The sequence below is a fragment of the Serinus canaria genome, chromosome 1 (assembly GCF_022539315.1).
Source record: "Serinus canaria isolate serCan28SL12 chromosome 1, serCan2020, whole genome shotgun sequence".
In the NCBI taxonomy this organism is placed as follows: Eukaryota; Metazoa; Chordata; class Aves; order Passeriformes; family Fringillidae; genus Serinus; species Serinus canaria.
This window is the reverse complement of record NC_066313.1, coordinates 2,453,671-2,742,028: the sequence shown is the minus strand read 5'-3', so window position 1 is coordinate 2,742,028 and position 288,358 is coordinate 2,453,671. Positions and strand designations below refer to the sequence as shown.

General features: G+C 40.7%; 1 protein-coding gene across 2 annotated transcripts; it reads right to left on the bottom strand.

Annotated features, from left to right (window-relative positions):
• Window positions 1-102,131: 102,131 nt before the first annotated feature.
• On the bottom strand, window positions 102,132-279,309 carry EPHA3 (EPH receptor A3). Of its 2 annotated transcripts, none has more exons than XM_050978116.1 (17): window positions 279,227-279,309; window positions 263,415-263,479; window positions 226,179-226,839; window positions 165,819-165,974; window positions 164,998-165,333; window positions 152,381-152,505; window positions 145,292-145,454; window positions 143,721-143,823; window positions 143,204-143,271; window positions 139,499-139,624; window positions 134,817-135,002; window positions 130,926-130,987; window positions 128,492-128,701; window positions 121,845-122,033; window positions 119,657-119,850; window positions 105,872-106,027; window positions 102,132-104,549 (listed from the first exon to the last, which is right to left on the bottom strand). In XM_050978116.1, exons 3-17 carry the CDS (start codon window positions 226,771-226,773, stop codon window positions 104,444-104,446), a joined length of 2,775 nt encoding a protein of 924 aa, XP_050834073.1. In that variant the 5' UTR covers window positions 226,774-226,839; window positions 263,415-263,479; window positions 279,227-279,309; the 3' UTR covers window positions 102,132-104,443. The 2 variants fall into 2 exon arrangements, with proteins under 2 accessions (XP_050834073.1, XP_050834079.1); XM_050978122.1 differs by having other exon boundaries at window positions 121,845-121,994.
• Window positions 279,310-288,358: the final 9,049 nt, after the last annotated feature.

Here is a 288,358-nt window from a genome sequence, read left to right as displayed (position 1 = left end):
GCAAGATTTAGAAGCCCAGGGGTCAGTGTAAATCTCCATATCAGAGGCAGCAGAATGGAAAGGGGGGAAACAGAGGTGGGAGGAATCTATTGCAGTCAGCTTAATCCCTTACATCCAGATTTCTGGGAAAACAGACATTAATGACCCCCTCTCACTTTTCAATCATGCTGTGTTCACCCAATTACTTTTGCTAATAAAGACTTCACTCTTTTTTTTTTTTTTTTTTTGTTCCTAATTCAGTATTTTGTTTTTATCTCACAGAGATACAGAGTCCAGCCTGAGGAGGAGCTGAACCAGCACAATAATAGCTGCCTCAGCTCCTGCCATCTCTCACTAAAAGATGATTCACAAAACCCTCCTAGGGAGAGAGGTTTGTCATCTCAAGAGCTCACCAGCTATCCACTCTTCAGCTTCAGATTGCTCCAGATCAAAGCCTTTCTGAGCCAGGCTGGAAAAGGGTGGTTGAGGGCAGGGCCATGAGAGGCCAGGATTTCGGAGCCTGCTCTTGCTGGGTTGTGCTTTTGGAGCTCTGAGGAGAGGGTCAGAGGAGCTGCAGTACAAATCACCTATGATAACCAGAGGCATGTACATTTCTGACCTCCTTCACCCCTTTTTTCCACATGCAAGCGTGCAGAAAAACATCATTTTGTGTTCACTTGAAACTTTATCTTTTCAACCAAGAGTTTTTTCACACTGTCTAGAATTCCCTCATATTTCAAGTGCTCATAATTCTGAGGAAGAACCAGCTAAGTGTGGGTCTGGTCTTAAAATTTTCTCCAGTGGAACTAACAGCTAATGTCAGAAGGAGAATAAGCATTCCCCTGCTAAATCTCCTCTCAGTTACAGACTGTGTTTAATACTATTTAAAGGAGCAGAAAAACAATTCCTCCTTCTGCAGAGCATAGAAGGACCCCCTTTCAAGTCAAACTTTTGGATACTAGTTTGTGTTTTGGGTAACTAAGGCTGCTTGCCTCAATGAAATTTCCTTTTCCAAAGAAAGATTAATTTTCTTATTCTCCATTAAACTGAAATCAACAGATCCCTTGTGCTGAAATTTGCATGACAGAGTGGCAAAAGGATTGGGCTTTCAATCTGAGCATCTAAAATTACACACTGTCTGCTCAGATTGCCACGGGGAAGATGATGCGAAATCTTCTGCCAAAAAGAAAAAATGAGAAAAGAAAAAATGAGAAAAGAAAAAATGAGAAAAGAAAAAATGAGAAAAGAAAATTTTAAAAAAATTTTAAAAAGCAGGTGTTAGCTAAGATGATGAAATTGTTAAATCTATGTGCAAATAACCCTCTTAACAGGAGGCACTGACTCTGTTCTGAGGTGGTTGTTGCCCCAGTTTTCTGTTTGGTCAGTGAGGGCAGAAGGGCCACCTCAAACACTTCCAGTTCCTCTCCCAGAGGCTGCCTGAGCATCCTCAGAGCCTTGCTGTGGGTGCCTGTTCTGCACGTGTTGCTAACAAATGCAGGCAGCCAAGCTCGCTCATCCCCCTGCATATGGAGCTTTGTTAAATGCAGATGGTGCAGTTTAAGTTGTCCATAATTAGGACTCATGTCACTGTAACTTGCATGCCTTTCATAATGGGATATAAAGCCCCCCATCTGCTCTGAAGCACACTGATGTAAATAGCTCACTGGAGCAGCTTTTTTGTTTGTTCTGCTTATAGTAAAAAATAAGGAATTTACAGGGCTGCCTTGACAGGCTCTCTTCATCCATTCCCTGCCCTGCTTTCCCCTGACCCACAGCTTTGCACTTATCCCTCTCCCAGTCCTGGCTCCAGCTTCCATTTCCCTTCAGTTGCTCAGGGAGGACAGAGCTGATCCTCAGAAGGGAGAGCTCATTTATAACTGTGATTGCAGCCCACTGGGAGCAGCACAGACCCAGGGCAGGCTCTTGGCATCTCCTGAACTGCAACAAGCACTAAGGGGAAGTGTTTCCCTCTGTAAATTAGAGAAGCATCTGATATCCTCTTTGGAGATGACATCATTCCCTCCCTTAGGAATTGACCAGACTGTGCTCCTGCATTGTGCTTATTCTCACATCATTCCATTAGCTCCAGAGAAGGCAGTTATTACACTAATTTAATTGCACACAGAGTCCTCTCGTAGAAGCAGCCACTTGTGAAATGACTGAAAGAAACAGATTTCTTTTACACTCTTGAAGAGTTTCACTTGGTTCATCTGTGACTTCCCAAACTTCTGCCAAGCTAGCTGGGAAAACTGAGAGATCAGGCACTTTCCTGTGCTGAGTCCTGTGATCACTACCCTGGGGGTGGTGGGTGGGGGAGAGGAGTGGAACCCATTTCCAATCAATAGACTCTGTGTCTTTATATTTCCAGGATCACCTTTCTAATCTTCAGAGTTTCAACCAGTCAGGAAAACCCTGCACAGCTCAAGCCTGGCCTCATTTTTTTTTTTTTTTTTTTTTTTTTTTTAAACAAATATGACCTTTCCAATATTAAAAGGTCCTAGGAAGTTAGGAAGTAACAATATTCTTTTTTTTTTTTTTTTTTTGGTTATAAAAGTATCCAAAGGATCACCCCACACATTTTGCAGGACCCTGAAATCAGCTTGTACCAGAAGAACAGTCAGCTTGCCAGTGTGCTTTTTAAACACATTTTTAACCACTGCATTTCAAAAGCACCCATTATTTCTGCTGACACAGGGCAAAGCTTTCTGGATGCTTTCCCCATCTCCCAGTATCCTTAGCTGGAGGATCAATCCTTCACCAGAGACCCTTACCTTGACAGAGCAGCCACATCTGGGAGCAAGGCTATGGAACAACATCTGGAGTTAGGGTGGGCTCTATGGATGTCTCAGCATCATCTCTCACAAAGCTGAAGAATGTCTTGATTTTGGACATCTGTGACTATAAAAACCCTTCTCCAACTCTCACATCCCCACAGAGGTGTTTAGATGTGATGCTGTATCAGTAAATTTTGCTTTTCTGGGTGTTCTTCAGGTAATTTTCCTCACGTTCACCATAATTTCTTCCCTCCACTTGGAAACCTCAGTGTGAGAACACAGCTCTGCATCTGAAAGAGAAGTGGAGAGCACAGAGCCCTGTGCAGGTGAGCAATGAGTTAGAGAGGGCAGGCACATCCCTGTGGGAACACCTGAGAGAAAGTCTCCCAAACCTGGTTATTGTTATATCAACTCCATACTGTAAGAATACACAAAGGCACAGCAGATATCCTTAAAGAAGACACAAAGTTACTGGAAAATCTGCTGTTGTTTCATGGATGCAGATAAAACCAGAAAATAGACTATTGCAAAATGTTTTCAAAACTGAGGATTTGAAAATTTCATGAAATGACAAACCTAATGTCCCTTGTTTTGTTAGACGTTTCAAGAGATAACAAAAATCTAGTTCACAGGTGATGATTTGGCCTTAAAGGTAAAATTCTCTTTTCATATGAAAACATTATGCAATTTTTCCTCACAATTTCCTCTTTTCCCATTGATCCAGAGCAAGAACATTATGTAAATTAATATTCAGGAAATTAAGATCTGCTTCTTACAGGGATTTAATGCTTCTCTTTGCAGATAAACATTGCTTTGTCAGTTAAAAAAAAAAATCATGTTTCCTGGGCCAATTGAACTTCAGGAGAATATAATTATTCATTTGTCAAAGTAACTAAAAATTTAAATTATCACCTTTTAAAATGTCCAAAATTATTTGAAGTCAATACTAGAAGGCACATGCTTATGGAACATTAGGTCATCTCAAGCACTGCTCCATTTCCATTTTCAGGCTCCTTTCATTAGTTTTGATTGGTGCAGTGTTTCCATGTCCTTCTGGGCTGTAGCTGGTTTAAAAATTGAATTTCATTCATCTGCTAGAGGAATTTTTAATTTTCAATGTCCAGTCATGTTAACAAGGGGTTGGATTGTTCTGGCACCCAGATAATTGTGTGTTGATCTACTTGTGGGAGACTGAGTAGGAAGTAAGGACACCATTAAAGCAACTGAGGATTTAAAAATAAAAACCCAAACTGTGCAAACCTAAAAAAAAAGAACTGAGAAACAAAAAAGAGAATATGCTCATGCATTTAGAAAATCTGTGTTTGTAGCAAGTCCCTTCTAAGCAGAGCTTCTACAGAATGGAAAGCATGGGTTCCATCCATTAGAAAGATGCTTAGATACTTTTTTCCATGCTGAAAACAAATGAACAAATAGGAGCTGAGAGCAAAAGGCAGTCCTGATGTCATTTGTTTTCAAGGGTTTCCTTTTCACACAAATCTAGGGGAGATAAGCAAGGTCCTATCCTTTACTGGCAGCACTGGGATCAGGGCAGAAGCTCTCCCAGGCACAAATTATAGCTCAGCTGTAAAAGTTTAAAATCAGCAACAGGGAACTGGAAAAATCAAAAGTCTCTTCTGGAGTAACAGGGTGTGGGGTTTCCATCCTAATGCAGCACCACAGGAAACTAAAATTCTGAGTTTCATCTGGAGTGACCCTTCAAGGGGGAGGATTTTCAGCTTGTTTATCATCACAGGTTCCATCAGAAAAAATTCTGCCCTCGTTTGCCAGAAATTGGAACCTTTGCCCTCTCTTTTCCACCCAAGCACAGGCTGCAAATGGCAGCCTCATAATTCTTTTATTTCTAAATTTTTTTTTCAACACGACCGTGCCTTTGTGAGTAAAGGAGACAGGAGATGACAAACAAGCCAGAACACACCACAGATTCCAAAGAAACCCCAAGGAAAACAAGGCAAGGTTTCACCTTGGGGTTCAGCCTTCCTGGGGAAGGGGCACTGGGGCAGCCCCAGCCCTGGGCACCTCCCTGGGGCCAGCTGGGGTCAGGCTGGGCTCTGTGGGGCAGGGGCTGACAGTCCCAGGGGGGTTCTGGACTCTGGGCAGGCTGGAGGAGCCCTGGGGAAGGGGGTCAAGACTTTTTAGTGGCCTCAGGGCCCTGGTGGTTTTGTTGGAATAATGATTTAAGACAGGCAATAACTCAGCTGGCAGGAGGCAATTTTAAACAATCGGTTGTTCTGACAAGATGCTGCAAACTCATATAATATTTTTAGAGAGGGGAAAAAAAACCCCTCAGACTGCACAGAAGCACTCACAGCTCTGCTACAGGCCAGCAAGTCTCCTTTTGGCTTGTGCTGAGGCAGGAGCAGGAGATAAAATAATATAAAACCCTTTATCACCTCCTCTCAGACCTTGCTGCTGCAAACTCCTGCCCTGTCACACCTCTTTTGGGCCCCAAAGCTTTAAGAGGGCACAGCGTGGGGTCTGTAGTAGTGTCTGTGTCACCTGAGAGCTGCTTTGGAATTTATGTTCTCTGTATTATCAGATAAGAGCAAATATATCACCATGATGTTTGCATTTGTGGGATTTTTTTCAGTGTATCAAACTGCTTTTAGATAAGGTTAAAAATCATGGCCTGCCTCTATATTTTTAAAGCATTACATGCCTTTGAAAAAATAGAGGGTGGATGTAGAATACTTATCCTGAGCTTCAGGGAAATGTTGTACAACTTATTTTCCTGTTGAGTAATGCTGCTCTGGGCACTGATTTCTGAAGGGGCTGTGGCTCTGAGAGACCTGGCTGATGGCACTGAGCAATCACCAGCTTCCCTGGGCTTCTCAAGTGACAGGAAAGCTCCAAAAGAGCTCTGGTTTTTAGGCTTGACCAATAACAAGCCCCAGGGAAGATGGCTCTTTAGAAATCAGTAAATTAATCTGGGTGTGAAAACACCTCCCTGTTGTGCCTCTGGTTTTTTTTCCAATTTTCCTTTTTATACGGAGTAGTGTCACCTCTGCTTTACCAATCTGCTAGCCTCACCTAGGGAGGCACTTGTTTCTAAATATGAATTATCTCTACGAGGTGAATTGCCTGAATTATCTACATAGTGAAAGGAGCTGTGGTCTAATAATGTGTGCTAAAAGTGCATCCTGACATTTTCTTATTTCTTACTGCACCTCTCCTCTTCAACACCATTGAGACACAGCTCAACTACTACCATGTGAAATAAAATACTCTTCCATTGCCTGAAAACTGGGTTTCAATAGGGAAAATCTCTATTTTGAATTGAATCCCTTCTCTTTTATAAGGCTGTATACAATTTTTAACACAGAAACTTCTCTCAGCCTAAATGAAAATATATAACTAGAATAGAGTGGATTAAATTATGAAGGCGTGATTTAATCTCATTCTAGATAGGGTAAATAACAAACTGCCATCTGAGATAGATACTAAATTAATACTCTGGTATTTAAAACAGTAAAACTTGTTTTCTAAAAATATGAATTTCAAAAGCTGAAAAACTTGTTTTACTTTTGTAACATTAAAATGTACAGTCAGAAAAGAAACCATGGCTGAGTAGTGCTCCTGGCTGTAAGTCTCAGATGTGGATTCTGGTACTAAAAATTGCATTTTCACATCACTTCTCTTTCATTCCAATAGACCCTCAGATTGGCATGTTCACTGTAAAAAGCCCCCAGCAGAAAGATTTCTTTCTGTAAGGTTTTGCCTTTGCTACTGGTCATCTGACATATTTAATCCCTTTTTCTTTTGCTCTGTGGCTTTTCTTGACCTGCATTGTTACCTCACATGAAAGCTGCCTGTTCTGTCAGTTTTTCTACATCTCTCCTGGCCTTGTGCCTGCCATGGCTGCTTTAGCTGGAAGTTTGGGTATATGAAGTCTGATTCAAAACTTGTTTATCCCTTTCGGAAGAAAGAGATTTTTTTTTAAGTAGTTTGGAAGCACAATTGGTTCTGACAACATTATTTTGGCAGGACTGGGGCAGAAAACCAAGCAGCACAGTAGACATTCCTCAGACACTTCTTAAAAACCAAGAGTCCAAGTCAATCATGCATTCAGATGAAAGATTCAGCCTAAAAAAATGCACAACTTTCTGCATAGCCAAAGGCTGAGTGCATGCTTGGCACATTCCTTAACACACTGGTTTTTAGAATGCTGAAGCAGAAAGGCTTGACTTCCTTCATGACTCAGCTTTTCAACCTTCTAGAGATGGTAAAAAGAGGAAGAGCTGGAAACTTCTCAAACATCCAAATTTTAACCTATGGAAGGAATTGAAACTTCAAAGTGTCAACTTGCTCTGTTGTTTCATACTCCACTGCTCTTGATTCCACCTGGGTTTTCATTCTCTTTAGCACATACAAGGGATGTTTTGCTAAAAGTACTGGGCTAATGAACTGCTCAGGAGGAAAGATTCTAACAGAGCAGGCACCAGTCATTATGACAGAAGGAAAATTTAAGTCCTAATGCTCTGGAGAGGACCTACAGAGAGATGGAAAAAAAAAGCACACAGCAGTGCTGTGCTGTGAGCCGTTCCTGTGCACATGGGAGACAACACCAGCTTCGGGAAAATATTCCCCAGGATGGACACAAGCCTGGCTGCAGAGAAGGATGTGCACCTGCAGGAACAGGATATTGTGGTTAAACGTAGGGCAGGAAAAATGCCTGAGGCATGGAAAGCTTAAACTAATCCCATGTGATACCAGGAGAGCCTTGCAACCACGCAGCCAAACTAACCATGGAACTGAGGGTTCAGGGTACATTCTGCCTTGCCTGAGAAGGTGAATAAAGAGAGAAGTAGGAAGAGTAAGATGGCAAAAGGCAAAGTGTGACTCTCTTTCTTCTGACAATTTAACCCCAATTTCAGTTTAGACCAGCTTAGAGCGTGCAGAGAGTTGATCCTGGAACACCAAAGAGGAGAAGGATGCCCAGAATCCTAATTGCTGGTAATAAAGAAAGATGATTTTTAATGTCCCCAGAGAAGAAAAAGGGTTTGGGAGATGGTGTTGCTCAGTTGGTCTGGGCCCACCAGTGCAGGGCAGAAATGGCAAAGCTGAGGACTACTTTTGTCCAGTGTACTCTTACTGAAGTACTAGCTGGTCTGCTGGTCTTTTAATAGTCCAGGACAAAATCCTGTCCCAGGCTTTACTCCAGGCACAAAATGGATCTCTAATGACCTTTCCCTGTATCTCTGTTTGCAGAAGACATCTGCTTGGACCTGACAAGAGAAGAGATCCTGCTCTTGCACTTAGAAAGGCAGAGCAGCCTTTGGTAATGTGGGACAAGCAGCTGCAAGAGGAGCAGAGAGAGCCAGCAGAGTTCCAGCTTTGTGTCCTGGATGAGTAATTCAAGCTGAAGGACTTTCCATGGAAATTCAAGCACTGCCTGCACTGTATCACCATTTTCACCCTGGCTGCTGCAGGGGAACACGTGTCAATACTCGAGGAAACAGCAAGGCCCTGCAGGAAAAGAGGAGCTCCCACAGTAGAAAGCACAGTTCCTTCTTGGATAACATGTCAAAGGCTGCTCCCCACAGCACAGAAAACTTTCTTGGGTCATTTCCCTGAAAAAGTCTCTTTTCCTTCCCTTTCACAGGCACCTCAGGTGACATCCCTTATCTGCAACACATTCTTCTCTAATGTCAAGCAATATTAAGCCTGACTAGGTTGTGCAGAGGATACTGGTCCTGGATGTTATTTTAATAGCAATTCCATATTCATTAACGTTATCTTATATGTCAGAGATCAAGTTATTCCACAGGGCAAGCAAACCTGGCAGGGTTTAATCAAAATGCATCTAAGGCCCGTGAAGGACAGAGCATTGGAAATGATTTGCTGGGACAGAGGATCTGTTCTTGAAGAAAGTTCAGCTTTCACAGTTCACAAAGCATGAAAGCTCTCTGGCTGTCCAGCAGGGAGAGCTTCCAGCCTCCAGTGGAAGGTTTCCAAGGAGGGTTTGCCAAGGAGCCCATAGAGGCAGCTGTCATCAGAGAGTAGTCAGTCAGCTCTCACCTCTGCTGAGCTTTCAGAGTCTGCAGACCCAGAGTTTGCTGTCCTCCCACCGAGCTTCTTCAACAGCAAGGAAAGAAATGTCATTACACACTCAGCTATCAAACATATTCCCCTCTTCTCCCCTTATTTCAACCCCACTCCTTTTCCTCCAGTCATTTACCCTTCCAGTAAAGAAGCTCCTCCTTCACATGATTTTGTTCTGCCGCTTCAGATCTGGAAAATCTTTGTGAGTGCTGTTTCTAAGTCTGAAATGGAGTCCCTGTTCTTGCAGCTGCCACAGATGTTTTCAGCAGCATTTTATTACAAGCAAAATCAATAAGGCAGCTTTGCAACCTTTCTAGCAGTGAAACAAACAGAATTAGCTTAAATGACAAGCTCGTTAACTGCTGTAGAAGCTTCAATAAATGGGAGCCCTTCCTACTAAAATAAAAACCAGACCAAATCAGACATAACAAAAAATCAAATAGCCCAATTAAGAACTCTGCATCCACAGCACAAGTGGAAGATCAATACCCCTTCAGAGGTGCAGAGAGAGTCAATTGCCCCCATTTGCACATAAAGAATTCCTTCATCAAAGCCCCATCTCATAGCAGGATTTTCAGCTATGATTAACCTTTCATGGTGCTTTCATGTTTAAAACTACAGTCCTCAGTGCTGGGACTGATTATGGAGAGCACTCCATGGGCCTAAATGGAATAACATTTTTCTTTATGCAGTAATATGGCCAAGCTTATTCTCACTCTACCAGAAGAAAGCTTCATAAGTAATAATTTAAACTCCACAGTAATGGTACTTTTGTGCTAAGTCACCATTTGAAATATAACATGATGCTCTAAAATAACACAATATTAATCATGGTCATTATGAAAACAGCTATTCAGTTTTCCTCCCACTTCTCCATGGCTTTCTATTATGTTGAGAACATTTATTATATTAAATATTCATGTGACTTTTTTTTTTTTTTTGGTTATGATTAACACTTCTGAGGTCCAAATCCAAGAATTAAAAAGTGAGGAGATGTGGATTTCCTGAAGGCAGCTACTAAACCTCTGGAGGTGTCTGGGATTGTACTTAGCTTTCCAATTCCCTCTGGAAAATCTGACTTTAAAGACCTTTAAACCCTACAGAGCTCTAGTGCAGGGAAAAAGACTTCAAGAGTCTACACCCTATCTACAGCCAAGATACACCAGGAAAAAAAATCACAATATTCACAACAATAGGAGCCTTTCCACTCTATATATCACAGAATGCATTCCCTGTGAAAAACCCTGTCAAGATTTCCAGATAATTTCAGAAATCACAGGGACATAAAATTTAAAATTAAGCCTCAGCTTAAAATCTCCCTTCCCTCCTGAGCATCCTAATTCCTCAAGAATTCAATTTAAACCCTTGCAGTCTCTTATTTCTGGTATTAGCTGTTCCCAGACAGACACACCTATTTCTTATGAGGGGACACATGATCAAAGTCAGGTATTCTTTGGAAAAGATTGGAGAATTCAGTGGAAAACTGAATTGTGCCAAAACCAAAACCATTGAAAAACTGAAAGCAGATTCAACATATAGTGTTGGTTGAAAGAAATGGGTGGGAAATATTTTGGAAATGCTAAAATGTTTCCTTTTCAGTTTGGGAGAGAGGGATGGTATTTAAATAACTTTGAAGGGTCATTTCTCATTTAAAAACTGATGTTCATAGGAAAAGCAGAATATAAATGCAAATTTATTTGAAGCTGACATGAAAGTTTTAGGCTAAACCAAGGTAAAATTATGGATTTTATTGAATAAAATAGTTTATGCTTAGGTTCGAAGGACAAAATACTTTTTTCCTTATTTCTTCATTTTTGCCAACAACAAAAAGTCCCCAGACCTCTCCAGCTAATCTTGTTTTCCCACTAAAAGTGCTCATTTATGTTTTTTTTTGCATGATTAAGGGGACTACACCCACCCATCTCTGGATCAGTCAGATACTCCTGTGCCCCAGTAGCACCAATAAAGGAAGTGCAGCTGGCAAGCCTGCACCCCTTCAGCTTTCCAGACCTGTACTCTCCATGAATTTAATGACTTTATATTACTCTTAAATTGATTAATAGATTTTTACTGGCAATACATCTCATTCATTTTCTGCCGTTATTAAAATATTTTTAAAGACTCTGTGTCCAAGAGCCTTGGACATGCCCAGGGAGTGAGGCTTGGAGGGAGGGAATGTGGAGAGCCCACCCTTGCACAAGGCTGTAATTCACAGGTGCCTGTTGAGCTCTTTCTCCCTTGGGAAGGAAAGCATCCAGCACGGCTGGGCAAAATCCAGGACTTTCCCTCCCTCCTTGCCTGGAGTGGTCACTGGGAGAGCTCAGCAGTCTCCACGTGGCACCAGCAAACTCCAGCCTAAATGTGAATATAATCTCCTTTTTCCACCATGTCTGGTAAAACGTCAAGTGTTGTGTTTCTCCTGCTGCTGTGGTCAGAATTTTCAGTGGAAACATGAACTCCACTAAAGGATTTTAGGGCTTCCATTTTAGAAGCCCTAAAATCCTTTTGGTTCACCAGCTAGTGAAACAAACATGCAAATAGATTTAAAAGTTCCTAAAAAGTGAGACAGATGAAATATCAGCTCTGCAGTCTTACTGTGGAGGAAATAAATTTGGCATTTTTCACCAAGAAAAAGATGTGGGATAAAGGAGGAAGTTGTCATTTGTTCACCAAGAATTCCCAAACAGATTTTTTACCTGAGGGAAGATGAAAGGAGGTATAAGCTTTGCTTTTATTTTTCAAGAAGGATCTTCTGATAGTTTCCTGGTGCTCTCTATCTTCATCATTAGCTGTAGAAACTGAAACAGTCATTTTCTCATTTCAACTATGCAATGTATGGAAAAAAGAACACAAGGACTAGAAAGAGGGAAAAATGTCAAGAATTGTCAGAAAAATTTTTTCCCTCTTGAACATCTGACCTGGCATAAAAATAGATTAAGTTTTGACTAACCTTTCTTGATGTTGACATGTTTGTTTTTGCTGCTGTTGCACATGGTGAAGCTGAGTTGTACTGAATATTCATTGGTTGTTATCAGGGATGACACAGAAATTCAACACCCAGCTCCCCCTTGGAAATTGGAAGATATTCCCATTCTCTCTGTCCTAAACTCCAAGATCAACTCTGCATGCAATTTTGTTACAAAAGAAATGACTCTTCCTAATATTACTTAAATATGGGTTCACTGACCAGTGGTTTTCAACTCCACACGATCTTAGATGTATTTAGAGTTCACACACACAGATATGATGGAATAGAAATAAATTTTGGGTTTATATTTGCCTTGTTCCTTGCATGCAAGCCTAGCATGAACCCAAGGCTACATTTCCTCATGCAGACATTTCTGTTGTGTCCAACACAGCCATAAGTAGCCATATCATTTCTCACTCCTTATAAAATGTGAGGTTTTGTGTTGCTTTTTGCCTCCAACATTCACTTCAGTTAAGCTGCAATTCTTTCACGCATATGTTAAGATTTTACTGTGTATCTTGTCCTGACTTCTTTGCACACATAAACATCCAAAGAATGTGAAAAAGAACCCCCAAAACATTATGCACAGATTATCTGCATTAAATCTGATTTTAACTGTTGGCCCTTTTTCACATGTTGATCTCAGTTTTGCCCTGCCCTGAATGTCTGGCACTTGGCTTTTCCTTCTCCTCCAGGCATTTGCATTTTATTTCAGAAAGTTGATATTCCACAAAGTTCATCTCACTTTATACAGAGGTCTGTGGAATTTTGTTCTTAGGAATAAGTTGAAGGAAATAGATGCATGTTGAAATATTTTTTTAAATATATGTATAATGCATAAAGAAACTCATTGCGAGGGTATGTTAAACTTTCTTCAGAACACAACAAGAAAGCACACAGCCCACACCAAATCATTCATTAACAGCTAATGAAAAGCAATGCTATTCTGTTAATATGGATTAGAGATGGAGTCTGAACTGGGAATTCTTGCCAATTTAAACCGTTCCTGTAACAGCGTGAATAAAAGAATCCACGAACATCTTCCTGACATGGGGGCACTAAATCATCCTTAAATCAATACCAGGGCTTTGGTTTAGTCACCTCCAGCAAGAGCTGAAGAGGGCTGGCATTTGTCTGCCAAGTCTGTGGCAGGAGAAGAGGCACAGCTTAAATAAAGTGGAACGGAAACTACTCCAGCTGCCCCCACGTGCATTTTTTAAATGCTGACAAGAGTCAGTCTGGGAATGTGAGGATTATGCCAGGCTGGCTGAATGAAAAAGAGCACTGCTTCTGGAGCATATGGTTCCTCTCAGTCTAGAGGTGCTCTCCTGGTGGGCCTGAATTTCTTTGCACTTTCTGTTTGGCACGAGCGTGAAGGATCCAAAGGTATTTTTAACACAAAACAAGAAAGTGCTCGGGCAAAACACCTCGCACACAAGATGACACTCACTCTGGGTCTCTCCTAGTGAATTTCCAGGCTTGCTTTGTGTTTATATAATACAGATGATTTAGCAGTGTTTTTCATTTTAAGTTTCTACAAGTTGCAAAATAATTTCAGACTCTTCATAAGGAACAAAGGGAAAAGGTAATGCAGTTATATTGGTATTGGGAGTAACTGGGTTTTCATCAAGTCCTACTTCTTTAAGAAAATGGAGCTTCATTTCTCTATCTTATACGTTGAAGGAAAAATTCTGGACAGAAACATTCCCACTTAATAAAGCTTAAATACCAAATGACTAAAAACAAACAAACAAAAAAAAAACATAGAGAGATAATTGATAAGTTTTATGACTAGAAATAGAAAAGGAAAACATTATCAGTTCATTATCAAATATGTCTATTCAGCTGAAATGTAAAAATTTCCATTTTCATAAATTAAAGATAGCTTCAAAGAAAAAAAAATCTATATGTCCTTCACAATAACAGTTCCCAGTTTTTAATATTTCACACTACCTTTTTACCCTACATTAACCTATGTATTTGGTATCAGTTAGCAAAATGTTATATTTCTACATATTTGCTTTAAACTGAGCCACCACCAAAAATAAATAGAGAAATTATGGCTTAAGATATCACAGAAATCAGCCCAATTTTGTTATTATAAGTGGAATCACACCAGAGAGAGATGAGAATGTCAGTCTGTGCTAAATTTAGTAGACAAACAAAAAGAAAATCATATCTGAACATTCCCAGTTACATCTGATTAGAAGTTCTAAAGTTTTATTTCTCTCCTGCCCTCCAAAGCTACAAGGCTTTGCTCATATGATCTTGCTCTACCTCTTTGCTGAAAGATTTCAAAAAATGCCAAGGTTTTCAAGTGTAGGGATGTGGTGTAAGGAATTCAGAGATGTTTTCTTAGTTCCTGTAAAGACAGAGAGTAATGCTGCAGTCAACAGATTCACTGATATAAAAATACATATCATACTTGGTGAAGTGGGGTATGCCCAAGGGTTTTTTTCCTGATTTTTGTAAATTTAAGACTTATTTTCAGCAGGTGACCCTTAAAAGGAGAATTGTTTGGGAAATGTTTCGGAAATGTTTCTGGAGTTACCTCAGAGAACTGGCTGAATATATGAAGAATACTCTGTTTTCTAAGGGTTGCTGATACAAGAAAAACAAAAATCTAGAACCAGTAAAAGCTGTGGATAGAGAAGGTCCAGCTGCCATGAAGGTGTGAGCCTACTGCTCTCATGAAGAATCTTGAGAAAATGGTGGTGGGCTGTCTGCTGGGACAATCCTCACCCTGGCCCAGAACTTCTGAAGGAAATCCTAATACTTGACAGGTTTTCCTGGTGCTGACCAAACCCCGTGGTAACCATCCTTCACACTGGCTTTGATTTTACATATCCTTCAAAACCACCCAAACCGGATTAAAGATTTGGAGAGGGAGAATTTGCCACAGACTTTGGAAAAAAAAAAAGTACCTCTCATTGTCATTTCTTTTCCTCTCTAATTTTTGAATTTAAATTTACTACTCACATACTGTTTTGCCTTTCTATGCAAGTATTGGTCTGCTCCACACAGTGAAGAGCACAAACAATTCAGAACTTTGGTCAAATACAACAGCACGCTGGGTTTTGGAACAATCCCTCAGTTTTGAAAGCCCAGTAAAATCCATCTCTGACAGCAGGGTGGCTGCAGAACCTGTTTTTGTGATAGTGATCAGGCTGGTTGTGCATTCCAGGCCCCAGAGCACTGGGGAGCACAGCGCAGGAAGGCAGCAATAACAAACACTCCGTCCTCACTGGGGCTCAGGGTTCAGCTGTGCTGCTTTTTAATGTTGCTCATGCTCAGGTTAATGGGCAAAGCAAAAGCCTTGTTTGCCCTTATGAGCAACTATATTTCAGGCAGTAATTTGAGTAGAGGGTTTTCCATCATTTGCACTCAAAGTCACGGATCTCTGAGCGCTTTCCATGTTTTCATAATTCCTTTTGCTGGCTGGCTATTGATTCCTAAAGATAACACGCCTTGAGAGATCAGTAAAGGTTAGCTGGTAAAAGAAACATGCATCATTCCAAATGCCTCTGTGCATCTGGGAGTTCAGCAATACCTCCTAGTATTGCTTTGGAGTTACAGGAAGCAACTGCTTTTAGGATGATTTTTAATCCAGGTTTCTGCCTGTAAAGCCAAGCATCAGCTATCTTTTCACGTGAAGGTGACTTGGACACGTAGTAAAAGGAAATTTGTCTGCTCAGAGTTAAGTAAAATACCAAGACTGGGTCTTCAATATGAACTCTTTCCAATGGAATCCTAAATCCCTGCTCCCTGAGCTTATGGTGGGGGCTCTCTGCATTTTCCAGCTGTAGGACATCCCTGGCTTTTACTTCCACAACCCACCAATGAGGTGAACTAAGCTTCTTCTCCCTGTAAGGAGTTTTGATTTTATTCACTCACTCCATGGGTGAGAGCATAAATGGAATTATTCCATTTACTGATTTGTTCATTGCAAAATACAATGGTTGTGTCTAAATCAAAGTCCCTCATGGGTCAAGTGTCTTACATGGAAGAGCAGCGCTTCTCTTTCTTGCAGTCCTTGACTGAGCTTTTAGGGAAATTACAGGTAAAGCATGAACAAAATAATTCTGTTTTCTAGAAAATATTTATATTTAAGAACAAAAATTGACTGCATTCATAAATCCATCTTAATACTCTGGCCTTCTATGATATTTTTTGTATTTTCCTTCTTACTAGGAAGATGGATGTATTAACATAATTAAAGAGATCACAGAAGAGGTTGAAAAGATGCTTCATTTTTCACAACCTTTGATTGAAACTTAATTCTACAACTAACAAAGAGTATTCTGTGTGTTTGGAAAAGCAAATCATGGATATACATGGAAGATTTTGAATAATCTTTTTGTTGTGTCTGAACTCACACTCATTTATTTATGGCACGTTTTTTTCTCTTTCCTTCTCTTCACCACTTTTCTACAAGCCCTTGCTATGCTCCAGTGTGAAAATCAAAGTTTACATCTGTCTATAATAGGCTTGCCCAGCCATGATGTAGCCATTTTCCACCAAAAATAGTCCTTTTATAAACCTTTTATAAATATGGTAATTTAGAAAACTGTACAAGGCATGAAATAGCCAGAATAAAGATAAAAAAATGCTCTCTTTACAAACATTAAAAAACTCATTGCTTTACTACTAATGGGCTTACTCCTATTATCTCTCAACCTATAGCCACCTTTGCAGGGCTGTAATGCCAGAGATAATTAGTGCAGGCTTGTCAATTTGATTTTAGTTAACTTTTATGGCCTCTTTATATTATGATTCCTGTGGGAGCTTGCAGTTTGCTCACTAGGCAAGCAAAAAAATGCATTTATTTTTGGGCTAAACAATAGCACTGTTTAATTAAGAGGTGTCACACTATTTATTGCCCATCACGTGCTGGAGCTTTGATGAGGGGGCTATAAACACAGAAAGTTCTTCAGATTGAATTTCTCTGCTGTAATTTCCTACTAGAGAAAATGTGACACAAGGCAGAGAACCAATTTCCCATTTCTATTTAGCATTTATATTGACAGAATTAATGATTTTATCATCATCTTTGGCCTGCTCCTAAATGGAAGGCATATATTGCCTGCTGAGACAGTAATTTTTCTACTAAATTATGTATATAGGTGTGTGCATGCACTTATATACACTTACACACACACATATATAAATATATATATATATATATCTATAGATATATGTATTTCTGCACTTATTTTTCCATGGGGAAATTATACCTTGTTATTAAACTCCTATTGAGAAAAGAAGGGTAAAGTGCTGGGAAAGGTAATTAGGAAGAGTAATAAGAATGATCTTAGACAATGCTTCTAAAAAGGGATAAATCCTTTGCGCATTCACCATGACAAAGGGCTCAGGAAGGCCCAAGCCAATGAACTTTTGGCATGTTGATGGAACTAATTTTATTTCAGAAGTTCCCCCACGAGAATGCTATACAATATATATGCTGCACATTTGTCAAAGTTGCCATGTAAGAAATTTCAATTTCCTTCTCTGAAAATAATTGATCAAAGGATCATGAAGTTCAAAAGACTAGGGAAATGAATAAATATTATATAGAGATATAATGCATTGTAATCATAGTGTATATACTATTTTAATAGAAATCTGGAGACCCTTGTTACAATTCTTGAACCTCTTAATGGAGCCAGCAAGATCCATTTTGCAGTTTCACATGTTGGAATTGGGCTGAACTCCTTCCCTGGTAATCTAACCATCTTTATAACTTTGTTAGAGGTCACTAGCTCTAATTTAGTGCTAAAATAATGTCAGGTGGATGACATCTTATATCCCTTTTCATGAATATTCCATACTCTGAACAACTTCTGTCGGAATCTTTTGTAAGTAAGAATCAAGAGCAGCCTCGCTTTGTTTTAGGGAATATCTAAACTCATCTGGCAGAGAGCAAGATTTAGTCAAAGGAAGAATGGAGAAGTTTCAGAGGGAGTGTTACACTCAATTCTGCCCTGGATGGCTTGACACAGGCAGGCTGTGCTTATACAGGCTTGCAGTTTGGGGTTGTCAGGCTACAATAAAAACCAAAAAGTCAAGTTTCAGCTCGTGTCTTTGCTTCTCTTTCACTATGGGCTTGAGGTGCCATTTTCCCTTAGTTAAGGCACCTAGGCACCCTTTTTTCTCTGCATGAGTGACAGAGCTGCCTCCCAGAGCTGCCCTGGGGCTTTAGGACCCTTGGCTCCTTATCCCAAGCCAGGGCAGACATCTGACCATGCCCAGGCGGTGCAGAAAGGAAAGAGCAAGGGATCATTTCATGGCCATCCACCTCCAGAGCCCTGGGACAGCACAGATGGGATCATTTCCCACTGCATTTTAGCCCACAGAGGGGTGGCACTGCAGGAACGTGGAGCTGGAGTTAATGGCAGTCTGAACAGAAATGAAAATATCTTATTTGAAATGTTTACCTCCAGTTGGTTCACAGGCCAAATGTGTCAGGGTCTACCAATCCTGGAGGTTACCTTGCAATTTGCTGGATGCCTGGGAATTTCTGTGTGAGCATCTGAGGAGTGAAGTGTTTTACTCAGCCCTAGAACACTATTCTGATTTTCCTACACCTTCCAATTAGCCCATTGCAGGACAGTCTTCCTCAATTTCCTGCATATGAATTCACTGGAAATAAACATTGAAGTAAAGCCTCTCTGGCCTTTTGGTTTCTTTCTTTCTTTCTTTTTTTTTTTTTTTTCTTTAATTACAATTTCAAACTCCAAGTCTGCTTGGGAAAGCTCCCAAAAGTAAATCCCTTTTCATATGGGCCAGCATCCTTGTCTGCAGAGTTGTAGGATGCAGATGTGTTCTGAGTAAAAGTGCTTATTTGATGGTTACCATTTCAATTTAAGATATTTGGCAGGAACAAATTAACCTGGGTTGAGAATATTCTTATGGGAAGGAGTTGCAGAAAATTGCTTTCTTATACAATGCTATTTTTTCTATAGGCTTATAAAAATTATTATATTGCAGATCATTCATCTGGCAACCATTTGGCTTCAACAATATGTTAAAAGGCATTAAAGAGGTATCCTAAATTTGCAGATTATTCCAACTTCCAGGGCAGATACCCTTACAGGGTATGCAAACAGCCTGTACTGGTACTAGGGACACTGTTCTGACTATCAAATTATTGTGTATATTTTCTACCCATGTGCCACAGCTGAAATAAGAGCAGTCAGGATGTTTTCTTTTCATAAAGAACAAAGTTTCAGTAAGTCCTCTAATGGTGGGCCTGGGTCAGGCTGCTCCCAGATTTCATTTTCTGGCAGGTTTTGAAAAATTACTGCAAATTAAAAAGCCATCAAATTAGTGTTTACACTTTTTTTTATCCCTACTTTTTAGTCATGTTTATCAGTGAAACAACCAACATACTTAAAATACCATTGAGGGGAATTAATAGTATTAAAGTTGGTGTTATAATGGGAATTTTATACAGAAAGAATACATTTTAGATGATGAATGAAATAAAAATACACAAAACAGACACTTGCAATTGTATTCTTTTTATGATGCAAACTATTGAATTCTCACAATGTAAAAATTATAGAGAAATCCTACCTCTTCCTAAAGTGTGGTTAAATTTATTATCTGTAAGGACAATGTAAACAACCTTGGGGGACATGTAGAATTTGAGTTCTGCTGTCTGCAAAGCCATCTGAAAAAGACAAACCTGCACTGTTTTCTGCCTACTCAAAAATGACAGTAACAATAAAGTGATTATTTTGCTAATTTATATAGGAAATAAACTTTTAGAAGTGTTGTAATTATGTATGTCCTGGGAACCTGAATATATTCCTCATCCGGAGGGGCTCTCTGTTGCATTGTAATCAAGAAGAAGTAAATCCATTCATGACTTCAACTTCCCTGCCTTTGAGTCTAAAACCTCCTGAGGAAATAAAACCCAAAATGAAATCAATGGAAGCTGTGTCTGGCTTATGGGCTGAGGACAGAAAATGCCTCCCTCTGTAGAGATGTTCTGGGTAATTTATGGAGTTTCCAGTGCTCCAACTGGAAATGCAGAGCCCAGGATAGCTCAACTCTTCTGGCCATGGAAGAGTCTCCCAGGCCTGAACTGGGGCTCTCCAGCTCTGTTGCTGTTTGAGAAAAACTCCAAAAAATGAATGTAAATTATTCCAGTACAGCAAAGAAATTGAATGAAACCCACATTTAAAAACCATGGACTGCTAAAGCTGATCCAGGAGCTTTGAAGGCTTTTTATCAGCAGTGTTTGCGTAGTGCAACCTGTGGATAATTCCCCAGTCACTTCTCCTTCCACAGCTTCCACCTAAAAAGGATCAGAAAGTTCCTAACTAGGAGTCAGGGAAGTCACAGAGAACCCTTCAGGAATTCCCATGCCTGTGGAGGACAGCAGTTCATGATGGCCTCTCCAGAGAAGAAATTTTAGTGCCATGATTAAATCACATCACTAGGAGAGTCTCCCAGAGGAAGATGTGTCTGCAAGGTCTTGCTAGGCAAAAAAAGTGTGATGTGAATTATTCCTGTGAACTTTAAAAAAAAGGATCATGTCAATTTGTCTTTAACAAAGTTCAGTGTGAGCAAACACCAGAAAACTCAGCAGTGATGCTTTGCATGGGCTTGGCCCTGCTTGCAGAGGTTAAAAGAGGTTAAAAAGTGAAGGCAGGAGGAGAGGAAGGAAGGCAGGAAGGACAGAGACACTATTCCTTAAAAAAATAAAAAATCTCCAGAAATCTGGAGCTATCAGGGTTAATTTGGAAAAGGGTACATTTGGAGTGTTAAAATAAAAGCATGTGACAAATAATTACGGAATTTTAACTACTGGAACTGATTCATGCCCTCTCTAAATATGTCCCAAGAAATAAGGACATCATAAAGGTGTTTAGTGTGATGGTCGATGACAATTCTGTATTGTAACCTACCCCTATCTGACCCCTAGAAAAATAATTTACTACAACAGAGAAACTAATTCATGAAGGAAAAGGTGACCACTGCATTTTGCTTCTTCATCTGCTCTGTAATCAAGCTGCAATTTCCCACAATACTTCAATACCAAAAACTGTTCAATTAATTCCTTCCACACTGCAAACAAAGCATGAATTACTTCCTTCAAATATTCACTCCTGAAGGACTATTGATTAGTGCACATTAGCTGGATAAGTAAATATCCAGAGTTTCTGGTCTCCATCAGGCTGATACTTAAGGACCCTTGGCTCAAACACTTGTTTATGAATCCAAAACTGTGGATCATGAATACTCCAGCATACAAGTTTGGCATTTGCTTTGCACAGCCTTACATCATGCTCCCAGCCACTTTGATTTTCAAAATGGCACCATTTTTTTGGACCTCTGGCAAGAATCAAAAGCCAGTGCAACGAGCTTACAACATTTGACACTTTACCTCCTGGCATCAAAATGACAAAATTTTGCTTTGCAAATTTTTCCTCCCCATTTTGAGATGGAACTTCAGAGCCACTGAAAATCTGAGTTTTAGAGCCTGAGTTTTAGAGCCTCAGAAAAAAGTAGAAAGTAGCCCCATTCTTCATTTTAATTTTCACCTTTTAGTCATTTTTATAGCCCCAGCATTGCAGCCATCCCAGAGGTGGGATGTCTGGGATGTCTGCAAGCAGCCCCAGTGCTTGGGGAGCCTGGAGCACTGAGCAGCCAGTGGGCCCTCCCAATGTCACTTGGTGAAAAGAGCCTGAAAAATTAAATTCATTTCATAACCCCATATTTTTCTTTTATTGCCCACAACCATCATCTTTTACTTCACTGAAATGGTATGCAGGAAAAAAGAGCAGTGGGAAGATACAGATATTAATGAGGTAATGGGAGAAATGACTTAAAAATAATTCTAGGAAAATTGATTTTCGAAAGTTATAGTTCTGGCTCCTCACTTTGCTCAGGTTTAAGGTTTTAGTAGCCACATTTTCAAGCTCAATTCACCTATGGACTAGCACTTAAACCACCTCCACTCTAGCAAAAAGAAAATGCAACACCTTAAATTACATTATCAAGTAATAAAACAACTGCAAAGTCCAAAGGACTGCCAGTCTTCAAATCTGATATATGCAAACCAGATCTATTTAAGTCCTGAAAGGGATCTTAGCAATAGATTAGGTGACAGTAATGTTTACCAAGAAGCAGAATAGAAAATGCAAGATGACAGAGCAAATTACATTTTCTTCATTATTTAGTTTCAAGCACAAAACGTGCTAGAAGAACCCAGCAGTTAAAAGCACTGCTGTTAAGGAAACTGCACCTACAAAATTGACTCAAAAATCTACTGCCTTCTTGGTTCATTATCTTGACAATGGTTATTTATTCCTTGCTATTTTGAGATCTGGGGAACCCCAAAATAACTTTAGGGACATCAATATAAAAAACAGTTTTTATCAAAGGAACTCTGGACCAAGGCAGACTTTTTTTGCCCCCAGACACGAGTTATTCTCTGAGTACAAGGAAGTGGCATGCCAAAAGGGAACCAAAAAGCCAACACAGTAATTTCTTATGCCAACACTTCAGATGCTGTCTGACAAACAACGTGCTGAGAACACAACTTTAAACAGCAGACAGGTGAATGCCAGTTGTTTTCCAACAGCAACAGGTGCAAGAAATCTTGAGGAAAGTGTTCATTATGGGCAAGGCTCAAATGAGGTACTTAAAAATTGTGGCTTAATTTAGGTCATTTATCATCCTCCTCCAAGGCCCTTTTGTACAATTGAATTTTGAAGTGCTTTGTTTGCTCTTAGATCATCACGGCATCTGTGGTATCACTCCAAGCAGATGTTTCATAGACAGAATGCCCAGCTCATTTCCAGAGGAAATTCCAATTCTGCCCCTGGATGTGGATTTGGCTGTGCAGGTGCCACTGGGCCAGGGGTCTGCACAAAAAAAAGAGCCAGTGGTGACAGACCCCAAACTGATTCCACTCTAGAGGGCTCCTGAATTTTTAACTCTCATTTTCCATTTGAAACAAGTGGATAATAAATCATCTCAGATGACTGTTATCAATCTCAGCGCTCTGCTGTGAAAATAAGAGGGAAATGGGATTCCCTGACTTTGCACTTGTGTAAAGAGCAGGCTCATCTCAGCAGCTAACAAATAATTCCTGGGAGACAGAAGCAGTGCTCCCCTGGATGTGGCTTTCCTGCCTACCTTGCTGAGAATGCACAGCCTGGGAGCAGGGATGTGGTGCTGAGGGAATGCAGACAACCCACTGGAGAAGTTGCTTCTCTCTTCCAAAGCAAACTTCTAAGAATGTGCCTCCTCTGCACAATGCACTGAAAATTCCTTGGCTGAAGAACCTGTCTGCAAAGGACGTGTCTGTCATTTGGTGTTGGTTTGGATAGAAGAAGTGGAAAGGTGATGGGAGAAATAGATCCTTAAAATGAGCAAATGCTGTGCAGGTCAAACAGCTCTTGTAAAACGACCCATTCAAGGCAATCCTAGACTAGGAGGCACCTGAAAATTAGTAAAGTGCAGAATTAGCTCAAAACTGGCAGCTCAGCTCCATCTCACACGACATCTCCTCAGTTCCAACAAGCAGGAGGGCAGAGACATTTAACAGATATTACAGTTCTCTATTTAGACATGGTTAGGATGACATAATCACATCCTTTGAAGGCAATGAGGCACTTTCCAGTCCATTAGCAAGGGAGAAGGGTGTCATTAGACAATATCCATTAGAGATTTAGTCATTAAAAAAAGTTTAACTCCAGGAGAGATGATAATTTTTGCTCATGGCTCAAGAAGTTTTGAAGAGATCTCTGGCTTGCTATTCCCTCTAAAAAATTGCAAAACCAGGTATATTTTTGTTAAAGATCACAAGAAAATATATATAATGACAAGGGAGGCAAATTAATGTAAAAAAAAGGAAAGAAAAAATTAGTAGGGATTCAAAAGCCAAGTTTTAAGGAATATAATCCTATGAAAGACAGGTGGTGCCCAATAATCACAATGTCATCTTTAGAAAGGTAACAAGTTTAGACAATAAAAGTAACTGATATGTTAAAATTCGACTTTTGTGAGATTTTTATCCCTGTTCTACAAAGCATATGTTATATGGATTCAGACTTTTCTGCTTCTCAAATGTGAAAAAGAAGGTCAGCAGACAGTCAATTGTGAAAACTTGTTTAATTAGGAAACTTTGAGATCATTTCTAGGCAACTATCTATTCAACTTCAATTTAAATGTGACCGTGGCTGATAATATTGTCGTGGTTGATCTGGATCATTGATAAAGTCCTTTGAAGAGTTACAAAGGGTTTAAAAATATGTTGAAATCTTAGGATAAAAATTGAGATCTACAAAATTACTTAGAGCAGTTGGCCAAGCCATACAGAAAGATACTTAGAGATGTCAGCTTGCTTATCTCTCTCAAAATTTAAAAGTACTTGGGTAAAAAAACTTAACATTAAGGATTATTTAAATCAATTAACAAAGGCTCAAGAGAGAAAAGAGAAAAGAGCTGGCAATTAAACCAATTTCAGTTGAAACAAAGAACAGCTTGATTAACTCATTCAAAAGCTCATCACATAAACAACTGGAACACCTCTGAGGGACGTGGTGCAACAGCTTCAAGTTTTTACCCCTCTAGAAATTGAGTGTTATGCCAGCACAAGTTTCTAGACTCAACATGCTGTTAGCTGTGTGAAGTGGAACAGCCTGTGGAAAACAGGAGTTCCATCAAATTGATGTAACAGTCCCTCCTGGATTAAAACCCTGGGAATTCAAATCTGGGCCTGAAAAATGTTAGGAAGAAAAGAACCCCCTCCCCAACTACTTAAAACAAACCCACCTAACAGCCTCACCACCGCTGCATGCCGTAATCTGCCACTTGAAATTATTAACATCTCTGGAGTCCAGTTTGTTAAATAAGGGGGAAGAAATGCTGGCTCTGTGCCTAGAAAACCTCAGCTCTTCCCAACAGCATCTCAGGCAACAATGCTTTTAGTTTCCATAGACTGTAACCACAGCTCGTCCTTTAACCCCACTTTCCAGAGTCAAGTAGGGATGACGTTGACATCCAGCAGAAAATTTGAATTTCCTGTCGGCATGGGCTCTTGCACTAGCTGTCAGTTATGGGTGAGGCAGAGAATTTATCTCCATCCTTATGAAGTCCTAAAACAATCATGAAAATCATTTCCTCTGCTTTGCAAACCCTCAAGGAACAGTTTCTTGAAAAGCACTTCCATATGGTGGTAGGTACAGAGGAGGACTCATTTGGCCAGAGATTCCCCCTCTCTCAGACAGCAGAAAGGTCCAAGATGGTTTTTGTTGGGTCTTGATGATTAAGGTGTTCCAAGGTACTGCTTTTCTTCTCTCTGCCTAGAAACTCCCACTTCAGGAAGTTCCTAGATATAGAAAAATACATATGATTCATTAAGATTGAAACTTTCAATTCTCTTTGGCTGATCACTCATTAAAAAGTAAAAAAACAGATATTAAATAGAGGAAATGTTCATTTTTCAGAAACATGTTCTCATTCCCCTTTGTCTGTAGCAGGAGAGGAAGAAAGTAACAGCACCTCAGTTACCTCAGTGCTGTGAAGATTCAGAGGTTTATCCTGCCCAGTGCAGGCAGGAGTTACTGGTCACCCCCAAAAAATTGTATTTTCATTGCTCTGCCTGGAGAATAAGTTCATTAATATAAGAATACCCAAAGACATGCTGTTCATCCCATTTTTAAGCTAATTACAATCTAGGAATGAAATTTGTCTAAATCATACCACAGTAAAATTAGAGTTGTATAAAATCAAAATCACGGTAAAATTTGGATTTTTTTTTCCCCCTAGATAAAGAGACGTGGCCTAGATTGCAAAAAGCTGCTTATCTCACATTGAAAAATAAAATCCTTTGAGCACTTGCATCAGTGTGATAATTTCCAGCTGAAAATTGATGAAGAGCCATTTTGTTCAAAGCCTTGATGTGGTGTGAATCCACTCACGAGTCCTGGAGAAAATGATGAGATTTCCCTTCCTCATTTACCTGATGTCCCAATTCTATTCATTTCCCAGCAGGGGTAAAACCCCAGCCCTGCATCAGGTTTTTGGCATCCTGGTATCAATCTTGCTGGGGTCAGCATGCTTCATGGGGTGTTTTGAAGCACCAGAACTGAATATTTCCAGGCAGAGGGGGGAAAAAAAGGAGATTTTCTGACAGGTAAAGGGGTGAATTTATTGAGCTGAGCTTCAGCACAGCATCAGCACCAAGCCCAGAGGCAGCTCTGGAAGGCTCAGCAAGGCCTGCTGGGGTTCATCTCATTTTAGGGGTCTCCAAATAGAGCAAGGAGCCTCAAGAAGGGCATTGGGACTTTCTTCAAATAAGCACAGCACTCTTTATTACCCTAAAACTCTCTGCTCTTGGTCGGCTGGGAAAGCAGAGAAGGAAAAAAAGAGGGAAAAAATTTATAAACAACAAAATTCTAGGATCAGCTTCTGCATTCTACAGTGGCAAGGAAAGGAGACAAGGGTGTGGATCTGGAAGAATTACTGGAGGAGAGCCCCAGGAAGCAAATATTCTACCCTAAAGAAATGAATTTGTACTCACTTTTTAACATTTGGTGGGTCATGGAGCTAATTGGGAAAGGGACTGAAAGTATCCATCTTTCCTCTGTGACTGGAATTATGGATAATGTTAAAGAATACAATGCAGAGTGATCATGCCATTAGGCTAAAAAAGTATTGTATAAACAGCACAAACCAAAGATTTGAGATTGAAATGAACTGTTTGAACAGTTCTGCATTTTTAAATACAGCGTTGTAGCTGCTTTAAACTTTACCTTCAGTGAGTGCAAAATAATTTATTTCTTCTGTCCCTGGCAGCTGGGAATGCAATTCCACAGAACCCTCAGGGCTGGAAGGGATCTCTGGAGGCCACCCAAGGCAGGGTCACCTGGAGCAGGTGACACAGGAACACACCCAGGTGAGGCTTGGATGTCTCCAGAGAGGGAGACTCCAGCACCTCCCTGGGCAGCTCTTCCACTGCTCTGCCACCCTCAGAGTGAAGAAGTTCTTCCTCACTTTGTTGTGTTTTAATTTCTGGGCCTTGCTCCTCATCCTGCCACTGACCACCATCCTCTTGGCATTTGAGACATTTAAATGAAAGAATGAGATCCCCTCTCAGACTGCCCTTCCTGGCCTGAATAAGCCCAGCTCCCTCAGTCTCTCCTCAAAGGAGAGGAGGTGCTCCCTCATCATTCCTGTGGTTGGATTTTGATCTGCTGGAGCCTCTCCTGTAGCTCCTTGACTTTGTTTTGATATTTTGGTTGAGAATTTCTGAGGCAGAGCTGTTACAGGCTGTGACAAGATATCCTGAGTGTGTGGATTCTGAATGTAGTGTGGGAAAAACTCAAAATAAATGGGTACAGGGTACATTTAAAGCCTTTACTTTTTGCAAGACAGGAAAATGAATTCTTCCCTCAGTACATCTAAGCTGATTGCAGATTCCTGCAGAATTTTGGACTGGAATTAATGAGAGTTAGCAACTTTGATTTCCTTTGTGAAGCAGGATGCATTTAAATGGAGTCACTGGGGACAGGTGGGAAGAAGATCACAACAGGCTGACAAGTTTTGCCTGAAAGGTTCTCCCAGCAAGCTGCACGAACCCCATCAGCAGGGGGTGGCTCACACAAAAATTTGGCTGCTGGAGTCAGAAATGAAATCACAACCACATCTGGCTGATCTTTAAATGTCAGCAGTGCCTGCAGTGAAACTGTGGCCCCAGAGAGCTGAAAACAAACGAGCTCAGGTACCTGGTGCAGCACCGAGGGTTGGATGTTCCTGTGCTGGTTGGAAGGAGGGAGGGGAAGAATTAAACCTGCAGCCTCAGAGCATTGCTGTGCTGCATTCTGCCCCAGCTCTGCTGTTTTATCAACAATTACCCACTGCAAACTGGGTCTGCCTGGGACAGAAACAATACAATACAGCATTTACACTCCAGGGAGCTGCCACCACAGCTGTCCAACCCCTTTTATTCCCCCCATTAATGCCCATGTTCCTTCCTAATCCATGAATTGGAGTGGAACATCCATCTAATCCTTGGAACAGGCTGTAAACTTGTATGTTTAATGGGAGAAAAGTACATTATGAGCTTGCTTTTCTCAGTCCTGACAAGTCTGGGGAGTTTCTTTGTGATGGTTAACACCTATCTTGCAGAAGTTCAATTAATAATCAATTATTTGTGTAACATTTAAGGCCTATCAATTTATTTTTGGACAAAGCTAATCCTGATCTTGTGTTCATATAACTGAAGTTAAAAAAAATATCTATTTACTGATACCAGCTGCTGTCTTTCCTCCTTTTGCTCTTTAGCTCTGGAAGAATAAACTCTTGAGAACAGGGAGGTGAAACCATTTACAGAATTATCCTCCACCTTTCCATTAAATTTGGTCAGTGACACTAAGGTGGAGTCACTTGAAGTTTTTTGGGTGGATAAAAACATCTCTTTTAAAATAATAACAGTAACTTTCCCCAGCACCTATACAAAGGTAAAACAGATATACTAATAAAGAGATAGTATAACATATTATGAAGTTAAAAAACAAAAAACCCTTTTAAAATTGTGTGTTTCTAATCTATGTGTTTCAAATATCGTTCTTAGTACTCTGGACATTTGAAATTATAAATTGGGTCAGACAGTTCAAAAACCCTAAAACTTACTAAATGTTCATTCCAAATACTAAATTTAATAATCACTGTTTTACATCTCTTTGTGGTGGTTTTTTTTCTCCCCTCAGAGTGCTAACAAGTATCTCTGCCATGGCAGCAGTTTTATCTCAGGTTCAGTTGCACATTTAGTTTGGGATTAAAAATAGGACATTTAAAAATTGATTTGTTTAGCAGAGTAAATAAGAAACATAAAGCCTGAAAAGTCTAACAGTGCCACACAAATCTCTGTGAAGAAACTTATAAAAATGAAACAAAAACCACAAAGACTCACAAGCTTATTTGGAGCACCAAATAAGGAGGCAATGAGACAGAACTATTCTCATCTTCAGTGTTTTTGTGCTCTCAGAACTACCCCCTGGGCACATTTTTATTTTCATGTTTTCACACTAAACTTGAAGCTCACACATGTGAAAAAGGGAATATCACACAGTTTTCCTGTTCTGTTATCCTCACCCATCTCCAGTCAGCATTTCCTGTGGAATCATGCAAGATATCTTGGGATTGGTCCCTGGGGTTGCTCTAATTTTGGCCAAAAGGATCCTTTCCTGATAATAGCTTGTCCATACTGAAAACTCCCATTAGAAGCAAGAGCTCCAAAATGATCCTGTCAAAACACTCTCAAGCAGCCTTACTCCTGAATCATGTTTATTTTCCCCTTGGTGCAGCCTTGCATCACGAGTTCTGGTGTTTTCCCACCTCTCCATCCTGCAGCAGTCAAAGTTCCCATATTTTTTGCCAGCCCCCCTGCTGCTTACATGACTGTAGGTGATGGAATCTCACTGCTCACAGGTTTTTCTGCTGTCTCCTGGTGATGATGACTCTCAGCACAGCTTCTCCACCACTTTTCTCCTCTCTCCAACATCTTTGAAAAGGGCCAAGCTTTCCCACTCTGCTGCTGCTGTCACAGAAAAACACAGTACTGGAGTATTTTCCTCTCTTTCCTCTCGGATTCATCCAATTCCCAGTTATTTTCACTCCACCCTTAACAGAGCCAAATATCCCCTTCCAGTGCAGACAACGAAATCTTTCATTCTTGTTTTAATTTTCTCACCTTAACAAATTACCTTCCTTTCTGCAATGGTGCCCAATGCACACTCCAAAACCAGGGCATAAAACACTCTTCAAATCTGGAGTTTACCTTGATTTTTTTTAATTACTCACCCTGCAACTCTTGCTTGAAAAGAAGAGACACACTGATTTTTCCCTGTACTCCGCTGCCTACGTTTTAGGAATTGGGATGCATTATTGGCAGGGCCATCAAGTCCTGTAGAATTTGAAAAGCATTTCCTTTGCAAAACAAAAGAAAGAAAGTTGTTGAAATATCACAAAGAAAGATTGATTCATCTCTCAAGAAAAAGTCACTGCTGTCTCATGGGTAGTTTTGGCAAAATCATCTACTTGGATTAATATCAAGTGCTTACTTCCTCCTTCCCTTCCTCCTTCCCCAACTGACTACTTAGTCCTAGAGAGTGAGGCATATGAAAATCCATGTTTTCTTGAGGGCTTCTCTGTTTCTGAAATTATATCCTGCCATTGGAGACCAATAAAACTGCAAAACTTTGTGTAAATTGCTCTTGGGTTGGAAAGTTACTGATTTTGCAAGCAAAGGATGTGACTTTATATGCTAAACAAGCATCATTCATTCTGGCCTAATCTAAAATAATACAAGGCTTCAGAGACAAAATGGAAAAAAAACAAAAGAAAAAGAGAAGAAACAGGAAAAGAAATCCAGGTGTCCAAGACCAGTTACTGAAAAACCTAAAAGTCAACTAAATGTTATATTGAATAATTTGGTGTCAATTACCTTTGCTGAGGCCACATAGGACACACAGGCAGTGATCTGGGGACAGAGTCAAAGCCATGAGTAGCTACACACACATATATTTTTGGCAGTGATTTTATATTTAATCTTCTTATTTCTGACTTAATTTTGAGGAAGAAGAATAATTTGTTCTGCATTCACATGCATTCAAGTGTTCTTCTGCCTATTGTGCTGCTGATTATTTCTTTATAAAATAATAAACTTTTCTGAGTAATTTTTTTCTCATGTGCCAGCAGCAGTGCTGTAGTTTATATGATTTAGGATCAGCCATGTTTTGGGCTATGAATTATACAGAGATCAGAGGAATAAGAAAAGTCATTCTTTATCTTTCTCAGTGAGAATAAAATTTCTTGTCTTCTTTCCAAAGCGTTAATTTTTGAAAATGAACAGAGTCAGCAATCAAAGCATCCTTTGCTTGCCAAAGAAATAAATTTTCATGTATCACATGGGGGTTTGCAGTTTTTAACTGAGTTGTAAAGAAGGAATCACACTTGACAAACCATCCAAATTACTGCAGATTTACAATTCAACCAGTAAATAAAGACTTTTGTTGCTAGAAAATCTTACAGCCCTAATATATCTTTTATCTTTCTGTGAGTGATTTTTAAGGGACGCTTCAATTTTCTGTTGGAAGAGACTTTGCTCAGACATGAATGCCCAGGGATGAGCTAAGTGTTGTGAGAAAAGAGAGCATTTCCCTTCATGGCTATCAGCTGTGTTGTCAAATTCACCCCTGGACAAAACATCCAGATAGTCCTGCTGAGTGGAATAATCAATTTCTCCTCCAGAAATTCTTTGGTTCACAGTCTCAGCAGCTGCTCAGGTTTCTGTGTTTGCCTGCTTGGCAGAAAATCTGTCACCATTTTAGAGTTCAAAATGTGTATTTTTTTTTCTCTGCATTTTCACCAGGGTCCTCTTGTGTCTCTGTCCCTGTTGTTTCCCTCCACTTTCATCCACCCCTTTGGAATTCAGTAGTCTAAAATCTTCTGTCACCCAATTAAAAGTCAACAATGTGTTTATCCACCACACACCAAGAGGTCTGTCCTGAGCAAGTTATTGCTGTAAAACAAATATATAAACATCATAAAGATTTTATCAGGTGAATAACTGATCAGATGGGATGCAGAAATAAACACAAAGGAGCAGATTCACCACTGAAAAGATCTTAAAGCTACACAAAACTTAGAAATGTCTTCTCTTCACAAACCTGACATTTTCTTCACTTCCCTGACACAGTATCCATATTGGTGAGCACAGGGATTTCCCACATAGAGGTAAAAGTAAAAAAAAAAAAATAGAATTCTTCTTCTGAGGGAGAAAAGAGATGGGAGAAAAAAGCCTCAGGGCACATGGCAACCTGGCAGCACATGGAATAAACAGTGCTGCAAGCCAGGCTGGTGGCCCACGCTGCTCCCAGCCCAGAGTCTGCATTAGGAAGGCAAGGTTGGCCCTTCCTGCCAGGATGGCCACAGGGAGAAATGGAACAAAGCCCTCCTGATAAGGAGCACCCATGCTGGATGGATTTCACTCTGCACTTGCTGCTTGCAGAAGAATTTCAAAGTTTTCTCATTGCTGTTTGAGGTTGTTTGTCTTTCTTACATCCTTGATTTTTTTTTTTTTTTTTTTTTTGGGAGAGGTTGTCCATTTGTGTTTTTCCTTTTTTTTCCTTTTTTTAAGGAGTCTGTTTTGCTGCCTGCTTGTTCTTGATACTCAAAATTCCCTGCTTTGAAATCCTGCTGCCTTCACCCATTCCTGACTCTCCACTGGATACATCTCCTGACCTTTACTGATTTCCCCCTCAGGGTGACCAGAATTATTCTCCTGTAATCAGGAAAAAGCCCAGTTCTCAAATTTTTAATATGTGTATCTATTTTTCTTACCTTGAGTTATTCAGCAAAACTTGTAAACCAAAATTGCAAAGTTTTCTTTTTAAATAAGAAATTTGGATTGGTGATCCTGAAGAATTTTTGTTTTTTGAAACTACTGACCTTTTATAGCTCCCTTTGATTTCTCCCAATGAGGCACTCAAAATACTAAAAAAAAAAAAAAATTAAAACCACCCTTTGCTCTCTGTAACTTCCAAGAGCAAAGTTGGATCAAATACCAACTAACTTTTAATCTTAAATTTAATATAATTATTTCCTAAACCTCTGTTTCGGAAATTTTCCCTGTGGACAGATAAATCTTTTGTATTTGGTCAACACAAAAATATTCTAACCATGTCCTCAAGTCTTTTACATGGAGCCATAAGTTTTGGTTACAAAATAAACAGAAAATAATCAGAAAATAATCCTCATTTTACAGACCAGCAGACAATAACAACAGTCACAACATCCTGAATAGAGCCTCCAGTTTTGACTTCTGTGTCCTGTCAGCTGGGCTAGCAAAAAGTACAAATTCTGAGATCTCCCAAAAAATACAGGGAGCTTCTCATATCTGTTAGTTATCAAAATATAACATTAAAAACAATTAAAGAGGTAAGGTAATAATGAAAGATTGAGTGAGAAGACTGGTAAGGGTGATAAGAAGGCCAACCAGGAAGCCCAGCTCCAATTTTTGGGACTTTAAGAGATGTTCTGCCACCCTTTGCCATCACCATGATTTTTAGAACCTCCTCTGAGCTGCAATGAATCACTTCATGCTTTCCTTCATTTGCTTGCTCAGGAAGATTATCCTAAATTATCAAAGGAAAATGATAATAAATTAAATGATCATAAATTATCAGAGGAAACTTCCTTTGTTCAGCTGTCTCTGCTGATCTGACAAAGTGAGCATCAGGAGAAGCCACCCCTGCTCAGAACCCATCTGAAAGGGAAATCGTGCCACATGTAAAAATAAATTTAAAAAATAAATTAAAAACCACTTTAGCACGCAAGACAATGTTGTCATAGAAGTCAGTCAAGGAAATGGTAAATCATTAAAATGATCAAATAAAATGAGATGGGAGTATTTGGCTGAGATTCCTACTGCTTAATGTTCTTCCCCATTCCTGGTCAAAAGGGTTCCTGACAGAACATTTTCCGGAATTTTATCCACCTTACTCTGAAATGCCATCATCAGCAGGAGTGACAGAGAGCAGCCCAGTGTTCCCAGCAGCAATGCTGGCAAATAACCCCCTGTGGGCATCACCATTCCTGCCTTTTCCTGCAAACCTGAGCTAATTCCATGGCAGCTTCCCCCACTTTGACCCCAAGCCACCGTGCCAGGACCATCATGCTCTGGCTCCTGTGCTGCTCAGGACATTTTCATCATTTCATAGCACATGAAATAGTCTATATTTCATTTTATCATCTCATTTTCTTTATTTCACAGCCTCTATTTCAGCCTTTGCACAAAGCCACGAGGTGAGCAACCACCACAAGCCTTTGTGATCTGCCAGGTGGAGGAAAAACATTTTGAGAGTTCCTTTCTCAATCAGTTGATTTCTTCCCGTCTTCCACAAATCCATCTCTACCATTCTGGGGAAATATCCCCTGGAACATTACATCCTAGACTTAGTAGATATTGGAGAACTTTGATAGGTGCTTGAGACAGAAGCCCCAAAGATTTGCTTTTGCAGAAGTGTCTTCTGCAGCACTGTTCAGTTGAGGAAATATATTTGTGGAGTGTTGAGATTCCACTTTCCCCTGGGGTCAAAGCCCTGCCTGACCACACACTTTGGTGTTGTGTGTGACAAGCAGCTCACATGACCCACACAGTAACACTGACTAAGAAAAAAATACTCTCTAACACCTCCAAAGTGCTGACATATCAGACCAAAACAGTCACTGAGATCTGGCTGTGGTTTAGTTTGCAAATAAAGATCCCTGATTGAGTTGCCTTTTTAATTTTTCTCTTGCTTTTATTTTCTATTGTAAATGTAATAATTTAAAAATTTCTAGCTCTATATTTTTGCCTCTAGGCAGAACTCCCTTCCCTACATCCCAGCACTTTGGTGACTCTGGGGAAATTGAAGATCACGTGGGCTGCTTCACTACTCTCTTCTGGAGAAAAAACTCACCAAGCTTTTTCTTGGTATTGCACGTGTCAGATGTGAAATCCTCCTCAAAACAAACAGGTCTGTGCTGGCCAGAACTGGGTCAGACACCAGAAGCCCTCAGTGCTGGCAGGGTTCATAGCCCAGGAGGAAATTCAGTCAGGCACAGCCATGGGAGGCACACCCTGAGGTGATTCTCTCTCTGCTGCTCCTCTCCATCATTCCCTTCCCCATTTTCCCCATGAAAAGGTGGGAGAGGAGTCTCAAAAGACAAAGAGGAGTCCAGACTGCCTAATGGCTCCAGCAGGGAGGGAAAAAAGAGCCCAGTGCCAGACTGCAGACTGAGCAGAGGTAACTGCTGCTTCAATTTCCAGAGAACTTCTCCCCCAGACATCAAAATCTCCCATATTACATCAGGGCCCTGCAGAGCTGATGGTGGAGAGTGAGAGAAGACAGGTTGATTGTCTGAAAGGACTTGGGGATAGCTGGGCCTCAGCCCAGACTTCAGCAAGCACTAAATGAGTTACTCTGGGTTTGTTATCTATTAGAGGAAACTGGTTAAAATCTAAAGAAATTTCATTTTAAACCTCTCTAGTAGTCAAATCTGATGTTTTTTAAGCAAAGATGGGACTTGTTCCTGCTTTATGTCTTTGAAGGAATGTATTTCAGATAATAGTTTTTGATATATATTCCTAACATAGTCCTGAAAAATCATTAATTGTTCAAATAAAGCAGGCTCTAAGTGCTCACTTAAAAATAAAACCACATTTGGAATAAGTCTTGGACATGAAATATACTATATAAATATAGTCATACACTGAATCTAAGGGAGAGCTTGCACATCTCTGCTGAAGGGAGTTAAAACTGCCACAGGAAAAAAAAAACACCTTGAAGGTAAAATACACTTGAAATAATAAGCTGCAATGCAACAACATTCAGGCAGATAAACCATTTCAAATAAAACAATGTAACCCAGCCACAGAATGAAACACACAGAGAACCTGAACTGGATCTTTCTGCTGTTATAATTTTGACTTAAAATTCAATTGCTTAAGACAGCTTGCTAATTCTTGGAAATACTCAATTAATTGCAAATACTGAAACAAATTAATTTATATAACCTATGTTTTCACTTCTTACAGTAAAGAATTTCGGGTGAGACAGCATTTCCAGAGGCTGTCACTGAAGAGAACCATTGAATATTTTGTGTTTGCTCTATTGCTACTGATGGCATGGGTGGATCTCCAGATCCACGAGGCCCACAAAGGACACTGAGCCTTAAACTGAGGCAGAAATCCCTGATAAAAGGCAGCCTGCACCTTCCTCTAAACCAAAAATTCTTCAGAAACTCCTCCATTCACACCAAGACTGGGAATGTATTTCTACTTTGCATGGAAGATGTCCATGAATGCCATAACCAGGAATGCAGTCAGGCAGTGCCAGTGCAGCTGTAATTGGAGCCTGAATTCTGGAATTCTGCTGTTTAGCAGTAGGAAGCAAACCTTTCAGGATGGGCTGTGAGCAGACAGCTCCTCATTCTGTGCAGGATTCAGGCTGTGGCTGTGATCAGCTCTTGCAGCATTTGCTGTGTTGGTAATTTTGGCTGTGGCACACACACCACCAGGAGGTTGTCAGGATCTGCTGGGATTTCTATTTGATCAAAATATGTATTTGATAGCTTGCCTTGATAAATGGGTGAAGCTTTGCCATTCTAGGCACAGCCCTACACATCTGCATCCTGCTCTGTCAAATACAGATCCACATCTGGAGCTGGGGAGTTGCTGGATGTTCCTTTTGCCATTTAAATTCCCAAAGAAAACCAAGAGGTGTCCTCAGACACTGGGAGACTGCAGAAAAGGGGATTCAAGGGCAATCTGCTCTCCTGTGGCCCCAGGAACTCATCACTGTGGTGTCAGGTATCTTAGAGCCTCAGGGAATGAAAAGATGTCCTTTCTGAAGGACATTATCAACTGTTATTTTAATTTAACACATGCTGGCTGAAGGACAGAGATGGCACCATAATGTTTGGCTGCAGTTTCCCTGACTGTAGGTCCATGCCTGGTTTCAATTCTCTGCCTCCTGCCTTCCCCTTACATGGCACCAACATCTGGGGAATTATAAAACCAATCTCCTTAAACTCTCTTTTTTACTATTATTTAATATCTATAAAGATTAATATTTAATGTATATAACATTTGCTAATATGTAATAAACAGTATATTTAATAACTAGATACTGAATAAATGTGTTTAAGATATTGATATTTTCTATAAAATAAATATGTATTTACTAGTATTTAATATAAACATGTTTATATTAAATATATATAATAACTATATATATATATTTATTATGTGGGTGGGTGGGGGGTGTTGGGTTTTTGGGGGGGTGAGATGAGCATCAAATTACACAATTGTACACTTAACTGCACAAACCAGAATTTTAACAGGTTGAAAATCCAGTGTACTGAGAAATGTTTGAAACCATAGGCATGGACCAGGTTGGACAGAACTGTGTGAACCCCACAGAAATCAGTGAATAAAGTGTGTTTCTTTCACTCAGATTTCATTTCGTAGAAGGAGAGTGAAGAAACATTAAGTTTCTAAAAGCATTATTGCCAATAAGTGCCTTCAGAATAATAGCTATTAATAGTAAATATAAATAGTAAGGTTGTGTAGGTATACATCTGAACAGGCTTCATCCTCATTTCTCAGATTTGAAGCATGATTATATCACAACCAGGTGAAGTAAGAATAAAAAAAATCAGACAATTTAACCATTCAAATCTGAAATTTATAACTATCTTTCTTGAATTTGCTATTTTTCTGTAACTATCCACACAACTATTTCCTCTAAAAGTTGGAAAAATAAGTCTACCCTGTCTCTTTGCAAGAAGCTGAGGATGTAAAAGGAAGAAAAGAGGCTGCCAATAAAACCTGGGCCACGGAGCAGAGTATTCTCAGTGAATTACCTGGCAGCCACACTGCTCACCTCAGTGTCCTCTGCTTTAATTTGGATAAGCTGCCAGCTGCACAGAAAGGTTTCCTCCACACTTAGAAGAAAAGCCCAAGTTGCTCTCAGAGTAGTAACAGATACTTTTTCTTATTCGTTTCCTAAGGCTGTAGAAGAGAGGTAAAGATATTTTGCAAACAGCACCATGACAACAGAAGGAGAACAGGAGAACAAGGAGGAGACCTGAAGCTCACCAAAATATTTTTCTTTCACTGGAGCTCTTCCCATGGCTTGGCCCAAGCTGAAGGGCTCTGGGGCATCAGAGCTTTGTCTTTTCCTTTGGAAGGAAGGAAAACTCTTTCCCCAGACCAAGGGCTTTGCTGAAAGCTCTGCAGTGGGAATTCCATCTTTTTTCCCTACCCCCTTGTTTGATCCCTTGGGAGGGTGATTAGCCCCCAGGAAGCTCTGTGATGGAGAGCAAAACCCAAGGCATGCAGCAGGTCTCACTGTGTGCATCTATTTATACCTGGCTTTTAATGGAAACCAGCTACCTTGAAACTATGAATTAAGACCAACTTAATGAACTTGAGTGGCTTTATTGTCAATTAAAATTCTCATCCTGCTGATATGAGCCTGAATGCTGCCAAGTTGCCAGGAGTGTCCCTGTTACCTGAAGAGGGGTTTTACACAGGAATAGATAGGGAGGGAGCCTGGTTAGGCTTAGAGTTTAAGGTACCTGGTTCTGGTGACTTATTCTTATTCTTTACAGTCATTAGGCATTCAGCTCTTTAAGCATTTATCTCCCAGACATTTCAAGAGAAATAAAAACTGGCATTTTTATCACATTTATAGGTTCTCAACTCAGCCACATTCATTCATAGCAAATTTCCCCAAGTCAACTCCTGGCATCTGTGTGCACACCCTCAGCAAATATCAGCTCATGTTGGTTAAAACAATCCCCCTTCTTGTGGGTTTGAAAGAGAATCCATTGCTTTTCACAAGCATGCACATGGACAGATGGTGGGACCACTGGAGCTTGGGCACCAGAGTTTTGAAAGAGAATGAACCCAAAAGTTTGGCTGTTCAGTGCAGCCTGAACACAGACTGCAATTATTTGGGTTTTGTAAATCCAGGCCCCTCTCAAGGTCCCATAAGCCTTAAAAATATTTTGTAGCCTTTTAGCTTGTTCAAACAGGCTGTTTCTTCAGGAAAAAAAAAAGGAAAAAAAAGAATTGAATAAGACTGAAGTCAGAATAAATTCACAAAACCTTTAAAGGCACAAGGGAGGTGTAGACTCAGCTCCTAGTATCCAGGTCAGATGAACTTTAGGGTCCCTCCCAACCCAAACCATGCTATAAATTCCACATTACTGCTTCTGTGCCCAAAGCCTTCCCAATTTTAGCAGCCTCAGAGTGCCACCCAGCCATCCCCCATCCCCAGGAAGGGCCCTGGGGGCTGCTGGCCACCCCCAGCCCCTCTTTGGGCACCACCACAGCCAGACCTGGCTTCCCCCAGCTGCAGCAGATGTCTTGGGGTTTGGGCCAAAGGAAACTTTGTAAGGCTTTTCCTCCCTTTCAGGGAGGAATGCCAAAACAGTCAAGAAATGGGAAATATATAACTTTGTTCAGCCTTCCAAACCAGGAGGGAAATGCTGCTGTTGGATTGTTTGGGAGGGTGTAAGGGGCCAAACTCTGCCCTTGGAAAAAAAAAAAAAAAAAAAGGGAGTTGCACCTGTGTAACTCAAACATCCCTGTCTGCATAAAGGAGGGAGGGGAAATCTTCTCTCTCTTTCAACATATAATATATAATTTTTCTAAAACTTCTCCAGACAAGCATAAAATAGCAAGGTCTTTTTTAAAAAGCAACTCCAGAATGGAACAAGGAACATTTTAATACACAAATCTGCTACTTTACCTTATCACACTGAGATTATGATGTTTTAGCTGCCTTCAAAACACAGGCAGCCTAAGAGTCCTAACCAGCCAATTCTTTGTTTAACTTAGATTTTAAAATTAACTGTGCCAAGCTTGTCACCAACCCAAAAATTCACTTAGTTTTTAAAATTCTAGTTACTTTAAATAAATTAGACAGTCCGAGAGAAGGGATATATACTTTATCTGCTTGTATTTGAATTTTCTGTTTGTAATTTTTCCTGCCTTGATGATGCACTAAGATGTCTGTTTGTGGAAATAATGCCAGTTTTTGAATATCACTCATAAGGATTATGAACAGCTTGAACATTTACACTTCTGCAGACACACTGCTTGTAGACCTCTCTATAGCAAAATTAGAGTATTTCATCTGAGTAATTAATCATTTCATGGAGAAACTGAGCTGTTCAATTTGAGATAAAGCCACTACAAGAATTCTGAGAGCAATCCTTGAAGGCAAAAGACTGAGCACATCTGCTACACCCTTGATCTACAGGATAGATGGGGGTTTTTTTTGGCCCTATAGATGGATGGATGAATTAAGAAGCCACTAGGCTCCTGTTCAAACTAAAATATGAACAAGGTGGTTTTCAGTTATTCCACTTTCTTTTGGTGTGGGATGGTTAAAAAAGCTGAAATTGCACTCACTCAATTTTTAAGCAAATCAATAAAACACACTCAGCTCACACTTTTTCTGGAGATTCACAGCAAATTTCAGTCATGAGAACAGCGTTTTTCCTGTGAGCATGAGCCTTTTAAAACTCCCAGACCTGTAAATCTCTGAGAGCTGGAACTCACCCAGGACTCTGTGAAGTCCTGATGATTTGAGCTCAGAGCCCTCCACATTGCCCTGGCAGCAGGGCAGGTATTAGAATATGCAGTTATTTATGGAGGTGGTCAAAACCTCGTGGAAATAAGGTTCTGATGACAGATAGGCAAAGCTTTTGTTAAAGTCAGAATTAAAGGCTTAAAACATTATAGGTGGGATTGAAAATGTAACCAAAACCCCAATTTGGTGAACTTACACAAGCGTTCAGAAAAACAAAAGCACACAAATCACACATGGATTCTTTAACCTGTGTGGAAGAACACAGTGGAGCTGAGAGTGTCAAGCCACAATTTCAGTCAATCACCTATTACAAGAACCTGTTTTTTCCTCACATTGCTTTTAAATGTGTACAGCTACTACAATTCAGGAAAGGTTCCTCAACAAATCAGTGGAATCAGAAAGTAGTCCCAAGGAAGACAATTTATTTTATTTTACAAATTAGTCTCTTCACCTTTAATTATTTATTCATTATTTATGAATTAACTGAAGCCTTGTTTGTGTCAAGTTTGCTCTTCAAGCACATTTGGGTACCCTAGATGCAAACATAGCCTGCCTGTTCTTGAATTATTTGGTATATTCTTCACTTTGTATTATGGGGGCCTGACAGTTCAGCATAAAAGACTTTACAAATTACTCAGCTTTCTTTTTCAGGCTGAATTATCATTTATTACAACAGCGATATTGAATTTTATGACTCCTAAAGAATTTTTTTTTCCCCAGGTGCTTCTTTACATATTTTCATAGTCTGAGACTCCCATTCTCACTAAACACCACAGCCAAACCTCATATTATCTGAGTTAAAACCACTAATGTCCAAGGGTTATGGATTCCCCAGCTTATTTACAGGTTTTATTTAATTAGAAAGAAACCATAACTTACACAAACATTTGCTGAGAATGTGTGAACATGCATGTTGAGGTCAGGAGTTCTGTAAGAATTGCAGTTCAGATCACTTGGGAACAGCCCTACGGTGGCTGAATCCTTTCAGAGGAACACTGCAGCAAGGCTTGCTGCTCCTCAGGAAAGTATTTTCTAGAAATTATTGCTACAGGCAGGTGAAAAAGCCATTTCTTTTCCATTATATCCATGATGCAAAGGCAAGTAGAGTGCAGATGTAGAAATATCTGTCTGAAAGGGAAGAACAAAAGCCTGGGATAATGAAAGCTCTGTATTTCAGCGCTCAAGAACAGTCTTTATGTTTGTGGCAACAAAACAGAATTCTTTTGTAATGGATCATCCCAACCTCACCAAAACATCTGGTCATCTTTTCCCATCTGGACTCTTTTTTTCTCTATTTTTTTTTTTTTTTTAATTTGGCTTTGCATATCTTGGGACTGGGTGAAGGTGAAGCAAGTGCTGGCAAAGCAAACCAGTGAGAAGGGTTTGATGGTTTGGGGCTCAGCCAAGAGGACATTGTCCAAGCTGTTCCACATTGACCCCCAAGTGCCTGAATTCTCCAGCAACAGAGAAAAGCCTCCCATGGGACAAGTAATTCAATCTTTCTCTGGCTGGCTCAGGTCTTCTTACCAAAGGCTACGAGTTCATCACGACCTGAAATGAATTAAATGGAACTCTCTGATTCAGAGCTATTGAAACATCACCTGCAGCTTTAACTCTCGCTTGGGAGACCTGAAATATGATAACTATTTCCAGTTGCTTCCATTTGCAGAAATCCTCTGTACATAAAAATGTAATGCCAGGGTATTACATGGCCCTAAATACATGGCTGTTATCAGTTTGGAAGGATTAGCACCTCATCCCTTCATAAACAAACCTCACCCACTTGGTGCTCACACTGCAAAGATCCCCTGAAAACTTAAAGCAAAATGAATCAAAATAGCTCAGATGACTGATGGAGACCCATCTATTTTTATGGGTTCACAGCTGCCTAATTTTTAGTCTAACAGTGGTATGATGGCTGTGGCCTGTTCCTCTGCCCAAAAATAAACTTTCAGCTTGTAGAAACACCAAAGCTGGTAGCAGTTACTCTCTGATAGGAATTCTCTCTGGCAATCTTTTTCAGAGCAGAACTAATACATGTACTTCAAAAATAAAATAAGGCTCTATCTAAACTCTTCTTATTTTGACAGAGTAAATCCTTTTTACCAGTACTTTTCCAAATCTTATGCCCAGAATTTTAATGAGCTTTGATTTTTCAGTGTTCTTTTTTTTCCTTCTTTCTTCAGTTGTATCTGCCTCCTATCTGGAGATGTGCTGCAAATGCTCTGTGGTGCTCCAGACACTCTATGATTTTGGGACTACCTGGTGAAAATTAACAACTCCTCCCAGGCAGTTTTTATTCTGTTGTGAGCGGAAATGAACCTTGAAGAGGTGAAAAATCTCTCAAAGAATGAAGGCAAGGGACTCTCTTCTAGTCAAGGTGCATTGAAATTTGAAAGGAAAAGGTATGAAGCAGGAAAGGGCCAAGAGCAGCAGGAACAAAGTGGAGGAAGGTGGTGAAGGAATCCCTCACACCAACACTTGTGAGGCTGAGTCTGGAGCACTGCATCCCATCCCCACCTGCTGAGTCCCCAAGACAACACCAGACTTTGATAAAGTCATGCTGAAGGAAGCAGGATGAGCAGGGGGCTGAAGGATGAGTTCTAGGAGGAAAGGCTGAGGGGCTGGGGCTCCTTCAGGCTGGACAAGGGTGGCTATGAGGTCACCCAGCAGCTGCCCCTCCTGCCCAGGGGGAGGTCAGAGGCAGGCCCTTCCCAGGATGATGGCAGAAGCTGAAACCAGCAATTCCTGCTGGAAATACAGAACATCTTTTCCTCCCTAAGATCGGTGGGGCAGAGGAGCAGTTCCTGCCCAGTGCAGTCTCCAGCCTCCCTGTATTTCAAACCCTGGCTGGGGCAAGCCCTGAGCAGCCTGGGCTGAACCCGTGGCTGAACCCTGCTCTGAGCAGGAATTTGGATTAGAGGCTTCTCAAGCTCCTTTGCAAACCCAGATGCCCTCTGATCCCATGAAAATTCATGTTTGCCCCACAGGTGTTTCTCTCATGACTTTTTCCAGCTCCACAGAGCTTTTAAGAGATTACTATAAATATTCCAGTGGACTCTTGCCTGTTCCCCTGTGATCCTGAAGTCCTGCTGTCACCACTTAGCAATGCAAAAGAGATCATCAGCTATCTTGTGAGATTTTCACACACACCTCGCAGCGAGGAAGTGTCAAGGTACAAATTCTGTGTTAATACACCTGCAGGGACAACCAGAGACAGGAAAAAGGGAGCACTTAAAAAGGGCTAAGGAAAGGTATTATTTGTATAATAATAATATTCAGTCAAGCCTAATACATACAGAGAAAGTACAGCAGCCACAGCAAAGGTATGATAAAAAAAGACTAAATATTGCAGAAAGGGGTGTACAAGGCAGGATTTCTGTGTGATTTAGCATTTTGGGCCTCTGGGACACCTGCAAGTCTTAATTTACTGCACCAGGAGCTGTTGGTGGACCCCATGCCATCACCACACTCTGTCCTCCCAGCTCTCATCCAGGCTGGGGAGAGCACAAACTGTGCTGGGGCAGCTCCTGGCTTGTGCTGCCTCATGGATGCAGATTTCCTAAACAGCTGTGTAACCTCCTGTGGAGAACTGTTCTCCTGTGGAGAACCATAAAGAGAATAACCCAGCACCTCTAGAAGAACTACCACACATGCACTCCTCAGAACCCACCCCTAGAGCTGTGTACCAGAACCTGAAACATCTGCCACACTTAGGGCCGCTTGAAAAAAAAGCAGAATTTAAAAAAATAGATGTGCACTGTTATGCAGACATGGTGCTAATATCACCAACCCGAAAATGTGTCCTCTGCAAAGTTCAGAAAGGTTCAGAAAGATAAGGCAGGCATTATAGAGAAGCTCATTTTCTGAAGTGCTTTATTCCCTTGGAAGACACTGCTCAATCCTTCAGCAGCTCCAGCAGTTGGTAGGAAGGCAGTGAATTTGCAGAGTCTTTTGGAGCATTTTAACTGATGTCTCTGCAGGAGAATGGCAGGACTGCCAGAGCAGCCAGCTCAGCCTTTACTGACACCACTGAGAAGATAAATATTCCCCAGATCTCAGCTGGATGAGCCAAGCAGTAAAGCTCAGCTCCCAGCAAGCTCCCAGCCCAGCACTGGTTCTGTGTTTTAAAGTTTCTGGGGTTTTGGTTTTAGCTGAGTGCAAGCACTCTGTTATTGATCTGTAATCTGGGCCATTTCACAGAGCCCTGCAGAGCAGCAGGGAAAATAAGGGTCTCTGACAAGTAATAACTCCTTTTCACCTCTATTTTTGATTCTATCTCCAGCCATCAGCCTTCCAAAGGCACCTGTAATGAAAGCTCCTAGGCAAATGAAACCCAGGTCCCCTCCATAAGTCACAGCTAATACAGCATTAAAAATACTTCTGAGGATTTATAACCCCCCCCAAAAAGAATACACACTGACTGCACAGAGAGCATCTTCTGGGAATACCTCTGGGCCACAGAAGTGGGAAATTTCATCCTTGTCAAACTTTATTTAAGTTTCTGCTAACCTCAGCAGCATAATTATATTGGTTAAGGACTGCGTGAAAGAAGAATTAGCTAAAATAAATTGTGTCCCCCTTTTGATCTGAGTATCTCTGCAGATATTTAGGAATGGGGATTGGTAGTAGTGCCCCTCCACTCCACCTCTTGCATTTCCCTGCAATCAGTTAGGAAACCACTGAAAGCAGGGATATTCTGAGCTGCAGAGCACAGTAAATTTAATAGGTTTACAGGTTCACTGCTCCTGAATGCTGCACAGCCCTCAATGCAGGCAGTTATTCACTGGAGGAGTAAAGCTTTGTTTGCCCAAGAGCCCTGGAAAGGTCTCAAATAAAGTTTACTCAAGTACATTTGCAGAGGTGTCACTGGGAATCCCCATAAAATGGTCCTTAAACTGCATTTAACAGGCTTTACTTGATTAATTGAGAAATATATTGGCTGCTATTGGTGATTAGTAGACACCTAAATGTTTTCATTTACAAGAATCTTACTAAGGAAGCATTTAAGGAGAATAAAACTTTAATTTCATTTTGAAAAACAAATCAAACCACATAGATTTCTTTAACACATCACCTGAGCACACCACGTTGAACCCAACAGTAGGAAATCAAGACCACATTGACAACTTCTGACTGTCAAAATCCTTACCAGCAAACTTGTGTTTATTAGAATTGCATTAAAACCTAAAAACTTCTCCAAATCAACTTATATACATATATATACATACATACATATATATATATAAATATATAAAAATATATATATTTTAAAAAATCACTTTAACAAAAGGTAATTCATCCTTTCTGGATACAAATCTATTAACTAATTGGAGACATATTAATTCCTACATTAATCCTAAAAGTTATTTTTATTGTTTATTTTCCTTCAATGTTTTCCAAAAATAATTTATGTGAGCTTTACTAGATCATCATCCAAGTTGTACCTCATCCTGTTTTCTCTACAACCAGAAAAAATTCTGCAGGAATTAGGAGGTTCTGTGAACTCCAAATTGAAGTATTCAGTCTTTGCTGAAACAGGTACAAATGAGGCATCTTTTAAAGTAATGATTAAAATTTTTTAATTTACCAAACTCAAGGCAGTAATTTTAATCAAGATAACCAATGGGTATATGACAAAGGCAGAACCAAAAGTAATTCTTTTATGTTTGTGCAGCAATAGGAGAATTTATTCCAGGCCTCTTGATTTCAAGTGGTACAAAAGACAAAATTCTTGCCCAAACCAAAAGTCTCAGCAGCTTCTGTTCTAAGCTGAGTCCAATCTCTGATTTCCAGCAGATATTTAGAGCTTTAGTCTGAACTGGTTTTGGACTCTAAGCAAAGTTAGAGACACTGCCCCAAACCTCTGTGTTTAGAGTTAAAAGTCACTGTTTGAAGAAGATAATCTCAAATGTGAAGCACTGGGGATAAAGCCCAGGAAAATGCTGAGTGTGTTGCACAAATATTCAATTCTATCTTCCCAAAAAGAGGAAATCCTCACATAGCATCTTGCTTCTCATTCCCACTGATAAAACATCATCAGTGCTATGAGAATCACACACTCTACACTAAGGAGGAAAATTACATCCAGGAACCTGGGTTTCTTTTCTAAAATGTTTGACATCTGCCAACAGCAGAGTAATTCCAAGAAAATTCTGTTTTCTCCCAAGGAAAACAAATCTCTACTTTCAAAATGGGGTGCAAGAAAAGATTCAGGAAGGAAAACTTCCAGAACACAGAATAAAACTGGTTTGTTGTACTTCAGAGAGGACATTGTAGAGGCCCAGTGGAGCCAAGAGCACGAAGAGCAAACAACCCCAGAGCAGCTGATGTGGCATTATCCCAGAAGGAGATTTGGTTGGGGAACTTTCAGCAGAATAAACCCAAACCCTTCTTTACAGAAATCAGGGCAAAATTTTCCCCATCCAGTTTGCAGCCTGGCTGACAAAGTTTGTGTCTTCCATAAGGAGCCTCAGAACTAAGACCCCATCATATGCTCAAAACAAAAAGAACATATTAAAATATACCTCTGCTTTTAAGAAGATATTCTTGAGCCTTTTGTCACTTTGCATCACACTTTGGCTTGGGGAGTCTCAATTGCCTTGTAAAATAAGATTTAAGATATTAAATCTGCTCTGATTCAGATGAAAACATACCCATACAATTCCTAAAGGAATACAGCTGATTTCTGTAATAATTTTTGACACACTCTATTATATTGGTTAATTACCTGGGAGAAAACTCTTCAAAACTTAAATAAAACAGAAGAAAACCCAAAAGCAACCATGCTGACTGGTGTGGGGCTGCAAGGACTTTTAAAAGCAGGGCAGTCTAGAGAAATCAGATTTGTAACCCATGTTACAAATCCAGTTTTGCTTGTGCAAAAATCCAGCGTTACCCCATTTTAAAGCACTGCTCCACTTCATTGTGTGTGATTTAAAAACCTGCAGAGCTGACTATGTTTTATTAGTGGAGAGCAGCTGGGGAGAGGAGAATTCCTACACAGCACCTTGTCGTGCAGTAACACGAGGCATTATTTTTATTAATTGTTAAGCAATTTGTCTGCTCTACCACCAAACAACTTTCCCTCATGTGCAATCCACAGCCCTGCCAAGAGAAGGCTGCCAAATCACCACTCCCTCCACCTGAAAGCCATTTTCATAAGCTCTTGTTTAAAGTAGAGACCAAATGGTTATTGTATTTTTGTTAATGTAACGCAGCTCGACTATAACAACCTGTGGCAGATACACAGGACTTGGACATTCATGCTAACAGATGTTTGAGAAGGGAACAATTCTGTTTGGGTTGTTTTCATGCCAGCAGATCTTGTGCTGAATCCATATAGAAACCATCTTCCTCCCCCCTGAACACATATATTAGAGAAAGGACTACATTAGTCCCCAGTGTAAATCCACTGAAGTCAGCAGTGTTACATCAGCAATGAATTTGACCCTTTGTGGTTAGCTGACATTTATTCTAAAGCACAGTTGTGAATCCCTCTTTCCCCTGTCTGCCCACCTTCCTTCAGAGAGGATGTGCTGCACCCAATAGTGAAGGGAATGACGTGGTGGTGGCTGAGTGTGAGCTGAACTTCTGCAGTTATCTAAGGATATGGTTTCACATGTTTAACTTTTGTATTTGGATAAAGGGATTACACCATGAGTAATGTCTAACAACCACTGCACATGGTTTATTTGCTTTCCAACATCTGCTGAATCTCAAATCCAATTAAAAAAAAAAAAATCAGAAAACCAACTAAAGTCTCAGCAATGTGCCAAATTAGCGACACCGCTCTTCTGCTTGGAGAGAAATGTTCCCATGTCCATGAGAATACAGAATGGCCCTGCCTCAAACCCCCCCACTGATCTACATCACCAGTGCCAGTAGGAAATACAACAGTGAAAAGAAAAATAAACAGCTGAAGAACAACAAGGGGAAGAAAAATAAGTGCAGGACTAAGCAGAAATGGAATTTCCACGAGGATGTAAGGCTGGGAGAGGGGAGAATCAAAATCACAGAGGAAAGGTTTTGCTGGTGAAGTAATAACACAATAGAGAGAAATTGTGTTGGACCTTTTCAAGGTTTCCTTGAAGAAATTTTCTGTTTGCAAAGGGCTTGGGTGGCCTGGCAAATCTCCTTATTTTCCCTGTGAACACTGACATGGGGTCTTTGAAGGTCCATTAGGAAAGTGACTCCATAACAGATGGATTTCCCTGTTTATTAGCAGGTACAAGCTAATGACAAACAGCACTGTGGCTATTACCTTGTACTTAAATTATTTCCTTAGCAAAAGACCAGTACATTTAATGATTCCAAGAAAATGGAAAACAGGAGCACATTTCCAACTTTACTTCTCCTAAAGAGAAAGGTGCCTACTGACTGTTTCTTTCTTTAATGTTTGCCACTCATATTTTAATTTCTCTCCTTTTTTAAAAGTGTTCATTAACATCCCTGAGTAAAATCTCTGAGTACCAAAATGGAAATGCTTGACCAACAAGCATTACAGTAGAGAACAAAAATCTTGGTCGAGTCTTCTCTCACTTGGTCCTAACACAAAGCAGGAATTGAAATTTATTCTTCTTGAAAAGGGATGCTTTCAGTACCAGCAGTATTTTTATGCTCATTCTTTTACATAATTAAGAAAGCAAGGCAAAGAAACAAACAGAAAATAAAGATGTTTTACTGATGCCCAGTGGTTGGTGTGGCCTTCTTCAAGTGGTTAGAACATGGAACAACAAGTTGGATGGTGAGACTGAGTAGTCATTTAAAAAACAGGAGGGACAAGGTCAAACAAGCTGAAAAATCTGAGGCTGCTTGAAGCCCCTCTCTCATCATTTAGGGGAAAAATATCTCAGCAGCAAAGCTTGCTGGTTGTCTTCCATTTTTCTATCTAGGGAAAGATCCTAAGTTATGTAAATCCCAAAGAAGTTGCTTAGACCCTAGGCAATATCTAGATTTTTTTTATCCAAGCATGACAGATTTATCTGTGTCATCATTTGGAAAGCTGTCAGTCCTGTCAGTCTGAAGTGTGAAACAAAGACCCCACTTCTCTGATCAACAATCCTTATTTATAGCCCCTACTTTTCAACCAAACTTGGGAATTGTAAGTAGAATTTACCTTCATCTTCTAAAATATTGGACACAATAATATTATTAAAAAAAAAAAAAAAAACAAAGAAAAACAAATCCAAAGCAACAGTTTTCTTGATTCTGCTGAAGATTCCAAGTTAACAGAAAAAGTATGGTCTGTTTGAACAGATTTACTCAAAGTGACACTTACTGTAATAGCCACTGCACAGTTTGCTGTTCCATCCCAGAGCAACCATCAACTCAATTAAGTAAATGAGAGAATCAAGTTATTTGGGGAATGCACACCTCTAATTAGCTGGAATTATTTGTGCAGTTAACTCATTTATGGATAGATTTCTCAGCAAGCCCACGGCTTCCACTGCTTTCTCACTGCAGTACTGAGCTTAATTGCCATTCTGTTTCTCTTAAAAACCTTAATGGGTTATTGAGTGCAGTGGGGGAATGCAGGTGGGGAGAGGGAGATCTGTAAAAGCTGTCCTCAGTCCCAGAGCTGGAAAAGAACATTTTTTCTTCCTTCTGACAACTCCTATTGCCTGATCTGCACTTTCTGCTGATAGGCACCAGAGTGGTGATTGCACCTTGCCAGAAGGGCAATGCCCAGTTTGAACCTCACCTGGCAAACACCATCCTGCTCCTGGCCGAGCCTCCTTGCAACCCTTAAAGCAACCTGACAAAGCAGTAAAGCAAGGAGTCTCATCAAATGGTGGAGCCATGCCTGAGCAGAGCTTTCATTATTTCATTTCCACTGCAAATCCACATCAGAGTCACAGAAAACCTGCCCAGCACGTCTGTTTTCTTGTTAACTTCAAGGGATGGCCATCAGTCCAGGGGAGAACACAACTACAGCTGAAATTAAGAAAATGTATACAAATAAAGAAAAAAAAAACTTATCAAATACTGGGGTATTTTGAGGATTTTGCTGTCTGACTCCATGAGGGAATGGAAGGCTCTTAAATGTTTCAATTTTTAACTTTTACTGCAAAGCACTCAACACAGATTCTTTTTTTTTCCTTTTTCCTTTTACTGCACTTTGGATGTTGAAAGGACATATTTAAATTAGCAGTTAGGCATCTGACCAAGTCAGTCATGATTAGAGCTACCCAAAAATACATGTCTGATGAGAGGACTATTTTTGACTGATTAGAACATGGAGAATTTTTATCAAACTGGATTAGTTACTGTTCAAAAATTACAAGGAAAGGATTGTAACCAACAAGCCGACATACATTTCCAGGGTAGAGAAGCTATTGTCTTGTGACAGTAGAAAGAAAATAAAGCAGCTGCTAGAAATGGTGAGATGGAAAAAAATTAGGGAGTTTCACTTTTACAGACAACATTTGGTGCCTGTTGTTTTGCTGAACCATCGCTGCGTTTCTTCCAAGGAAAAAATTTCACCTTAGCACGTACAATACACGTGGACCATTGAAAGAAAGCAAAACACCCCAATATCCTGTGACAGACTGGAACATGACACCCATCATGAGCAGAACAAACAGCCTCTTACCAGCAGCATGCCCTGGGTTTGTTCTGCCTCCCCCCAGCCCCCTGAGAGCTGCAGGCTCACCCCCGGGAGCTGAGGGATATTTTCCTAACACCAAAGCAGAAATCATCGTCCAGTGGCTGAAATTCAAGAACTTCCTGCTGAAGTTGCTTGCTTCCCTGAGGTCTGGTTTTGGATAGGTCACTTCAACACTCTTCCATCCTCTCCTGGCTCCTGGCTGCAGCTGTTTGGGTTCAAGGCTCACAAACAGGGATGGTCACTGCTGGCTGGGGCAGCACCGCGGCCCCGACCCCAGCCCAGGTTGCTAAGTGCTGCTGCAACACAAATAAGGATCTGGTGCTTGGCAGCTGCCTGAAATTAATGGGCTGGAGGGGAGCTGAGGGGCTTTCCAAGGGTTTTGGAGAAACCTTAGGCCAGCCACTTCCCAGCCTGGATCCCAGCTTTTCCATCTGGGAAAGCTGAGGGTGAGATGCTGACTTCATGTGAAAGCGCTTGCGAACCTCCCCGAAAGCCAAATGCTAAAAACATGCCCCTCTGTGAGAGTTAGAGCCCATTTGTTTTAGCAATATTGGACAATGGGAATTCCATTTAGAGGGAAAAAAACCCTAAAATTACCTCCTGAAATATATAAATTCTGCTTGCTGCTACCTTTGCTGATGATACAACCCCACAATATTTGGATATGGGGAGTGGGCATTGATAATTCAAAACGTAGTTCATAGAGAAGATACATAATGCCCTACTCTAAATATCATCAGAGGAAAGATTATTTATGCTCTAGAGATTAAATCTGGATCTGTTGGAAGGAAATACATGCAGGTATGAGCTGTTTGATAGATTTTTAATTAGACATTTTAAGATGTATTTATTTTAACTGGCTTCTGGGATGGATCATTATTTATTGCCACATCAGGTTTTACTGGAAAATGGAGGCACAGAGTTCATTTGCCAAACTCATTGCAGACAGGAGAGATAGACAAGTCTTTTTAGAGGAAATTTTAATGGCAATGCAATCCCAAAGAGCAAACTTAGGGGAATTGTAATTTCTACTGCTGGAAAAGGAGTAGAGCCCACATGGATGGCAAGAGATGATGTGGGAGCCTCCAAGAAGCCAGGGACAGAGCAGCAAAACCAATATTTTCTGGAAACCACTCTTTCCCTAGGGCCCTGTGGCAGCAGCAGTAAAGGGGTTCCAAGTCACTGTCCCCACTGCAGAGGTGGGATTACACTCCCTGGCTCTTCTCCTGACAAAATCAGCCAAGGGATAAGGCCAGGAGTAGGAGGGCTTTGAACAGCACAAGTCTCTTCCTCCCACAATACTACACTGATTTGCTTTGCTCAGAGGGGGGCAGAGCAGAAATAAAGAGCAATGTCTCCAGGCAGCTCTCACAGGAAAAAAAATATTACCTCTTTTTTCTGGCAAACTTTCCAAAGTCTGAGCACAAGATATGAGAGCAACAAATCCCCCTTGGGCCTGGCTTCGTGCTCAAAAGGGGCAAGCTTGGGAAAACAACCCTGCTCCCTCCACTGCTCCCCAGGCACTGGGATGAAATACTTATTCCTGGATAAGTAACTCTCCAAGCTGAGCCCCTGGACCAGAGTCCACCCTTTCAGCAATAAATCTCAGCTTCAGGTGGTGCAGAGGCACCTTGGGAACAAGGGACAAACACTGCCCAGGCTGCATTGGTGCCTCTGCCAGCTGGGACCTGCAGGACACACCTGGCAGGGAAGGTGATGCTGCTGCACTGCTGCTCATGCTGCTTCTCCCTCTCCTTTCCACAAAGAAAAAAAAAAAAGATATCTTTGAAAATTAAAATTTTCATGAAAAAGAAACATACCTAAAGCCAGACAGGGAATTAAGGAGGTTCAGAAAATTTATCAGGGACCACAATGAATATATGTGGGAAAAATCACAGTCCAGTAATTTATATTTCCCTCCAGAAGCCAACAGCTAAGCACTAAAGGTGAAATACCCTGTAGCATAAAAGAAACTAGATGATTATCTAATCAAGCCAATGCTTCCCAGCAGTGATGGATTCATTCAACCACTCTGCCTGTCACTGTTTACAAGGCACTCTGAAGATGGATATCCAATGAAAGCCCTTTAAGTGTGGTGCACCGACAAGTTACTGGCATGTTTTGTTACCTGTGGACTTGTATTTCATTCCTGTCTGCCACAGGAAGGAAAAGGCTGAAATTTATAATTACCAGGGGTGCTTTTAAGTGGTTCAATTGTTCAGTAATACACAAAAAAGAAGGGGAAAAAAAAAACCCCAACAACTAAACAAATCTCACACACACACACACAAAACAGCCAATGAAAAAAACACCCTCTCCTCAAAAAAAAAAACCAAACCAAACAGGCAAAAATCCCCCCCAAAAATAAGCAAGTTAAGAATTTTCTCTTTTTAGTTAAAAAGGTTATCTCATGCCTCCATAAAAAGACAAAACTGGGTTTAATGGCAGCAAATAGATGAAGAACTCACAACTAAATAGCAAATTAAAAAGAGCAATTAGGCCAGAGTTTACAGAAAAGCAGTCAGTCAGCCAAGTGTTCCCCCTCTTCATGTGACCAAGTGCCCTGAAATCTCAGCTCTCCACCAGGAACTCAGCGTGGAAATGTAGGGGAGTTTCTGAAGATTCCCCTTCCTCCCATTAAAAATCAACCCCAAAAACTTTTTCTGTTGACTGTGGAGAACTACACAAGCCTTAAAAATATTTCAACTTGATTTCAGACTAACTCAGTGTTTTCAAAGGAGACACTAAACAAAATATTTATATGAATGAATAAATAGAGAACAAATATTCTAGCTCAGCAAGTCAGAAGCTTCCCCCAGTTCCTGCCAGCACACTAAGCTCATATTCTCTAACTTTTCTGTTTACAATCACACATGTGCATCACAGCTCCAGCAGTTTTCAAAACAAAGCATCATCAATAACTTCTTTAAGAAACAATTGTCTAGGCAGGAACTTTTATCTGGAAGCCTCTGAAGGCATCCAGAGCGGGGAAAAAAAGGAGAGCCAATCTCCAACTCAAAGTGCAGTTTGGAGACTTCTTCATTTTCATTTCCATGTTTAAATTCTGAAAGACCTAATTACCTACTGAGGATCTGACTCTGATCTAAGCCACTTGATATTTTTAACAGTGACAGGAATTCTTCTCTCATGCAGCACCACACCAGATACAGGTACTGACAAAATTATTAGAAACAACTCCTAAAAGTTCCCACATATAAAATCATACAATGATTATTTTGTGGGGTTGGTTTCCAGAGGTCTCCTTGCCTGTCCAGTCTTGCTCAATCTCCCTCTATCCCTTGCAGCACCACCCATGCTAATGTGCCTCTCCTTTCTGCAGTGCATTTTCTGATTTTTCTTCCAAGCCAGTTATTAAGTTATTAAAGAATTTTTGTTGTTGTTTGGTGGTTTGGTTTTGGTTTTTTTTTCTTTTTCATTTATTACAAGAGAAGAAAAATATTTACTAAAGCAATTCACAATATATCCTCCAAGTTCTGACTTTGCCTTGAGGATTTCTAAATATAACACTTCTACCTCTCAAACACAGCAGTAGTTACAGTCTGGCAAGATCATTGTCCAAAGTGATGGAGCACGTGGGACCAAGCTGGAGCAATGCTGTTCCTCCTGCAGATGAAAATAAAGTAATGCATTTGTGGGTCCATCTAATCCTTTCTTTGCTTTTTGCAGGCCAAAGGTCCCCTGGGGATCATTGCAAAGTGTTCCCAAGGGCTGCACTCTGCATTTAGGGGCTGGCTCTGCTGACAGATGTGAAAACACCTAGCCAGACTTCTCCAACAAATGCACCAGAGGATGCTGAGAGCATAAGTAATCACAGATAAATTTAAGAACAAAGTCCATTTAGGATTTAGGCTATTTTATTCTAAGCTGAGTTTTTTGTTTATAATGAATTTATTGTTTACTGATCTGCTTAGAATACAGACTTTCTGTTTTCTTGCTGCAGAATGTTACCAGATCAGATGAAATTCAAATTGAAGCAAGTGTCTGCCATGTGTATAAAATATAAATAGAGTGAGGAAACAGGATAGTCTGGATCTCACTGGTACCATCTGAGGTCCTAAATGTTTTCATTTAACATCAATTTATAATTGCATCTAACCATTTTATGCCTCTCCTCCGAGTTCCTTCCTAACCTCATTTCTTGCATGTAGACACTGAAGCTCACAGTTATGTCCTAAAGTTAATCATTGATTTTATCTTTCTGCCTCTCATTCCTTTTCTAGCACACTCATGTCCTATAACCACTTGACACAGGGCTGGATTTTAACATCAGTCCCTCCAAGACTGAAGCTTAGCACAGAATGTCATTGTGCATAAACCCGAATCCAAATCCCCCATGGCTGTTCCTGAAGAATTTAGAAAACTAGTCACTAACTCAAGACATTTATTCTGGTGGTAAGAAGAGTTTAGTGCAACTCACAAAAGCTTTCCTACAGCACTGCTTCTCTTCTCTGGGTGCAAATCCCTTGCTAATGTTGAAGATAATTTTTAGGATTAAACTCATAACACATATATGAACCCTAAATCTGACTTCTGGTTGCTTTATTCTCTCAGCCTTCCCAGATGGATGCTTTATTCTCAGCATCCTCAGCTGGTCTGAAAATAAATAACCCAAGGATCTTTATAAAATATTTTCAGATACCTGCTCCATTCCATCATGTTTCACTTTGATCTCATTTGGCAAAGGTGATTTATATTTTGAGCCCTTAGAAACAACAAGCTGGAGCACTGCTCACTGCCTGCTTTGCTGCCAGGTGTTATGGGAGCTGTGCTGAGCCAAAAGCTGGCAGTGAAAGGTGGAAGGGACTCCCCTCTGGCCAACAAGTCCAGAGGTCAGGGCATCGTTCCTTGGGGACCCCTGAAGGGCTGCTCAGCAAGGACCACTCTTCCTCCATTCCCAAAGTCCAGTTAGGAGGAAAATCAGCTTTTGAACCACCAGCTCAGCCAGCCATGGCCATCCAACAGCTCTCCAGTGCCATTAATCTGTGTCAGAGCAGCAGCACCAAGTCAATATAAGTGTCCAGCTCCACTCCTGTCTCCCCAATAATTCCTGTAGCTTCCCCCTGTTTGCAGCTCAGACTTTTCGAGCTTGACTTAATCAATGGCTTTTTATATCAGTGTTCCTGGATGCCTTTTAACAAATGAACACTTCCCCATCCTCTGGAAGTGAGTCCTGTGCTGTTGTGAAGCCTGGGTGTCACAGACACTGCAGAGGCAAAGAGGAAGAGAGGTGACATTTCTGTCATCTTCAGAGCTGCCCCAATGACAGCACACATCAGTATTAGGAGGGAAATAAGGTCAACTCCTTTTGAAAGACATGCACAGTCCTTCAATAAAAGATCCTTCTGATCTTTAGCTAGGCTTTTATTTGTCTGGTTTCTTTTTTTTGGTTTGTTTGTTTTTGTTGGGTTTTTTTTGTTATTGTTGGTTTTTTTTTTTTTTTTTTTTTTTTTTTGTGATTTTTTTTTTGTTTTAATCACGTCTATTGAGCTTTGAGGCCACAAACCAAAGAACAGGATCACTGCTGCTGTGGTCCTCCCTCACTTCTTTACTGCTGCTCATTTCCCAGGCCCTATAGTCTTCCATGTACCCATTGTTAGCTTTTAAATTATCCTCAGTCACTCTGTCAAAAATCTTTTTGCCAAAGACAGATTCAGCAAAATTTTACTTTCCTGATATGGAGAGGCAAAGAACTTTTTATTTTCTTTTGTCATCACTAGTGGGTTAAAGTATGAAAAAATTAGCTGTGCTCGCTGCTACTTATTCAAGAGATTAAGATGAGAAAGGTGTTAAAACAAACAAGAAACACTGATCTAGTGAAAATGATTTGTCTTAAAGCTCTCAGGAATCCATTCTTGGCATATACCACTTCTCTTTTTAATGTGGTACTACTGAACAGGGTTAGAACTGAGAAGATTTTGGTAACTCATCACTCAGAGACAGATAATCTTTTGTACAGAGGAAACTCACACTGGGATTTCTCAATATGAAACTACTAAAAACACACACAAAACACAAGTGGGCCACAACCACAAACAAGTTTCCAGCCCACAATATTTGAGTGCACAATCCCTCCTCTGAATAAAAACTCCCACTGATGTCAGAAGGGCCAGAAGAAGACCTGAACCCAACATCTGCCTCTCAATTTTTGCTCACATCACCAGAGGAAAGTGTGAGGACAGAAAAAAGTGTGGTTTCTACTTGGAATAAATTAGAGTAGCAGAACTGCACAAAACACATGAGGAACTCAGTGCATTTATTCACCACTCAACTCCCAAAGTGCTGAACCCCTCTCCTAAACCAGAGTCTGTGAACTGATCATTTTTGCCCCTTGGCCATAAAAATTTCCATGTCATAAAGGATAAAATATGTTTCTAAAAGCATTGCAACACAAATATTTTAAAGTCTTTACAGCTGCCAGGTGAAGATGCATATTTTAAACACAGCACTCACCATTTCTGAGCAGGATCAGGTGGCTCATTATGTGCCTTGAGATTCCATCAAAAAAAATCCCTAAAAATCTCCTAAATCCCTAAAAGTCTCCTAAAAATCCCTCTGCTTCAGCACCTTGCTGCTGTGTCCTCATCTTCCCTGCCCCCGAGTGTGACTGTCCTGGCCCTCCTGTGGAGGAAGGGAAAGCATTCATCAATTATTAATTTGTCCTGGCCATCCCACTTCTCTCCCCAAGCCCAGGATGATTTAAACACCATGATTTGGTTCTTTGCCATTCAGTGCCTCTTGCAGAAGAGTTTCAAGTAAATCCTATGTACATTTTTTTTCCTAATAGTACAAATCTGATATCCAGTGGAATTTTTTTTTTTTTTTGTTAATATTTTTTGAGCCTTTTTCTTTCTTTGTGATGAGATCTATTGAGACTGCACAAGGTGGAGGTGGACACTTGGCTCACCTCATGCTCTGGAAGATGTAAAGGGAATTGCTCATCCCAGGCAATGCCAAACACACGAGAGCCACCTGAAGATAGCACAGCAAGCAAAGAGAAGGAGTAATAGTTGGAATAAGGTTAAAACCTAGAGTAAAAGTAGTTAAAAACCACCCAAAAACCAGACTAAAGCTAGAAAAGCCTTCACTGATAATTTATGTGTGCTAAGGAGAGAACATTGAAACCTGAGCAGTGCAGTCAAAACCCAAGGGTACAGAAAGAAGCAGTACTCAGTGAGAAAACCAAGAGTAAAGCACTACATAAGGTACTGCTGGGAGGTGATCCAGGTGGGAGACTGGAAAGGACTGTAAATTACCATACAGGAAGTGCTCACAGAAGGAATAAACAAACAAACAAACAAAAAAAAAACCCAAAAAACAAGCAACAACCAAAAAATCTCTTTTATTCCTCAAGACTTGCCAAACTTATTATGTGCTTCAGTTGCAGCTTTAACACAAATTAAATAGAAAAAAAAATATTAACAGCATAGGCAAAACCACTCCAAACCAAACCTCAAGCAAAAAAGCAAGAACCATCCAGCTTCTGAACCACCATTAGTTCAAAATCTACAAGTCAAGCTACATTAAAAATACCATCTGAGGCACAATAGCAAGAGAAATATTTCTAATTAATGAATTATAATATTTTGGACACTTTTCACCTTTTTTTTTCCCCTAAGGATAATTTGTTTTGTGAAATGAGTGACATGTTTAAGGTATCTAAGGTATCCATGCAGAAAGACGTGGTGGTAAAATTCAAAGTATGCCAGTGCAATCAAAGAGTTGGGGTTTTTTCTTCCCCTGGATTTCAGTTTTGTACCTTCCAGGTTTTGGTTATGGCAACAACAAAACAGTACACAGAGGCAAAATCCCAAATCTACATTACAGTAAAAATGACAAGCCTGGAAGAAAAGATGAACTCTAAAATTCAGTTACAAGCCCATCTATGATGGGCAAACCTCCCATACGAGTTTTTTCATCTACATCATACAACAGAATCAGGCACCTGTCTGAATATACACATTGTATGGTACAGGATTTTATTTCTGCATCTTCCTTTTCCAGAGTTTCTGAAAGTTTTCTAACTCACCACCCTGACACATTTGAAGATGGATCTATTAATTTCCTGACACTCTGGCAGCAACTGCTATGATAAAAAGGTAATAGCAAGAAGAAAAATAGGTGTCCCTTCCCTGCATTAATTCCCAATATCGTTTCACATCCTTTAAATCCCTTCTTCTCCCATGAAGTTTCCAGTGTAGGGCATTGGAGCAATAATGAAATTCTACTCTAGTGAAGGAGGCAAAAAAGAGGCCTTTCAATCTGCACAATGAAATGTGACAATTGCCATGGACACCTAAAGCTGCTCCCTGAAAAGCAATCCTCCTGCTCAAGGATTGCACAGTGCCTGTCTAAAGAAATGCAACTGCTGCATTGCCAAATTATCCCCTGGAGAGAGGGCATGAAGTTGTCCCCAGGAAACTCACACCCCTCTGAAATCTACATTTCAGGGCTGGATTTCCTTGCTCTGATCAAGACTGGAGGTCCATGGTTATGCACTTCTATAGTCTAGCAACAATTCATTAATCTTGAATTTATTTCTTGCAACAGAACATTAAAGTGCCTTAAAGCATCCAGGGCACAGGTTCCTTTATGGAACTAATACAAAGTGAAAAGCTGAACAAGGAAGGTACCAGCACAAGACAGATACACACTAAACAAATGTTATTACGGAAAAATGGCAATTAAGATTCTCTTAATTAGCCTGTCATTTTGTATTTATCATCATAATGTTTGTTTTACAATGCTTTATTAAATCTGGCTTTATGACAAACAGTCTGCTGGCAATGCATCCTGCTGTGCAACATATGGTGTTACACCTAATGAATATTAATGCTGTGAAGTACAAATGGTCTCCTGGGACAAGGGCTGATGGCTGGGAAACTCCTGCAGATGGCATCATTATTCAAAGAGCTTCACCTCACGTGTTTCTCATCAGGTCTCCTCCACAGCTACCTAGGATGCTGCCTGTGGGCTTTCAGGGGAAGTCTAATACATTAAAATTCTTCACAGTCCCATTTCAAATTTTCAGGGGGTTTGGTGGGGGGGTATGTGGTTTTTGTTTTCTTTTTGTTTTCTTTTTTTTTTTTAAGCCATAGCTTAGCTTCATATTACAAGTTCTTCTACTCTTTCATTTAAAAAACAAAACAAAACAAAAAAAAATGACAAAAAGTCCCCAAGCTGAAGACAATCCTCATTCAGGATTTCTTACTGGACAGTGCTGGACAGTGTCTGGTGTTTTTCTGCTCCTGTTTCTGTTACATAGGGCTTGGAATAAAAAGGCATTCCCTCCTCAGACAGAACCATAGGGAGAAGAATCTTTTCCCCTTTTCTCTGGTCACTTATTTGTAGTTTTAGCTACAGCAGAGGTCTCAGCTGGACACAAAGGGACTGTGGTAAGGAATTGCAAAGTGTTAAGCCTTTTCTTTTCCTCTTCACTTTTGGAAGCCTTTCATTTCCCCTGGGGAGTTCAGAACAGGAGAGCACCTGAGCACATCCAGCTAACAGCTCAAGCTACACCTACCCCAGAATTAAACCTGGCTAATTGGGAGACTCTTGAAGAAGCCAGATGTGTTAGTGGTACAGGACTTTATTGAAGACAGAAGGCCCCTTCATACCACTAAAAGTCAGCTCTCCACCCATTCCTTGATGAAACGTTCATCTGTCAAGAAATTCTCTCCCTTTTTCTCTGATGGAAGATCACAGCACCAGCAGAAGCAGTCCATTCTCATTTCTACAGCATATCTGTTTAGGGAGCTCCTGCAACTGGGCAGATTCCTACCCTGAACCAGTTTCTTATTATTTCACAGCCTCAGCAAAGCAGCTCATGCCTAGCAATGAAGTTATTTCTGACCAAGTAGTTATTTCTGGTCCTTTCAGCACATTAAGCTTTCAAAATGTGATTACTGAATATGAATTATTTTTTTTAAAAAAAACCTACTTGCTTATTTTAAAAATTACTTCTATAGCCATTTGAAACAAATAAACCAATGAAACAAACAAACACAAAACCCCACAAAAATCTCCAGCCCACATTCAAAAGCCCTGATTAACTTTGCTTTGATTACTTCCTTTTGCACCCACAAAGAAACAGGGCTGTATCTCAATGAGGAAAGTGATTACAGCTTTTCCTGCACAAAAGACAAGCACATTATGTTTGTTTGAGAAGTCTTCTAGATTCTTCTGGAAGCCTACAAATTAAGAATGACAAAACAGACCCACCAGATTTTCATAACATGTGACTCCCAGACTCTCCATCAAGTCTGACTATGGAAATGACAGCTGTGCTCACCAATAATCACTTTGTTTATGGTACACCAATTATGCAGCACATTCTCCTAAACAGCTGGGCAAAGCACACTTATCTGAATGCCATCAATGCTTCAGCTATTCACAGAACCACCCCAATATATGCTTTTGGCTTCCTTCAGCTGAGAGAAGTCACAGTTTGACTCAGAGCAAAGAAAAACAAATACAACACTGGCTGCCAGAATGCTGAAGATAGGCTGTTGGTTTTCCCTAGATTTATTTTGAGAATTTTACATTTATTTTAGTCTTTCAATTGCCTGTTGCTGCAACAAATAGAGGAAACAACTCTTTTATGTTTCAATATTCTGGGTAAGCACCATGGAGACAGCTCTAGCTGAGACAGAAGAGACAAATCAGCAGCTCACTGTAGGTCATAAATAACTGTGTGCCTTTTGCAACATTTCCCACCCCAAAAGGTTCAAGTATTACACAGAGATGGCCCAGAAGGGTAAGAGCACATAGTGCTAAGCCAGCCCCACACCTCTACACTGGAAACCTCCTAGAGGAGCAAAGAAATGGATCTGCAGACCAACCTTCACAGGGTCAGGCATCAGCTTCTCAGGTGAAATCAGAATAACCTACATTCTCATCAAGTTTTCCAGGAATAGCAATCCCTGCACCTGCTGCTCTCCAAGCCAGAGCAGTTTGGTTGTTTGACATGAACCAAGTCCCATAGATATACATCCTGGGGTGATTTAGGACATTCCCTGAGCAGACAAAGTTTGGTTTCTGCTGTCTGAACAAGCTCTGTGTCCAACTCCCACTTCACCTCCCAGCTCCATTCCTCGCTCCCAAACACAACCTCCATATCAAGCACTAATTAGATTGATAGATTAACACAATATACTGTGGCTGAAGAGCCAGCAAAGGTTCATTTAAGTCCTGAGGATCAGAAGGAATCGGGGGGAATGAATCAGGGCAGAGATTTCCCTGTCAGCAGAGAGTTCCCCTCCAGTGCTTGAGAGAAATCACCTGGAAGCTGCCACAACTCTGGTCTGAGGCAACAGCAAGGGGAATAAATGGCAATAGCAGCCTATTTAGAAGCTATTTCATTTATCAACAACAAAAAAACCCGTGGAGTTTTGGCAGTCTTTGGACACAAGGTCAGAAGCTGTCCTGCCAATGTCCTCCTCCATCCATCCCTCTGCTTGGCGGATGCTTTTTCTCACTGCACATTGAGATCAAAGTGCAGTCAGACTCCCACCCTCTTTACTTGTTTTCCTGTTTGTTAAAGGCATCATCAATAATGAGGGCAGATCTCTGGGAATTAGGTTTGTTATTCAGCTTGTGACATTTGTTGTAACTGGATCCAAGAAGTGTAAAACATTGTGGAGGTTTCTGTGCGAGTGGATAAACAGTAGCTGCTGCTTTATGGATATTTTGGCTTAGGATTGAAGCAGTTTCTAAAAAGGCAAATTCTTCATTTTTCATATGGCATCTAGGGAATACATCACACCAGATTAGACTGAATTTTAAGGCAGAGACATAGCAGGCCAAACTTACAGTGTTGATATAATCGATCTTGCACTTTTACATTGCTCAGCACAGACAGCTCTAACTCTCTTACAAGTCATTTCTTCCCTTGCCTTCCTTTTAAAATAAAAGCAAAAAGTGTCTTCAGACACCAAAAGATGACAGCAAACTTACATTTTAGCCTGATAAAGTTAATTTATGTGTCAATTTCAAGGAGCAGCCTGCTGTCAGGGACCAGGATCTCCAGAGCTGTTTGTAGTTTAGGGACATCAGGATCGCCTCTTGCCCAGAGTGCTTCTCCTCAAGGCACCTCCCTTCACCCCCCTGTCCTTTTGGCACTGCTGAACCCAAACCTCCAGCACCTGCTGAGACACCCAGAAGGTCTCTCTCTCTCTGGCTTAAGGCTGTAATTTTTTAGCCAGAGGCTACTGTTTTCTTTTACCTATTTACCCAAGAGGAACAATTAGCAGCTTCCCCCAGCAGAGCCATTTGAATGCCACTTTATGATTGTCATTCCTGCTTGGTGGCTCTGCATGCCCTTTCTTTAACCTTTATTTGGTTTTCAAACTAACAGTGTTTGCATCCTGATCAGTTTAATCCTCTTGTTATCCAAATCTGAACCACTTTACAGACCCTGAAAAATCCAAATGGTTGATAAGGGAACTTCACTCTTTAAAATGGGTCTCATCCTTGATAAAGATACCACAAAGAAAACACAATTAAATATAGGTCTGAAAACTTTGCTGCTGCTGCTCCTCCTCCAGTTCCAGACAGCTTTCCAGGTACTGAGGCCAGTTAGTGAAATTCTGCACCAGATCCCCTCCAATACCTCCAAACATTTGTAGGAAGTTCAAACAAGCAGCTATATGGAAGGTAAAGCCCATAATGGTTTCCAAGGATGAAGCCTGCAGCTGCAGGGCTCACTCTGAGAGCAGAATCAACTTTTCTTGGGCTGTTGAAACAGCCTCAAAGATTAACACAGGCACTAAAATAACCAATCTCTCTTATCTATTGTGTGTCAAAGCTGTTTTCTCTCTTGCACAGTGCACAGAGGTAAAACTTCTTGGCTCTTTGGTCTCTTTTGCAGCTGCTTTTCCTCTCTGAGGGGACATAATTCAGTACTGAGAACTTTTCATATCCAGACACGAGTGGGAACAATAACAGATTCCTGCAGAGTTTGGACCAAAACTGGAAGAAAAGTGATTTTTTTAAAAAAACGGCTGGGCTATGCCAGCTCAGCTGAGAGTTTTAATTACATTTCTAAGTATGCTCTCTAAGCAACAGGGCAATTCTTTGAGTTGACACTGACCTCCAGCTGCTGGGGCTAGGAGTAAATTTTACCCTGACCCCATTCCTGCTACAAGGTTCCTGCTTTTTCCAAACAAGTCTGAATTCCAAAATATCCAGGTTATAACCTGTACCCAAAGCACATTTCCCCCATCACTTTACCCATAAGAAGGCCAGTTTAGCTGGCTGAAATGAGCACTTTTCTTTTTCTAGAAGATGTAAGAATCTCATCAAGTGTTCCATCCCTAAACTGCCCAGCAAAGGTTAAAACAGCATTAACATTGATGTCCTGCTCATGAATTGCTCCTCACACACAGGAGGCAAGTGGTTCACAATACTGTGCTAATTCAATAATGAGAATAGCCAGGAAGTTTGTGTTTTTATTAATTGGTGCTGTATCCATCTTAAATGTCAAGTACTGAGTTCCTCAGAGCTATGAACCATCCATGAAAATCACAGCAATGGCAGGTATAATGCATCATATCTTATATACTAATAAAAATACTGCCTGCTAGGCTTTATAAGGTCATGGCTTACTGCTGTCTCTCAACAATAAAAAGCTTAATGCAACACTGGGCACTGCATGATCTTCATAGCCAGAATTAATGAGGAGGAATCACAATTAATGGTTTTCTACAAACCAATGGATCACAAGTGACAGGAGCTTATTCACAATTTATGAAGACCTGATTTTTTTTTCTTTCTTTCTTGGTGGGCAGAGAGTTGGAAAATTGCAAAGAGATAATGAAAAGCAACTACTACACAGAATATGGAAATGCAGGTTTATAATCAGAAGCCACAGATGTGCCCATGGCAGGGAACTGGTGAGCTGCAAGCCTGCAGCTCCTACATGAGCAGGAGATTTAAGACACACTGACAGAAAAGTACCTGGGGCAGCATCTGCAAGTAAATCACTGCTCTATCAAGTGACCTACAGAGGACATCTTTCTGTGTGATTTGTGGTCTGAAACATCAATCAGAAAAGACAGAGGAGAAAGGTACATGATGAGGGGGAGTTGAGCAAACAGGCAGACTTTCCTCTGCTCACTTACAGTCACAATCTCACCAGCTCCTGCAACCCCCAAGAGACAGGTTTCAAAAGAAGTCATTTTCTAAATGCCCTCAAATCTAATTTAACTTGGGTGCCTAAAATTTCATAGTTAGCTGTGGCTCAAACAACAGAGTTTCAGTTCCCCAGCCTTTTCTGGTTTTATCTTTAGAGTGAAAAATCCCACAAAGGCTCATGTTTATACCTTCAGACACATACTGAGATGTCCCAGTCTTTACAGAAGTTGGTTCCTTGCTACTTCTTTATTGAAAAAAAAAAAAAAAAAAAAAAAAAAACCCAAACCAAAACAAAAATGACCAAAAAGCCCAGCAAAAACTACCAAACAAAAAACCATTGTATATATTGGATTTTTTTTTTCATTGAAAAGTGAAATTTGAATTAACTGGTGTGGACTAAAACCACTGGGTCCTAGACCAGACCTTCACCTGTTCTCTCCAAGCTTTCAACAGGCTTGATCCTCTTTAGACCACAGGGGCATTTTAGACCTCTCTGCAAGTCCCCAGGAGACATCACAGCCACCCCAGAGCTTCAGTCAGGACTCTCAGTGCCCAAGCTTCCCTGTGGCTCAAACCTTCAGCTTCTTTGGCTCCTTAAGATCTTCCTTGAGCCACAAAAGGAAAGCAAGGTGGCCTCCTTTATCTTTTGAGGGGAAAACACCAGCAGAAGTGTTCTGCCTGGGATCCACAGCCAGAGAGGCATTTGGGCCAGCCCTGCAGAGGTTTGAACTGAGGTGCTCAATGAAACTTGCTTTGCTTTCTTGCAAAGAGAAAAGAAAGGGCTGAAGAACAAGCCCTGCTATAGAGCACAGGGCAGTGGCAGAAAAAGAAACTGATTATTTGTAGGAGCAGGAAGACAAAAATATTAAATGAGTTTGGGAGAGCTCTGCTTGCATAAAAACAGTGTTGTCAAAGTGAGCATCACTGGTTCAAAGCTTCCACACCCTTCCTCCTCCCCATCTCAGCCCAGAAACCCTTTTAGCACCTAAAGCTTAATGTGTTTCCCATTGTAACATTTTGGTTAAGGAAACCAATGGATTGTTTCCCCTGTCACAGCCAGTTACCAGGGAGATACAAAGGAAGGCAGAGTGATGAAACCTGGCACAATAATTCCAGCTATGACATAGACTGTGCACTCTTGGATTAATTATTGAATTTGGGGTGATTGCTTACAAGGTGAGCTCCTGTTTTCCTTCTGCAGCAATGGATGCAAATCAGAGCAGGCAGCTGGTGACATCAAAAGGCCTGGGCAGCACATCTGATTTTCCCCTTGCATCTGCATAACTCCACTGACTCAGATTTATATTGGGGTGGAACAGAGAATAATCAAAGCCAGCATTCTCTATCTGAGCTGGGGCACAAAAATGTCAGCAACTTTAATCTCTATGAGGAATCCATCCAGCAGGGCTTTAATGCAGCCTGGGTGCTGCACCCAAAGCTGCTGTTGCACTGTGATGGATGCAGGGCAGGTAGCAGAGCTGGGAAGCAGGCAGGAGATAATTGAAATACACGTGTAAACTATTAGGCTATCACTCCCTGCGGGGCAGGCAGGGGGAGCAGCAGCAGGATGGCTTCCAGGTGGAGCTGCTGGAGCCTGAGCTGTCTCCAGCCCAGGAGGGGGCACAGCAAGGGATCAGGAGGGAACAACACCCCCCAGTTATTGATTAAAACAAAAAATAGCTACAGATGCACAGAGCACAATCACAGATAAGAGCTATGACAATCAGAAGGGCAGGTTCTGATTAGGATCCTGCAGCTAACAGAATTCTTTCCCTTAGGTGGACTGATAGTGGCAGGAGGCAGGGGAAGGAGGAAGGGACTCTGCAGGAGCAGCATCAGCTGTGCCGTGTCCTGGGCTAACAACACATTGCAACCTTGCAGCAAAAAAACAAAAAAGCTACTCCAAGGTGAATATAGTCCAAAAAAACCCAGTAGTGCACAAGTTCCCCACATCCACACCCTCATCCCCCTCTGCAGAACGAGGCACAGCTGAGCCAGCCAGGTTGTGTGCTAGTAACCCTGCTCTGCTGGACAGAGCCCTTCACAAACACAACCACCAGCAACATTTGTGCAGGGGTCTAATGGCTTCTCAATACCTGCAAGAGTGGAAAGGCACCTTTAAAATCCTATGTGCATCTTCTATTCCAATGTACCTGAGGATTCAGCCCTTATACTTGATTTTTAGCCACACAGTTATTTTTGTCTTTGCTATGTGAGGATAAGAACTTCAGAAGTCACCCCATGCAAAGCTAAGGACAAACAGAAAGGTGATCCATTTGCAGGGAACTATTTGACACAGATTAGCTACTGGTCTAACCAGCAGAAGTGAAAGAAAATGGGAGTGCATCCTTTTACACACACACAAGAGTCAGAGCTGTCTTAGAAGTGAAAGAATAATTATTGCAAGAAATAGAGCTGAAACATTTCATGGAAACACACAGATGCACAAATGGTGAACTTGTGAAGCTGTGTGCTCATTGCAATGCCACAGAGAGTGACAGAACAGATGCAATTCATCTTGTTTGGAAATGCACAAAAAGCCTGCACATTTACCCCCAGCCACAGCACATGGTCTGCTTGCAGTGCTGATTTCCCCTCCTGTGCTCCTGGTCACAAAGGATTTTGTTCCATCCTTCCTCCATCCCTCAAACACAGATAGGTGGCTCAACTCCTCCAAACAGAAGGAGTTTCCAGTCAATTCCAGTTTGAAGGCAAGTTTTTTTTCTGGCTTGCACTCTGAATGGAAAATAGCGACACCACAAGTGATGACATCAGCCTTCATAGTGCCTCAGATTATGCATGAAACATTTCTGCAACAATTCCCCAAACCCCTGGTATTTTTCCTGGCCTCCAATAGCAAGAAAAGATACACTTCACATGAGATTTTTGCTCTGGTGATAGCTTGGAGCAGTATTCAGCACCAAACCCCTGCACAGTGACCTGAGCTGTGACTTGCTCCTGTCTCCCCACACACAACTTCAGTGCTGATCCCCAAAACCCCATTTCCATTCTGCACCTCCACATTCTCCCACCACCCTGGCTCTCCTGGAGCATTTAACCTGGAGATGTTCTGTCTTTGGAGCATCAAAGTATTTTTCTCCAGGACCTGTGCTATTTGATGTGCACGTGGTTCTCGTTAGCAAGGGATGGTTGGGGCTTTATGAAGAGATTAACTCTGCTGAACTTGTTCATGGGGTGAAAAACAACTTTCAGATGCAGAACTTCTGTGATCCTTCCTTAGCCAGGATGATTTTAGGATATGAAATAAACCAGTTGCAAAATCAGTGTTGCTCCTTGCAGACTCTGGGAGTGAGCAGCAATAAAGGGCATATTCATCAAAGGTTAGTGCTCAGAGTGAAGGAGTCCATATGGCTTTGGACTGGAGCTGGAGGTGGGGAAGAGGCAAAGGAGGGGCAGGAAGGGGGAAAACTTCAGTGAGGCCAAAAACTATGAGAAAAAATGTATATTTGAACAAGACTGTTGCATAAGGAGGCCTGAATGATGTTTCTAGAGATAAATCCAACAGACAGCAACTTGGTCAAGGGCTAAAAGAGAGGACTAGTACTGCATTTATTGTGCTCACAAGAGTGGCTGGAGAAGCCAGGTGATCAAGCAAATTAAACAATAAAAAGATCCTTAAAGGCCAAATTGGGAAGATTGTATTTCAAGGTCTTTTAGTCTCTTTATTTGTATATTTCACACAGCTATTTTTCAAGAGCTAACAGACTGCATTATTGCAAGACTCAGGACAATACACCACCGGTGAATTTATTCCAAGCAGAAAGAGATTTATTGCTCTGGAAAATTTCCCCAGATATTCCAAAATCATGTAACCCACACCTTGAATAAATATTGAGAGCCTCCCACTACCAAAAAAGGAATTAAAAAATTTTAGATTTTAAAGCTGGATACTTGAAGTCAACATGAAAAAAAAAAATAACTGCATAAAAATGAAGAGTACTGGCAATGTGAGAAAAAATTGTGTTGATTTAACTTAAATATAAAAATAACTGTCCCAAGTATTGTGCTGCATTCTCACAGCTTGGCTGGCATTCACACCAGATCTGCCTCTGCCCCATCTATCAAAGGGAGAGGAAAAATTGCTTAAAGCCTCAGTACCATCAAGAAATTTATAAATGGTGAGGTTTAGTTACAGCAGATTGAATTCGTGTCTGCATCTTCTCAAACTGGAGCCAAATTGTGCCACAGATCTGAGGCTCAAGGCGAGGCACAGGGAACAGACAAGGCATTCAGGGCACAAAAGGGAAGGGCCAGATGTGGGCGGGAAGGTGAAGTATCATTTAACCAGAGATGTTAAATCCAGGTCTTACAGCGTGCCAAGGGAAAAAAAACCCACAAAAAAGCAACCAACAAGTGACCAAACCCATCTGCTGTTGCTGCTGAACTCTGAAGGAATGACAGTGTGCTGCATCCCTGCCCTTCCCCCCGGGGGAGGGGGATGCTTCCTGCCACCAAAGCTCTGAGAGGGATGAACACCTTCTGTCCCTTGCCAGCACAGGCTGTTCCACTGAGGCAGAGCTCCACTTGGCAGGAGCTGTGCTCAGAAAAGCTGGAAACACACCACCAGGCTTCCCACAGCTCCTTCACACCCCCTCATGCTGGAGCAGCATGGAAGTTACTCTGAAGGCTGAGAAAAATGTCAGTTTAAAATATTCCTGTGTGAATTTGGCACCAGCTATCTTGCTTAGTGTCTTCACTGTAAATTAATTAGCTGTTCTGCAGACACATTTTCTATTTATAACACTTTCCTCAGTGACATTGGTGCTGACTTCTTCCTGCCTAAATATTAGATGCCATCTGTGGGCTCCCTGTTGTTTCACCCACAAGTCAAACAAACAAACCACAACTGAAAGCACTGCTACCACTGCATTCAGAAACAGGGCTGAGGGCAAATTTTATATTTGGCACTATAGAATGGACAACTTCCATACACAGAAAAAAAAAAAATCAAACAAAACATTTATACAAATAGCTGCCCCATCCTTCTGTGAGAAGAGGATGCTGACCCACATTGCTCCCAACACTGAAGGTCTTTTTCAGCTTTGCCACTCCCTCTCTTCTCTTATAACAGGCAGGTGTTCTATACTACTTTTAGAGAGAAACCTTAAAAGACTGTGAAATGATGATTCCAACATGCACAAGGAAAAAAAACAAATTGTGAGAAGCCACACAACAGGTTATAGCCAAGAAAACCTCACATACCCAAGACCTAACTCTGATTTCCTCACTCTCTCATTAAAAGATCTTCAACTGATTAAAATAATGCAGAACAAATATAATTTATGCAAAAAAAAAAAAAAGCATAGAAAATAGTTTAAATCTTTGTTGTAATACCTAGAGGTGGAGCTGCCCTCTCATAGTAAATTTCTTCTAATTCCCTACAGAAAAATAACGTTTAAATTTACACACATGCACCAAAAAAAAAAAAAAAAAAAAAAAGAAAGGAAAAAAAAAAGAAAAGAAGGCACTTCAGTTGGGAATAAGTAGCTGGAAATTCCTGCTCCTCCTCCCTCTATGATCTAATTTAGAAAGATGTTGAATTAGAATTTCATTCCTACTTAAAAAAAATTAATCAGTCAACTATTGGAAGGTACACACAGCTCATGAGGGGATACAGAGGAGCAGGTGAGGAGGAAAAAGGCCAAGAAGCCTTTGGGGACAGGAAGAAGGGGTGTGAAAGGAGTGCACCTGAAGAACAAATGTTGCTGTGCAGGGACTTGCAGGCTCCAGAGAGGGAGAACCCTGCCTGATGCAGCCAAGAGATTGTTGCTCAAGCAACTGCTGAGATAAATAAAAATTGTGCACTGAAAAGAGCATGAGGAACCTATGGAGGAAACACTGTTGTCAATGTGACAATATTTTTTCATTCTCTAGATAGAATAAGATTGAAAAGGAAAATTTATTGCCTTCATGAATTCTTATCAAAGTTTATGGTGTCCTTTATATATCAGGCATTAATATTTCACACATCCAAGGTGACAGAGTGTCCCTCCTCCCCTCAGAGGTTTTCTCTCTGGTGCAGAGCAGAGATTTTTGGAATTGTTTCATTCTCATACACCAATTACTTAGCAAATATTTCCCTATGAAAGCTTTTCCTAAAGCTGCCTACAGGACCCCCAAGTCTGTTCCAACTGGTGCTGCATTTACCCAAAACTGAAACCCAGTGCCCAGAGTCCCAATGGCCTGAACTCTGTTCCATGAATATTGGTCAATCTTCTTCTTCACATTCTCATCAACATTTCTGACTCAGCTTCAGACAGAAAAAAAAAGATAGAGGGGAACATCTATGGAAAAACAGATACACACACACACCTTGCCCAAAGATGCTTGTGCACCTTGGAAAGCATGTGATGTGTTTTAGGTCTCCCAGAGGCTCCCAACACCAATTTGCAGCCATAATCAGTTTTTCATCTTGGCTATCACACCACAGAGACCACTAGCTAAGTAATGGTTGTATCTCTTTCTCTCCTTGTAGAACTGGGGAGGATTTTAAGCTTAGCTACAGTGTGCAATAACTCCTCAGCCCTGCTCTCAGAGAGTACTGCCCCCACCCCAGCTAGCAGCAAAGAAATCAAATGTCTTCATCTGCAGCTTTCAGGTTCTTCACTAACATTTTAAATAGAGATTTGGGCAAAAAATTAAGGCAATTGGTACTCCTGAAAAAAAAAAAAAACCTTCAGCCACTTAAGGCTTAGAAATTACTTATTAAATGATTATTGAGGCTCCAATCAATCCCATTCCAGAGATAATGTTTTAAACAAGCAGCAATTTCTGAAAAGTTTTAAGGCTTTAGCACTCTGTGGCTCTAACAAGTGCTTGCCTGGATTTAAACACTTCCTAATACATTTAAGTTCATCAAACTTCTGCCAGGTCAGCAGAAGGAGTTCTGGGGTAAATGCATTCTAACCCTTGCATATCCAGGCTCCAATAGCAAAAGAAAAGGAAAGTGAGACACAGGATTTGTTTGCCACTAATGCCACAGATCATCTCTGCTGATGCAAGCCTTAGCAGAGATGCAATGATTAAACAAGACCCTGGTTAAAAGCAGTGAAGGCTTCAGAGGGCAGGAAAGGAGGGAGAAGGAAATGTGACACAAATCAAAAAACTGGTGCTTGACAGAAGGAAAAAGCAGAGGCATGAGAAAGCAAAAGAGACACATACTAGAGGAAACTGAAAAAAATTGAAGGAAACACACTCAAATGAAAAATCAATTCACTTGAAACAAAAAATCTTACTGGGCTTTTTTTTGTACCTTCTATTTTCACAAGTAAGAGATGCAGCAGGAACCAGGGGAAAATTAAATGCTGAATTCTTCCCCAGTCACACAGAGCAAATGAAGTTTGCATCATGACTCTCAGAATAAAACGGACATACCAGAGCTGCTCACTGATGTTGAGGCTGTCTTATTGTTTTAAGGTCCCTTTCTAGGGACAAATTTCATCATGAGGCCCAGTAATTACAGGCAGGTCTCCTTCTCAGTGATGAAGTTCCAGCCATGCCCAGACAACATCAAAAAGGAAGGAGCATCCATCAGGTCTCCTCCAAGCCTTTGGTTACAAAATTAGGAAAGAGTCAAGCATGAATAAGAGGGACATGATGGATCTGAGCAAGTATTCTTTTGACATTTCTGCTAAAGGTTCTTCCAGAAACAGTTTATATCCAGGCAACTCATCCTAGCAGTGCCCATAGTTTCCTAATCAAATTAGAAAGATTGAGTCATTAGGGTCAAGTGACCAGCCACAAAATGATTAAAGACAGTAATCAAGAAATCGAAACTAATTAGTACCTAAGCCTATTAAAATGGCTTCAAAATAAATCACTTCTGTGTGAATTTATGTGCAGAGGTTCAGTTTGGAAAAGTAACAGAAGCTTCAGGTGGAAGTTGCAGCATTCCTGAGAAGAGCAAAGCATTTCACTGGGACAGCAAAACACAGAAAAAAGGGCTTGGGTCCAAGGCAGCATTTTCAGGTGGATCAGCAGACTTTGAAGGGTCAGGTGTCACAGTCTGAGCTCATCTGAGCAGTATTGCCCAGAATTTATGCTTAACTCTTCTACAACTTCATTTTTGAAAGCCTAACTTAAGGAAATTTTACTCCTAAATGTGCAAGCAATGAAAGGAATTGTTTACAGAAGTTCTGAGAAGCTAAAGGGGACAAAACTAGAAAACAAGTCCTCTCTATCAATTTGTAGTGGTTGGAAAACCTCAGTCTGGGATTTTTGTATGTGTGGAGACCCAGAAGCTGAGGTACCCTCTTGATTACACAGAGCTGGATAGGCCACCAGATTTCTAGTTTTTTTTCTAATGGAAATACTGCAAATGCAACCCTTAATTTAAGGCACCTCAGCATTTTTGTATTATTCTCCATTAAAACCAAGAAATGTAAATGAGCATAAAAATTAGGAGTTACAGAGAACAGAAAAACCTCATGCAACTTCTTTATACATCAAGTTCAATTCTGATTTCACTTAAGAAAATAATTTTGACCCATTTTTATTAGGAACATGAATCCAGATAGATTTATGCACTCCCCATCTAGGCTATCCTTGTGCACAAAGTTCTGTCAGAGACAGCACTTCCAGGAACTGTGAAATGAAGCACATTATTCTTTCCATAGCTGAGGTTTTCTTGCTAGCCCAGTCTCTTCTGCAAGCTGTCAGTACATTTTAGGGAACACATTTTCTTGCATCTCAGTTCATACTTCAAAGCACACTCCCAGATTTTTCTCATGGCAACAAGTAACATAACCAGCTAAGAGTAATAACACAGCAAGAATTTTCTAAATGCGGAATTAATGGTGCGATGATTAGAGTCAAAATAAAAGTAGAATAAATTTCCTTTTTAAAATTAATCTATTGAGCATAACTTTTTACTCCTGCCCTACACATTTTCAGATGTTTCTTTGGCTGGTGTATCATCCAGCTTGATAGAAATAGAAGTTTCCCATCCTTTAGGAAGGTAAGTCACATATTTTACCTTTTCAGTGAATGAGAAATTATAGTTATTTTCAAACTTTTTTCTTTTTTTACATCAGTTCTTACTACTTTTCATATGTTCCCTCAAATCTTGCCTCAGCTCCTTCACTAGATCTCTGTGCCATCTTTATCCCATACAAAATCCCATGGATTCTTTCAGAGCTGTGGCTGCAGCAGATCTCTCTTTATCTCTCTCTCATGGCCCTCCTCCAGTCATTGCCTTGTTCTAGGGCTCAGTACCAAAAATCCCTCATCTGGTACATGTTAAATGAGCTCAGAGTGAAAATTACTCTTTTTTTTCTGTGGCTGGAATGGGCCACTCTGGCTAAAAGTGGGAACATCAGCTGCAGATTGGATTCAGGACCTGCAGAGGATTGTATCTACACCTTGCCTGAGGTGAGCACAGCACTGAGGTCCAGGCTCTCCTCCTGAGAAGAGAGGAGCACCCCAGCTTTGCTTGGGGTAAGGACAGGAGCACATTGAGCTGAGGGGCAGGGAGGCCCTAAACTCAGCTCTGTAGCTGGGATTAAACACTGAGATATCCTCATGATTTCTGCAGGCACACCAGCAGCCACACAGGCAACTCTGCCTGCTGACACAGAAAGGAGCTAACACTAAAAAATGACCTGCACAGCACATTTCTCATTGTTACACCAGATAAGCAGCGTGTCTGGCAGTAACTCAGTTTGAGCCTGTTCTGTTTCGAAGGGTGTGTGCTTCCTGAGGTTTGGCTACCAAATGTTATCCTCTAATTATCATTGCTTCCTGGAGCTCTCCAGCCCCTGAGAGAGATCCTCACTGGATGCATTGTGCTCTTTGCAGTAGTAGCAGCTGCTGGTGTTCACCTGGATGCATTCATCAGGGTAGAGCTCCTTAACACTATTTCAATCATTTTTGCAGGGAAATCAGTTCCCAGCAACCCCAAATCTCTCCTCTGCTTCTTGCTGACATTAGGCTTTCAGCCATTCTGAAGGTTACTGAAAAGATGAGAGTCTATTGCTTGTTAGCAATAAAAAAGTTAATTTGGCTCTGCTATAAAATAAACCCAATCCTAAATAAAAAAAAAAAAAAAAATATAAAATAAAAATCACATTAAAGTAGTTACAGCAAATTTCCTAGGTAATGAAGAAGGTATGGTCCTTCATTTCCACCTCTATCATTAGTTACAGATGTTGAATTTTAAAATATTTTTCCGTGATCATGGACTGTACACCCTGGGAAAACAAATATCTGGGGGAGGGAGAGGCATTTGCTGAGGAACATTTTTCTAACAGTAGTTTTTTTCATCCCTTGATTTACAAGCCACTGATTTACAAGCTGTGAATGAATAGTAGCCTTCAACAACAGGAAGCCATGGCATTGAGAAACCCTAGAGCGTCAGGTGGAGCCTGGAGACAAGGCTGTCTGCTAGCAGGGAAATTCACTCCAGGAGCCCCTGTAATCAGAGCTGTTAGCCAGAAGGAAATGTCTTCAGCACTCTTACATGGCTCTTAATCAGATACTGACAGAGTGCCTTTGATCAGTGCATTTCCACAACCAGGGGAGCTGCAGCTTGCAGGGCGGCTACACGGATTTCACAGCCAGCTCCCAAAGTGTGCAGGCACAGGAATTTCCCTGACTTCACCCTCCTCTCCCCTTGGCTTTGGCTGCCTCAGAAGACAGTCAGGGACTTAGGAATGAGCAACGTGGAGCACCACAGATGCTTCACAGCTTTGCTGGTGCCCTGCATGCAGCAGGGAGTCAGCCTTCCCTCTGTGCCTCGTGGCATTTCGCAGCCTGGGGATGGAGCAGCAGGAGAGAGAACACGCTTGCTCAGCTGCTCCTGACTGCTCCAGGCTCATGGGGAGCCAAGGCTGGAGAATCAGAATAAAACAGCCTCCCACAGAATAATTGTGGTCTGAAGAAAAGTGTTAAGGAGGCCTCACTGAAGATTAAGGCCCTGCATCCTCAGAAAGAATTGCATTCACCAACAACTAACATTAGGTGTGTAATAACTAACAGAAGGTATTGCATGGAAACCTTCAGCTTCACCCAGAGTGTAAAATGCACTTGGTAAGATGAGAAGTGAGGCAGCTCCGGGCATTCCCTGTCCGTGCCACTGAAGGAACATTCTGCAATATGAAAGCTGGACTCACTTCTTGACTGGTAAGAGTCATTTGGGAAACCCAAAAAGGCTCCTGAGCATTTATCACTCAAGGAAAGGGCCTCTGCTTCTAACAAGCTGAAGACCACAACAAGAGGCTCCATACATTAAACAGGTTAAGCAGTGAAGGAAAGAACAGGAGGCTGCAGAGGGGGCAGGGGAAAGATGGTTCTGGGTCCCACTCCACGGAAAGAATGTGCTGTGAGCAGAGAGATCATCAAGCAAAGCAGGGATATATTAATCAGGCAGTCATTCCTCATCCTCTTACATCACCTGGCTGTAGGCTGGTGCAGCAGGGGTCCAGAGCAGTGGGTGACCATACACAGCATATGCAGTGACCTGTGCAGCACATCTGGAATATCCATTGCAGGAACAGGAGATAAAAGCTCACCTGCTGTTCTGTGGCTTTCTTAATAGAGTGCCTCTGCACCACTGGGTGAATTAAGAGCAGAGTAGCAGCTTTAACTCTGGATTTCCTCACCTCTGCATTAGAACACCTCTCTTGTTTAATTTAAGTACTTATTAAGTCATTGAGGAAATGAAGGAAATGAGGAATGTGATGTCAAGACAGAGAGCAATTTGAACGGAGCAAAGGAGCCTTCTCAATTCTATTCAGTCTTATTACATAGTAAAAGATACTACACAAGATAAAACAGATATAGGAGAGCTATTCTATAGCAGATGCACTCTGTAATAATATCATCAAGAATTATATGCACTTAAACTCAAACAAATGGCTCACTAAGGTGAAGGAATACTGGCACTATTGCCCACAAATACATCAAAGAATCAAATGAGGTCAAACCAAACATTCAAATGCTCTAAAAGGCTTTACACCTTCAGGGGTAAAGAGAAAAAAGAAAAGATTGGAACATTCAACACATAAGTGGAGACCCATTTAGAGCTTGAGAGGGCACCTGCATGCAATGTATATATATTTCATTAGGCATACAACTGCTTTGGATATTGGCAGGATAAACCACAAAATCCTGACAGCATTTTATGACAGAAATTTCACCTTGGGCTTGCTGCTTGCTTCTTTCTCCACTGTGTGTAGGAGATAAGATAAAGTATTTCAACCTAGATTCATCATTTCTGGTGCAAAGAAAAGAGTTTATCAAAAAATCAAAAGTAGTTCCATATCATGGCCTGCATCATAGGTGAAATTTGAAATTCTTTTGGTTCTTATTTTTGGTGTTTTCCTGGGCTTTCCCACCACCACCTGCTATACAATGTATATCACATAATCCTGGTTTCCTATTAAATTTTGTATTTGTTCTCACGCACAAAGTGAATTTATCATGGACTCACATGCTGCTGCTTGTGGCAAGAATGACCTTCTAAGTAATTGTTTCCTTTTCAAGCTTATTCTGCCATTCACCTACTAAAATTTAATCTAGAAATTCTCAGAACCAGCTTTCTACTGTTTCATACACAACCATCCCAAGGAAAATATTGAGATGAATGCAAAACAGAGCAGAATGGCTCTCGTTCCTCCCTGTGGCCTTTAGAAGATATCTTTAATTGCAGCAAAACCTCCTCCATCATGGAGGGAAACAACCCAAAGGGTGGAGATGGACATTTTTATAAAAGTCTTTAGGAAGCTTGTTAACCAAAGGCAAAGGAACAAAAAGAGGATAATAATGACCCTCGATATGGACTCAGTGAGCTTGGTTGGTCTAGAGCATTGTGGCTGCCCTGAAAAGACAGCAAAGCACCCAAGAAGAAATCCTCCCCTGCTGTTGCATGATGGATGTCAAATATTAGGATGTTGCTGTCCTTGTGGATGTTTGTGGATATACATTTCTAAAGCAAAACATAAACAAGTGGAACCACCGTGCAAGCCTCAAAACAAGAGCAACTTTGTGTGCTAGCCCACAGATTGAAAGCAGATGTAGGGCTTGGTAATTAGGCCTGATTTGAGCTGCATGAAGTGCATAAAAGCAGTTGTTTTGGAAATGAAGGGAAGGACCAAGGTAATGTAAACACAATTTGTCTTTTTGCTGCACATGGCAACAGATTAAAGAAAATGAAAGAGAATTAATCATGGTGCAAAAAAAAGGGGAAAAAAATCTTCAGGGAGGGTACTTACATACTCTCATCCTTCAAAACTGAAATGTTTAAATGCTGCTCTTTCAGGGCTTGTATTTGCATTATGCTGATGTGTAACCTGATCAAAAAGCTCATTTATTTTCTAGAGTTCTATATTTATCGAACACATGTGTCTAAAAATGCACAATTAAGGTGGTTGTGAGCTCATCAGGAAGAGATTGCTGATAGCTGACTGATTTGGTCACAGACTCCTGCTTCAGTCAATGGAACTCTTGATTTCCAGCATGGGGATCAGGACCTTGTCCTTGGGAAAGACTGAATGCTGGCATAACCTTTTCCAGGTGAGAGGCACTAAAATGATGTCTGGAGGAAGTCACTGTAGATGAATCATAGGATTTCAGGATCTTTTCTGTTAGTTTTGGCTTTGCAGAGAATTGAAACAATTCCCACTCTGTTCCCAAAGAACCAAAGTGTGATTGCAGGACACAAAATCCACAGGTTGCTCCAATATCCTTCAAGGTGCATTGGGGCCTCTGGATGTTGGATTTAATTATCCAGGCTCCTCCAGCATCCCCACCTGAATGTGATGTGGGCATGTGACAGTGAGAGAGTTCTTTACCTCACTAAATGCTGTCAGTCACACACAGGACACAAACACATTTTATTAAACTCAATGGAATTGTTGCATTAAACACTGAAGTCCTGCAGGCTAAAATCCATTGCTTACAGTATTACCACACAGGTGAAAACAATCCTTTTGTTTTTACTTTGAGAAAGAAGGTCTGCTATTTAATAACTGCCTGGAGCTATTCTGAGGGCCTCAGTGTTGGAAATATTCACTATTCCTAATCTCTGCTTTGTTATTTTCATCACATAACTCAAAATGTTGCCCTTTGGATTCTAGCTCAGTTTTTCCAAAAGCCAAAGCACCACAAAAGACTTGCCCTCCTCTAAGATTAAACATGCATTCCCACCCAACCTTCTTTTGTAACAGCAGGATTATCTCTGTCTTTTTTGCCACTCCCCAGTATAGAAAAAGGCAGTTCTAAGTTGCAGTGTGCCTGTTTGAAAGGCATTGCCCTAACAGGTCTTGCAAGAAGTTTTTAAAAATGGAGTACCAGTCTTTGAAGTAATTACAAGGACACAAGCTTTTAGTATGAAATTAAATTAAAGTTCCCTGCCCACGTTCTCAGAGTGTGTGTATATATATATATATATATATATATATGGAAGTTCACTAATAATTTTTTTTACTGATGATGTTTAGGTCTGGGTTTTCTAGGTTTTTGGGGGGGTTATTGGGCTTTGGGGTTTTCTTTTTTCCTGAATATTGTAGGGTTTAACAGTATCAGGCTGAAATGAAGTAAAAGTACTTGCATCACTGAAGAGCAGCCAAAAGAATTTTTTTCCCCCCTTTGGTTTCTCCAGCAAGGATGTGTTAACATCAGATTTGTGCCCTGCAAAGGGTGCCAGGATGTTATATTTCTCATGTCTCAGAAATTCACTTTTTTCTCTGAATATGGAATGTATCACAGCAGCAGCAGTGCCATTCCATTAGAATTTTGAAACAGAATAATGAGCTAAATATCTTCCTTTTTTTTCCCCCAGCTAATTGGAGGTTTGAATATGCTTTGACACATTAGTGAGTGGTGGAGCTTTAGCCTGAATGATGCAGTAGAACTAAGGTCAGCAAAAATAAATCTCACAGAAGGAGGAAGCACTGAGAAAGACTTTTCAGGTGGTTTCCTTAGGGGAAGGTGATGGGAGAAAGCAGAACCTGGCTTACAGAGGCTCCTTCCACAATCATCATCAACCCCCAACTAATTTTGGCTTCTGCACTACTTATATTCATTTAAACAAAGCTGATGATTACCACTACTCACAAAAGAAGAGCATTCTGTATTAGGATTTTTTTTTTGTGGGTTTAGAGTTGTTTTTAATGGCTTTTCCTGTTTTATCACAAAGTCTGAGGCAGCAGAGGCAGCTCTAACCCACCACAGTACTCAGGGCTTTGTGTTCCCCACAGTGAGAGAGATTTCTGCAGCCTCAGTGAAGCCAAAAGCACAACAGCTCAAACTGATACAGAAAACATTCAGGAACTCCAACTCTGAGGTTGGGGAAAACAAAAGGAAAAAAAAAATGGAGCTGTTTGTTTTGAACATAGTGACATTAAATTCCAATTTAAAGGCAATTCAGGAATCTCTGCAACCATTTCAGATTTGTCAGCCCAGTGGTTTATGAAAACAACATGAATTTTGTCTCAAAGCAGGGGTCTTCACTGCCCCCCCCTTCCCAAACACACACTTTGGACCATGGAATGCCTATTTTAAAGGAAATCCTGTGCCTTGTGTCACCTTGGAGAGACTCTGCTCTCAGGTTAGGACTCCTGATGCTGTGGTGGAGAGATCCCTTTCTTGGCAAGGAGGGCCAAGAGGCCCTTTTAGTTCCCTAACTTGCTTCCACATCACTGACATTTCAGTTTGAAAAAAACCCAAAACAAACAAAAAATTAACCACAAATTAAAATAAAAATAAAAACCCCACAAATAACCAACCAACTAAAAAAAATCAAAACCAAATAAAACCAAAGTAGCCTTCGACTGATTTTCATTTTCACTATTTTACAATGCAGAAGCTCTTCTTAACTGAGAGCAGTGCAGCTATAAATTGTCTAAGGTTATGCTGAACCAGTCTCCCAATGATATTAAGCTTTATTCCACATTCAAATACAAATTGGCACTTGCACAATTCCTATTTCTAGCTTGCTGTCTGAAGGAGTAGCTCCAGGCTGGGCAGGCACCAGCACCAGCAAGGCAATATTAACTCCAGAAGGTGCCACAACCCTGCAGAAACCTCTCAGCAGGCTGGGAGCTCTGGACACCAACACAGCACAAATGAATCAAAGGAGTTTGGAAATGTGTCTCCCAGCAGCTCAGCTGCCAGGTGCCTGCTGCCAGTGATCACAGCTCCAGCATCTAGATGGGCCTTTTCTCCAATGCATGGTTGATTCATAATTTAATACATAACATTAATTTTTGTCTCTGGTGGCATTTGCTGAGTTAACCCTCAAGCTCCCCTTTCCCTGTCAGGATGGATGCTGTTCTCCTAATGTTTCAATAAGGATAAAATCAGTGGTACAGGATGGCAACACCCTCCTTCAGAGACATATTCCTGGCAGGGGGAATGTAAATATTAATGCTGAGACTTCTGTCTAAATTCCCAAAGATCTTGACTGTCCCCAGGTATTTCTCCTACCCTAGGATCAGTTCTCCTTGCAACCAGCCAATGGTCAGATTCAAAGATCAGCTGGATCATCTTTCAAACTGAGCAAAGCACACAGGAAACAGCCAAGAATTTTTCTTTACAGAGCAGACCTGCAAGGTCTTGAAGTTGAATGCAGTAGCAGCTCTCAGGCACTCCTTTACTGGTTAGGTAAACAAAGCAATTCACATCCATCCCCAGAGGATTGCTTTATATGAGTTTTGGGAGGAGGGAGTTAGTTCATCTTTCTTGTTCTCATAGAATACACCTCAGGAAAAAAGAAAAATTAAAGCCTTACATCAGGACTTTGGGCTGCACAACTGTTTCTATCAAATTGTGTCTTTCTACTTTCCCCAATTCTGCCAACAAGTGCTGCCAGTACCTCTGCTTTGAAGGCTTATTTGCTCTTAATACAAAAGTGATGCATCACTGCACAATCACCTGAAGGCCAGATGGATTGTTCTTCCCTCAGCTGAGTTTTGTGTCTGTCAGTATTACAACACAGTGAGACTTGATAGTTTATGAGAATTGTTTACCTTGTGAGGTCTCCCAGTCACTGGAAGTGTAAAACTGAGGGAGATGTCCTTGTCCAGGAGTATCAGCTCTTTTAAGTCATGGATCTGCAAACTGCTTTCTGTCCTCAAATGTATAAATATCAAATATTTATTTTATCCTCTCAGCTGCCAGTGTAATGGGCTCTTCATAAGTTTCAATGTGGCACATTAGAATAGGCCATGCCACAGGACATTTCAAATGCAATTGTTTCTGCTCAATAAAAAATTATTCTGTTGGTTTGTGGTTATTCACTGGGAGCCAGGAGAGACTAAAGAGATATGGAAGAATGGGGAAAGGTAACCCAGCCGGATTTTCATCTTTTTTCCTCTCTCTAGCCCTCTTTGAATACAGGGAAAAAAGGTTTTGGGCAGACAACCTCCCACCCACAGGACCCATCAGCTGTTACTGTTTAGAATTAACTAAAAATTATTTCATAAACTGAAAAATAGAAAAGGTAAGATAAAGAGTGATATCAACCTTTTATATATCACCCTTTAATGAAGCGTTTTATGTCCCTACCAGCACACTAATTTTATTAGTTCAGGTAATCAAAGGTATCACTACATTTACAGAGGCAAAGAAATCAAAGTGGTTTCATGATGACACAAGCAGCTGTAGCAGACACTTCAGGCACCTTCCAGCACCACATTTCCACCAGGGAACAATTTCCTGGGTACTCAAGGCACTACTACATCCCCACTTCTACTCCAGAAAAAATAAAGAAAAAACTTAAATACTCCACCTACCCCAAAAAACCAGACCTAAACCTGACACACTGGCTATTCCCTTTTCCTGGGAGCACTTCAAGGCACACAGCAAAAATGGTTTCACATTTCTCTTTCATTCTGAGGCAAAAAAAAAAAAAAAAAACCCTGGAGAGTCATGGATGAAGATGTGTTACTGAGACTCACAGAAATGTAAAACATTTTAACATTGAAACTGCTGCCCTTTAAGTGGCTGTAGGTAATAGCTGAGCTGCAGCCACGCTGCTTTTAATTTAACAGCACTGAGTGACAAATGATAGCATGGAGTGGGGAGAAAAGGCCTCCCTGCAGAGCCCTGCTCTTTGCTGTATTTTTAGTGTGCTTACTAATCAAATATGAAAATAAGCATACTGTAAGCAGCACCTTTTAGTTTATGGAGGGACTTGAACTAAAACCTCACAGACCTCTCGGGCGGCTGAGCTAGGAAGGTTTTCCATCTGGAAATTATCTCTTGCTGTAAACTTCTCTCTTTCACCTTTATGTTTATCAGAAAACCAAACATGAAAGCCTAAACAGGGGATTTTTGGAAATCTTTAGCAAGCCTTAGCATAGTGAAAGTCAAAAATGCTGTGCAAACTATGGGTGTAAACCTTCTATCAAGGTATTCCTCTCTAACCCCAGTGCTTATTTCAGGACTTGTCATCAGCCTCCTCTTTCTGCCATTTTATTTACTCACAGTTTATCATCCCAGTCTGGGGACAATAACTGTGCCCTCCTACTTCTGACCCAGCTCCAGGCTTCCATCTCAAGTCTCCCATTATTTACCCCCCCACCATCTGAGGATTTTTTTAATTTGAATTAACCATTCAGACCACCCCATTGCCCTACAATTCAAACCTTGTATGAATTCAATTTCTAAACACAAGTAGTGTCTGCTAACCACAACTATGAAACAAAGCATTCAACAAAATTTATGCAACCAAGAAAAGGGTGGTTTGCAAGGGACAGCAACTTTTGCCTCACTCCTTTTTAGAAGGCAGCTTTGAAATAGGATTAAATAGGATTTAAATCAGCTGTGAAACCTCCTGCAAGGAAGCAAGTGGTGTTCCTTGGCTTGGTTTAGTGACATGGGACAGTGCTGCTGCTGCCGTGCCAGAAAAAAGGTGCAGCAAACCCTTCTCGTGTGATGCTCCCAAAACATCTCTGGAGGAGATGCCACACTGTGGGAGTCCCACTTGTGGGTTTGTCTGGGTCTGGAGTGAAGGCACTGAGACAGTAGTTCATGTTCACACTCAGGTGTTTATTATTTCTTATCAGTAAAACAGTCTCACTGCTGGGAGTTCAGCAGCTTTTCATTAGAAGGCACAAAATGGCCAAGAATCTCTTGGTACAAGGTCTTTTAAGACTGAACTATCCAATTAAGGGCTGACACCTGGATGATTTTCCTTTTTAACCCAATAACTGCCCCCAAAGCCCTGCAATGTAAATTTTCTGCCCAATTACAAAATGCCACCCAAACCCATGGAGAAGGAGGAAGAAGCATGAAGAAGAAGCCCAGGACCACACCCAGTGCCCTCCATCCTGCTTCCATCCACAACACACTAAAAATCCCAAACCCTCAATTTCTCACCCAGTAATACACCTACACTGCTCTCTAGATTCTATTTCACACTTTAGTGGATTCCAGTCTGCCTTGAAGTCTAGGAAGCTTTCTCCATGGATGAGGGTCAGAGTCAGTGCTGCCCTGGGGGTCAGGGCACCCCAGAGCAGACAGGGAAATATTCTCAGTGCCCTGGGTTTCCACACCACACCTGCCCCATCCCACCCAGAAGGAGAAGGTAAAAACCCACAGAGCAATCCCAACCATGGGCACAGAGGTGCCCCAGGAGGGCAGCAGGAGGGGTTTTTATCACCCAGCTCTGTTGAGCATTGCCTTTGGCCACACACAGGATCCCAAGGTGTGACAAATTGCTCTGTCTCCCAGGACAACGTGCAGCCCTTTGCCTCTGGGTATTTTTCTGTTGTGCAAAGCCAAAGCCCTGATTTATGTGAGGCTACAGCCACTGCTGCACTCTGTGAGAGGGGTTTTGTTCTCTGTTTTAGACTTGGTGTTGGTGTCCTGTACACGAGCACAAAGGTGGTGAGGCTCAAAGGAGCACAAAGGACTCCCACTCATCTGTCACTCAGTGACAGCAGGGCTTGGGTTCTGTAGAATTTGGAGTCTCTGTAACTCAATAACTAGGTGGGCAGGCTGCTTGAAGCCAGTTTAAATGTGCCACACTAACAGAGAAAAGCAAGGGACAGAGTTGGAAAAAACACGTCAGCTCAACTGACAAATTCAAGGAGCTACTGCTATTTTCCACTTTGATTTATTTAGGGAAAATAAAAAGAGCATTTAGATTTGAATAACTGAATTTGCCCAATTCACACCAAAGGAAATGCTGGCTCTTCAACAGCAAAGGCTCAGCAGTGTTTCCCAGAGTCACAGATACACAAAGGTGACACAGACATAGAGCAGACCTGGCATGTTCTAGGACGTATCTCTGGCAATATTTTAATTGCTGGAGCCAAGGCCCATCATGCTACCAATGCTATTGAATAAGAGCTTTCATCTGAAGCAATGTTTTTACATCCCAAAATTGGTCCTGATCGACTTCACCTTCAGGTAATCAGCAGACACTCCTAAGGGATTTTGTTTCCACAGCCCAGTTTCCTTGCCCCCACTGAAATTCTGGTAATGGAAATTTGACATGCAGAACCCAAGTCATTCAAAGCCGCTGATCTTGTTAATTAAGGGCCTCCTGCCTTCAGATTTCTTCCAAAAGTCAGATTTTCCTTTGGCTCCTCCAGACCTCCCTTGTGTTACTCTTTCAGTTGCTTCAACCTCGGCTCTGCTCAGCTCTTTACCAGAACTGCAGGCTATGTCTGTACAGCAAGGCTTAAAAACTCCTTCATCTTCCACACTAAAGCTCACAAGGTTCAAAGAGATGAGAAACAGTCAAAACTCTGATCAGTGCAGATGTGGCCCTCTATCCTTCCCTGGTGTAATTGGCAGTAAAAACATGCAAAAACAAGAGGAAGAAAGGACAGGCTGGAGACAGAGGTGATCATCTCAAACAACTGACTGATCACTCAATCTGGATTCATGTATTTAGTAAATACATCCTCTTCCTTTTCACGGGCATGTGTTGACACCTACAGTAATTACTCCCAGAAAGTTCACTCTCTGAGGCATTATTTCTACCCTGCTTAATTGCACAAGTACCCCCTCTTAGTCCATCAGCACTGATGAGCACTGACATCCTCCTGTCAGCCTTGTAATTCCTTGGCAGAAAATGCCACAGACACTTTCTCCTCCACCTTTTGAAGCTCCTCATGCAAACGAGGCAGAGTAATTAGCACTGACCTTTGGGCTAATGCTGGTTGCCAATCAGCAGGGCTTCCCCACTCAGCAGCTGCATTTAGAATCCCAATTTAACAACCAGGAGTACAAAATATGCACAGCAGGTGGGCAGCAGGGCTCACAGCCTGCTCACCAGCCAGGTTTAGGATGTTTCCCCCAGCAGTGCTAGAGGCTGCAAGTGCCCAGAAGGAGCAAAATTCCTATGACACTCCACACCTCATAGAATTAAGGGCAAATTTTAGACCAAGGACCAAATAAACAACAAACAGAAAGCAAAACAGAAATCTTTTTTTCACTCATTAATCTTTCAGTGATAAAAAAATCAAGGCAACAAGGGAGTTGCAGGACTGTGTGCAAACTGAAGTCTGGTTTAGGGGAATTCTGCTTTGTGGAAAAGGTGATTTGAAGCTTCAAAACACTCAGGTTCAAGAGTTCAAGCAACCACATAATGCTGCAGGTTTCCATAAGTGACTTTCCCAAGACAAGGAAGGCACAGGGGGCTGTCCAGTCCACCCCCTAAACCTTCAGGGTTTGCTCTGAGCTCCCCTGCTCCAGCCAAATTGGTCACAGTCCCATTCACTGTCAAGCAAACCCAGCAGAAGATAAATCACCCTGCATTAATCTTTTGCAGTCTGCATCTGATATACAAAAGAGCAGTAACCTGACACTTTAACCATGGCACTGGTGCAAGCTGCTGTTCCCCACCAAGCTAAAAGCTCCTCCTGCACTTGGGCCCATCATCATGAGCCTCATCACAGCTGCCACAGAGTGGGAAAGGCCATCTCTGCCTGTTTTCAGGAATAAAGATTAATATAGAAGCCAAGGGGAGTCACTGGTGCCTAGCAGAACAGAGGAGGAAGCAAAATGATCCTGGAGCACAGGGATCCAAGCTACCCCTCCCAGCATGAGGGTTTCAGCTTGCTCTGAAGATGCAGAACTGCTGGCATGGGGCTCTCCATGGTACAAAGTGGTACAAAGTTCTCTCTCTAGTTCACTCTGAATCCTCAGAAAAGTGAAATGCTTCCCTAGGAAGCTGTTTGTCAAGAGGATACCTTCCTGCCACATCCATAGAGCTCGCCACTGCAAAATCTCTGGTTTTTTCCAGCATCACCAGTTTGTCAAAGGTAACAGAAGCATTTGTGCAGTGAGGTGCAGTGTCTTTCCTGGATGGACATAAAGAACTACTTCAGAAATCCATAACTAATCTGCTAAATCACAGGAAAATATACAAGTAATTGTCTGCCCATGGTTTATACTTTAAAGAAGTGACATTTGCAGTAGCAGAAATGAGCTTTGTCTGGGAAGAAGGGGAAGGATGATTTCTATTAAGCTTATTAATTAAACATAAGGTCACATTCCTGAAGAAGAGTCCTGCCCAAAGAATTTCCATTAGAAAACAAGGCAAGACACACAGGCTATATCTAGAAGAGAAATTGAGATAAATTCCTCTAAGTCACACACCTTTCTCTTTCTGAGTTGCTCCATGGAACAAGTCTTTCCCTTTGGACCAGAAGACATGTTTTTGGACAACTTTCCTTTAGGAGATGCTAAGCCAGAAGCTTCCTCTGAAGCCAGGAAAAAGGGCAATTTCTCCACACCTTCAAGCAGATATGACTTGCAGATAAACACAGATGCATATATCACACATACATAGCACACACAGAGCTGCAGGAAGACATTTGAAACAGAGTTCCCTTTTGTATTTACTTTACAATCACCATGGGGCACAACAGATTAACTGAACTAATCAACTAATAGAGAACATTAACTCTCTCAAAATCTAGATGTTGTGGTTGCTGGATACGGGAATTGATACCAGACAGCCTTTAGTCACTGGCTGTGTTACTGATTATGTCCAATTATGGCAAAGAAAAAGGATTCTGAAACATTTGAGCTGGGGCAGAGAGAGAGAGAGAAGCATAATTTGTGCCTTATGTCAGGCAGATCTTCCTCCCCTATTACAGCATTATTCAATTATTCACCATCTCTGTACCACCAAGGAGACAGCTCTGTGGCCATGTGCTCTGCAGCATTCCCCCTCTAGCCGAGCCCTCTGATGCTCACACGTCCCTTTAACAGGGGTGACACCCAGCCAGGCTGCCCTGCAGAGCCTCACATCGTGCTCAGCTCACAGCCAATTTGTCAAGGTGGGAGGTTGAGTTTCAGGCCTGGAATGGAATTCCCATTGCAGTGTCCTGCCAAGAGGCAGAGTCGGTGCCCTGGGCGCGGGGAAAGCGATCCTCGGCGCGGGTATCCCGCACAGCCTCCCCTGGGAATGAGGGAATGCCTCCTGTGGCTGAGCACCACGGAGCTGCTCCTTCTCCCTGCCAGCACCACTCACTGGGTGAGCTCTTCCCTGATCCCTGGGTCTGGCAGCCACAGCTCTGGCACACACAGGGCGTGCAGCACTAAACAGATGATGCTCCCTGCTGGCGCCGGTGGTTTGGGTAAGGAGCTGCTTCAGCAGAGCAATGGGCATCACTTCTTTCCCACCTCAGTCCACCTCCTTTCCCCAGCCCCAAGTGGAAAAAATCAAAATCAAATAGAAGTAAATCAATCTATATCAAAAACTTCTAATTCAGTGAAAGACTTGCAGCTCAAAGGGTACAAAATAGGCTGAGACTGTCCCTCTCCAAGCTCAGTTTAGCCTCTTAGATGCCTCTAAAACCTAACCTGTCCCTAAGCATAAAGTTATTTCCCTCCTTCCCATTACATAAATCTTTAATTTAGGAAGCATCTTCATGGTAAATTAGCCCAGTATCCATCTGCCCAGGAGAGGGTGGGAAGAGGAAGCCTGGAATTGAAGGAAAGAAGGCAGCTCTATTTCCACCAGGCAGACACTAAATGTTACAGGGAGTTTTATCACTCTTTTAAAAGCACTCATGCCGTCACACCTGAAAATCTTACAGTTTATAATGCAGTTCATAAAAGCAGGAGCCCTTGGGTCTAGCTAATACTAGAGAAGAGCCAAGCACCTATTTTAGGGCACATCTACCCAGGACAGGACACACAAGAGCAGAAGCACAGACCAAGGCTACCACCATTCCTGGTTTCAGTCCACCAACTTTCCCCTCTCAAGCCAGAAAAAAAAAAAGGAATCTCTCATCACCCCAAGGCAAGGCCAAGGCACAGCAGAGCTCTCAGCCCATGCAGCATCCCAAGGTCACAAGCCCAGGCACCCACACCAAGGGGCTCTCCATTAAAATAAATTCCTTCCCTCTCTCAGGGCCTTGCAGGTCACCTGTAACAGAGCAGCCACGCCAGGAACCCCCTCTCAGCTGCCACAGAAAACTCTTCCAAGCCAGATTTTAACCTGTGATAATTTACAAACAAACCCATGACAGCTTTAGCTTTATGTCAAATTTGAGAGCACAAAGAACAACAACATCAGGGGTTATTTTACCTTTTGCCAGCCAGCAGACTGCAGCCCTCAGGAAGTCCTGGTGTGCTTGGCCATCAGCAAGAGCCAGGCACGCTTGCCCTGAGTTGCTTTAAGCACTGCTTTAAGTATGCACAGCTGTGACAGGGGAACCTCCATTTACACCCCAGCAATGCAGCTCTCTTCAGATTACACAGCATTTTAAACAGGTGCTGAGGACTATACATGATAAAAGGCTGTAAAAAAATAGGTGCACTAACCCCAGGGGTGGTCTGTTTTTTCCTTTATAAATGGTTTTAATTGATTCTGCAGGACAGAACACCAGAATAGCCTATTAATCCCAATATAAGTTTTGCCCCGAGTAAAAGGTTGGACTGGATTTACTTTTATCCAAATCTGTCCCTTGTGTAACTCTGTGGAAGACAATCAAGTTACAGAATGGGAAAACACACACTTTTGTATCTAAATGCAAGCTGTCTTTATTAACTCACTGCAGATGGATGCAGGTGCAGGTAGTTGCTACTGATCCCATTCAGGAACTCAGGCACACAGTTTCCCCCAAAGACCTGTGCACGCTCAAAGGAAAAAGCTGAAGCTGCACAGGCCAAATGTTAAGCTCCTACAACAAAAAGAGAGGTTCCTGTGACAGTAGGACAAGTTTCTGGGTCTCCAGTGTTGCTCCCTGATGACCACAGGGTCCAGGACAAGAGCACATCCCACACCAGGGAATTCCCATCTGGATGGCTGGGAGATGCATTTTGAGCCCCTGAGGCCATGACATATTTCTCTCTTGCATGTCATTACACTAAACCCCTTCTTCTGTATCAGCTGGTCATTTCCTCAGCAGTTTCTGGCAGGAGGTAAATCCCTTAACTGCCTTGGGATCAATCCCCAAGTCATCGGGTGTCTCCAGGGGACATGGGGCTCCAGCTGTGCCAGGCTGCAAGGCACTGCTCCTTCCAGGCTTGGAATAGCAAGAAAGAGGACAAGCATCTCCCTTTTCAAGCCTCAAAAAAGCAAGATAAAAGCACAATACAATTTGATAATCTTTTTTTTTTATTTGTGTGTGTGTGTGTGTGGTTTTTTGTTTGTTTTGCTTTTTGGTTCTTGTTTGGATGCAGCCCAGTCAGTTTTGATCTGATTTGTTGGGGTTTTTTTTCACTCTCATCAGTTAACAAGAATTAAACCAAAGGAAAAGCCCTGCTTTTTTTGATCAACCCACCCAGGCAGTTCTGTAAACATCCAGTGACTCCACATGTGGTATCACTCAGTCAATAAAGAGGAGCTCATGCTCTCCCCAGCCCCTCACAGGTAACAAACAGGATGCTGATTCTCCCTGAGAAACTGCAGCTGAGGTAGAACTGGGGTACAACCCAGACCACAGAGATGCAAAACTGGGATTTCACAAGACCTTCAGAGAAACACCTGCAGTGTGAGCACACCACTGATGTTGTTTCTGGTTCAGCTTCTGAGGCCACCCTACACCCAAGGGCTACTGTGCTGTGAAGGTTTCGTGGCCTCCTTGTCAGAAAACCCATGAGGAGGAAAGGAGTTCAAGGCTACATGAGAAATGTTTTCCCTCTGGATAGGTTTTATAATTTTTGTAGCTCATGAAATTCCTTGTTTGGACAAAAAGAAAAGGGTCAGGGCACCACATCAAAGCTTGCACAGGTTCTTCATGCCCTTCTGTCCAGCAGGAGGCTTTAACAAGACCAATCTTTTTCTGCACACTGCACCCAGGAGAGAAAAAAATCCCCCCTAAGATGCCCACCTAAGAAAATGGATTGGTTTTGTTGGGTTTGTTACCTGACTCATTAAAAAGTTCTTTAAAAATATCCCTTCTCCACTGGCTGCACCTGCACTGCTCAGGAGTGCTGGCATTGAGAGAACACTTTCTGGGTAGAGAAATGCTCATTTGTGGAAATTCCACTTATTCTATGAAAAATCTAAAAATATTTTTCCCCATTATTACCTGATAAGCAGCTAATAAGTCCACAGATGTGCTGAGCTCAGTTTTTCTGCTGTGAGGACTGTCTCAGAGCAGAAAGCCACGGATCTGAGAGAGCACAGGAAGTCATAGAAACTCCAGCTACACATCTGGCTTGAGCCTAGAAATTTCCCATTTCTTGGCAGGTGGGCATGGATATCCAGACTCTCCTCTTTTGGGCTTCAGGGAGTCATGTGCAGGGGCAGCCATCCCAGAAGGTCTTGTCAAATCTTCAGCAGTATTGTAAATCCTGATTTTTTTTTTTTTTTTCTGGCCTCCTCAGGATTTTATGCTCCATGGACCAGAAAACCCCCAAAGCCCTGAGAATCAGGATTGTCCAAAAAAATCCTCCAGGGGTGGTGCTGTGGAATCCACAGCTAGATGTAACCATTCACTGAAGAATGGGAAAAAGGTAAGAGGCTGGGATTTCACCTCCCTTTGGCTTCTGCAGCAGCCTGGGTGAGGTGGTTGTGCCTTCCAGCTGGGCAAGGCTCCTCCTTGGCATCTTTTTTCCACCCCCAGCAACAGGACACATGTCCTTCTTCCAGTTTAATTTATCTGGATGGCAACTTTCAGGTTTTGGAGGAGCCACCCCCTCTAATTTTCACGTGCTTTGGGTAGCTACTTCACCAGGTTCTCTAAAATGGAGCTTAATCACATCCTAAGAGAAATATGACTACTGCCAGCAAGAGGATAAAATATTTTATAAGATTGTATCTACTAAAGAGGTCCTGTTTCCAACTGTGGCAAGAAAAAAAACACACCAAAAAAAAACCCCCATGGTTTATTTTTAACTTTCGTGTCACTGTTTTGATCTCTGAATTATAATAAAACCTACTCTGAGTGCCCAAATGCACACACAGACTTTTTTTTTTTCAGAACAGGATAATTAAAATTAAACACTTTCTTTATTTGTTTGTTTCTTTCTTTCTTAATTTTTTAATGAGTTTTTTTTTTAATGTAAATTTGAGAAGTTCTATGAGGACATAGGTGCTAAGCCAGGCTTGGGGACTAAGATAAATTCTGTGGGAGCACAACGAGGTGCAGAGCTCAACACACAGCACTAAAATGAGATTATAATGGGGGTTGTAACTACCTGGTTTTGAAGGATGGAGTCTTTCAGCCCAGGGAAGGCCTGAGAGTAGATGCAAACTGAATATTCTTCCAATTACAGGTCACTGGTTACCTCCCATTGGTCAAAGGAGTAAACACCATGTAGCTTTATATAATTTCTGTAATTTTATTCACCATGCTCCCACTGAAATCAAATTAAAATCCCTTCCTTGCATCTTTTTGTTCAAAATCTTACCCCTTTTCCTCCCCTCTCTGTGAATCATTATCTTACAATAAAAATAAGCTCTACTGTGACCACATGGAGTCAGTGATCTGAAGCTTTAATTGCCTTCATCATGTCCCTTAGTTAGTTAATTCAAGAAAAATAAAGGTTACAGAGAGTGGGGAAGTGAAAAGTCTTTTCTCAAGCCACAGGACTCCCTCATGGTTTTGGTCACCAATGACAGACACTGTAGTGACAAAGGTTACATGAAATGGTTTTTAACAGAGTGCTCTTAAAAAAAAAAAATCAGGAAAAAAAAATCCACTCAGCAAACAATATAAACCCAGTGTTTTGGCACTGCCTGAAAAAATGAGAGTGTAATTATCAGGGTTGCAAAAACATTTATTTCCACTCACAGAGCAAAAACTCGCCAACAAAATCAAGTTGTTTGATTGATTTTAGTTTTTATTAAGTCATCTGGGCCTGCTACAGCCATAGCCTCTACATTAAAATCTACTGCAATTTCATGTATTAAACATTACAAAAAAAAAAAAAAATCATACAAGCTGGTGCCATACTCTTAAATTTCTGGAAGCTACAATTGACTTGTAACAAACCCCCCCATGTGCATTACAAAACGGGGCTGTCAAGCCATAACAGCTCTATTCCAGCTCTAGTCCAGCTCTATTCCAGCTCTATTCCAGCTCCTGCTGCAGCCTCTGTCAGCCTTTGTACAGGCTGCCAAAATCCCCACCTACCCAGGGGAGGCCATATCCAACAGCAGAGGGGAGGAAATTGTCCTTGTGGGAGCTGTTCTCCCACGGAGCAGATTGCACAGGTTGTTCTCTTGTTCCTCAAGGGCTGAGGTGGAGGAGAGGGGCAGGGTTAGGGAAAAGCCAGGGGTGATGAGCAGCAGGGGAGCAGTTTGGGGTTTTCCCCCCATTTTGTGGCTCTCAGAGTGTGCCAGGGCTCTGTGACAAAGCCCTGGTGGGGACCAGCCCTGATGCAGGCAGCAGCAATATTAACAGTGCTGTCATCTCTCTGTGCCCAGCACACCACGGAGAGGGAAAATGGGATTTGGCTTTTGGGACAAAGATTTTTCAGGTCTAGGTGATGCCTTGTGAAGGCTGCCCTAGAACACAGGATGGAGAGGGTTAAAGAATAAAGCAGGGATTTGTTAAAAGGCCTCCATGGATGCACCTTGGGCAGCACAAGAGCCCAGCCAGGGCTGCACCCAAGATGACCCAAAATGGCCCCAAAATGCACAGCCAGGCACGGGGTCTCTCCCTGGGATCAGCTCTGCTCCATTCCCACCTTGCAGTTCATTGTCCCAGCCCAGCTTTAGCCCAGCCAGTCCCACCCTTGTTTTTCTCTCTCCAGCCCACAGGGTTTGTGCTCCTGGGCTGGGATTTGGCTCATTTGTCCTTGGTGCCCAGCTGGAGCAGGAATTGTTTTGTCTCCCTGCTCTGTGCACAGAGCTCACCATCCCCTGATGGGAAGCCCAGACCCACACACTAAAGCAGCACAGAATCTGAAATATAGAAAAGCTCAAACCTGAGGCATCACAAGGATGCCTGAGGCATCACAGGGAAGAGTTGTGTGAGTCCACTTGAGTCAGGAACTCTGAAGCTGAAAAGGCTGAGAGGTTTCTCTGCCTCAGGCCATTCCAAATTATTTCTGTGAGACACCAGACCAGGATATTTTCTTGGAAGCCTTTGCTGACAAAGCTTTCAAACCTGCTTTTGCTGCTGATTTTGGAGCATAGCTAGTGTCCAGGTGAAAACTTCTGAATTGTTTCACAGCTACACCCCTCATTGTATTTGTTTTCCTCTTTGCTGTGATTTAATAATCCCCACTGTTTCGTATAAGGCACATTAAGAAGTTTCAGCAGAAAGGAGAAAATTCCCAGTTTTAAGGTTACAAAGCAGACCTGAGAGTTTCTAAAATGCAATGACAAACCCAACAAGAACCAGAGCCAACGAGGCACTTAACAAAGTCAGGCTCCTACCTTGGCTCTCCCCTGTTGCTGAGGCACAACAGATACACCCAGAGAATGAAATGCCATGAGTTTCCAAGGATGAGCATTTTCCTTAATGAAGTGTTCCAAATCTGGCAGTGCCCCAGGCTGGGCAGTGGCTGTGCCAGGTGCTGATATCCACAGGGAAGCCTGGAGCTGAGTTTTGGTGTCCCCAGCCTGAATGAAATCCCCTCCCTTCCTGCCTCACCCAGAGCTCTGCAGCTGGAAATCACAGCACCACAGGGAAATTGTGGCCTTCAAGAGATCTCCAGGGACTGTGGCACCACGGGGTGTGATGCCAGGGATGTGGTGGCAAGATCAAAGCAGAGGGAAAAAACCCCATACTTAACAGAACATTTTTTCATTTTTCTTTTTTTTTTTTTTTTTTTTTTCTCTTTTTTTTTTCTTTTACCTCTGAGGGTTGGATAAAGTGTGCATGGCCTAAAAAGAAAAATATGTGCACATTACTCTAAGCTTCTAATGGTAGCAATAAGTCTCAGGGGTGCTTCTCTGAGTTGCAGTTGGACTTTTACAATATGCAGAACCCCCTTTTAAGGCATCTCATTCTGCTTTCTCACAAATGCAAAGAGCTAGGCAATTACTGAGAGGTTGGAAGTGCCACAACCCTCAAATGACACAAGAGCCGAGGTATTTTTCTTCCAAGAACCTTACACTCTTCTGCTCTGCAAAGAGATTTATAATGCACTGCTCCCATTCCACATCCCAGCCCCTGCACAGCATCTCTGGAGAGAGGGGTAACTTTAGCCCTGTGTCCAAACCCTGCTAAGGCTAAATGAAGGAAACAGGAATGCTTCCCCTGAGTCCTCTGCTCCTGCCTCTGATATTACTGAGCTTGGTATTTCAGGGACTAAACCAGATTTTTTTTTTTTTTTTTATTCCCTCTCACTCTCCCACTGGAAAATTAATCAGCTTTTCACAAACTGTAGGTGAAATTTCTGACAAGCCTTCTGAGCTTTTTCAGATTCCTTTGTAATGGAAGATTTAGATTTTGTCTGCATAGTAATGGCAAGCACTCCCTCAAGATACAGGACTAACATTTAGCCTAAAACATCAAGCAGATTTCATATACCTGGCCATCCAAGCCCATAAAACTTCTAATCGTTAAATATTTTAAAAATATTTCAAGAATATTTCAAAAGTTTTATAGCTTTAGTGCCACAGTAACTACACACAGCAGACCTGTCACAGCAAACTCAGTGTTTTACAGCGTGACAAGAACAGTGACTTGGAGAAAGAAGTCCTGTTGATAAAATGATAGAACAGGAGCAGACAAGTTTGAAAGTTTCCCTTTTGGGAAGCCACTGAGACATTTTTGACCATTGGTTCCCTTGGCTCTGTGCCTTTGCAGTCAGATACTGCAGACACTGAGGACACAGATGAAAAAAGGGCGTGATCTAAATTTCCGATTGTAAATTCCAAAGGATTAGGAGCAAAATATCCAAGCTGGTTGTTCCACTGGTTTCCCACAGGATGGAAAACTTTTGCTCTGTCTTCTCAAGGAGCCCTATCTACTGTGATCCACAGGATCTTCCTGCTGAGAGCAGTAAATTCTTTAATCTGCAATTTTAGCACCCTTCTAGCAGGCACTCAGCAACAAAAGGCCAAAATCATTGCAAGGACTCCTTGGGAGGCCACTGAACAGCCAGGGATCACCTGAAATAAAGGGAAAGACTTGGGCTTGGGAAGAAATCCTGTGAAAGGGGCTCCTCTGGAAAGGCACCCAACAGATCCCAGTGAAAACAGGAAAGCAGGCAGAGTAAGGGGAAAGGGTTTTTTTGGTGCTGTGCCTGTCATGGCTAAAACCAGACTAGATAAACAAAAATACAGCTCAGACAGAGTGCTTGAAACCCAACCCAGCAGGAGGTGTTGTGGCAGCCAGAGAGAACAGTCCAAAGAGGTGCTTGTGGCTATAATGTTTATATTTATAATGTTTATAAATATAAATTTACATAGATTATGCCACAAAACACATGTTGAGATGATGGAGCCTGGTCTATACACTGTAGAGAGCTGGATCACAATCACCCAACATTACCTTAATCATGAGATTAAGGAGGAGCTGCTTAGTGTGTGGGTGCTATTAAATATCTTTTTTTACAGTCTAAATGCATACTTTAGCTGGTACTTGTTCAGCAGAGGATAAATTGCATAGAAATTACAACAGAAGGGAGAAAGAATGCACTCAGTTTTGGGTGTTAAGAGCAGCAGAGGTTTCTGATTTCTTCAGCTCTGTGATCCAGTGTCTGCATTCTGACAGGATCTCTTACCTTGCAGCAGGAAATTGATAAAGCTGTTACAGCTCTATCAAGGCTGTAAGGTGCCAGGGTGAGGTTTATTTCAATTTAATCTTTATTTTACATTTGTTTAAAGGAATAGAATGGCTCAATTACAGTTATGTATGTAGTCCATGTTGGGGAGGTGTTCCCTTACAGATTTTTGGTGGTATCTGATAGAATTGTTTTTTTCACAAAAACCCTCTAGAACCTTATATGAAGAGGACAGCTGATATATAAGGAAGAGGTAAAGAGGCAGAAAATAAATTTCTCTGTGGGCCAACTCCTCTGTCTCCAAAATCCTACATGCACAATGAGAGAAGTTGGAAACAGAAAGTAAAAAATGGAACTAAGTAATAACTGAATATTAAATTTAAAATAAAAAAAACCAACCAAAACCAAGCAAATAACTCAAGAAAATATCTATATCCAAATCTCAGAAATAGATTTTATTTGTTCATATAGTTTCCTATTTTCATTTGACTTCTTTGGCAGGTAGCCCATTGCTCCATCAGTGAGAGGAAAGGAAGTTACAGCATCACGTTGTTGTAGGGATTGGATTTTATGGCTTTGCTAGTACAATTAGGCAACTATTAACTCAGTTAAATGAGGCACAATTTTTTATAAAGTATATCCAAGTGGGAATTGTGACTTAGTCCTCGACTAAAGACCCCCAAAAAAGCTTTATGAGAGTGAAAGAGATTAAAACCAGCAAAATAATAAAAGGTGATGCAACTTTAAAGGGGCACACTGAAAATGGGAATAATTATTGGTAATTAGCTGACAACCAGCCTGAGGGGAAGCTGCAGGTCAAAAACCTGGCAGCAAATATCAAGCTTGGATCTGCAAAAAGCCACCCAGATAATGCAGAAGAGATGGGGACAAAATGTCTACACTGAAGGTGATTTATGGGGGAAAGAATCCCAGGCAAGTCAAAATGGGATTCACAGAGTTAAACCTGGATGGCACAGAAAGGGAAAGTGCAGCAAGGCAAGAAATTCATAGTGCAACGACTGAAACACTGCTCTGACTCTGAAACATCTCCTCCAGTCATCTCCCATCCTTTATTTTGGGATTTCTGGGAGGTTGGGCTGTAAGGGAGAGCAGATGGGGAGGGGGCAGCAGAGGGAGGAGGACGATGCTTGGTGGGGACAGCAGGGGACAGCAGGTACCAGGGAAAGCCTGCAGGAGGAGGGGGCTCTGCCACACAAAACTTCACTGGTCTGAGCCCAATTTTAGCTTTTTGGCCTGCAAGAGCTCGGAGGGTAATGAAAGTGAAAAGAGCAAATCACCCCGTGAAAATAAAGTCCTTCAAATAAAATGAAAATAAATTTCAAATAAAATGTAAACTATACCTAAGGACAATTTCCTGCTGGGTGGGGAGGGGGAAGGGCAGGAAAATTGACATCAGAGATGTTTATTTGAATCCCTGGTCAGACTATGGTGCAAAACTACTAGATGTCCTTTTTTTTTTTTTTTTTTTCCATTTAAACAAATAGGGTTTAACATTTCTGTGTTTTTTACTGGCTTCATTTCAGCTCAGTGCCTTAAAATAAAATGTTTTACTCAATGCTCCCATGAACACATTGAGACTAAACACTCATTTTTTTGTCCTTCCAGGCCTTGAGGTAGGAGAAGAAGCCAAAAGGCTGCTTCCCTAAATCCCCAAAAATTAAGAATAAAAAGCTCTGGTTATTTTACACTCTCTTGCAAACATACACTCCTTTAAAGGGCTGGAAGCTAAACTCTGTATTAATTACAAATCCATGGTGAGTAGACACTCATTTTACTGAAGAAATTTAAACACTGAGCTTTCTAAGGCTACTGGATAAAAGAGGAGTGGAGGTAAAGGATATTTCTCCCCTTACTAGGAGAGCAACAGTGAATTGAAAGATTTCTAATATATTCAACTACCTTCAAAATGATATATCAGTGATGAACATTAGTTGCTAAATCTAATTAAAAATAAATAATTAAATTTGCTAATCAAATCTTTCCTTAATGGGGACTCTAAGTCGTTGCTTGATGGCAAAAACTCAAAGCAGAACCTGGTCATGCACTAAAATATTTGTCTGGGTGCCTTTTATTTCTGTTTCATAATTTGGAATCTTAACAGTCAAAAGTGATTGATGCATTCAGGATTTCAAAGTCTGTGGGATTTATAGCATTTATTATATATTTATATTGATAATATTTATTATTTATTTATAGCATAGATTATAGCAACAAGGGACTGGCCCAAGTACTGGCTATTCTCTTGGAGAAGTCCTGGAGCCCAGGCAACTGGAGAGGAGCAAAGATCATCCTGAGCTTTAAAGAGAGGAGAAAAGCAGAGCCAGCCAATTCCAGAGCAGGTATGCTAACCTCAAATACTCAAAGATTTTACATATATATAGATATATATATATATGTGTGTATATATACATATATATATATATATATATTTATTTATATATATATATATATGTGTATGTATAGCAGCTGGAGGATTACAAGGTCTTAAGAAATCAACTTAGATTTGTCAAGAATAAACAAATCCTGTCAAACTCATCTAATTTATTTCTGTGGCAGGATAATCTAAGAAGTGGTGGATGTGATTTATCTTGTCTTTGCTAAGGCTTCTGGTGCTGTCCCCCTTGACACTCTCATGAGCTAACTGGGGCAATATGGGCTATTATGAAATCATTTTAATGGGAGAGCAGAGTGAGCTGAAAAATCCCATGTACTGAGTACTCTTCATTTACCAGAGGTTCTCTGGCCATCTAAAAAGGATCATGAGGAAGCCAAGGGAAAGCTGCTCTTTGTGCTTTGTGCTCTTTGTACCTTTGCATGAGTAACCTTCATGAGGACCATCTGCCTGTTTTTATATGGGAATAAATCAAAGCTGAGGGAAATATCTTTAAAATTAGTATTTTTTTAAAAATTGGGGAAGTAAAATTCATTGAGGAATCCCAAAGGATTGGACCATGGACTGAAAAAGGAACTGAGTGCACACCCATTAAACAGGGAATTACTGACCAGGCAGTGATGGCTTGGAAAGGAACTGAGGCATTAGAGCAGCTCAGAAAATGAAAGGAAGTCAATAACATGGATATCCATATGAATTAACAGGGGTGGCACGTGTGAGACAGCAGAAATAATGCTCTGATTTCACTTGGCACTGCTTGGGCTTTTAATGGTGCAGATATCTGGGTGTGGGCATCATCCCTGGGAAGAAATGCAGAGTGGAAAAACACCACTTGGGCAGCACTAATAAACCCTGGCAGGCATATTGCATTTATGGAAGTGATTATCAGCAATTTACCTCTCCAGACTCGATGATCCTGATGGATCCCTTCCAAATCAGCACATTCTGGGATTCTGTGGTGGTGAGGGCTGCCAGGCAGTTGTGCTGTTGGGAAGTGAGTGCATCCTGCTGCCCTTCCAGAGCTGGCCACATTAATTAATCCAATGAATACCATTTACAGTAAAAGCAATAAAACCACCAATAGCCACTGGGCCCTCCAGGATCTGGAGCAAATATAATGTACCAGCAATGCCACAGGGACAGACAGAAGCTGAGGTGAAACCTATTCACAGAGAAAATGGTTTGCACCATTATCCGCATGGATTAGATCCCATCAGAGCCCTGGTGCTCAAGCACAGCATCCATCCCCCTGTTTGGAAGCTAAAATGACACCATTTATCCAGCACAGCATGAGGCACTCTGGTGGCAGGAAGGACAAGGGGCTTCCAGTCCAGCTGTGGTCAGTGAAGGACAAGTCCAGCTCTGGGTGACTTTTTCTGTGATTCCCCTTTCTTGTTGAACACCCCAAGACAAAATGTCACCCCCACCCCAAAAAAGAAGTATGCTACATCCACATTCATAAAGTTTATCAACTTACAGACTCCAGGACAGGTATATCATTCATTGTTTTGCACCAGTAAGCAGAGTAGTATACAAAAGCATGCAAAATCAGTTATGGTACAGAAAGAACCTGTAAAATTCAAGAAACTGGCAAGCATCAAAACCATTCCTATTTTCCTAGGAAGAGGATTCCTGAGTTGTGTATGTTGGCATTTTCAAAGACCCTGTACTTGGGTGAAGCACACAGAAACAACATGGCAGGGACACAACAGAACAGGGGCAAAATATTATCTAATACAGATACTCAGAGGCAAGAAATGATCATGGGGTGAAATTACAGTATGTGGTGGGCTATTTTATTTTGTTGAAAAGTACATCTTTGACTGGATTCAACATATTAATAAGATGAAAATAGGTCCAGTGGCGAGGGAGGAAAGAAAGCAAAAGTTTGGAAATACTTGATGCAACTAAAATAAATGGCAGCTTTTTTCAACATCCCATAGGCAGGCTGTAGAAGATGATGTTTTCCAGTATCCATGGAGAAAGTAAAGTCTTTGACTGATGTAAGTCAGTTTTGCACAAATGCTGGTCTGTTTAGTTAAAACCTGCACTGCTTGTTTCTTTCAATAGATAATATAGGTAACATCTAGCTTTCACTCCAGACCCATGCTTTAACACTCAGAATTTATCCATATTTAATTACAATTTTATCACACTAATCAAATAAATTTACTTTGTCCTCCAAGCAATCACCTCAGTATTTCAGTATGTAAAAAATACTTTCATTATGTTTATTATAAAAATATAAATGTTTCCACTACAAATCATTTTACATTAGTAAGAGGCCATCTACAATTGCACAATATATAATCTAAATGAGTAAGTAATGCTTCTGAAATACAAGTTAAAGTAAATACATATTGCCAATCAAATCACATCTATACATTGCTTATTGGATGCTAAGTTACAGCACAAAAACTAGATTATGTTAACAGAAATAAATAAAATGGAAACTATATTGAAAGGTACAAACCCGATAATATGGTGTGTCATTTTATGAGCAGTTTGCATTTTGCTTGATGTCCAGAACCTGTACAGGCAGATGGCCACACGACCTCTATTTCTCTACTCCACACTGAAGAATTGTACACTGCTATGTTTACATATGTACAGGGGGACAGGGAGTACAGGATGCTTGCAACAGAGGCCACTTACAGTACAAATCAACTTCTGACAGGGAGAGAAAACCAAATGGGTCTTAAAAACTCTCAACTCCTAACAGCAAAGAAAAGCAAAACCCAGCTGCTTCATTTTGTTTCCCCTTGGTGAGATTGGATCTTTTATGCTGAGCATGCCTGAACAGTGGGCAAGGAACAAGACAGGAGGAAATTGAGGGTGGTTGGTGCAAAGTTTTCAGGTGTCTGAAACTCTAAGAACTGGGTCTGTGTCTGCAGAAGCATCTCCCAGAGGTCAGCCCCCACCCCAGCCCCTTGTCCCCACACTCCAGCAGCAGGGTGAAGCTGAGGAGAAATGTCACAAAAAGCTGTCCCCACACAGACAGTGTTTGCCACTGGGCTTTGGTGGCTTGAATTCACTAACAGTGTCTGATTTAGAGCAATCTCAACCCAAAGTACAGATTGATTCTGAATGAACTAAGCAACACAAAACAGCTTTTCTGTATTTCATGATAGATTGGGGCAGATAAGGGGAAGTGTTCTTTACAGCTTAAGTGCTTTATTTTACCTTTCTTCCATTTTCATTTTTAAATTTCAATTTTAAAACCCATTCACTTCTCTTTCAGAGAGAATGACTAATTAATTTGCTGTGAGTGTTTCAGGCCCAGTCCTTTACAGCATGCTCACTACCAGCCCACATGAAAAAGCCTCTAACACTTCATCTGTTTAGCAGTGTGTGATAAATGTGGTGCCTGGACATTTTTTAAGGCCTGGATTCATGCAGAACAGTTTCACCCCCACAGATCCCAGAACCTGATTCTTTCCTCACTTTCATACCAAGGAGCTTCAAACCCAAGCCAGCAGAAGGAAGCACAAGTGGTCCTTGTGCTTTTGCATGCCCAGAGAAAACACAATGTGCCATTTTTTCATCTGCCGCTCACACAGCCTGGAATTTTTAGGGATTCATCATCAGAATCAAGCCTAGATTCCAGAATGTCAAGTTGGAAAGCAGAATGGCTTCCCCTGGTGACCAAGGCCTGCTCTCTGTGTGCCTGGAATCACATCTGGGGCATTAAGAAGAACAAGAAATGGCTCACACTGTGTTTTAAACCATTCATTTTCAGAGCAAAGAGCGGTGTCTGCTCAGAACTGGGACTGATGTGCTCCAGAGCACAACTCAGGAGTTGGGAAGTCCTTTGGAAGATGCTGGAAATGGTGGAGGGCCCTCAAAATGCACCTTCCAGTCTCCTTTTTCCAGTGGGAGATGTGAATGTTCTCCTAGACTTGGGCTCCCTTTTGCTTTCTTTCAAGGCACAGGTACCCTCTGAAGCTGTGCCAAAAATTCAGGTCCCCTACAGGATGGCAGTGCCTCCACAGGGGGATTTCCAGCTCAGTAAACTTCCACACCAAAGCCTCCCTTCGCAGCTTAAGTCATCCTTTTAAACAAGGGTCACTTCCCAGGGAACTCAAAAAGCATCTCCAGTTAAATGCATCAAACCCTGGCCCTCTTTTATATTTTCTTGGCAGATCCCTCACCTGAACACCCCCCAAAACCAGGAAAATTGTTGTGACAGGAAAGAAGCCCTGGGGAAGGAAATGGGATGTGCTGTTTGGGGCAGATCCTGATCTAAAGACCAATGCACACACCACTGCCAAAACCCCAGCCTGGTTGAAAATACCACTCACAACAAATGGAAGAAATCTCATGGCCAAAAAAAAGTCCAGATGCTTTTCATAGTGTCAGTGCTGGAAAAAAGACCACCTTTCTTTCCTTCTGTATTCCATGCATGATGCTATGAGTATAAAATCATCTAGTAACTAACCCTCAATTTCTCAGGTTGAACCAATGAAGTTTGGATAACATTTGGCACTTGGCAATAATACAGCCAGGTTAAGGTATTTAAGCATAAATATAAACAATAATGGAAAAAAAAGAAACAAACCAAGAAAATAAATAAGCTTTTTAAAAATTAAGACTTGTTTCTATTTAAATGAACACAGTTAGGGAAGCTAACATAATGGTGAAAATCTTTTGTCAACTAACTCAAAGTCACTACAAACTTTATTTCTGTGTTCCTTCCTGAAGCTGAAATAGCATGTTACAATGACATTATAGTAAATATGGCCAGACAGGTTGTGAGGTATAGTCCTCTATTTTCCTTGCTTTTAAAGAAATAAAATACCTGTTACAGATCTCTTCTGTATAAAAATACTGCAAGTCTTTCTTTCTTCTTGTTTGCTGTATAGATCAAATACACAGCTTTTATGTCCATGGTTTTTTTCTGTTATTCAGTCACTTAATATTCAAATGGCTCTAAGTTTTAGTAACACTGGTTTTTACTTGGAAGGATTTTTTCACTTTTTTTTTTTTTTTTCTTTTGATATTTACTATCTGCATTAACAGTCAGTCAAGAGCACCCACCCTTTAGGATTAACAGATAGAAAACAAGTTTGCTCCTATTTTTAAGGCATTTATACTCAGTATTTGAGTGTCTTGTGGGTTTGAAATCTCAACCATTGTGTTTCCAAAGCTGTTGCAAAGATCTCCTTTAAATTCTGCCATTTGTCAGCCGTCACTTTTCACCTGCAATGCAACTTTGCTCCTTTTTCATTTTCCTCTCCTGAGCAACATCCTTTTGGTACCTTACACAGGAACAGGGCTGTTCTTTGTATGAGTTTCTAGAGCTTTGATACTGCTGACAATCTTCTTTTGAGGGCCCACCACTGTAACGCCAACTTTCTTCATGTCACTGGAAAAAAGAGGAGGGGTGTGAGTGAGGACCCTGAATTTCACAGCACTGATCCCAGCAAACAGCAATGAACCTGCCCATCTCAGGTCCTGTACCTGCAGGAGCCTCCAGGTACAGGGATATTGCTGAAAACACAAGGGGCTGCAAAAAAATAGGGTGAGAGCTCATTTAGCCTTGTTGTGGAAGAAAATGTGGGAGAAAAGGCAATGAAAGCATTCTCCAGTGATGCAAGCACTGGGGGTTTGGGGCAAGGGGGTCACTGCTGGATCAGCTCCATCCCCCTCCCAATCCAATGTCTTTTTCTGGGCAGTGCTGACACATCACTGGCCTCTGAATGGTCCTCTGAGCTCTGCTCTTAGCACTCATGTGAAGGAGTCCATGGCCAAGCTTCCAGTGTCTCCCCTGGTTCTCCCCTCCTGTTTGTCCAGGATCTCCAGCCTCATTGTTCCTTGTGCCTCACCGAGGTGCTTTAACACCTGTGAAGGGCTAATTAACCAGGGCTCACAGGAAATTGGGCATTCCTAGAGGATTTCTACACCATCCCCAAAGGGTAATTGTTACAAAAAGCCATTAGCACCCTTTTAATAGATGCAGTAATACACTAATTAATGGCATTGATGTGTTTGATTGTTGGTAGCACAGCTGCTGCATACTTCCCCATAACTTGTCCTGTATCCAGCCAGCCCAACTGGGAATTAAGATTTCCTTTGGAATTAAGTTTTTAACTGTACTCGATGCCTTTTCAGGTGCAGAAAGAACATTACCCTACTCTTGCTTGTCACTGGAACAAAGATGGATTGCATTTAGAATGTAATAAACTTGCCATTTGCTCACTTCCAGGCATAGCAGGAGGGAGTTCAGCTCCTGAGTAATGAGCATGGAGGAGGAAAACAGCTACAAAGAATCTGCCCCCTCACCTGGTTTGGTGGAATATGGGATGGGCAATAAAGAGAAAGATTGGCAATGTGCCAGCTGTAGAGAAACTCCCATGTAAAATACAGAATTTAAAGAATCAACAGAGAAACTTCAGTGAAAGGAAGTGATGCTAGTGTACCAGAGGATGCATGGTGCTACTCTATTGGAAGAAATTGGGAATTTCCTTGTATTTAGTGAGAAAAAGCTGTGGGAGCATGGCCTTCACACAGTCACCAGACACAGATTTCCTCCATGGCTACTTCAACTACAACAACTAATTCCCATCTGCCTCTTTCAATGTAAGAAAATTTTAGCTAAGATTTGGGAACGCCGTATAAAAGTGCTACCTTTGTGCTTATGTTTGAACTTGCAGCTGTGATGAAAACCCACATCAGGCTGCCACTTACTCTGTGGAAATCTTGGCTATGGTGTCACAGGAGCTGTACTCCACCCCTGTGAAGATGTCCTTGCACTGCCCTGTCCGAAACCCGTTGAGCCAATCGCTCGCGGTGCGGAAGGCTGAAATGTCAACGTTGCTTTGGTCCAGGAGGAGATTTGATGGCCTGAAAGGAAAGAACAACACAATGGAATTTAGGGAACAGGGAGAAACACGGCTTTAGTTTGTGTCTAAACTCAGCAGTGGCAGGAGCATCCAGGCTGGATGTGGCTTTGCTGTTTGTCTGAGTGGGAGTTCCCAGCTGCTGAGGCCACCAGGGGAGTGGAGCTGGCAGCTCTGACAAAGGCTGTGTCATCACCCTGCTGAAGAGCACCAGCTTCCCATGCCCGTGTTCAAATCACTGCAGCATTCACAAAGTGCACTGGTACCTCCCAGTTTAATGTTAACAAAGACTAAATTAGGTTGTATTTATGTGATTCGCCTAGTCCCAAACATCCCACAGACAATGCACACTCCAGGCTCCAAGCTGAGTGTGTTGGTAGAATTTGGTCATATCAAATGTTCAGAATATCTGAATGTACTGACAAATCTTAAGTGTTGCTACAAAGTTGGAAACTTCAAAAATAAGCAAAGTACCTTATTTTTACTGTTTTATTGCAGGTTTAAAGCCAAGCATGTGCTTAGCTGTGCTGTGCCTGAGACAGAACTAGAGAATGTTCAAAGCAATTATCTCTGCAACTTCACAGATTATTTTCTGCCCCAGAATTCTTTTTCCCTCTAGCAACCTGTACAGGAGTCTGACTACTGCTGCTGAACCCATTTGAAGTGACTTTTGTCCCTGAAAGCAGTGAAAATGAGAGGTGGCTGGACTGACAGCATAATTTAAAGGCAGTGATTACACAGTGTAACAGGTAGGTGACAGCTACTGGAACTGGAGAACTGATCTGGGCTATAAAACACTCTCTTCACTCCAAACCCAAGTCATCTCTGTTCATCACTGGAACAAGCAAAAATAGGAGGAGATTTTAAAGGCACCAAGAGAACCACATATTTAAATGTAGTGATTTTAACTTCATAAGAAGCCTAGAAATTCCAAGTTTTTTTCAATTCCAGTATGTCTTAAATTTCAGCAAAATCAGCAGCACTACATCACATCCTTGCAGTGCACCTGAATTGCCCTGGAGTCAGGGGACATCACATCAGTTACATAAGTAACATTAGTTACATCAAGACTTTTACCTTTCACTTTTAAAGAAAAGAACAATGATTTTTAGTATTGGCCACATCTTAAACAGCTCCTTTTACTCTGATGTTTTGCTGATTGTTGTCAATCAGCTGATTTCTCTCAGGCTCAGAAAGTTAATATAGCATTTTTTTCCCTTCTGGGAATACAGGGCATAATTAAAGAGCTACTTGGATGCTTGAAAACCTTAACTCCAAACACACACAATCAGTTTTCACCAGGTCCCAGAGGTGAGATGTCCCTGATGGGGACAGCTTTTGCCTGGCTACCTTCCCTCCAGAGCCCAGCCAGCACTGTGACCACTGACACCAACTCTGGACTTCACATGCTGGGAGCAGCCACCCATGGAAAGAAAAGAAACAGAAGACACAGAAACCTGCTCTGTCCCCAGCACAGCAGCTCACTTCATGTGCTGGTGCCATGGTCAAACCAAATCTTAGACACCTACATGACACCCAGCTTTAAAGGCTCAGTTTGATAATCAGGCCCAAGATAGTTTCAATCAGTAGCTGTAAGGCCTGAATTTCACTGACTACTGTTTGTCCTGTGAAGAGCCAATGGTTTTTGATTTACAGTTTTCTGGGAACAGTGTCTGGAATCCCAAGATATTAATTAAGAGTATTTATGAAGTGTTCTTAGTGATAAAGCACAGATTTTTTTTTTTTTTCCCCAGCCTAGTACACCTTTTTAACTTAAGTCTAATAAAACAAGGTCTGACTCAAGAATCACTAATGAAAAAAAAAAAAGTATAAACAAGTTGAAATAGAACAGGTCTCTAGGATTAGGAATTAGAGTGGCCCAAAAGAGCCTTTATGTTTATTACTTGGATCAAAGTATCATCATGACAAAAAATATGACCTAATTTTAATGCGAGTGACCTCAGAGTAACCAGCACTGTAAAGTATCATTTTTCTTCTTGCAGGATTCCAAACAGAAATTAGTTACTTTCCTCCTCAGAGAGGACATCTGGACTGTTTATCAACGAGCAGGAATTCGCCTCGCTGCGAAGAGTCTGCGCCGTCTCCTCGTGTGCACCAGGGGAAAGCTGGGCTTGCAGAGCATCTGCACACCCTGGCAGGTTGTCCCCCCCTGCCCCAGCCCCTAGACAGAAGGGCTGACCAGGGAATTTATGGTCTGGGTGATGTGTGCCATGAGCTCACACTTGAGCAGACAAATTAGACGGGCTGCAGTCCGTGCAGCTGTAAACGACGTCCTGCAGGGCTCCACCTGATCCTTTACAGCTTTTCATAAATCAGTACCTACCAGCTTCAGGAGAGAGTCATTAAAAAGAAATCATGGAAATTACATGTTTGCTCAGGGGAAGTGAAATAGAACATTTCTCTCCATCTTTTCTTCTCTCCCCTCCTTTTTATTTTCTTTTTCCTTTCTTTAACTCTTTTTACCTTGCTGCCTTGGCTAAGTGTGATACACCCTCTCATATCATCTCTTGACAGTCATGGCAAGATTTTCTATCCTGTTCACCCTGACTGTTGTTGTATTTAGTACACCTACAAAGTTGTATTTACTGACATGTGGTGCCCTTAAAAAAAACCCCAACAAACAGCAAGACTCAGTTTGGAGAGACAAATTGAACAGTGAGATGCCAGTTACAAAACATCCTGTGGCTGGAAGCTTTCTCTGGATGTGTCCATTATTTTAACAGTTGGAATTAACCTTTGAGCCATCTGCAATGAGGAGAACTATGGTGTATTTTCATTAGCACAGCTTTTTGTCCCAACACAGGGAAAATGTTGCTGCACTAGCAAGAAAAGCCACAGAAAACATCATTAGAACCCTTCCCAATACAGCATGAAAATCTCACCTCTGGTTGGCTGCTGTCTGGGGAGAAAAAGAGACAAACTAACTTGTAAAATCCAGGAATTGAGACAAAGAAATTGAAAATGTCCTGCCACTTCTTCTGCAAATACACAGAGGAGCTGTGCACACACAATGCCAGACTTTGTACTGTAGCAGCCTCTCTCTTTCCATCCTTTCCTCCAAACAACACAACCAACCTTCAGTTTTTTAAATCTGGACCTTCCTTTCCACAGTCAATTTCTTTTAAAGAGGAAAGCATAAAAAAAAATTCCCCAAAACATAAAGTAATTTCCTGTGGCAAATTTTAGGTAATTAAAAGCTGATTTTGTAAAGTGACATTGCTCCCTATAAGCCTGGCTGGAACTGAAATCCTATGGGCTTTATGATTATGGTGAGCTGAAGCACAGAGCTGGGGTCTAACAAGAATTTTATTTCAAAAGAAAAATAACCCCCAAACCAACAGGTAGCACAGAAAGCAAATTTCAGTTTTATCTTCTGCAGCAATCAGAGTCATATGCATACATGTGTATCAACAGGAAACTAGTAAATAAATGACATGCCAAGGAGATGTAGAGCTATTCTGTTTACTTGATTATCCCTGGACCTTAAAGATAAAAATCTTTGGAGTTCCATCTCTTCATGCCCATTTTTATCATGCTCTGAGCAGAATTGGTAATTTAGTCCCTAAAGTACAATTCACCTCTTGAAGGGGGCACATGGGGGCTTTTCCCAAGGGCCTTCCTGGCTTGTTTTCATACTCTAAATAATCATGTTGTGGGCTGCTCCTTGGGGTGAAAGGAGAGCTGGAGAAATCAAGAGGGGCAACACGAATAACCAAAGGGGAAAAACAATGCAGTTGAGGCTGCAAAAATGGTACACCTCTCTAATGTCAATAATTTTTGTTTTCTAGCTCCATTGTTGGTGAAAAAACCCAAACCAAACCAAAAAAATAACCAGACACAAAGAAACCTCAAAACCAACCTAACTTATCACTACTTCCACTAGGATAATAAGCAAATAAAATTTCAACCTCCCCAAAGGTCAATCCTTCAGTCTTCTCTACTCCTTTAGCTGCTCCTCAGAACATGATTTTCAATGTACTTTTATTTTTCAGCATCTTGGTGGGATAATGAATCACATGACTGGGTGTATCAATGCTCCTTCATTTAATTTTTCCCAACACCAAACCACTAAAAGCAAAAAAAAAAAAGAAACCCAGCATGCTGCTGAATTTTGTTTTTTTCCCCCATGATAACCCAGCCTAAGGTGTGCTTTTAAGGAAATACAGGCACATGGCCATTTCCTGGGGTGTGTGGCTGGCTGACAGACACTCAATGCCCACCACTCATTATTGTTAGGACAGTCTATAAGCAGATCTTTATCTGGAAGCTTCCAGGTGTCCCAGTGGTGATGGGCACACCAAGAATGAAATTTCTGTGATTTTATCAGGTTAATTAATTTAAGGTTAAATATTGAACACCTACATCCAATAGGAGATTCAGCTGCCCCAGTAACCCACACCTGGGTCAGTCCCTCAGGGGTCCAAGGGGTTCTCTGCCCCACTTCTGACTGTAGGTCCCCTGTCTGGAATAAAGATTATTTCTTAATCTAAACAATATTTCAGGGATGTGTTCCAAAATCTAGGGGGAAAGGGCAGGAAAAGTACTACAGCCATGCATTAGCAATCTACCAAGCTACAAATAGATGAGAAATACATAAAAAGCTTAGGCACCACTGTGAATTTCCCCTTCTGTCACCTCTTTCCAGCATTCCCAGTGTGGAATTGCCACGAGGGCTCCAAAAACTTCTCGGAAATCTCAATGAGCAGCAAAATCTCCCCTCTCCATCAGGCCACCCGCTGGTCCAGCTGCATTTCTGTTTAAATTACAGAGCACCCAACCCCAACCCGCAGTAAATTCCTGCCCGAATCAGAGGTGTGAAAGTGCAAATCGATGTTTTACTGTCCCTGTTAACAGCCAGCCCTGCTCACTTCCAACCACTCACTTTGAAGGGACAATGGCTGAGTGAGTAATAATGACCACCAGGAAAATCAGGTGGAAACAGGGCTTTTCTGTCTGAAAAGCTGAATGAAGTCCCTAAAAATCTCCTCAGCCTAACCCTTCAATCTAAACTGTGCTTAGACACCGAGGAGTAGGACTTACTGCATTCCATTTTGTGATTCGTGGATCAGTTTCTTTTTTCCCCCTCCTTCCATAAATTCACAATTTTATGTTTAGCAGGCTTCAGAGAGAGAGCTGAAGTTTTAAGTTTACTTTACTTGGATTATTTGGAGTGAACAGTCTGGGTTTAGGAACACAGATTAGGTTGTTGCTGGATTTTAAATGAAGCTTAAAGTCCACACAGGATCTTGCCCTCCACAGCTTTTGGCCAAACTCAAACCCTGTTGTTTAGACCCTGACAACATCCAAGGAAAACTGAAATCTCCTCTCTTCCATCCTGTGAGTTCCTAACAGGGAGAAGCAAACAAACAATATTACAGCAGGTCAGCACTATATGTCAAGCATCTGAAGCCTTCTGACCTGAAAGGCAAAAAAAAGGGACTTCTCAACAAAGTGTTCAGCCAATCCAAACAATCATTTCATTGCAAATATTTTTATAAAAACAGGGCTTGAATTGCGCTGCAAAAAGGAGCAAGTCTGAATTTTTTATTTGCCCTGTTCTCTGCTCTTTTTGAGTTTGAATTTCATAAAAATCCTACCAAGCTAGAAAGCAGAGTGCTTCCAACGAATTTGAAACGGAAATAAACTTTGTCAGGAGCAAAGTTTTAAATTCAAATTTTAAGTTGTAAGTGCTTCCTCTGGATGTCTGAGAATGACAGCAGTGAGAGCAGCACGATGAGAGACAGCAAAGCTGAAGGTGTTTAGCAGTGAACCCTTGCAAACAATTCCTCACAAATAACAGCCCTCCCAAAGACTGCTCAGGGAAATTACACAAGCCAGTGCTTCAAACAACACATCAAATTTAAGCAAATCAAGGCAGGGTTGCAAACAACTTGCTAACACCTAAAGGAATGTATGAGGAATTAATTATTCATACATGTTTTTCCATCAGGAACAACAACTGACCCTGACCCCCTAAATTTTCTGAGCTATATGAAAAGAATTTCAGTTATGATTTTTCTGAAATATCCTGAATTTTCAGGTGTTCTTCTCCCCTTCCTTGCAATACAATTATTTCCTCTTCTCCTAAATATGTGCTTGCAGTAAAGAAAAACAACAGCAGCAATACCTGACACTGATTTTCATGCTACTAAAAGCAAACACAGAAGCAGGTTGGGATGTTTTTGATGCAGATTCCATGTCAGTTTTGCAATCAATCACAGGCCTGACAGAAATCCAGAATTTCTAAAGGAATTGAAATCAAATTTCAATTTTCTTTCAAATGAGGGCTGTGCATTAACTCAGCTATTCCTGTTCCATAGGTTCATGAAGACTATATGGCTTCAGTCCCCCCCACATCACAGATATGGGAAAGCTGCCACAACTTTTGAACTGCATGAATCCTGTGTCACAAGCCTTATCCCTCAAGATCACACTGTACTGTGACAGCTTTGGGACACATAAAAGCATTAAATATATTAAATTACACACTATGTTTGAAATATATTTTTATCAAATGGCCAATCATATGCATAAAATGGTAATATACATTGTGTATATATATATATATATATATATATATATATAAGTGCAGAATCATAAATTTAAGTAAGAATAAAAAAACTCCACAAATCTAAAAAAAAATACAAACATAAATCAGTGAAAAAAGTTAAAAGTATTAAAAAAAATTCATGAGTCCGTTTCAGATTTGCAGTGTACACAAAGTACTTCCAGTTGCATGGCTCAAGTTAAAATTTTTTCCCCACACAAAAGAAACAACAGCTAAAGAGCCATTTCAGCCTCACCAACTTGCTTGCAGGTGGGTGAAGTGATTCTGACTCCCCAACCCAAGCTGAGAGTAGTTTCCATCTGCTTTGTATCTGTATGAAATGCTCACAAATGTGAAGTAACACACAGTGGGCTGAAAAAACAAGAAGCTCAAGAGGAAAAATAATGAAATTGATCAAAACTGGAAGAAGGATGAACTCACTCCCACCCTAAAGATATCCAAACAACCAAAGGACTCTGTTAGAAAAATGAACATCGTGTTCAGAAAACAGGAAAGAACAGCAAGACATAAATCAAATAAAAATATCATGAGATTGTGCTTTAGAAAACCACATGGCTTGCACTGAGTTCTGCTCCTACAGCCCCTTACAGAGCTGGTTAACTCCAGGCAGCCTAAGGGACACAAAAACCCAAGTGTCCAGAACCAGTGCAGGTTTATTAGCAGGAGCTTGGGGTGGCCACCTGATTAAAAAGTGAATTTAGACAGGTAAGAAAGAAATCAGCCATACTCTGTACTTTACAAGGAATAGAAATGGAATTTGTACATGAATCTGAGATGAAACACAACACCAGGAAAGGTATTATGAAACGTTTGCTGTGCTGTGGCCACAAAAACCTTTTGTCAGCGAAAGATTCAAAGGCACACAGAACAGTCTGCAAAGCCATGATCAATAAGGATAAAAACATCCCCTTGGGGATCAAGGAATTATTAGATACCATGGAGTGGCCTGAAGGGATAGAAAACTTTAAAGGAAAGAGGGAATTGAAGGCTTTGACTCCTCTTCTGTGAGGTATTAGTGTAGAACGTGCCTGGGCTGTGGCCTGGAATCAGATGTTCAGCCAAGCACATCCTCCAGTGGAGGTCAGCTAACAGCAACCAGCACCCAGAGGACAGGGATATCCTGTGCACCTCCAGAAATGTTTTTTAAATAGGATACAACGGTGCTGTGACTGTTTTAACAAACATCAGCCCCAAAATCTGTAAGAAGAGACAGCTTTTGCATCTGCACCAGACGTCATCAGGTCAAGCATTTTTTCCCCTGACCGAGTACATTCCGAACACCTACAGGCATATGGTGGGCATGAAGCTTTACATTCCTCCAGTAGCACCACAGCAGAGAGCCAGCAGAGAGCTGGGACCTCCATAACTTAGATTAATTGCTGATTGTGGGTAGGAGGAGAGGCAGTGTGGGAGTGCTGCAGCCTCAAATAACAACTGAGAGCAGCCACTGGAGCCAATGCACTCCCCAGAGCCCTGGGGCTGAGTCCCTGAGTGCTTCCCCCTGCTCTGATGCCTGTCCCTCTCTGGGATCCCACTGGGTCCCCTTCTCCAGGAGCTGCCCTGACCCACAGCCCTTCAGCATCACTTACACATCCCTGCACAGAAGGCTCTGGCAAGGCCCCACCCCATTTTCAGCCTCACTTCTCATTTTTCTGTCTCATTTTTCCCTGTCAGCCTGTCAAAAATCACTGCTGAACCTCCAGGCTCAGTCCCTGGCCACCAGCACCAGGGGCTGTCACCTGCCACCCATTACCGCTCTTGGAGGGAGGGAAGGAGAGGGAAGGATGGAAGGAGGGAAGGAGGGAAGGAGGGAAGCGAAGAGCAGGAAGGAAAGGAAGGACGGAAGGAAGGAAGGGAAGGAAAGGAAGGAAGGAAGGAAGGAAGGAAAGGGGTTCTTTTCTTCTGAAGGAATACACTTAGGAATGGAAGGATATGGAGCGTTAAGGAAGGACACGGAGGAAGGAACGCGACAGGGGAAAAGGAAGGAAGGCAAGGACAAAAAGTGAGGGGGCAAGGAAAAAACGGAAGGAAGGCAAAGGAGAAGGAAGGGAAGGGGGAAGGAAAAAGGAAAGGAAGGAAAAAGGAAGGAAGGACGGAAGGAAGAAGGAAGGAAGGAGGAGGAAAGGAAGGGAAAGGAGGAAGGAAGGATAGGAAGGAAGGAAGGAAGGAAGGAAGAAGGAAAAGCGGAAGGAAGGAAGGACGGAAGGGTACACTGGAAAGGACCTAAGGAAGGAAGGAAGTGTGGAACAGCGAGAAATCAGGAACAGGAAGGCATAGGATAGGAAGGGAAGGAAGGAAGGAAGGAAAGGAAGGAAGGAAAGGACCAGGACAGGCAGGAAGGAAGGAAGGAAGGAAGTTGAACAGGGAAGCGATAAGGATGGACCTGGATCACAACCACATTTCCCCTCTCTCCAAATTCCATCCTACTCCCATATACAGAGGGAGGCGAAGGAAGGATAGGAAAGGAAGTACTTGTAAGCGATAGAAGGATAGGAAGTAGGAAGGAAGGAGGAGCCTATCAAGGGGAGAGAGACTGCCTTTATTCGGAGGAACACTCGCGACCCCGACCCCAGACAATGGGAAGGACCCGCCAGCGGCAGCGAAACTTAGGAGCCGTAACCGGAAGCGACTAGGATAGTCGACTTCTAATAGTGGTAGAGGGACACCTCCCACGCTTGGATAGGAAGCGAAGGACCAGGGCCGAGGGCCCGATAAGAGATAGGAAGGGATATTTTACACCCCGGACCCCTATGGTTAGGGCTGGGACGGGACTCTATCCAGGAACAACCGGAAGGAAGAGACAGTGGACGTGTTCTTTCCTACCCAGTCCCTCTGAACGGGCAGACCGGAACAGGATTGCGATAGGAAGGAACCCTCACGTACTCACGCCCTGGCAACGTTGGCCACTCGCAGTCTTCCTATTTACCAACACACAATCCCTAGGAATTAAAAACCAATGAAGAAGGGGGAATGGAAAGGTAACCCCCTGGAAGAGACCCCCCTCCCCTGGGGGCGGAATGGACAGGTTCTACAAAAGGAACCTCACTTTCCGCCCAAAGGCATCCCCCTCTCCCTATCCTCCCACAACAGGGGCGGGCGGGAAGGGAACTACAGGTGCCGGCCGTACGGTGGATGAGACGGACAGGGACCTTGCACTAGTCTCAGAGTTCCATACCCCTTACCCTCATAGGACAGCGGGTTTCGATAGGCCAGGGGAGGGGAACTACTGGGAAGGATCCTATGGATGGATAGGACATTTATTCTAGGGCCTTAGAATGCATGCCCCTCCTTCTCCTCATCTACTACAACTCATATAGTTAGTCAGCTCCGTACCTTGGTATCGTGTAGCGCAACAATCCGGTAGGGAAAGGCCACCACATTCCGTGCTAATTCTAGTATTCGGTTTCCACACCATATTTACCTCGCGGGACTCCCGAACTTAATTCTCCTACGCACCCCTTATACTGCATTCTACCTCAAGGGGGCGTGGACCGAAACAGGACCTCCGAGGGGAGGTGAAACCGGGACACTGCTTCGCAAGCGTCTCTCCCACCTCTCCTCAGACTTAACGGGTACCGGGAGGATCACGGATATGGATAGCAAGTGTCCCCTCAGCCCCAGGAGGACCCCGATCACTCTTATTCAGGGCTGGGAAGGACCCATTCCTCCCAACTCACAAGGACCCAACGTAGGAAACCACCTTTATGCGGCGGTCTGTGAAGGATAGTGGCTGGAAGGAAATGGAATACTAGTGGAGGGACACCATATCACCTATTACCATGGGATTTCGATTCTGTCCATTACCCTTTAGGAGGGAAGGGAGCTGCGGAATCCCCTCTTCTCTAGATCCACGTTCGGGGGACCAGCTCTTCATGGATTCCTATAGCTGGCGAGCCAGACCCTAACACTCTCTCACCGCGAACTCTCTCCTCATAAGTGGAGTGCGGGAATTTTTCTCCTCCTTCATTCTACTACCATTTTTCCATTTCTAGGGCCCACTCCCACTCCATCTTTTTTTACTCTCTTTACACCATCATTTTCTCACATTTCCCCGGCCCCCCCTTAACTTACAAGCGACAGGGGAGGAATTCCAGCGGCGGGAACATGGTGGATTCCTCTGGATCACTCAAGGTAGGCAAGGGGAGGAGACCCTTGGAACTCCTGGGACCTCTTCTTCGGAAGGGGGGGTAAAGGAAGTGGCGGAGGAGCTCAACGTGGGCGTCGGAGTTTCCCGGGTGGACTTACGGGGAGGTAAGGAGGGAGGATGAGCGGAGAGGAAGGTGGAGGACTGGATAACAGGGACGGGCAGGATTCCCCGTGGCGGAAGGAAGGAAGTGGATGGAAGGAAGGAAGGGGCGGAAGAAGGACGGAAGGAGGAAGCGAGGAAGGCATAGGAAGGATAGGAAGGAAGGAAGGAAGGCAGGCTAGGAAGGAAGGAAGGAAGGAAAGGAAGGACGGCAATAAATGTGGAACAGGGAAGGAAAGGACTGAGGTACAGGTAAGGAAGGGCAGGAATTAATAGGACGTACAGCGACTAGGAGGAAAGCGAAGGAAGGGGAAGGACAGGTAAGGGCATAGGAAGGAAGGATAGGAATGGAAGGGGCTTATGGACAGGATAGTCGGAGTGACGCGGGATGGTGGGATCATGTCCATAGGTGGTCCTAAAGGTATTCAGTTCGACAATTTACATCTCAAGTCGGCGGATACGCGGAGGGAAGGACAGGGGGAAGGGAAGGAAGGATGAGTGAGGACAAGTGAAGGAAGGAATGCGAAGATACGGGACCAGCGCAAAAGGCCAGGAAAGCGAATAGTGCAAGGAAGGAAAGGATTCCTAATAGGTCGCCCGGAACAGGGTGCGGAATGGAACAAGGCAGGAAGGGAAAAAGTGCAAATTAAATGAAGGACATCGTTAATATTAAGTGGCCGGAAGGAAGGAAGAAGACGGAAGGAAGTGAGCGGAAGAAGGAAGGAAGTGGGGAAGGAGGAAGGAAGGAAGTGCGGAGGAAGGAGGAAGGAAGTGGCGGAGAGGAAGGAAGGAAGTGGCGGAAGGAAGGAAGGAAGTGGCGGAAGGAAGGAAGGCAAGGAAGTGCGGGACGGAAGTGGCGGAAGGAAAGTGGCGGAAGGAAGTGCGGAAGGAAGTGGCGGAAGGAAGTGGCGGAAGGAAGTGGCGGAAGTGGAGGAAGTGGCGGAAGTGGCGGGGAAGTGGCGGAAGTGGCGGAAGTGGCGGAAGTGGCGGAAGGAAGGAAGGAAGGAAGGAAGAAGGAAGGAAGGAAGGAAGGAAGGAGGAAGGAAGGGAAGGAAGGAAGGAAGGAAGGAAGGAGGAAGGAAGGAAGGAGGAAGAAGGAAGGAAGGGAAGGAAGGAGGAAGGAAGGAAGGAAGGAAGGAAGGAAGGAAGGAAGGAGAAGGAGGAAGGAAGGAAGGAAGGAAGGAAGGAAGGAAGGAAGGAAGGAAGGACCTGCAATCAGGTCTCCAAACCCAAACAAGATAGTTATGATTTCCATCTCCCCCAATCATCAGATTGCTGCAGCACATCCCTAGAAAATCATTCTTTGCACCAATGGTTTGCCACATAGCGCTGCAAAATGTTTGGAAGAAATGTATTTGACTGAGAAAATGCTGTTTAAACAGTTTGGAGTTTTTCCCAAAAATGTCTTGTGGTTTTTTTTTTGTTTGTTTGTTTGTTTGTTGTTTTTTTTCCTGTCACCTCCTAGAAATAATTGCTTCTCTAAACATGTTGGTTTCCTATGTGTTAAACACTCACCAAGCAAAATTATCCAAACATAATTTTGTGCAAGCCATCTTCTCTCAATATATAAATTTAAAAGCAGAACCCATTTATATGACTGCCTTTCTCCTCCCATTTTTTCTTCTTTTTCCTGCCCTCTGGCATGGCAGCAGGAGGCAATTAGAGTGGCCAGTGTCTGGCTGAGGATGCAGCAGAAAATCAGGGCCAGGAAGGAGGAGGCAAGGTCCATGGCAGTGGCACAGCAGGCTGCAGGATCAATGCAGCTCTTCCCACTGCCTTTGCTCCATTCCCCTCAGCCTTCCCATCCAATTGCCATGGTGGGAAGTGTGCAGCATCACAAGGAGAGGTCTGACAGGAAGGTTTTCTGTGCTCTCTTTTGAAATCTGCCTCATGTCAGGCTCTGGTCCCTTGCCCAGTGCCACACAAAACACCCTCCAGGGCCTGGGTTTGAAGCAGCAGAGCAGCAGAGTGCTGTTCTCTCTGACTCTGCCTGCTTTGCTGACAGAGGATTTGGCACTACCACTCATGCTAAAAATACTTTTACACTCCTTCAGTAAGAGTATGACATTTTGTGCATTGAACAAACCGAGTCTCTTTAACACTGCTTAACTAAAGCTCTTCTTTCACCACGTCTTCATTATGCCCTCAGGTGTCAACACACACTTCAGCTGCTCTCTGTCAATGAGATAATTCTTATCTCATCGTAGTGATGATGTTCCAGAGTGTGTTGAAAACCCAGGATTAAAAATGAATGTTTTAAATTCAATTAGGAACATTGCACAGGTTGAAAATTATTTCCTAGTTCACACATGGATCTAAGAAGGAGTGTAAGTGCATTTTTAGGTCTGTGAGCATTACTGAAAGAAAAAAAAGAGATTACTCAGATGATTAAAGTTAACATGACTTGTCAGAGAAGAGGCTAAGTGTATTTGGACCCAATTCAGAAAAATACTTAGGAACGTGGCTGGCTGTAACCTGTGAAACACTAAGCACTTAAAACACCACCAAAAGGCAGAAGGAAAAGGAAAATCCCACAATGGCCAAATCTGCCAGCTGTGTTTTTCTCAAAAAAACTCTGCTCAGTCTTACAGCAGGTTTCAGACCCTTAGCATAAAAATCTGTCCCAAATTGGATAAATAATAGCAAATAACTAATAAAATAACCCCAGCAATGATAAAAATAATAACATTAAATCCTTCTCTCAAGAGAGAAGGTGGTAAAGAGTGCAAACAAATTCTAATTACAGGAGATGAAGGAATCAAAGAGGTTCAGGAGCAATGTAAGATCTGCTATGTCACCTTGCCGCCGCGTTGGTGATTATTTTCAGACTGCTGGGATTACGGATCAGCTTATCCAGGATGCTGACAATCTGCTCAAACTTGGGTCTGTTGTTTCTGTCCTTCTGCCAGCAGTCCAGCATCAGCTGATACAAGGCAGCTGGGCAGTCCATGGGAGGTGGCAGGCGGTACCCTTCATCCACAGCCTTAATCACCTGCACAAGGAGAAAAGTTTGTGCAAACTTTAAGGCACTTTACAGCAACTTGGGCTTTTATCGGCTGTGAGAACGTTAACGTGGACATTGTGTGTTTAAACAAACGTGTTTATTCACTCATTGTCTCTCCTTTATCTGCAAAGTAAACCAGGCAGTAGATTAGGCATGCAGAAAGGGGAGTTAAGATACAGTGTGTGACTTTGAAGAAGGTGAGTGTGCGGAAAGGATCTCAGAAACTCACACTCAGTTGAAATAAATCCATAAACAAAAGCCACAGTCTGCAAGAGCTTGCTGAAGTATGCCAGACTTCAAAAGGTCTTGGATATCTCTAGTCTGATTACACTTAGAAACACAAGCTTTCAACATCCTCCAGTGGACACTGAACTCCAAAACAGCAGAGAAAAAACAACCTGTCCACACCCTCCAGTGATGCAAAACTCAAAACACCCACAGGAAAAACAGCCTACCCTGCTGAGAAATCAACCTGCCCCTCACTGCCATCCTGAACCAACAGACAAAAGGTCTTGTGGATGATGTCACAGGGCCACAAAATGTTTTTAAAACTTACCTCATGGGTAACTATACATTTTCTACTAGGCAGTACAAGTCCAATTCCTTATAATTTTCCTAGGCTGATAAAATTTGTCTAGATTTTCTATAATTTTTCCAGATGGACACATACTTTAGAATTTATGCTGTCCAAAGGCTTTTTAATCCAGCCTTTTCACTAGCCTCCAACACCTCTTGATCAGGCCTACAGTATCTAATGCCCTATAAATAAAAAAATCTAATGTAGAAAATTCAATGCAGAAAATGATAAAGCCATATTCTGTAAATCTTTCCTTTTCATCTGGATCAATTAATTGAAAAGTAGAAGAAACTATTCTAAATCAGAACAAGGACAAGATAACAGTTAATGCTTTAAGCAGCCATGAAGGAGAGGTACATAAATAGGTTAATCCTTCCATTTTAGATTTTAATGGGATATTATGAAAGACATTCCACAAATATATCAGTCTGCACAAGAGAATACATTAATCTCCACAAAAACATTCATTACCAATTAAAAGAAATGCATCATTTTCTGCAGAGATTTGAGTTGCAGAGGTACCCATTAAAAAGGAAGTTTTCTTCTCTTTTTCCTTGTTTAACATAAAGTAGTACAGAAAAATGTTTGACTACAACTATGTAACTTACTTATTTATTTTAATTTAGAACTAGTAACAATATATATAATCTCCTTGGAAAATCTGTTTGTGTGAGTGACTGCACTCCATAAAATTTGCTCCATAAGAAACTCCTGTGGAATAAATCTAAAATTAATAAAACAACAGAAAAAGAACTTAAAATAGACATAATAAAAAAATCTTCTTTGGGGAAATGTTATGCTTCTTTAAAAAATACTGGGAGAGCTCCATTAATCATTTGGATTGCAGGCTTAGACAGTTTACTAATGTTACAAAGAAACCTGTATTGGAAGTCTAATCAGATCACTCTCCTTCTCTATTTTATCCATTGATTACTTCCAGAAGCATTTTGGTTTCATTAAACTTTTAGCAGAAATGCTTCGCTTCTCTTTTTCACAAGTGCCAAGAGCAATTTATTCTGTGCATTTGACATTTACAGAAAACTTCTATGGGATATTATACAAGTGGAACCAAAAGGGGATCAACAGAAATTTAGGAGGGTTTTCTAACAACGAGCTAAGGAATGTGAAAGGCAATGACCTCATTGCAGTGGAATTATTTGCATCATCCTACAGAAAACCACCAATGGGATAAAATACTCTACTCTGCTCCTTCAGAGGTCCAAAACACTCAGCTATGAAGATGGTTTTTAAAGTTCTAATGAACTTTTACTTGACCGGGGAGATCCGGTGGTTTTCCTCTCTGCACCTTACTCAATGCCACCATCAAAACCTCAGAGCCCCCTGCCCTTGGCCTCCTTTCACAGCTTGATCCCTTATCTGAGAACACAAAACTCAATTTACTCACATCCTGGTTGGACATCTCCCAGTAGGGTCTCTCCCCATAAGACATCACCTCCCAGAGCACAATCCCATAGCTCCAGGCGTCGCTGGCTGACGTGAACTTCCGATAGGCAATAGCTTCTGGAGATGTCCATCGGATGGGAATCTTGCCCCCCTGGGAGCAAAACAAAACCAGAGAGTCCTTTTGACTGTCCTGCAACAAATATGATTTCATGTGGTTATTTTGTCTCTGAGAGTCTCAGTTATCATGATATTGGTGTAAGGAAAACCAGTGTAAGCTGGAAAACGCTGCTGCCGTTTGTCATAAGAGCAAAAGAGAGAGTAAAATACATTTCAGTGTAAAGTCTACTGATATCTAGTAGATTTACCATAGATTGATCTATCTACAATATAGATTTATAGTATATTACAGCATACATGCTTTATAGACACACACACACACACACATATATATATATATATATGTGGGGTTTTTTTTATTTATATATATATATATATATATACACGTGTGTGTGAGAGTGTGTAGCATAATTCACACAGGTAAGAGGAAATGGTAAACCAGCTCTGGTTGATTTTCAGTTATGAAATGTTTGGAAACTGCCATGACAGTCATACATCATTAAAGGTGAAAAACCCACTCCAAGGTCCTTGCTTATAGCCACAGCACAGAAGAGCTGGATTTGGCTGATTTTAAGGCATTGAAGTGAATTCCCTGCATGGCTTCACCAGGTTTTCCAGGACATTCAAGGAAAATAAGGGGCCATGATGTTGTTTCACTTCACTAAAGCCAAGCCCCCAGCTGACACAGAAATTCAGATTCAGATGGGATTCACTCTTCCCTGTGCAGAGGGAAGGGTGAAAAAATGTCAGCTGGGAGAGTGCCTTTGGACATTTTTTACAGTCATAAGTGAAGCAAGCCACCACTAAATGCCAAACCTGAAGAGAACTGAAGCTACCAGTAATTTTACCATAGTAGGTAGGGGAACATCTCTCTCTGGTCATGGCCACCACTTGGTGCTGTAGGTCAAGTGAATAAAATGCACACAAGGAACCTCAGGCTGAGTTTCTAAAAGGTGAGAATTAGAGGAAAGAGACAATTCCTGGTGATGCCAGCTTTGACAGAGTCTTTCGAGAGTCACACATGAGAAAATGAAGTTCCAAATGATAGCAGTGCAAAACTTGTTACTGAGCAATTCTGGAGTGAATGTGTTTTAGTACAGAAAACTGTGAGAGTTTAAAGTTATTTCCAGTTATGCACAACGTGTACAGAATATATTCTGAAGACTTCACACCAGACCAGCTCTTTGCAGTGCTTCTGACACATCCATTATACTCCAGTCACACACCTCTCCTCACAACCACCTCTGTGGGAAGAGAGTGTTCTGACTTCCACTGAGTAACCAGAAAAAAATAAAAAATTAAATATTCTACTGCTTTGCCTACACTCCCAGAAACTGTGTCTGCACTGAGGGTAGCTGTACAACCACCAGCTTTAGACTCACTAGCTTGATTAACAATAGAAATGCAGGCATTAGTGTTAATTAGAAACCTAAATATAGTCTAACTATGTTGAAGCATCTTCATTTTCGTGGCTAATATTGCATAAATTAAATTAAGAATAAACAACACAGGCAGTCCTGACTCAGACTACAATTTAAGCCTCAAACTGTCACTGGATCAGGGTTTAGAGGCTTGGCAAAGGTCAGGGAGGGGATTGCCTTGGCATATGGTTTTCATGGATCCCATTCTGTCTAGCAGAGCTCCCTAGCAAAAGACAAACCTTTACCCCTAAAATCAGGTGAACACCACATTTCCACAGGAAAAAGAGGACACAGAGGATAAACTGGACTGTTTGAAACCATTGTTTTATCACTGAAGAGCCTGATCTCTCTCTCTCTTGGAAATTTAATCTGTTGGATGATGGTCTTTAGTCACAAAAAGTACACTGTATTTTCCATGCTTTATAACTTTATTCACAATTCCCAGTGCTGCTCCAGAACAGTACCAAGAACATAAAAATGCCTTTGTTTTTCTCATACTCAATTAATAAGCTCCCTTTACAAGTGTCCAGGGGCCCTCAGCGAGTCCAGGGCCCAGCCAAGAAACAGGGAGAGCTCTCCTGTAGCCTCGTGTTTTCACAAGAAATCCACTTACAGTTTTAGATGTGAGGCTGATAAAGAAATCAATCTCTCTGTTTTCTATGCTAGAAGTGAGCCCTGGATTTCAATAAAGAACATGAATCCTGGGGGAAAGCCACATCCTAAATTTACATCAACAAAGACCCCACCACCACGAAGAGAATCAGACATCCCCCACTAGACAAGGGCAGGAATTTCATATTGGATTGAAGGTCCTTATAATCTTATGTAAAAAGTTATCTATGAAATTGGAGAAATAATTTTACAAAAAAAAAACCCCAAGACATTATTAGTCTCCTCACATTTTGGGACTGCTTTATTGCAGAAAGATTAGAAACTCAATGAAACAATTTCTGGCTTTGCTTTACTGAAAAAGGAAGGTGCATCAACCCCAGATCCCTACTGCAATGAGTGTGAGTCACTGGCTTTCAAATTCTCTTTGCTAAATCTCAGCTGTAATCCTATACAAACCTGCAGATCCACATAGCATTACCATAAATAACTTTAAAATATTAATTAAAATGCAGTTAAAAAAAGAAATCAACTGCCAGTGAACAGAGTCTAAAAGTGTAATTTTGCTCTTCTGCTCCCCAATTTGTCATAAAAATGTCATAATTATTTTTAAAAAGGGATTTTGCTGACTCTTTTCTTGTAATAGTTTAAGAACAAGAACAGCAATGTATTTACTGACTATTTTCTGAAGATAAGTACAGTTTTCATATATTTTTGTCATGGCCTCCCTTTAAGAGCATGCTCGCCATAAAGCCCAGCTCCCCAAACTTGAGTAGAAAGACAACTTTGGTGTTGGAAATTGTAGGATTTTGTTATTGCAGGCACTCTGGGTCAGAGAACCTCTCTCAGGGCTGGAAATCAGTGAGCCAGCAGTAACCAAAAGTTTTACCTTCTGTAGATGGAGCTGCTATTCCTGCAGTGTCTGTCTCTCCAACATAATTCATCTAAAGTCAATGAAGTCCTCAATTTATTTCGAGCACGTCTGGCACTCCAGCACAAGGCAGCTGTTTGCAGAGCTTCAGAACCCATTCCAATATTCTGATTTATAATCTGCTACAGGGTGACAGCCACAGGCACCTAAGCCACAGGCCTGGGGAGGAGTGATCAAGAAAAATGGATTCTAACTGAATTACTAGAAGGAGTTTGCAGAAAAAGCTGAAGGTAAAAGCCTGATATTCATTCATTATACCAGGACTTAGGAGAGGCCAGGAGATGTCTTAATGGTGCAGAACAAGAGAGATTCATGTGAGTGAGATGAGCCAGTTTTACCTTTTTACACACCTGACATTATCTGATGCTGCTTGTCAGTCCCTTACTAATGCATGTTTTATATTGAAACCACCTCCTCCTTGAGTAGTCAGAGCACTGCTCCTCTCCTCTGTGCTTTGGGCAAAGAGAATTTATGGGCTTTTGTTTCCTTTTTTTACCACACCCTTCAATACATTCAGACTGCATGGCTGTGATTTTGCACATATAGGGAAATACAACTGATTTCTGTCCAGCATGGGCTGCATTAACATTAAAATGCCATGAATACTGGGGATGTATCTGTGTGCTTAAATAGTGAAAGTTCATCTACAGATTACCCAAATATTGTCTTTGAGAGACATAATTACAGTCCCTCCACAACTGTGATTGCTTAAATTCACTTCCACTTCATAGTGTGTCATTAGTCCACCCACTTGTCATACAGACATCTGAAAAATAATAAGGATAAACCGGATCCATTTGAAAATGACAATTTTAATACAATCTCGGTGTTTTGATTAAAAGTGAACAGATATGGAGAATGTGGATAATTACAGCACATCCCCTCAGGCACAAAGACTCTGTGAAAAAATTAAAAAATCCAAACAGTCAGTCAGCCTGAGTCACATGCTGGCTTCTGCTTCTGTAAGCAGGCAGACCTCAGGCTGCCAAAGGCCTTTTGTGGTATCAAGGCAGTGACAATAATTCAGGAGGTAAAAAAATGACCCTGTCAGGTAGGAAAGTTCCTTACAACTCCTGATTCCCTGTAATTCACATGTGCACTTGTGATCTTTGCATTGTCCTTCAGGCTTCTGGTACAATAGCATGAATATCACAGATTATGCATTGATATATAAAGGAATACATAAATTATTGATGGATAAAAGGATACATGTTCATAGCCTTTATGCAAAGCTTCATACATGGCTTCTGAGAACAGCACAACATAAAATTTCACCCAGGCAGTGGTGAGTACTGAAAGCCTGGCTGGGGGTAGATCAATCCTGACTTGCAATTATGAATTAAAGCACTGGAATCATTCTCAGGCTTTGACATTTACAGGTGGAAAATAGGGGTAGATAAGGAGATAAAGCATCCATCTGTGCAGCTAACTCTATACATTTCCTAGCACCACTGCTACTAAATGGACAACTGGGAGTAGGAAGAGCTGGAGGACAGGAGGACATCAATGTAATACACACTCTGTAATGTTTGAAATTTGAGTAATAATTTAGATTTTTTTTGTTGCTTTTTAAAATATCTTGTCATCCTATAGTCTTAAAGACATTAAATAGTTTGGGACAATGCCATTGTTAGGCATGAAATAGTTTGAGATGATGCCATTATTTTTAAAAAGTGGCACTATTTTTGTCCTAAAATTAGTGGTTGTAAAATGTACTAAGCCTAGGAAATGGTCCTGTGTTTTGTGAAATATCTAAACAGCAGGAACACGAACTGTTCATCTCTCTGCCAGTGGAGTGAAGTTCTGTTTCACATCTGTGATCCCCCTTTTTTCAGCTGTGGATCAAACATCCCACCTGGAAACACTCCCCTGACATCAACAAAAGACTCACTTCAAAGGGAAATGTGAGCAAAAAAGATGAATATCAAATAGCCTTGTTCTTCTCTCAGAGCCAACATGTGGCACAGGTATATTCACAGCAACAACTCTTGAAAAAAAAAAATTAGATTTGTCCTAAGTTGTATTTGAAGGTTTTAATTATCGGAGCATCTTCCTGCAGCAGTTTGCACACACACCATAAACGCCAGATGGAGTTTACTGAACACAGATGATTACACTTCACAAGACAGCTTCTCTCTATCTGATTTCACTATCTAATTGCAAACAGGCAGGTAGACTCAGAAAATAGGTGGCATGGGGAGAGGAAGAGGAAATTCACACTGAACACTGGCTGAAAACACTGGCAACTTGTGCAGCCTGATTTGTCCAAGCCACTCACAGACACATCACTGATCTGACAGCTTCATCCAATGCTTCATTTTCAGCCTGGTTTTAAGAAGAGAGCAAACAAGTATCTGACACAGCAATACACCTATTTATTATTATTATTATATTTATTTATTAGGGCTGTAACACTACTGAGAATGAACACTGCTTTCTCCTGCTAATGTCTCTTCATATTAACCATGCCAGACCTCTGCAGACAGTTTTCTAAAGTGGTATATATTGCATATTTCTAACTCCATGGTGAAGTTTATCAGAGGGCAAAGAAAACACTGAAAGGTCAAGTAAAGAATAGAGTCTTTATGCCTGGTAAGTTATGAAAGTATGATAAGTGTATCTATTAATGTATGTCTATATAATGTGTAAGAAATCTGTCATTTCTTTACTCATTTCTCATATGTTATTTTACTTCAATCTTGAAGAAGGCAGCATGTAAACTACTAAAATTATTGATTGCTCCTGTCAGTGTTCAGGAATGAAAGAAACCTTAGAAAACCCACATGAAGCTTATGCTGATGCATTGTAATCTGGTTTGTACAGTGAAAATGAGGTGATTACTGCGAGCAATGAAAATTACACATGACTAAGATACTGGATGTTAATGTCACTTTTTGTAAAGCTAACAAAATCTACTTTAAATAGCATTTAAATGAGCAACCAGATATCCAAGTGTAACACACATATCTACATAAAGCTGAAGGCTTCCACAAAAAAAGGGAAGTGTTATTCAGGGTCACAATCAGATGTGCATTTTTTTGTTTTACTCAGTTAGAGGTACAAGAGCAGGTATAAATGACACACCCTTGAAGAACAGTGATTGCAGTACGCCCCAGTCAGACATATGTCCTATCATGCTAGAAAACACACAAAAATTCAATGGGTAGGATTTTTTTTTTTAACTGTGGGGGAGCTAAATCAGCAGTAACTAAAACTTCTCAAAGCACGCATGAAGGCTTAAATTATTGTGTGCCAAAAGAACTCAGGCTTTAATTGTAATATTCACTCCCTTACACAGCCAGGAGAAAGAAACGGAGCCAAGAATTTTGCATAGTCTGAGGAAAGTAATCTAGCAACACAAACCATACTTTTTGTATGGAAATTTCCTATTTTCTCCAGGACATGAATTTAAAAATAACTGTGATGAGCTCCTGGTTTACTGAACATCTCTGGGCAGACAGGACTGACTGCCCTCTGCAACACAGCCTCAGATTTCAGATGTCCATCAGATTTCAGTCTTTGCCACACCCAACAAGAATTTAAAAAAGGTAAAGGAACACAGGAACTCACCCTTGTGGTGTAAGCAGCTTCTGGGTCATCCTCCAGTACACGAGAGAGACCAAAATCTGAGACTTTGCAGACCAGGTTGCTGTTGATGAGGATGTTACGAGCGGCTAAATCCCGATGGACGTAACCCATATCCGACAGGTACTTCATGCCAGATGCAATCCCTCGAAGCATGCCCACCAGCTGGATGACTGTGAACTGGGCATCATGCTTCTGCAAAACATTGGAAATGTCATCTCAGGGATTGCTCATGTTCCTCCTTGCACAGATTTTTTCATAAACAGCCTGGAAGCTCCTCAGATGAAGAGCTCGTCAGTCAGGCGTTGTGATTTAAATGCCACATGTTGGTCTCCCAATCAGCTGAGGGAAGGGGACAGATTTGCAATTCAGATGAAAATTCATTTTTCCCCTTCTTGCTGTCATCAGAGTTTTAATTTCCTAGATGGGGCACGTGTGAAAGCAGCACATAAATCTAAGTCGTGTGTGCTCCTGAGACTGGAGTGTCAGAACATTACAGAAACAGATGTCCAACTTCCCTGCAAGGCCACAGGATTTTCTAGTGAAAATCCAAGCCTTCCCCAATGGCCTAATGAAAGTTTTCTATTACACAAGAAATTCATTTAACAAAAGCAAATGCTGATCCGAGTCAGCGGCTTTCAAACTCTGTTAGTTTTAAACTCATTTCAAAAATTCAAAAATTCCTGAAACACATCATGACTTAGCCTAGAAACCATTAGTTGGATATGTTTCTAACCATCTACTTCTGAGCATAATTCAAATCTCCCAACTCTTACTAATCCTCTTTGCTAACATCTACTTGTGATATTGATATATGGATATATAGACAATAGGACAGCATTTGCTGTAGTGCAGCTCTCAGATGAATTCCCCAGTGCTGTAAATGTAACCTCATGGGCAGCTCTCCAGCTCCTCGTGCTGCTGCTTCTGGAATTTTATTAAATACAAGGGAGCTGGCTCTGTCACATGAGGTGATCTGACATGAATCAGTCTGCCAGACTGATTGCATCCATTTTTCATTTTTGGTTAGTGTACTTGGGGGTGTCATTAGCACTGGAAACATTAGACAAATATATGACACAGTGGATACTTAAAGAGTGTCTCAGAATTCCCCTTCATGAAGAAATGAATATTTTAAAAGATTCTTAGCAGTTGTTCGCCCCTTTTTTATCAGAGACAACACAAGAGAATTTTATGTAGACTCTGGAAAAGATTTAGCTAAAAACCAGAAGGTTTCTAACAGAATCAGATGCTCAGAGAGCCTTTCAATGGCAATGGGGAAAGCAAACTAAGTAGTTCCAAAAGGCATTTATAAAAAGGTTATAGGCCCTGAGTTGCCTGTGATATTAATGAGTCACAAGGTTCTTATCTATGTCTCCACATTACAGTAGTAAAAAAAAAAAACAACAAAAAAACCCCAAAAAATCACAGTAAAATGAAAGAACAAGCTGAACAACTGTTCTGTGCAGTCAGAAATTATTCTCCCTTCCTCAGGGCTCTCTTCAAGGATTTCAAGTCTAAACAAAATATATATAGTTCAGTACAGAGATATTTCATTCAGCTATCCTGACACATTATTTATATGCATTTTACACGCTCCAGTGGACACCATAACATATATAGTACATAGAGAAACTAAGGTTGACAATCTATCCCCTTTTGGGGTTAAATGTCTAGTTCAATGTTATGAATTTGGGGGATAATGTCATTCAACCGTGGCAGAACCAAAGCAGTCTCCCAGCCAAAGCTGAGTTTGCCCTAACAAATTCAAATTAAACCAGTGTTTCCCCTCAGATGGGATTTCACTTCTCCTACCCTCCTTGTTTTGCCACAAGTAAATCTTGGTGATGCAGGGAGCGTTTGAATTTTTTTAGGCTTACTACCAACTTTGACAGAAAACAAAGATAAATCAGCCACAGCATTAGTGTGTCTAAGGCTGGAAAAAGAAAACAGGCCAGCAAATGTTGCTAGCTAAACATTCCTAACATCCTCAGGTATGGGGCTATTCTCTCAACTTTTCATTACTGATAAAATTTCCACAAATCCATTCATTTTGCAAATCTCCTGCTTAGAAATAGGGGATGCCAACCAATAAGCATAACTGCATTACAGTAATAATTCAGCCTCCAGAAAAACAGTTCTTTTTGTGTGCAAGAATGTTGCTTTATTTTGTTCATTTTTAATAGATATGACACACTAATGCAACCAAAATTGCCTTAATTTTGGAATAATGCTTACTGCAAATGGACCAGCAGATCCCTAAGTGACTTTCTGAGCACATCATGATACTCACAAACCCAAATGAAAATAAGGAAATATCAAGCAACAAGAGCTGCTGATGAATCAGAGAGGCAGAAGACCCCTAACAAGTCCAGAACAAGAGTCACTTCTGCCCCATTTAGTTTCCTGTTGCACTTACTCGTAGGAAGCTGTCCAAGGAACCATTTTCCATATATTCAGTAACAATCATAACTGGTTTACCTGAAAATAGAGCACAGGGGTCAGGCTTTTCAAAGGAACACATAAAAACACAATCAGCAAACCCAAGCATTTCAGGAATGTGTCCAAATCCTCCTAACCCCAAGGATAATTTTTACATTATTCCTTTACATTGACATAGGAAACAAAAGGTGTATGGACAAACTGAGGCTGGGTGCAGATACAGGTGGAAAGGAAAGTGCCCAGTAAAACACAGGAAAGAGAAGCAGAGCTGTAAGATGGGCATTCCCTCCTTCCAGGCACTCCTTTTCTCTGTGCTGGGATCCCCGACAGAACAAACTTGGACACAGCTGAGACCTGAACATGCTGCACCCACGAGGCACTGGCAAACTCTAAGAAAACAGCCCTGGAAAAGCCTTTTTTTTTCCCCCAAAACTCATCCAGATATATTCAAACCAGTTTTTGAAACCATTCCTTCCACCCTAGGGCATTTTGTGACACAACCAAGATTCTCCATGCAACTCTGCCAAGCTGGAGAGAAAGTAATGCAAAAATTCCTGTGATGACAGGGAAGTTTTCAGACCAAGGTCATTGCCCTGCTAATTTTACCATCATATGGATTTTATTATTTCATAATATTTACTGATGCTTTGCTTATTTTCTCTTTGTGGTAGAGAGAAAACTGGGTAAGACCATGGAGTTATTTAAGGAGATGAATTATTATTGCACATAAAATACAGGAAGGCATCTGACCATAAAAGTAGGACTAAGGCCTGCATAGTGTATAGTGGGCATGGTGAAATTTCAGCTATTAAAATTGAACAGCATGAGGCTTGAAAAAGGTACCCAGCTTAATTAAGAACAAGAAAGCCATTTAAAAAGGCAAGTCAATGTAACAACTTTTTTTTTCTGTTTGCTTTTCAAAAATTACACCTTCTACCAAACAGAAATCTTAGAAGAGAAATAGCAATTTCAAAGAATGAGTTTAATACAAGAAGAACATTATGAATTAATGGGTTCAAATATCTTCTTTTTGTGGTACAAATGATGTGTTATACTGTGGGAGTCACACTAATGACTAATTAATTGACTGTCATCCATTCACCAGGAGGAAATACTGTATGCAAAATATTAATCTTGAATGATATGAGATGATACAGAAAAGAGATCTAGCAATGTAAAAGCTCAAACAAAAAATCTATTTATACTTAGTCTTGCTAGCCAGAAATACATAATTAAAGAAAAAGTACTTAACTTGCACTCTGTGTGTACCATGAATTCAAAGGGATTTCTGGTAACACCCAGAATATGCTGCTGGACCTTTCAAGTACAGGGCTATCCAAAACTTTCTATGATAAATTGATTTACTTTGCCCTGCACTTTGAAGCCAGGAGACAGGTGCCTGGTTTCTGTACAAACTCAGGCAATTTTACGAGGCTTTATCAGAAGAACTTAAATTAGAGTAAGAAATATATCTTCCAAATTATTACAGGAGCATCTTCCTGCCTTGCTCACCCACACTCCAAAGGCCTTAAGTGCAGGATTTCACCCTCATGCAGCTGGAAATGTGCCCATAATAAGAATCACATGCTCTGAAGTTTTAAGAAAGACCTCTGCATCCATTTATCAAAGCTCAGCCGTTCATAAATGATAACAAGTTGTGTCAACAGCATTGCCCAGGTTTATTAGAATAGCAGGCTGCAAATTGCTGTAAATTATTGGTAAACTAAGCAGAACATGTGTGCTGGTTATTAAGACTGCTGCCTACAGTGTGCCCAGGAGTGCAGGGCAGCAGCTGGGAAATGCAGAAATCCATGTGGAGCAAAGAAAAAATTCTGCACTGGAGGTGAGGCTGGAAGCCTGATGTGGTAATTGATTTGTTTAAAAAAAACCAAACAAAAACCCTCCAAACTCCCAAGCTTCTTGTCTTTCTATCACAAGAATGTCCAATAAAACAAATAATTATATTTATTATTATATTTCGTTTGTGGCACATACTTTTGCCCAGTATAATGGAGACAAATATCTCCAGAGCAGATTTCTCAGCTCCTGTTCTGGAGCTATCTGCAGAGGGTGTTGTACCCCTGAGGCTTTTTTTGGCTTCAGCTGGGCATATTCTGAGTTTGCTCTCTCACACATGGATGTGATGGGCAGCTGGCACTCCTGACCTCCTCCCCCAGTCCCCAAAACAGACAGCAGTGCTGGGAATGCACCTGAGTGGCAAACTCACTAAAAGTCACTCACACAGAGTACAGAGAGAATTAGTAATGCACATTCAAGAGCAACGCACAAATTCCTGCCTGTACAGCAATTAAATTACTGTCTCAAGTGCTCCAGGAACACAAAATGTAACAAGAGAGGTTTTAGCTCAGCTGTGTGCAGCCTGATGCTGGTGTTTCAAGCGATTTTGTGACTGCAAATCTTATTCTGACTGTACAAAACGTGTGTCACTATAAAACAGGAGATAAACCTCAATTTATGCAGGCAGACCTTTCCTAATAGGGCTGTGAGACCCAAGATAAACAATAATTTCTTTGTTATTGAAATCAGCAAAATGGAATTTCATGAATCGCACGTAGAGAAGGCATTATTATTATTATAATTGTGACTCTTCATAACATGTAGTGTTTTACAAACATTTCACTCGTGACTTTTAGACATATTCTGGTGGGGTTTTCATTTCTTATACTTTTCAGCAGCATGCTGTGGAATTTTTTCATGCCTATCCTCGTGATAGGCATGAAAAAATTCGTGAAACTTTGAATCACACACTTAAAAACCAAAATTTTCTTCAAACTAAGAAAACCATCTACTTAAACCCAAAGTGTTTGGCATGTTTCCATCCAGTCAGACTAGAAACATCCTCAGCAGATTCCAAGCTGATCACTGAAATGGCAAAGAGCTGCTTTGCCAGCAGGGTCCTCTGGGATGAACAAGAAAATATCAAACCAATGTTTTCTGCTCCCCTGAAAAACCTTGGAGCATGGAGCATTCTTCTTTTTTTTTTTTTTTTAAGATTGCCTCATATAAAAGCTTATTGATCTCCCACTTAATAACTAATGGAGGTAGATAAATTTGATTGCTAAATGTATCTCTTCATTCTGCAGTGGAAATATAGAAAATGTGGCTGAAGAGGGTTGTTGAAATATATTACTTTTCCAAGAAGGTACCACATGTACATGGAGGTTTCAGTTAAATTGTTTTGGCCTCAAAAAGAGAGGGTGATTTCTTATCATAAACAAAGACAAAGAATATGTTTTAACAAAAAAAAAAAAAAATCCCAAGCAAACACACAAGATAAGCACCAAAAAGCAGATTTAGAAACGGCATTTTAGTAAATATATATATAAGTATAGAGATAAAATTAATTTTACTACTGACAGATTAAATCCTTAAGACTTCTTTGAGATTTTTACCAAGATGTTGGAATTCTGGAATTCTGGAGCTTTAACATGGCCTGTGCTGATACATATTGAATATCCCATTCAGTACTTTCCCTGCATGAAAACCATCTAGGAAAAACGTTTGGCCTTATTTAATGATTCTCTAGAACCAGTTGTTGTACCAGGTAGGCTGTTCATTAATTAGTGCTAATGACAAACCTAATGACTTAGCTGAAAGCAGAACAGAGTGAAGTTCAGTGCAATTAAGAAGCCTCAGCTCATCAGTCTCCACGAGTCCTTACCAGATCATCACCCAGTGCCTCCTGGCCCTTTTGGAGCAATTCCTAACTCTGGAGTTTATTAAACCTGCCAAGTTATTATTGAGCTCTTTGCAGAGCATAAACCTGGATGACTTCATTCATAATTCACTCCTGCTCTCCTTTGACTGATCAGCAAATCAGAGAATTATTCAGGCTGGAATTTCTCACTTTTAGTGACGACTCCCTCCAGCCGGATGATGTTGGGGTGGTCAAACTGGCCCATGATGCTGGCTTCTCCCAGGAAGTCCCTCCTCTGCTTCTCTGTGTAGCCAACTTTCAGGGTCTTGATGGCCACTGAAATTTCCTTTTTAGAAGGCAGCTTCAGGCGTCCACTGCACACTTCTCCAAATTCTCCTAAAAAAGAGAGTGGAAAAGTGACGAAAGCTGAAATGTGGTTATTCCATCAAGGAAGAAGAATCAGCACTCAAAAAGGCCCCTGGAATGTGGTGTACACTGGTTTATCTTTGAGCAACATGCAAGAGCAGAGCACAAGGAAAACCATCTTAGCATTCAAAAGAGGAAGTATTAAATATATAGAAATCTGTTGAAGAAGACACCTCAGCTGAAATTTTTTTTCAGTTGAATGATTTTTACAGAAATCACATAAGGAAGTTTCAATATATTATTATTATTTGAGCAGTAACTGATTTCAATGCCCCTTCTCAGCTTTTCTTTTCTGAATATTTTTATTTTTTAGACAGCCAAGTGAATCAAAAAAGGCCTGAATAAATGTGTGCTAGGGCAATGACCTTTCTCTGTTGCTAACCCAGGCTAGATTTGAGTCTACAACATAGAAATTAATGTCACCATATCTTACCACCAGCTGCTTCATCCCCTAGGCATAGAACTCTACTATCAAGGTAATAACCACTCAAAAGAAGATATATTTTTATGTACATACATATTGCTAAAAGCACTGACATTACATCCTTTGATTCTAACACTGTTTGTGTTTCAGGCTGCCAAGACAGGCACCAGCTCAGAAAACAAATTTTAAAAGCTGTTACTAGTAACTAAAGGGAGTAGAGTTCTTTCCAGACCTAATTAAAGGCATTCAACTTCTGCAAGCCCAAATGACCATTATACTTTACCAGGAGTTCAAACACTAAGCCCAGCTCAATACTGTCAAGAGCACCACAGAACAGGAAGACCAAAGCACATCTTGAAAACAGAGGGAAGGGGGGAAAAATGCTTGAAATAAATCTTGCAGCGCCCAGCTTCCAACTCCATTTTCTTGATGTTTTAATGGTCCAAAAAGCTATAACAAGCTAAACTCTTAGAACTATTTTACAGTTACTGTCAATGGAGACTTCAGCTATGATTTCAGCCAGCAGCCCAGCAATCAATCCTTCATTTTAAAGCTGGAATTGTGTATCTGATATTTGTTTAACTTCTGGGAAGGAAAAGGTTATGGGTAATGTCCATCAACACAGTCCCATTCAGCCATGGCTGAACAACCCACAGCTTGAGTGATTAATCAGCTTCCAAAAGTACCTCAAGGCCAGCAGATGCTGCAAAAGAATAAAAGATGGGCTCTTGCTAGCAATGAAGGTTGCTGTTGTCTATGGATATAAAGCAGGTTCACTTTCTTGGAAAATTATTTCATTGGAAAGAGCTCCCCAGGCAGCCCAACTACATTAACCTACGATTTTTTTATCTCTAGGGCAGCATGGATGCTAAAATACATTTATCTGGTCAACACCCATAGTGATCCATGCAGTTACACCACAATTTTTCCTGCAAATTATTATTATTTGATCCCAGTAAGAAATGCACTGGGTCTCACCAAACACTGTTTAGGAGGAACAAGGGCTTGTGTTTGAGTAGAAAACCTGGCACTGTAGGATATGAAGATGATGGCTTTTCATACAAAGCCTTCCTGAGACATTTATTTTTAATTATACCACACACATAAAGAGTGAAAAACCTGCCCTGCTGACTGGTGTGTCTATTTCCATGTGGGAAGCTGATAGGGATTATTTAGGAGGGCTGTTCATAGCACAAAGATCTCTCTTCAGGATATCTTCATTTCTTCTGAAAGAGGTTATTTAGTACATCAGGGGATGGTGTTTGCTGTGCATTTAGACTCAGGGGAACAGTAAATGAAGATTCTGTGAAATCAGCTACTCCCTTCACTTTGCTGCATTTTAAATCTGTGCAGAGAACTCCCTCAAATTTGGAGAGGCATCCGAGTTCAACATTTCATAAACCTTGGGAACATCAGCCACGGTCACTGGGACACTGCAAACCTTCACAGTAAATTCATAGACAGGTAGCCCTGAATTTTGTGAATAATTTCATTACCAAGATGTTGTGCTACAAGTATATTTCTTCTTTGGAAGAAAAGCAAATGCTTGCTTTCTTGTTCAGCAAAGCACATAGTTAAATCAATAAAGTACTTTCTTCAGTGTTCTCCTACTGCCCAGTTGGATTTAAACTTCTGAAGTGGTTTGTTGAACTGAATCCATAAAAATAAGTGAGTTATTTTAAAAGAAAAAATTACTGTAAAGAAAAGTCTGAAAAAGTGGCTTCTGACCTCAATTTTCTTATGCTTAGCCTCCCACTAAAATCCCTTGTGTTTTTCTTGAGGTTCTTTTGGATAAGAATATTTCCTTATTGCATTTGTGTATGTTTTCAAAGCTATGTAAGCTCTGAAAGCCCTCTCTGAGAAGAGACTTCTGGCTAAAGCTGTGAAAAACTGCTTGGAGCACTTCAGAATGTCGAGACTGCTTGCCTGACTTGAAGGTCTCATTACTTACGTCACACTCCAGGGCAGCTAAATGAATCCCTTCTTCTCAAATCCCTGTCTTTTTTTTTATAATTTCATCCACACTTGCCTTGCAAAGGACAAGGGCAGGAAGAGACCAAGCTATTCACTCAAACAAGTCATTGACTCAGTAAGAGGCAGGAAATGCCTTCCTGTTTTTGGGGAGAAGTGTTCCTGAAGAAGTTGCCCCAGAGCACTCTGAATGTGAAAGCCACCACGTGCTGAGGGTGGTAGCAGGGTAAAGTGATGCCACAAACTCATTTTGGGAGCTCACAACCCTCTGATTTTCATCTGTTCTTCACTTCCTGGCTCTTCCTGATGGCACCTCAAGCAACTGCTGAGAGGATGTTGTAATGCTAACTATACTGCCTTATGTGCTCCAGATTACATGAATTGAGTTATGGTGCCCAAACAAAGGTGTAATTACAGCCTGAGTGAAAGTTTTAATGTAAAAAGCTTGCAGGAACCCTCTGCCACTTGGCTCAGTTGGTTTGAGCAGGGTGCTGGTAATGCCAAGGTCCAGGTTCAATCCCTGTGGGAGCCATTCATTTGAGAGTTGGACTCCACAATCCTTGGGGGTCCCTTCCAACCCAAAATAAACTGTGATTCTCACTACAGTGGAGCAGGGAGACTTTTAAAATATCTGACTCCTTTAGGACAAAGTCCTTTTTTGGAGCCTCTCAAAAAATTTCCCTCCATTTCCAGAGGCCATATTTGACAAATTTTGGTTTACTTCTTATTCTGCTGTGCATCTTAACTAAAAACAGGTCAGAAGAACCAAGCTGTAAAACATGGCACGATCCTAGGAACTCCTTTTCTAGATTCATATATTGCATACAGCCCAAATTTAGAAAGTTTGCATTTGTGAGGCTCCTGAAAGTCTTGCAAGGGGACACACTGCTCCTGGACTTAAATTTAGAGTATTTCTTCATCTCCACACATTCCCTGCTATGTGCAGTAAGCAGAGCATTGCTGCCTTGACTGAAGATGATAGAGAACAGTGCACTCTTGTGGGGCAAAATTAAAACCAGCAAGGAACATGGATTCCACCTTTCCATAAAATAACTTCAAACTAACAACAGTTGAGCAGCTTCAGCAGGAGAGGATGAAAACTGCTCCTTTTGTTTTGCTGGGTGGTTCAGGAGATGAACTGAGTACAGTACACCTTTTCCAGCTGAAAATCTTTTGCTGTGCACTCAGAGTCTGTCTCTCACATCTCATGGTTTTTAATTCAAACCATAGACTTAGAGATAAGCCAAAAAAAATCAATATGAAAGGAACAAGTATTTTTCAATGGATTAAAAATCAATAGTACTCCTCATAAATGCTTTAATATAGGAGGAAAGGCAACACTCCATGATCTTCTGGCTCAATGAGACAATGTGCCACTTCAAGGAGCAAGCACACATTCCATCAGGAGCTACATGCTCCATTGCAACACTCAGTGTAATGAGAATTTCTGTAATCTAGCTCCTCTGATACAAAATCTGATCATTTCACCGGCTTGTTTCCTGTAAATCCAACAACCTGTGGCATCTTTATGGCTCAGACAACCAGTTATTGGCCAGACAACCCTCTCCTCCTAAATCAATAATTCAAATCCAAAGCAGTGACCAAAATCAATCCAACGGCCAAAGGTCACTGCAGCCTGATGGATGCCTGGTGACTGGTATGAAATGAGTCTGTGGTTTCACTCAGGGCATAATAGTCAAGAGTCCTTTTATGGGGAAAGAGAGGAAAAAAAAGAAAACATCTTCACAGTTGATAACATTTTCTGTGCTGACAGATGTTAAAGAGAAACACAGAAGTGAGGCAGAAGGATCTTTTCCCTTCCAACACTGGAGCACTCAAGGATGGCTTGGTGTCCTTTGAGAAGCTGTCTTGCTGTCTCTTTTCTTTGAGACAAAAAAAGAAGTAGAAAATTGTGTGCCCTTAACTTTGCACTGAAATCAGCTGTAAATATGACCCACTAATTTGAAGGCTTTCTAGAACATTTCCAGTCACAACTATGAACCTAAAGACATGAAACAGTATAAACCCAGCAAAAATCTATTTTTAGTTCAGTATATCTGGTGGTCATTACCTGCTCCAACTACTTTATCAATGGATATATTGGAAGCATCCAGTTCCTTGGCAAATTCATGCACAGCTTGGTTGGGATCCTCATATGTGTGTGGATCTACATAAGTTCTCAGACCAGGGAGCTTTACTGTGTAAAAACAAATTCAGAGAGAAAATGTTACTTAGACTTGAAATAAAGCTCATGAGACAACAGAAACCAAATCAACAGAAGGAAGAGGAAGGAAAAAACCAAACTGGTTTTTGTATCCTCAGAATCTTTGTACAGTGTGAAACCAGACACTAATGTCCTGCAGAGAAGTGTGACAACCCATTTCAAGTATCTGCATTTTAAGGCAACATTTAGATGCTGCCTTAAATTGACCCTTCCAAAGTAACAAAAAAAGGGCAAGGAACAAAATGTGTTGCTACAGTCAACCTGACAAGTTATTAGGAATATATTTAGAAATCAGATTAACTCAATTTTTTTTTCCCCTAAATCCATCAACAAGATGCATAATAAGAAACTTATACATTAAAAAAATGCATCCCTGCCTCAATCTCTCTGCCAGAACATTCAAGGATGGCAGATAATTGTTCTGAATAAAGGTTGGGTCTGGAGCTTTGCTCCCCATACATCCATGTTATTATTTTGGGCACCTCTAGAATTTTCTGGCTAGGGATTGCTGGAAGAGATCATTCCTAACCTTTGCCTCCAACAAAATGCTGAAAGCAAAGCACAGCCTCATTCTTCCTGCCCAGCTCAAAGCCTTGCTTGTTTTTGCACCCAGTCCCTCCTATGCCTGCCTCTTTTGTACTCATTTTACAACAGGAATATGTTTTAGTAACAAAAAGTGAAATACCCAGCTTGAAGTTTTCTGCTTCTGACACAAATCCTACATTCCCAGACATGTATTCCAGCTTTCCCTAACTGTACCAGTAGGTCTTGTAAAAGATATTAACTCCTTCAACAAACACTGCTCTGACCCACTCAGTAATATCCTTTCCAGCTTAGCATTATTATATTGAAGCATTTTTTTCACTGCAAAAATAGTTAAACCTTTTTTTGCTGGGGTTGCAAAGATGGGGGGAATAAACCTTTGGACCATGAGAGCATAAAATTGTTTTATGAAACAATGCAAAGTGTACGTATAAAAAGAAAAAAAACCTCAATTTTATGGGGATTTATTGGCCTCAGAATATAATCATACCAGTTATGATAACAGGGTAACACAGCAACAAACAAAAAAATGATAAAAACTGAGTTCCCAAGCTAATTGCCTTGAAAACAAAGCAAAGTAAGAGCCATGCTCCCAACACAAGGGCTGCGTGGGCACAGCATTACAAGGCAACTGTGTTTCCTTCAAGAGCCTGATGATTACAGAATTACCTGCAAGTAAAACAAAAAGTAATTGGCTGTATATTGCTGTTGGTTAAAAATCTTGTAAATGCTCCTTCCCGTCCATGCTGAATGTACATTACAGGCCCCCTCACATCCCCAATAAAAATAACAATTAAAAGCTCCTGCACTGTGGGGTTTTTGGCTTGGGATTTTTAATGCTGACCCCAGAGGTTCCCAAGATCAGGTGATGGTGGCTGCAAGGAGAATAATCCCTTCACACCAATAATTAAGGGCAGCCTGTGCAGTAACTGGGTTCTGTCATGAAATACAGATAATAAACACGTGCACATGTGTTAAGCTGCACTACTTTACAGCTCATTCTGTGCAAACATAATAATTTACATTTTCATTTTAACAGCACAAATTGCCCTAAAGGTAGCAAAAAAATAAAAAGGCCCAGCCAGAGGAGGCAAAGGGAGAGGATCTGAGGAGGTGAAACATTTTTGTTCCTTTGAAGTAATATTATAGGATTTGTAATAAGGCTGCAGGGAATAGCTCATGGCTGGAGCCTTTTTAAAAGTAATTCAGAATAAACTGACTGAAATAAACCAGCTGCTGTGTATAAGATGCTGAAAGTTTACGACAGCCATGGAAGTTACTTTGTCCTTTTTTAGTCCATAGGAGCAATTTTCTTACTCTTTGGGAATGACTGTAATTTAGTAGATTGAAAACTTCAACAGCCACACAGGTACATACTTACAAATTCTAACAGATAAATATCTGCAAAATCCATACTAAATAACTTTCAAGAACCTCTAACAGACATACCAGGCCCATGATTGGCTCTTACTGCACAGTGAATCAGCATGGCACTGCTCAGAAAACAGTACATAAATATCTAAAGCCAAATTAAAAGCAATTTAATCCACAGGAATTTAACAGCACTGCCATGTTTAAGAATGGTGATTGCAACTTTCCATTGTGTGGGAGTAAGGAGAGCAAATTCTGACCTGTTATTTGTCTGTGACACTTATTTTACTGGCTGCTTTTATTTTATAACCTCATTAAATTTGGATGATGAAGCATTAATTCTATGGGCCACATGTAACCTTAGAGATTTTTTTGAAAATAGTTGGTTAGAGTAGTTGGGCTGCAGCTTCTCTATCCCCTGACAGTGCTGGGGAAGGAGACAGAAATTGTGGATATTCCTGCTCTTGGCTCTCTGGAGATAAGGAGAGGCAGGAAACTTTAAAGAATAATAATTTGAGCAGTCAGAGAACAGCTATTCCATTGTCATGAGGATTGGGAAGCAGCTCTAATTTCCAGCTACTGCAGGTAAATCCCTCATTAAAATGTTAATTCACTTATATTTGGGGAGGGGCCACCTGATTATGGTACCAGCAGCTCTTTTCTTGCAAACAATAGAGTGCTACTGTAGTGTGCAAAAGACCCCACAGATATTAATGATACAACATGCTAAACAACAGAAATACATGGCTCAACCATGGTTTACATGGTACAGCAGGACACTCATCTGCAGCTGAAACAGTTTCAAAGATGAATTACTGCTTCTTATCAAACACAGTCTCATTAGGCATCAAGAATTATGTGGGTGAAAAAAAGGATTTTCTTGTCTTGGTGTCTATGAGGGGCATTATCTTTGCCTGTAAGGATATCCAAAAATAAGGATATCCAAAAATCCAAAGTAGAGTGATTAAATGAAAAACCAACCAAGTAATCCTCCCATTCCTGTTTAGGAATTAGGCTATCACCTTCTTTCCCCCTCAGCTTCTCCTGCTCCAAAATTAATTTTTTTCCTGTTTTAAAGGGTGTATGGATGGAGCTTTGCCTGTGAACCAACCTTCAGGATCCACAGCTCTGCTATGGAAAAGTGTAACAAAATTAAGTATATTGCAAATAGGATCCAGAATCAGATTATTACTATTATTTGTAGGTGAACTTTGTCAAGCAAGCAATTTTCACAGCAGCTTTAGTGTTCATCAAGATGGGTTTTATTTATTTATATTTTCCTTTAGGGAAAGGAAAATATGTTTCTTAGACTTTATATAACGAGGAAGCTGCAGTTGTACTCTGGATTTCAGTGCTGCACAACAGGATCAATATCACAATTCCAACCACATGCATTGTTTGAACATAGACAGAGATGTTTTGCTCATTACTAACCTGAACACAGATGAAAGAAGTTGAAACAAAGAATAATTGTTTGGGGAAAATCCCCTCACCCACAAGAGAAGGGATAATTCTCTTCCTAATTTCACCTTGGTTTAGGTGAGGTATGGCTCTCTTTTTTTTTTAATTGAAAAATATCAGTTACCTAGGGGAGGAATTCAACAGAACTGGAAGCATTAAAAGGCTTCAGAAACTTACAATGGCCATTCCCAAAATGCAGCCTTTTCTCATCAGTGCCATGTTTAGATTTTTTGTATCCACAGAATCTAAAAGTAAAGAGAAAAAAAAATTAATACAGAGCATTTTATGTGTTAACTGCAGGTGGAAACAGAAGAGAATGTTTTCCCTGCACAATTAAAAGCCTGTTTGAAAGTTTAATGATATTTACATTCTCTGTGCCCTATAGAGGCATGTGATGTTCTCAGGGAATTTGAGGAAATTGGCTAATGAGAGGATTTGTTGATTTTTGACCCCTACAGTTTAATTTTACAATTGCCTGAGAATGTGTTTATAGCATTTTTTAACAACTGCTGCACGATTTGGGCTGCTAACGTGAGCGGGCTCATTACTGACTGTGAGCAGTGCTTGGAGCTCCTGGGCAGCAGACAAAGGATTAAAAAACAACCACACCATCACACCCCACGTGCCACTGTCACCAGGGCACCCCTGGGATGTGGCAGCAGGAGGAAATGTGCAAATCAGACACCAGACTCACCTCCCAATCAAGACATACACCACCACTGTGAGGAGGATGATGGCCACTGCTGCTGAAATGGCAATCAGCACCACCTGGCTGTTCTCACTGGAGATGGAGAAGGCTGCAAAGGCAGCACAGAAACATGTAAATAACCTCACACACACACAGCACATTGGTGACATCAGAATTTACATGCACATAGGGGACAGGCATCGTTATACAGCATTTGCTCTCCTGGCAGATTGTTAATCCAGGACACAATTTTTCATCAAACAAAAAAAAAACAAGGAAAGAAAAGACTCCATCCACCTTTGCCAATTTACCAAAGTTGTTCCTGCTGCTCTCAATTTTTTACTTTTGCTAATTTTAGCAACTGCTGGGAAAATGATGCTAATAGATAAACATATAAATAAATACAAACATACATGCCATGTATGCCACACATACTTTATGTCATGTAAGGAACACTTCCTTGGCGTGAAATCCCAAAATCATCACCTTCACTTCCCCTTCTGTATGATAGAAAGTGCTTTTAGGAGCTAAGTTTCCCAGTTAAGCCTGACAATATCCACATGAAGGTTGAGGAAAGCCAGGGCATGCAGGCACAGATGTCTACAGGAAAAAAGGGGCTATTTTCTGCTTTATTTTGGGTATCTCCCTGTAGTCCCTGAGCACAGAACTTTTCAAAATGAACTGTTACAAAATGACAGGATGGCTTTAGGCCTTTAGTGTGAGGACCAGTGTCCAGCTACCATTTCTGGCCCAGACAGGTTAGAGAGCCTCTGTTTAGGGTCACAGCATTCCCATCTGTGCCTGTTACACACCCACAGCTGCACCTAGTTATGATAACGGGGTAACACAGCAACAAATTTATTGCCATTTGTTGGTCATCTGGGTAATTTTTATGCTCATTATTGAGATGTGCACCTCTGTCTCCTTCCACATTCCTACTTTTTCAATTTCTCTTTCTTTTGGTAGCATTACTTTGCAGAGAAAACTCATTAACCTCTAAGCTGTTAATTTTTTTTATCTCTGCAAAAGATTGCTTCCTGTTTGTTGTAATTGTCCTAACTTGAGTTCTAGTTTCAACCAGAACACCAAAGCTGCAAGTCACCATAACAGCAATATGTAACTCATCTTTCTAAATATGAAGCTTGTTTGCCTTTCAAAATAAGAGCTGGGGTGGAGAGGGAAGAACAGGGGATGAAATACATAACATATCTCAAATATACACAGAATCAGGGTGAAAGATTTGAAAGCAGAAAGACACTACTCTTTGTTCTACCATCACACCCCCTCCCTCAGCAAGAGCCACAGTCTAGCAAGGTATCAATTCTGGCCTGAGGTAGAGGTAGGGCAGGGAATGGAAGAAAACACCACCTGTGATAGTTCTGGGATAGAACTTTCTTTACAGCCTGTTTCAAGTTTAATGATAAAACACAAAGTTATCCAGCAGCGCTACCAAGAAAGACACATCATAAATAGTTATGAGACACGTTTCCTCAGCTAGAGAAGGAGTGAAAGCAGCCATTGAGATCAGTCAGGGACTGGGCAGGGTGTCAGCAAAAACCTTTTGAACAAATACATACAGTCTGGGCTGGTCTCAAACTCAAACTTGCGGCTGCTGGTCCCGTATCCAGCTGCAGTCCTGGCTCGGATTTGGAAGACATAGGTGGTGTCAGGCTTGAGGCCACTGATGGTCACGTTGGTTCCCTTGGCTCTCAGAATTGTATAGCTTGTCTCTTGTTCCTGCTTTTGAAAAAAAGACATTATCAGATTAAAACCACACCCTTTAAAAAAAAAAAAAGGTGGTTGGTACTAAATTACTACAAATGTCCTGGAGACCACTGGTGTATTTTTGAATATTTCCAGCCTAAATTCTTGTGCAAACATTCATTTTCCATCCTTTGACAAGATTGAAAATGCACCATCTTTTAGCACTATCTTTTAACAAGATACCTTAAATCATCAGATTTGCTAAGGTATTGTGCTGTAAATGAATAGTAGTCATGATGAGTTTATGACATTTTATTAAATTGTTTTGCATCATTTTGTCCGTGGTCTGTAATACAGCAAGAAAATTATTAAAAGATTATTTAAAAAAACATAAGTCAGATTTGCCTACTGCACTGAACTGGAAGTTGTAACAGGCCAACTTAGACATTTTAGGGCCCTGCAGAGCTGTTGCAGGATGCAGTTTTTACTGCCTCACATTTTACAAGACAGTGGTTACCTCTATAACAGTCAGAAGGGAAACCCCACTCGGGCTCCTCAGCTCAGCAAAAAGGCAGATTTAGCTGGTTTTCTATTATGCTATAAAAACTATGAGATAGTTGTGTCCATCCTCATTTGGACAAATCCACACTAAACTCAATCCTGGACTATGCTCATAAACCCTCTCTGCTTAAGAGTCACCTATGTCTGACATCATGTTTTTTACATTAAATAAGAGGAGGACTGGTTTGTAATTTGCTAAGTTTGGATACACTTCACACTGTTGTAAAAAGCTAATCCTGATAAAAGTATGTCTCTGTCCCACTGTAAGCACATAATCTCAACATCTAAGCATGCATTTGGGGGCTGAGGTACTGCTTATTTTACTAAAGCCATCTTGCACCAAAAGAGCATTTTTGGCTTCCTAAATATGGCAGCTGGAACTGTCTCAGGAAAAAAAAAAACCTCTTGGCCAGCAGCCACACATGTGGGAAACTGTGAGAATCTCAATTGTTTAGGTTCCCCAGCATGAACTTTTTTTTTCCTTCTGGAGGTGGTGGGGATTGGATGGGATGTCCTTTTGCTTTGAGCACGGTGCAGAACACTGCAGCCATTGAATCCCGCCGGGCCGAGAGCGGCAGCGCAGCGCGGGCACGTCGGATGCAGAGCATCTCACCTAATCCCCATCGTGTCTCCTGGCGTTGCATTAGCTGCTGAGGGGCTGACATTTCCACTCTGACAACTCTGCAGTGCCAGTGCACGAGCTCAGGGGCTGGAAAACACCCAACACACTCATTGCCATTTCACCTCCACGTGTAAAGTTCAAGCGACTGGAGTTGTTTTAGTGTGTTTGCTCTGCTGTCTGCAGGAATTGAGTCAGGATATTCTAGGTTAGTAGGTGAACATCAGAAACTGCTCACTTTGGTGCTAAAGAAGCCTAAGTGCCCTGTTCTTGGCAGTACTTTGATATACAGAAACAGAAACATTTACACCATGGTTAGGAGAATTGCCAGAATCTCCATGTACTATTCAACATTATGCTCACGAGAAATCACAATGAAAGGAAAAAAGGAAAAAAATAAATTAAGAAAACAGAAAAAGCAGCTAAGTGCCTACAAGTTACCATCCAGAATCTAAACCTCAGATAGGGTGAGCTGGACCCATTCTTCAAAGAATGACTATAAAAATGTTGACCAGGGCCCATTTTCTTTGCACAGTAAAAGTAAAAAGGAAATCAGCATTGGACCTCCTCAGAGTATCCCAATACTTCTTTAAAAAGTTCTCTGTTCTACATTAGGGGAGCAAATTTACAGGAGGACACTGTAAAGAGCTAACAGGATTGTGCAAAATTATTTATTTTTGAACTAACAAAGGCCTAGTATTATAATTTGCAGGCTTTGCTTATCTCACCATTCAGTTGGATGTAGGCAACTATTTTAATTTCAAAGACATAATAATCTTGTCTTTAAAACACAACATCTTTTGTGTATGCTATGACTGGACATTCATTTTGATCTCGCTTCAGGCTGCTTTTATGAAATGCAAACATTTCCTTCTGGTGCAGATACATACGTGCAAGGGAAAACACAGTCATGGCCCTGTCTGTTAATAATCCACATTGGAACTTGGAAAATAAACCTTTAAAACAATGGTATGGAGGATGTCATGGTATCTCAGTTTATGGGAAGCTTTTTACACACATATTTTGTAAGTCATTTTTTATGTTAGCAGTAATCAAATCAGTGCAACACCACATAAAAGCCCAAGTTTATCTTTCTTGGGGATAAAGCAAAACTTCAGAGATACAGCACTAGAGCTGCCATAAGCAGAAGGAATACACAAAAAGGAGAGTCAGTCCTTGCCAAGCAGAACTTCAACCAAACACTCTGAGGATAAATTTGAACTTGGATGCACAAAGCAATTTCTCCCTGAATATTTCTGCATAGTTTACCAGACACAACCTTTGCTGGGAAGCAAATCCTACTGCTGTTAGTGTCTCATTTGCAAGTGACATTTTATATTTTACACTTGGTTTTACAAAAAACATACTTTGGAGACATTTTAAATTGATACCAGGAAGGGTGAAAGGTTTGCCCTTTCCCAGATAAGCACAGAAAAGGCTTATATTATAGAAGGAAAAATATTTTTTCCATCAGCTTCATGTTCACTTGAGAGGCCAAAACCTGAGTACACATTTCTGGGAGGAGGCCACAGTTCTGATACTCTTCCCTTATTGCCAGAAGTGAGCTCTGCATGGATATGACATTTCCTACAAGTCTTGTGGAGTATTCATGGTCTACCTGCACTTAAAGCCAGAATAATTAGAGCTCAAAAGCAAAAAGTGCAATGGGATATGATGCACTTTTTCAGCCTCAAAGTGCAGAGCTCTGTGTTGGCTTTAACCACTGATCACACAATTCCTAGGATGGCAAAAGCAAATCTATTTTAGCAACCTGAGCCTGCAGCTGAATTTCATTCACTGTTTGCAGAAGACTCCATCTTAATAAAGAGTATGTGATTTAATTGTTACCCACATGTTTAGTTGAAACAATTAATGGTTTCTGAGTGGTGTTTAAGAGATGGCTTTTTTCTGTACCTTCACATGACAAGATACCCCTTCAAGAGAACATGATTGTGTGAACAAGGACAAGGAGGAAACAAGAACAGGGCCTGTGCAAGGGAAAAACATGGCTTTGTTATTCATGCACTTTGATGGATGAGACACTTAAAATTCAGCACAGTATTATATGGATGAACTAAACTGAGGTGTCATTTAGTACTATTAACTTAACATAAAATGCTATGCCTTACCATAAAATAAATGCCTAAAAATTCCATATGATCTCCCTCTGAAAGAAGATTTTGTGTCTTTTAAATGTTTTGAATAAGTAGTGATTGGGGCTTCATAATAAAGCTCTAAAATTTTTTGCAAAAAATACAATTCTATTCCAAGCACTGCTTTTGAAAAACTGCCACTCAGTTCATCATGCTATGAAGGGTTCAAAGCCTGGTTGGATGGGACTTTGGACAACCTGGGACAGTGGAAATTATCCCTGCCTATAGCAGGGGGTTGTAACTGGATGATCTTAAAGGTATCTTTCAACCCAGGCCATTCTGATTAAATCCAAGAAATAGTTGAAATAGTTTCCTAAAGCTGTAGCTACTGATTTCTTTAGACACATATAAAGCTCTGCTCTTTTGGCTACACAAAGGCAATAATTGGTGAAAAAAACTCAAATGAGCAGGTTAATTAACTGCCCTTGAGAAACTGAATATATTTCACATATTTTGTGACAATAATCCATCAGAAAAAACTACAAGACATTACGATTTAAGTACATGACATTGTATTTTTTATTCCAAATCTCTTGTAATATCCGAAATACCTTAAGCCCAGCTTAGCAAAATAATGCCAAGAACAAGATGCATGACAGAATTGGGCTGACCTGCATTGCTCTATTAATGCTCTAGCTTTTAATTTCTTTATGATGAATGCTCTTTTTAATGTCTAAGAGACCACAAAAGACATCAAGTGAAAACAAGCAGGATGAAAAAGGATGGCTGAACATAAACCATCTAGCAGCAATCAGGTAGGACTTGTCAGGAGAAATACCTAGATTTGCTAACTCTGAAGGGTTTATTTCCATTTAACAGCAGAGGATTTTCTGATGAGCACAACCAAGATGATTTCTGAAGCAGAAAAATCAAACGGACTGGACCAGTTTGGAAAGAAACCTCTCCTTTTAAAAGAGGAGGGAAGGAAGCATGCTCAGAGATCCCAGACTGAAAAACAGCATCTTCCAAAGGTGTTTGGTGGAGGAATAAAGAGCTACAATTCTGCATGTACATGAGCTGCTCTGGCCCCAGGTAAGTTTACCAGAGAATTCATTTTGAACCTATTGGCGAAGCTTAAAAATACATAGATTCAAGTCTCCTGACAACAGATTTGCTTTTTAATTTTTTTTTTCCCCCTCATAAACCCTGAGGAATAGGCTTCTGACTCCCCAAGGGCCTGCAGAACACACATTAAAAGCGCTGGTGCCAGAAAGGTTGGCTTTTTAAAAGCCTTTTGCTCTAAATGGTCTGGCTCCCATTGTCAAGCACTTGGCTCCCTGGTTTAAGAAAACTGTCTGGTGCATGTGAACTCTTGATCACAGACTTCAAAGGGGAGAAACACATGTGCAAGATCAGCCTCCTAAGACTGGTGGGCTGTCTTATAAAGCTGTCTTCTGACAACCAAGTGCTCCCTGAGAGTGGATACACCCGGTGGGAACAGGGGCTGCCTGCTCTGCCTGTGCATAAAGCAGCAATGCATGGCAATTTTCTTCAACAGAAAACCCCAATTTCGGGGTAGAAAAATGATCAAAACATCCCAAACCAACACAAATAAAACTTGTTGGTGATTTAATTAAAATTAACTGAATGTGCACAGCGGGGGAAAAAATCTCTCCCTTTGGGGCAAGTAAAACCCAAGAGATCACCTGGGTTGTTTTTGGCTGGGGTGGAATTAATTTTCTTCACAATATCCAGCTGCAGCTTGGGGAATTGCACTGAAAACAGACAGGTTTGATAATACAGAGATATTTTTGTTGTTGCTGGGCAGTGGTTGCAGGGTCAAGGCCTCTTTCCAAAGAGGAGGCTGGGGGTGAGCAAGGATTTGGGAGGTGACAGAGCCAGGACAGTGGATCCCAGCTGAGCACACAGATACCCCATCCCACGTGGCACCATGCTCAGCTTGTAAGGCTGGGATAGAAGAAGGAAGAGGGGGATATTTGGGGTGTTGGCATTTGTCTTCCCAAGTCCCTGTTACTTGTGATGGAGCCCAGATTTCCTGGGGATGACTGAAACTGATCCTGTCCCAGTTGAAATTTAGAAAAAAAAAAAAGTGAAAGTCCATGGAGGCTGCTTCATTAAGTGAGACTGAGTTGAAATGTTTTGGATGATTTCTTTTTCTCCCACTATCACCAGCACAAGGTGTGTATAGATTTTTACCAAGGTATTTGAAGGTTCAAGTGCTCACCAAAAAAACTCTTACCAAAATCAGATTGCATAAATTTGGGAGAAATCTTTTCAGCATCCAGCCTTCTGATCCTCTTTCTTCATCCAAAGATCAGGTATGAACTACCAACACTACATTGTCCCCCTCCAAAGCTCCATGAAAAAAAAAAAATTAAAGATTACCTGAATACTGATAGAGTATTTTTAACAGCATTTCTTGGAGGATATTATCACCACATCTTCTCTGGTATGTATGAAATATAAGCCTGATTATTAGATATGAAGACTGTTATCTAATGCTCAATTAAATCAGAGTTCTGGCATTTTTTTCAAAGTTTGTTAATTCCAGGAGCAATATATCAAATAGAGCTATCAATAGATCTATCAAAAAATGGATAATACCACACTCCTCAATCTCCACAGCAATTTATGGTCTTTTCAATTCTACCAGTAAGACCTCCTAAAAACATTCTATTACAAAGACTTTCTTTTTGTTTTCTAAATACAGATCTCTATAAGATGTCTAAATAAACAGTCATAAATAAAAGAAAATGTCAATAAAAAGCAGAAGGTAGATTTTCTTTCATTTGTCGTCATTTGCTTACAATTTATGAATAATTTAGTTATTCATAGAAACAACTTTCACAGTGCAAACCAGCCCAGTAGGCCAGCCAACATTTTCCACATAATTTTCCTGTAAAAGATGCTCATGCTACAGGGAAGTGCCACCAGCATGTGGGTAAATGGATGGACACTGACAGCATGATAGAACAGCATAGTAAGAAAATTTTAGTTGAGAAAACAAGAAAAAAATAGGAATTACTTATTGATTGCATTTCTTTGTGTTTGTTTGATGTGCTTGGGGATTCCCTATGAGGAACAACTGAGGGAGCTGGGGGTGTTTAGGCTGGAGAAAAGGAGACTCAGGGGTGACCTTAGCACCCTACAGCTCCTGAAAGGTGGCTGTGCTCAGGCAGGCAGCACTGACAGAACCAGAGGTCACAGTCTCAAGCTGCACCAAGGGAAATATAGGTTGGATATTAGTAAAAGGTTTTTTACAGAAAGTTCTGGATAAAGTTCTGGAATGGCTGCCCGGGGAGGTGGTGGAGTCACTATCCCTGGATGTGTTTAACAAAGCCTGGATGTGGCACTGGGTGCCAGGGTTTAGTTGAGGTGTTGGGGCTGGGATGGACTCGATGGTCTTGAAGAGATCAAGAGCCAAGGATCAAGAGATCTTGAAGGTCTCTTTTAACCTAGTCGTGAATTCTGTGAACTTGGTAGACGACACAATGATTTCACTTTGCATTTCCTGATGTTCTCATCCCCAAAAATGGAGCAGTTCCAACTCTCAGTGCTGTTGAGGCAGACTGTACAAACCTGAGTGTTTCTGAATCCTTAACACAGGCAAGATGCAATGATTTCATCCCAGCAGTGCTGAGCAAACCCCTCCCCTTTGACCTTCCCACCTTTTCGTAGTATTTGACCTCGTAGTCCAAGATGATCCCGTTGGGATGCTCAGGCTCCTGCCAGGAGAGGGACACGCTGTTCCTGGACGTCCTGTCCTTCCTTATGACTGTGATGGGGGATGGAGCTGCAGAGGGGGCAGGGGGAGAGGGGAGGGAGAGAAGCAAACTGAGTTTATCTCTGTTCAGCTCTTGGCAAAGAGTGAGGTTTCTATTTAATCCAGCAAAGGTCTGGCCCCGCACCGACAGCAGCAGCTGGATTGCAGCCGTGGTACTCCTGCCTTGGAGCACCCTGGCCTCATGGAAAACCAGCTGAGATTTACTCCTCCACTGGAGGAGGAGTGGTGGAAAGGCAGCAGATGGTTTTGATCTGCTACTACAGTGTAAGCAATGAAATATATTCAGTGGGAAATTCAGAGCAAAATAGCAGCAGTACCTGTTTGTTATAATGCTGAGGTATTATCATTACCAGACTCTGCAGAACTCTGACTTTAGACTCTCCTAACATTTTGATAAGAAAGTCTAAAAGGGTGCTGGGATGCATCAAAGTACAAGGAGCTGCTGGTACTCATGGCTGGGAATAACCATCAGCACAATTCAGCCTGTTTGGCATCATTATTTGGTAAGTTCTCCACTTGAAAATTGCTCCCATACACACTTCACTTTTCATCACATTTCTTTGAAAATGAAAATGAATAAAAAGGGAAAATCTAAACTGCAAAATAGCATAATTTTTTTATGTGCATTGATCAGGGTTAGGCATGACAACTGATTGCATACCATAGGTTCACACACCACCCACAATGTGGAAATAGTATCAATGTTAAACACACACATAAAAAAATAATAATTACTTCAGATTCTTGAACATTGGTTCAATTTTAGACCACCCAGATCCATAAGTTGTTCCAAGACCTGGTCTGGGTTTCCTGGACTCACTGAAAGCCACACAATCTTTAAAAATTATTTTGTTTTGTTTCTTTTGGGTTGACTTCCCACTCCAAATGCTTCTCTTCCATGGCTTTGGCTAAAATTCATCAGATTGTATTTTACAGATCACACACTGGAGGTTGTAACTGTCATTTCAAAAAAAAACCTTTTACTAATAAACAGCCTTTTATCTTAACATGTAAATAAAATCTGTTTATAAGTTCAACATTTGCTATCCTAATAAAAAGGCTCTAGAGCTGATCTCAACAATTCAGTATAGGCTGAACCCTCTGAAGGTTTTATTGTTCATATAAAACAAGCTGCACTTTATAGGCATTACAATTTGCCTGCTTCAGCCAATGCCCTTTCTATCTAAGTTTTCATTTTTGCAAAAGAACTTTCAGTAGTCAGGAGGAAAAAATATTTAAAAAACAGAAGAAAATTAAAGAAAAATAAAGGTTTTAATTAACATGAATTTCTGAAAATTCATTCTGCTTTTGATTTTGCTGAACTTCCAGCAAAATATGCTTTCTAGTACTGAGTCATAATCTAAGTATTGAAATCCTCCTTAACAAGAGTGGAGGATCTACTTTTTCATGTTCATTCCAGGCTGAACACATCCTCTGAACTGCATTTTCACATTTCACACGGTTCACAAAAGATTAAAAAGTAGCAATTTTTTTTTTCTTTTTTTTCTAGCAGGAGGAATTTATCCTGAATTTAAATTCCTAAAATCAATCTGGGAGAAGCAGACAGGATTTGTGTGCAACAAACATCCTTCAGCAATTCCACTTGAATACCACAAACCAGTGCCAGAGCCAAAACACAAAGTGCTTAACAGGCTGAACTTCCCTGTTGTAGCCAGCTCCATGGGAACCCATATATCCATACTTACTGCTTTTATGCTCTCCTAAGTCATTTTTATGTCTTCTTTTTAAGTCAAGCTATTTATCCCTCTTTTTTTCTTACTTTTTGGTTTGGTTTTTTTTTTTTTTTGGTATGTGAATAGATTATCAAGCCCAGTACCCAGCTGGTAACACTTCCCATTAAGGTAAAATTAATACTGATTTTATGAATAATTAATATATGATTAACAGAAATGGCTTTCCCCCTAATAAATTACGGTAATTTTGCTCTAAAAGATTCTCAAGGCAGGCTGAAACAATCTTGCATGCTCCAATACAGACAAACTTTTAAAAGCAAGCTTTCTCCTAACACAGTATTAATTATGTTGAGCTCATTTGCACACATCTCTGCAGATGCTACCAGTAACTTATCTCACAGCAGTTTATTAGAAAACATCTGCTCTGCAGTTATCAATAACATTATAAAACATTCATATACCTCCCCTAATCCCCAGGGTTCCCAAAGCTGCTCAGAAATGAGACATCCAGAGTGTCTGGAAGAACCAGAATCCCACTGCATGGGCTCAGGGAGGGGAGATAAATAACCAAGAGAACATCATGTTTCAGCCACCTTTGATCCCACACCAAGGTGAGACAAAATGGAAAAAAATTCCCAGCACAAAACCTTTCTTTGCTGGCCAGTGACAAGCTGGACTGTCACAGTTTTAAATTTTAATGCATTCTTTTGGGTTTGTTTGTTTTTTTTTATTTTATTTTATTTTGCTATACCTGTACGATAGGTGGGTTTGAAAAGTGCTAGAAGGCTTGAACCCAATTAAAGAAAATACCTTGTTCAGAAAACTTCTAAGTTTGCGCTTAACTCTACTGCAATCAATGCATTTAAGATACAATAAGAGTTAAGGTAACCTGAATATGGTCCCAACCCAGAGCTGGGGGGTACTTTGGAGAAATAACCTGACATTTGGACCATTTAATTAATTTCTTGCTGTACCCATGCCCAGAATACAATGTAAAACTTTATAAGCTCTGTTCTAAATACAGTCTAAACAGAAGTCAGCCTTAATTTCCATAGTGTAACATCAGAGCAGCTCAGTTACTGTATTTCACTATTTAATTGGAAGCATCTGAAAATGCAGCAAAGAGAAAAATCAAAGTAAAGGCAGTTAACATTATAAACCTATAAACAGTGAAGGCATCACCATGTGCAACAGTGCTCAGACTTTAGTCTTCCATAGGAGGGAAAGAGAATCAAGAGTTTCTTAAAGAGAAATAAATAACCACAACAGGACGAGATGGAATTCAAAATCAGGCTACAAAAAGGAAGAGAAATACATGATATTTAAAACAGTCATTTTTCATTGAATTTCCATTATTTTTATAACTTAAATTGAAATTTAAAAATCAAATTTCTATCTTAAATCTGCAGCTCTCACTGACAAAAAAACTGGGTTAGCAAATAATGAGACATTATTAAGCTTTTTAGGATTAATTGAAATTTTAAAAACTATATGAGAGTATCCACAGGAATGCAAAGATTAAATTAGTTCACCATTTAGAAAACTTGCACCTAAAGGTAAAACTTTAGTAGAGTACTTTTTAGACTAAAAAGATGTTTCAGTGATTTTTTAATTAATCCCATGTCTCATATGCCACCAGGTATTCACATTTTTATGTCATATATAAATACATATTTATGTATATACATTTTAATGTAATATCTTTTGATTCATGTATTAGCACTCAACTTCTTCACTTGAATAGTAACTGGATTTTTATGAGTAACTTTAGGCTTGTGTGGACATATATGTAGATTTTCAGTCTCAGCAGCCCCATGCATTGCACAGAGAGGCATTTTTACACTTCACATGGTTCAAATTTGTCTGGCACTGCAGCCTAAGTGCTCTGAGCACTTAACAGGAACCTTGAACACTCCCTGGAGCTAAGAGGGGAAATGTACTTTGAGCGCTCGCTGTTGTTAGGTAGCATTTGTGACAACTGGGAATGTGGATGTTGAAAAGGTAACAAACACAATGATTCAGGGAGCTCAGGCTCAAGTGTAAAAACCTCCTCAGTCATGACTATTAAAGGTGCAAGCAAATAACATGAAGGATCTGCAGAGACGACAATAAAACTCTGCTCAAATTGATTTCCCACTGAAACTGACCCCAACAGATGATTTGTTTTCCTCCAGTTTAATAGCAGCTATATATAAATTTCCTTATTGACTTTTTCCTTATTCCTTGGTTATTGTTTTCATATGTGACTGGCTTACAGATGTATAAATGCACCGAAAGAAAATTCCCTGTCCTGTGGCAGGGAGAACTCAGTATTAACTCTGTGAAGGCACATGTGTACAACTGCTGAAACATTTAGAGTCCTATTGTTGCTGGCTTAGGTTTCTAGGTCACAAATTAAATTTTAGGAAAGGATTTAATTCTAAAATGACTCACAGCTCACTTCCAGCTTTTGCTTGCAAACAAGAGTAAAATGTGCTTTGCCTAGGATATTCCAAACCATGCTGAAAAATGGTGACCAAGCAGAATTGACTGTTCTACTCAATTTTCAACTCCTGCCCTGCTGAAAAAATGGAAGGCTTGTTCCTTTTTCTTTCCTTAGAAAAGTGATCCTTTTATTATCTAATCACAATACTGTAATCTGATATAACCTATAAATTTTCTTTGATGTCTATGATACCCCCAGGAGGTAATATGGAACAAGAGCTGTAAATAAAGATCATAACCTGAAAATTAAATCTGCATTCTCTTATCCAAAGTAGGATCCACTGGGACTCAAACCTAAATCTGCCAGTCTTAGAGGACCAGCATCCAAACCACAAAACTATCATGCAATTTAAAGTAGAAATACCAGTGTCTGAATGAACAAACTGATCTCTCACCTGGGCTTTGTTTCTCTGGGACACTGGAACCACATCCACAGCCAGGACAGGAGAGAACTCACCATGGTGCTGGCTCTGGCACTGCTCATAATGCTCTACACACACATTTTGATTCATGCAAAACCACCCAGCACCTAGTGGGTTTTTTTGAGAACCAACCTTTTATCTTTGGGTTTATCCATCAATTCCACTACTCAATCTTTAAGAGTCCCAAGCAAATCTGTGTAATGATGCAACACCTCCATGACATGATCTCACTAACATGAAGTCTGTGAACAGCTGTGCTTTGACTTGGAATCTTTAACACCTCCAGCATCTATTCTGTGGATTAGTGTAGAAGGGGTTTGAGAGAAGCCTGCTCACAGAAAGCAGGACCTGCCCTGTTTTCAACCTCCTCTGGCTGCACTCCTGTTCACTTTCTCTGTTAAGCACTGCTACAGGATTGTGCTGAAGCAAGCAAGCCCCATCCCAGGGGCACAGTCCAAGAAGGTCCCCAGGTGCCTCCCAGGAGGCAGGAGGAGGGGGAAACAGTCCCACTTTAACAGCTCTTTGGAAACCTGCTAAACCCTCCACGCTGCCCCTCCAGATACAACTCCCCATCGCTTCAAGGCACGTGCAGGCACAGCCCTTTGCCCTTTAATCTCCAGGACACGTAGTTAAACCTGCACTGTGCCTGTGTTTGTCCTCCTGCACCTTCTCCTTGAGCTGGAACAGGCACAATCTGTTTTTATGACCTGGGCTGTAAAATGTCACCTGATTCTGTAGCATCACTGGGTGACTGTCATGCCTTCCACGAGGCATCAGGGAGCTCACTCATCCCACATCAGCAAAAAGCCTCTCACAGCAGCCCCAGGCTGGATCCATCATAAGGAAGGGGGTGGAAAGGCTCACAGTTTCTGGGAGAAGGCCTATCAAGATCACATTTACACACATGAAAGCGTGGAAGGAAAGAAACAGGACAAAACTTCAAAGGCAAACTCAAGCAGGCTGCCATTGGATGAAACAAAGCCGGGCACGTTTCTCCCAGGAACAGAAAAAAAATAAAAACTTGGTTTGTTCGTGGCTGTTCTGATGGATGACTGCCTGCAGTATGGCAGCAGTGCCCAAATGCATCTGTGAAAGGCTCCAGCCTGTGGTTACAGACTCCAGAGTGGCTGCAGGCATTTCACAGGTGCTGAGGAAGAAAGACTGCAGGGAACTGGAAAGGGGGAAACAAGCAGCTTCAGCAGGAATTACACCAAAAGGCAGCTGCTTGATTTCCCTCTCAAGTGCACAGAAAAGCAACCTTCTGGGCAGCAGCTGTCACTGGACAAGTGATTATCAGAGATCATTTCTCACTTTTACAAATAAATTCTAAATTAAAGGAAAACGTCATTAAGCGTAGCGCAATCATGTTCTTACTTCTCCCTCTTTTTATTAAAAGAGATAGCAAATGCCTTCCCCAGAGCAAACAAAAGGTTTGATTTGCTCATGTGTTAAACACATGTATAATAAGTCATGGAAATGCCATGTCCATTTTGGGGAGGATCAGGCTGCACAAGGCACTCACTTCAGAAACTGGAAATTATGGTGCTGTGGCATTCCCAGCTGTTATTTCAGAGAGGAGGCAAATGCTGGATGTGCTTTCATAAGGATTCATCCCAAATGAATCACAACACAAATGTTATTCTTTCTGCTCTCTGTTGAGGTGGTGATGGTGGGAACTTTGCAATAGTTCATATTTTTCACTGAATGTGTTAAGACCCTATCAGTTTAAATAAACTGTTTTTCTTTGCTTTCCCTACCCCTTTGTTACATTACCTTAGAGGATTTTAGAGCCTCACATTTCCTGGAGTGAAGCCTTCAGAAAGAAGAATTTATTCACCATGCTCACAACATCAACATTCAGGCGCTGAGCAGGCTTTCCCTTTCTGTGATAATTTGATTATTTCCTCAACCAGAGAAACCCCATGCAGAGTGTAAGATATTAAGAACTATCTCTGAAAAAGCCATTATCCAAAACTGGAGAAGACAATTGCCCCCAAATAAGTAATTTATGACACAAAATACTTTCCTTTTAAGTAATCACCAAGAGCTCCTGAACTGGTTTGTCAGTATTTTCCACCTGCTCAGTACAAGAAAAGAGACAAAATTTTTCAAACTTCTTGCCCTGTCATTTGGAGCACTTGCATTTGTGGGGGTTCATCAGGAAAGAAGAACCTCAAATAGAAAAGACTTGAAAGGTGCTGACATCTTTCACATGCTTTTGGATTTGGAGATGGTTTAATATTTTTGTTTCATTTAAAACATTTTTTAATATACACAGTGATATAGTTTACTAAAAGGAATGCTAAAGAAAACACTTTTAGCTGTAGAAGCTGACAGGTATTATGTTGATAATTCTCATTGCAGGAACAGTTCCCAAACCTAAAGGAACAATTTTTCCCATCTCTTCCCAGCTTGCAAATTGCCTAGAGGGAATTGCTTCAGAAAGCAAATTGATAGCTGTGTTTACAATCGAGAGGAACACAATTTCCCCCAGTGATTACTGAGAGTGCCAGCACAGATAACAGAGAGAGACAGAAGTCTAAGGTTTATTATTTAACAGAGGACTAAGCATCCTGCTTACCTGCATTCCTTCATTCTTACTCCTGTACCAAACTAAAATAGTAAATGAGGAAGACCAACAGAAGCCAGCAAAGAAAACCATTATCCACTGAGAGCTGAATAAAATCTCACTGTGATCTGTGGAGAAACCAGCTAAAAGCTCTGAAAGAGGAAAAACTCTCTGAGCCACAAACTTCACCTGTGAACTTTCTGCCAGGTCAGGAGCGTTCACATGAGGGCTGAAGAGCCCAGTGTGTGTGTCACAGACTTTGAAGCCTTGGCAGAGCTTCCTTGACGTTCAGGGGGAAAAGGGATCAAAGAGTTTGCAGGCAGAACATCTCCAGCTAATAACAGGCTATGCATGGAGTGACATTGTTAAAAACACTTCCCTTTCATATCCCTAAAGGAGTTTTATTGAGTTAAAATGATCCTTGAATAGCCTCTGGGCTGAACTGTAAAACACATTTGAAGAGCGTAAAATCTTTATTTATGCCAGGAATGTTTGAAACTCAAAAGATAAATGTCATTCAGGAAAACAAGCATGTCCTAGGTATTCAGTACCTAATGGGGCACAGCTGTAATAACAGTCAGTGAACCAGAGACTCCCTACATCATGTCATTAGCTCACTTTTAATAAGTCTATCTTCTTGTCCTTTTTATAAGGGCCATAGGGAAAGAAAGAAATATATCATCCCCCAAACATCTGTGCCTCTCTCAAATTGTCTCTCTTAGAAGACAGATCTACTTAAGGGACTTGCCTTGGGATATAGGTTGTAAAGTGCACACAACCCTCTCTAAATATGGATTTTATTTAAACAGGGAGCATCACACATCATTTGTGAACTGCTGAAGACAGTGCAGTGCAGGCTGAGCACATAAATAGCATCAAAGTACCTGCAAATAATCAAATACATACATTGAAACAAAGCTTGGGGCTGAACTTATTCCCTTGAAGCCAGAGATGTCAGGCAAATAAAATTCTGGTTCTGAGGAGGTTTTAACAAGCCTTCCAAGGAGCCACAGAAGTCTCTACTTAAAACAGGACTGAAAAATTAACTGGTTCTTTCTCCATTCCAAATGTTTATTCCTCCAAGCTGAAATTAAGACATGGCTTGGAATTTTAAATGGCACAGGGAGATAAAGATACTGCAAACCCTTCAAGATCCTAATTTCTCTATCTCTACCTTACTTTTGTTCAAAAGGTTATTTTTTCAATAATTTTCATCCTGGCCTCTTGTAAAAACTCTGTAGTGCTTTACTGGTTACTTTCTCCTTAAACAAACTGCTTTCCTATGGCTTTTCCTGCCTGGGTTCAATGATTAAGCAGGATGATTAAACAAGTTACATGGCTTCTTCTGCCTCCTGGCTTTTAGAAGTATAAAAGATAAAGAAAGAGACTCTGGATAATCAAACTACTGCTTGTCAAGAGAAGCTTGAGGTGATATAAAGTAGATCTGGGGCTATTATTTATATCTTGGTATTATTTATAATGTAGCTTTGCATCGGATGCCTCAGTTTGGATGCAGGGCTGGCTGCTCTCTAAGCTTCCTCTAGGAAAAGTCTCTGACAGAGAAAGGAATCAAAATTTTGCAGGTGCACAACTGACCTGTGGAGAGGCCAAAACTCAGGGTTAGGCACTTTTATTCTCTCGACTGAGAAGCATAACCACTTTCTACAATCAGGAAAAAACTGACATTTCTAGCTGAAATTTAGTCCACAAAAAGCCTTCTATGTTTCCTCTGCAGGGATTCCTCTTTATTCTCCAATTTATTTACTTCTGGCACCTATCTGCATCCTGCCTGCATTGTGTGGAAGAGCTGAGGACAGAATTTGAGGAAGTCTCTTGTTACAACACGTCCCATTTGTTCTTCTGCTGATGCCAGGAGATGTGACAGCACAAAACTCTTTGGAATTGGTTTAGGGCTGACATTGCCTTATTGTAGCTGAATTTAGTTGCTACCACCTTTTGCAGCTGCACTGTTGAGACCTTTGGTTAAAAGGCCTTAAGTCCTAAAGAACTAAGCTCCATTTAAAGCTGTCACAGTGTGCTTTTGGTGATCAAAAGAAAGCAATCTATTTTATCATCAATGAAATAAAGAACTGAGGTATTAGGGGGAAAAAAAGGAAAATATTTGGGAATTGGCATGAGTAGATTGGGAAAATACAGAAAATTTAATTATTTTCACAAAAGTTTGATGTTAATAATAATTTTGCTGGAAGCATGAACACTGAATCATCACTAAACAATGGAAGGGGTAAGAGTTTAGGAAGATGCACATGCAAAGTTGGTGTTTTGAGACAGAATATTCAGATTGATGTGGAGCAGCTGCCAGGAAAATGCTGTTGCAAAAAGAGGGTCATAGACTTGACCCTCTTGTTCCCATCTACCCTCTACAGGGTTTTAACTTTGCTCCTTCTGCTTGCTCTGCCCCATGGCCCCTCTTGTCTAACCTGGATTTGTGACCCTTCTTGGCAACCCAGGCCAAACCCATTTGGATATGGTACATGGAAATTAAGGATAAAGCTGTAAAAAAGCTCTCTAGGGACAGCATTCTAGACCTTACAGAGCTAAAAATGTGCTTCTGATATCTCCCTTTTGTGATCTGACCAGTGAGGGAATGCAATTATGCTTTTGTAATTATACTTTAAGAGACTGCTTATATACATACTTAAGGTCTAATTTTAACAATTTGCAGAGTTTCTAGGGGGATTCTAACACAGTAAACCAATTGGCACGATCAAGAGATAGCACAATTAAGCCTGTACTAACCCACATCACCTAAATGTACTTAAAGAAAAAATGGGCCATGCATAAAAGCAGAAAATAAACTGCTGAAGCAGCCAGTGGGTTACAGTGAACAGAGGTGCTGCTGCCAGAAATGCTCTTGACTTTGCCACATTCCAGGTACTGTGTGTTCCACAGCAAAATCAAAATCCACCTTGCAGTGCAAAGGCAGCAGCTCTGGGCCCTAGGGAAGCGTGCTGCAAAGCAGGAGGCCTCTGCAGAGAAAGAACTTCCCTGATCCTGGACTGTTTTATTTTTTGTGGACTGTCCGAAGGTGATTTCGACCTGCTGTGCTGATGAACAAGCTGAAAGGCAACACCTTTGATCAGAGAAACAAGAGAAAACTGTGGGCAACTTAACAAGGATGCTCCAAGTCACTGATCTGAAAATCCAAAACAATGAACTCTAACAGCAGCAAATTGAATGGACATAAAATGCAGGTTCCAGGGCTGAATTTGGTGGATTCACCTCTGTCTGCCTACTGCACAGTTACACAGCCCCCCAGAGCACTGGGAAATGTAGTGACTGGGGTCAGGAAATAGCCTGTTCTCACATTTTTATGCCTCCCACTACAGCTGATCTGTGATTTAAGGAGAAAACATACACCCTCTACAGTGAAAAACATTGCAATAACACAGCCCACCAGGAGGATGCCTACTTAGAACAATGTGAACTTGTCTGTGGTTTCAGGAAGACAGAACTGGAAGTATTTTGGGGACATGGTGTGGGATGGGAGGAGGTGGGAGGAGGCTCACTGAACACATGCATGTTTTCTGCACAAAGCCTCCTGATGGAAGCTGCATGGAGCACAAGCACAGAAATCGCAGCATCGAGTCTCTCTCTTCACTGGCACACATTGCTCCTAAAAATTTCACACCCAACCAAATGCCAGGAAAGAGTCTAGATTCTTCACAGCTTTCAGATAAATGGAACCATGTCAAATGAAAAGCAAATGGCAGAACAGTGCAGTGATGACAAAGGCTCTGATCCAACAGCCAGGGCACACTGCCGTGCTCATGCAGGGCCTCAAAGGCTTTAATAAGTCTCCACAGAAGGAGAGCAGCCCTTTTGTACCCCATCAACTGTGACACCACCATCTAACTCAGTATTCAGCTCCACACCCCCATCATGTTGGCAATAATTCAGAGTTGGTGAGACAACTTGTAAAGGACTTAAAAAAAAAAAAAGAAAAGCTGTGTTTTCAACCTCTCTAATTTAATGTTAGCTTTCTATGCATCTAACATCAAAGCCTTTTTTCACTTCTATTTAATCAAAATTAATCACTAAGATTACTACAGTAATTTACGTTGGAGATTACTGAAATGAGTGTTTTATTAAAATCTGGTTTTATTAATAAAACACATTCTGGCTAAGGAATCATGTGAGCCTGCTATTAGAGACTATTAACTGGGAACTGGGAGTTAATCATAACAGTCATGCTGCCAGGCTCTTTGACAGAAACACACACTGGGTTTGTTTCTACTTTTACTTTTACAGGAATATCCCAGAAAATTAGTCACCCTGGCACAGAGCAGATTCTGCTAATGAGGGAGAGGAAACAAAGGTGCATGTGGCATTCACATTCTCTGAAAAATCCCTTTGCCCAGGATTTTTCCCCTGGGAAGCTGAGAAGTCTCAGAGAAAAATGAAAACAATAATTATCACATTTGCTTCTCCTGTGCTGTGCTCATGTGGAATGTGTTTGGAGATTGTTTACCCACAGGTGATTGTTCCATTGCATTCTGCTGGGAGTTGTTTTCACTCTTTGGCCAGTCAGTCCCAAGCTGTGTCAGGACTCTGGAGAGAGTCAGGAGTTTGCATTATTATCTTTTTAGCATTCTGTAAGTATCTTTTCAGTATTCTTTAGTACAGTTTAGTATAGCATTCTTTAATATAATATAGTATCACAAAATAATAAATTAGCCTTCTGAGAACATGGAGTTGTCCCTGTCCTATTTTCTGAAAAATCCCTTCACCCAGATTTCTTCTGCTGAGAAGCCTCAGAGGAAAAAGGAAAACAATATTATCTCATTTGCTTCTCCTGTGTTTTGCTGCTTTGGAATGTGGTTTGGAGATGGTTTACCAACAGGTGGTGGTTTGATTGGTTTCACCTGAATTGTTTTAACTTAATGACCAATCACAACCAGCTGTGTTGGACTCTGGAAGGAGTCACGAGTTTTTCCTTAGTGTCTTGTTAAGCCTTCTGTAAGTATCCTTTCTCTATTCTTTAATATAGTTTTAGTGTAGCCGATAGAGTATAGAGTAGATAGGATAGGTAGGATAGATAGAATAGAATAGAATAGAATAGATAGAATAGAATAGAATAGAATAGAATAGAATAGAATAGAATAGAATAGAATAGAATAGAATAGAATAGAATAATAAATCAGTCTTCTAAGAACATGGAGTCAGATTCATCTTTCCTCCCCACGACGAGGGAGCCCAAAAATACCACATGGAGCCAGACTCATCATTCCTTCCTTCATCTGGGAACCCCACAACCACAATGGGTGCACAAAACCCAGCAGCCTCAAAGGAAAGGAGAGCAGAGACTCACCAGCCTGGTTGGTGGTGATGCTGACAGCAGCGAACTGCCTGGCCAGGGTGCTGAGGTCGGAGACGCCGTTGAGCGCGTCGATCTCGAAGGTGTAGTTGGTGTGTGCCAGCAGGTCCACCACGGTCACGGTGGTGTTGGTGAGGCCGCTCTGGCGCGGCAGGAAGCGCACGTTGTCGCTGCAGGGCTCGCACAGCCGGCCGCCCCCTGAGCACTTCTTGCAGACGATGTTGAAGGTGACGTCCTTCCTGCCCCCCGTGTCCAGGGGCCAGCTCCAGTCCAGGATGACGGAGGTCTCGTTGATGTTGGAGATGACGTTTCTCGGGGCGGATGGTGGTCCTGGGAAAGGGAGAGCAGGGAGTGAGATTTTCTCCCCAAGGATGCTCCAAAATAGGAGTAACGAAGGCGCAGAAACATAAAAATAAAAAAAACCTTAATAACCAAACTCTTCTGGTTATTTCCTGCGGAGACTCCTGCAATATTTCACTAGATTACAGACCTAGGCTAACAAGAACCACGTTTCCTTATAAATAGAGAGTTCCCTCAGGGTGCAGTTCAGGATTGAGGGCTGAGTACTGGTAGCAATAAAAAAATCCCACTTCTCCTTCTCGAGTCTGACAGGGTACAAAAAGGAGAACATGATATCAGAAAAGACACAAACCCAGCCCACCAAGTTCCAGCAGCCTGTCCAACACTCAAGAAGACACGAGAGGGAGTGGATGGCTGACTGCAGTGGGACATGAGAGGAAGCAAGCAGGCGAGCTGTTGTGGAGGGACAGATGGAGCAGCAAGAATGACAGCCCCGAGCAGAATGAGCTACTCACTGGTGCAAGCCATGGATGGAGGGTCTTTCTCAGAGCGAAAGTAATTCTTTTCACACCTGCAGTTCAGAGATGCATCTTCGTAGGTGGAGCTGTGAGGGGGGCATTTGGCACACTTCACATTGCCAGCAGAGGCTTTGTAGAACCCAGCTCGACAGGCTGCAAAGTAACAGGGGATAGAGTTTTAAATTCCATGGACATCTTGATTCTAACATGTGACTACTGCCCTGGAACCTACCCATATGGGGATCACAGTTTGCAGACATTTACGATCTAAAATTACAGATTTTTCTCATAATCAGAGCTGACAGAAATAAAACGTCTTGGTAGAATGGAGTTCATGCATCAGCTTGGATTTGCATTTAATTTTCCCTGGAAAACAAAACAGTGTATTGCACCACTAAGAAGAAACATTTTCTACGCTTCATTTTGAGAACTTCACTCCTTTTCATTCTCTTCTGCTTAATTTACCAAAACTTTGGCCCTACCCTGCATAAGAAGCTAACTTTATCTTCTCTCTGCTGTTAACATTTTCTTACAAGGGCACACTGATTGTGCCCTTGTAAGAAAATGTTAGCAGCAGAGAGAAGATAAGTAAGCCAAAACTAAGAAAATAACCCGAACAGAGAAAGATCTTTTCCATTTTTGAATGATCATGTCAATGAGCTGCTTCTGACACTATCAGGAACTTGCATGACCTCTATAAGAAAGACTTTTTTGGGGGTTACAAAGTCTAAACCAGGCAGCCTGAGGTGGGAAAAAGCTCTGAACACATATCCCAGCAGCTTTTCAAGCGATGGACGAGGGAGGGGCTGTTATTGTCTATCCCCAAAACCTAAATAAACACCTGGGCAAGGCAGATTTGTTGGTTAGCTCCTGATGCCGTACACCTGAGTGAAATGCTCTGGTGAGTGGTGAGAGAACAACTACTCTGCTCTTCTCTGAAACATCCTCCAAGGAAGGGTTTCACAGGGAAGTGCCAATCTCAGCCACCCTTCAGCACTTCCCAGCCCTGGCAAACACCAGTGCTTGGCTGCAGCTGCTCCCTCCAACTTCCAGGCTGCAGGAAAGCAGCTGGCAAAGACAGCTCCCGCTCCAAGTTCTCTCCTGCAAGCCCTGAGGAAACAACCCAGAGCCTGAGCCTCTGAGTCACAGCCCCAGCAGACAATCTGTTAGAGCAGAATTGTAAGAATTGCTAAAGAATAGCAGCACTGCTAAAAGTGACCTTGTGTGAGCGGCACGGACCTGTCCGACCTGGCACAGCCTGTTCAGCTGGCACTTGTGGTGTTCCTCTCTCCTCAAAGCTGCCAGGGGGGTTAGGGATTCCCATTTGACTGGAGGAAATAAAGGAAATTAAGTCCTTCTTACATCCCTCCACCAGGAGGAAATGCAGCAGGAAACAACTGGGTTTGGGTTTTTTTTTTTTGTGTAGCTGTTATTTTTGCAGCCTTTTGCGACAGAGGAACCTCCAGTGACTTTACTGCCTCTGTTCCCAGCCCTGAGACAGCAAGCCAGGCACAAAAGATGTCAATCTCCTTCTTACCAGCAATAATAACTAAGCAAACACAATAAGGAATAAACATCACACTTCATCTGCCTCATTAATACAGAGAACTTCCATTAAAACTTCTTGTGGAAACTTGCCACCAGATATTAAACTCCAATGGTTTTGCTCAACCAGCTTGAAGGGACACTTTCACATTTATGGGCAGTCACCCACAAGGCAATGATGTATTTATGATTCTATACAGCAGAATCTTTAATAAATATATATGCTAGTTTAGTGCAATGCCAAAAAAAAAAAAGACCCTTCCACCAGTATTTTAATAAAAGCAATGAATTTAACACCAGTAAGCAAGCTTGTATTAGAAAAAGACAGATTTAGAAGGGTAAAGAAACTGCTCCATTAATCAATGTCTCCTTCACCCCTCAGGGAAAAACTCATGGACCTCATTTAAGAAAAGGTGGTGATGGTCAGTGGGGGGGTGAGGCAGTCAGATTCCTGCTGTCCCAATGTGCCCTAGCAAGGGCATCCCAATCTCATGTCTTCCCCTCAGGCTGTCTTGCACTTTCTGCCTTTGTCTGTCAGACCAATTTCAGATTATTCACTGCAGCCCAAAGGAGAAAAAACAAAAAACATTCACACTTCAAACTGAACTCAGAACTGGAGGTGCCAATGAAAAATATTGTCTATGTATAATTATTCCTTTCCTAATATTTTTTTTCAATTCTGATATATAAGAGAGAAAATATAAAGTTGTTACTTCAAAAGACATTAATTTCTCTGTCAGACAAATTGGATTGCATGCACTGATAGAAGAAGCTTTGGCTTTTTGAGGCAACTACCATGGCTTTGGTTGCAATTTGGTTGAAAAAAATCATAGGAATTAGCATAGGAAGTCTTCACAGAATCTCTAATTTTAGCATGGAAACCAGCTGTGAACAACAGTGGCTTTTACTCAACTTACTCAATTTCTTGCAAAAACTAAGAATTTTTTCTTTCCCTCACAATGGGGAACAATGCAGGAGGAAGAAGATGCAATGGGCCAGGAAGAAAAAGCTGTTAGCACACTAAAAGTGAGTCAAGGAAACTTTGGGGAGTTTCTATACATATGATATAAACAGTGCAGCAAGGCTGGCTGGTTTTGCTTTTTTAGGAAGATCTCCTCAAGCCTGCTGGCTCTGGTGACTCCTGTGGTAACTCCCACCTGCAGCATTCTAAAATTGCATTTATTCTGATTTCAGTCTCTTTTGTTCGGGTGTGATGCCAGGATGACTTTATTGAGTCACCTGACAGTCAGAATTTCAGGGCTCTGGTTGTCCTTGTTACTGTGTGAAAATGAACTTCCTGGAGCTCTAACTGATGAGTCTGTCTCAGAGGCAGAGAGCAAAGTTAATTCAGTGAGAGGAAAACAGATGCATGCAACAGTCTATGCTAGGCACTGATTAAAGAAATGTGATTGTCTTTTCTGCAGCAAAGTGAATTTTGCCTCAGCCTAACTAATCTGCTTGGGATGAAAACATGCTCCTAATTAAGGGTTAAATTATTAATTTAAACTGGAATTAATTTTAAATTAAAACATAAATCTGTTAGCAAATAGGAGCATTTTAGCATTCAGGTCCTGCAGCCCCCTGCACACAGAGCAATCTCAGCAATTCCCAGCTGTAAACAGCAGGGAACAAATGGAGCCTGCACTGGGGATGTCCCAGCCCCAGCACTCCAGGCTTGACAGGGCCCATCCCCTGCACAAGGTCAGGGAAACTTCATTTAGGAACTGCCTGGCACTGCCCAGCCCTGCAGGAGCTCTGCTTTTAGTGCTTTTTAGGCAGGGCTGGAGCATCACAACAGGCTGGAAGTGGATTACACATCCAAGGCATGGCTGACCAGCACCCACCCACTGATCATTCCCTCTCTTTGTTCCTCTGCTCCTCATCAGAACAGCCCTGGGTGAAATGTCACCCAGGCATCGAGGCACAGCATTTACCAAGAAGGGAATTCAGTCACAAACCTGTGCAGCTCACAGATAACACATCCTCAGAGCGTGCACTAACAAGACAGATGAGAGCAACTCAAGACAAACCTGTGACCAGGACAGGGAAGCATTCCCCATGGAAGTGGCCACTCTTAGAGGGGCTTTGCAAACTGTTCCCACTGTCACCTGAGCAGCAGCAGGTGAGTTAATTGAACTAATCAGTATTATATTTCTCATATCAGGGCCCATTCTTCACTTCCAGGATTTTGAGAAAATCCTCCAGTCCCTGCAGGGACATAGATTTGCTTGTGTTTTGATAGATACAAAGTCCTGAAGGTGGAGCTGAGGCCAGAGGATGACCTTTGGCTGGGCAGGTGTGTTGGGAAGGGAACCACAGAATCAATTAGGCTGGAAAAGACCTCTGAGACCACCAAGTCCAGCCTATCACCTCCTACCACCATGTCAACGAGACCACGGCACTGGGCTGGGTCCAGTCTTTGCTTAAATGACTCATCCCAATGCTCATACACAGCCTTGAATCTTTGAACTGTTCTCCAGTTCCTATTGAAAGGGTTTACACAGCTTTTCCCCTTTTTTTTCACCCCATTCACCAGCAAATTTTATAATGTAGGTTTCCTTCAAAACCCCTCAGAGCAATGAAACCACCTTCAGCAGCTCTGGTTGTTTATCAGTATTTCAAAAGCCATAAATTCTACAGTACTCTGTATGTGTGTAGCATCCTCTCTCTCTCCTGAGCCTCTCTGTAACTTCTTGAACACCAACTCAGCCCAAAAAGGCTTCTAAAAATTAGACTGGTTTTGAGTCCTATTTCCCCTGAACTTCAGACACACTTTCTGTCATCAGACCTGAATAAAAAGACACCACTTAAGTGAGCAGCTGTCAAAACTAAAGGCTGTACATGCAGAGCAGGCTTTCTCTGTGATGGGCTGTGCTGCTGGCACCTGAGGGAAGAGAAAAATAAGGTTGAGAAAGGCTCTAATGAGGGATAAAAGCTCTTCTTGGGATTGGACTCCATTACCACCGCTGTAAGAATACCCCCAGAAAGAGGTAAGGATATTGACTTTCTCTCCTTGCCTGTAGGATTCCACTCTCTCTGTTGAAGAAATAAGAATCACAGATGTTCTTGGTGTTTGTTTTCTTGCACCATCCATGAGATAGGCATGGGGCAAGGATTCAGTGCAATGTGACACTGAAATGTCTCTAAAAAAAAACTTCCTCAGAACCAAAAAAAAAAAAATCAGTAGTATTTCATCTTCCTCATGAGTAAATTTCTGCTTTTTTCCTCCATGCTCCACATTTTATAGTGATCTGTGACCTTAACATATTTTAATCAGATGCTTCTTAAATTGGCTTTACTCCCAGGTCAAGCCATTGAGCAGAAACAATTCCTGCTCCTTTGTTTAATAACTGTTACTGGCAGACAAATTAATTATATGTACATAAGAGATAGCGCTGTCCTGAGGGAACAACACTGCACCTTTCAACCACAAAAAACCCCAACTCTGGAATAGCTGCACCTTGTGCCTTGCAGGGCTTCTGTGTCTCTTTTTGTGCAGTGCATTTCAGCCAGGATTGCTGCCAGCAGCTTTGTTTAAAGTGCAATGTCAAAGACTGCAGACCTAAAACAGACCTGAAACCTCTTCACAGCAAAGAGGTTCTCACTCGTGGGCAAGCAAGCACCAGGTTTCAAAATGTGTCAGGCATTGTGTCTTCTCTGCAGTCAGTTTTGGGGGAAAGAAATCTTAGTGGATTACTTAAACAGGTATTTAAACCTTTAAAACAGGCATCACCTAAACAGGCATTCCCTAAGCAGGAATTTAATAAATCCACATTCATAAATTGCCATATAAATGATTTTACCCTCATTCCTACAACTCAAATGCTATGTCAAAAACCTGGAAATATAGTGTTAGAGATATCTGTTCATTTATTTTTTAACAAAGATAATGATGTTAATTGGCATTGTACTGACCTTCATGTAGGCTATCCAATATTTGGGGGTTTTTTTTGCAAATTATTGGTCACAATGCATTCTGCTCCAGTGTAGGTAGTTGATGTGAAGTATAGAAATCCATCTTTCCTTCAATTTACCTTCAAATTTGTTACTTTTTTCACCAAATCAATGTACCCTTGGTTTTTATTACACGACAGGAAGACCAGCTGCTCTTGATGTGTCCTCTCAAAGGCATTCCTCATCTTACAAAGATCTATTGTGAGCTTATCTTCTCTGTGATGAACAAACACAAACTTTTCAATCAGCCTTCCCAGCAATGTCTTCTGATCCTTTGATCATACCCATCTGTTTCTACACTGTCATTTATACAGTGGAAAATGTTCTTATTTCTCCCATGACATGTCTGATGAAACCAATTGATTTATATATTGGATCACAGATTCTATCTTGCTCTCTAACACATTTGGGCCTTTGCTTTGTTTTGGGTTTTGTTTTTTATTTTGAGCAACCCATGGAACATCTCTCCTAGTGAATGCACAGACCCCCAAGTCAGAACAGTTAATTCTGACAAATAAAAGGAATAAATTTTCTCTCAGGGATGAAGGGAAGACGATGATGAATTTACTGAGGCTGAATATTCTTTTGCAACTTCCCACCTCTGCTAGCACATTCAGGAATCTTTTACTGTCCCTGGGAGAAAATTAATGCAGAACAGGCTCCAAACCCAGTGTCACCTTCTAATCAAAATGCTGCCTGGTGGCCTGTGTGATGTTTCAGAGAGGCCAGCCCAGCTCCCTGATGACACAGGTCCACTACTGCAATTTGCATGAATTAGTACTTTTGTTAGGAGTCTCAGCAGAGCTGTCAAATTAATTGGAAAAGAAATTTAACAAACGCCTTTTCCCTCAGAGATTTGCTCTCAGGTCAGGGTTGAGGCACATTGCTCGAGCAGTGTGGGGGAAGCTTGTGTTCTTCACACCCTTGCTGAACTTATTTTGTTGGTAAAAAAGAGAGGACTTTGGTTTCTTGAGCTGTTAATTCGTTACCTGTCACAAGCAGCCCACTGACATAAAAAAGACAATCTATTTCCAATGCTGCTTTTGGCTGGGGTAGGATTAAATTTTTTTTTCATAGCAGCTGTTATGGGGCTGTGTTGTGCTGAAAATAGTGTTGATAATTCAACCAAGTTTTTATTTTTTACTGCTGAACAGTGCTCATACAGTGTAAAGGTCTTTTCTGAGCAGGCTGGGGGTGCACAAGGATTTGGGAGGGGACACATCTGGGACAGCTGGCCAAGTCTGGCCAAAGGGATGTTCCATCCCACCTTTCCTGGGGATGGCTGAACACCTGCCTGCTGATGGAGAGTGGGGAATCAATTCCTTGTTTTCTTTTCCTTGTGCATGGCTTTTGTTTTCCCTACTAAACTGACTTTCTCTCAACTCACAAGTTTCCTCACTTTGCTCCTTTGATTCCTTCCCACATCCCATGAGGGGAGAGGAGTGAGTGTCATAATTGTCAGCTGGGCTTAAATATGACAATCTCACAGCACTAAATATACCAGATGCTGATAAAATAAAATTAGAATGGCTCAGTTAATGGCCAGTGACTAGAATGTCTGTACTTTCATTTCCCACAAATTCTCATACCTCAAAGTTAGTTCTTTTCCCCAATTTTACCACATTTTTGAATTCAGCCACTGGAGGCAAAACATGGCCAGAGGCACATAGGGTTTAGGAAGCAAACACTGGAGATGCTTTACTGCCCTCCCTTCCAAAACACAACCAACCAACCAACCAAAAAAAAAAAAAAAACCCAAACCAAAACCAAAGTTCACATTTTTCAGCAGTGATGTGAACTGGAGCTGAAAAGCTGAAATTGAAGCTGAAATTGTGTGCCTATGCCTTAGTCAGTGCTACTTTCAGTGCCAACCACTGACTTATTATTTCTTGAATTCACTGAGAGCTGGTGCTGGGAAAGGGAAGCTCTAAAGAAGAGAAATGATGCTACAATGGCAGGCACTTAAACCTGTAGGAAAAAATCCCTAAGGTTTAAGCCACTGCCATTAAATCTGGAATATAATTTAGGGTATCAAAAAATGGCTGTAATTTGTGGCAGCATACAGGAAACAGCCATTGCTTTGCTAGTGATGCTGTTAATGCCACTTAATGGCTGCATCCATATAAGTATTTTAGGCAGACTTTTAAAGCAAAATCCCATTTCTCCCCTTCTTGTCCCATGATTCACAACATAAAGTGTGTCCAGACCCCACAAATACATTCCAGGTATACTGGAAGAGGTTCTCCCTGCTACAGGAAGTCTGTAGGACCTCCTAGAGATTTGCTGAAGTGAAACTCAAATGCTTAAAAACTGTCATGGTTTGGGCACAGAATCCTTAATTCCAACTGCTGAATGCTCCCATTTGGCCACACTCCTTGCTAATGTAGACTTAAGCCATGAGCACCAGCCTTCAAATATCTTTGGGCTGTCAGAATCTGGCAAAGGAGGATGATTTTATCTAAAGCCATTAAACATATAAACAGATATTGTCATGTGCAGAGAGGTTTCAGTGATTTCTAAAGAAAAGGTTTAAACAGAAGACACAAAACATTACAGCTTCATCACTGTCAGAACATCCTCTTCTCTTTGTGTTTCTTTTTCATGGACTCTATTTTCATCTTTCCAGCAGAAACCCTGAAAATTAAACAGTTGCAGCCCCTGGGGACATCTGTGAGCTGACAATCTTCTCACAGCTGAAATAAAACATTCCGAACACTCAAGTGCATTTCTGCATTGTGTGCTTTAGCTTTTGCCTCTTCTTCCTTGGTATTTTTCCTTTTAAAAGGAAATTTCGTAATTACCTAACATGCATTTTGTGTGCATGTGTTAAAAATGTCTGGGTTTGCAGGGTAAGCAATTATCTGCTGAACAAAAAACTAATTAAATGTAATTTTTTTTTTTAAATCCCACAGTTCAGCATTTTTCTTCACTTGCCTGCTACCTGAGTGAATCCAAGGGGGGCAGAACCTCAGCTGTTTAGAAAACAAAGAATCTGATATATTGCATTTTACAGGGTATTTGCCACAGAATGAAATCCTTCCTTACAATCAGCAACAGAAACAAGAACTCAATATTCTTCATCAGCATTCACTTCTCAGTGCAGGAAGTTCATCAGAAGGGACAGGAAACTCAGTTTGCATCATTCTGCTCAGTACTCTTTCTAACAAGTGTGTGCTGATATCCAATGCCACATGTTCAATTAACAGTTTGCAATTCCACTGGACTTTATGGGGAAAAGAATAAAAAACCAGCATTATGATGCCTTTCATGACTCTGCATTGTTTTACAAGAAAGGTTTTACTATATAAACATCATGCCATTTTCTGAGTGAAGGAACAATATTGCAAACACCATGGATTTAACTACGTTGGTTTTATATTAATGTTTTCCCACTTCTTACTTTAACAGTCAAAAGCAGAAACCAATGAGGCTGAAAGGACATCCAAAACCCTCAAAAGATGGAGGCATTTAGGGAATCCACCATGAGATTTGACATTCTGTACCTATCAGGACCAACTGATGCAGAATAGGGTGGGGTGTTTTCCCTACTAGGAATATTCTCAACTACTCCCATTAAAATTCTTTGGAGTTTACCAAGAGGTAATGGAGAAGTCAAATTCCATCTGGTTAGTTTGCTTAGCAAAGCTGTGATCACAGGTCTGTTTCCAAAATATCTATTTTACTTTTTCTGAACAAATCTCAAGACAATAAAAAAGGTTTTCTCTTTTGTAGGCTAAGCTTCAAGAACGAAAAAGAATCCAGAAAGAAGAATGCCGTACACATTAAACTGGTGCAAATGGTACAACATAGCACATAAACAATTTTAAGCAATCAAGTCAAGAAAACCTGTTCTTGAAAAGTAAAGTTGTAACAGAAATAATTACCTTCTTATTGATAAACTCTGGCTGGGACAGCTGGTTTCCAGCATACATGTCATTGAGACCTTTTTTTCACTAAATACTAAATTTTAAAAGCCAGTACAGAGAGCAGAATTGGAAAAAGGTTTGTCCTTGACTGAGCAGTTACACATCTCACGTTCACTACTAACCAGGTGCATTTCTGAGAGCCCAGGGCTGATGGATCCATCTCTACACCTGACACAAAAGCTCTGCAGACTGGTGAGATCCCACATAAGCTTTCCAGCCACAAATGGAGCTCCCAGCTTTGTGCTGGACAAAATTGTACCACAGGCAGGCAAGGATTCAGCTTGGGATAACCCTGGACTAGAAGATGAGCCCAGAAGAAGTTCTTACACGGTGTTTTTCTGCAAAGCCATGGTTCAGCAGCTCATGAGCCCTCATTTCCCCACCAAACCCACAGAATAAGGGTGTATGTCAGCTGTGAGCATCCCAAGGAAAGTTTTTCTTCTATAAAAGGCTCTGTGCTTCAGACAGGAATCCAGTTAAAGTGTAATAGGAATAATGTCCATGTAAGTCACTAAAGCATTTCTACTCTTTTTTTTCCTTCCTCCTCTCCTTGCTGCCTGTCCTGTGTGTCAGATTAGAAACATACAACAAGTGATTATGATAGGCAAGTGTAACTGTATTTTGAAGGTGCTGTCAAAATGCATTAGCAAAATGTCCCATTATAGCCCAAGCAATCTGAAATGATCTCCCCCTAACAAATGCCATCAGTGCTGTGTTCTGCTGCCCTGACACCACAAAGTGAGGCTGTGACAGCTTCCCACAGTCACAAACCTGGCCCTGCAGATCCAGCAGCTCCCATCAAGCCCTCACATCCCCACCTGGTGCCAAGGACATGGCACCCTTTGGCAGCCCTTTGCTTTATCTTGCTCCCTCCCTAAAAATTAACTGTGCAGTGACCCTCCTTCAGCACTGCTCAATAAATCCTAAATACCTCTGCCTAGGCAAGGCATGGCCAGCAGTGCAAGGGCCAGGGAGCTTCCTCCAGCACCATCACCATCACCATTGTCTCCGCTGCTCTGTGCCCCTTGGGACAGGAATTCTGAGCTGCTGTGCTCAAGCCCAGCTGTGAACTGGGACACTGATTTGCACTTTCTACCTGTTCCCTAACAAGGAAAACTTTCCTTCTGCATTAGGATTCGCTCTTAAAGAACATTTTGCTCTTTTTCCACATCTTCTCTTGGCTGCAGTGAAGACTGGGTTAAATGTGTGTGCAGCAAGCATTTGGAAGAGGCAGGCAGCAAGCAGGCTTGTTATTCTTGATGAATAATGTAACTTAAGAGCTGTAATGCTCACAATTGATTTAACAGCTGCCAACAGCCCCAGTTTAGAAAAGAGTGAGGCAATGCTTGTAAATTTGGCTTGAATCAGATTAGTCCTCCCTGTTACCCTGCAAGTGGGGAATATTTCTGCCCTGCCTGCTTGGTGGCACCCTCCTCCTGCTTCATCTGTTGGGCATTTCTTAATGACAATAAGTTGAGTCATCTTTCTTCCCACACTATATTTAACATTGTAAACCTTCCATCAGAACTCTTTGCATGTAACATAAGCTAGATACAAAAATCCAGTGAAGTCTTTACAAAGTGAACATTTTATGGACAGTTTCCCCTGGTACATTTTGATAACACGAAACAATTGGGTTATCAAACGATTGGCCTTTAAAGAAGCAATTTGGCTTTTCTCTAGTTCTAAGAGGATTTTGCTAAGATAAAATGTGAAGTTCAGCAGCCGTTCCAAACTCTAGTTTTAGTGTCTAAACTAAACTCTAAATTTAGTATCTTGCAGTGCAGAGGAGGAAGAAGGAAGATTTTCAGGGAGATTGAAAGAACTTAGTATGAAATAACAGAACTTTATTGTTTTGGTCAATCCCTGACATGAACTGAAATGTTTTGTTTTCAAAATCTCTTTTGACCTTATAGTATTGCAATAGCATGAAGTTTATCTAATTTCCAAATATTTCTTCTAGTATCACACTGACATAGGAATAGGAGTGATCTTTTTATAAATAGCAGTGCAGGTAATAAACATTAATGATTTAACTAAGAGTAAAAAATTATGGATGGCTCATCACTCAACACTATTCCAGCTCTGTCTCAATATCCCATACCTGAGGCAAGAATCCTCAAATATTTAGTTATTGATTAACAACATCTGACAGATACAGTAAATTCTAAACTCAGTGGATGATTACAGGCAGGAAGGAGGAGTAATTCCTAGAGGTACAGAAGGACACGTGGAGCACTGCCTCTGCACCCTCCAATTCTCTCACTCTGAATCTCTGAATCTGCAGGGGGGAAATAATTATATAAATTCACCTTTCACATTAGGCTGCTTGGCAGCCAGAAGCAGAAATTCCAGACTTGTGGCTTTTAGGATGATTTATACCTGTCAGTCTTTGTGTACATGCAGTATTGCCAGCTCTGAAAAGAAAGTTGGTTTTACAGACATGATTTCTTAAAGAACTGAAACTGCTGTCAGCATTTCTTTCAACCCCCTTGAAAATATCAGGTTTTTATCCCGCATTATAAAATCCTAGAATGGCATATAACACTGAAAATCTCCTCCTGCTCCCTGCTCCATGCACTCTCCAAAGCCTCCAGTAAGATATGGATATTCTTTAGCTCATTCTTATCACAGTAACTTCTGCATCTTTTACATTTATGGCAGAACAAAATCAGAATAGGAGTTAGAGCTCATCTAGTAATAAAGAACAGTGTTCTATTAAAAAAAAACCCAGACTTCTTTCTATTAAAAAACCCTCCTTTCTTCTAAAACTCCTGGTTTACAAAGGGATCACCTCACAAGGTTAAGGCAACATAATCCCAAGCCTCTGCACCTGCATCACAAAACCACAAAAGTAGCAGAGGAAGGAAAACAAAATCTCTCAGAAATTAGGAATGCTTATCCATGGTGGATTCTTTGTGTATAGCCAATACCCAACCATTTTAAGGGAGCTGTAATGGCAGCAATCACCAAAAAAACCAAACCCATTTTCCCCTTGCAGCTGAAACATGTGGGAAAGGATACAGTGGAGTTCCCTCTCCATTTTTTTCCCCTACCCTTTCACTTCTTCAGGTGTTTTTACAGAGAACTTTCTCTGAGGAAAAGATCTAAAAAGAAACTCATGGCCCTTTCAAAGGCTACTTTGATTAGGTAATTTCTGCCCCAGAAAAGTTTTGTACAACCAAAACAATTTGTAAATGAAGCCTGTAAACAAATACCAAGTTGAATTAACTACAGGACCATCAACAGAGGGAAGGAGATATTTAAGGATATAAAGAAAACAGTAGAAAACAATCATGAAACAACAATCAAAGCAGAGTCTAAAATTTTTTTAATTAGCATTTTGTCATCTAATTCCTTTTCTTTTCAATAAGTCTGCTACCTCAACATTCATTTGCACTAAGACGCCACAGTCCAAGTAAAAAGTAGAAGCTGTGTGCAATACCTAAGAGATGTCCCTCCCAATACAGAGGAAAAAATGACTATGTTATTTCCACAGCCAAATATTCCAGCCTACTAAAATAACTCAGTTTTGTAAGTGCTCCTGAAACAGATCCAGCTCAGGCAGGAGCAGAGTTGGCCTGGATGAGCAGTTCAGAATCCATGTGATTACTCAGTCCTCATTTTTGCTAAATTTAATATTGGCTCTTTGGGGATGGACTCCCAGAGGTGAGGCAGAAAAGGGCCACTGAAACCCTGCCAAGTTCAGTGGGGAAAAACTTGGGCTGGCAGCCTGGTTATCTAATTGTTAGCAGCAGGCAGCAGCAGTTTAAAGTAGCAAATTAATATGTTTGGGGGTTATGCAAAACAAGAATAATTTACAACAAATTGGTATCAGGAGCAGGTCTAATCAGCCGCCATCTGAAAATCCTGAATTCCCATTAAAATAAATTGGAATTGCATTTGCTCCTACATAGCCTGCTTTTGACTGCAGGAATTTTGAGTGGTGAAAAGAGATTAGTAGGGGCTTGGCTTTATCTGTAGACTTTATCTGCCTAATTATATATTTGAGACTGGTAAAATTAGTGTACAGAATAATGGGAAAAGTTATCAAAAAGTTGCTGTACAGGCCATTTTTCTTGCCCACATATGGAAAATAGGATTCAAATGTGACTCCAAGAGACCCTCAGCTACTGAAGCAGTGACTGAGTTCAGGGGTAAAGAGAACAGAAGATATAAATGAATAAGTGGGAGAAATAAAATCTACCCTGGAACATTTAAAGGGTTGTTTCCAGGGGTGAAAGGGAGCATGATCAGATTATAAATGAGAAAAAAATAACCAGGCAGCATGAGAAAAATAGTTGAAGTTGATCTTGCCTCTGGGGAGAGAGTGGGAGTCCCCTCCAGCTCCCCCCTGCCACTCCAGTTGCTCTGCAGTAAGGTCCTTCCTTAAGGGCCACCTCAGGGGCCAGGAGCTTCTTGGATGGGCCTTTAGAACCCATTAAAAAGTCTTTTGAATTATTAAATAGCCACAAATAGAAAAGCAGACCACAGACAACAAGCACCTGGGATTCTTCATTGTCAGAAAGAGAAGGCAGGACTAGAAAACCACTTGTCCCCATCCTACCCCTGGCAGGATCCCCCGTCTGTAGGAGTCCCTACATTTCACAGAACTACACCAATATAACCAGACAAGGTTTATTTTTATCTTTCAGCAAAAAAATCTCTGTGCAGTGATATTTTTCGTAGCCATACCTTCACAATTTAATCTGAAACTCTGTATTTTTATAGTTGGCAATAAGAAAAAATCACACCCCTCTTTGCAGCAGCTCAAAGATTACTTCAAATGCACACATAAGAAGCTTTTTGGGATTTTTCTTTGTTTTTCTGGAGGTTTGCACATCTCTAGCTTAGCAGTCATTTCTATCAGCTTATATTAAATAGCTGCTTCATCAATTTCAGTTAAAACCAAATTAGCTGAAATGAAGCCAGGATCTATACAAGACTAGCAGAAACTTAAATAAATCAATATCAAACAGCAACCTCATCTGAAGCTAGACAGCTTGCTGATGTGCTGAACAAGAATATAAGCACTGAATCCAAGCAAGAGCTTCTTCAATCAGAATAATGTTCCCATATGTGTTTGCAATTATCTAATAAAGCTGTTCTCACTAACAGGGACAGCAGCAGATCTAAGAGAAAAAACTGACACAAGCCAACAGGATTTCCTGATAAACACAGATAAAAATCTCTATTGCAAAATGACTGATTCTGGCAGTTCTAACATTTCTGTGGGGAGATCCCAACACACCCTGGAAAGAGGCCAAAACCATACAAACTCTACAGAAGTAGTTTGATTATTTGGCTTCTCAATTTTAGGACAGCACTGTTGAGTCCCATCTTGTCCCATTTTTCCATTCTCACTTCCTTTCCACAAAAGTCCAAGGAGTTCTCTATCTTTTCACTTTGCTGTCTTAGCTGAGCACTGAGTGCTCTCCTGTGACAATTTTCCCACGTTTGGTCACCCCTAGCTGGGCACCTTAGAGAGCAGAATAAACCACACCAAAAAATCACATCTGTGTTCTCATTGTGCTCCTCTTTTCCTTTTACCTGTGCAATTCTATTTCTAGAACAAATTTCTGTAATTTCCTAAAGACTTATTAACCATATATATATATGTGTGTGTGCATATATATATGTGTATATATACACACACATATATGTGTGTGTATATATATGGTATATAAATGGAGAAATGTATATAAAAAATAACTTAATGCACCAAATTAAAAAACCTGTATAATTTAAATGTGTAAAAATTGCATGATTAAAATGCATAAAACCTAATAAATTAATGCAATAATTAGTTTTGGGAATTTATTTGGGAGAAAATGTACATATTCCACTGTTTACTGTTTTATAATCCTAAAATGATGAGTAAGTTAACACAATCTTTTCCAGAATTAGTCTGTTCATTTCCTTTAGCTATCTGCTGTTTAATTAAGCTAAAGATTCAATGGAATCCCTTCTTTATCTTTACAAATTTTCTGCCTCCAATATTAAGCACAGAAGAAAGACAGTAACAACATTCTCTGGTTTATTTTGCTGTTGAACTTTGGTATTCATAATGGATGAGAGGATTTGAAAAAAATAATTTCAAAAAGAGAGGCACTAGAGAGAAAGATGATCAGTCATAACAAAATTACAAATTGATTCATGAAACAGAAATAGTGAAGCTACGAGCAGAACATCTTACATTCCAAACTTAAAAAAATACCATTGACTTAGGGAGAAGATGGTGACATTTCTGGTTTTGAGTTGAAGATTGGTTTTCTTATTTTATTTATTAGTTTTTACATATTTCTCCATATATATATACACATATATACATATATTTATATACACACACACACAGATATACGTGTGTGTGTGTATAAATATATCCATATGGTTAATAAGTCTTTAGGAAATCACAGAAATTGTTGTCACACATGCCCAATCTTCTATCCAGTGGGAGAATTTGGTCCCCTGCCTGGTGGTGAAGTCCATGTGCACAGTGTTTATATTAAAAATGCCACCAACTCTGTCCAGAACAGCCTTCAGAAAATGCCACTTAACAAAATGCTGTACCTGTGTAGAGTCTCACTTTTTAAAAGTGGTCTCAACAGCTACCCAGAGGAAAACCACTGCTGAAATTTAGCATTATTTGTAAGAGCCTAAGAAGTGTTCATAAAAAAAGTGAGGCAAGTGCAAGAGAGAAATGCCTGTAGTCAAGAAATTAAAGCTAACATCTTAAAAGATGAAAAGGCAACTACTAAAAACAAATAGTGTAATGACTTGGCAAAGGAGATTCTGAGATCATTTCAAGCAGAGGGCTCAGGGCTGGACGTGACAAAGAACCACTGTGGCAAACCAGCAGCACTATCATGCAATAACACAAACCCAAGTGCAAAATTACTCCAGAAGCTCTTTTTAAGCCTTTAATATCTCTGAATCTTACTTTCAAGCCTTGCCATGATGTGAATTTATTACAAACAAAGAGGCACAAAGGCTTTGCTGCCTGTCAGCCACGGGTGTGAGCAGCAAGCAGTGAGCCATGGTGAGGACCCACATCTTGAGCACACGTGTTCTGGGACCTGGGAGGCTCCTCTGGCAAACTGGGATTTAAATGGCTCAAACAGCTTTGTTCTCACCAGCTACAACTCAAGTGTCTTGGCAGAGTGGCTGAGAAATGCTGCTGCAGCACTTCCCTACTCTAATCCTGGCAAGAGCTGCTGCTGTTGTTGTTAATCTTCTGCTTTCCTAAGGACTAAATTCATTATTATTTTAAACAGACGTGGCAGATGCTGAACTGGTGCTATTCATGCATCCACACAGAGATAAGGGGCCCTCCCCTTTTGCCCCAGTGATGCAACTCCACTGACAGTTAATGTCCTTTAATTATGTCCTTTAATCCTAATATTGTCATAAATAAGATACGTTGGATTCTTGTAAAAAAAAAAATAAAAATTAATGCATAGAAAAAAAAAGAGAAATATTTTAAAGGTAGATTCCAGATTGACCAATGCTTTATCTACAATCCACTATTCTTATTTTCAGAGAGGACAGTGAGATGCTTCAGTCTTAACTACCAATATTAAATTAGAGAAAGACAAGAGGAAAAAAAGTAACAAGAACAGAACAAGTAAATGCTGTGAAAGAGTCAGATGAATTATAGCAGAAGTATTTTGTTTGGATGTGGGCAGTTAGGAGAAATTCTCTCCCTTCCTCTGATTATTTATTGTGTTTGTGTTTGGTTACCCTAAAGAAAGCTGTCAAGGTAGCAGCACAGGCAACCCCAAACCCTTTATTTAGAGCTCTATCACAAACAATCCAATCTTTACCAGGTAAATACCTTCCTTTTAATTAACCACTCTCAGCAAAGACAGAGAAAATTAATTTCTTTTTTGATGCAGTAATTCCTTATTACATGGCCACTGTACTTAAGAAGGAGGCTGCTATGATGACACTACTAAATTAGATTTACTTTTAAACCATTAATGTATTAGAATGCTGTGTCTAATTCTTATAAACAGGAGAAGAAATAGTGTCAGAGCAAAAAAAAAAAAGATAAAACCTCAACCATTCCCCAAGGAGAGAAGGGCAATCTTCATTGATTAAATAAAAACCTATTATTAGAAAGCAGAAGATGTAATTACCATTTTAAAAATAAAGTGTTAAAAAACCCTTTTCTTCCAATGAAATTATGCAGTGTGGGTTTTTTGTGACACTAAAATATGTTCCAAAAATTTGAGGCATTTTACTTTTTAGGCATGGGAAAAGGAACACCTTACTTACCATAGTTATACTAAACCTTTAGGAACAGGGAGTCTGGAAGTTGTATTCTCTGCCTCTATAAAGGGAATATTGGGCAAATATTCTACAATGGGAAGGGAGTTTTTTTACCTTATGAAGAATTAGCAGGGACCTGCTGGCAATTCAGATAAACAGCCATTTTGGCACTCTGATATACTGATATCTTCCATGAATTAGGTGTTTTCTCTCCTAAGTAGCATCCTCTTGTGGCTGCTCTTCCACTCTCTTTGTGGCTTTTGGGTTGATGAAGCCCCTATTTGATGAGTATCTGGCCCAAACACTCTTTGGATATTTCTTGTTTCCCATGTCACCCTTCCCAAACTCCGAGCACCATTCTGAGTCCCACCCTCCCACACTGAGAATTGTTTTATTCTAAGATCAAAGGCACAGTGATCTTAGATTAAAAAGGCTTCACAGGCACAGTGCTGGCCTCTGGCTTTCAACAAGCTGTTCCACGAACCAGGCAAGAGATGTTTTGGAGGGAGACACTCACTTGCATGCAGCAGTAATGACTTGTTGCCCATTACTGTCCAGCCTGCACAAAAACTCAGTGTGAGTGATCAGCAAGACAGGACTGCAGCTCAACTTGCTCTGTGTCATTTAACCATTCCTACATTTCAAATATAAGCCATATATCTATTTTAAAACATGACCAAAACCAAAAAAAGCTGTTTGAATTGCAAAATGTAGATAAGAAGTGAAGGTGAGTTGGTGCCTACATGCTCAGCATGCAGTGGAGGAACATCTCCAGAAATGCATTTCCAGAAACCCTGCATTTCCAAGAAGCACAAATGCTTAGGTTTTCTTCTTCTTTGCATCACAGGTTATGATAAATATAAGGGTTAAAACTACACAGGGAAGTAGTTCTTTTTATGGGATTTCTTGTGGCAAAGAAATTAACACTACTTGGAGTGCTGACTGCTGCTATAGGACAACCAGAGTAATTAAAACAGAAAAAAAAAGGGAAAATTTCTCAAGGCTTTCCTTCACATAGCTCATTAACTCAAGCACTGGCAGGTGCCAGTATTAATTCTTCAGTTCCTTCTCCTTTATTTAGTTTCAGAAATAAGCCTGACTAAACACAGTTGAAAAGAAGCAATGGTGCAGGCTGCAAAGGCTTTGTAATTAACACCAGAGAGAGACAAATGAGAAAGTGCTGACTGCATATTCCAGCATCTGAGATCACACCACACCAAAAGAGCTGCCCAGCAAGAGAAAACCAGCAAACTTTGTAACAGAAGCACTAGTGCTGAGTGAAAAGGGGACTCTGATTTATTTCTGCACACATCAATTAAAAACCCCCATCTCCTGAGGATAAAGGAGCAGAGGGACCTCAAGGGACAGCAACTCTCTACATCCATCAAGGAACAAAAAGAAAACCCAACCAAAAAAAACCCCAAAACCAAAAACAACCTCACCCAAACCAAAATCAATCAAATCATGTGTCTGGGGTTCAGCTGGGATGTCAGCACATTTTTTAAGATTTCACTGCCAGCCATCACCAATTTGTCTCCAGTGACTGGGCACTGAAACTGTGACATGGCAGGTTGTAAACCTGCTCAAAATACATCAAAGCCCTTGTGAAACAGCAAGAAGTTCATCAGGAGGAGAGATGATTTCATCTATCATGCCAGCTGGGCACCCATGTCACATAAATCAGCCCCAAACTTTCAGCCATGCACAAGAAAGTTCCTTTCTCTTTGCTGCCAGTGGGTGCCAGAGTTATGTATGAAGTGCAGGAAATGATCCTTGCACATCATCTCATGCAACATTGCACTTCTAGGTCCTCTGTGGTTTAATAATAGCTCTTCAGCCTAAGTAGCTAAATTGCCTCAAAGGTGTCTTCAACGTGCAATCTTGTACTGCTCTCATTATTCAAATATTCTCTGAAAAATTCTATTGTTTCCTCCCCTTTCCTCCAGGCCTGGGCTTTTGTTCAGGGCTAAAAGTGCCTTTATTACCATCTCTGAATATGCACCAGAAATGCTCTGCATAAGTAGCTCTGTGGGTTTAGAAAATCATGATTTTTCTCCAAGCCAGGCATCCCTTGAGTGCCTGAGGGATGCTGAAGGAAAAAGTTTGGCATGAAGCTGGAATGTTTGCAAATGCTCCCTCCTTGGGGAAAGGTGAGGATTAGAGCTCCCAGAAGTGACAGGTGCCAACAGTTGAATATTAGAGATAAACTGCTAAAGGTGTCTCCTCATAACACAGCACCTGAGGGGTTTGTTTGCTCCCTGCACCAAAAGCATGATAAACTTCATGTGGTCAGAAGTTGAACTTTGAGAGAAGTCATCTATACTTTTATAAAAATAATTCTATTGAAACCCACTCAATACAAATATGATGAATTTTTTTTTTTTAAAAATTACGGATAAAATGTTGTAAATTACACTCGAGTACAAAACAGAAAACCTGACACCCATTCCCCCAAGAAATAACTTGAAAAATGACAGGACCAGTTCATCCAACTCCTGAATTCAGCTTTGCTTGGGGATAAGGCAGAGCTTTCCTGTATTACAAGACAAACCTTTACCAGCAAACTCAACAAGACTCACAGATCAGCACAGGCACAACTTTTTATTTTTTCATGTCTTTATAAAAAGAACTGATCAAAACCCTTAAAATTCTTTCTAGGGACCTTCCTAAGATGACAGCTGCGAGCTGTCACCATATTTTTGTAAATGGTTTAAAATAAAAGAGGAGGTTAAAAGCTTTTCCCCAGTTCATAGCCAATGGTAGAAACTCCTGCAGACCTCTTGACACCACATATTTTACATCTGACATAATGACAAGCTTTCTGATGTTTAAGCTGAGGTCTTAATTTTCCACCAAGTATTTACACCAGAAAGACCCCGTGGCTCTCTGAAGGGTCAGCTGGAGCAAGGCCACGTAAAACACACATTCAAAGGCTTCTGGAACATCACACTTTCATTTCTGAGTGAAGAAATATTCACAGGTTTTTTCTTGAGGTGTGACACCACTCCTGTGTGTGGTTGTGGGGTGTTCTGAGCATCCACAGAAAAACCAGAACACCAACTCTGCTGCAGAAACCTTGCTTTAAAAATCACCTTTTGCATGGCATGCTGCTTTTTGGAAATTCATTTTCTTCATAAAAACCATCATCCCAGGGAAAGGTACACGGTGACAACCTCATGGAAAACACATCAATGTTTCCAAGTAATTCTCAGCTATTAAACCAGAGTTTTCACCCTGTTAGACCACTCTGAGGGAATCATACTAAACTGAAAACTTGCAGACATCCATTCCATATTGATGTAGTCCTGTGAGGAGATAAAATGCCCTGCACTGCTACTCCTGTACCTGTGACAGCAGCAAGGCTGCCAATCCAATAAATCAAACAGTGGAGTGAGGTTTCAGCCTCTGACACTGAGGGAAAAGAAAAAAGGCTGAAAGGAATTACAAAACATATATTTAAAAAAAAAAAAAACAAACCTAAAAAAATTCTTTTTTGTTTTTCTTTTTTCCCCCTCAGGTCTCTATTACCACTGCAGTGTCACAGGTCCTAAAATTATACCATGCACACACACACTGACATGTACATACCCCAATCCCAAAACATCATCCTAAATTTGTCAGATTTATAAAAAAAATAGCATTTTTCCTCCATTAATGACTAACACATTTTTCATAGGCAGCCATGGAGTGAGAGGCATGCCATTCATAACATGCTTTTCACTCTAAACATCTGCCTAAATGGATGCCAAACACAATTCTGGGTGTGTTCAGTATTTGACTGATAAAATGCCTTCTGTGACAGCCAAGAGGCACTGTGCTGCTGTGCCCTGTTGGCATTTACAGCCCTGTCCATGGGCCACCTTCAAAAGCTCTACAGAAAATAGGAAATGCAATGTACAGGGCAGGCAAACACAGTGATCATTGTATGATGAGCACCATTTTTTCAGCATTAAATTCATGAATGCCTGCACCAGCAATATTTATTCTGCAAGGAGCTGGGAGACAAACAAAACCTTGCACTTGGTGCAGTTGCAGTGGCAAAAAGTGGAACAAAGCTCCAGTGTCACAAGTCTGAAATAATGTCCCACACTTTGCTGCTAAATGCTGGTTTTGTTAAGGCTCTTTGCATCCATGGAAGCACATGAGCATGCTGCAGTGCTTATCATCATATTTATGGTTAGAAGTGGCTCAGAAAGCTGTTTGATGTCTGTAAATTACACAGGAAAAGTCTGGGATCTTTGGCCAGCTCTTGAGTATTGTCTCCTTCCTAAGGATGGGGATCTACAAAACCACACCAATTTGGGGGTTTTGCCCCTTGAAGCCCAGAGATTCTCTGCTGCTTCTTAGCTCAGGGAGCAAAGGGAAGGACCCTGGCATGTCCCACTCTGGTTTCTGGTCAAGGTTTGACAAAGATGTGCTCTGCTGGTGTCACAGAGTATGAACTGTGCATGGTTCCAGCTGGATCTGTCAGCACACCATGCCCAGCAAGCCATAAACCCTGCTTCACACAGGTACCATCCTGTTAAAACCAGGTCCACACCAAATCATTTCATCTGTAATCTGACATCTTCTATTTATGATTATCAGGTCTAGGAAAAAAAAACCTGCTTAGCTGCTCCTGTCAGAGCCAAAGCATGGAAGCTGTCAATTCAAGATCCTGAAATCTTTTGTAAGCACACAAAAATCATCTCTGTTTGAAGCCCAGCTACCACAGGTAGAGCCTTTTAACCTCTATGAACCAGTGCCAGGGTCATGCCAAAGTTGCTGTGAAGAATGCAGATGGTGCATCACAAATAGCACAAGCATAGTTTGGAAATCTAAAATTCATCTCAGTAGCAAGTGAAAAGAATGATTTCTTGACAGTACAACAAACACTTTCACATTTTGGCTTCTGAAAATGCACTTAGCACCTGCACAAACAGAGCTTTTTCTTGAATCATGGCCATTTGGTGGAGTTATGTAAGGTAACCAGTGCCAGGACAACTGGCACATTTGCATTTCATACAAATCACTTGTGCTAAGAATATGCTCCCACACCAAAAAAATAAAAAAACAAAACCAGGAACAGAGAAAAGAAGCAACTCATCAGTACAGATCACATGAAATGGCATCCACTCACACCACTATTAATGTCCAAGTCCCTGCTATCCAGCCACACAAGAGCTTGGTACCACAGTCAGGGAACTGGGAAAGAGCCAGAGGGATTCAGCTCTCCAGAGGATCCCAGGGAGCCAGAATATCAACCACACAAAGGATTTATCCATGACACTACTACTTCTCACCTTTTAAAGGAATAATACAATAATGGGAAAAAAAAAAAAAGAAAAATACCATAAAGTCATTATTAAACAGATAACCTAGACATGCACAATAAAAATTTTTCCCCCAAAACATCACTTATGACACACTTCACACTTCAGAGAAACAAAACACAAAAGATTTTACTCTTTGATGAGTGGAAGATACTCATCTCAACCATATTAAATTACAAAGGATGTTCATCAAGCAGGATGCCAGAACCAAATATTTAAAATGATCATAGAAATGCCTAGGGAGATGGTAAAAAACTTTCCCATGTATCAAGAAATCCACTGACAAGTTTACAACAAGACAACAGCAAAATCTTTCTCTTTTGTTCTCCTGCAGGATAACCTGGGAACTAAATTGAGAAGACTCTGGGATGCATGTCGAAAATAAACTATATTGAGGCTTTCCATAATAATTAAAATTTATTATTGTTCAACTCGAGTTATTTGCAATTGCAGTGGTTTAGCCATTACAAAACTAACCCCAGGACTTGCTCAGAAAAATAAACACCAATCTTCACTCTTTTGCAGTATTTTATCAGTGTTATGACTCACAGATAACAGGAAAGATTCCCAAGAACTAGAGTTTAAAATTTCCCAACTAGTTTTAGATGTTCCTGTTTAAAAATACAGTTGTATCTTTAAAAAACATTTTAATAGCATTTTTGTTAATTAATTTTTCCAATTTTGAAGCATCACAGCCTGCTGAAAATCACTGGATGAGGTCCTGGAAGAATATCTATAAAGAAGATACACTGGGTAATCAGAAATTCCTGAGGATTTCTGTAGACTGTGGATTATCTCATGTCCATAAGAATTCTTCTCATGTCCTTGTGAGTCATCTCACAGTTTGATCTAAAGACCATAATTTGTAAAATCGATCCTGATTAGAGATTTAGGAACAAGAAACCTCCCTTTTATTGGTAATCTGGAAAATAGAACACAAAAGTAATACTAAACATGGCCCACTGAGTTATGAGCCAACCATAAAAATCAACAATTCTGTTCCCTCTCTCTCTCTTCCCCCTGAGTTTTCACAGTCATCAAAACTTCCTCTAAGGCAGAACAACTCTGATGCAAGACAACACAAGGCAATGCAACCCTGCTCTTTATAAGAGGCAAAAAAAACCCAAAACCAAAGTCAGACTGACACTCCATCTAGAAACATCTCTCTCAAAATGGTATACTGGATACAAAATTGGAAATTGTCCTCAAATTAAGCTTTGGAAGCTTCTAATTTTAAAATGAAGCATCAATTACTTGTCAGTCTAATTCGTTCTTCGTGAAAATTTATTAGGATATTCAAATCCTAATGCATCTTATTGCATAACTAAGAAATAAATTTGGAAAGAGCTTAAAAGAAATAATACTGAGTACTGAATTCCATGTATAATATTGGAGTAGATATTTTCTGTTAATTTTTTTTTTCCTTTAAAAAGTGTAATAATTTTAGGAGCTCCATTTGTGACTAAATTAACCCCAGAGTGGGTCAGGTTGGAGGGGATCACAGTGGGTCATGGGGTCCAGCCTTCCTGCTCAGGCAGGGCCATCCCAGAGCACAGGGCACAGGATTCCATCCAGAAGGTTCTGGAATATCCCCAGTGAGGAACACACAGCCTCTCTGGGCAACCTGTTCCAGGGTCACCTACACTTTCAAGAAGTTTTTCATGCTCTTCTCTTTATTTAAGGAAGATTAAACAGACTAAATATCCCCTTGTCAGCATCTGTGACATGAGGTTATGAACACCTGCCAGAGAGGGATGTTCAGCCCCTTGGGACTGTGGCAACAGCCAGGGGAGAAGGTTTGAACACCCTCAGGAGCAGCCCTGGGCATCTCCAGCTCCACTGAACCCCCACTGCTCCCTCTGAAGCACTCTGGGTTTGTGCCATGCAGGACATGCTGAAAATGCCAGCCTCCTGTCCCTCTCAAATCTGTGTCAACAGAGCCATTTTTATCTTCAGCATTTGAAAAAACTGAAGGTAATTGAAGAATTCCACTGCCTCCAGAGACATCTAAAGGGAAATAAATGTACGTGGAGGGCTGAGGTGGAATTCCTGGAGTTGTCATTGCAGACCATCAGTGGAGAAGGGACATTTTTTGTTCCTTGGGCGTTGAGAAGAGTGAGCCCTTGATAAACACCTCAGCACCCAAGACAATCTGCTCACCAAGGCAGCAGCCAGACTGCTTGGGTGCTGAGAACTCTGGGGCTGGGGTGAGGCTTTAAAACCTGCAACAAAGCCACTTTGCACTTTCTGTCACTCTTTCAGGGACATTTGTGCAAGAGGGCATGGCTTTGTTGTGTAGCTGTGGTAGCTGAGACACCTCATGGATGAAAAATGCTGTTAAGGTTATGGATTCAGTCAAAGATGGAGCAAAGGATCCAAGAAGTCTCCATTTCCACTTGCCAGCTGCAACTTCTCTTTTCACCACCTCCTCCTCTTTAGCACTTCTGCATGGTAGAGCTAAAACTGGGTTTCTGGAGGCACTCAAAGCTGGCTGCACTAACCACTGCCAGCAGCTTAGCTTCAGATGTTTGAATAGCTCACAAAAATCAGCTGGCTGCAAATAGGAAATACCCAAGGAATATTTAATGCCAGACTCCAGAAGAATTTAAGTGCCCGCAGAAAATCAGCAAATGAGTAAATCAAAAAAGGAATGGCTCTTCATTCTGGCTGGAATTGTAACCTTGGAAGGCAGTACAAAAAAGCCCAAAACAAACAAATAACAAAAACCAAACAAAAAAAAAAACCCAAACAAACAAACAAAACCCACACCAAAAAACAATGACAGCATTGTTGTCTGGGTCCTGAAGGCAACATTTGCCCATCAAAATAGCCATTATTAATGGCAGAGACCACATAACTTAAGAGAAGCATACTTCGACAGATTTTTGTACAGTTTTGGCAGAGAGGCTTTGTTCAAAACTAAATTTACCATGACAGATGTCCTCAAACACTTCAAAATCCAACAGCTCCTACATGCAATTCCAACGATAAGGAGTGAAGAAGAAACAGCGTCAATCAAACCCTCTGTTCCAGCTATTGTAAAACTTGCCCAGCATATGAATATCAATTTCCTAGAGATCAGTTCCCAAACTCCATGCTGCAGGATTCCTGCCTCGTGCTCCTGGGGTCCCAGCTGGATTTCTAGTGCTCTTTGACACGTAGCTATTGGAAACAGTGCAAAATGAATGCAAAGCAGCTTATAAAATATTACAGTGTCACACCCTTCTCTCTTTCTCTCTCTCCTTCCTGGGGTTTACAATGATATAAAATGCATAGCATGTGAATATCACAGTCCCACCTGGATCTCTATAGGTTCATAATATTTTCCCCCTTTTCCCTTACCAGCCCATTACAACACTCAATACTTTTCTTAGTGAAAACACCAGAAACTGAACATCAACATAGCAGGTAGTAATTTGAACACAAAATATATTAAGACAACAGGTAAATGTTAAATTTTAGACTTCTTTTATTCTGTGAGTAAGAAACTCACAGATGAAACTCAAGGTTAAGGCCTAGCTGCCTTTACTGTGTGCTGAAGATTTCCAACACTAAAATCTGAATCCCAGTAAAATTCAACTGCTTTTGAGTGCTGAGAACAGATAACTGTTCCCATAAGTTTTTGATTCAGTATTGGTTTAACCTCCACTTTACTCAAGCTGCTTTAATTCAGTTTTTATGGAGAGCAAAATCATCTGAAGTGATAGTTGGGGAAAAAAAAAAAAAGTTATGCCTCAATTCCCAAAACAGCTTATCCCTGGAGGCTGATCTCCTGCAGTTCATCCTCCTTCTGGGAGAAGTTCTGGAGGAGGTGTACTCACTTATTTAAGATATGAAAGAGTCTTTCAACTGGTGTGGAAGACCACAATAAGTCAGAAAACATGTCCTAAAAAAGCAGAGTGTGATGCTTTTTCCAAAACCAACACAGCTTCACCTTTAATTCACCTGTTTCCCACCTTTAATTTTTTTCCTCAACTTGCATGTGCTGCTTTTGAGGCTAAACTCTAAAATTTGGTTCTGCTGGATGCCCACAGCATGAAGAAGAACCTAGGGGTCAGGTTCAACAACACTGCAAATATATCTGTGGTTTCCAATAATTCCCACAAAATTTTACTTGGTTCCTCTTTCAGATTGTTGATCAAAAGGATCAAAACCACACTGCGAGCTTTCTGCCACTTTCTCTCCTGCAAGGTAGGGAGATGAACTCCAGCCATTCCTAACAGCTGCTCTGATGGGACTGAGAATCCATCTGAAACCAAATCAAAGACACCTGACACTCAGGAAAACATCACTGCCCCCAGGACAGCTCCCTGAGCCCAGATCGATGGGCACAGAAACATCGCTTGTCTCTGCTGAAGTGCTTTGATTTGTGTCAGCTGTACAACAGGCAGCACAGACAAGATGACAATGTGTCCCTGGTCTGCTTCACCAGACCCTGGCAGCCTCCTTATTGATCTGGAATGAAATCTGAGCAGCCCCTCCTGCACTGCTGTTGTGAGGATGCAGACCTGCTGTCTAATGCAACGCTCACCCCTCCACTGAGGTCTCCACTTTCTAGATATATTTTTTGTGAAATGTAACGTTGCACTGAAGGAATTCCAAAAGCATTTTCAGAGACTGAATAATAAATAGCATAACTAATGCTATTCATTATGCACTTAATGCCACTTCAGGCATTTACAGATCAGGGGGACCTTTTAGATTTCTCTTAGTTTGTACTCAGTACTCGTGTGTAGGCATCTTATCTGGTTTTAAAAGGCTCTAACTGTAGATCAAGCTAAAAATTAATGAGAACAGCCAGTAGCACCTAAAAGGCATAATATAGCCCTCAGGTGTGCTGTAGAGGAGGCTCCTTTTGCACACAAAACTCTGCTCTTCTGCAGGACACTCCTGAAGATGAATGCCCTCATTTAAGAAACAGTGGGATGTGACTTGTGATCAATTAACAAAAATCCTATGTGTACAACTGGCTGACACACCAGCTTATTTCACTGAACACTCAGCAAATTGAGCCATTCCTCTGAATTTTCAGCTCCATTTAGCCTAAGCATTTATTAAACTAATCTCTAAGCCCCCCACCAATCATCTATGGAGATCTGCTTAAAAGGAGAGTATAAAATGAATAAATGATGCAAAGCTCGAGATGTTTCTTTTCTAAATTAGGCATATCTGGTACTTTATCTGTAAATATTATAGTACAGCAATTGTACCTCATTGACCTTTTCCATCCTGTCCCTGAAAGACAAGCCGAGTGTAGCTGTTGTAGCAGACAGGTCTGCACAACCTTTTAAGGATATTGCTCTCTGCTTGGAGAAGAATCTATACCTGACTGATAACAGTTTGCTTTTTAGTCAGAAATGGCCACTTTTATCTTAACACAACAGGATACATTTCATTAGGAAGAAGGTCACTCTTCCCAGTTACAAACATATAAATAAATAACAACAGAAAGCATCTTGCCCCTCGTCAAAAACCTTTTAGGCTTTGACTTTTAAGAGGCACAAAATGGACTGAAGGCAACTCACTCCTAATGAATATTGATGCCAGATAAACATCTTCAAAGTGCCCTTGAAAGCCTGCATAAATAGTTTCACTTAGTTTGGCTTTAGTTTTAATAAAACTGCTTATTAAAAAAAAAAGGAAATCTGAAAACTACACAAGACAGCACGTGTGGGAGGAATGACCTCTCAGATCATGTTCTCTGCATCACCAAGGCTGATGCCAGATCCTGCAGCCCTTTCTATCCCTAAGTGACTGCAATCACTGAGCAAAGAAAGATTTGTTTATGAATGAGGGCAGAAAATAGCAATGGTAAAGTGAACAGGTACCACGTTTCAGCTCCTGGCTGACAGAAAGTGAAATTTACCTCTGTGTATCATCTGGGAAGCTCCTCAGCTGCTCAAAATAGAAAATGACAGCAACAGCTGGAGTTAAGGCATCCCTTCTTTATCAAATCTTAATCATATTCTGTGCTAAAAGATTACTTGATGGGGCTTAACCTTTTGGGTTACAAGTATATCATATTTAATTGTAGTGAGCAGAATATTTTAAGGGCAACTGTAATAGTTTGTTTGAGAAATTCATGCCATTACATGAGATATCCATGTCATTACATGAGATATCCATGCCATTACATGCTGTTATTCCACATTTTATCCAAACACAAGTTTGCTCATATCCACCATGGCAAAAGACAGCAGATAATACAGATTCTGTACATGACACCAACCAGAATCACAAAACAACCTTCTGGCAGAGGAAATCAATGGGGAATCTGGAATGTCCTCCTGCTGGGCCTGCACATGGTAATGCACTCAGTGAATGAAAAACTGGATTGTTTCACTGGAACAAACAGGGAGCATTGGGAACACAGAGCTGCAAAAGTTTTCATTTAATGAACTTGGTACACTAATCATGTTCCCATAACTCAGCCTGACAGGCTGACTTCCCACCTGAAAGAAGGCAGCCTCTTCAACCTGAAACCACCTACAGAGCCCACCACATGCTCACTGCTGCCTTTTTTCCAGAGACATGGCAAGCCTGGATACTGCTGGGGAACCAGCAGAGCACTGGAATAAAATCAGGCAATATGTCTTGAATCATGCTCCAGTGTGCTTGGGATTAGAAACACACCTTGAAAAAGGGAAAGGTGGCCAAGAAAAGTCACCACAAATCTGTCTTCAGAGTGATTTTCATTCAGCAGCAAAGCTGACAGTGTCCAGTTTAAAAGGTTTCAGGGGAATTAAAGGGTGCTGTTACAAAGACACACTATAAAAAGTATCAGCCCAGCAGGAAGCTTCTAAAAGCAAAACCAAGTATCTTTTGTGAGTTTTTTTTTTTTTGTTGCTGTTTGTACTGTGAAGCATAAACAGCTATCTAGAAAAGTAAGGTTGTGCTATGTTTCATATAAAGATTTAAAACTTTGTGAACTGAGCTGAAACTTCCAGAATATCAACATTTGAATATCAATTGTATCTGGCTATCAAATAAAATAACAATGCTGTGGATTTCTTTCTCCAATTTTTTCATATTTACCAAAAGTTCAGGTTTGTAACCTTCTCCTCAATGCCAAACCATTTTTCACTGACAAGTCACTTTCTTCCCCATTAGAAAAGGACAGACAGAAGTGTCATGCCCTGAAATGAGATCAAAGCTCTGAAAATATGAACTGGGGTGACTGGTTGTTCTTTCTATAACAGATACTATTCATAGCTCTAAAAAATTCTAAATTCTCCTCTCTTTCTTGCCTGACTTCATTGTCTCCTTGTTTTTCAACCTTTATTATGTACTCCAGGAGCTCTTGCTCTCTATAGCTCTGATTCAGGACGTGTGTTTAAAATACACTTTAATTTAAGCACGTACCTATATCCTAAGGGGCAAGGCATATATTTAAGTGCTATTCTAGATGAATGCCTTTTTCCCTCCTCTCTGCCATTTTTATCCCCTGGAGGGCCTTTACCAGGTAAAACACAGATCCAATTGTGTTAATCCCCCTAATTTAGGGTTTATTCAGACGGGATCAAGACAATTCTAAACCCCCTGCTGCTTAAAAACTTCTGTCTTTTATCATGTTATTACTGCAAATTAGTATTAAGGGTAGATGAACTAAACAGGTATTTAATTTCTGGTCTTACACAGATGGAAGAAAAAGACAAGCAGGACTGAACTGTTGCTGTTCAAGGAATAAAATTAAAAAGGAAGCCCCTTTTGATCTTAGCTCCTTAGAATCTGGAGAAATAAAGACCCATATTTGAAACATGAAGTGATAAGAAATTGTAAAAAGCTGACAGCTCATTACTGCAAAACAGTAAAAAGCTCAGTGTGAAAAGCTACAAGGTATGTGGAAATGCTTCCATAATGTAAAAAGAGTCAGGAGAAGGTGATCATTTTAAATGCAACTATTTGCCAGCAATATTATCACTTTCTGAGATGTAACCACAGTCTTGGAACCCTGACAGGCACATTAATGCAAACACTTCCTTGGAGAGATTGTTGGCTCATATTCTTATTTCATCATCTAATCATTACCTCACTGGTAAGGAAAATACAAACCCCAGACAAGTGCTTTGGTCCTCTGATGTGAGCTCAATGCCACTTCAAACAGCTCCTCCTGTCCTTCCTGCTGAAGCACAGGATACTCATCTACAAATGATGAGTCTGCATATTTTAAAGACATTTATTTCTGTGTCTACATTAAGTAAGTTTTGCTTGTTTGCTCAAAAATAAGCAGCCTGAAACTTTGAAAAGTTTGGGGTTTTTTTTTGTGCACAAACATTACTTTCATAGCTGGAATAAAAACACAGTCCAGGTTTGTGGTTCCTGAACTCACCCCTGATTTTCTATCCACTTTCTTAGGAGATTATTTCAATTTTTAGCCTCCCATTCAATGACAAAAATACCTCAGCTAGAAAATTCACAGTGGGACCTTCCTTTAATGCAAGGGGCTGCTTTCCCAGGAAGGGATGACCCTCAGCTGCCAAGCTTGCTGATATCCTGCTGTACAACAAATTCTAGCCTATAACATTCCAAAGGAAAAAAAGGTCAGTTCATAGGACAATCAGTTAAAAAATGTTACTGCCTTAAAAGCTGCAACTTTCATCCTTCAATGCAATGCTCACTAAATATAAGAAGAGAAAGCACATAATGGAAAAAAAAGCTGCTGTTACAGCTTTAACCAAAACATGATCTCCTGGGGTCCCTGTAGCAATCCATGTTCACATTTTGCAAATTAAACAGTAACTATGAAAACAAGCTTGAAATAACGTATCTTAAATCAGAGTTTCTATTTCACTTAAGTGCTTGCGCTTTGTTAAATGTCAGGGACAGAGCGTGGCCATTAACTGCAGCAACATCACAAGTGCACCCAGTAAAAACTCAGCTGTAATTGCTTGAGGAAAGAAATAAATTTCAGGCCAAATACTTTACTTCAGACTAAAAAAAAAATTAAAAAAGGAAGAAACAAAGATCTGTCAGATGACAGGAGAGAAGAAGAACAAGGCTTTTGAAATATTCATAGTGGATGTGAACTGTAACACTTATTTGGGAAACAATACGTGGGGAAGCAACAACGGGAGTATTTAAAGATTACAGATTAAAATTAATTGTCTTGATTGACTCTTCAGTTTAAACGAAATAAAATTATTGCAAATTATTTGCCAGATATATGTAAATCTATCTTTGGTTGTTTTATTTTTCTAACAGAGAGTAAAATTACAGTGGTCTGGATTAGTACCACAGCTGCACTCCCTCAGAACATCAGTGCCTTACAGATATGCCTTTTAATGCAGAATGCTCTTTTTAGTGTTGCAGAAAAAAAATTACATGATTTCCTGAATTCTGTGGGAACTTTGGCTTCCTGAGAGCACCATTTAGCTCATTCTCATAAATCTTCCTACCAAACTCAGAAAGCTGAGGAAAATTCACTCTTACTTAATCAAACTTATAAAATAAGCCTTTTTTAAAACAACATCCAAGCAGTTCAGCGGGGTCTCTACCCTTCACTGCTGCTTTCAGCTCTTCCTTTTTTCTTTTTTTAAATTTACGTGTGAAATCACTGTGTCCAAAACAGAGGAGCACAAGTTACCTTTGCACGTGTTGCTACTCAGGCTTTAACCACATGGTATAAAAGACATACAACAGCACTGGTGGGCAACCATTGAAAAAACCAAACTCTTCCATTCACTCCCCTTTTGCCCTCGCTGTGAGCCCCAGCTTGGGGCAGGCAGGATGATCAATAATTGATCAATAATGCAGGAGGGGTGGGTGGCACGTGGCTCAGCTGAGCAGTGCCCAAGAGCCCTTCCAGCAGCACAGGATGCTCCTGGCTGTGGGTCGGGTGGGGTCAGCATTTCCATCACAAAACCCCTTTGTTCCTTACTTGTAGCTCCAACAAGTGGCCTGATCTCGACTTTGAACTTGCAGGAGTGAGGCTGGATTAGGAAAGAAATTTATGGCAGCCAGCTGAGAGGGCTGCTCAGCAATTCAAAAGTGTGAGAGCGTCAGAGAACTCTTTTCCTTTCAGAGGGTTCAAACTGATTTTGCTCAAAACAATGACACAGCCCATGAGCCAGTGGCAGCCTCCTGAACACGGCTCAGTGCTACAAGAGATGCACAAGAAGAAATTTCCAGCGCTACATTTAATCCCCCCTAAATTGGGCACAAAGCAGAGTTTGCAGTCTTGCTGTGCTTCTCAAATCCCTTCAATAAAAAGGTAATCTAGAACTCATTATGAACAATACCCAGAACAAAGAGAGGGGGGTGAAAAGAAAGAAAAAGAGACATTTCATCCCATGTCCAATGGCTCTCAAGGGAATTTCCATGTGACTCCATGTAAGGCTATATCCCATTTGCAATAATACAAGTATCCTATTAGCCCTTGGGAAGCCCTGCTGGGACTTCAAACAGCAGATTTTGAAATTACATGCAAGCATCACTGTGCAAATCTAAAGCTATCTAGAAGAATTGACATATTCCACGATTTTTATATTCACATTTCACTTATCAGTATCAAGGATTGCTCTTTGAAAACTGGGGAGAAAAACAGCAAAGAAAATGCAATTCATTTGTTCATGGTTCGTTTTTTTTTTTTTCCTTCTCACTCCAAAATGTTTCCCGAAAACCTTGGACAGAGCCAAAGCTTTCATTGTTGAGTATCAATGACTGCACAAATTTTACTTTAGAACATCACATTCCCAAAGAAGGAACCTGATTTTTTATTCCACACTTCTCTTCCCCTCACACACCCCCCCAAGACAGATTACATACAGTGTTTTTAGGAATAGAAAATGTGGCTGTGTGAACAAAGAAAATACCAGTAAGTTACTACCCACAGACAGCCACAGCCAAAGCCTACTCATGAGCTTTGTGCATCCTTTTGAAAAACATCATTTTAGCAAAGTAATTCTTCTTCCAGTGGAAGGTTCACTTTTTACAGTTAAAGGGATCATCTGCAAAAATATTAAAAATAAGTTTCCTCTCTTGAATTCAAGGCCCAGGACCATTACACAGCTTTCCTCTGTTATCTCAGTCATTATTAACTTACAGATATGCTTAAAACCTAAATATTTGTACAAGGGAAAAGGAGCAGCAGACAGACATTCTATGAACCAGGGAGAAAACAGCTGCAAAAAGGACCAGCAAAAATGATGCAAGGCACAGCATCTTCACTGAGAGGCCTGATAGAGCTCCTTCCTCTGTCTACCCCTATGTGAGCCCATCGTGTTTTTGGGCATCAGAAGGAGAAACTGAATTGCAACTGCAGTGCTCCCACCACAATGGGGAACATTAGCTCCTTTGTGGGGATGGAATACTGAGGGCCAAAAAAAAGTCACCAACACCATCTGTAGAATATGGGAAGGGGATTTGGTAGAGTTGCTCAAGCCCTTGACAACAAAGCACTTTTCTTCTGAAACAACAGCAGCTTGGCCATTAGCATTTCAGCACAAGATAAAAATGCGTAATTCTGAGCCATTCTGGGAGTGAAAGAGAGCAGGGCTTGGCAGGGCTTTTTCTGACTCAGCCTAGTTAATACCAGCAGTGGGAAGGGATTCAAGTGTTTTCCTTCCAGTGATTCTGCTGGCAGAAATGTTGGCATTTTTGCCAAGCCCTAGATGCAGAGAAAGGCAGGAAGACAACTTCCTGCCTTAAAGCTGCCCCATTCCAGCCTCAGGTGTATGAATTACACAGGAACTCACTGGAAGTAGGAGCAATAAACACTGAAAAAGACAAAATAAATAGGTCTTGCTTCATCTCTACCTTAGAGATATAAATTTGTCAATAGAATTTTTTGTTACAAATTTCCTCCTTTTTTTTTTTAATTATTAGAATGACTATAAGGCAATTGAAAGTAAAATATTTAGTGCCATAAGCATGCTGGTCTGCTTCTCAATGAACTTCATAGTTTCATTCCATGTAGGAAATCAGTAAAATATTTAAACAGTCATGTACAAAACCAAAATAAAATATTGAGAATGTTTTTTTTTTAAATTCTTTGCAAAGTAAAATAAATAAATCTGTTTGAAGAACATTTCTCACCTATTTGAACAAAGACAGGCTGATATTTGGAGGGTGTGGATTCAGCCCTGAGTAGCTGTGAGAAACAAGAGGGGGTGAAATTCTTCTGTCAAAATGCAGACCACATAACTCTCAAGCCATCAGAGATTTTCTCCAACCTCATTTCTGGTTTTATTCAAGGATTTGGATCAGCCTTATAAAATATCTTGAAACTGGTGTAATCAATGACTTCATACCAGAATTATGCCCTGCATTCACACCAACGCTCCTGCAAACCACTGAAGACTAAGAAGAGGTGCAGAATCGATGTGTACAAGCAGTGAAACCTGAACACTTTGATTTTTCACATTCCTGGCTGATGAGGCTTTGGGCAATCCAGTTTATCTGTAAAAAGAAACCAGCTGGCAGCCAGAAAACCCCTGGGCTTTGCACTTAAGTCCCTCCTTCCTTATCCATAGGCGCCGGAGTCCAACAGGTAACCTGGAGGCTGCCTCTGGACAGGCAGGATGTCTCCTGCTCCCTGCAGCCTGGAGGCCCCCAGAGGGACAGAAAAAGGGTTAGGGATGGCTCTGTGTCCCAGAAAAGGGAGGGAGACCAAAGGCAGCCGAGGCTGAGGCAAAAGGTACAGAGAGAACAACAAACACCCCAGCACAGCCTGGTGCCTGCTTTGCTTTCCTCTATTTTAGAGCATTCCCTGCTCAGAAATGGGCACAGAACCCACGTCACAGGTCAGATCTCAGAAGCTAAAACAGGCACTAAAAAAAGCCTCAGATAATAGCAAGGAAAGTTTCACCAAAGCTGCCTAAAGATGAACCAGAGCCCATAAAAACAGGCAGAGCCAAACAGCCCAGGATGTTCCTGCTGGACACAGCCATCAGCCCCAAAGCAGATCTTCAGGCTGTGGTACCACATCACAAGTGCAGCGTATTTCCCCATTATTTGCCACAGAAACCTCTGGAAGTGTCCTGCTGATCCCCTCCCTGTGACTGGCACACCAAGGCCTGAGCCCAGCAGCTCCTGACATTTATTTCCTCCCCTATCATTCCTCCTCCCTGATTTCCATTGGGAATTGCAGTGTGGTTGCTCATGGAGGATTTGCTGACTCCTCTTTTTCTTTTTTAACGCCCCAAGGGCGCAGCAAGCCTATTTCCTAATTCATAGAAACTGGAGATGGAAAAGCCCTGGGTCATGCAGGCCTTTGCTTCCCCTCCCTCCTTCCTTCCCCATTTGTCCAGGTTGGGATTGTTTCCTCCAATGTATTCCTTCCCTTCTGATTTATCCACGGCACGAATTCAGCACAGATAATGAAGGACACATTTCCAGTCAATGCCTACCCAGAACTCCAGCTCCCACACCAGCAAGCAGCCAACTGAACTCATTTACAAAGCAAACAGTAATGCTGATCACCAGCTCCTTAAATTACTTCTGGAGGCCTTGAAACATTTTCTGTAACTCAGAATTTGGCATTCTGAGGATAAGGTTACATTTTCCCACTGATCCAGTTTGATTTCTACTAATTTTCTGCTACATGTTTTACTCAGTTCCATTTGCAATTTAGTTACCACAGAAAAAGAGCAGTCTTGGGTCTGGATTGTATTTTTTTTTCCCCTCTTCTCCTCAGTTTCTAGCAACAAACCAGGCTATGTTGTAGTAGCAAGAGAGCATAAACTATGTATAACCAATGAATAATATCTGAGGAAGAGGATCTAGGCAAGAGTTTCACTTAACAAAACTCTCATCTGGCATTTTGTTTTAAATATTTTTTTAAAGGTCACCTACTCTTGAAGGACTTTAAAGGTTGAGCAGGAGGATCTCAGTATCTGAACAAAATATAATCTCCACAAGGCAGTAAAGCAGTGCAAAAATGTTATGGATGGGGGAGTCTGACAAATTACAAGGTCAGTAATTATCATATTTCACCTCCTCCTTTTCTGCACTTGCTATTTACACTCCAGATCACAAAAAGCACACAAGTTTCTGTCTCCCCCATCCCCATACCTCAGGAATACCAAAGCCACAGCATATTTCTGTCTGCCAAAGGTACCCCCAGCTTTCTTGAAAGAGGCAGCTTTTCCTCTCCAAGGTGCAACAGAACAACTGCAGAATGAGGCAAACCAGCCAACCCCACCTTGCCCTGTGATTTCAGCAGGCTGTGCTCACTGAAGGCATTACCTGGGGACCCCAACAGACTCAAACTTCATTCAACTCACTCTTCCATGTCCAGCCACGTGTGCCCAGGCCCTCCTTGTGGCCATGGAGAAGCTTTTTAGTGGTTTGGGCAATTTTCATTCCAGCCTTGGGGAAACATTCATCAGTGCTGACCTTGAGCTGTTAATGACTGCAGTTAGCAGGGAACCCACAATTATCCTTCCACTCCTCGTCTCTCTCCCACAATTTCCTCTGACAGCCTTTTCCTCCACACCAGCATCCCAAACCTAACTCTCAGGCAGCAGGAATGCAAATAGGCAAAGTGAAGGGTATGAAAGAGTTTAAAGATTGAACGCCCACCTCATCCTCTCTCCCATTTCACCTTTCATTCATCCTGCAGTTTCCTTCTGAGGAAATGAGGATGACCTGGGGAAGCTCCTCATGGTCCAGTGCCCTGAGGGACTCCACAAGAAATCAGAATGCTCTGGAGAAGGCATTTTTCATTCTCTGCTCAATTTCTTTCATCTATGAACTCTTTATTCCCCATGAGACAAAATTATGGTAAAACCAATCATAATACAACCAGGGGAAGGCAACAGCAGGGTGGCTGACTGTAGGTTCAGGGACCAGCTCCTGTAATGTTGGGAAAAGGCCTCTCCTCAACAGTCCTCTTAGGATAATTCCCAAAAGAAGCACCTCCATTTGTTAACTTGTCTGCTTTTTACAAACTGTGTCCTCTGCTGTGCCCTTCACATCTCCAAAGGAGAAACAGCCAACAGTAAGTCAGGGTGGGACTCAAAATTTCCCAAAAAAATTGATAGAAGAACAAATATTGGCTGACCTATCTCTTGGTCTTATTTCTATTTTGTAATAGAAAAAGTGCTGTGTGTATAGTTTTGTCCACAGGCCAGTGACAGGTTAAAGAAAAATAAAAATCTTTTTTACAATCACATTTACAAACTACTTTGATACCTCAGAGATATCCTGAATGCATCTTAGCCACCCTTGCATACAATCAACAAATTTCCTTCTTTTTTTAGTGTTTTTTTGTTGTTGTTGTTGTTTTGGGGTTTTTTTTTTGGAGTTTTGTTTGTTTGTTTGTGTTTGTCAATATAATCTGTGGGTGAAAGTCCCCATGCAGTGCAGATGATCATAAATTCCATTTCCCCACCTGGTAAAACCAAACACTCTGAGGATATTCCTACCTTGGAAACAACTGAGATCATTATAGGATGATGGCTATTGCTTTTAAAGTGCTACTGAAAAAAACACCTGAAATTCAACTATTTCTTACAGCTACCACCATATTCTCAATCCCTGCAAAGACAGACCAAACATTTCTGAGTTTTGTTCTGGGTTTTGGGTTTTTTTCTTCTGACACTCTACCAGCAAAGGCTTTTGAAGCCCCAAATATTTGGAAGCGCAGCCTGTGCTGGGCTAATCAAGGCAAGGGCTTATTTATAACATCCCTGCTTGACTCAGTAATCTCCCCTCTTTTCTTTATTATGTGGGACCTGAAACTGTGGGTCTTTAGTTTTAAATGCACCATGAAACCAGGACCTGATCTCTGCCCATTATACACAGGGTCATTTCTGACACACATTCTCTTTTTGATGAATTCAATCCATGTTACAGCTCTCAAGAGATTAACTGCTGTTACAGCACAATCACACAACTAAGGCTTACATTGACTCCTGAAAAGTTTTGGGAGGTTTTTTTGCCTCTCTTCCTTTGTTTGGGTAGGGTTTTTTTATTCCTTTCTTTGTTAAAAAAGTTGTGGGAGAAAGGAGTAAGAAGCACTCAAACTATTAATTGATGGTAATTGTTCTTATTTCATAAGCCTGCAAATCCTCTTTTTTTTTCCATATAATAAAAGCCTTTCAGATCCTCTGAGCAAAAAATGTACTGGATTAACTTCTATTATGCAGCTCAGAAATCTCCAGGCCAGAAGAGGTGACATTAGCTTCCACAAGAAAAGCCTCACTGCAATAATTTATGGTTATTCACGAGGGGAAACTTTGCAAAACCTTCCAAAAAATGCAAGCATGGCAGCAGCTCCTGCTGGGATCAGGAGTATCACTTGCAGCACTGCTTTAACCACAATTTCACCTCCACACTTGTCGATGCATAAATCTTTCATTATGGCTGGGAATAACTGAATGACACCTGGGAACAGCATTGGAGATGAAAAAACACCCCACAGACTCCCACATTTCCTCAAAACAGATGAATTTGAGAGGTTTATCCAAACCATTATGGTTAAATATACTCATTTTATGTCCAGAGCATTCTTGAAATGGAATAAGAGATAAAATTGTCCCTGCCCTGCAGTTAATCACCATGGTACTGTAATTGATATGGACTGAATATTTCACTAGTGACCATATACAGAGAAATCATTGCAAAAATCCTGCTTATTTAAATTCCTCTCACTCCTTAGCACATTTTATTTTAAAAATATTACATTTATTTTTTCAGGAATATATGACAAACATCCAGTAAAAATCGAAGGATGTCACAATCTAAGTGTCAGCCATCAACCTTTGGAAAGAAGGGTCCAAAATAAAAAATGTATTATATATTTTATGAATTTTGTTTTCCAACTACAGCTCTTGGATTACTTCTAAGATACTCTGTGAAATTTATATATTGAGTCTTTAGTTCCAGTAAAATTTCAAATGCACAGATTTATATTTTCCATGCTTTATTATAGCTGAATCAGTGTTTAGGGTACAAAATGCTAGAAAATACTTCACACTGATATTCTAAAAAAATGCTATTTATGTTTTTTATGCAACAGCTCTGGCAAAGGTAAAACATCTTTGTTCACAGCTTTGCTCCAACTAACCTACCTTCCTTCAACAGAAAAGAAATCTCTCAACTATTTTAGAGAAATTTAATATGTGCATACAGATAAATATTTACACATGCACAGTCACACACACATGCACACAAAAATCACATTTTGGCAACTAAAGAGAATTCTGAAGGGATGCTACATGAGACTGTTCCTCTGCTTTTCTCACTCTGGCCAGATTCTTAAATAAATAACCAAATGCAGTGTAGTGTGAGGACAGGAGAGATATTTAATAATGCATCCATTTGTTCTGAGCCTTCAAAGGCTCAGTGACCTTCAAAGCTGATCAGGTGGGGCTGTGGTTGGATTCCCACCAGCCACAGCTCCAATCATGAAAGCCCAGCATCACTGAGTGAGAGCTACTCTTCCCACTTCAATTTGGATCAGTGTAAATACTCTCTGGAACTCTGTGCTGCTAGAATCACTGAGTCATTGCATTATTAAGGCCAAAAAAGGGTTAAAATTAGGCTCATAACAGTAATGCAATGAAGTTATTGTTTCTATCCATTCCTTCTTCTCTCAGGAAAAGCAGGGAGAAGATGTTTAATTTCTCCCATGTTCCTTTTTGAAAGGAGCAGTTAACAGAAAATTATCTCCCTACCATATAAAAATTGATTTGAAGGGGACTTTTATTTTTTTTTAGATAACGGATTCAAATTTATGATGAATTCCTCTGCAAATACTTCAGATCCCTGAGCACTTAGGGGTCCTTTGAAGAGTTGAAGGAGCTGCTTTAAACTTTTTTCCCATGCAAGAGGCTGTAGCTTGCATGGGATAGAAGTGAGCACTCCACAGCATCCCAAAGACCAAAATCAGGCACCAAAAATTCACTCAAATAACTCACTGAGAGGTCCCTGTCCCACTAATGTGTTTATAAAGCTGACAAACTTCCTTCCTTAACCTGCAGCACCAGGAGGAGACCCAGCCCCAAAACCCTGACCCTCTGCCTATGTTGGGCTGTTCCACATCCTAAAGGCTCAGCTGGTTGGAGAGGGACACCCAGGAGAGAGCTATTAGCACCAGGCCACTCTGCTTGATTACACATTCATTGAAATTAATTAATTTTTAATTTCCCACTAACCTCAGCTATTATAAATCAAGTCAACCAGGCCAGGGAAATGTTCACTGAAATATGAAAGTGTCTGTGGAAGAGGTGTCTGAGCAGAGGTTCAACTTCAGCAATCTGTCACTTGAGAGACAAGAACAAAGCAAATTACTTTGCACAGAAATTATTAGAAAATAGTGCCTTGATTAATTATGCTGTTTCAGAAAGGGCACAAAAAGAAAAAGATGTTATACCAGTACTGAGCTCTGTAAGTCTGAATCTGGTATTCCAGTTACTTGAATGGTTTAGTCACCTGGAAAAAAAACCATTTCTTATTTAATGTAACCATTTTGGGGGTTTTGTTTGTTTGTTTACAAATGAAGGGGTAAACATAATTTTACACAATAAAAACAATGAAAAATAATATACAATATTACTCTATCTGTATCTATGAAAGCAAAATCCAGGCTCCACATAGATGTTTCTCTCACTGTGCTCAGACTTCTCTGCTATAGCTCCAGGGAAAAGCAAATAATCTCACTCTGAGATATTGGCAGGTTTGATAAAGACTCACTTGATATCCTCCTTCCTGCCTCCTGGTGCTTGATTAGCATGAGAGTCATTTCTCAAACACATTTATACAGCAGGAGCAGGTTTCAGCTCCACGAAAATCAAGGCTCATGTGAGATCCACAAGCTTCTGGCATCAAAAAAGATGGGGATGGGAGGAGACCCTTTGGTCCCCAGCGTTTGAAGTTCAGATTTATTATGTTGGAAGTAAGAATTCACACCTGGGTTAGACCCCACTGGTGTCCATGGAAGAGTAACTCACATCATAAACCTGAGCTGGTTCAGTATTACCCTATCCATATTCATATACTGGGCACCACCAGTGGCTAGCATAAGAACCATGGCACTGCACACGTAAAATACCAGTTAATTTTAGAGACAAACTGGGACTTGACACCTCTGGTGCTACTTTTCTTTCTCTACTCAACACCCATTTTACATTTACATCTGCTTACTCTCAGTGCCACTTTGAAGCAAAGCTATTTTTCTTCTTTATGGATAATATTTCATAGCCAATACCTTTACAAGTGTAAGAACTACTACAAGAAGTATTTCCTAAAATAAGAGCAGACATCCACAGAGATTCTATTGTTACTTGAGACTATTTTTGTAACTGCCTCTGCCTGAAAAGAGTACAGCAAGAAGAAAAATGGGTTTTGATGCTTCCTCAGACTATTTCCCTACACTCCAGGTATTTGTGGTAAAGGGACTTCCTGAGCCAGAGAAGGTGCTTTTGTACTTAATAAACTTTGACAGCATTTTCAGCATCCCCAGTGTCTCAAGGCTACCATTACTACACCTTAAAGTGCAATTAGACAACAATTCAACAGGCTTGAGTAAGGAAATAACTACAAATGGTCTCTAAAAATGTGAGGATAAAACCATTATCTCACACCCTAACATACTGTGGATAATTTACATTAGTTGGTAGTGTAGGAAGTTGAAGGAGTGCATCCCTAATCCTGGTACTCTTAGGATAGAAACAGAAATGGGAATGGGAAGGTGGGAATTTTCTTTCCCAGGAGATAAACTCAAACTTTATTGGCACTAGTAGTTAATTTAAAAGTTGACATCTCTACTAAGAGGACCAGTGACACCAATTTGAAACTGTGATCCCTTTAGGAACAGGGAAATCATCCCTGTTGAATTTGGCTCCTATTCCTTTTTGGACAGAGATGGTTTCAGCAGGAGCATTCAGTATTTAAACAAGACATCCAAAACTTGACTGACTTCAAAGCTACTCAGACATGCAAGGTTAGAGCTGATTGGAAAATCATTCACCAAACAATTTTCTGTTCAAAAATACTGATCCATCAAGACTGAAATCCCTCCTCAAAAGTGACAGGATGTGTGCATGTGCATAAATACTTGGGTGACTGAGAAAGTCAATGAACCACCTATGCTGGAGTATACACATCCAAAAATGTCATCCTAAAAAAAATCAGGTTATTGGAAGCTTACCACCTGGTATTTCAAAAATGCTAATTTTTTTGAGTGTGTTTAAATTATCAGAAAACCTCAAGCAAGCAAGCAAGCAACCAACCAACCAATCAAACTAAACCCAAAATCTAGAGATAAGGAATAAACTTTCCCTATGTCCTCTTTAAAAGTACTTTATGATACATGGCCTATTTTTTTATTTTTAAATGTATGTTATTTTATTCCATTTCCTCTTGAATAGATCATTTTACTTTGGAGAAGATCTTTGAGAAATTTGATTTGAAACTTAAATTTCAAAACCAAAGCACAATGAATGTGTCTGCAGAAACACAAAATGTGAGAGTCTTCACTAAACTTTGTCTTAGGGATAATAATAACAAATAGCACCAATTATATTATTACATCAATATTTGAGCAAATAAAAGCAATGTCTCTTCTGCAAGCCACTGGGCAGATGAGTTATGAAAGTTAAAACTTATTCAGTGACCTAAAGAAAAAGAAGAAGGAACAGCATTTTAGGAACAGCAAAAGTCACCTCACTTCTCTTCCAAGGGGCTTTCTCATATGATCTCATCCATAGTGATGCTACATTTATTCTTTTCATTCTGAAAGGAAAAACCAAACCAAACCCTCCCTTCTGCTTTGTTTCATGCTAGCTCTTTTCCTCCCCTGAGAAGGTTTAACCACACATTATGAGCTTGCTCTAGCAATCACTCAAAGCAGAATTCTGACACAAGCCCACAAGAGTTTTGTCTGCACGAGGACCACAGGCTTGGCCTCTTGTGAATACTTTCATTAATACTGAAAGGCCCCTTTGTTTACTGCATGACCAGAACATGCATATGTGCCTATAAATGGGAGGCATTTATCATTCCCAAACAGTGATGAGGTGGCCACGGTTCATGAAGCAAGCAGAGAGATGAGACCCAAGAAATCTGAGTTCTGCTGCTCACAGATTTATGTGACCAAGCAACTGCATCTTCTCCTATTTTAGTACTCTATTTGTAAAATGTAGATGATGTTTTATTGTGCTTCAGAGTGCTTTCAGATTAATGAATTAAATTCCCTGATTGATCATTAAACAAAGAGACTTCTTTGCAAACATAATCATCAGCACGATGAAATATGAATGAGACGCTCTCCGCTGAGATGCAGGGGAAGCAGGAAATCTCTCATTTAACACAGCTAAAGTATTTCCATAACACAAAGCCGTGGCTTGGTCCATCTTCACTAAAAATACATTTTCTACAACCACCAGCAGATTCTGTGGACCTTGTATGGCAGACAAATTTTACAAAATAGAGAAACAAAGAGAAGACACAGAAACTTGAGCCCTTACAGGAATTTATCCTCTTTAACCCTTTTGGGGTGCACTGTGCCCACCCCTTGAGTAGCCAGGTACCCCACATCCTTTGAGCCCACAGATGGCTCTGCTTTAGCAGCACCAGTGCAGTGCTAGTGCTGCCTGCCCTGTCCTGTGGTCACACTGGTGTCACCACTGTCCCCAGCCCTGTCCCCAGCATCCCTGGGACTAAGGCAAGCTCAACTCAGGGCAGCACATCAAAAAAGAGCTCCCAAAACTGGGAAGTGACTTCTCTAGTCTGCACCTATCAGGTCTGAACCTCAGCAGAGTGGCTGATTCTGTAGCAGTGATCCTTTCAACTCACTTAAACCAGGAATAGGTTGAAGAAGGTCAGGAAGTAATAATCAATGCTATTCTTAGAGAGTTACCTTCCCAGAGAAAAGCCCCTGAGGGGTATTGATCAGAAATTCTAGAAGTAGTGATTGTCCTGAGGGAGGAGCATGAGCTGCACCCAGACAGGTGCTGAGCTCAGCTGAATCAAGGTGATAAAAAATAGTGCAACAAGGGGGAAGAAAAAATAGGAGTATGGGTGAGCTGTGCAACCACTGGACACTGAAAAAAGAAGAAAGTGGGGGGAGACAGCTGCAAACACAACTGCAGAGGACAACACTGAGCCCCTCAGCTCAACAAATCTGCCAGGAACTGGCATCTGATTAAAATAACTCATAATTCAGAATTAAAGAGAGTGAGCAAGAGGCTGCCCCTTAAAAAGAACATTTCAGCTCTCATAAAAACACATAATACTTATGAACTAAGCTGAGATGACACAAACTATAAAGTATTTTTAAAAACCCACCCATTCAGATCATAATAATTTACTGCATTATTTGAATAATTACTTTTAAGCTCTAAATGAATTATGAGCTTTATTCATGGAAAACCAGTCTAAGAAAAGCTAAAATTTAAGTATTCTAATCACAGTTCAGCTTGAGCCCAGCAAACAAACACTTTTTTGGCTACAGACACAAGAGCTTCTAGGTTTTTACATAATTCTAATACTTTAGTTCTGCACTAAGCTTTCTCTTCACTGCACATGCCTTGGTAGCTTATTCTTTAAAGCAAAGTTTTAAAACAGACCTCCTACATTTAAAACCACCAATTATTATTTATGCCAACAAATCAATTCATCAATTCAATAAATTTACTTACATGCTTTTTTTTTCTTTACTACTATGGTATTTTAGATTAAATGTGTAACTGTTGTTCATTCCTTTTTGTTTCATTGTTTATTGATTACATAACTTGAATTAGGCAAAATTCTTCTATGTTTTGGCAAGTTTTGGCTTTATGGGCAGTGGACTGAGAGCCAGCTTTCCCTGGTCACTAAGCTGAGCTCCTGCAGGCTGCCAGCCCCAGCATGGGGTCACCCAGGCTGATGCAGCAGCTCCTGTTCAGGCTGAGGTGGAGCATCCCATGCTGGGCCAAGTGGCCTCTTCAGGCTTCACCCCCATGGTTTCCATATGTTTTCAAATAAATCTCCCTGGTCTGTGTTTTGCAAATTGCTCTCTCAAGGCATGCAAAGAGAACAGGCTTCCAGTTCTTCTCTCCCTCTCTCTCTCTCCATAAATATATGTATGTGTACAGAGATATAGGTATGACATAAAGAAAATATACATCAAGAGCAAAAAACAAGGCAGAAAAAGACAAGTTTTCTCTTAAGGTATTGCACAGAGTGATTTGAACCAGAAGCCCAGACCCAAAGCCTTCAGGCATGCTGGAAGTTCAGTCCTGTGAATGCAGTAATTTATGCAAACTCCTAAATTACAGGGAAGGAGCAAACCATTTGCAAGCCATTTCCATATATTGCTAATTGGAGCATTTTTCATGCATTTAGCTGTAATGAAACTGGGACCACGAAGACTCTGTAAAATACAAACCCAAAAGCAATAAAAACAAAGCCTTCAGGTTATCATAATCCTTCTGTAACAAAACACGTGTGGGCCACCAGTGAATATTTTTTATAACTGATAAAAAACATTTATTTATTTTTTATAAAGCCTTGATGTACAAACATTGCATTAAGTTTGTCAATGGCAGGGCTGTCTCCTGAATAATGAGAGCTGTAAAGACAACAGGGTGTACATAGCTTTCTACAGTCTAACCTAAATTTGAGCTGGACAAAATTACCTTTGAACACAGAAAATTATTGCAAATGCTTGCTGGTGAAGCTCAGCTGCTGCCTTTTTATTGTTTTGGGAGATACTGGGTTTTTTTTAGATTAAATATGTGCTAAAGAATCTAATTATGTATTTGTTTATTAAATTGATCATTTGAAGGTTGGGCTCCATCTTTTAGTAAAGTCACACAGCCAAATGCTTTTGTTTTCTAATTGTATAACATTCACTAGAATTAATAGCACACAAATGGAAGATATTTCTTTGAAATATTTCAAAGTTCATTTGATGTTAGTTATAGAGGCTGGAATCTAAAAGAATCCCACTTGATTAATATTAGTAGCACACCAACTGTCTTTAAATCACAATACAAAGAAGTGATTTTGAGTCACTGATCACTGACAAAGCTAAAAATCTTTGCTTGGTAAATTAGCTGAATGATTAATTCATGATTTTGCAAATTCCATGATCTGATTTGTATTTGATTTTGTATTTCACACATACAAAAATTTATTCACTAATGTACTGCACTGCATTCCTGACTGTAGAGAGATATGTTGTTTAAAAGGAATTTGTTATTTCATCAAAAAGCCACACATTCTCGTCCATCCAAGAGCTAATTGTTTGAAATTCTTGACTTCTTCCCATTAAACTAATGGGAACTTCTCAACTGATTTCAGTGACAGCACAAGAGGCAACTCTGATGTGCTTAGAGACTTCACATCTAAAATGTAAAGACAAAACAAAATACATCCTCCACCAGGCAGCCACTCCCCAATGTCCCACCTTCACAGGAGGCAAAAAATCAAGCTCTGCTGATGAGGAAAGCATTCCTGCTCATTGGGGCCCCTGCCATTTTCAGCTGGCAGCTCTGGTGTGCCATCATCTGTCTCTGTCACTGCTTCCAGCGGCTCCCACTGCGAGCCAGCCACGAGCATCAATCCTGAGCCCGAGGGCTTGCCAGCTCTGAGGTGGGAGAGCTGCCTTCCCTTCCCCTCTTACCAAAACAGGAGCTCAGCACACAGGCAGGAAAAGCAGCCTGAGCAGAGCTCCTTGGGTCCATCACAGCGTGAGGGGGTGAGGTGGAAAGTTATGTTAACAGCCATGAAGGGAGGAATGAATGCTCTGAGCCTGTGGATGGGCTCTGATGCAGAGAACCTGCTCCTGCTCCTCAGGGAAAAGGACTCCCAGAGCCACTGGTCATTTCTACTCGTTTCTCTTCCAATGAGGTGCTCCTGCTCCTCAGGGAAAAGCACCCCCAGTGCCACTGGTCATTTAAACTCATTTCTCTTCATTTCATTTCCCCCAGAATGAACAAGCCTTTATTTGTTAGGAAACATTTCCCTGCCTCACAGGGAAAGCCCTGCAGGCATGCTTCTGATGGCTCTGCAGTGGGAATGCTTAATACATCTACCAACAGTTCTCTTCATAAATACCTTTTTTTTTTGTTCAATCCTCACACAGAATCACAGTTGTCACATCTCTTCATGTGTTCAACTTGACATAAAGGGGACTCCTAATGGCACCTGGTGTGAATGATTCTGCTCACATCCAAGAGTCTCCAGTCAAGTACATCCCACTCCAAAAATCTTCACAATTACTGGTGGAAGGAAAAATGATACATTTTCTTTTTTCCCTCAGCTAGAAACCTTCTCAAATTACTGCAGGACGTGACTGTTATCCAAAACCAGTAAGTGTTTCTAAATTGTTTGCAGAAAGAATATATAACACTGTTTATTCCTCCAGTTGTTTTTAAGTCAACCTTTGGACACAGACAGATTTTCAAGTAATGAAAAGAGTCTATAGGAAGTCAACAAACACATCATCAAACACCACAAAACAAAGCGAAATGCCCCAAAGCAGATTTACAGTCTGCAAGGAAAGACCAAAAGTCTTAACTGTATCAAAACATATCACCTCCAAGATGTCAAGAGAATTTCTTAAGTCCTTAATCCCAGAAACTTTTTCCACAGTCTCCCACAAAATCAGTTGAATCCCACAGCAAGGCTATGAATGCATAACCTTGTGTTCACATGTGTTTGGGCAGGGGGGTTGGGAATCTGATGGACTTGACCAAACTGATCCAGGATAAAATCCCCCTTCCTGCCACCTTCAAACCTCCAATCTAGCAAAAGAGATGAAAGCAGGAGGCAGGAGCACAACATAGAATCCAATGTGCCTAAGAAAAATAAATCAGGGGAGCACAGAATCATGGAATCACTAAGGCTGGAGCAGACCTCCAGCACCACCCAGTCCAACCTTTAACCACACACTATCCAGCCCAACCAAACCATGGCACTGAAATGTCCAGGTGTTTCTGGAACACTGCCATGGACAGGGACTCCACCACCTTCCTGGGCAGCCCAATCCAATGCCTGCTCACCCTTTCAGGGAAAAACTCTTCCTGCTGGCCAAACTGAACCTTCCAGGGGCTGTCCCCTCTTGTCCTGCAGCTCCCTGGAGAAGAGGCCACACCTTGCCTGTCTCTTTTCAGGTAGGTGGAGTAGAGGTCTCCCCTGAGCCTTCCTTCCTCCAGACCTTACAAAACCAAGAAAACACCTGTGGGTTGAATGACTGCAATCTGTGGATGTCAGACAAGGAAGCTTCCCAGCAGATGGATAACTGACTGACAAGCTAAAAAATAATCCCTAATTATGAGAGAATTTGGGATAGAGGGCATGCTAGGTTTTAAGGCAGTCATTTAAACACACAGGCTCTGGAAAGTAATTATTGCATAGGAAAAAATAAAAGCATTCAATTCCAAAGAAGCCTCTAATCCATGTTTAAATAAGCTCTTTACTAAACAGGCTTGTGCCTCAACACCTGCTTTTACCATAGGATTTGGCAGAGCTTTGTGTATTTTTCAATTAAAGACTAGTATTTGACTTTTGGGGGGAAGCAGGGCCTACTTGTTCAGGGAAGAGATTAAAAATTAAAGGTTAGGTTGTTATCACACTGCAGCTGTGGATCAGAGGAAAAACCCAAAATCCAATTGAGTGAAAACTCCTGTGAGCTGTGTTATTGCCATCACATTTCAGATTTGCTGTGGATTAGAACGGATCAGGAGCATGGCTGCAGTGTGAGGGCAAACAAGGATTAACTTTTACCCAGCCCCAAAAGCTCTGCCACCCTCTTCCTCCAAGCCTCTGAGGGATCTGATACCTCCTCTCACCTTCTAGAACTGGCCAAAGAGAGCAGGAGAGGAGGACACAGAGCTCTGCTGCACACACACAGCTCCTCCCTGGCCACAGCAGCTGCTGGCCCATGAATATGGCATGAAGCAGCTGTTCCCAAAGGATGAGGATGATAAACTGCACCTCTGAGTCATCCCTACAAAGGGAAGCCACGGATGTGACCATGGTTTCTATGTCACATCACTGACAAGTGCTTTATTTCATGTCCCTCCACTAAGGATGCTGAAGAGCAGTGATAAATCCACTGGACAGAGGCTTTTCAAGCTCAAGAAAAAGCCCCCAGCCCACTGAGTTCAGAACAAGGTGCAGGGTTTTGGCTTTCAAGTTCACAGAATCACTGAATTGTCAGGGTTGGAAGGAACCTCTGGAGATCTTCCAGTCCACCCCCAAGTCATTTCCATAACTTCTGAGAAACTGCTAGGTACACACCCTTGGAAATTCAGTGACACAAAGAAAAACCAGGGAAACATCATTAAAATGCTGGCCAGACAAAATTCATAGAGACAATTCATGAGAGGTTTGCTCTTGAGAAAAGAGCAAACCTTTTCTAGTTCAGCTGCATTTAGAGAGGGCTCCCTGAAACACAGGTGTGTCACTATTTACTGCACCTCACATCAGCTTTAAATCTCTCAGTGTAGCACTATCATTATGACAATTCTAATATTATTATTTGCAGTCCAATTCCATGTGAGACTGTGACAGAAACCTACCCAAACATGGACTGGAAGCAGTCATCACATTTTTTCCCCAGAAACATGAATATCTTTAGTAATTGGGCACAGACTAAACTTTCATCCAGATTTACATCCTCCTTTAAAGACACCATTGACTCATACTCCTGTCTGAACTAAAATCAGAATTCCTTCTTTTGTCAGGAGAGCCTCTTAGTAAGTAACATTTTTTTAAGAATACTAATTTCAGCATTTAAGTTTCAGTGAAATAAGTATATTTTATTTATTATAGTGGGGTTTTTTCTCTCTATCTCTCTCTTTGCATTCTCTTTCTTATTCTGACCCTTTTATAAAAATGCTTTCAGCTTTCTTCCACCATCTGCTGTGGTTGGTGTGGGCAGAGAAAAGACACAGAAGCTGATTCCCCTTTCACTGCTAATTTCACTGCCAGTTCATCCCCTCACACAGGGTGAGAAACAAGACTGGCATTGCTTGTTAAATGCCATGCACACATAAAAATTTCATGGCTTCCTAATTCTATCCTCTGCATTTACAAATATTCCATTGAGCTCGAGGTGAAGGCTCTGGACATCCAAAGTCAAAAAAGCCAGAGATATCATAAAAGTAGGAGCTGAAGGAATGGTTGATTAATTAATGAAGATGAAGGTTCATTAGCTGTGGTTACCTGAGATTTCTAACCAGCTTCTTCTTCAGGTGAAATGTCCTGCTTCCCACCCAGCCTCCTCCTCTCCTCCCAGCCAGGATAACCCCACTTTTGCAGCTGCAGCAGTGATCTCATGCTCGTGGTTAATACACCTTGACTCCATTTCAAGTCACAGTCCCTCAGCCCTGTTTCAGTTTTCCATTTTATCCTTTTGGGAGCAAAACCTGAAAATTCCTAGAAGAGATTTGAAGAGTAGCTTCTTAAAATAAACTGCCCAGAGCTGTCATCTCAGTCTTAGGATCACATTACCAAAATCAGGAAAAAAAATCCTGTTAGATCTTCAGAGAGTTCAAGTTGTTCTGGCATCTAAAGAGGCACATTACAGCAGCTGGAGATGCTCCTGTTAAATCTAAATTATACATTCTTGAATAATTTTCTAGGTTTTTTTTTAAATTAGAATAATAAGGACTACACTATGCTCTTTATTAGGAAAACAAAGGAGGAAATTTTACTTACTGGATTCTACACCATCCTAATATGAATGTGGCATTTAAAATTTGCTACAGTAGACATTTATAAATAAGCAATTCTACATGTGCATACCTAAATCTCAGAATTACCTCTAACAGAGATAAAGGGGCTGGTCAGGTTAGGTCAAGTTCTGCCTAAGTGACCTCTGTATAGGGTTGCAAAACATCAAAGAACATGTTTAATATTTGACTTTAATATGTTTGCCACACTTTAGGTCTTTTCTTAGCTCAGCTGGGTAACAGATGACCATTTCAACATATTTTATTGCTTTACTAGAATCACCTCAGAGAATTTATCTTTTCTTTTTTTTTTTTCCTAGGAGAAGGAAATAAAATTTTTTCTTCTTTAAACAACAGGTTTTTGTCCCATCCTCATTATGGGGGGAGACAGGGGAATGGGACACACCAAAAAAAGTTGCATTTCTAGATGGGAGTACACTGCTGGGGGAAGATTTTTGGTCACTTGTTTAGTGGCATTTTGTCAATGTTAAGAGCTGGGCACTCTAAGTAATTTATTCTGTGATTCTCCTTACCTTAAAAATCTCTGCCACATCAAAAAGAATCAGAGGGGTTTTTTATGCAGAACTAATTATTGTGACAAATTATTCTCCTCCTCCAAACTGGAGGACAGATGAATTCTCCATAAGATTTTGAACTCCTGATGACCACCTTATTCCTACTGACCACTACTTTTAGGGTGAGCACAGGGAATTACTAATTTCATGAGGTTTCAGGCTATTTCACATGCTCAATTTACTGAAATTTAAGTAGGTGAACAAAATCAGTGTCACTTCAGTGAATTACTCTGCTAAAAGCATCTGAAGTCAAGTGTGGGACACAGCCTCTAAAAACACATTGTAATTTACTTGAAAATTTTGAAGAAATCATTCTATAAAACTTTGATATGTTTTTAGAGTACAAAGAGGGGTCTGGATATGGCTATGAATAAACTGGGTATTTTTAAAGCCCCTTACCCTTTTCTGCCAATTAACCATCATCGTTAATAAAAAGTATTATATAAAAATAGCTAGAAAAAAGTACTTGTAAAAAGCTGGAAAAGTGAAGTTACAATTCAAAACAAGCACAGGGATTGGAAACACCAATGGCAAGTAAAATGCCTTATTTCAAGCATATTGTTGAAGAGAACTGTCCTGTATCACTTCTGCAGCTATTCAGGCCTGGCACAGCATCAGCTTTTACCATCTGGCTTTTCCTTCCCCTGCTGAAAGTGAATCTTCCTGTCAAAGAGCAGCTGTTCTAAATTATCACATCAAATTTTAACCTTACAGTAGACAAGCACTGAACCCTCAGAGCCATGACAGTGAAATAGTTCACCTCCTTGACCTGGGAAGGATTTGTCATCTTTCAGGGCTAGCCCTGCCCCAGAACAACACCTACACTCATTGCCAGGGTATCTGACACTTAAAGCTGAAGCCACAAACAAATTCTAGGCAGTGAACTTTCTCCCCCTAAACAAGCTGTGTGAAGTCCAAGTTATTATTTTCCTGGCATGCCATAAAGAATAACATTGAATTTCAGACAGAATAGCAGAATTTCAAATGCAAGGAGGATAAGACACTACAAATGAACTGAATGTTATTGAGTTTTTCATCCAAGAAACAGCAAATGCTGCTACTTCTCCCACAGTCTGAGTGTTTCAATGCAGTCTGCTATCAATTGCTGGTTATTTAGATGTCTGCCAGCAGCTTGTTTTGACAACATCTTGAGCTTCACGCTGAGGAGCAGCAGACTCAGAGAAGATTCTCCTCGTCCTGCACTCATCTTTCAAGATGGTCCTTACTCTGAGAGCGTTTTCAGAGCTGAGTGTTATCAAACCTCACAGCTCTTGCTGCAATTGCTCTCTATTTAAAGCCTAGTGCCAGCTGCCAGGTAATGCAAACCCCTGTTAGCCTCCATCAGTCCCACTCTGGAACTAAGAAGGGATTGTCAAATGGCTCTGTAAACTCTGTCAGTGGCAGGGAAACCAATGGAAAAAGTTCTCAGTGGAAAAAGTTTCCTCAGTTCCCACTGACAATGCAACTCCAAGACTGAAAAATCACCCAAGTCACAAAGCGTGCTGAGGATGATACTCATTATTTAGTCTTTAATCTTTGGAAAACCTCCAAAGAAGAGAACCCATTCCAGTGAAAAGGTCAAGGAAATGCCAGTGAGATCCTTTAGGATTCTCAGTGAGAGACATCCAGGAGATTCCTGCAGGAAAATCCTGCACACAAATTCAGTGGTAGTGCTCTTGAACGGGTGAGTGTCAGAGAATTAAGGCAAATATTTCTGTGAGGAGAAGAGCAAGCAAATGTTTCACAAACTTGTTAAACTGGAGAAAGCCTGGGTTCCAGTGGGCTGTTTGAGGAGTTTTCTTGTCAGGATTTGAAGTGGGGTGATCACTGTGTTCCTTGAAAAGCAAGCAAGGGAGACAAGGAAAAAACTGCCAGCACACCCACAAAGTGGCAGAACAAACACTTATAAAGTGGTCACATATCTGAATTAAACAAACATACAACTGTGTTAAGTTGCATTTTGTAAGACATTAACGCTTTTGCAAATATTTCCATTATTTCTGAGTGAACCTTTCTATTTCCTAACTTGTTTCAAACACAAAAATTCAATTTTAAATTATCTAGTCCTGCCACATATTGTCATTGTAGTGCTGAACAACTTGGAGAGGTGTATTGCTAAGTTTTCTGAGAAAACTCAACAGTAATGTTACATTCAAGCTCTTGATCACTGAGTGTTAAAAACTTTATAGCAATATTTATAATCATGTTTTTAAATACTTCTATTACAAACTCCCAAGAAATTCAGTAAAGGCTTTTTCAAGAAACTAAAAAGGGTTGAAAGAACACTTTTCTTACATGTATGAAAGAATGTTCATATTATTGTATCAAAAAACCCTCTTTTCCAATAATTACAGAATTTTTTTCTTTAGGAAGTGTGACAAATGTGGTCAAAAAAATCACAACATTGTACCCAATAAATTTTGCCTTAAAAACTTGCATTTTTATATCTACTAGGAACAAATTGGAGAATATTTTCCAAATTTGTAACAGTCAGAAAATGTTACATAAAAAGTTGGCTGGGATCTTTAGTAAGTATTGAACACAACAGAATTCTTCTCCCATAAAAATCATCTGGAAATCTTCGACACAACTTTTGTAAGAGCTAAATAAATTCTAAGCAGGAAGGCAAATCCTTCATTGTTGTGCTCTGTTTATGTACTTACAGAATATAAAGTGGATCAAAACAATGAATATTTTACAAATAAAGTGATTCATAATTTATAGCCGCTGTCATTTTCGTTTACCAGCTTGAAAGACTAAGAGTCCTTTTAAAAAGCATCTCTCCTGCTTTTTAAAATCAAAACAATACAAACCTAAGGAATGAAAACACACCTCAGACCTCAGCTTAAAAAATTTGAATCCCCATTTTTTTCAGATTTCATGTAAAAGGAAACTTTTTGATAGCTCCATTATTATATTGTATGATCTCTCTATGATTAGTGGCTATATTTTATTAAATATAGTCACTCCTGTGCAGAGTCTAAGAGTTAAGGCCACACATTTTTGCAGTGTAACACACCCAAGCCACTCAATTAATTCCATGGGAAACTGCAGTTGCAAAAAACATTTGTGCTTTCTTTCTGTTTTCACTGACACAAAATTGAGCAGTTCCTCACAGTATCTTTTTCTCTTTACATGCAAAGTCATATTTTTTTGCCTACTGATCTAGAAAAGTAAAAATTAGGATTACTTATGCAGAGACAAAATAGTTATTTAAAGCATAGAGGAAAAAAAGAAGTCTGGAGAAATGCTTTGCTTCCTTGGTATTAGTGATGTTTTCACATATTTTTACCTCAAGTGCAGCAGTCATTCCACTCAAAGAATCAAGCAGTGGATGTGATGGTTCAGATTTAGCAGCCACAGATGGCATTCCTTTCATATCTCCAGAAACTCAGAGAGAGAAATATGATTTAGGAGATGCTCACTGCACAACTTGAAGCACTGAAAAATTTAGTGTTAGGAGAAATTTTGTGAAGTCATTTTGCAATAACCAGGCCCAGTGGATGAACTTATCCTCTCCCTCCTTTACCCCTCACTCCCTTTTCTCCCATTCAATCCACCTGATTAATAGCTAAAAGTTAAACACATAAGGAAGAACTGTTGGGTTACATTCTTTTTCCTTCTGGATTTGTTATACAAAATGTATCAGTCACTCATGATTAAAACTTACAACTTTATTACATAGACTTACATAGGAAATTTACAGTTCAGACTTACTCAATTCCAGCAACTCAAATTTAGAACTATACCTTGAAACAACACCATGCAGAAAATGTTATTCTGTGCTTTTTGGGTCATTCTGTTCAGACCAACCAATTTAAATTTTTCATTTGATAACTGGAGCCAGAAATTTGATTTTGGTCTAGAGGGTCACCTGTTGGAAGCCTTCAAAAGAGGATTCAAGCTCACTCATGGTCCCACATGGATAAACAATTGCCCACAGCAGGCTTGCTAATTACGTGTACTATAATGAAAAAATAACATTTTTCATGTCCAACTTGTCTTCCTGAAGTGCATGAAAGAACCAACAGAATAGACACATTCAGGATGGAAAAGATTTAATAGTTCAAACCTGCCAGTGCAGGATTTCCTTTATCACCTGGTTACTGCAGTTTTTAAAAAACAACTCCTGAAATGAGGCTTCCATTATTTCCCTGAGGAGCCTTCCAGATCATTACAGAACTACAGATAGATTTCTGCCATTTCTCTTACATTTTCCCATTTATTTTGGTATCAATACCCCACCTAACCAACCTTCAGAGAGTGAGACCTATTTCTTCTATAGTGTTCAAAATAAAACTGAGTCAAGCTTTTCCATGTACAGATCCCTCACTGGGCAGGTGATGTGAATGCTCCTTTTTTTAACTCAGTCTCTGGGCTGTCCCAAACTCTAAGCCACTGTCTAATCTCCTCCTGCACTTGAAACTTAAATAGTGCACACAAGACTCATTGCCTATTTCATAGAAACCACACTGTTTACTTTGAGGCAGTCAAAAAGGGATGAGGTATAGAGCAACCAGTCTGTCCTTTAAAAAAGAAGGCACTAGTAGAGAGGAAAAGCTCAGACAAGAGGTATTAAAGATATTAGACATGAAAGAGGCCTTGAAATTTGCTCATGTGGAAGCTGAAAAGGGAGCAGCTATTTCCTCACTTTACATGGACATGGGAAACCTTATCCCAGTGACTGTAAAAGAGAAGGGCTAAACACAGCAAGAAGTTATTATGGTTTCCACACAAGGCAGGATAGGGCATTCATTGCCACCAAAATTAAGTGATTACAAATATAAATGGGTCAAAATATAGACAAATTACCAAGAGACTGGTCACTGGCTTCTATTGTACATAGTCTTTCTTGCAAAATGTGTCTTAAATCTTAAAAAATCAGCAGTAAATTGGCAGAAGCATTACCAGGAAAGCAGCACTTTTATTTAGTTTCTTATACTTTCCCTTAGTTTCCTTAGAAGGATGCCATTAGTCACTGTCAGAGAAAGAATATTAAGACAGATCTAACCTGATCTATTCTGCCTGTTTGATGGGGAACAAATTGAAAAGATGATTTTTTCCTTGTTGACTGAGGAGCAGGATGGAGATTATTAGAAAGCATTAAGCTTAGTGTGTGGTTCCAGCTAGTTGGGGGTTTTTCCCCCTAATTAAACACACTAATTCTGAGAGAGAAGATGGCAGGAAAATGTAGTTTGGTCAAAGTGACAGGAAAATATAATTTATAAAAGGTGTTGTGAGGAAGAAGGCCCATTCAACCATGAAATATTAAAATAAGATTAAATAGACAGGATCACTGTGATGCTAAAAAAGCTGTAATATCAAACAGCCTACAGTCTATGATATATACCGTTTTAATTAACTTATATATGTATTAATTAAGATGAAAAATGGGTATGAAAGGTGTTTTTTCCAACTTGCTCCCCACCACAAAACAGACAAACTAATCCCTCCAAACAAACAAACTCCCTCCAAAACAGTGAGCAGGTGCACAAGCCTTTGCTAGAGGAGGAATTAAATCTTAAGCTGTTAACCTCAAGTGTATAATTTTTGGGAAATCTTTGCTCCACAAACACACAAAAAAGAGGACAAGGATGGTCACAGTGAGATTCTTTTGCTGACTGACAAGTAGGGATGTTGCTGCTGTACAGGAAAAAAATCAGTCAACAGGATCCAGAGCAGAACAATATTCCACCCAGGAAAGAACCCATCAGCTGAGCTGGCTTTTCACAGCTTACACACAAATATGTTATAAAAATATGAACCAATAATTAAAAATGGTCTGAGTTTATGTTGACTTTTCCTGGTTATGCAGAGAAAAGAAAGCAGTCAAGGAAATTGGTGACATTTGTGTTCTTTGGGAGGCCATGACTGTGCCTAATTTTCCAAGTACAAAGAAAAGCTGTTCTGAATGGAATTTAAATAGGCTGATCTTATACCATTAAGGTTCTTCATTTCAGTCCTCAGTGATAATCTCCTGCTAATGCAAAATGACATTGTTTATGAAACCAGCATTATGGGAACAAACAAAATCAGAAACAGTCTGAACACAGGATCAAGTAGTGATTTCTTAAGATCCTGAGCTTGAGAAGCTCTTAAATGTTTTCAGCCACTGAGAAGACAATAACCTCTGCTACTAATTACTCCTTCAGACTTCAACTAAAACATATTTTTCCTAAGTTATGTCTTCATTCCAGCCCATGCTTTAACACCATTTTGGGGTTACATTGCCACAATCCTGATACTGCCCTTTAAATGACAAAAAAACCAAAACAAAAAACCCCAAACAAACACAAAAATCCTTAAACACCCTAAAAGATGGAGCAAGAGAAGGAGAGAAGAAAAAGAAAAGGAAAGATGCAGGAGCAGCCTTGATCCTGAGGTCAAAGCTGAACAGATTTTCTGAGTTTTCTAACTACTGAAGCACCACTGATGCCAGAAAATGTGAGGTTTTGAGTTCCTGCTTCTAAAGAGCCACTTCAGTCACAGCACACTGAAAGGATCTGATCAATATGACTTCCAAGAAAAGTTAGCAGAACATTCTATGTTAAATCAGAACAAACCAGAAGGACCTGTTGCTATTGTTAATGGCTTCATCATATAAAACCCCTTTGATCAACAGTGAGTGAGAAAGAAAAAAACCAAAGCAGAAAAATATATTCATTCTATGTTCTGATTTTCTCTGCAGAACTCAGTAGGAGCTGCCTTGCCTGCCTCAAGCATTTGAGAACTTATTTTATTAAAAAGTTTAGTTTAATTTATTTAGCTTCACTTTTGCTCAGTTGTAGTCTCTCTGTGCTCATGTGTGACTGAAACACCAAACCAACAGCTTCCAGCCATTTACAGGAACACAGGCTCTGCAGCAAGCAGGAATATATGCAGGGGATAAAAGATTCACTCATGTTTTAGCATTTCTAAGTGCAGCTGTAGGAGGCCCTGGAGAAAGCATTTCTGAACAATAAAATATCCACCCCTGAATTCAGCTCTTGACAGAAGAGCTTACTTTGTTTTTTATAAATAACTGTATCTAACCCCAGAAAAGCATCCTCAGACTTGGCTACCCAATTTATTCAAGGGCAAAAGATTATTTAACATCTACTTAAAAGAAAAAGCAAAGGAAGAACTCTTACCCCTTCCCCCAGATGTCCACCTGTCATTTTCTGAGAAAAAGTCATGGCTATGGTTTATTGGGTTCTCAGTAACTTCCCAAGACTTACTTGTTTGAGATAAGTATTGCTGTAGGACTGATAAAAAAGGAGTAGGCACTGTCCCAACCAGGTTCAGAATACTTTAAATTTCTGTTCTACATATACACAAACCCCACAGTAAACATCTCAGCTATTCTGCTTCCAACCATGGGATTTCCAGACATTACTGTTTAATTTTCACTTTTATATTTAACACAAGACTCAGCCAGCACCCTTCAAGGCACGCTGTGTAAAGACTGAATCAGCACAAAACTTCAAAATGTAATTTTATAAAAAGCATGAAAATGTTAGCTGCTATCATCTTGCTTGATACTAAAATTAGTAAATACAACATGCATTTCTCTAAGGTTTCTAAGAAGGACCATTTCTGTAAAAATCCAAATCCCCAGTGTAGTTTTGTTCTTGGGAGCATTCACATGACCACAGTTAGCAGAAATCAAAAGGCTGGAGAAAACTGAGTAAAAATACAGGAGTATTTATGAATAAACTTCAACTATTGATCTTCCAAATGTATCTGCATTTAGTAATTTTGCTACAGGAGCAATACCACATGTTTTTTACCGACCAATTCCAAATTATGAACACAGTTCATTGGCAAAAGTCATATATCGAGACACGAAGTATAAAAGACAAGAAGACACTGTAAAAAATCACTTTTTTGACACAAACATTTAAGAAAACCACTGTAAACTGGAAGAAGGTCCAAGATTGGTAGGAGAGGCTAGATTTGCTGCACAATCTGCTGCTAAAAATCAGCTGTTGACTCTTACCAAATATTTTTAGCAAACTACCTTACTAACACAGTTTGACCAAACCCCACTTGCACAGCAATTTTCCCACCTAACTGACTGATATTTCTGCAGAGATCCAGAACCTGGAGAAAAGGAGCACAACCCAACACAGGGAGCAGGGGCAGCCCCAGCTCAGAGCAGAGCTACGGGCACGCAGGGCACGGTTACCTTGGCAGGCAAAGCCTCTCTCCTCGTAGCCAGCGTTGCACAAGCACTTCCCAATGGGCACCAGCCACTCTCCCTCCGTGCTGCAGTACATCTTGGGGGGCTCCTCCTCCTTGGAGTGGTTGACACAGGAGCCCCTCACCTCCACCAGCGACTGGGAGTCCATGGGCACCGTGTCTGGGAACATGGCCAGGTTCTTGACGGTGAAAGGGCACTTCTTGAAGTACACCCGCACCGACACTAAGGCAACGCAGGCGCCCACGTCTTGGAAAGCCAGGTAGAAGCCCTTCCTGCTGATGGGCCCCACCTCACGGATCTCCGTGTTCAGCTTGAGGATTCGGTCGCCCAGGTCCATCTGGGTGAAGCTCTCGTCGGCCGCGATGGTGTCGATCTTTGTAAACTGGTGCTCCTTGAACTTGACCGAGCGGTCGTCGTCAGCCTCCATGTAGTAGAGGTTGAAGGTCTCTTTGCAGGTGCCCAGCACCAGGGGGATGCTGTTGCAGTCCCTCAGGGTGAACTTGAGCTCCACGTAGATCTTCTGGGCCGAGTTGCGCGGGATCCAGTTGGTCCGCAGCCAGTTGTTCTGGCTGTGGTCCATGACGTTGCACACTTGGTAAGTTCTGATGGGAGTGTAGTGCTCGTCAACACCGCTGATCTCTTCCCACTGGAAGAAAAGAATTAAATGAGAAGAAAAGAAAATGCTTTCAGATTAATTGTTATTCCAACAAAAAGGACATTTAGACCAAAAGCTGTGAAAAAGCAAAAATAACTCTGTTTGGGCATCACTATAAAATAAACGATAAGGTCTGGTTGAACCCCCTCTTACTTTTTTCTTAATAAACTAAAAACATCTTAAATCATCACAGAATTCATCATTAACAAGTCAGTTTTTACCAACTTACTTGAAGGTGGATGAAAGAGATGCTACAGCTGTTTTGCATTGCTAAAAACCTGTGATTTCCTAAACAATAAGCAGTGCTGTCCTTTCACCCACAATTCCATGCCTCTACAACACCACACTCACCTCAGCTGGAGGAGATCCTCAAGGACAACACACATTTGCACTGCTATAACCAGCTTTATTTCTAAGAATAAACAAAAGCCCAGGCTCCGATTGAAATTCCATACAGTTGCAATAAAATGTTACATTTTTGCATTTATTCAAAGCATGACAATTGATTTTCCTTGGGATATACATACAGACAAGCAGTAACTCTGGAAACTGTGTTGAGCTGGACTAAGAAATACTTCCAATTTACCATATCTTGATTAGTTGGTTCTTCTGTGGCCTGCATAGGCTGTGACACTAGAATGGTTTTGGAAGAGCACAGGGTTGTGATTTGTTTTTACAGCAGTCCTCAGCTGACAAACTCTCTTCACCCAGAACATGAAGGAAGGGGCTTCTTACTTGAGAGTTACTCACATACCAGTCCTACCTGGTTTCCAAAGTCACCCATAGCAAAGAGGAATATTTACCAATCACAGGAAAAAATAAAAACTCCACAACAAAAACTGGAGGATCAATGTCAGAAGTCACTGCCACTCCTGGGGAAGGGAGACAGAGAAGAATTCCTACCAGAAAAACATCTTCCCTCAAAAATCAAGTCATATCAATTTTCTATTTAAGATCTCAGCCTAATAATTACTTGTTTTACATAAGCACATTTTGTTCCAGGACTTTAGAGTAGTTCAGACAGTAGGAGAGGAAAGAACTGTTCCCACTATAGAGACAAAAATCGTGGTGCAGAAGTGCTTACAGTTTCCTGGGTTTACAATGCATGTACATCACACACATATACAAAGAAAGGAAAAAAACCCCATGGACATATCAGAGTAGCATCTGAGAGTTCTCAGTCTCAACCCACTAATTTAAGAAAGTTTTGATCTGACTAAGAGCTGGTCTGCACAATGAAATTGTCCACACAGCACTGAAGATGTGATTTTAAACCATGTCATTAAACCAGCAGATAAAAGCAGTGTAAATACTCTTTCCTTTAATTGAAACCAAGTTTAGTGCAATCCATTTTACAGACCTGACTATACACAAATTTTATCTCTTCCTGACTAGCTCAACAGAGTTTAAAACACAATCTTGGATGTGTCTACAGCAGCTGATATGCTGCAGCATGCCATAACAGAATCTATTTCCAAAAAGAGCTGGCAGTGCAAGGACTTTTTAAATCAAAAGCACCACACTGGAGCCCATGGCCACTGGAGAGCTTGGCACCAGCCACACAAGGAAGACCTGCTGCCTGCAGAAGAGGCAGCTGGACCCTGGCTCCCAGCCTCTGCCAGCTCCCAAAACTGAGTGAAGGACCCTCCTCTGACAGATGTCCTTGCACAAGCACAGGCCCTGAGCCAATGATCCAACCCTGCCTCAAAGAGCCATAATTGCCTCCAGTGAAGCTGGATGCACTGATTTATCTGCAGCTCTTACCTGGACAAATAAATACTGAGTAACAGCACCTGGATGAAACTAGATAGGATTATATAATGAAACCAAATTTCACAGACATTTTAAGCAGCTCTCACTGATTCAGAAGTCATTCAGTGGTTATCATTTCCATTATAGTTTCTAATCAGTTCTATTTTAAATGTCCAGAGGGAGACAGAGCCAAAACCAGGAACTGGCACAGTTTAAAACATCTCCACAGCAAGAAGTTAGTTTTCTGAACAAGTCTCATGATAATTTTTTTTTGCCAGGAGTGTCTTATCCAACAGACTTCTCAACGTAGATATAGCACTTGCATAACAAAGGCAGCACCACTACTATGCTCTTCATCCAGAAGTTTCAATAATTTATAATTTCATGCAATTATAATTTCAGTAATTTTCAATGAAGATCAAGTTGCCTGGAAGTCTGTGTTAGTCCACTTACATAAACAACAAAATTTTAGATCAATGATTTAATGCTGAAGGATTGCTGAAGGGAAATGCCACACTCAGTGCTTATTTGACTAAAATATTTTAACAGTTATAAAGCTGTGGAGACTGCAGCTATGTCATTAGAAAAAGATGAAATAAGTCACCAAAACTACTTGAAGATGATTCAAATCATCATGTACCAGATCCAAGTACATCTGGGAATTCAACAATTATCATGATCAAAGTAAAAAGCAAGCAGTACATTTGCATTGCTCATACATTGCAACTCTTCCCAGTAAACCTCTGTATTGACACTTCAAAGGGAGCTTAATGGTAAAACATTGAGTTTTTTCTATTAAGTAAGGTTTCTCAAACACCTGTATTCATATTTGTTTTAATTTTACTTTGGTACTTCCAATTCATGCATTCAATTTGCTCTGCAAAGCAGAAATAGCTACAAAATTTCTTTAAAAAAATTTAAAAATAATACAATTTTAAAATAATAAATAGAGAGAAATTATTATTCCAGGAATGGAATTAAGCAGGGAAACTAATAAAACAGATGGGCAGGGGAGAGAAAATCCAACAAAAGACTTGTGGGCTTAGATAAGGAGAGGGAGAGATCACTCACCTGTTACTGCCATGGACAAAACAAACCCAGCCTGGGGACATTGGCCTAATTTATTATCAACCAAATGACCCTAAAGTAACAAATAAAAACTGAATCTCAAGCTCTGATCCATGGAGCATTACACTTCAAGGTGTCCCAGCTGGAATTTCTTTCTTTCCATACTGTACAAAACTAATGGATATTTATCAGTTAGCTATTGTTAGAGAGGAAATTAATAGGCAAGGCCTAAATTCTGGAATGGTGAAATGACAGGACTATCCTCCTCCAAGTCCAATGGGAATGATAAATTCAAACTTTTTTAGGAAGATGTTTATAAAAAAGTGTCAGGGACACTATGACAGAATGATGAGGGGCACAGTTTCTGAATTCATATTATTATACAGTATTTATGCCATATTCCCCTGATGCCTTCAGGCACTTTCAATACTTTTCAAGCATTTCCAGAAGTGCCATAGCACCACTCCCTTCCCAGCATGTAATCTGGCTTTTGGAAAATGTTCTTTTGTTTGCTTTTCACTTTTTAAAATCTTCTTTGGATACTGGGAATGACAGGAAACAAGAGATTGCTTTCAGTGGTGGAGAAAAACCTCCAGTTCCCCAGTGAGAGGGTCTAACTCATGCCTCTGAGTGACAAAGTTGGGCCAAAAACGATTTTCTTCTCCAAGATCTGGCACTGTGCTGGACTTAAGGCTTTGGTTTATTTCTTGCAATCTCTTTACAAAAGGAAATGTACAGAAGTGAATGTAGGACGTTTCTAGGATGTCATGAGCAGTCTCAATGAAAAGCTCTTTCAAGATGGGAATCTAGGACATGAGTGATCTCAATTCTTTCATCCTGCCTGTGACATCACTTTCTGTGTCTTTTTATCCATCACAATTTTTTTAAAAAATCTGGATTTCAATAAGAAACAGAGGGATATTTCAGAGGGATATTGGGATTTACAATACAATATATATGCAACTGTGTGATTGGAAAAAAAACCCCATTTTTCCAGTCAGCATTACATTGCTATAAAACTCTTAAACTACAAAGTATAAAACTCCAAATTGAGATGAGCATTTGAATAATTCAAGTCTAAATTAAAAAAAGAGAACCTCCTTACATGGTGTTTAAAAGCTTAGCAAAATAGTAGCAGGATGCAAGAGCTCTTAAAGGTTGCTATTAACAAAAACCCTGTGATGACCATATTATAGGAGAATGCATTCCAGGGCAGCTCATCAGGATGGAAACTTTCTCATAACACCACCAAAGATGCTGATTCAAGGCCCATAAATACCAAGCAGCTGAGATCAGAGGACAGAGAATGATCTGATTTGGGACTTTAAGAAACTTTAAAAGTACCATGGAAAATTTTTTTCTGCATTTAACATTCAAAAAGCAATGAAATTACCTCAGGCCACTGGCTCTAGCCAGAGGTTTTTAGTTTTTTCTAAGTTTTAAATTGAAGAATAAATGGTATTGCAAGAGTTTTCTGATTAAGTTATACACGCAGTGAAATTATCATTTCCTTCACATAAACCTTCATAAGACACAGACTGTGGTACACTCATAGCTTCAACCTAAAACTTGGGTTTCTTCATAGCTAAGCAAAACAGTTTCAGAATTTCAACCAAGACAAAATATTAATATCTTGTCTGTTGAGTGCTCAGGTGACGTGAGAAACTCATTTAGAGTATCCAGGTAGTGAAGTTCCCCAAGAAAAACTGAGGTCTAGCATTTTGCCATACAACTAGCCCCAAATTTATCCCAGATTATCCAAACCAGTCAGATCTGTGTTCCACGCCTTTATGCTTCTGAGCTTTTCAGGAACTGTGAAATAAAATAAATGGTATAATGAATAACTGTCTTACAAAAGCTAAGCACACAAACAATATTGAGAAAGCAAGAGTGCACGCCTTATCATGGGAATGAATACTCAACTAAGAATCAAACCAAATTGCAGAAGGATGAGGAAAACCATCTTTTCTCCCCCATCTCTAATTAGGAGACAGATGAGTACTTCATCATCAGATTTGTAAGGACAGCTGATTCTCACCCATCAGCAAGCAAAAGCCTCTTAATCACAGAGAGGTAAAAAGGTCACCACAGGAGGAAAACATCTGACTTCCTAACAAACATCTGAATCCAGCATTCAAACACCCCTTCAGAGCTTGGACAAGAAAAAGCATTTACAGCTTCTTTTTTTTTTTTTTTTTTTTTCTCCTAAGCTATATATCTCATGAAGAAGCAAGTTTCAATATTATTTATCTCACAGGTTAAGCAGATTTTCTGGGAAGTTCTCAAAACAACAGTCCCCATGGCTGAAATCTGTACTGAACAATATTTTTTATAAAAGCCCCTTTCTCCACAAGCATTGAATAAACTAGGTAAAATTCAGCCTCTAAATGTGGCTGTTTCAGAGATGGAAATTTATCCAAGATAGAGCTCACACAAAGCTGTGGATGTGGCAGTCTGGAGAAAAAAAGAATTTCTTCAAGGAATTATTTCACACAATGTTAGACATGACATTTAGCTCACAACAATCAGCTCCTGTAAAGTTTCAATAATAACACAAAAAAAAGTATCAGGTTGTCCAGCACCATCCTCTGTTCACCTAAAGCACTACCCAGCACCAAAAACTGATGGATCCACCCACACAGGCAATGATTGCAAAGAAATGATCAGGACACAGTCCCTTAAAAGTGGGAAGAATCCACTTCTCCAAACTGTTGCTGGCTACCTAAACAGGAAAATAGCCCTCACCCACATTCATGCCTCAGTTTTCTAACAAATAGATTAGGAAGAAATTAATAGTGGGGCAATATTTTAGCTATTTCTTGTACCATAACAATGATGCCTGCATTAAAAAAAAAAATAAAAAATCAAAGAATGAGCAAAATCAGCAAGCAAGATTTTTTAAAAATGAAACCATTACTTAAATGGGAAAACAACACCACAACAGAGAAAGTGAAAAACATCTGTGGCACAAGAACACTTAAAAATTCACATTTGAAAAGCCCCTGCAGTTTCTTGTTTTGGATTTGCCAGCAAAACACATAAACAAAAAAAATATTTACATCAAAATGCACAAAACAGGTGCATAATATAGCATTTCCCTGCTAGCCAGTCTTTCAGAACAATGTATTTTTCCACAATGGCATTTCCTAGAGAAATCCCAAACCACCCCATGTTCTCCCATTGTCATTAACACAACACTCAATGGAAGTGAAATTCAGTAGTGTTGTGCTGAATGTAACTGTAAAAAGCACCAGCTGGCTGTATTAGAAATGGCAACCTTCCAGGTCTCAAATGTCTTATTTATATACAATGGAATCCTTCCAGCTGTTTAATATTTAGGGCTAATAAATATAATTGGCAGTACTACTGCACAAGGGCAAGGAACACAAATCCATATAAAACTACTTCCCAACAGAAAATCTCATTTGTTCTTAGATGATTAAACCAAAGAGAGAGTTCTGAGCAAATTTTACATAGTAGACTTTTTTTTCCCCCCTTTAATCCAAACAATATTTGCTTGTTTTCTAAGTAAAAAACTGAACAGACAAAAAAAAAAGCCCAGAAAAAAAAAAAAAAAAAAGAAATAGGCAAACCAGACATCCTTTCTCCAGCTGCTTCTGGAGCAATGTGTCCTTCAACCAGTGCCTTGCACAGGTCCTGAATAAATAAATTGGCAATGTAGAAAGACGAGAAACGGCAATGTTGGATCCAGAACACAGTCACACCACACCAGCCAGTCCAGTGGTGCAACTTATTCCCAATTTTGTGCAGGACAATTTTACCCCTCTTGAGGAGCAGATTAACCCCATACTGAGCAGGAGGTGAGCACAAATGGAAATGGAAGAGTTGTATGCTGTAAAGTTTGTGTCCCTATTTCAGGCTTTGCAGCAGATTTGATGATGGCAAAGCCACCCCAGCGTGGTGTCACCCCAAAGTGACACTGCAAAGGTTCCTGCTGAGTGGAGCAGTCTCCCTCCAGCTCCAGAGGATCTCCAGTTCCAAGGAGCTGGGCTTTTGCACAGCCATCTTCATGGAAAAACTGAGGAAAAGCTCCAGGATCTCTGGCCTCCAACACAATAAAACCTTTAAGATCACAACACTGGATGAAATGCTGCACATAAAGGCAAGAGCTGTGACTCTGCCCCTTCTGAAAGAGATTCCACAGAAATCCTCAACTCCCTGGCACAACCCAGATGAGGAGCTCATCTAGAAATGGAAACCTTTAATTTGGGTGAGTGACACAGAGCTAATGCTTCATAGCTCCATGTGAGGCAACAATTTAATCTGAAAACTCAAACAACTTCCATGACAGCTGGAGCCCACAATCAATCCCATAAAAGGCTGCTCAGAGTAATTACCATAATTTAAAGGTATTTGGGTTATTTTGGTTTTCACTTTGTTCATATGGCAATGTTCTTTTTATATCCTTTAAAAAGGATATATTATCCTTATCCTTTATATATGATTTCTTTATTTATATCTTTTTAGCTGGGCAGTTACACACTCACATATCTCCAGGTTTCTATCTTTAGAAAAATTTCTTAATAACAACTTGAAAATGCTTCTTTCTCATTCATGAGTTCATCCTTTCATTGAAAACTTCATTCTTCAGTAGAGGCATTTAAATTATACTATGATATTCTTCTAAGTTGTCAATAAAATACATTTTTCCTTCAGAAGTTGCCACTTTATTCCAGTAGAAGGCAACACATCTAAAAGAAAACAGCATCTGAAATCCTGTCTCAGCCATCAAACCTCCCCTTTAATAGGGACAAGCCAAAAATAGTTATGAATATACCTGAAAAGCATAATATCCACATTGTTTCCTTCAATCCCTTGCTTGGGAAGTACTGCTAAAACTGCAATAAATAAAAATAGCACACATACTACTTTTTAAACATAGCTATCATATAGGGTCTGGAATATTAAACACATGCTAAAATCAGACAAGAGTCATTATGCTTATAAGGCTAAGTTAAAAATACCTCCAAAAAGGTAATTATTCTTTTGTCAACTGATGAGTCAAAAGAGAGGTAGTAATTATTCTATTTTTACTGTAACTCTATGGAAATTAATATCCTCAATTTGGAAAAGTTAGTTCTGTGCACATATTTCCAGTTAGTCTAATTGAAAAATATGTTTAATACAGGAACTCATATTTCATTGACATTTCATATTTTCTAAAGATAAATTTGTTTCAGTTGAACAAGAAGAAAGTAATTAGACTGGGAATTCTGGAGGTAGTCCAGATATCTTAACCTCTGGCTGAGACACTCTTGATTTCTCAAGGTTCTAAAACGTTATTAAACAATTACTTTTCCTGTGTCAGGCTAGGGATGAAAGAAGAACTCATGCCTAATTCAATATGAGATAAATACAGAGAAGTAACTCAACCAGGATTTTGACCAAAGATTCTTGAGGAGCAATGGCATTAGCTGATATTCACAGTTCTAAAGTGCAGCAGTAAATTGGAGATACATTGTTTTCTGAAAATTATGTTTGTTACTTGATAAATTGTCCACACTAGGAACTACAAAATAGCATGCCACAAAAATATGTCATTTTACCTGTAGAAACAAAACAAAAAAACCCAAAGTCAACCAACCATAAAAACCCCCCAAAAGTTAATCATACTTTTACAGTTTTCAGGTGCATTCAATTCCAATCTTGGGTAAACGGAAGCTCATTAGATAAAACAGGTGACAAATACACAAACACTTGAAAAAAAAATATCTGGTCACAGGTCACTGAAAGCCCAAGGAAGAGCCAAATGTCTCTTGGAATAGGACATATCCAATACTAAAATGTATTGTCATATTTTAGAGAAGGCTCACAAAGACCTTTAAATTCAAAGCTCATTAAATGGTGTATTTGTGTACTTGCTCTGTGGGAGGCTGTGACATCAACAGGAACAGAAACTCCTGAGCTAGAATCCTACTCACCAAATTCCTCCATTAGGCCTTGCATGTAAATATGAGGCTTAAATTTCATTTTCTAGCTTACTATGTGGTACAGTGGAGCACAAAATGCTTCCAGAAATGCACTACAGCAATTATCAGTGGCACCAATACCTTACTGCAGAGATTAAACATGGTTAAGAGCATTACCCTAAAGATAAAGAGTGTTCATTAGCTGTAATGCCAAAAATAGTTCCATATATTACTTTTATTTCCTCCAGCTTCATTTCTTTGTCATAATGTTGGATATGAACACACTCAGTAGTACTGCACTGCAAGTTTGGTATTCAAGCACTCAAAATTGCCTCACTTCTAGGTCCTGTGGTTAGAAAATAAAGTTAAGTTTGCACTGCTCTCAGTAAGACACAGATTACATGCACGTGAAAAGCTCAAAATGAAAACAACTGTACAGGAGAGAGGTTTGTTATTTTTTAACACAAAACACACTAAATATAAATGGAAGCCTGCTGGGAATGTGCATCAATAAATGTGTGTTTGACTCGGTTCTCTGCATTTGGGGCTGCAGAGAGGGAAAAAAAATCAGACAAGGATTTCAGTGTTTTATTTATTTTGCTGGATTGTGCTCCAGAGGTGAAAGTTGACTCAGAACCAGAACACAATGAGCCCCTGTATTTGCCATCCAGGTACCCTTGCAGAAGTAACCATGTGGCCTGCCAGGATGTCCTGACAATGACCTCCAGAGGAATGGGTGAATCACAACCCAAAGGAGGACAGACAAACCAACCTTCCCCCTGTCTCTGGTCTTTTCCTGCCCCAAGGTCAGGGACTGTGTCAAATGATTTATGTTTCTGATAAAGACTCAATTTCAAGGCTCTGAGATAAGGCCATCACAGCCGTTCTGGGTGAGTTAATAAGTGTTTGAAGTCCCATAAAGCAGAGATAAAAATTACATTTCAATATACTTGGTTAGACAAGCTACCACGTGCATGCAACACTCTTTCAGATCTTCAGCTTCAGTCCCTTGCTTCCCAGGGTCCCACTGAACACTTGTGAGAGTGAAAAGCAAAGCCCACAAAGAACCTGAGCTGGCAGGAATCCCTTCCATTGCTGGCATCAGAATTCTCCCCTAGAAGATGGATGGGACCTAGTGAGAAACCCAGGACATGAAAACACTTGGAATGTGCTTCAAGCCACAGGAAACAGGAGAAATCAAGTATCACTGCTGATTTATAACCCATGAAACACAGGCAGGAACACAGATTTACTGATAGGCAATGAAGTCCAGAAGTACATTTCAGAGTTGTTTCATATTCACATCTCCCAGAGCCAACATCCCAATGGGGAATGTTTTGGGAAATGAGAACTCCAGCTTGAACTGAACCCACATGCCACTTACAGCAGCAGAAAAAGAGATGGAGAACATAAGAAGCTGATAACCATTACAAGAGAAGTTCTATTTTTGAAGTGATACTGAATTAAATTATCACTGATGAACCTCAGTGTGCTGCGTCCAAAAGCAAAGGAGTCAGGCAAACAAACCATCAAATAAACATTTCCTTTGACTACACCAAGCCTCATATTCCATATACCAAAATTTTAAGTGTAAAGACTCAAATTTTTGTCATGAAAACAGCAATATGTGCCCCAAACATACCAAAAATGGAAATTTGTTTATCCATTTCAATTGTCAGGAAAAACAAGAAAAAACAAACAAAAAAACCCACAACACACCTTTGAATTCATAGGAGTATTTTATGCAGGTGATGTTAAGCACACACTTTATACCTAGGAGTTTTATAATTTATGCATTAAACATTCTGAAATATTCCAATCTGCTAATTTTAGATGCAATATTATTTGCTACTAAATGAGAAATTGTGTTTACTGTAATAACACTGCACTTATTTCACTCCATAAATAAGAACACTTCCAATAGAAAAATCATTTTGTTGCCATTATTGATTAAGACAGTTATTTACTTAAATTGAGTACAAAAAGTTAGTGGAAAAGCTGAAAAATCATTTTTCACATGCCTAAATATAATTTAAACACATTTAACATTTCATTCACTATACACAGAGATTTTGAAAAGAAAATAATAAAATACTATTTATATGCTTACTGATACCACAGTTTTAAAAGAAATTGCTTAGACTTACAATTTCTGCTAAACATAATTATGTGGGCAGAGAGTCCAAAAAGTTAAAAATATAAGAACTCTTTTTAAAAAAATAATAAGGCATCACCTTTTATTATAAAGGTCATACTCTATATATCAGATATATTTACTTTGTATTGTAATTTCTGTCTTTAATTAAAGGATTTTTGACTTCTACAAAAGATTATAAATTGTTTGTATTGCTCTGTCTGGGACATTTTGGATAGGAGCTTATATTTCTCAAGATGGTCTAATACGATGTTCTAAAGCATAAATTAAAATTCACTGCCCTTAAGAAATAACCACTGTCTGGGTAAGGCAAAATAAAACAGTAAAAACAAAATACCTGGCTAAAATGAGGGAGAGATCCCTCTATGTCTTCTTCTTGTGAAGAGTACAGAAATGTGCATCTGACCTCTAAGCACCTCATGGAAAACTGAACCTGCACAGTAAGGGAAGTCATGGCCCTACAGAGCTTAACTCCTGATTCTGCTCTGTCCCACTCCTGAAGTGCCCATTCTGGGAACTGGTATGAGGAAAAATCTGTCTGCATGTCAGACTAGGAAAAAAACACACCAAAAACAGAGCACAGGGCAAAAAACAACCAACCAACCAACCAGCCCTAAATAAAGACACAGAAATTGTTATGATCAACAATCATGAAGTGTTAATGCCAGCTCCCAGGCTGGGACAGGAAGAGAGGGATGGGGGGTAGTGAAATCCTGAGCAATCTGCCTACATCCCTGTGAAGACAACAGAAAAAGCAATCCTGGGAATCACCTGTAAGCATACAAAGGACAAGGAAAGCATCAGGAGGAATCAGCACAGTTTCACCACTCTCTCCTATAACAAGCTGACAGAGAATCTGAGCAAACACAGTTGAGCAGACAGGGAGGTGAACTGAAACAGAATAGCCAAGTTCAGGAGGCTGTGATCACAAAGTCTGGCTGGAGGCACCCAAGAGTCCAATCCTGTTCAACATCTTCATCAATGGTCTGGGTGATGGGGCTGGGAGCACCCTCAGCAGTTTGCTGGTGACACAAAACTGGGAAGAGTGGCCAAAATGCCAGAGGGTCGTGCTGCTACTCAAAGGGACCTTGACAGGCTGGAGAGACGGGCTCAGGGGAACTGCAAGAGGTTCAGCAAGGGAAGTGCCAAGTCCTGAAATGTGGGAGGAACAACATACCCAGAACTTTTCCTTGGCAAAACTGAAATTCCTGTGCCACATCATCAGCTCACCAGGACCCAAAGAGAGGATGATCACTTTGGTAAAGAGACATCTAGAGCCACATGATTGCTTTCTGGACTCTCCTCTGTCCTGGCGTGACTTTATGATGCTGAGTTTTATCCCCACTCATCTGTTTAGCCCAGAAATAAGTTTTGCACCTTTAAGATTGGTTCTGAAAGCAAAGAAGGGAAGAAGAAATGCTGAGTTTGTAATTAGAAACTGCACTCGCTCTCCACATTCCTGCATTGTCTGCAGCACGGACAGACAGCAGGACAGAGCTCTCCTTTGCTTTTAGCTAGTTTTGGCTAGCTGAGGCAGAGAATTTCACTGGACTGTGGTTTTTCTTCTCCTTGGAACTGATCAGCCCTGCTCTGGACTGAAAACCCAGCAAACACCAGGAGCTCACCCTGTGGCCGGGCTGGGCTGCCGCATTTCCAGAGGGACTGATAAGAGACTGAGCCAAACTACAGCCCACAAAGTTTGCCATCTCTTCAGAACAGAGAGAGGTTTTGCTGATTAACATTATTCATTTTTTATGCTTGTGAATTCTTTGCTTGTCAAACAGCTTTTTCCACCTTTCCCCAAGGAAATATTTTCAGTTGGCAGAGGGGGCTTTCTCCCAAATGTGCCCTAAAGCAGGACACCCTCCCAGGATGGTATCACAGTGCACTGCAGCAAGGATCCAGCCCTGCTGCTTTCCTGCATAATTCACAGCCCCCTCACGGTGATTCCCAGGAGAGCCCCTGAGTGTGGCACAATCCATTTGAGCGTGCAGGTGAAATTGTCCATCTCAGCAGCAGCACAGCACAAACAGCAGAGAAACAGCCCAGCCCTGCAGGTGATTTGAGGTTAAATCAGGAACTCAGCTGCTGTGCATGCACACGGGTCACAGAGCTGCTTCTCTCAATGATGACAGGAGGACTCCCATTCCAGCCAAGCATGAGAATAACGGAGTGTGCCCTGAATACCTGTGCCAGGCCTTTTGCTCCTACATAAAAGCACTTTCCCAGACACCTTCTGTGATTCCTCAGACCCAGTGCACATTTTCTGTTCCTGTCTCCTCCATCAGCAGGGAAGGTGTCCCCACTCCACAGCAGGAGCTCCATCTCTGTCAACTATTTCCAGGCTATACTGAGCAGCCACTAATTGAAATAATGTTAATTCAATCATGACAGTGATGCCTTGTGAAGGCTGCCCTAGAACAGAGGCTGGACAATGTTAAAGAATAAAGCAGGGATTGATTCCAAGGATCTCCTCCATGGATGCACCTTGGGCAGCACAGAGCCCAGCCAGGGCTGCCCCCAAGATGACCCAAAATGGCCCCAAAATGCCCGGCCGGGCACGGGGTCTCTCCCTGGGATCAGCTCTGCTCCATTTTCCCCTTGCAGTTCATTGTCCCAGCCCAGCTTTAGCCCACCCAGTCCCACCCTTGTTTTTCTCTCTCCAGCCCATGGGGTTTGTGCTCCTGGGCTGAGATTTGGCTCATTTGTCCTTGGTGCCCAGCTGGAGCAGGAATTGTTTTGTCTCCCTGCTCTGTGCAGAGAGCTCACCATCCCCTCATATGAACTTTAAAAGTACACAGTAAAGCAGCACAGAATCTGAAAAATGTAAAAGCTAAAACCTGAGGCATGAATAGCAGTTCTGGGGTGATTGCACATGTGTGATCCAAGGAGGGAATCAAACCAACCTGTGTCACAGAAACAACCTAAAATCCATTCAAGTGTTTCTGGTTTATGATCACAAAATACAGCATTAACTTAAAATTGAAAATTTAGATAGAATTAAAATTATTTAGGATACACTAAATTACAAATAAACTGAGATTTGCACAATAAAGGCAGATTAGCTGTGGAAAAAGGAAGATCTCTCAGAAATATCTACCCTACAAAGTAGGTCACCTGAAGAAAAAAAAAGTTCAATGTTCCTGAAAGTGAGGTAATGGCATTTTTTTGTAGCAGACAAGTTCAGGAAAGTATTTTTACTGCTACCTTTATTACTTGAAAAGTGGTAGTACTGAGAAGGACCAATTCCACTGTGAAAGGCATAATAGGAACATGTAAGTATGACTCATCTCTGCCCATAAGAACTTTTGTTTGAATGGTAGATGCTATTTTATGGCACAGATTTGAGAGACAGGGCCCCATGCCTCTCCACAGTGAATTATCACAGCAGAAAGATTAGAACATTTCTCAAAACCAAAGTTCATGTTTCATCAGACTAAACAGCATCTGTAATGTCCTGGTTTAAAATAACTACAAACCAGAAAATTCAAGTGGACTTTTCTCTAACACTTGAATACAAATGTCTGAGCACACAAATGGAGTGAGTCATCCTTTAATGACATTATTTTCTGAAAATAGAGACCTTAGCTAAGAAAAGGGCTATACAAAACAAAACTGTACAGAAATTCCAGCCTTTGACTGAAGTAGTGGAGAAAAGTTGAAACAAAGTGTCATGAGAACATCCAGTGGAAAGCATTGTTGGCTTACATTGGCTAAGAAACAAAAAACCAAAGTCTGTCAGGAAAAAAATAAATTTGGTTCTTGGTCTTACACCTGGAAAGGAAAATATTAAATATGGCACAATGTTAAACATCTCTACAGAAAACCCTGAGATCCAGGAAGCTATACCAGTTTAAATTACCCTGCAATTTTTTTGTTTCACTTAACTAGAAAGTTTCAAACAACCCAAAATCTTACTCTTTTCCTGCAGGAGTACAATACATCATTCAGCAATCATTTAAATTATTTTTTTTTAAATTGCATTGATCTTCCTGAAAGTTGGTAACTGCTGAACACAACAAATTGTTGCACAATGCAGGAAATAGGCAAAGAAATATTCCCTATGCTAATTTTGTGTCAGCCCACTCTCACTCTCCCATTTATTTTCCAATGAGGAAGAACTGGTCTCCTTAAAAGGAATTTCTTGTGGTATTCTGTTGGGTTTGTCTTTGCTTTTTTTCTGCTTGGTTGCCCTTTTTCTTTAAGGGGAGGAGTGTGGGACAAGCACAAGCCAGCAGCTCCCAAGTGATAGGAACCATTTGCCTGCTGCCTTGGACAGCAAAGCCCCTTTAAGTCCATTCTGCACAAACAGACTCCTAACAGCCCTGCAATTATCAGTAATTTCAATCAAGTGACCAAAGCAAAGGTTGACTTGGAGAAAAAGAAAGCATGGCAACCAATTAATGTGTCAAAGTAGCACTCTGCTCTGTTAATGAAACTTTAGGAAGGACACGAGAGTGGTTTTTGTTCTCCAGGCTTGAGGACCAGCACTGAGTTAGATTAAATAATTCCATTTTATTTCACTTAGTGTCAGCAGCACCTGAATACCTCTGCCAGTGTCCCCCCTTGCCCAGCAGGAAACTCAAAACATCTGAGGGTGGCTAACTCCAGAAGGAGCTCCTGGCACAGCAATGAACAGGAGGGAGACACAATGAATAACCCGTTTTTTCTGTGTAAGGTCATGTAAAAATCATTTAAAACACCAAAAGCTCAGCCCAAAAGCACCCCCCCGAATAAAAAAAAAAACCAACAAAACCCCCAAATAAACAAAAACCTAAAACCAAACCAAACAAAAAAAAATCCAACCCAGAAAATAAAAAAATCCAACCCAGAAACCAAAATCTATTCCCCAACCCTCCCCACACACCCCTCACTCTGTGAATGTTGGAATGCACAAGAACATAACCTTTGAGGCAGCTATTCTCATGCTCAGTCCATAGACTCACTTTGACAGATTCAAATACTAACAATAAATAAGTTTGTTTGCTTCAAAGAATGTGTTCTTCTCCTCAAAAAAGCTTACTGCACTCTGCTTCCATCTGGGAAAAAACAGTATATTGTTCAATCTTATTGCCTCAGAGAAATTATCATTTTCAGTTTGTTTTTTATGGGAAAGGCGTACACTGCAAAAAAATAATAGTAACAAAAACCAATAACTGCAAATTACATGAAAATCTACCACAAAGATTTTCCCACCACAAAGAAAAACCCACATGAAATACTGTTCAAAGAAGATGCAAAATATCCCAAACATACATTTTTCCTCTTCTTTCTCAGGATAAGAACACTTTTTTCCCTCAGAAGACATCATCCACCCTGATTAGTTTATATCACAAAAAAAAAAAACAAAAAAAACCACATTAAATATATTGAAGTGATTTGTGAAGAGTAATTTTATAGGTAAAGAGTAAATTACTCTTGTTCCTATGACCACCTCAAAATCTAGTTAGTTTTAGGGCCACTGTAGAGTCTTTCCAGACTGAATTATTGACCTCATTAAACCTGGTAAGTTTTCCATTTGATGACATTGAGGTGTGGAGATCCACCTGTGCTCCAGGGTGCACAGACATGGGGATACCACCTAATTCAGTGATGACACTTCTTTCCCTCAGGACCCTGGATTTCTAGAAGAGTGGGAAATCCTGATGAATGGCAAGATTTGCTCTGGATTCTGAGACTTCTGCAGAGAGAGAGTTTGAACATTTTAATCCAGATTCTGGTCACAGGTCAAGGGTCCCCTTGATTTTTGTGGAGTGGAATGCAGCATCCTCTCAGCTCTCTCTTAGGACAGCTGCTCTGCAGAGAGAACATCTGGGTCAGCTGCAGGAGCTCAGCAGCTGTGGGAAAAGGCAGAGCCCAGAATGAAGAAGACAAGAGAGGCTCTGAGCAGCAATTCAAGAGACTCTGAATTGCTCAGGCTTTCATTCATTTCACCTCTTACTTCTGGCATCTTTGGCATTTAAGATTAAAATAACCCATTCTAGTTAAATATTTTGCTGAGTGAACAAGGTGCATAGGCAGTGAGTCAGTATTTAATACTTGAATTTACTTTATTTAAGTTTCTGGACTAAAGGCTCTGAACACACAGTGATTCCCCACATTTTCTTTCCCCAGCCTCATCCCACATCAGTACCAAGCAGCAAATCCAGAGACCACTGAGATGAAAGAACACAAACAAAAACCTTCAGTGATTTTAGGTGATTTGGACACAGCTCTCAGAGATGTTTACAAGAAAAAGTATCTGATCATGCAAACTTGTTATTACAGCATAACTTCATTTTTTTATGATATATGAAATAATTCAAGATTTTGCTTGGACAGGTTAATAACTCCTCTAGACCCATTTTCTGCCAAGGCATCCTCATCCTAATAGAGTTCACTACCCAAAGAGATGTAAGTTTTTGGTGCAATATTAGGATTGGCATTAGAAAAATCACTAGAAAAACATTGATTACACGTAGAGGCAGAAGGTTAAAGACCTTCTGCTAGAAGTTGGAAAACTTATTATATTCTAAAACTTATTATATTATGTTCTGTTGAAGTTTGCACAGAGTTTAAGGTCCAATCAAATGTATAAAATGCCTGCCACCAAGAAAGTCCTTTAAAACACAACACGTGCAGCAGCAGGTGACAAGCTCAAAAATTTAAATCCTCATTGTAACTATTTCACTTGAAGCACACCCAGAAGTGAAAAAACAGATCAACTCTCAGGCTGTCAGCTCTCCCCTAAATTTATACCTTGCATTTCAGCCTGAAAAATCTTTCTTTAGAGCCACGTTTGTCGCAGAGAACTTCATTCACAATGTTGTAATTTCAAGGTTGTGAGTAGAAGGCAAAAAATCTCTGGACTGAGAGACTGCTGCTCACAGCTCAGGTATGGAGTCACAGACCTGAGCACTTCCTTGCACCCTGTTTTAATCAATTCATTAGGAACAAATTCAAAACTACTAAACATTTGTTCACTAGTCCAACGAGATAAAAATGTGCAGAAGTCCAGAAGATAAGGGCATATTAATTAAAATTAACTTTCCCCTCTTCATTTAACACATCCAATTTCAAAAGAGCCTCACACCCACCTGCACCTAAAGCCATATAAAGTGAATTACATAGATAGAAATGAGCATTCAAGACAGAGAAAGAAAACACTTCTGAGGACTTCAGAAGCATGAACTAAGCTACAATTCAGGAATCTGAACCCAATCTTTCTGTTTCTGCTTTAGCTTTGCTCTGATAATGATGCACAGCTGTATTTACGCTGCTGAATATTGACATCAAATGTGCCTGCAACCTGGGTGAGATAAGCAATGCATCTTGCTGGTTTAACATTAAGTTTTGGCTCTGCTGACCTGAGTTTTCAAAATGCTCCACCTTAATACCCCTTTCATTTTCCCAGCCCTGAATAGCTGCACACACAGAGTGCAGACCTGTTTCGTGTTCGCAGCCCTGGAATTCCTCCTGCACTTTGATCATGGCCCAGTGAGTGGTAATTTTCTATGTTGAACATGTCAGTTTAAAAAAAAAAAAAAAGAAACCAAAACCAACAAGAACAAACTGTTCCCAGTCTCAGAAATCTAAAAACAAAAAATCCACAGTTGCCAAAGTTATCTGCTTCTTATCAAGATCCGTGTTTGGCACCAGATGCATTTGATTCATTCATCATTGTCACTGCACTAGCACACTAATTATTTCAAATTGTTTCCTCAGGCAGAGGTCTAGGACAAATGCAAGCAAGCCAAAAATAGCAGTTATGAATAATTATGCATCATTTACCTCAAGGCCTGGGCCAGGCTATCATTAAAACTTCTTCTTGCCACCTGTGATCCCGACTAATTGTGGACTTTAAATTAGTTCAAGATTACTTTTTTTTTTTTCCCCCTAATACAATGCCCACATTTAACCTACCTATTAAAAGTTTTCTGATGCTTTAAAAACTCCCAATAAAATGTCAACAAGGTTCCTTCTTTTTTAACAACCTTTGTATTTCACAGCCTGACAACAAGTTTGCTAACAGGAAAAACTTCAGAGACAAGGTCAGCAACCTCACTTTAAGAGACTGCTGGAAAAGGTTCTTAGAAAAGCACAATTCCTCAACCTCAAAGTAAATCCTGATGCTCCAAAACTAAAGCTTTTTCAGTCCCTAAAACTTTCCCCATTACAGTTCTGACTCCTTCTTAAGGCAAGAAGAGAACTTTGACAATACTGACTTTTCTAACAACAACCAGAAGAAATGGATAAAACACTTGCTCCCCCAAATTCTGTTTAATTTTACAGATAGGAAACTCATTAATTCCAATGGGATCCAAAGTGTAGATGCTTTTGCAGAACCAGGGCCTTGTTCCATTCATTGTAATTAATGTACCTCCCACGCTCTTGTGCTGCTTTAACTATTCAAATTGCAGGTTTAAAATAGAAACAGCTGAACTAAAAGGAAAACCCACCCTAATATTTCCCATGGAAGAAACATGTATCTCTTAAAAAAAAGTGTATGCACCACTGATAATTCCTCAACACTCTCCAGTTTGGGAACACAGCACATGCTGCATTTTGAGAAAACAGAAAATGTGTAAGAGTAGCCAGAGATATTAATAAAAAAAATTTATAACTTTTTAAATTGATAATTACATTATTTACAATTAAAAATCCTGAAAAACCATCTACAAATTCCTCCATTCAGGCACCCAATCATCAGACCTCTCAGGAACAAGAATACTCCACTGTTCAGCAAACTGGGCAAGACATGAAGGAACCAGACCAGCCAAGCTCTGAACCCTTTGGAGCTAAGGATATGTTTATGTGATCTTCTGTGACTTTCCTTAAGCAAGACAATAAAAATATCAGAGTAGAGATTAAAAAAAGAAAAAGTTAAGTTAAAATGTAAGATGTTATTAAAAAGAAAACACACACAGGAAAAGATGAAGTCAAGCTGTCTTCTGGAGAGCTTCTTAAAACATTAGTCTCAAAATAGCTCTGCTATTAAAATCAGATGTTCTTAAAATATTAATGAATTACACACACTGTCATCAGCTCTAAAGCTGACACACACAGTTCTGCACCAGCACCAGACTTCTGGCAGAAGACAAAGGAAGCCAACATGTCCTAAATTGGTGTTTACTAAGTTTCCTAAACAGGAGAAGAAAAAATAACAGCAATGTCTCAATTCTGTGTCCAATTTCCTTGTGGTCAGTTCACTGTTACAGACCTCTCACCACTGGAGTTTGTTATTTACCAACCTCCTTGGGTTTGTTCTAAGGAGTAAGGAAATGCTTTGCAATTTGTAGAATAGTCACTTCCAGAATACAAATCTCCAGGTCCTTCAAGACTGAATTAATTCTACCATGGAGGACTAAGTTCTTAGTCCTCTTCAACTTCTATTTTCCACAAGGAGAAAAAGGCACAAACTCATCTTTCACCTCTTTTTTGTCCATCACACACACCTTCTGTGTGAGCTACAGACTGTCTAATGCTCCTCAAAGAAGTATTTTTAATATGAACAACTCAAAAGCTTTGTTATGAGCAGTTTTCACAACAACTAAAATAAATAGGTAAACAACATTCAGCTATTGCTTCGGAACTAATGAAATCTTACCACAAAACAAATTAATATAATGGATTACAAACTGCACTATAATACCACAGCCATCTTAAATAAATATCTCTCAGTAAGTTTCATCAAAATAAACACACTCATTTTTCCAACCATAATCACAGTGATGCTGTTGCATTATTTTTCTTCCACATGCCTCTACTCTTTTTTTCCAGACAATGCTGCGCTCAAGCAGCTTTATTTCATGTCTCTTCCATGTTACACCCTCAAATTACTTGTCATAAAACATCTGCTTTGAGCAAAACAGTATCTAGGAAAAAAAAATAATTCTATTCACTGGAAGGAAGCTTAAAACCACAGGACAATGAAGTATCAGGTGTTTATGAGAACGTGGAACAAATTCAGAGATGCTGTGAGCCATGGTGTCAATTACATGACAATTACACAGTGAAACACAGATAATTCAGGGTGAAAAGAAACAAATAAGCAGGCTATCCCCTCAGCCCCACCCGGCTGCTTTATTTCACAGCAGCACAGCAGACTGAGATTCTCTTCTCTAGGATTGCATTCCCATTCTGCAGGGCTCTGCTGCATCCATGACCAGGGCCCAAGGGAGCTCCAGAGTGCCCAGGAGGCTCTGGGGGAGTTTATCCTGCTCAGGAAACACAGGCTCAGGAGAACAGTGGGCAAAGGGACAAAGCCCCACTCAAATGCAAAATTTGTCAGTGTTTGACCTTCAGCTGTTTGGGGTTTTTTATCTGCGAGCTAATTTTCCATTCTCATTTTTCCCCATCCACGCTGCAGTTCCTGAGTACAGTAAATCTCTCCTTTTTTTTTTGGGATGTATAATCTCTTTTAATATCCTGTGCTCTCTTATCATGCTGCAGCCCTCCCCTGTAATATATTGTCCATAAATTTTTCAAATGGTATGAACTTCACCAGCTATGGAAATGATTGAAATACAACAGTAACTATTTTGTTCTGACAAAAATATTGTAGGGAGGCTCACACTTGTTCTTGACACAGAAGTAACATCTGGGTCATGCAAATTTAAAAACAGAATAAAATTACTTTAGTCTCAAACTCTAAAAAGACACAACACCAAAGATGATTCTTTGATTTCTTCTGATTTATGATATTCATTGACTTGATCATTAAAGGAGGTGCATAAGCAATTCAAGTCAAATATGTGTAATTAAAATGCTAAAACTCAAAAAAGTGATGTGACATTGTTACTGTTGAAAAATATATCAGCCATAAACACATCATGTGGATGGGCTATAGATCCTATGCCACAAGAAAGAATGAAAGTTAAATTAGGTTTTGTTGAGGTAGTACATAATAACATTTTTAAAAGCACAGTAATCCTCCATGTTAAAATGCAGTTCTTTCTAAAATGATCCAGCTCACTGACTGAAATGTTTAATTTTTGCTCCTTTTTCCAGCTCTTTCCTCAGATAATTCCACCGAACTCAAACAATTGTATTTGTTAAACTGAAACTCTGGTTTGGGTCAATTCCAGCTACACTTCCAGCTGCTAAAGTAGTGTGGTGCCTTTTGAAAATTGCAACTTATTTTTCATGTTCCCAGCTTCCACCTGTCCCAGTATTCCACTCTGTGCAAATTCTATGGCACACTCTTATGCCAAGCAGGCTAATGATCCCAATATGTTACAAAAACTTAAAAATGTGAATTTTTTTGCTGCAAGTTACCCTTTTGACAGACCTTTGGAGTGGTCTAATGACATATCTTACACAAAACTCTTATGCAACTGTAGGTTCAACACCCAAATTTCCTATGCCTACAAGCACAGAAAGCCAGAGGTAATATCAAAAACTGAGATTGCCCTCAGCATTAATGTCCAAATGCTTTCCAAGTTCCAAAGTTTATGCAATAAACTGAAACTATTCAGAGCTGTGGAGTAAAGGCAACACAGCTTAAAGAAGACACAGGAAAAAAATAAATGGTAGAAGGTAAAGGAAATTATCACCTAGACTTTAACTCTGCATACCCAGTGAAAACTTTGCACATGTAGCCATCCATTAAATCTTATTTTGTTATGAAAACTATGAAAGCAAGAGACTTAATTTCTCAAAAGGAGGAGAGTGGTTCAGGCCAAATCACCCCGTGCCAGTGAAAATAAATGAGTTGCTCAAAACAGAAAGGTTGGAATGTTCATTTCTTCACAGTAATAAACAGGTAGGAAGTGGGGAAGTAAAGAATAACTTTTAAGAGCAATAAGAAAGTAGTCAAGTTCTGTAAGGCAGATATCACATTGCACATAGTCAATACACTGCAGTACAAAATCAATGTCTATCAAATTAATTTCTTATTCACTCTTGTACCATCAATCACAAGGAACCTGATATCAATACAATGATCTGGTCTATAGCCTTCATTTGAATTAAACTGAATTCTTTTAATACTGGCTGCTTTCTTTGGGAATAGCAAAGCTTCTTAAATTTGGGAGGGGTTGGGATTTCTTTAACTTCAAGTAAACTAAAAATAAAATACCACTTCCACAAGTGTTTACATATATTGCATTTGGCTGCTCTGATTCACCAGCAGAAGAAGTTCTAGTTTAATCAATATGAGTTTATTTTGGATGAATCTTTTAAAATTATCATGCAAACAGAAAAAAAATACCAACTTGTTTGCACAGAGAAAAGACAAGATTTGTACAGCAGGACTGATAAAAAACCTTGAACAGTCAGGACCTAATGCAACTCACAGATAGGCTATGAAATATGCACTGCACTGCATACAGTATTAAATGTATATAAATTTGTAGAGCTTTTTGATTTTCAATTTCTTTATCATAGAAGAGTGAGTGTGTGCATGGCTATAAAGATATTTGCATTCATAGAAAAAAAAAGACCACAGAGAACTTCTACTCTCTGTCCCTAAAACTGTAAGCAAAGAACTATTAGAATTTTTCTTTATACTGTAATATCTTTGACCAGGATTCTGTATTTATTTTACCCATTAAGGTATCTGCTGAATCATGGAAAAAGAGACTTAAAAAGAAAAAAAGAAAAGAAAAAAGGGAGAAATTGCTGCTATGGAAGGAGTCACTACTTCAGGAACACACAGCCCTCTGGAGAGAAAGGACCATGCTTCCCTACAGACCCCAGAGCAGGAAGGAAACATGGATTCTCTTCCTAGTTTCATAAACAAGAGGAAAAAATAACCTCTAACCCAGGCATGTCTCTTTCTCAGTTTGCAGCTTGTTCATACATGATTATGTATTTTAAAGATTGCATCCTTCATTTTCTTTTCTTCTCCTTCTTCCTGAATTTCCTCTTGGTCTCTCCCTCAGTTTCACCTTCTTTTGCTCCTTTTTAAAATCTATTTTATTGTGGTCTCCTGTTTTCCCCTACATCTGTGTTAATTTCAGTGCACAAAATGTCAAGTGGCACCAAAAAGCCTAATTCTAAAGTATTCTCTGTCAGTTATCCCAAGACAATCTTTCTTGCATTATTCTTTTACACATTTTTAGAGATTTGTGGACACAGAAACAGTGTTTTTAACCTAATTTTGGTTTTATGCAAACTTCAAATTAATCAAATTATTCTGGGTTACTTCTAAGATTCTTCACTTTTTCTTCTTTTTATTTGCCCATTCTCTCTCAGATAACACAATATATCTTTAGTATTTATTTTGACCTTTTGGCATTCTTACTTTATTATCATTTTAATAATGCCATTAGCCATTCCATAACCTTTCCAGTTGCCCAGAATACCATATCCATTGCTCACACCAGCCATCAGTGGTTACTTATTATAATTCTGCATTCATTCTCTCTTCACAACAAAGGCATTTACAGTCACATTGAACCAATGATTCCCTTCAGACACTCACTCCACCTCTGTCCTTTCCAGCCATGACTTTGTTCCACAAAGTCTGGCACACAATGTGATGCCAAAATGTAATTTATATTCATTTTGGTTCATGCATTTACAAAACATTACTCACATTTAGAAAAAAACCCAAACCACAAAACCTTTACATTAACTCATCTCTTTGTTATGTTCAGTGCAGGAGCATTACCTACACAAAGTCATATTTTACTCTTAGCTACAATGGAAATTCAGCACAATTCCAATTTGAGTATGAACAAGGCATAGACAAAGAGAAATAAAACCCAGCCAAAAGTTACTAAATGAACTTGATTCCTAAATACAACACATTGCAAGTGGCCATGACAAAACCTGTTTACTTTTGGTCACAGCACTGCCTTGAACTCAACTAGGGAAGCGGGCTAAACAAACCTACACCCCATTTGGCCAGTGTTTGTAAACACCTCTACCATGCACCAGTTAAAAGGCATATGGTTTTAAAAAGTTCACTTCCAAACATTTCAGAGGCAATTAAATATACATTTTATGTAGAATTTAAAATAAGGTGGCAGATAGAACCCTGCAAAATGTTTGTCCATCAGCATTACAAGAATCCATGAACCTTCAGTTCTGACACTTCCTTGCTCCACTGTTGAATCCTCTTTATTTTTCAAAGGACATAAACACAAACAATTACATATTGAATGCAAATGATATACCTAATAACAGATTATATTCCTCTTTTTCACCTTCTATATAGGAACCTGCCATTCTTCAGATTAAAACCCAAGTGAGTCAAGTAAAACTTTTTGTATTTTCTTTGGTATGTCTTCAGAGTCACCACATTTCAGCCTTTATAACACAGATTACAGACCTTTCACATTGTGTCTCTATTAATAGTGGTTTACCCCAGTAAATTAGCTCTATGGGTTTAATGCTGCCCTCCACCTTCTAAATCAAGACATTGCAATAATGCAGCCACATGCAACAACTGAATTTTCAAAATGTAGCATGCAGTACATGTCAGTTTTCCTAAAAATCTTAAGAACACCAACATTCAACATTTACTATTTTCAAAATATGTTCCATTCTCTCAGCTTTTGCTTCCATTTGATCTATCAATACTTCAATACAAAAATCCCAAACTCTTCAGGAAGTCAGTGGGGCAGCCCACAATGCACTCTCTGCTTGCTGCAGCACAAGACAGACAACACACAACTTTCTCTTAAAACACTGTTTAAATTAAAAGTGTGACAGTGCTGATGTTCAGTAAGGGGTTTGTTCCCAGATCTGCCCATCCCACCACACCCTCTGTGATTTAAAACCAACACCTGCCTTTAATATTTTTAGATACTCCAGTTAGTTCCAGTCTACAGGAATAACAATTCAGGTCTGCTGTGGTTCTGGCAAATCAGCCCCGTAGTAAAGGGAAAGTTTCCACCTGGGCTGCACATTTATTTTGTGCATTACCTCACCACCTCTGCCTGTCCTTCATCCACACAGCACTTTTCTACAAGATCTGATTAACATTCACCCTCTGGATGTTTTCATTGTAAGAGGATGTTCTAATCTGAAAACCATTTACTTCTGAATACACAGCGCTGAATTACGGTGCCATCAGCAGAAGTGCAGCTCAGCCTCTCCTCTAAACATTTCTTCAGGCTAAAACACTTCTACAGAAATGCTCTGCAGTTCAAACATTTATTACCAGGTTTCAAAGTAAAATTAAATTACCATCACAGATACATTATGTTTATTAATAAAGTGTCACAGAAATATTAGTGAAAGTTAAACAGGTAACACAAGGATATCAGGGAACATAAACGCTCAAGTTCCAGTAGCAGTGTTTGCTTTGCCAGGTTACACATCCCATAAGTCTGATGGAATGCACTCAACATGATGTATCAAACTGCACAGGCAGGAAGAAAATTAACTTCTGAAGCTCTGGTTGGGATTTTAATTCTTGTAAAAAGTGGAGAAGTGAGAATCCTGTTTGTTTGAACTCCGAGTGTTTACAGAGGTGCACAAAGGCAGGATTTTGAACAGGTGACAGGCACAAATGTCACTGAATTCATCTCTGAAATATGAAGTCAGACTCTTAGGGAAACCCAGAGTTAACCCAAGCTCTCTCCCTCTCAAAGAAGCCACAGGGTCCTGTCTTTTCTCTGGAACATGAAGGTTGTTGTGGCATCTTTATTCCCTTCTGTCACATGGGAAAGAAGCTCCAAGCCTTCCAGATCAAAGGCACCAGAAACAGCTCCATAAGCAATTCAAATCCAGGTTGTTTTCTGGAGATCTCACTCCACTCTTGGAGTCTTCACTCACCCTCACACCTGACATCTCTCCACACAGAGCTGAATGTTTAATGTCACTATTCCCAAAGCTCTCACCTTCAGCACCTTCAGTTCAGCTGCCATTATTTCCTCAGCTCTTTTTCTTTTTTTGTGTCCCCTGTTTATCCACAGAAAACATTTGGGTTTTTTAAACAAACAAAACCCCCATAAACAAAAATCCAAACAAATAAACCCACCCCAACCAAAACAAACAAATCCCAAAACACTCAATTTCCAAAAAGCACTTCTGTTACTGAATCTTAAACAGTCAAAATCTCTCCTCTGAGCAGAAAATACAATCTTAGGATTTTCTTTCACAGAAAGAGCTATTAAGATTGGAAAAGGTCTTGAAAACATTCAGATTTTGGACAAACATGCCTCCTATTATAAGAGCTCACAAGTTAGTTTAAGGCCAGACTTCTTATTTTTAAGCTGTGAAGAAATAAGAAAGAAATATGCTGTTATCTTTCTTTTCAAGAAATCCCTCCAGAACCCATTAAGCTTATACTTGTTAAATCCCTGGGTTGTAAAAGGAATGTAAACTGAACTGCAGCGTTGCTTTGAGGTGCTTCTAGACTGAAACACTCCATCAGTTACACAGATAAAGCACCTACATCCTTACTTCATCCCATTCTGGGCTATTTTTCCACCACCCTGCTGGAGGTTTTCCACATTAACCTCCCTATTAAGGAAGCCAGGATAGCAGCAAGTATGGCATCACACCTAATAGGAGTGTTCAATACCAAGTTGGAGGACAAATACCTTGCAAAGACGCAGGGATTGTTCAGTCTTGAAAAGAAAGAAAAAAGCTAAGGAATGATCTCATTACAGACTGCAACAACTTGAAAGGGAGTTAGCACAAACTCTCCTCGTAACAGCAGATGGTGTAAGAAGAGAAAACAGCTACAAAATGTGTCTTGAGAAATTCAGGTTAGGTATCTGGCAGAATTCTACCCACTAGAAGCACTGAATCAGGCTGCCTGGAGGGGCTGTTCTATCTCCAACCTCAGACTCCACTATCCAAAACCAGAGCTGCTGACCTGATCGAACCTTAGCAATTATCCTGCACTGAGCAGGAAACAGGGTGGCCTCCTGGCAACTCTCCTAAACAACTTTTAATTTGTCTCTGGTAATCTACATCTCTGAAAATTAGACACATTTCAGTACAACATTTTAATGGAGATTCCAAGTGAAAAGTAGATTCTGATTTATGCCATTCTGCAGCCTGACTCATAACCAACACTATCACCCTCTCACATCAGTCATAACTTTTGGGTGAATTAACTTAAACCAACTTAATTGACTATAATGCTTTTGTTGATATCAATGAAGTCTGAACAGGCACTAATTAAAGGATTAGTGGTCAAAATCTACCTTTAACATTCCAAGATAAACAACTGATATAGGATACTAATTCCTACCTTTCTACTCAGATATAAACTTAGACATCCCGTTTAGAATCCAAATTTCAGCTACTGCAAACAGAAACTTTCTTCTAGATTTAAGAGATTCACTTTGGGGTTAGGCTTTTATTTTGTTTAAAAACACGAACACAGAGCAATTCAATTTTTTTTTCCCCCCAGAGTCCAACTAAAATCAATTGTCAGGCTCTTGAGGAAGGATGGTGTTGACTGCCCCTCCTTGCCTACTGCAAGAGCACACAAACCACATCGCAGCACAGCTCTCATCCCCCCATCCTGGTGCTAACAACCAGCAATCAAATCACCCTGTGTGTCTCAGCTGCCCTTTGGGGCCTCTGGAAACCCAACAGCTGGAAGTAAAGTTTGAGTAATCACAGTTAGGCAGGAGAAACCAAGCCGCAGATGAAATGGCCAGATGTCACGGAGTGAAACTCTGAGATTTCATCACCTTATTATGTGTAAGATGGTATCTCCACCCGGTGCAGAGAGCCCTCAGCAGCACACCGCTGATTAAAAGCAGAATATCGGCACAAAACATGAGTTCCACCGTAACACCTTCCGCTCCAAACACCAAAACAAGAGCACGGAGAACCAAAACAGCGGCTGCTGGCTGAGCTCTGCCGCTGGATGCTTTATCGAGGGACACAGAGCGGCTGCCTGAATCCTGGCGTGCCTGTCCGGGCGGGAGGAGCGGGACAGCATCCCGGGGCCTGCCGGGGACATCGCCACCTGCCGGGACACAGAGCGGGGACTGGAGGCGGGATGGGGCTTGGGGAGCCGGGATGGGGTCTTGGGAGATAGCGGGGACAGGAGGCGGAATCGGGCTTGGGAAAAGAGATGGGGACTTGGGGAGCGGAGATGCTGCGCTCGGAGCGAGCCGGGCTGTGCAGTGCGGGCTGAGCCCCCGCCGGTCCCCGCTGGTGCAGCACACCAACACCAACATCCCCGCTGGGCACAGAGTCATGGGAACGCTGTTCAGCTCTCCACCAAGCCCCTAACTCTCCTCCAGCGGGATGGGAACAGCGAGGCGGTGCATGTTCCTACCACACTCCTCCTCCCCCATCATCATCATCATCATCATCGCACACTGCTCTGCCGGAGCCGCAGCCCGTCCCGGGGAGTGCCGCAGTGTCCCCAGGGCTGGCGATAGCCCAGGCCGGGGTGAGGGTGCCCGGAGCAGGGAGGGGAAGGGCAGGAGATGTTTTTGGGGCTGGGGCAGGGAGGGGAAGGGCAGGAGATGTTTTTGGAGCCGGAGCAGGGAGGGGAAAGGCAGGCGATGTTTTTGGGGCCGGGAAGCGTTCCCCGCACCGCCCGCCCGGCCGGCGCTGAGCGCCGCTCCCTCTCCTCCTGCCCCGCCCGCAGTCAGGCTTGAGAGCCGCTCCGGGCAAGAGAAAGCGGGCGAAATTAGGAAATTATTTACCACAACCCTCAGGCTGTTTTCACAAATAACTTTAAAAAGACAGGGGGAAGAGGGAAATCAAGCAACGGGTGTCTCCTGCCTTGAAGCATCCTGCGAGTCTCTCTCCTTCACCCTGCGGCCATCGGTGCCCTTCGCTCCCACTCCCCAACTCCTTTTAAAAGGACTTCTAGAACTACAGTAATCTCACACTGAATGCTTACAGATATTTGGGGGGAAAAGAAAGAAAATGCAGAATAAACTACCTAGCCAAAGTATTGACACCAAAAAATGCAACCACAGCAAAGCTAGCAGGAGAAAACATTTATGGGTTTTTTAAACTGGAGACGGGAGTTGCTTGTCTTGTGGACTCGATGTTATAAAAACAGTCTTGAAACCGACTGTAGCGTGCCCCTGTGATAAATAATATTGCTTTTCATGACAGTTCCTGTATTTACTTTGTTCTGTTCTGGTTTATGCAAATAAGTTCAGCACAATAGCATAAAATTATGAAGTAAGCATTTCTTCACAAAATGAAAAATATCTCATGGCGATGAGACCATTTGAGAGAGCTTCTCACAAATGGCCTGGACATATGCTGGCAGAAATAAAATTCTGCCCATGAGGAGAATGATCTCGCTTCTAAACTTTGAAAGTTAAAAGCAAAAATTGGAAGCTGGAGCATCTCCATTTCCAATTTTAAGTAAGATCTTTATTTAATTCTTGGAGTAAAAGCCAAAACTTGCCCTTTCTTCTTTTTTTTTCTTTTTTATTTGAAACCACAGAAAACAGATCAACAACCTTATTACCAGTAAATAAAAGGACTGATGAGGTTAATGAAATATGGGGAGGGTGTCCATATTTTTCATTATAAAATATGTTATAAGGACATTGCCCTTATTGTACTTTTTCTTGTTCTTATAATTATTAATAGAAATCTCATAATTTGAAGTAACATAGTAAAAAAATAGAAAAAAGAAAAGCCTCCCTCCCTTAATAATAATCAGTGAAACTAGCACAGTTTCTACTTTAGATCAATTTAAAAGCTCTTTTAAAAATGTACCAAAACACAGCACCATTATGATCACATTGAATTTTTGAAATGAATGCAATGCAGACTACAATTATTTTTTAAAAAATAAATTTTAGGAATATTCCACTGCTCCACATTTTCAAAAGAAAGGCATTTGTCTCTGGTAACAATTCCTAACAAGACCAGGGATGCATAAAATTCTGAAGTAATATGTTTAATCTCTTTCTTTTCCCCCAAAGCATTTATCTTATTTCTTTAGTCAACTCCACTTAAGTTTTTCAATTTAAACTTCCCCTTTAAATGCATGCTTAATGCAAGCAGCAGAAGATAGTGCACAGAAGAAACACAAGTCAAAACCAGTTAAATACACTGTCATTGACTACTTACACACTGCCTCTGAAAATATCAACAAAACTCACATTTATTTAAAATCAGTCAAGAATATAACAATATTCACAGAATTAACATATCTATCTGGCCTATCTCACACCTTTATGTTGCTACAAGAAAGATCTATCAGAAAGGGGAAAAAAGTATAATAGAAACAATTTTCTTTTCCTAATTCTGATTTTTTGTAAAAGCAGCACCCACAAAGTGAAGAAACCACAATTGCATTCTGATTCAAGGCTGAGTGTGAATGAAGAGACTTTAAAAATTCAGAAATCAGGCAGATTTTTAATTGTTTCTCTCCAAAGAAAAATCATTGATTTTACAGCAGAACATTCAGAGAGTTTTATTGCAGCAGGAGGAAAACAAGAAGTCTAAAACTGAGAAACAGCACATGCTTGATTACAGAAAACTAAGGGGAAAAAAAAAACTTTTATGAAAGCTCTTACTTTTTAAAGTTTTCACTATTTTGAAAAAAGGAGAATTGAGTGAAACAAAAACACTTTCAGTGCACCCCAAAAGCACATAATAAGTGAAAAAAATGAGCATATGAACAAAATAATTTTTTTTTTCCAATCAGCCACTCACTGTAAGAAGAAACAAAGTCTATGAATCACAAAACCAGAATCCCATGTGGTTCATTTGACTTGCAAGCGTCACAACAGTCTGCCTGCATTTCAGACATGATACACAAATTGTGGAAGGCAGGGTAACAGTATGAGGTTGTAAGGAGACCAGAGCTCAGGCAAAACAGATAAATCTTGATTTTACCAGAACACATTGTTTTAAGAAGTACTAAGGAAATTCCACTGCTAACAGATAGGGAAAAGAAAGTATACAGCATTCCATGATTGTTTTCATTTTGAAAAGAAGGACCTAATTTTTTATTTTACAAAGATATCTTTAAGTTTCAGTCTTTTGTCTCATACCAATTGTTTGATATCACTGGGTTCACTTTGAAACTAATTTTCACAACCACTTAGTGATTTCAGCAACACTGCCTACTTTATATACAGTACTGCTTAGAAGTTGTCAAGTTTGGTGTCAGACAAAAAAATGAACACAGGCTGAGATGTCAATCAGCATCAGAAAAAACCTAAAATGAGGTGTTTGATAAATTTTTGTATTTTTGTTGGCCAGTTTCAAGGTTTTTTGGCAGCTCAGCTGCCCTGAGATTCTGCAGTGGTGTGAAAATGTGAGACTTGTGCAAGGAAGAAAAACTTTGCATGTTTTTTTGTGCCCGGCTGAGGGGAAGGCTGAAGGAGAGGCACAAGGAAACCCACTGGCATTAAGGACCTACTGAAAAATAAAAAACAAAGCCAAACCTTCTGCAGAACAGGATGCAATTAACAGCAAGACACAAAGCTGCAGGAAAGCAAACCTCGTGGAAATACTTATCAATCTTCAAAATGTCTTCAGCGTTAACAGAGAAACTTTCCAGTCACAGTGGGCTGAGAAACTGATTCTTGAATAACATTTATTTGAGAGCACCTTCACCAGAGCCAGGATGTACCCTGGACTAACTCTCCTCTGCCTTCACCTAGTCACAAGGGACATCCAAAAGCTTATGTAAGTCAGGCTCTTCTGCAGGCACTCTGTCCACGATATCCCCCAAAAAGAAAAGTCCCAAAAGTTTTTATAGTGCCACACATTAGTCAACTATTGAAAGCAGAACAAATGAAACCAAGGAGGCTGCCAGCAGCCTGGGTAGGCAGCAATGCAGCCTAACGTGACAAACTACTTTCAGGCTTTTGAAACATAAGAAAGGAGGCATTTTGCTCACTTTTGCTTGGATTATTTTGATTCTAACCCAATTTTTGGTTGATGGAAAAACTCTCATTAATCTCAGTCACGCAGGCTCTAGCCTGCCTGGCACAACACCAGCTATTAGGGGAGCAGGGAATGTTACCCTTCTCTCCTCAAATACTGATGAACCAGTTTCCATTACTGACATGATCAGCTTGATTTGTTCAAATGACCATCACAGTGACCACTAAGAAAAAGACAAGTTGTCCTCACCAGATTTCAAACTAGGTGCCTAAAAGTTTAGGTACTGAGTATGGCCAGCCCTCAAAGAAATCTACTGTTTCTGAAGAAACTCAGGGATTTAGAAAGCTGTCAAGATCAGAAACAGAATCATTATTTTTCCAATCAGCCTTTTAAATTTTGTCTGCATTTTCCTAACTTTAGCCATGTACAGAACTCATTGAGGTTGGGTATTTTTTTTTTTTGGTTAGAGTTGTCTCAGTTATGGTTCGTATTTCCTGACGTGGTTTGGTTTCTTTTTTGAACAATTATCTTTTACATGACAGTAAAAAAATGCCACAGCATTCCTTTCTCTAGCTACAAACAAAACAAGATAAGAGCGATTTCTCTGTTACTTTTCTCTGACTACATGAAAAAAATATGACCAAAAATTTCAAGTTCATAAATTTGACTAATTACACGTAAAGACTGAGTCACAAGCTGCGTGACTGCAGAACGATGGATTGAGATTATGTCACGAATGAATTTTTTTTTTTTCAAACTTCAAAAAAAAAAAAAAAGATGGAGCAGGAGTCACATACATCTTTCTCCCTAAAAAATGATGCTGAAACCAATAAAATTCCTCCCATGAATATGCAAAGCAGGGTTTAGACTGTACTCCTTTTGTTCTGTATGAATTATCCATCACATTTCTATTGTATATTATTAAAGTGACTTGCTTTATCCTCCCAACCCCCACATCTGTGCTGCTGTAATTTATGTGAATTACGGTTAATGATCATTTGCATTATGCTTAATCAGCATATCAATAATATACTCTGCACAGAGCAAGCAGCTCTTCTTTCTTTCCCTTTTAATGAAACCTATAGAAATGGAGCTGGGGTTTGACTGATTGGCATCACAAAAAGGTTGCCTGGGCAGGTGCTGGGGATGGTGGCACAGGACAGGGGCCTTGTGGCTGCTGCCAATCATGCTCAAGCATCAGCAAAACCTGCTATTATATTTTTTACTTCTTGTGCCTCGCTATCTGGAGGGGCCAATGCTTTGTGCTGACAGGGTTTTAATGAGCTTGACCAGATCAGTGTTCCTGGAGCCAAGGCTGTGGCTCTGTGGGATGGTTCAAGAAGAGATCACATTCTTCCACGGTGATATTACTCACCAGAGTCTAAACCACTGCCATTACAGTGTGCTCGTGTGGGACATAGAAACCCCTGAATACCAATGAGCTACAAACCTTAACATGAATATTCAGGAATTTCTGGAAAGCTATTATTACATATGCCCAAGTCGAGAGAACTTACAGAAATAAAGAAGAACCACTCAATTCGGGTCATTTTGCCAGAAATCAATATCATGTATCAACAAGATAAAATTATTAACCTAGTAAGAGGTTTGTTAAACACTTCAGTTAAATTATTTTTAAAAACTCTGTCAGTCACCAGCTTTGGTGTCCTGACATTTATGTGAACACTGCTGCACGCTCGAGAGGAACTGGCACGACACCAATATTCTCATTTGTGAGTCACAGCCTCCAGTGCAGCTCTATCAGCTTTACCTTCTAAATCACTGCTCTGCTATTAGCAATCTTTCAATATGATGTGACATCTTTATTATAATGTTTTTCCACTGAAGTTTAAGTTCATATTTTAGCTCAGAGACAGACACAGCCATATTTACCAGGTTTAATTAATTGACTATAAATAAAGGGCTGTAAGAGGAAGGCGCCTCTCTCACACCATGCTCAAGTTGTCACCATTTAACAGCAAAATGCCAATGGGGATAGGATAAACATTGTTATTTCTACACTTTACATTTATATTTCAATATGTAAGCCTAAAATTTCAAGGTATTTTGAAGACTGCAGTCTAGAGGCTCATTTCTCTTCCAGAAACAGTCACAGCATGTGATCTACATTAATTTACTGCCACGCGATTTTTAACGAGGAATTTCATTAACTTGCAAGAACATCAGTGAAATTCCATAATTTACTTTGGCTTCGATACCCGAGGATATGGCAGTAAATAGGAACAGCATGTACAAACACACGCAAACAACAACTTGGGCTGGATTTACCTGACAAAAACTTGCAAAAGCCAATAAAATTGACCTTGACAGATCCAGGGGCCCTTTTTGGTGGGGTAACGTAGCACATCTGTTTTCCTTATAGCCCCCATGATACCCTGCATCATTCTCTACCAACTGTTTCAGGCATCCAAGGCAGGAGAGACACAGCTGCAGGGAGCAGAGCAGCAGATCTGCACAGCTGCAAGGAGCTCAGCAGAGCAGGAGAGCAAAGCAGAGGAGCAGTGGGAGCTGGGAGAGAAAGGCTTCATAAAAAAAAAAAACAAACCACACTGATGAACTAGAAATTGCTGGAGAGTTCCCTCTTGGACATCCTGTTTAGAGATGTTTCTTGTTGGGAAAAGTCAGCAGAAAAAGCCACTAGGAGGAAACCTGAACCCTCTTCCCACTTCTTTCCCATGAGAATGGAACAATTTTTTATCCAGAGAGAGATCCATGCAGAAACTTAAACAATGAACCAAACCTTCATCCTTAAGTACTGCTAAACACCTGTGTAATGCCTAATATCAAGAAGGCACGACTTAAACATTAGCAAAGGAATCCCATGAGGCAGAGATGCAAAGGCACTGTTAACACTGATGCTGTAAAAGTGATAAAGGTGAATCAACAGCTTGCCCAAAGCTTAAAAAAAAAAAAAAAAGAAAAAAGAAAGAAAGAACAGCAAAAGAAAAGTCTCACAGGTGCTTTCTTTCAGCAAAAGCTTGATGGCTCAGCCTTCTCTGAGAGCAAGGGTATGGGGGTTCTGGACATGGGGGTTCAACTGCCAAGCAGGTTTTTTTTGTGTTTGGGGAAAACAGAATGCAGGAAGGCAAGAGTCATCCTGCATATCTGCCCGATGTAACACAGAAAGAGAGAGGTGGGATGTTCCTACACACAAACACACATTCCACAGAGACATGGAGGTGGAGAGTGAGCACATATCAGCATCACTAGAAGATATGCACCATTTAGTCATCAATATGATGTTATTCAAGAAATTTTTTAAAAGAGTCTTGCTGGCAAAAACTATGCAGAAATGATGGAGTTAGCAAATTGGAAAGCACAGGTGCTTTAAGACTGCACTTCTAAATCTTCCAATAGAATACCAGGTTTCATTAGATCTGGATACGAGGCAAACAAAACCACCAACCACCTCCAGAACATTATGTAGACATTTCTGTAGTAATACTTTAACTCATAACTTGAAATGGTTTAGCAACAATTCAGCACAAAAGTTACAAATAAGTACTTACATCAGCACTTATGTCCACACAGCTCTCATCTCCCACCACTTCCATCTGAGCAAATTAGCAAGTAACACCATGGAGCAGAGCCATGATCTCTTTTAGAAATACACTTTATGACAGAGAAGGAGCAGTACCCAAAGAGAAGTGTTTGCTGCTGTTGTTCAGTGCACCTCTTGCTTTCCTGTTTCTGCCCGAGGAAAGAGCCCTTCCAGGGCTTTACCTGCAGTGGGATGGGTGTTCTAAAGAGAAGGCCCCACACCTGTGTAATCCATATTTTGCAAATTCAGAGGAGATTATTTCTGCATCTCCAGAGACCCAGCCTTATGGCCCGGTGTCCTCTGAAGAGGAAACAATGGTTAAACAGCACATTGGTCTGCAGCAGCCCTTTCCCATTTCACACTCCAGTGAACTCACCCCATGCGACGGGTAGGAGATCCAGCCCAGCTCCCCTTGAATTGTTTTGGAATCCAGCAGATTAACTACAAAAGAAGACACAAGGAAGAGGAGTGAGTTTGCTTTGCCTCTGCCCAGTTAACCTCAGTTACCCACACCCAGAGCTGTGTTTATTTGAGGACCCTGTGAGCAGATGATTTGTTCAGGTGGCCTGGCGGTGAAGCTGCACAGAAGAAAAAGACAGACAAATGAAAAGGATCATCTCCTTTAGCTTAAAACACTATGAACAGCAGACAGGGCAACTTCTGAAAACCAGAAAAGTGACAAAAACCAAACAAGGGATCATGGCTAAATTAATTGCAGCAGGGGGTGGGAACAGAACTCTTCTATCAGCTGCACAAACCACGGCGTTTTCCCCTTGGATGCTTGAAATTTGGGTCACTGCATCTAACTGAAATGGTGAGATCTGAATATTTAAATCATTATTTGATTAAAGGCATCCATTTGGCATCTATAATCTCCTCAGAATACAGGAATAAATAATGAAAGCTGATTAAAGTCCTTCCTGCAGTTCTTTCTTGCTTCTGATCTAATTTGTTCTCAAATTGTCTTGCAGTAGTGTTTTCTAAATGTCATGTGTAACACATTAGATACGAAACTAATTATTTACAATGTTACAAGTTCAGACAAACCTGCTTTTAAAGAGGGCCAGCAATTGATTGCAAAACTTGCTGTGATTTTTTTTTGAGCCATGCAATAATTTTCAGTGTGAAAAGGAATATTTTATTTGTAAACAGTTTGATAGGTATTTTCCAGTCAATCAAATCACAGTGGATTTATACCTATTTTTAAACACAATGGGTATTTCAAATAAATACATACATCAAAATTAAAGGATATTCTTCTTTTGGCATTTATTTGTTTCCCACAAGCACAAAAATAAATTCTTTTCCTCATCTTGGCCATATGGCCTCCAAGTGCTTGATCACACACTTTCCTAAGTAACCACTTCTTTATCAACATAAAGCAGAACAGTTGTATTTATACAAAATACTGCATAAAAGAAAATAGCCTCTATATAAATATCAATTAATGAAGTATTAATACTTCATAGCAACACCATAATATTTATTATCTGCAATCTGAGCTTACTTTTTTGGGTGTGTTCACCACCCCCCACATCCCCTTTATATTTTTTCCCCCCTTCAGTATGGAAATAATGATAATGAGAATTGAAATAAATCTCACCATATGCTAGGACATTTTAACACCTGACAATGAGAGATTTATTAGAGGTAGCCACTGTAACAGCTTCATCTTCTATTTGTTAACCTGAAGGGTTGTCACTGTTGCCAGAAGCAGATGGCCTGAGCATAGGTGTTCCAAGTAAACAGAAGAACAGGAAACAAAAAATGAGGAACAATGTCAATGAATCAGCGGAGTTAAGCCATTTGTATTATTTCATCATTCTCCTTTTAACTGCTGTTTAATTTTGGACACCACTTTAGAAAAAATAAAAGGAGCTCTGAAGGCATTATTGTTACTGTTAATTAGGATGTGCAGAAGTAGATGCAGGTGTAAAGTATTAGAAATAAGACTGTCCTATAAAGAACCATAAATAAATATATTTTCTACATTTTTGTGCACACATATTTGTGTTTTGTATAGATATATGTGCACTGCTATACTGCCAGGACTGAGCTGCTCTGCCATCCATGTGAGAAAAATGTTTCCCCTTGCAGTTATACTCCCCTTTAAAAGAAAACAATAGCCCTGTTTTATCTACATCAATAAACAAAATCTCTTTACTAATCTTACAGAAAGAACATCATCCAGTGCTACACATTTCTTAGCTTTGAATCAAGTCCTCAATCACGCAGACAAAGAAAAATCAGTCAGTCCTTTATGGAGTGCACAGGGCCCTAGGCAGGCTACTCTGCAGCAAGGTTTGCATCCAGAAAAAGGAGACAGCAATAAAAATTCACAAGGAAAAGTGCACTTCTCATTTTTTTGTTAGCAGAAATTCCCACAGATTCTAGATCTCCTGGGATGAGACAGATCTGTTTGCCATGCATCTGCATTGCACAGTGATGAAGAAAGTGTGACTCCTGACGAAAATCACTTGGCAAGAAGTGGCTGAGGCAAATCACCCAGGAGCAAGTGATATATCTGATATATAATAAATGATAGATAATAATATATTATTGCATTAATTATATATTATTTAGTCATTCAGAACGAGCTCCTTGAAAACCTGATTGCAGCCACTCTGAATTTGATGAGTTCAGTCCAAACTCATCAGTTTTATCTGCAAAACACATCCAGGCAATGGACCCACAGCTTGGTGCAAGTTCCCCCTCTCTAGATCTGCCCTGCAGGTCCAGCTTGCCCTCACAGGCATCTCAACAGGCCATGGGTGGCAATTAAATGTTCAGTGTCTCCCACAACAGGTGGGTGCCTCAGCCATGGGACAACCTGACATCATCCAGATCAGATCTATGCAGTTAAGAATAATTGTCCAGTTCTCTTCTTCATTCCCCTTTCCTCTTCTCCTTCAGACTGGAGGCACTACTTTTCCATGCTCCAACCTGTTTCACTACATTTTAGAAGTCCTTACAAGGGAGGTTTTCACACTGGCTGCAGGAGGCTTCTGGTTCAGATGTGTGTTGTGCTGTTCCTTGTAGTATCTAAAATGCAAAAAACATGTTTCCTTTCAAGTAGTAACTTGAAAAAAAAATACCTTCTTCCTGATAAAAGCTTCTAGGATACTCATTTTCCCTGTGACTTCAAGAGAGTTGCACATCTCAGCAGAGAGGAAACAATAATGCAGAACTTAGAAGATGCAGTCCTGGTCTCTAGACAAAAATGACTGGGAGAAGCAATGGTACATTTTGTCATTGTATGTCCTAAAACTCCATATTAATCTGGAAATTGGAGAAGAAAATGGCATTTCCCTACACTAAGACATAAGAAATACATAAAGAATGGGTTAGAAATTCATTGTCTGATTTATTTTCCTTCATGGATTTGGATGGTTAGGTAAAAAGTAAAAATGGAAAACTTCATGCAAGCACTTGATTCCTACATTAACTCATTACAAATTCTTTTAATCCTGAAAGATCCTTTAGTGTAACAGCATACAACACTTGGTCAGGTCCATTTTGTGAAGTGTTTAATGAAGATGTACTCAGTCAGATCCTCACTGGCAGGCATTTTTCAGTGTGATCCTCATTTGTTTTCCCATATACTAATAAAGTTAAATGAAAGGAAATACTTAAATATCCTACAAATGCCTGCAGCCACGAACTTACTAGATGAAAGAAGTTTACGAGTTTCTCACACAATTCATTTGCTCTCCTTGTACCAACTCCTCCTGCAAAACTGTGTGACCATCACTCAGCTGGTTCCTACAAAAATCCCTGAGGTGGACCAGCCAGTTACCAGGGGTAACTCTTAAAAAAAAGCTGAACAGTTTCTTTGCTAGTGACAATTCTTTCCATCAGAATGCCTTGGAAAAGATTCCTGGTTGTGCTGAGGAGACACAGAGGAGCTCTCATAAAGCAACTTTAGGTAAATAAATAAAGTGCTGTCTAACTAGCTGTGTCCTGCATTGGTTCCCATCATATAATTCCCTTGATTTAAAGCTAGTAGTAATTCTAAGGGAGAATTTACTGGTATTATGAAGAGCAGCCATGACTTCTGACTCTGAAAATCAGTGATTTGGTCCTCCTGTACAACAGCCCTGCTCTGAACACTACACTGCAGTATTTCTGCCAATGCAGAACACCCCTAAAATGCCAATTAAGAACATTTTCTCTTTTGAGAAACTATTTCCTGCCTGATTCTCTTGGCCTTCCCCACGCACAGCCACAGGAGAAAGCACTATCAGCTCCCTCCATGTGGATTTCCAGTGGGAAAACTGAATGTCTCCCCAGAACTGGAGTAGGGAGGTGGATGTGAAACACAAAGCTCCCTCACTCTCCCTCCCACAGCATCAGCAGCAGATGAATGGAGGCTTGGGTGGAATATGACACTCATGCTACCAGAAACTGCTTCCAGATTTGGGAGTGATGGTCCAGGGCTCACTAGCAGCATGTTTCATCAGGAGGGATGTCAGGGAAAGAAAAGAACCCTAAATCTAAACTGATTCCTGAACACAGTTTGAAAGCTGCAGCAGTTCCAGAAACACATGGGGTAATAACTGCCACAAGGAACTGAATACAGTAGAAATACCTCCCACAAGAATGAAAACAAACAAACAAATCTCATGCCAGGTAGAATCACTCTGAGATTCCCCCCACTGCTGAAGAAACGAGGAAAGCCTGCTAGGGGACACTATCCTGCAACTTGCAGTATTTAGAGAACCACCTACAAACTTCACCAGTGGAAAGCATTTCCAAATTTTCTTCATTGCATAGAAGAATAGCCAATGTCAATAGCCAATGTCAAGAGATACTTAAATACTTTTTCTTCAGCTAATTACCATTTTCCATTATTATTTTAAAAATGCATTAAAAAACCTCACACCACTATGTTGTCTTCTCTTGTTGGGCAACAAATTTTGAGTTTATAAATACCCTGGCTAGTTATATAAAAAATGCTGACAAATAGGAAAAATTAATTTGCTATTCAACCAAAAAAAACCTCACCCTAAAAATGGTGAATGTCTAATTGAAATGTGCCACATAATCCCAAACAGCAAAGAAAATACTCTGTGGCAGAAAGTCAGCCAGAACTTGGTTTTGAGGTGGGACAGAGTGGAGTCAGCACAAAGCCTGATGTACATTTTTGGAATGGTGAACCCTTCCCAGCAAAGGGAGCTTGCACCTGTATTTTCATCCACCTCTGAACACAGATCTGAGCCTCCCCAACTCTCCATTGCCCCAGCAGTGGCAGCACATCACCTTTGTGTCTTGGATTATTCTGGGGCTACCAACCAACATTTATAGACAGGCAGGCAGAACTCAGGCCAAAGTTGCACCTTGATGCAATTTTAATTTCCAGCTAGGATCAGCTATCCTGCTGATGTTGCCAAAACCATGCTGAAACCAGCTAAGGCAGCAAGAAACCTTTGGGAAGGGACAACAAATAAAAAAGGGTGTCCAGCAGTGAAGCCTGGTTTCAAGTAGTCTGATTTGCTGCTTGCTTAATAACAAAAGTCAAGCCTCCTGTGATTTTATGGTCCTGAATTTCCTCTCAAATATTTTAGTGAAGATGTTAGCACTGCTCAGAAGATAATAAAATTAAAACAGCCAGCAGAACTCTGCAGCACTTACCCAACCCACAAGCCAACAGTCTGGCCCATTTACTAAAAAACTCTTTGCTAAAGCTGAGATTTCTGCTGAGCCCAAAGCCAGGCTGCAGTCCTGAGAGAGGCACAGCCCTGTGGGGTCTGCACGTCCAACCCTCCTTGCCTGAGCTGTGACACTGCACAACACAAATGTGATTTTGTGCAGAACATTCCAAATTTGGAAACTGTCATGTTCAATCTGTGGTCAAACTGCTGACTGAAGGACTCCAACAGGGTGGGGGCAAGGGATGAACAAGCAAACAAAAACCAAAATGGACTAAAAACCAGCTGCTGCAATACTGAACACAGGAATATTCAGAAAATACTGGGAAGACCAAGCCTCCATTATTTTCACTTAAGTGTTCAGTAAAAACTTTCCAAAATTACGAGATTTGTCACAAATATCAGATGAAAAGACAAAAAAACTAGCAAATTATGTCAAATTACCCCAGAGATTATTGCTTCTGGAGAGGATAAAAGCTTCCACCATCAATTCGGATGATTTGGCAAATTCTAATCTCATGGCAGCTTCCCACAGTTTTTGAATAGGAAGAATTTAATTTTCCTCCTCCCAGATTTTACTTTTCTTATCAAACACACTCCCCAAGAGCATCTGAGGCCAGATTTAGATACCTCAGCTTTTCCTACAGCTGAAAAAGAAGAAGAAGCAGCCAAAGCAGCAACCCCTCACTGCAGGTTTCTCTCAAAAGGCTGCCACGAAGGAGGGAATGCAGAGCAGCAATCAGCAATGCAGGAATGCCTGCAAATAAAACACATCACCTGCACTCCAGGCTAAGTGGAAGCTCTCCAGTGGTCTTCCTCATTTTGCTAAGTATGGAGCCTGCCTGTGGAAAAGGGACAGCCATCCACCCATTCTCAGTGATGAACACAGGCAAAACAGATTTTTATTTCTTTTTTATTACTTTGAAACATGAGCGTTCTCTTGATATTGTTAAAGTGGCAATAAGCTCAATTTCCAAGTATGCAAAAACATATGACTGGTGGTGGGCTGGAATGCACTGTTTATCAAAGGGGCCTAATAAGGTTTCAGTTTTATTAGGCTATTTCCTGTAAGTTGATATGTGCCAGTTCTTTTCATTAAGACAAGGATATAAAAATTAAAAATGGATTAACCTAATGGGTTCCAAATTACTGTCGCCTTGGCTTCTCTGCATTTTTTTCAAACAGTTCCAATTGGTCCTGTTCCAGTGCCTCCTACAAAAAGCAAGAGGCAGAAAGCTTCAGGATACCTGAATTAGAGTTTAGCTGAACTCACATTCAGATACAAATCCTACAGATCTCATTCCACTCCACCACTCTGGCATTAAATCTGATACCACTGAGGCACCATGTTAAATATGCAAATGCAAAATGGGGGCTGCTGTGTTGAAAGGGAGCTTAAATTCCCTTTAAAACCCAAGTTATTTTCCCCCTCTCAAAGGAACAAAAAAATCCAGAAACTATGGATGAGATTGAGTTACCTAAACCCTGCCAATCCCTGCCTTTTATCAGCCCAGCATAGAAGTGGCTCTCTTGTAGGATGTGTCATATTTGTCAGTCCCACCGGGTGCCCAAACCCTGAGGCACATAAAATGGCACCACATGTTATAGCCAAAACTCAATAGCAAACATTACTCCAATCATTTCAGTAAGTTCTAAAGCATTTCTCAGAAAGGTTTAACCACACTGCACATCCAACTCTTTTTACTTCTACATTCCCTTGGAAACAAAAAGTAATTTCCAGTATTCACTGGTTTTACAGAATTGAGCTCTTGAAGGTCTGGTAGATTTGGAGCGTGACAAAGATGCCCCTTGGGAAGACTTTTAGCAGCTTAAAGGGGAAAATAAATGTTGAGTCAGTGTCCAAGTTCACTTAAGGTAAGCTGAGAAGTCCAAACCTGCTATGACACGCTCAATTTCTAGAATTCTGGACACCAGAACTGTCACAGAAAAGACTCTTGAGCATACACAACACCCACAACTAAAAGTTCCAAGGTTCCCACAAATTTTACTGCAGTTCAAAGATGCTCAAGGTCCTGAAATCAACAAAATCCACAGCAAGTGATCAATACCCCTTTAGAGAACAGAAATTTTTGAGACAGGGACCAGAGCATAAGTCCAGGAAATGGCTATTCATTTGTTAAAAAGGCTGTGATATCCCCCTAGTGAATCAACTGGCAGCATGCCACAACTCAGAAAAAAATCTGGCTTTTAAGGAACTCCTCCCATGGGGCACAGAAAAACAAAAATAAACAGAGATGGGTTGGGCTTGGTTGAGTTTTGTTTTTCTAAGTTTAAAGCACAGAAGTCAAGAATTGTAAAACAATTCTGAGAATCCTGAATCAATACATTTGGAAAGCCACATGATCAAGTGTGCCTTGATAATTTTGTCAAACTTTTCTTCTCTACCTCCATGAATAAAGATTCCCCAGCTGGCATGGAATGCTTGGGCCCTCACATGGCTGCCCCACAGATAAAACAAACCCACAGAGCAAGTGACTCAACACCACGGTGCAAACTGCAGGAGTAAAATGCCAATAGCATAAGAAATCTCCTCAAATGTCATGCTGAGAAAATCAAGAGGCTGAACCCATTTTTATTTTCCAATCCAGTGATGTCACCAACATGATATGTTCATTGTTTGCCAGGTTAACAGAATTTATGGAGGTAATTAATGCAGAACATGTGTGCTGAGCTATCCGTATGAAAAATGGAATTGCCCCGACTTCATTTGCTGCCTTTGCAACCAAAACCCCACTAACATCTTTTTCCACTATTTCCATATGTGAGAAACACAAATATTTATAACAAAGGTAAATGACTGCTCTATTCCCATCTACCCACAAGACACTTTCAGGCCCCTGTCTTCTGCTTATTCTTCTGCTTCCACCACCTTACCACAAAGGGCTCAAGTTTCCATCCTATTCCATAAACTAAGCATGCTCCTCACGCTTCTTCTCCAGTGTTTCTGTCCTTGGTTTGCATGGAAAACTTCTGTTTTAATTTCTTGAACACCCTATGTCTAGCTCTAGCCCATCTTTCAGGAAAAGCAATGCCATTAAACATTTAATTCTTCTCTTTTGCCTTTTCTTCTGGGCAAAAGAAGGGTCAAAGCATCCCCCCTCTGGTAAACAGCTTTTAGTAAAAAGAGGACTGGCACATAGCCCTCAAAATCAGAAAAAAAAATCATCTCTGCCTTCTACTCTTTTTGGCTGAATGTTGATTTCTGGAAGGGAAGGGACAAAAAAAAGGGCACAGGCAAGAGAAGAAGGGTGAGCAGGTGGGATGAGAATAAAGAACCTGATGAGTTTTCCCTACAGCTGGGTTTTCTTTGGAGAGTTTGGGTGAGCACAGAACATTCTCCACAGCTGGAACCACGTACTCCAGGAACACTGAGCACTCAGGCATTGCCAGGACATTTGTTCTCTGGGGTAAATCATGGGAGAAAAGTTTTTTGTAGGGTAAGGCCCTCACCATCTCAGAACCTGCCTCAGGATAAAAACCTCCAGTCAGTTTTCTCCATGAACATCAAGGCTGGGCAGACATAACTTGCCTTTCTTTTCTCTTTCTTTTTTTCTTTTTTTAAAAAAGCACTCTCAGAGCAAGATTAAATAGAATGGTGAAAATGCCTCTACCCTTTCTTAACTGCAGCCTCTGTTGAAATTCACCACTGATAAATCAGAGTCACGAAGCTGACTAATGTAAACAAAGCTCAGACTTGCAGGGAGGCAAGGAATTTCTTAATTTGTGCTTTGCTCACTCTTTGGATCCCTCTCAGGGCTGTATTCTGGGTCCCTAACTTTGTCAGTAATCAGGGGAAGTTTGGATTTATTTTTTTTAATATTCAGAGCTGATTTTCTTCATCTCTGCCTACTTTTTCTCTTCCTTAAATCCTTCTCTCCCCCCCCCACCCCAAAATGGATCTCTCAAAAAGCCTTGCCTCTTAAAAAAAACCAAAAAATCAAGGACAAACCCCCTCTAGCTGCCTCCTAACTTCTCAGCAATTAAATTAAGCAATCCCATGTCAAATGTTATTATTTGTTACTGCACGAAGTTTGTGGGGAAGCCCACCATGGACCAAAATATATTTTTGTGCTTTTGTTGTAATTTATTTAAAGAGTAACTTGCCACTCTAGATTTTCTACAAATCCCTCCATTCCTAGGCACCAATTTAAAAGTTTTAGATTTTAATTGCTGTCCTCTCGTGTGAGACAGCTATACTTCAGCAGGTTTAATTATTGTTTAAAAAAAAAAAAAAGCCATGCAAATCTTTCTACCAAATATACATATAAAAACATTATGAGAAACCAGCTGGAAATAAAAAAAAGCCCCATTCCCACACCATATTACACTAAACTGGCCTGACTGAACCTTAACATTCAATCTATTGTTCTCTTAATTGCTACCAAGTTTCAACCACTGTTCGTTTGCTCTGCTATTCTTCTTTCATCAATATTTTTCCAGTAGATTAATGGGATTTCCCCCCATATTTTGCCTGAAACAGCAGGACACGGTAGTTAAATGAACAAAAAAAAAAAGAAAAAAGAAAAGGGAGAGTGGTACAAATGTTTCTGCTTACAATGTGTCTGCTTTAATAACATCTCTGCAAATTTAAGGCTTTACGTGCTGGCTCCCTGTCACTCTCGCAGACTGGAACTTTTCTGTCACCATCCCAAGATTTCTTTCAGGCAGGATTATCTTTATTTCTACATCTTTATTCCTTTCATTCATTCACTGCAGAAATTTGAAAGGAACTTTCAGTTTAAGGGACAGAATTTTAATCTTGCATCTGTTTCACGCTGCAAAATGAGAACTTGGATTTAGCAAGCGCCTAGGAAACTAAGAGACACAAGATTTCTGCTGGGGAATACAATCCTGAGCCCACAAATTGCTACCACACTCTATTTCCAAAATTACACTCCTGGGAGCTCATATCTAATCTTCTGAATTAACCTATTTTTGTTTAAAAGTTTTAGTTCCTGTTTAGAACAAGTTTAAATATGTTTTCTTTTAAAAAAAAAGCTACTGCTCTAAAGTGTTTACAGAAATAAGGGTTACCCCACTGTGGTGAATTTTTAGGAAAAACAATCATTTTACAGTAGTCAGATGCTTTTGTAAACTAAAAAGTCTTCTATTTCACTCTATCATTTCTTATGACAAGTCTTTTCCTCCTCGCTGAAAATATATTTTCAGCAATGCCTCAACAAATCTAACAATGCAAAAGAAAGGAAATGTTCCATTCCAGAAAAAGCACATTTTGGATGTTGGAATTCTGCTTTAGAAAGGCAGGGGGTTAGGGAAAAACCTCTGCCCCACATCTGGAGAATTATCTAACAACTCTGGAAACTTCCAGTTTTGCACCTTAGGGGTATCAGAATTACCTTCTGGGTTTCAACACCAGCTCCACTGAGCAGAGCTTTGAACTTCACCATAAGCAAAGGCATGATTATTGCAGCAGTTACTTATTTATTTTTATTTTCTTTCCCAGAAAAATCAAAGAGCAGCTACAAAGCTACACGAGTTACAGGTATCTTATGGCACTAACTCAGGCTCTGTATAAAACTCCACAAACAGGACTGTGGTATTTGGTAACAGCTCTGTAGTGACCCTCACTGGTGATAAAATCCAGAGCTCTGAAAACGAGAAAATGAGCACCTGCATCTGTATTTCTAAACTTTCATCAAGTGGGGATTACAAGAACAAGAGCAATTATAGACATTTTCCTGGAGGAAAACTCCCAAGTTCTCCAACAGAATCAAAAAGTAAGTATACTAATAGCAATTTACCTAACTCCAGCAGAGAATAATTTAAAAAAAAAAAATTTAAAACTAATTTGTACATCCTCCCAGCTGGGAATGAAAAATTTAAGTTCAGTTAGAACACACTCCTGATTTGCAAAGCTTTTGTGTAAACAACTGTTAAACTTGGTGTGCCTATTATCTGCTTCATGCTTGCCCATCTGGTGGTGCCTTTTTGCTGAAGCTGAGGGTACAGAGGAGTTCTGACCCATTTCTCTGCCCTGAGTGCTTTGCTGGGCAGCAAGTATGTTGTGTCCAAATTAACTGCACTAAGAATTAATTGCTGTGTCTAATTTGCACATCTCTGTGTTTCAAACACCTGCTTTAAGTTTGCTATAGCAAATGGAGAGATTTTTTCATTTTAAAGCACTATGCTGAAAGAGCAGTAAGTCAAGAAAAAAGCCCAGTGACAAACAGTAAAGAAAGTAAGTTCTTCCACATGTCACAGTCTATTATTAAAAATGTTGTCAGAAAATTATGCACTTACCCAACTTCTCCTAGCTTTAAAACCATCACACCGTGGTGTGAATTTTAAAACATGTTTATTATTTGTGTAATGATACAGTTTAGGATTAAGCACAGAAGCTTTGAGCACGACACAGCTGTATGAAAAACAGTCCTCTAGCCCACCACGACTCTGAGCTTTCTGAAACTAAATGTTAAAAGGCACCACATTCAGACCACTAAACCTGCTTTTAACTTCTGCAGATAAACACTCAATTCCAAGCCAGGGGCAGCAGCAGGAATAGTGCCAGGAGAAATGAAGACTTACCCTGACCTAATGATACATGACATAGAGCAAAGTAAGATTTGGAAAAAGCATTTCCCCCTTCTGATTCTATTGAGAAGTTCCCAGTATTGTCAGCCTTTCCCAAAATCACATACAAGACTTGGGCAAGGATTTTGTTCCATGTGCAAGCAGCACATTTTTCAAAACCACACCAAGAGCTGTCACTACTACAAAGGCACAGTAAATTGTCTTTAGCAATTTTAAGTGTTAACAGAGACCCGCTCAGATAAAAATGATGCATTTAATTGTGTGGTTCTGCAAAGTTCTGAGATGGTAATCAATGCTCAAAAGATGAAACTGCAGCTCCAAATCCAGACTGAAAAGAGAGGCTGATTGGAACCTTCTTACTGTAAACCCAAACCAGGCACTGTTTGAAGCCAAGGACTGTAAGCAGATTTCCCGTATTGATCTTTTGGTAGCTGTGCTCACTAGAAATTAATTTTATGGTAGATTGAGAGGTTACAAGAAGTTTCCTGTCTGCACAGTCAAAATATTATTGAAGCAATTCAGGTTGTCAGTAAAAGCTTAAACAAATTTGCTGATAATCCTGTTAATGACCTAGGTCAAGTGTTAACTGTTGTGGGTTATAAAACAGTGAAATTAAGGTGGCTGGTACCCTCAGGCAGGCAATATAGTTACAGAAGAGACCAAGGAGAAATTATTAAATTAAAGGACGAGAGAACTCACTCGATTTCTTGATACCACAGGAAATATTCAGAAAGAGATTTGCATCCTTCTAAGAAAAAAGAAACCCAATCCTCAGCAAGCAGAGAATACCCAGCAGAGTGGAACAGGAGAACCTGTGGTTTCTGTGCACCTAGGGGAGCTCAGTCTGCAAACTCCAAACTGGAAAAGTTGGATGTTGAATCTTCCTGGCATCGTCCTGCCCCACAGAAAAGAGCACACACCTTTCACCAGCAAACACAGATAAAGCTGAGCTTCAGAGAACCTCCTTGGGCTCCTGTGATTGTGTAGGGAAAAATTCTCACGAGCACAGCAGAGAGTTTGAAAACAAACTTGGGTGAAAGTTTCAATTTTTATCCAGAAAAATCCTAAATAAAATTTCTCTGGGATGAAACAAATTAAAAAAATCTCAAGCTCTCCAAGAAAAAGACAAAAAGGAAAGCATTGAGCACCACAAAGTGCAGTAAGACAGCAGTTTGTCTTCAGCCCCTCTTTCATCCTTTTCTCCCTCCATCCCATCCACTTCCCCTGTAGCATTACCACCAACAGTCATCAGGCTTAATATTAATTACAAATGTTAAGTGAAGTTGGATTTAAAAAAAAAATATTATTTCAACTGAAATAAATTCAGGAGCTATTTCTCTGCCCACACTCTTGTTACGTGCCCACTGCAACATTTACATCCCCTAGAAGATAGACTAAGCTGCACAAACACACCAAAAATTAGTTCCATCCACTATTAAAACAATTTATGGGGAGAACTTCAACAGCAGCTTTAATATAAAATGTAAGGAAAAAGGCAAACATTTTTATCTACATGCCTACATTAACAAATGCTGTCCAAAATAGATCTTTTTTTATTCTCAGTGGTGGAAAAAGGAAACTTTTCTAAATACTCCAGAGAAATATAGAAACATCTATCGCTAGTTTTGGGAGGAAATTTATGGGAACAACACCAGAAATGTAAATGAAGTGGTTAGGAAAAGATTATTTAATAGAGAAAAACATCATCTTCCAACATGATTTAAAACTGCATGCTAACACTCGTTCATCTAATTAGTGGGTCAGCAAATTACAAGAATTAAGATTTCTAAACTCACATGATCAATCCATATAGTGTAAATAAATAAAAGGATTACTGAGCTTTCCTAAATGGGGGTTTAAAAAAAAAAACTAAAAAGCCCTTAAAAGTTGATCTCTTTTTTTTAAAGACAACTGACAGCATTCCTGTTTTTTAAAAGCATAGTAAAATATACACTTAAAAAAAAAAACCTAAAAAGCAAGTTGCTGTCCTGTAACTGCATTTTTACTGTTGTTTTCACTACCAATTTTGCAAACATTGCTCATATTGTAAAAGCTCTTGAAGCTGAGAAGAGAGAAGGGAGGCAGCATTTGCTGAAAGCTGACTTGGACAAGTGTACTTAACATGCATTCCGTATGATACCCATATTTTCCCTCCTCTCTCAATTCTCAGCGCCAGTGGCTCGAAACAAAGACACAAAAAGTGGGGTTTTTTTGCAAACTGGAACGCTCCAATATCTTTCTGGCATAGGCACTCTCAGTTTGCAGAATGTGTCTCCACTGCCATGGAGGCAGAGCTGCTCCCCTGACTGACAGAACCACAGCCATTCCCTAAGAGGAATGGTTATAAGACAACAGTAGCCCCTACTCACACTCCTGCTTTCATTCCTGAAAATGTTTTTTGAGAAATGACAATATTTACAAAATATCCGGAGGTTTAAAAGTGACTGTTGAATGCACACTCATTTAACAAAAATCTATAAAGCACTGCATACAAAACAAATTTGCATAAAACATACAAACAGATGACATATTGCTCCTCTTGTAAAATGGTACTGTAATTATTTCCTAGCAATGAAACCAAGTGATTAAAGATTAGCCAGGACTTGTGAAGTTTGCATCTTTCCTTAGTTATTTTTTACTATATTTCTTTTTCCTTCCAGAAATCATGGAAAGTTGTTATCTCACTGCCTTATCACACAAGCACCCAGAATATCAGGAAGTACATCAGCATTATTTGTAAAGGAGAAACAAATAATTGCTCTGACAGGTTTCAGAGCTTCTCCACACAACCATCCAACTGAAGCAGGTGTAAGTTTTACGTGGTTGTTGGGTGCTAGAAGTTCTTCACAACCTTTGCCCTCTAGATTTTATCCTGAAAGATAATTGCACTGGACATCCTGGTCATGCCAAGTGCCTTCACTGCAAGCAAGCAAAAGCTCTTTTTTTCTTTTTTTTTTTTCCTTAATAGGGAAAGGACAGGGATCTTTTAGTTTTGTTTTTTTTTTTTCAAGTATTCCAATCACTTTCACCGTGTCTGGTTGTCACTATTTATTTTTTTCCCTGAAACCTAGCATGGGTTTTCAGCGAATGTCATCTTAGGAATTAACGCAGCAAAAGAAAATAAACCACTCGCTCTTTTTTTTTCCGGAAAATTACAAACATTCACATACCCACACGAACTTAACACACTGATACCCATCCGATACAAACAACGCGATCTGACATAAACCCGCTAGGGAACCAGGAGGAGGTTTTACAGGGGAACAAGCTTCTTTTGCGGATTAATTAAAAGTTTTGAAAGGCAGGACGACGAGCGCAACGACCAGCCCTGCAGATAAGAAAGGGCTCGGAGTTATCCCCGGGCTGAGAGAGATGGTGGCATCAGGGGCTGGGGCAGAGGCGGCTCGCCCCGGGCACCTGCCGGGGCTGCGGGTCCCGGGCCACCGCGCCTTCCCCGCTCCGCCGGTGCCACCTCGCCCTGGGGCAGCGGCTGCCCATCACTGCCGGAGGGGCACAGCCTGCGCTGCCCTCGCCAACTTTGCTCGGGGGAGAGTAGGGCGGCTGCCCGCGCATCCATCCATCCATCCATCCATCCATCCATCCATCCATCCATCCATCCATCCATCCATCCATCCATCCATCCATCCATCCATCCATCCATCCATCCATCCATCCATCCATCCATCCATCCATCCATCCATCCATCCATCCATCCATCCATCCATCCATCCATCCATCCATCCCTCCCCCGCACGGCCGCGCTGTGCCAGGGCGAGCCCCGCGCTCCCGGGGCGAGGAGCCGCTGCCGCACGGGACCACCTTAACGGGGAACAGCGGAGCGTGGGAGGAATAACGGGGGAAAAAAAAAAAAACATTAAAAAGGAGGAAAAAATAAATAGAGAAAGAGGGGAATAGTGGAAAGAAAGAACGAGGAAGAAACGGGTCACCCGGCCGTGCCGCGGCTCACCTTCGTTGCCGGGGCGGGCGCTCAGACGGCCGGCAGCGCCGAGCGCGGCGCGGAGCAGCAGCAGCAGCAGCGGGAGGAGCAGCAGCAGCGGCGGCGGCGGTGGCGGCAGGCGGCGGCGGCGGTCCATGTCGGCGGGGCAGAGCGCAGGCACAGCCGCATGTCTCCGCGCCGCATGCCACCGCTCCGCGCCCGCTCCGCGCCGCCGCCACCGGCCCCGGCACCGGGACCATGCCCCGCGCCCGCCTCCGCGCTGCGCCCGGGAGGGGCCGCCCCCGCCCGGCCCCGCCGCCGCCGCCGCCGCCGCCGCGCAGCCCCCGCCCCGCTCCGCGCCCCGCCCACCACCCCGCCCCGCCTGCCCACAGCGGAGCCTGCCCACAGCCCGCGGAGATGCCCCGCTAGCTGCCGGCGATAACCCCGAGCCTGCCCCCAGCCCCGGGAGATAACCTCGAGCCCGCCCCCAGCCCGCGGAGATGCCCCGGAGTCCGCCACAAGTCCCGGGAGATAACCCCGAGCCTGCCCTCAGCCCCGGGAGGTGCCCCCGAACCCGGCCCAGCACCGGGAGGTGCCCGGTCACTCGGAGCGGGGCTGGGCAGGGCTGGGTGACACGAGTCACGTAACTCGGGAGCCTCGGGTGGGTGTTGCAGCCAGCTACGAGCCGGTCGTGTCCAATTACCGGGCTCTCCCGGGAGGAACGCAGCGGCAAAGCAGCGGTAAAACCTCGGGAGTTTCAGGCTGCCGCCGTGCAGAAGCGAACGCCAATTCCATCGTTGGTCCCTTGGCTGCCCGCGGTGACAGCCCTCACCACAAGTCTGGCCCCAAGAGCAGGCTGGCTTTGCCATCACTAAAGCGAACTGGAGCAGGGGTTTCCACCCGAGAGCTGCTCTCTGTAGGAGTGGGTAGCTCTACTCTAGAAGTTGCCGTGTAAAATGAGTTTTTTCTTTATGCTTGCACCTTTCCTTCAGCCCTCGCAGCCCGTCAGAGGCCCCAGAGTACCTGTCAGAACACAGAGCAGAGAAACAGAGCTGCTATTCTGCTGTTCTCAGGGGAATCACTGCAGAGCAGCGCTTCCCAAGCTTCCCCTTCTGCAGATCGGTTTTTTCAGAATATGGACAACTTCCTTCCCAAGTGACTCGTCTCAGGTCTCCAGAGCCACCCAGCGTGGTTCTGTGGAAAATGGGAAAATATCTGAATAATACTGAGGTCAAATAAATATTTCACTCCAAACCAAAGCTATGCATCCTCCATAGTACAGAGGCTAGCTCTGAATGCATGTGCTGTCTGCACACACAGCAAGCAACAGGATGGGAGGAGAGGAGCCTCTGGCAACAGATGTGGAACTATGTCTCAGAATCAACATCAAAAACCTTTGATAGCAGAGAAACCGATCCCCAGTGTTTCTGAAACCAGTGTGGTGAACATCTGAACAGCCTCCTTCTTCGTTGTCCTGTGTGTCCTTGTGTCCTCAGGGTCACCAGTGCCAGCAGGACAGCTGGGAACTGCTGCCTGCAGCACCTGAGCTCTGGATTCATCAAACACAGAATCACCACCTTGTTTCAGCAGTGATGCAGCTTCCCTGCAGCAGTAGAGGAGGTGCTGGACTGGTGGCAAGCCAGGACCCCTGCCAAGGTCTCTCCTGCACAGTACTGGCACCCCCCAAACATCTGGTTTGACTCTGTTCTGCACTGAGGGGGTTAGAAATGTATGGAAACCAAAGCAAAGCAGAGACAAGGCTGTGAGAAGTCATCTCAGACAGGTTCCTGGTTCAGGAGAGCACAGGGGAGGACATGAGCACTGAAAATTAACATGATATTAATCTCCTTTCCTGTTTCCAGGCTTGATTATTCAATCAAGCAAATTAAAGAATCATCAAATTTAATACTGTTTGTTTCATGTCTCCAACCCTTCCTTTCACTCATATTTACCATCTACCCCATTTCCTCTGTGGTCAAACTTCCAAAAGATGGAAAAAATGCCCAGAGCTCTTGAGCAGGAAACCTGCAAGGGCAGAGGGAGGAGCAGGGTGGTCTGGTCATGCAGTTAACTGTGTATGGCCCAGAGAAAAACATCTCCTGTCCTCCTTTATCCCTCTCAAATCTCATTTGACCACACCTTTCCATTCATTGGGCAAAGATGCTTTTCCACAGCAAGAGGACCAGAAATTCACATTTCGCAAAACACAACTTTCCCTAATATTAAAAATTATTTTGCTTTAGTTTGAAGGGGGATTTTCCCAACATTTTCCTTGGCTTTTTTATGATACACAACTTATTTCATTGAGTTTTGTCATACAACAGAGATATGTCCTTAAAACCCTACTAATTTCTCAGGAGTTCCAGTTCTGATCTCTCTGAAGCTGCATCTTTCTTTCATGATTTCAGGTAATTATTTTTTTTTTTAAGGTGTGAGAAAAAGATGAAAGAAAAAGGGTAAAGAAAGAACAAATCTAGGGGGTGGGGAGTAGGGAAGAATGAAGATGACAATCAACCCAAAACCCAATAAACTTCTGGTTTCAGTTAGTGGAAAAGAAATATTTCCAAAGAAGGGAGTTTTTGAGGTTACTCACAGCAATCACTTTCCAAATTTGTAAATATCTCAGCATCAGTGAACTCATCTCATATAGGAAGAAAAGTATAATTATCAACACAATCCAGATAAGGCAAATTTTAATATCAAACTTTCCAGAAAGAAAACCTCCCAAGTGAAAAAATAAATAGCAGAAATACTTGGAAAAATTTGAAACAAAGAATGTATTTTTAAACAACCTCACTAAAAAAACCCCACAAACCTGGGAAAATTCTCAGCAGGAACGAAAGATTAAATTCATTACAAATTTCTCACTAGGCTTTTTTCTCTGTGACGCACGTTGTGTTAGTTTTGTGCAAATTGCATGTTTACTCTATTAAGAGTAATTTTCTGTGAGCTTAAAGGGCACCTTTGAAGAAAGAAAATAGCCTCTAGTGGCATTTCTACATAACCAGAGTGCACATGGTAATATCTTTGCCCTAGCATCCATAAAATCCTTCTGGAGAAACACATAACTATGATTTATGATTTTCTGCCAAGCCTGGGCTTTAATTTCTTTAATATATTGGAGATCAAAATCCTTACTAAACACAAATTTTATCTCTTACATTTTTCTTTTTGTAAACAGGGAGGTGACACATTCTGTGATTGTATAATGGAAAAAAGAAATCATAACACATGGGCAGAATGCTCCGGATCCCACGTTTGCATACTAAATAGGAAAACAACTTTCTGCCTAATGAAAAAATGCTACAGATTATTAGGAATAGCCAGAGAAGTAATCAATCAATTTATCCAATGGACTGGGCCACAGCCTGCTTCCAAGAAGCTTTTTAATGTTTATGGCTCTTGAGTGGCGTCGTTTAATTAATTGAATGACACGAAACTTCTAATCTTAGAGATTTAAAGTATTTTCCTTAAAAACAAACAAAAAGAATTAATGACAGGTTCACTACTCATAAAGAAAGGTGGCTGGACAATCCCCCATTTATTCAGGGAGGAGGCAGAACAATGGTCCCCAAGTGATGCCTTGCCTGTGCCTCCATGGGATTGTTGGGAGGCGTGAGAACACTTCCCTCTCCATTTCTGGGATTTATTTATGCAGGTTCTTTTTTGTGATGTGGATGCACCTCCCTTCACACAGACCTGCAGTGAGAGAACATTTCCACATAAATCATAACAGGGGCAGCTTTTTCAAATCATTCAGTAATCAGTTAGGCTTCCAAATAACCACTTCAGTACCCTATATATATATATATGTATGTATACACACACACATACATATGCATCTGTTTTAATATTGCCTATTTAGTGTTAAGGTAAAAAAATATTGGAGATGGAAGCATTGCTGCTTGAGTTCATCCTAAATCTGACATGAGCCACTCTTGGAGATGGTGACCAAGGAGGAAAACCCCTCTCACGAGCCACCAAGTAGATTTCCTTGGTTTATAATATTCTTTGGGAGAGGTTTTACAGCATAACTCAAAGGTCTCCTAATGCACAGTGTCGCCCTGAAAATGCAAGCAGATGAGGAAATGCAGGATGTGGAAAAGTAAAAGGCAGGATGCAATAAAAACAAATGATAATGAAGTGTGAAAAGTTACTTTAAATAAGTCATGTAAAGCTAAGCTATAGCCCCTTCTGATCAATACTTACATAATAATTATGTGAAAATCCAGACAAATGGATTAACTAGACAGCATAAAATTCTCAGCTTTGAGCAGCAACAAAGCTGAACTTGTAATTATGAAACAACTGCGCACCAATCCCATAAAGAAAAAAAGTATGGAGATGGAAAAGGGTAGAAAAGCAAAATGCAAATGCATTTGAACTGCAAGTTTTCCCCATAAAGTCTGAATCGTTTGTTAAATATGCAATAAAAAGGTGACAGTCCAAGCACTTAGACTGAATTTACCTATCTGTAAACAAAAATCTATAGAAGCCATAAAAGAAAAGCTTCACCAGCGTTACTGCCAGTTCTCAGAGAAAAGCAATGTTTATGTGCAGGAGAGAGTATTGCTGCCATGAAAGAGCTTGCCAAATTTTAGCTCTAGGATGGAGCACTTACAGTGGAAATCCATGAATCCTGTAAAACCAGACTGTATTATGGAGACACTGGAAGACCTCCAATAAGGTGCATAATGATAGGTTTGATCAGTTATTTTTCTTCCTGGAGGTCACAAAGAATGTTCAGAAATTTCTTTTGTAAGGCCAAAAAAAAAAAAAAAAGACAACCAATAAATCAAATTATTTATTCTCATGTGTTTCAACTCACTAACTTTATTCTCCAGAAGAAAGTGCAAGGCAGGGTTGGACAAAAAATAGGCAGACACATTTTAAAATAAATATGACAGTACTTGTAATACCAGGGATCAACATCCAATCTGGGGTATGCACTTGGAGAGCGCACGGGCAAAATTCTGTAATCTGGCTGAGCTGGATTGGAAGAATTCCCTTGTCTTTGCAGAGCCAGGCTTGCACACTGACAGCAAAATAGGTCGTCAATTTTTGCCAGCTAAAAAACACAGAGAAACACTCATGGCCAACTGCAATTTTAAACAGCAGAATGCAAGCACTCTGAAGAGTCTGTGTTCTCAGCATGTGAGAACTCCTTAACAGTTTCATTTCCCACAGAGAACTTTTTGCATTTAACTGTTGATTATATATATATATATTTTATTTTTTTTACCTCAGTAAAGAATACCTGAGATTCTGCAGATGACTGAGGTATTTCTGTATTTTCTGCTCATTTGCTGTTTTTTTCTCAAATCACCTCACCTCCTCCCTGGTAGTCAAAGTTTTCTTTTCTTCTATCCCATGGATGTGGTACCACAACCTCTGTCCACATCCAAGGAAGAATCAGGGGACAGAATAAGATGGGGAAAAGACCATAAAGTGGAATTATCTTAGAACCCTCAACTTCACATCCAGCATCAAAGCATGAAATCATTTCATACTAATCATATACATATTATATTCATAATTATTGCTCATAATGGCAAGGTGGGTATTTGATTGCTTGTTGTACATATGGTTACTAATTCCCAACTAAATGCTACCACCCAAGAGAAAATCAGATTTCAAAAAGGGACAACCATGTTCCAAAGGCTTGTTTCCAATTCTAATGCCTGTAGGGAGACAGAGGTCCTGTTTGCTTCCAAAGTTGCTTCCTTCAGGACTTTGGGGAGAGCTTGGGAACTGAGGACAGCATCATATGCAATAATTAGCTATAATTAGTTATATAATAGCTGTATAATTAGCTATTAGCTGTATAATAATTAGCTATCAGCTATATAGGCTCAGAATTTCTCAGGTCACGCAGGTGCTTCAGAAGTTCTTCCACAGACAAGTTCCTCATGTGCCCAGCTTGTACCAACATTTCTCAGCATCCAACCACAATACAGCAAAAATACCCCAGGAAAGCCAAAGTAGCCCCTAATTACAGCCCCCCCAAAGCATCCTTCCCCCCAGCTGCAGCCAGCTGGGTGCAGAACATGTTCTCAGCAGTCACACCTGGGCTGCTGGATGAGCTCAGCTTCTGTGAAAGGTCCCCATCCTCCTGACCCATCACCCCAGCTCACCCTGTGCGTGCTGAGAAGTTCTTAAGTCTTCCAGTGTTTTCTTCTTGATTGTAATGAGTTAATTACTTTGCCAGAAAGCAGGAGGTGGCTTTTTTATTAATCTCTTTAGCCACTTGGGCAATGAAGAATTGCAGTTTCTGCAGAAGGCTAAGCCAACATTGTCTAAATATTATTCTTTATAATTATTAGACAACACATGTAATAAATAATTATGGCTCATTAGTATTCTCCCAGCCCAACTGACCCATGGCAGGACAATCTGTCACCCTTGGGTCAATCAGCCCTTTTCCATTTAATAGGATATTTTATGATATTTTAGGCTTTCCTCCCCAGTCCTGCAGCCAGCTGCAGCTCTGTAGTGAAGGATGGAGCTCCTTAATCTTTCTAACTCACCAAAGAGGGTTGGAAATGCAAGCATTTCTTATTCTGAGCTGGAGATGTGCTGTCTATGTCAGGAGAATGTATTACAAAGACTTCCTGTCCTCTTGAACATGAAAAAAAGCTCTTCCCACCACAATATCAGATTTGTTTTATCTGAACTAAATTTTAAATCTTTAAAACCCCTTTATTCATCAGGGTTATTTTTCACGAGACAGACAGTTCATGACTTAAATGTTGGCTTTAACATTTGCTTAAAGAAATTCCCTCATTTCTTTGAGCTATCACCAAAACCTGGAAGAATGTGTGAGTTACTCTTTTAATACCAGAAATGAAGAAAGTCCCTGTCATTTGTGTTGCCAAACTAAAGTTTCTGGAAAAGGTTTACCACCATTGAAATGAGTCATCTCTCTAGAGATTTTAATGAGAGAAATTAGCCAGTGAGTACTCAATCATTTCCTTTGGATGCATCAGCTTTGGAACTGGGAAGTAGCAGCAGGACTAAAAGAAAGAAGTAACAAATAATTTTTACAGTATGGTGGGGGAAATGTATTACAAAGAGTTTTAGGATTTTCCTAAATGAATGCAAAGTTCTAGCTCAAAAGGCAGCTGTAGAAAATGCATAAAAAAAAAAAAGAACCATAATAAAATAAAACCAAAAAAGCCCCCAAACTATTGAAAAAGGTGGAGACAATTAGCAGAAAATAGTCCCCATTCAGTTCCTAAAATGAACTTAGACTACTGGCAATGCCAAGCTGCAAAACTTAAAATCTAAAATGCACTAGAATCAAAGTGCATTTCTTGAGAAAAGAGGACACCCATCAAAAGTGACATAAATTAGACCTTTACATAAAATAAAAAGAAGAAGGTGCCTTGCAGTGGATCTGTGAAAGGAATTCAGGGACTTGTCAGATGTGTGGAAGGTTTTGCTGAAACCCAAGCTCTGCAAACCCAGTGTACTCTGCTGGGTTTATGGATGTGCTCTCTTTAATGGGACTTTGTTTTAAATAATACTTTGCTTTCAGATGGCAGCTGAATGAATTATTACCATTGCCCAGGAGAGAGCAAAAACTGCAGCATTTACAGAAGTAAGAAGCCCTGAGATAAATCACAGGAAGTGGAAGGAGGAACAGAACCCAGAACCTCCATCCCTGCTTAAGGATGGAGAACCTTGCAAGCACCTCCAGCAAAGTGCAGAAGCCTGAGCTCTGTGAGCCAGAGAAGGCAGAAAAAAGGCTCAGATCTTTTATATTGTGGGTCCTGATTGTTGGGTCAGTTGGGAGTGTTGTTTGTTTGCCCTTTGGGTGAGGTTTTTTTATTTTGTTTGTTTGTTTATTTTTATCCAAGTTATCACCTACTTCTAAATCATTTTATATCAGTTTCAGACCTATACATGCTGGGCCAGCTCCCCTTTAGTTTTCCTTAAGAAGACTGCAAAAGATTCTTGTGAGCTCTAGAATAATGAAGTATTATTTTATACAGTCTCAAATGTTTTGTCTAGAATTAAATAACCAAGCCATGCTGATTTTGCCAAGGTTTGGGTGGTTTTTTTTGGTTTGATTTTTTTTGTTTGTTTTTTTTTTTTAATTAAGCAATCTGCACTGAGTTTGTCAGATAAGCAAATATATTTATATTCCTTCCACATATGTTGTCTGATTTCAAGTTAGCCTTTTTGCAAAGAAGGTAAAAAAGTTTCTTGGAGACTTTAGGAGTTTAAGCTTATGACCTCCCAGCTTTTACAAGAGAAAACAAAAAATTGCTCACTAAAATGTTAGGAAGGGCACTCCATTTTTAAAGGATGTTATTATTTGAGTTGGAGGTGTAATGGAGCTAAGCCACACCTGCTTAGAGAACAGGGCCAAACATTGCTCTTGCTTACAGCAGTTGAAATCCTTGGAGGCCTTTATTACTAAGAAAATTGAGTAAGATTTCAGTAAAATCAATTTTTAAAAGCACCAGGAGCTTGCTGTTGACCTCAGCTACAGCAATCTGTGCAGCTTTGCTAAAACCTGCTCTCTCTCTTAAATCTGACTGACGCCACTGATGAATTGTGCTGTAAAATTTATTGTTTCAATCCCTTTAACACACAGGAGCTGCTGCTGCTGCTTGTGTTTCTGGAGTACCCTGTGAGATGGAAGGGAGAGGTTTTCCCAATCTGACTGCAGGAATACAGAATTCTCTTCTCTCTGGCACCACTTCTCAGCTCCTTTAGCACTTAGATTAACCCACAGCAGCACCAGAGATGGAGGGGACAGCAGTCTGAAATGTGGCACTGGAGCAAACTGTCCCCACCTCTGTCCCCTCCCAAAGTCCTGCACAGAGCTGGCAAGCCTGTACCTGCTATTCCCCTTGCTTTGTATGCAGTGATCTGGTGCTTTGGAGTTTTCTTTCACAATTTTTGTTTATCATCATTGTTATTGCTGTATAATGGGATCTTTGACAGTGACTGCAGCACCTAGAATACCTCAGGAATTCAAGCAAGAACTGTTTCACACCTACAAACTTTCCTTCTTCTGTGCACCCTCAGAAGCTTTCAGACTTTTACCTGGCACAGCCTGAAATAAATCTGGGATTCCTGGCTTGGTCATGAGGTAATATTATTTCCATTTTCAGTTTGGGGTTTTTTCAGCTTTTTCCTCCATGAAGGATC

Excerpts from the sequence above, each read along its gene's own strand:
- EPHA3 (XM_050978116.1), bottom strand. The coding sequence starts at position 226,773 with ATGGACCACAGCCAGAACAACTGGCTGCGGACCAACTGGATCCCGCGC. Across the intron at positions 143,272-143,720 it reads GTGTATGTCTTGATTGGGAG|ATTCTGTGGATACAAAAAAT; the intron begins GTGAGTCTGGTG and ends CTTTACTTTTAG. Across the intron at positions 106,028-119,656 it reads ATCACCAACGCGGCGGCAAG|GCCATCAAATCTCCTCCTGG; the intron begins GTGACATAGCAG and ends CTTTCCTTTCAG.